Source organism: Limanda limanda, chromosome 3 (assembly GCF_963576545.1).
Source record: "Limanda limanda chromosome 3, fLimLim1.1, whole genome shotgun sequence".
NCBI classification, from domain to species: domain Eukaryota; kingdom Metazoa; phylum Chordata; class Actinopteri; order Pleuronectiformes; family Pleuronectidae; genus Limanda; species Limanda limanda.
In genome coordinates, this window is record NC_083638.1 from 9,984,981 (window position 1) to 10,273,338 (window position 288,358).

The window sequence follows — 288,358 nt, forward strand, 5'->3', positions numbered from 1 at the left end:
GCACTAGTTCTAGCTCAGTTTACCTGGAAACACTGGCCACTCACCACTTGACCTGTAAATAACCACAACGCTGACATCAGCTTTTTACTTTGCATTTTCCAACATGGCTCTTCTGGGAAACATCCAGCGAGCTCAACTTATAACATCGAGTCGCTGATCATTTCCTGCACAACGTAAAAGTAGTGACAAATAATAAACACCAGGGTTTAAATCGTATCACTGTTTGAAACCCACCCGTGTAAAAGTCATTTATTTTATGAAAGCAAAAAAGCAAAAATTCCCTGCTTCTCCTCCACCCCAGGCAACACAACTCCAGATGTGTGTTTATCATTTATCAAACCTGGAAATTGTTAAAACACAAAAGTTAAGCAACACAGTTTCAGATTAGTGAAACCTAAGCTAGGTGTTTTGAAGAGTCTTTCCTTCCTCTGGGTTGAACTTCTCCAGATGGTGACTTCTAGTGTTCTCTACTCGGGTCCTGATTGGATCTTTATGGTGAAGTTAACAGAGAAACTGACCTTTAGAAGTATTTCCACAGTTAAACGTGAATCTCTGCCACATGTTCACTTGCAGCCAGTAGTTTATTTCAGCTCAGGATAGTAAAATTTAAGTTTAGGAAGTAAACCCCTGCGTCTTTTAACTAACCTGAGCTAAGGGGCTAATCATTACACTAACCATTATTACCAATTAAAGCAGATTAGCACCTTAATTAAATCAAATCATCAGCAGATGTAGATTCATGTGAAAGTTGTGGCTGAACTTCACATTTACTGCATCTGTCTTTTAACCACTAGAATAAAAACAAGGCAAAACGTGAGTTATCGAATTTAGCTCTGTAGTTAGTGACATTTAAATAATTACTTAAATTAAATCTCAATAGTAAACATGGAAAGTGACATAGCGTTTTTTCCAAGTTAACATTTTCCTGAATATATCGTTTCATGACATGTCACAGCCGCAAAACATCATGCACTGATGACGTTAGCTAACAGGAAGGAGAATGCGTCGTTTAGCGTCTTTAGCACCAGACAGGTCATCTCCATTAAACCATTAAACCCATTAACCCACCAGTCACATGTGCTGAGGGACCAGCTCAGCTGTCGTGTGTCCCCGGGACCGGGCAGGAACTGTCAACTCGGTTAGCCAGTAAGCTAGTTAGCCTGCTCGCTAGCTAGCTTAGCCAACCTGTTAGCTTAGCATCCGCTCGCTGACAACAGGCACTTCCGGCGTCCAGAGGCGAAGCTGCAGCGTTTCTCCCTTTGTTCGCGTTTCGTTGACATGTGACGAAAAGACACAGGTGAAAAGCCCTCGACCCATTAGAGACCTGTCAGCTCTTATAGCCTCACCTTGGATCTGTAGCGTTCTTCTGTGGCAGCAGCAACAGCAACAGAAGGAGGAGGAGGAGGAGGAGGAGTAAGAGGAGGAGCAGGAGGAGGAGGAGGAGCAGGAGGAGGAGCAGAGATGGCGTCTTTGTTGATGCTGCTGACACCAGGGGTCGATGCGGAAGACCAGCTGGGCTTGTCTCTGGGTTGTCACGACCCGGGGGGCGTGGCTTCCAGGTGCTTCTTTATATCCTCGTGCACGTGCTGCGTCCACGTTCTGTTTGTGGCCCACAGAGCCACGTGGGGCGCAGCAGCCAATCAGCTGCGAGACACAGGGCTGGTAAACACTCTCACGTTTAGCAGGTGAGGACCATGGACTGTAGATATAACACTGTGTGTGTAACACTGTGTGTGTAGCACTGTGTGTGTAAACCATAAACAGAGACATATCTCAAAATCAGTTCCTGCAGCGGACAGCAAAGAGGACGACCTATATATATATATCTGTGTGTCCTACACCAGATGGGTTAAAAGCAGACGTTAAATTTCCCTCCTTGCATGAGTGTGCTTGTGCATGTCTGTGCATGTGTTTGGGACAAATAAATGTATCTTAATCTTAATCTTATAGGGTTAAAAAGATAAAGCACTTAGATCCTACTTGTCTTCGGTCAGTTCTTCTTAAATACACTATTATAGAAGTATAACTTATTTATCATGTATAAAAGATCATGTATCAAAACCTTCATTTATAATGTCACCAAGCATTCTGTAACATACATGTCATACATTTTAAAGGTTCAGCGTGTAGAATTTAGTGACATCTAGTGGTGAAGTTGCATGTTGCAGCTGAACACCTCACCCTCCCCCTTCCAAACATGAGAGAGAACCGGTGGTAGCGTCAGTTGTCATTGAAACTCAAAAGGTGTTTAGTTTGTCCACGTTGTAATACTGTGAAAAAACATGGCAACCTCTGCAGAGAGGACCGGCTCCAGATATAAATTTAAAGTATTTTTGATTTTTTTTTTTTTTTTTTGACTCAACTTTATTGTCATTTGCACAGTACAAGTACTTATACAACGAACTGCAGTTAAGCGTCTAACCAGAAGTGCAAAAAAAGGCAGTAAAAGTGCATATTAAAGTGAAAAATGTAATAAATAAGATCTGTACAGTAGAAATATATATGGAATATTACAGTATTAACAGGAATTGTAAGATATACGGACGATGAATACACTATGAGCAGGATAAAATAAATATATATAAATATGAATACACTATAGGCGGGATAATACAGTAATAAAAAACGAAGTAACAGTCAGTGCAATGTACGAATGTTCAAATGTTCAGTGGTTGGAGGAGGGCATGTGACAGTCCAAGCCAGGGTGGAGGGGGGAAGTATAGTCAGTGGAGAAGGTGTGTGTGTGTGTGGGGGGGGTTATATTTAAATATATAAGCTCTCATTCTTGGCTAAAGAAAACAACAATTTGTACAATTTTGCACAAACACACTAGTGAAAACATCACTAGGAGTATTTTATATTTCAATTTCTGCCAATAGATCCCTTTCACCTAAATCGTACACATAGAACCTTTAACAAGGTTATTAACATTTACATTTGAATGGTGGAGAGACCTCCTGCCTCACGTGTGCATAAGGAGAAGCAGCTGCAGGAGCCGAGGTGTCGCCGGGTTAGATGAGAGATTCAACTCTGATGCGAAAAACAAACAATATGAAGTCTGATTAAATGTAAATGTGTTTTATTTTACTGAGTGGTGGAATTAAAGCTACGTGTCTGACACACCCTGCTTTTACTTAACTGTTGTAAATAAATAAACTTTATTTATATAGCACTATTTAAAAACAGTGATGGAGAGAAGCAAGGATCTGGATATGTGTGAGTACTAGACACGGTAGAAGATTCATGCTCATCAGTATCAACAGGGAAGGAAAACTTCTCAATGGCAGACTGGAGAAAGATAATGTGAGGATTTGTTAGAAGTTGTCCTCTGGAATCTAATCAGTTAATCTTTGAGTCCAAGCAACAACTGATCAAACGTAGGAAGAAATTCCCTCAAGGTGGTCTTCAGATATCACATTCCAGAGGATAATAAACATGGAGAAACATGAGAGGACTGCCGGCTCCCTCCACTCAAAGTAAAGCAAAGTGCCCTGTGTGTGTGTGTGTGTGTGTGTGTGTGTGTGTGTGTGTGTGTGTGTGTGTGTGTGTGTGTTCTCAATGTGTCTGTGGCTGTTTGAGACCCTTTTAATTATTCTTATTACTTTTTTTTTTTATTAATCACGATAGCAATCATTATAGTGTTTTTTTAATGAATGGGTATTTTATGAATCAGGAATTACAACACCCTGACTTGTTGTAATTCCTGATCATTATTATAGTGGATCTTTGATAACTTTTATTGTAAGTATAAAAAGAGACGGATTAGTTGATATGTGTTTTGAATCATTGATCGATAACCTCCACAGAGATCGTTAGAGGCAGAATACTGACTGCTGTTTATTTTAAGATTATTATATAATAAGGAGTTTAAGACCTTATTTAAGCTTTTCTTTTTATTGACCATTTGGTTTCACTTTGAATTTTGTTGCTGTCCTTCTGTTTCATACACTGTAAATAAAGATGGCCGACTTCCTCCAGACATCCACAAATGAAGCCAAAATATCCCAAATATGAATTCTGCCATCTTGTGCATTTGGGCCCAATTGAGCCGAGGTCCCGCTGATTCACATGCTTGACCAATTGGGAATCAGTCTCAGCTGTCAATCACCACGTTTCACCTGGTTATTATTATAACAAATTGCTAATATAAACCAATCTTATCAGAAACATAAACCCGAAAATGTTGAAAAATAACAGAAAACGTGCAATTGTTTGGTGAAAAACAAAATCCTGGATCTGCTCCTTAATCCATACCTACATGTTTGAGTAATTTTTGCGTAGTTCTGCTTACAAATAAACCAACAAACAAACATTACCTTCTTGATGGAGGTAATAATCAAACATGATGTAACAAATAAGAAAAATCTGCAGTTATGAATGGGAACTTTTATCGTGGATATTTATGCACATGTTGATGAATACTTACTTAGGTAAAGTCATAACCACAATGCTTTTACTTATATTGTTTTCATTGTGGTACAGCACTGAGATCTTTATGTCATTGTTTTACATTTCGTTATGATTATATCTGATTACCTTGATAAACCTGACACCAGTTACCGACCTGGTGTGATTGGCAGTTTAGACGTGAGGGAAAATAGTAAAATGTGCCACATGTGAAATATATGACAATATAATTTTAGTAGATACAATGAGAACAGAGAGGGGGCAGTAAATTATACAGTTTATGTGATGATGAATAGATTTGTCATCATCATAAGAGAAGACAAAAAACATGTTTTTGAATTACCTCGTTTTTTTTGCTGCCATGAAACTGACATTGTAATTGAATAAATCCATTAAAACCTCTGAATTGTAGCAGGTTCAAATTAAATGTATTTTTGCTGTTTTTTCCAAGCATCAAGTATCTGTCTCATACGTATCTCATACGAACCAGTCATTGGCTTCTGACTAAACTGGGTCATGTGATGCGTCTAGTGTGCATCATGGCATCCTGACATTTTCAAAAGACCGCCCCAAGGAAGACATTGTAAATACAAGTCAAAATTAATAAGTGAAAACTTTGCTTGCAGCTACTTGGATGCTTCCCGGCAGTGCTGAACAAATGCCAAATACAAAACAAGATTCACGAACACAGGAAAAGAAAACTCCTTCTAGGATTTGGAGCAGAGTGTTCCACATCCAGAGAAAACAATGACATGTCTTTACGGAGGTTAATCCTTCAAAAGAAAGTACTTTTTTAATGAAACCTGTTTTATTATAGTCTGTGGATTTTCTGTGGATTATGTAGAGCATTTGTTTGTGTTTATTTTTAACCAGCACACAATTAAATATCATGATATATCATTTATTTGTTATTCAGAGATGGATATCTCAAATCCTGCATACAAAAGTATAGGATCTGCATTCTTAGATAATATGATGACTTGTATACAATGCGTTTACAATCCTGGTTAAACCTGCTCTGTAACAGCTTAGAGAGTGAGAACAATAAAGTCAGCAATGACATCAGTAATCTCACATGTTACAGTCTGGAAATAATAGTCATCGTAAAGAGGAGAGTAATAATGTTTGGTGAAAGCCACAGGTGAGAGATAAAAGCTTTTGGAGTATTTAACCAAATCTGATTCTTTAAATGACACACAAGCACACACAGAGTGTACACACACACGGTGTTGTCCAGGGGTGACGTCATTATAAAAGACAGAGGAGGCTAATAGCCACTGAGAGGCACTGTAGTTCACGCTTTTCCTCCCCTCAGCCTTTTGAAGAGCCAGTGGAGCTTCACCATTATTTGCATGCCAGAACTTGGTGTTTGTTTAGTCGGGGAGGCAATTACAGCCAATTCCAACAGGTTTAATTAGATTGATTTGAATAATTGTTTTGAAAGGCACTGTAGATCCCATCATCACGGTAAATCCAGGATTAGGGGCACTCATTTGATTTGCATACTCTTACATCTAATTCAGCAGACCTCAGGAAGCATTGATCAGTGATAAGTATGAGCACTTTTTGTTTTGTTGCTGCAGATATAGGCTTTATTGCGTTTTTTCTTTTTTTCCTAGAGTAAAATCAATGTATCATTTAAAACTGCTGCAACACGCGGAATTCATGTTAAGTGTGTGAGGGTCCAGGAAGGTCAGTTTGGAGCGGAGGGTGGGGGGGGGGGGGGGAGCGCTGTTATACAGCAGATGCATAATAACTTGAAGGTCAACAAGATACTCATCATGCTCGGTGAAATGCAGCACTTAAAAGGGCCAGCGATCCATTATTAGTTGCACGTATGCGGCGGCGAACGGTGATCAAACCAAGTGTAAATCTACCCAAGGCTAGCACAACAAGAGGTGAAGGAGAAACAGAGAGCGAAAGGGGATAAATATAGGAGGGCCCGAGCTGCAGATTAATTGCTGACAAAATGGACACATGACCGAGACAAATGAGGAAGTGCAAGGTCTGGTGAGCTGCGGAGGAGGCTGCTCAATCCACTTGTGGGTCTGCAGGCCAATGCCACCCCCTCCTCCGATACCCCACGACTCCTTCTTCCTTCAGACACATGATTCTCCACCGCAACATGAAGAGAGACTACAAGCTCTCCTCCCCCCCAGTGCTGCTGATAGGACGATAATGGAGCATTCCTTGGAGTTGTTTCTCATTCATGCTAGCTGTGACAAGGGAGGAACACTTTTTTTTTTTCCACTGAGGGCAGCTAACTCTCTCAGCCAAGATCAGTGGCATGTAACCTGAGAGTTGCGCACAATGCCGCCCTCTCACTCCAATCTTCTCATTTGTCTGCTGTGGATATGAGAAGGATACTTACCTGTCTCTCTGAGCATGTTGTTCTTTTATTGCAGCTGCCCCGGGTGGCATGGTGCCACATCAGAGTTCACTATGGTGTATGACCACAAATAGGCCATTATTGCATTTTGGTGGGGGAGTTTTCCAAATTTATCAAAACCAAAATTGCTCGAGAAACTCAAAAATCCCAAGTTTTACGAGAATACAGAGGTGTTGATGTGTTAATATCTTTAACTTGAACCTTAAGACACAGGAGGGGGAAAAAAGTGCAAGAATGTCTGGATTTGTCCAGCACTGTGTAATCACAAAGGAATGTCCTGAGACATTTCTGCTTTTCCTCTGCAAGACCCCTCTTTTCCCACGGCTTGTCCAGATCTTGAGAATCTGTTTCCTTTCGCTCTCCCTCCCTCCGTCTCCCTTCCTCCCTCTCCCTCTCTCTCTCTGTCTCTGTCTCTGTCTCTCGCTCTCTCTCTCTGTGTTTGTGGAGACACATGAATACCACAAAGGCCGGTTTATAGGAGAACTACAATACAAGCCCAGTGTCTTCAGCAGCACAAAGAGCAAGAGTCTATGCCTTCTGAGAGACCTCGAGGAGGCAGCATCTAGGTTGAGGTTGTGAGTTATTTCCAGTTCGAATCAAACGGAACTTTCATGGAAACGAAAACACAACACAGCAGAGTTGAGGAAGCTCTGAGCACATATAATAAGTTGCTGTCCCTGAGGGAATTTCCTGTTTTGTGTGTTCAGGAACCTCAAGAGACATGTTTTGAAGGTTAAGAAACGGTGTAAAACAACAAACCAGAGGCTAAATGCGGCCAAAGATTTGTGTTGTAAGGAGTTTGGTTGTTTGCTTTCAGTGCAATATCTCCGTTTTAAGATCATCTCAGGTTAACTTGAGAACAGGCAGATAATTTATTTGTTATTATTTGCCCTTTTGTAATTTAGGAACTCTTTGTTCACTTGATGGTGAACTGGTATTTTAAGAGTGTATGCGCCTGCTTCAAACACAGGACTGGAAACATACATGTGAACGGATCAAATGCAAGGCCACATGTGTTAACACTTTACATTACATGTTTGAGGGGGGCACCATCTACAAAGTGAACTACTTGTGGTTCACTTCTCTCACTGCAGCTTTGCTCTGAACATAAATCCTATCTAGGGCTGCAACTATTAATCGATCCATCATCTAGCACTAGATTTATTGTTTTTTTAAATGAAAAAAGACATTCTCTGTTTCAGCTTTTTAAAATATGAATATTACCTGGTTTCTTTGCTCCTCTAATGACAAGCCACATTTGAGGAGGGTATCTTAAGATTTGCAAAACACAAATCAACATTTTCTGGAACAAACATCTTATCAATGAATCAAGAAAATAATCAACACATTTGTCGGTAATGATAATAAATAAAGCCTTTATCCTATCAGGATACATTTTTTAATTGAGATTCAAATGTTCTGCGGACAAAATGAAGAATCCTACACCTGATTACGGGATGAGAGGGAGCCCGTGACTTTTAGCAGTGTTTCACCGAACCACTAAAGGCTCAAACGCATTTCCAAGGATTCAAAGAACATTTGTTGGTCTTAATGTTCCCCAGACACAAAGTGACATCTGCCTCCCTCCCCTGCATGCCTGCTGCTCTTTGTTCGGAGGAGCTCTGAGGGGAGAGCTCACTGAAGGCGAAGATGATGTCACCATTGTGATCATTACTGTGCGGTGTGGTGCCCTATTTTTGACCAGGCGTCACTGAGGGCAGGCCAAAATGTCTGCCTGCACACTGCCAGGAGGAACAGTGGCCTGCCAGTATTAATTAACACAGGGCCGGTTTTCATTAGTCCTAAAACCGTCTTAAGACCACCCCCACAGGCCGAGCGACCGAAGACCACGTTCAGATGCTCGTCAACAAATAGATCATCTGAGCAGCCTGGCGAACGTCTGCGGACGTGTTCTTAACCTCGTGGTCCGGACTCTTTGTCTTAGTCTGTTTCGTGTTTCATTGAACAAATGATTTATTCAGTATTTCCAGTTTATCCCTCTTTTCTAAGACAAATGCAGACACGTATCTGTGCGTTTATTTCCTGCTGGAAAACAGATTCTGTTCTGCAGGCCACAGTGTGACCAAGATGTGTATTTACCTTCACTAACATCAGACCTTTACTGCTTCACTCGTAGTTATTCAGTAACTAATCGCTCGTCCTGCCCAGCTGGATAAATACTCCAGTTCAGTGTGATCATGTCTGTTGAATCATTTATTTTTCCAATCAAAGGAATTAATATAAACGGTTAATTATTAAATTACCACAAACACACACTGTCACATTGATACGACGTACGCACAAATACTATGTGTAACAATTAATTGCAAATGGCTTCCGGGGACAAATAAGTGTGTAATTAGTTTAAATGGTAATTCTATAGGATAAATAGGCATTTAAAGACTTGTATCACTGTAAATGAGATTGTTACTGCGCACAATAAACCTATATTTAGTTTTCAAGAGATTGTGTTTGACACCTTCGCGCTTTAAGGCTCATTCAGCAGAAATGATTCATAATGAAACTTTGGGACGTGCAGGTGTGACAGGCTGACAGACAGATGTTAACACACTCTGACATCAGCGTCACAGTTTTCTGTCACCCCAAGCACACAAATAATATTGTTTATTTCTCTCCTCTTTTTTTATATGGTGGGTTTTATTGTTGAAATTCCTCGTGCACTTGTATTTTATATAGATGTTGTTCCCTGGAGGATCTGGGACAAATTAATAATAGGTAATTACTAACACCCTGATGTTATAAAGACACATGTGAATTCTCAAAATCTCACATAGCCAACTCCATTCTTGTTAATAGCAGTCAGAGTCTTTGGATGCCGCTCTCTAAAACACTCTGAGGTAAACGTCAGCTCATGATGCAGCTTAAACGAGATTATTTTGCTGAGACACTTCCAAAAATCTCAAAGTGTATTTGAGCACTCAAGCTTAAAATTAATTTAAAATGTTGGAAGAACTCAAAAAGGTCTGTTCCGAATATATTAAAAACACAGAGTAGACAAATGTGCAGGTGTGTTGTCTGTGAATCAATTAAATAGTCAGAAGTAAAGCTATTTCTGATTCAATCTTATTGTCTTATTTTGAACATTAATGTTCCTAGGTTATTTTACAGCAATTTTTCACTTATATTTTCTAATTTAGCACCATGGATTAAACAGAAATCTTTAAACCTAAACAAAATATAAAATGTGTTGCAGCGCTTCAAGTCATAGTTTAGATGTTTTCGTAAAAGATCTTAGATTTTATATATATTTAAAAAAAATCTGCATCAGTGGGAAAATTCATCCCTTTTCTCTGACGGCCTAGACGCACTCCGTCTGAAAATAGCTCACATGATATATGCCTGGACATTTATTTTTGCATTTAGATGAGACTTTAAGGTCTATAATTAGACAATAGGAAACATTTGATTCAATGCATTAGCATCCATGTCACTCTGGACCTTTTATCTTTAATATAGGAGCTGAGAGAATCAACATGGAGGACAAACCAAAGCCTGATTCACCTTGCACACAAATATATGTGCTAATTTTTTACTATTATTAATATATCCACATCAGGGTATTTTCTGTCAAGTAAGGTTTGCTCTTATGATTATAGGCATGTCCGATTTGTCTTGTTATGATGCTGAATGCGACGGCCATTTTCATGTAATAGCAGCACACTATCTTGACATGTGTTCAGAATGGGGTTGAACAGTTATTGTCCCACTGTCCTTGAACTAAACTGATCCTCTTCACCATGCAATTTGATTCAATTATCTTTTATTATGTTTTCAATACACACACACTGACAATGGTTCTTTTTGTTGTGTTTTTTTTCTATGTTGTAAGTGAAGTTGAAATGTGAGATGAATCCCAGAAGAATCCTCATGAATGTGGATTTCAAAATGGAAACACTTCTTTTAGAAAATCTGTCTTGCAATTAGGGATTTCATTTTGGGAAGTTACACTGCCTACTGCCCCTTATTCCTATTTATTTATATCAGGGACTATGTCTTAAATGTTATTTGCTCATATAAAATAGGTGCTGTTATGTTATTTGCGCTAATGCTGCTTCAGTGAATCCAAAATTCCCATTCCCATTCACCAGTGCAGTATGTCCTAAATGAAAGTGGCGTTCACACTAAATGCTGATCATGTAGCATAAAGAATGGCTAATTGGCGATTAGTTCCGAGTTCCACTGTCAGTACGTTGCAGTGTATATAACTGTATTCCTTTTCTACGCTTTGATCCACATTTTCAGGGAACTCTCTGCCAAAGTTGTAAAATAAATAAAAAAGGATTCTGTCTGCAAAGGCTGAACACTGTAACATCTCAGATGACTGACGTTTCCACTGATGATGTCTGTCGATAGGAGCCCAGAGCCTCGAGTGGAATCTCGTACCTTACCTTTGCATTACAAATCACTAGTGGTGACTTAATAGAAGCAGTTCTGTCTCTGTGGAATCCCAATAATGTCTCTTTTTTCCCCTCCAGGTAATGACCATGCATTATTCAAGTAATGTTTGTGTGTTTATGTATAACAGACCATGTAAACCGGGTTGTAAGAAAATTAAAAAAGCAAAACAAGCCGACGCGGTGTCACAACTGCACAACGGTGATAACTAAACTCGCGCTTTCTATGTGGGTCAGAGAAGTGAGAGGAGTACAGCAACTTATGATAATAGGGGGGAAAAAAGTGGATTCGCTTATCTCCCAAAGTATTCTCTTGTGTCACAGATGTGCGTTCGCCGGCTGCAGTGGACAGAAATCAAAGCTCGTTGTATGTAAACCTTGATAAAGTAAAGCACTGAAGCTTGAAATTCCTTCGAGTGTGAAAGTCATTTGCCTTGAATAAAAATCCCCTCAGTCTGTCACATAATGCACAGTAAGACAAACTGTCACTTACCTGTTATCAGTTCTTCCTGTTTGCATTTCCTTCTCGATCTTTTTCTTTCTTTTTGTCAGGCCCATGAGTTGAGGGGTAAATTACATGCCACTTCAATTTAAACTTGATGAAATTATAAAAACCAAGTGCTCAGTTAACAGTGTTTAAAAGTAGGGCTCCTTCAGGGTGATATTCATGTCGGCTGGAAGGAAAATACTAGGTTGATTATCGAGGCTAAACCCCTGCACTTATGCGCAGATTCAGCAAATGGAAAAATCTGCTGACATTTTGTGTGGTGCGTGCGTGTGTATGTGTACACACTGATGTGGATAAAGATGTGTTTCTGTTTGATTCAAGGTCGTTTGGCTCTGCTCAGGTTGGGGTGACATTTGCTTGTGATCTCATTCTTGGTGGAGAGATGCATCACTCTGGGGCTGGGACTTGTTTCTCCACTTTCCTGGCACAAATGACTCCTCATTCCCAGAAAAGGAACATACTAATTCTCTCCATCTCTCTCTCTCTCTCTCTCTCCCTGCCTCTCTTTCGCCATCAGTCACACACTGACAACATGTGCACACAGACTGCATCTCCTCACTGAATGACAGTGTGAATGTACCTCATCAACGAATGACTCACTCTACTACTCTGCTATTATGATGATTTCTCCCTTCTGTGTATTACATCATGCAACAGAGGGTTCTGCTCAGTTACATTCACCACAATAAACCCTCTCTGAGTGCACTCGCTTCCACTGCACAGGGGCTTGTTCGTCAGCCTTGCATGGAAAACATTATTTAGTTGATTTGTCAAATCGCTTTTTATCTATAGTTCATTCTGTGTGTGTTGACTCAAAGGCTCTTTTCCTTCTGAAAGCTGAAAGGCGGAAGATGGGATCGCTTTAAAACATTTGTGCCACAAAACCAATTCAAACATCCATTAACCTGCTTCCGGTAGATGTCCCTGGGGTTAAAGGTCAAGGATTAATGCATATTTCACTGTCACACTGATTCCCATACGCCATAGGTGTGGTTGGGCTTCCAGAATATTTATAATTGGGTGAAGCCAGACCCCCTTCTTCTCACTAAGAGACAGTGCGATAGCAATCAATAACAGTGCTCATCTGACATAATTGCTGAATTTTATGTCAGCGAGAGAATATGAGTGTTCCTTCAGGCACACCGATATTCTACATATAGCAACTGCAAATTGGTCCCCCGTGCTTTAATCACACAGGCAGTTCAAATCATTGACTTTGCAAATCATTACATCTCACAAGGCATTGTGTTCAAGACCACTGACGTATTGAAAGGATGCCACAAAGAGAAGACCCTACACGGATGGGAATAATTACAGTTCTCTTTTTGCAGGGTTCTTATATTAATCCAAAACAAAAGATTAAATTAAACTCACAAGTGTAAGATGTCGCAGGCAGGGAGGCACAATTGCGCTCGACTCATCCTATACAGAAGAACATTGTCTTAATTTAATTTATTGGGTGTTTATTTAATACTTATTATGTGGGTCACAACAATAAGTGAGACCTAATTCAATTGCATGAAAAGACTTCCTTAGGCCACTTTTCTTCTGTGCGAACACTATTTTAAGCTCCATTTATGGTGTTCAAATTAAACATCTCAGAGTTGCTGGAAGCTTCTTGTGTTAATGGAATCCCACATAGTGGATTGTGTGGGGAGGAGAGCAGATGAATCTGTATTCCCTGAATGTGTCTGGGCAAAAATCAATAAATGCAAGCACAGCTCCTCGCCTCTGACGGCTGTCCCTGTCTTTGCATCGTGAACTAATAGAAAAATAATAATTAAATCCAAATCACCAGATTAATTTGTTTTCCATCAGTCTCAGGAGAGATCCTTTTTTTTCCTGTTTCTTTAGTGGCTCATTATACTTTCTAATCAAGACAAAAAAAAAGAAGTCCTTCTTTTAGACAGACATGCTGTCTCCCTTCCCCCCTTCTCTTCCCTGTGGTGTGCTTTCTCGCATTGCAGTCATTGTGCTGGCACTTATTATGTTACAAATGACCGAGGTACGGCAGGCATTCTCAGTGTGCATGCAAAGAGGGCCCACCCTTCCACGCTGCTAGTGCCTTCTCCTAATGACGAGGCTCAGAGTGCCCCACCACGCCGCCCCATGCAGCCCTCTCCCCGTATTCCCGCCCCCATGTGCTCTCTTTAATGAAGATTCTCCAATGCAATTAAAAAATCCGTGCCTCTCGCTGCTACTGTATGACAAACAGAGCCACTGTCATTCCTCATGGCCTGTCATCCCTGCAACAAGAGGCGTGGAGGAGATGGAGAAATACACCAGGGTGCCAGTGGCTAGAGAGACAGATAGAGAGGATTGTGCGTGTGTGTGTGTGTGTGTGTGTGTGTGTGTGTGTGTGTGTGAAGAAGAGCAAAACCCCCCATCTCAACAGGTAATGGAAAGGGGCAGAGAGAAAAATCAATGACCAAAGAACATGGAGAGCGATCTTATAAAATGGCTTTAACTGCACAGCACAAAGCTGAATAAGGGCTTCTGTGTCCATCCGACAACCTCGGGTGATCGTGCATGTTTTATCAGACCCCCACCCCAAACCCCACCTATACTCTTCTTATCTTTATTTTAAATGTGTACAGATAAATTCTATGCATGTATCCTCAGAGGAAGTTTGGGGTGCTGCTTTGGGGACGTGGTGACATAACAGCCGATCGGCGGGAAGAAGAGAGAATAATTTGCCTTTATGGTCATTTATAATGTTTATGAAGCATTAATATGAATGTGCCCGTAAACCAACACTCCATCACGCCGCTAACAATGGCTTCATTGTTTGCAGCGTGATTTACGAGGTATCTATAAACTAACAGCCGACAGTTTGTTAATCCTGTATAATACCTGGTAAAGTGTGTGTACAGCCACTGGTGATGGGACACACACCAGTTGGCTGCGGCTGCTGGTGACCCTTCCTCATCAGGGTGGGGCATCATAAGAACAGTTACCCACCCCATCTGCAAAAAAAAAAGAAAAAACACACCACCACCACCACCACCGCCCCTCCAGCCCACCCCCTTGTTGTTTTCCAGTTGAATGAAATAATCTTCCCCCGTCTGGAAACCCAGTCTGGGTCAGAGGGCCTGCGTTCAGCCTGTTGCTTATTGTGTGTTCAGAAGAGGAGGTAAAGCACACAATTAGGCACAGATGGCCGTCTCTGCCAGGCGATGTATTGATCCTATCCCGAGGAGGATCTGTCCCATTTCTGTGTTGTTGTTTTTTTTCCTCTTTCCTCTGTGTGTGTGTTTGTTTGGCAAATGCCTTCATTTTGGAGCCTGAGCTATCTGTCTGATTTGTGTGTTTGTTTGATCATGTATCTCTGAGCCATCCTCATTTGGTCAGTTAATAGTGATACACATGGGGGGGGATTTCAGGGGCTCAGTGCTGAGGAACGACTGGAAGTTCATTCATGAAACCGGGATTTTTACTGATGTCGGATAAATAGATGGATTTGAGATTCTGAAGGGAAATGGAAAAATGACTGTTTATCTTGCACTCGCAGCAATCAGACACAGCAGGAGCCGGTTACCTGCTTTGATATCGTGGTCAGACGGCGTTTAGTGCCTCATGTACATGATAATATCACATTCTGGATTTGAAAACCTCTCACAGTTCTGACAGAGCTGATCAGTGATAGCTGCACCTTAGTCCAACTTCGATTCATCGGGTCTAATAGGAGAGTTTAAACCGTTAGTCGGATAATCAACAGATAGAAAATCAAATCAATGGCTATTTTGGAAGATTGTGTTATTATTTAAAATGCAAAATGCCAAATATTATCCTTCAGTTGTCGGTCTGTGTTTAGTACCTGATGTGTACATGATAATATCACATTCTGGCTTTAAAAACATGACAGAGTGGATCAGTGACAGATGCACCTTAGTCCCACTTCAATTCATTGGGTCTAATATGAGAGTTTAAACCGTTTGTCCAATAATCAACAGATAGAAAATCCACTCAATGGCTATTTATTTAGAAGATTGTGTTATTATTTACTATGCAAAATGCCTAATATGGTCCTTCAGTGGTTGGTCTGTGTTTAGTACCTGATGTGTACATGATAATATCACATTCTGGCTTTTAAAACATGTCAGAGTTCTGACACCAACAACAACTGAGCATTCAGTGTCTCTAATATAAGGCTTTAAACCTTTTAATCGAATAATCAATAGATAGAAGAAATCTATCAATGGCTATTTTGGAAGATTGTGTAATTATTTAATATGCAAAATGCCTAATATGGTCCTTCAGTAGTCGGTCTGTGTTTAGCACCTGATGTGTACATGATAATATCACATTCTGGCTTTTAAAACATGACAGACCTGATCAGTGACAGATGCACCTCAGTCCAACATCAACTGAGCATTCAGTGTCTCTAATATAAGGCTTTAAACCTTTTAATCGAATAATCAATAGATAGAAGAAATCTATCAATGGCTATTTTGACGATTGTGTTAACATTTCATTTGCAAAATGCCAAATATTGTCCTGTTCCACGTTATCGTGATACTGACCTCTATTCTTACAGCACATTTTGAAAAGAATACATAAGAAATTAAGTGTCATCGACTAATCTGTAAGTTATTATTTTTCAGTTTTATTATGATGAAGTCAGGATTGGTATTTGTTTTATCCACGAAACAGTTCCCAGAAATATCTGTGAAAAAAGCAATTCTTGATAAAAAAAATAAAAAAATAGCTGCTGATTAATTTACTTACAGCAAAAAACCATAAGTAATCGTTCCAGCTCCATTAAATCCTCTATTCTTAGAGCAGCAATTCAAACCAGTAATTAATCAAAGTGACAATAAAGTTACATTCTTTTAGAAAATGAAAATACCAAAAAGCATAAAAAAAACTTGTAAATGTTATTTAATCGTGGATGTTTGTTTATTATGTCATGTGTTTGCTCCGGTGGCCAGATCCTCGCCACGCGGTCCGCGGACAAGACGCGAACAATCGGATAAATAAATAAAAGTTGCATCGATTCATTTCTGGATAAAAGAACCGGAGTGAGGACGGTCATCGAGAGAAGGATCCGTCGTCTGCACAGATAATAAGTTTTTCTTTGTGTGGCGGTAGTGAGCTGACGTCAGGTCGGTTCCTTGAAGTGGAGCTGAATAAACCTTGAGAAGAGTCTCCTTCAATCTGCTGTTAGTAACACACACACACACACACACACACACTCACAGACACACACACGCCGAGACTCAATTACTGCCCAATTCCCTTCTTTATCATTCGTCCCCGACCTCTTCCACAAGCTAAAGGAGGAAAAACAAGAAGCAGGAAGAAGAAGAAGCCCGAGCCGAAGTGTTTAGCAGAGCTCGGAAGAAGAGAAAGCCCCACGTTGGACATTAAGTAAAGTGAACTAAAAACAAGGTAAGTGTTTTATTTCCTCTGACGCTGTTTTGTCTCTTTTCTTCCCCGCTGGAAGCCTCACATCGCCGGGAGAGGAGGAGGAGGAAGAGGCTCCGGAGCTCCGGTTCTCCTCTCGCTTCTGCCTCGCTCCTCTCCGGGGGTTTATCACAGTTTCCTCGGTTCTTCCTCCAGCTCTTAGCCGGGGACACGGCTCCTCTTCCTCCGGGGGAACCCGACAGTGGGACCCGTCTTTGTGTGTGTCCCTTCGTGTCCCCCCCTGTGCGGGTTGTTGTGTGTCCGCTAACTTGTATCTCTTTTTTAAAACCGCTGGAGGAATTGCAACTTTTTCTCTCCGGGTTCACCGCCGGGTCGTGGTGCAGTGGCCGGGTGGAAGCACGGTTGTTACCGGGTGTTTTTTTTTACCGTATTTCCGCGGAGAGAGGAGACATGTGGAGGAGGTGGAGGAGGAGAAGGAGGTGGTGGAGGAGGAGGAGGTGGAGAAGGGGGGCTGGAAGTGCGAGGCGACCGCCGCCGGTCCTCGCTCGTCCTCCCGTTTAAAACCCATCCGCTCCCACGGACCCCTCCAGCCCGCAAACACACAAACAATTAGCAGCAAGCAAACACACAAACCTACTCGGACGTGTTGTAAACATGGGTGTTGTGTGTTTGTTTCGGAGGAGGCACCGGGAGTTTTCTCCTCGGTGCTGGCCGCCCTGGTCGCCTCCCGGCCCGGGGAGGAGCAGCCCCCGGCCTCGGTCGCTTCCTCCGGCCGAGCAGGCGACGCAGGCGGCGGCCGAGCTCTCGGAGATTTGTCCCTTTGTGTATATTACAATCTCCTCCATGTTCCCCCCCCCCTAACCCTTCCGAAACAACAAGCCTCTCGCCATCTTGGTTATTTTAAATTCGTCCCCTCTGAAGCACCCCTACCGTCCCCCTATCTCCCCCCCTCTCACACACACACACACAAACACACTTTTTAAAGGAAATGGATCCACGTTTTTTTTTTGCTCCTCTTTTCTAAGTTTTACGAAAAGTTTTAAAAATACTTTTTTGTTAAAAACCACACACAACATCGCGTCCTGTGCGTGGACATTGAAGATGGTGTGTGTTTTGTCAAGAGATGATTTAGACCCGTGTTATACATCAGAAGATGGACGTGTTGTGTGTTTTTAAGTGCAGGTCAGGGTTGTGTTGTTTTTTTGTGGACCGATGCTGGTGTTTGGGGTTTCAGTCGCAAATTGAATTAAAGCATCACAGTGTCTTTTTTTTGAAAGAGGACAATGTGAAAATGGGGGGTTCAGCGTTGTAGTCACTGCTGCTTTTTGTTTATCTCTGCAATTGCACATGAATGAATGAATGGAGGGAGGAGGAGAAAGGAGGGAGGGAGGGAGGGAAGGGAAGAGAAGAGAAGGGAGGAAGAAAGGAAGGATTTTAATTACCAGGAATCCTATTAAGGGAAGGACAGCATATACAAATATTTAAATATATTAGTGGATGTTGCTGCCAAATGCTTTTGAATCCCACAGTTGTTTGAAATCATCGTATAGGAAACTATTAATTGTCCTGTTGAAGAAACGTCTGTGGGCAAATGGTGCAGTGTTTGTTTACACAAAGTTGAATTGATGTGTGATTGATTGACAGGTTGTGCACACTCATTGTTGCACACACACACACACACACACACACACACACACAGACACACACACTTGACTCATCCCCGGCTAAGCTGTACTGCAACAGTTTAGACGGGAGGCTCCTCTTATCCACTGACTGGAAAACGGTGACCTTATTCAATTCCTGTCGTCCATCTTAACCGGAGATGATATTCTGGCTCATTGCGATCACACCCCCCCACCTCCTCTACCCGGCAGAGTTTGAACAAAAAAACAAAACAACTCGACTTGATCTCACTTTCTTTCCCCCATGTCCCGTAAGCAGTTTTGAGGAAGAGTAGGGAGGGAGGAGAGGAAAAACAAACCGAGTAAATGCTTTGAAATGGAAAATGTGATCATTTCACCTCCCACCTCTTTTGTTTGCCCGTTTATTGCTGCAAAGCTGGAGTGCAGAGGAGCAGATGTTTAGCCCAACACGAAGGCGAGGCGCCTCTGTCCTTCTGGGGATGGCTTTCCCTCCTTTCACTGCTGATGCATCTATATGACAGCTGCTTGATTTCATGGAGCTGCTAAGAAGCCATTAGTGGTATCAGTGAATTGAAACGGAACAGTGTCTCACAGTTTTTCCACCACTATTACAGCTGTCTATTGTTAGCGTCATTTTGTGCAGATTTGTTTGAGAGTGTGTGTTTGTGTGTGTGTGTGTGTGTGTGTGCTTGTGTGTGTGTGTGTGTGTGTGTGCACAAGTGCTGCAGCTGAACATACAAACCGACGAGAAGTACTAATATGTTTGTGCAGTGTGTTTTCTCCTCATTTAAGAGCGGGTGAGCAAGAGCCAAAGTGAAAAAAAGGGGGGAATAAATGTGTCAGGTTCCGTTTGCCATGTGGGTTTGAAATGAAAGCACACTGTGCCACCTCAAGCACACTCAAATCAGAGATGTCTCTCCTTGCCAGGCGAAGAAAAAAAGAAACACAACTCTCAGCTGGAGTTTTATTCTCTCTCTCCTCTCTCTCTCTCTCTTCTCTCTCTACCTTTGCTTCTCTCTCTCTCTCTCTCTCGCTCAAATTGGAGCTGTTGTTTTTGAAGAGATAAAGGAGGACTTCCGCTTGACTTGAACATTCAGGAATTAAGGATAGACATAGTTAAGCCCTATTTGCATGTCTACCAAAGTCACAGCAAACGGTTGCTATTGACTAAGCTGATTAGGTGAAATTAGGTTCACGAGCTCTGTGTCTGGGGGGTGCTGAATCTGACAGAACTTGGACAGCTTTTGAGAAGACAATCCCATGAGCACACAATGCTGTATTCTCTATAATCCTTTACTATTGAATATGGGGGCTATCATTCTCTTTTTCTCTCTGGCGGAAACTCATAGTTTGTGGGTTTTTTAAAAGGAAACGTGTTGAATTGAGATTTATTAGGTGTGCATGGAATATCAGTCAAGTCATGTGTATGAGTTAATGTTCGCTTAAAACTATGACACCGTATCACTTTGTATTGGGATTAAAATAATTTCCAGTGGATCAGCCATGTAAATGATTAAGCTGTTATATTAGTTTTTGGCCATAACACAGTCTCAGTTAAATGTGACAAACGCTACCCAGAGCAAAGGTGACACTATTCGTGTGTTTCTCAAAACTTTTGTGATGATTCAGTAAAACTCGGTTCCACATTTTGACAATAACCAAAGCTTGTTTTCACTTGTGGCAGCCGAGTGACAGTCTGCGTCCAAAGGTTCACCTGCTGTAGAAAAAACAAAGAGCTCATTCCCCGGCCCGACTGACTCCAGAAACTGTAAAACTACACTGTTAAAAACATGAATAAATCACACATTGTTTTGATGTATTTGCGTCTGTTCCAAGGATTATTCTGAAATTCTTGCAGTCACATTGGTGTCATTATTGACAATAGAAGTGAGTTATTGGAAATTTCAGTACATATTTCCACATTGTGCAAACTGTGAGTGAGTTCCTGGCTCATTAAGTCTGTCACTGATTGTCCGACTTTTACCCTGGGCCTCAGAATGTGCTGTAAAGCCTGTGACGAGATATGCTATGATTATGCATGATGATTAGAGACTGAATCGATAGTGACAGAAACGTTGACTTTTACTCATGCAAATGTATCTAACTCAGAATTTTGAAATGGTCTTAATATACAAATCTCAACAGTCAGATTGTGGGTGGCTCCTAACCTAAATACTTCTTGGCACTGATGTTCGTAGTTTATATTTAGACTGAGATTAATCAGACCTGCAAACAATCTATTGATAAAAATGGCCATCTGGGAGCCCTGTCAAATCTCTGCATGTTAGCGCTGACACAGAGCTGTAAAATTGAGAGAGGAAGTCGAGATCTGCTCTGTGTTAACTGTGATTCAAGAACTAATATTAAACACAGCAGTCCCGGACATATTTCCCCCTTCTTCCCCCCCTTCATCCGTCAGACATTTTCACACGAATGTCCATGTGCACATATACACACAGAACAATAATGAGAAAAATGAAATAATGCACCAGGACACAGAGGACTCAAGCAGATGTTAGTGAAGTGGACATTAATCCCGTGAGGCCTAATGATCCTTTGAGAAAAGCTGCATTTGGGCAAAAGCCCTAAAAGCTTCTAGGCATTAGATTGATAACGCCTCTTACTGCTACAGATCTGCCGTGTGTCTGTCTTGGCCTCTGCGGCTCTCTGCTGAGCTACAGGCCCGTGCACGCAGCGCACTCATTGATACGTGTTCACATGGCCTTGCAGGTTAATGTCCTCTCAGCTGGGAAGTTGGTTAGCACTCAGTTGATCTACCTAACCTCATGTTACCTTGCTATTTCGGTTGCACTGCATGTGAACTGGATGTCCTCCTAACAGTCAGGATGCACAAATAATTGTCTAAAGTGCACGCTCGCTGACAGACGCTTTCACGAGCCTTTTCAATACATCTTTGACCAGTCGTTTCTGCCTGTGTTTCTCTGTATGTATGTATGAGAATTGCAGATATATATATTTTGTAAACTGAGATGGTGAGATTGGGCAAATCCCGTGTGCCGGACCAGTTCAGCTGTTGATTGAGACTCAACACCCATATTAGTTTTCTGTGCATTTCTTTGTGGATTTCATGTGGTGGATTAATTACGGAACAATAGGCAGTGTAAAGTGCAAATGGGTCACCCCGTGTTGACTTTCAGGAGACAGAAGACGGAGCAGCCGAATTTGGGAGGGGAAGGCGATAAGCTGCTTCTTTGCTGTTCGTCCCCTGGGCCTCTATTTATCATTCAATGTGAGAATTTCCTTGATGAAAGTCAAGGTTGTTTGTGCATGCTCTGTCTCGTTGGGATGCCTGTTCTTCCACCAGCAAGGTGAAAAGGTTGACATTTCCCCCCCCCCCCCCTCCAAAGAGATGCCTTGTTCGGAAAGTCCGGGCTAGTTTTTTTTTTTAATGAAGTCTCAAAAGGTCCTGATGATTTTTCCACTTCAGGGCTGTTTTTGTTTTGTACATTAGCGAGGAGGTGAAAACACAGATGTGCTCCCTGTTTCGTGGAGCCGGAGAGAAGCAAGTCCTCATAATTCACTGTCTCTATCACAATCTGGCGTGGTGAAGAAGGGTATCGCTTTATGTAAGCTGAAAGCATCCATTCACACGGTCTGTATAGAATCACCAAAGTGAAGAAAACATGGAAACATTATGAATGCATTTCTCTTCCTGATTTTATTTACAAGGTGCTCTTAAGATTCCCTGAAGTAGACTGTATTGGAACAGATTTTGTTTCCACTAAGAAAAACAAACAGTGTCATTCTGTCCGTCTTGCCTGCATCTTTTTATTTTCGCAAGAACTTGATAATGGAAATGCCGACGAGCTCTGGAAACCTGCTATTTACCACACCTTGACATTTCCCAATCTGGAACAGTGGGCCTGTATTTACACTTCTTCTCCAGAAGTCACCCATGCTGGCTCAGATGGGAAAAGGATACTGAAAAGAAATAGGAAGAATGTTTCGGATGTGGGAATGGGAATGATATTGGTTTTATATTGGTGTGCCTCCTGGGTCAGTGGGGTTCCTGATGATACTATAGAATAGCTTGTAGCAGGCAGGGGAACTGTGAGCCACGGTGGGTGTTAGACGCACACACACAGACCTATACACACACACATACACACGCCTGCTGTCAGAACACAAGCATTTACGCATAGGGACAGGACACACACGCACACACACAAATGCATGAGATTGTGCCTCGACAGCCCCCATTTATTGATCTTCTTCAGCATTTAAAATCTGGTCACTGCTGCCACAAAGGCTTTTTATTTTAGCTGTGCTGGCAAAGCGCTGCTCCAAGCTAAGCCAGAATTTTAAATATATTTAACTCCCACGAACGCCGTGAGAAATGACAGGGAAAGAGGAAAACAAACAGGGAAGCAGTTTTGAGCGGTGCTATATCTTCACGTGTATTTGTTCAGAAGCATGTTTTATGTTTTATGTAAACCCCACTCGTACAATCAGCTCTCACCGTGTCGGCCGTGGAAGTGCCACAGTCCTTGAGTGAAAGAGAATCTGCATATACAGCACTCTTTCTCCTTCATGAAGTTTTTATCTGGAATTTTATGTTTCCTTTCTTCCCTGTGAAGTCAACTTTACTCTGCACTGACCTACATGGCCCTACCTTGTTAGCAGCACAGGCTGAAGTGCAAGCAGCCACTGGATTAGTCACTATTGGACCTGGGACAAGTGGCTGTTTTTAGCATTTGCAGGTTTTAAAAAAAAAAAAAGGATGTTTCTGCGCTCGTGGGCAACTGCGATGTTGAAGCCCCATTGCACTTCTTCTTACAATCATTATCATGCGTTTTCTCTTACTATGGTGTGTTTCCCTTCCTCTATTCTCACTGCACGCAAGAACATGTATTTAAAAAAAAACAACTTTAATTCCCCTTTTTTTCCCCATCCTTACGAAATTTGACAATGTTCAGTTATTCCCGTGCAGGTGGTGTGAAGGAAATTATCTGCCTGCTCTCTCTGGTGTCACTACATTTCAAAATAATTAGTCCTGAAAAGGTCAGAGCACATTTCAGTGATTTCCGAAAAGCTTCCACATTAGAGTATGAAGTTATGTTACATATCAACGTTCCTTAAAGAAACACCACCGGGCCAGTTCCCTCATTCAGTTGAACCTGCTGCTGCCGCTGCTGCTGTTGTTTTTCCTCTTGTCTCTCTATGAAAGCCTGGCCCAGCTCAGTCTGTGGCATTGTCCCGCTTTCCCCCTATCTGTCTGTCCGTCCGTCTGTCTCTCTTTCTCTCCGTCTCTCTCTCCCCCTCTCGCCTGCGCGCTCCCTCTCTGAACGATGACACTGAGAGACAGCTGTAACGTGAGACGCCTCTCGATCCTGGCAGGGGCTTGGAAAGCCGAGGCAGAAGGGCGGGAGAGGGCCTTTATCTGAGACTGGGGGCGCTGACCTCCCTCATTCCCCTTCTCTTTCTCTGCTCCTTTCTCTTCCCGTCTCTACGTCTGCTAACGTATCCTATCCTCCCCCCACCGACAGCGGCGAGGCCGACCGCACTCTTTTAAAAGAAGTGTCATGTGAAAGCACTGTCTCCTCCTCACTGCAGAAACCTGATGAATGAAACGCTGAATGCTGTTGCTGTTGGCACCATTAAGAGCTGTTTGTTTGCCTTTACGTTCACGGTATCTCTCCTTGTTTTCTGTTCCGGGGTTACATGGATGCAACTTGTTGTTGTCAAGGGTTTACAGAATGCTGTATATTAAGTGATATTTGTGTGAAATATGTTTGTGATCTTTTAAAAGAATATTTTTGAATGCGTGTGTGTAGGCTTGTGTGAGCGTGTGTGTAGATGGAAACACCCACACATCCCCCGGACTCTAGGCTACGGCTGCTAAATCCTCTGTGAGAGCTCCCGTGTGTAATCCAAACATTTAGAGCTAATTTAAGCATGCAGGCAGGAGCAGCATCCTTTAGGAAACAACAGCTCGCACTCCACTCTCTCTCAATCCTATTCTCTCTCTCTCTTTCTCGGTGTGTGTATGTGTGTGTGTGTGTGTATACTATGAATGTGTTTGTGTGCACATGTCTTGTTGTCGCTGGAGGGAAATGAAAGCACTCAATCACTCACCTGTCAGAGTACTTCAAATTCTGTCCATAACACACACACACACATACACACACGGTCACGCTTACACACACACACACACACACACACACACACACACACACACACACACACACACACACACACACACACACACACACACACACACACACACACACACACACACACACACACACACACTCACACAGACACATATGTGCATACGCGCTCACCCCTGAGGGTTTGACAGGACTGGCCCTTTATTGACTCCCTTGATCAAGAAGACAGCAGATCCATTTAATAGACGCTCCACACACACACACACACACACACAGACACACACACACACACACAGAGGCATTGAAATCAAAGTGGACTCACATCTGCTCTCCACACATCTCCACCGTAGCCCTCTCCTCACACACAACAGAGCTGGCAGTCATTTAAAACTGTGGCTATATTGGGTGTTGGAATTAAATCTGGAAAAGCCAATACTGATAGACATCACAATGTTTTCATTACGGGATATTCAAACAGCCTCCCGCTCATATTTGCGGTGTCATTACTCCGGAATCGCTCTGATTTGCCTTTTCACCCACTTTCCGTGACTGTACTGAGAGTAATTATGTCACGCTACAAGCCCAGCCCGGGTTACAGGAATGTTCGGTCGGCCTTGGCCCCCGTGCTCCCCATTTGGCCATGTTTTGTGCTGAGTGTTTTGGAAGGCCAGTTAGCCAAAGAGGGTCCTGGGAGGAGATGTGACAGCTGTGTTGGTCACGGCTTATTCTGACCTTCACACGTCATCTTGATGGATCGTCCGGGCTGCAACGATACACTGAACCTGTTGTGTCGCCCGGCGCTCGCCTGATTATCCGCTGGTGATGATCTGCTCACCAACTGTACTGATATCATTGTTCCAAACACAGCTGAGGACGGGCACCGGCGAGGACAGGTCGACGGCATGGCTGAATAAAAAAATAAAAAAAAGGAAGTGGATAATATAACAGTTGAAACGGAAACGCAAAACATGCCCACATAGACAAAAAGACACATACCAGAGCCTGTTATTCAAAATATATGTATATATTCTGTGTATATATATATATATACTACTTCTCAAAATGGATTGCGCTAATGTTCTGAGATTTCGCCAGTCTCCGAGCGCTTCGCTTTATGTGTGTGGTGTAACCTGTTCCCTTGAGATGGCACTTGCTCCATCAAGTCGAGGAAGAAACCATTTAGTGGAATGACAAACACACGTATATTCTCACACACACACACAGACACACACACACACACACGCACACACACGCATATCCGCAGCACCGGGAGGCTGGGAGGATTTGAATTGCACTTAGACAAACGTCTCTCATACTTGTTCTTTATTCTTCCGCCCGCTCCCCGGCTCTGCCCCGAACGCACACCCGCTCACATACAAAGGTACTCGCGTAGAGATTCCATTTTGTCAGCTTTCAGCCCCAGATCATGTAACGATAAAAGATGCTGCCCTGCAGTTTAACACTGCCAGTAAATCACAGGGCAAAGAAAGCTATGAGAAGCACTTATTTTTAAGCAGCATGAGAGACCACACCGAAGGGGGGAGGTTGAGACAGATAGGGTAAGACGGAGAGAGAGAGGAAGAGAGAGCTTCTTTGTGCACTGTGTACTGGCATTGTGTGTGATGATGAGATGAATCACTGCTATTTAGGGATTGGTTTCCTGCAACTGATTGTGTGACGACTCTGTGGCGGACAGACTGTCAAGACTTGCCTGTTTTGTTCTGGGGGCTTCAGGAAAATGTCTGCGGCCAAGTTTGGCTGGCTTGCTCCCACAGGGCCCCGGTGTGCCAGAGATCAACAGAGACACGACAGAGACAAACACCTCACCAGCGTCGCTCGTCTAACAAGACATCAAATATTAAAAGCAAGGGATTACAGGGCCATCTCAATATGTGTATCTTCAGAGTACACTTGTTTTCCAACCGTTTCATTGAGGTTTTTTGCAAAGAATAGTCTTTCTTCCTTCCTTTCTTTCTTTCATTCTTTCTTTCTCTCCCTCATTCTCTCTCTTTCCATTTATCTCTGTCTGTGGCTTGTACAAAAGTCCGACCCTTGTGTTTAACCCCATGCAGATGCCTCACTGCTGCTGTGTGACTACTAAAGTAAAGTCAACACCAGTGTGGGTGAGGGAGGCTGGGGTGGAGGGGTAGATTAGGGAAACCAAACAAGACAATTCAGAGAGACGTCACAACACTTTGGTTTGTACGCTGTCCATGTGTAAGCATGCCCGGGCTGTAAATGCAGGTAATTATACGTTTGCAGATAGTTCCTGTTTTTGCATTTGCTTGTTTTTCGCCTTTTCAAGCTAATTAGATGGAAATTAGTAAGTAATGACGGCGATTATAAAATGACATTTGGGTTGTTACTCCAAAAAAAGTATTAAACTTAATAACTTAGTACTCAGTAATTTGTTTAATCACTTTGTTAAAGGCCAGAATAAATCGCTTTGTGTCACTCTTTCTTTTTCTTGTGACATAAAATGATCACATACTTATAATCATTTGTTTTTCCATCGTATACATTAAGTCTATTGTTGGATGGCAAATATCCTTTTGATGTTTTATTTGTTTTTTTAATATTAAGTTGACGATTTGACTGAACTCATTAGTCAATCAATGAAAAATAAAATGCAACAATTGTGAAACAGTTCAAATTTTGTTATTGAGTTTATCAGGTAATCTTGTTAGGCACTTAAGTTGTTTTGAAAATTGCTATAGAGATAAATCTTATTATTTTTATGATTTTTATCAGCATCAAATTGAACACACTCATAAATATCATTTAACCTTGATCCATGAATGAAATTAAAAAGAATCTCTTCTCTGGATCCGCACCAACATTTCGTGTTTTTTCTCAACACATCAACCAAATTTCACAGTAATCTGCCCTGTCGTTTTTTTTTGCGTAATCCTGCTGAATAACCGACAGACAAACAAACTAAACCATGACTTCCTTGGCAGAGGAGGTTAGTGTCTTGAAGATATCTGAGGGATAATCTGCAGATTAATTGACAATGAAAATAACGGTTAGTTGCAGCTTTAATAACAGAAGTTGACATGATTTATGAGGACACTAAGAGAACTATGGGTGCTAAGTCTGAGGGAAATGGTGTGTGTGTGTTTTTTGATATTTTATCCATCTGCTGTTGATGTAAAACGGGTAAGATCTTAGAATAAAATGGGGTTAATAGACTGACAGCTGGATTCTCAGTCAGGCAAATGATGGTAGGCAGCGCTGGCTTTCTTATCCGGCATAATTCACCTGCGTCGTGGCTTGCAAATCATTTTCCGTGCCGAAGACCTCTGAGCAGAGATCCTTTAATCATTCACTAATAGGCCTTTATGAAAAAGCCGAAGATGAATTCAGCCTACCTGGCTTCCTCTTATCATTATCACTGCTATGAGTTATCAAAGTATTTGTGTGTGTCTGTAGTCTGTGCGTGTGCGTGTGCATGCGTGCCTGTGTGTGTTTGTGCGTTAGATAATGAAGGGAACCGTTATAGTTGAGTTGCTCTAGTGATTATCAACACAGTCAGTCTAGGTGATTTCTGTTCGGTGATAAATTGAGCTGTAATGACAGATGTTTGCTGCATTACGTGCCACAGACTCTGACATGACTGGAGGCCGTCTGAAAAGACAAAATCACTTAAGCTGATGAACTGCAAAATACCAATTTTTAAAAATTACGGCAGTCGCTCCTTCTAGTGACGTATATAGGAATTATTAAATCCCTTTTTAAATGCAAGATTTATTCCCTAAACTAAAAGAAACTGATATATATCGTCAACCGCAGATGAAGCGTCCACGAGACTCGTTTCTGTCCCTGTTGACCAGATGGACGTGTTTACTGTCAACAAAACCTTGTTAGATAGCTATCCACAAGTGCTATAACACTGTTTGTGTGTGTGTGTAGATGTCTATAAGAGCACACACGGTAAACACACAATCAACACTTGAGTTTTGTAAGTTTGAGACCTTATTTATAACCTTGAATATGAATAATATACTTGTATATTAGCTTTAATAGAAGCTGTATTAGCAGTGTGTGTGTGTGTGTGTCTGTGCACCATGATATACATAACAGGGTGGCATCTGTTATGGTGAGGTACTTAGATTAAGCTCAGGCTGCAGCGCAGGAGGGCCTTAGAGACAATGCCTGAGAGTTGGGCGTGAGAACGTTGGTAAGGCTTGGTTCTCTGCAAGAACTGTCTTGTGTTTGGGGAAAATATCCTCACACTCAAAACTCCTGTGTCTAGATCCATTTCTAACAAACAGGTTTTGCAAGAAAGCGCTGAGGGAGAAAGAGACTTTTTGTGTGTGTGTGTGTGTAGCCACAGACTGGTTCAGATGTCACTGTATGTTCTGTTTGATGCGCCTGAAAATCACAAATACTAAGCTGTGTAACTGTAACTTTGATATTCAGCGAGTTTCAGGGGCTTCCCTCCCTCCAGGCCGTAGAAAAGCAAAACGTCCAACACCATCACAAGCGTGTATATAATCTAACCATTCAGATTTTCAACCTTAACCACACTGATGTTTCGTTTCTGCTTTTTCTGCAGGTGTTACAGCAGTTATGTCAAAGAGCTGAAGACATCTCTAACAGTGAGTACTAATATCCTGCTATTGGTTTGCATGTGACAGAAGCTTCTTAAAATATATATTGTCACACACTTCTGCTTTCAGCTGATGTGTTTTTTTTTTTATGGCGCACCAGAAACAAACTTGCAGACTCTTCAGTTTCAGGCCTAATTTGATTTTCATTCAGTGAAAGAGGATGTTTTTTTTCTCTTTCTCTCCCCCAATTAAATTTAACAAGAGCCCCTTGAAAAGCAGTTGCTATGATTACATTACGAGTTCGGGGTTCATTCAGTGAATCAAGCAATTAATTAGATTTCTCCCATTCTAATCAGAATATTTGTATGAAACGTACGCGCCTAATAAACATCCTTTGAGTTTGCTATCTGTTCAGAGCCAACAGCAAATGTAAATGGTTGTTAACAATGCCTTACAGCGCTTCTGGGTTAGGATCTTTGATTGTGTTTAGTTGTTTGTGTGTATTGCCTGTGTGCGGCTCTCCTCTCCTCTCTTTGCCCCACTCTTTTCCTTCTGTCGTTCTTTTTCTCTCTGGATGTGTGTGTGTGAGAGCTATAGCTGTACTCAGGGGTGCGGCTCAAGGCTTCACTTCACTTCACAGACACACCAAGGTGGCAGTTTGTTGTTCCACACACACACACACACACACACACACACAAAGACAATGACTTGCACTTTTCCCTCCTGCCTGACTCAACGGCCTTGTGCCTGCGAGTGTGTCACCAGATCAAATGGGATCTTGTATAAGAACGTTTTTTTTATACCCAACGTAGAGCTCAGGGAAATACTTGTTCTGCCTGCAACCGGCTCTGTTTAGCCCCGTGTGTTACCGGACCTGATTCTATCTGGTTTAACCCTCAACGCCTCGGCCCTGCCCGGGAATGATACATCACTCCTCGCAGGCGTGTACGAGCCGGTTGTATCATTCGTGATAAGTATTGATGAGTCCTTTCTTGGGGAATCAATTTAGCCTTGTAGCTGAAACCCCCCTCTCTCACCACCACCACCACCACCACTACTGGCTGTTCCTGACTGGTGCGCTGGCTGCCTGACTCGAGCACAGCAGAGCACGGGGGAAAGATGGAGCTCATCCAAACAGCGATGGTGTAATTAGCTGACATTTGTTGCTTGGAAGACAAGAGAAGGGGAAAAAGGAAAGAGCTGCTCAACTCAAACACCCAGAGGAATATGCAAATGTTGAGGGCGAGGGAATGAAAGTCTAATGTCTAATGGCACTGAGATATAATTATATTACATTCACGTATGCGTGCGTGAATATGTGTGTGTGTGTGGGTGTGTCTTTGTGTGTGTGACTGACAGTGAACCCATTGAACTTTCTATGAATATTCTTGTCAGTGTTTTGCCACAAGAAGGCATAAACCGCTGGTCTCCAGTAAGGACTGATTAATATGTTAGAATAAGAATGAACAGCCAGGAAGCTTTCTCTCCGCTACGAGAGACGCCGCCTCAGACCTGCTGCTGTTCTTGTTTTATACAACACGTCTTCTGGTTTTTAACTACACCAGCCAGGCAGTACACAGCGCCGCTACCCACATGAAGCAGCCATCCACAACCGGGCTGATTCTCGGTTTCCAGGAAGGTTGTGCGTGTGCATGCGTGTTCTCGTGTCTGTTGTTTTTGTGTGCGTGCATTTAAGAGAGAGTGCTGTAATGCATGTGGACTATCTGAACTTAAGCCAAGGTGCTGCGTGAAGGAGCAGCAAAGCTTACGCCGCCCCATCTGCTTGATCCAAGCTTGAAATGCAATGCCTTTTAATGACAAAATACTGAGTGGCTGGGAGGTGTGCAGAGGAGTGAGGAGTGTGTGTGTGTGTGAGTGTGTGTGTGTGAAATAGAGAGGAATAAAGGGAGAAGGAGAGAGAAAAACATCTCGAAGGTCAGGAGCAGCGGGCGGCCGTAGGGGAGAGACACGTGAGACAGAGATAGTCTTGCGTCAGCCCCACAGCAGTCGGCTCTTTATATGTGTGTGTGTGTGTGTGTGTGTGTGTGTGTGTGTGTGTGTGTGTGTGTGTGTGTCTGTCCTGTGAGGCCAGCATTTTCATCTGCATCCCACTGTGTGTTACAATGAGGCAGTATGCCAGCGTTTCCATTCCGAGTGTCTCGATCTGAAAGATGGATAGATAGATGGATGGATAGATAGATAGATAGTTGCACATTACAAATCATCATGAATCATTTAGTCGTTGAGCTACTGATAATTTTTTACACGGCTCTTGTGACAGCGAAGGGGGAAATTACACCTTCTTGCCTGAAGGGAAAGAATCAGTGTGTCTCGCTGCCTGTCACAAAACCTGATATGGTTTCATCAATCCCAGCGACTACTATCATTTTTCAGCTCTTATTCACGAGTCCTCTTTGTTTCTCACGGTGTCTCTTTTTTCCCCCCAGTGCTCTTTTCAATTGGTGCTCTGTTAGATTGGGGAAGTGTTAGAGATAACCCCCTAAACATTTAGTACTTTGTACTTGCCTCGGAGCAAAGATTGTTAAAAAGCTGCCGCGAGATTGTCCTCGGGATAGGCAGCGGCGCCGATTCAACAGACACACTCCAGCATTAGTTTGGGCTTACCCATTCATGTCTCTGTCTCTTTCACTCTAACTCCCCCTCTCTCTCTGCACACGCTCGTATGGTCGCACACGCACACAGACACACACACACACACACACACACACACACATGTCAGCTATGCTTGTTAGTTTCCCTGACTTCCATTCCCTCCGGACAGCCTAGTTAATTATATTGACAATATTTGAGTTTAATCTTAAGCTTTTGTCATAAATAACTAGTGTTACAACCTAAACATCAAATAAATGACAAACATAACGTCTTTTCTGCATTATTTATTCTTTTTTTTCTCATATATGTTTATTAGTTTTCCAACAGGTAATACAACACAAAACAAAACAAAAACAAGACAAACATTTGGCTCACACACATATTCAAATCCATACAGGCAAAAGATTCAGGGGTCACGTCCTATACAAGTAAGAAAAAATTAAAAACAGATAAGTAAAATAAAAGTATACAGAAATAAAAGTAAATCGATTAAATGGTAAAACAGAGTGCCTCTTTTGAGGCAGAGCATTCTGAGCTATGATACAAACCCTATTGGTGGTGAATGGTGGAAACATTCAGACCAACATATGACAGAAAGGGTTCCCATGTTTTACGAAAGGCATCATCATTGCTGTGACGTTTACATGTCAAATGGTCCAACACAACATATTCAAATACAACCCTTTGCCACTGAGCCTTAGATGGAGCTTTATCTGTGATCCAATTCAAAAGAATACAATTTCTGGCACAAAAAGCAAGTGTCTGATAAAGTCTTGTTTTAAATTTTGCATTATTTATTCTGAAAAATAAACGTCATATTGACACATAAAACGTTTGATCTGTTAAAGGCTCATATCAAAATCGTTGTTATTGCAGCGGCCGTGCTGTCACACTCACCAACCTGTTGGTCTTTAAATCAACTCGTCGTCATGTCTGGAGACTTTTTCCTTCATCTGGTCTGAGTTGGTTTCAAACAACTTTTACAGACGAGCTTTCTGGAGTCTGTGGGTTTTGCCCTCGCTGAAATAATTCCACATTTTGCTTCTGGTGTCTGCTGCTCTGTCGTCAAACCGTGGACGACGGCGGGCCGCTGTTTTGTCACCATGAAAGCTAAGAGCTGTTCGCACGCCCCCTGTGCCTGCAGGCGGTGGAAGCAAAGCGTTGTACAGACACACACTGCCCTGCGGTCGAGAATACATACAACGCACAGGAAACAAAGCTCTACTAAAGCACTGTCGTTCTTTAAATCATCAAATACCCCCAAAGAACAGCAAGGCATTTCAATAGTACACACACACACACACTGCCTCCCTTAGCCCATGTGGTTTCAACAAGGTTCAGTTCTCTTGCCAGACTTTTGAATCACCCCCACTGCCAGACAGCCTCCTCTCTCCTTGTCCCCATGCAGGCCTGCAGCGTGGGGTGAGGCTGCTCTTTTACAGACCCTTGTGCCATGAATCACTGCTCGCACCCGGGGAGCCTCAGTCCACTCAGGGGCCGCCCGCCTGCACCATAATGTGCCTGGTCATTTGAATGGAGAGCCAGACAAAACAGGAGCTAAAGAACCCAAGCTGTGAGAATTCCCAGAGAGGGCAACAACGGGTGTGTGTGTTTGTCTGTGTGTTAATGTGTTTGTTGTAGCAGGAGGGAAATTGTTGGGCACACAATGCAGAGTTGTGGGTGTCTTGATGCAACATAACAGCATGCCAGTAATTTATGAAGCATCAGGAGAAGACCTCTCGACCTAATACATCACAAACCTTTTAGCCTTCCTCACAAACAGGATTGCAACCTGAGCCCCTTGGACTCTGGAGCCCTAATGCCCGGTTCACTGCTGGGTTTGAAAACAGGAGATGATCAAGCCTGCAACCTACCAATCTCATCATGCTCACGTTAAATCAAATATGTAATCTGAGATATACATTTTTATTGGATTGATAATATAAAAGTGGCATATCTGTACATTTGAGGAATTTTGGCTAAAGGTTACAACCTGCCAATTTGCGATGGCTTTTTACATTTGTAGTCCTTGCTGGATTTTACTGCTGTGTTAACTTTAATTTTTTCCAAGCCAAACCAAATTTGTTTACATGACTATTACAAATCAATAACTAGCATTAATTCAATCAGCAAGCTGTATGTTAACATTGCAGGGGCACACTCTCTCTCTCTCTCTCTCTCTCGCAAACACACACCCACACACACACACACCAGCTGTTGCTCTATTAAAGCCTCCAGGTTTATTGCGTCTATCTGTTCTGTTTATGGCCAAACCACAACTCCTCAACTGTCTTTTATTCCTTGGTCTTTCTCTTTAACATGGCCCCTCGTCTTTTGACATCCCTCACAGTTTCCTTCCCCCGAACCTCTTTCCCCAGATCTTCTTTCTTCCTCTCCCTTCACTTCAAACACAGCACACACACCAAACACACACAGTCCCGCTATAAGGATCTGGTTTTTTCCGACTACAATGTGAGCCTGTGGCAGGGAATAGTCTGTCCCTACTGGGCCTGTGTGTGTCCCGGGTCCTGTGGGCCAGGCCAGGTTGTAACCTGGATACAGCTGCAGTCCAGAAGAGCCATTAGCGGTGCCAGGAGGCCCCCGGCTCCCAGTGAGAGCTCATTACTGTATTTGTGCAGTCACACTTCTCCTATGAAACACAGCAGCGTGCCTGGTGAAACTAGCCAGGACACCGAGCCGCAGGGAAACCATTTCGTCTCCATTTGGAGTTCTGAGAGAGTGAGGAGAAGGAGGCAGAGAAAGAGAGAGAGAGTGAGAGGTTTCATTGAAAGAGGACAAAGAATACTAAAAGTGACATTAATCATTTAACACACCCAGATTTTCATGTTACTTAACTATGTGTGTTTGTTGGGTTTGATTTCCTCTCCGTTCAGTGTGTGTGTGCACAGGGGCATGTGTTTGTGTGTGTGTGTGTGTGTGATTGTGTGTTCTCTGAGGCCCAGTTCATCTGTCTGGTCTGGTGTGCAGATGGCCGAGTTGGGGCCCTGTGAATTAGATACCTTTCTTCTTCCCCCTGTCTCTTTATCGTCCTTTTTCCTTTTCCTCTCCTCTCCTCTCCTCTCCTATGCGCTCGCCTTTTCTGCTGGGTTTCATTTACCAGTAACATCCCTGGCTGCCTCCTCTCTTTCATCACCGCATCTGCTGAGGGCCATCTTGGGTAGAGGAGAGTTTTCCACCGCTCTATTTTCTCTCTCGCTCCCTTCTTTACGCGCCTCTCAGGGCTCAGTGCGGCAGTTATACGCGGTGGCTTTGGAATGAAATGTCTCTTAACCGAGCCATGTGCCCCGGAGCTACGGTAATTGCAGGTGAAATTCAGCTTCCTCTTTAAAATGCCATCTCTCATTTCCAGTTACCGGCCCCCTCCGTATCTCTCCCTCTTTCTGTGCCTCCCTCCCTCCCTCCCCTGCTCCATCCCTCCCCCCCTCTCTCCCTCTGGCTGTCTTTCAGAGGCGTGTGAATCCCTCAGCCCCTGTCGCGTCTCTCTGCCCCTACAGACACTCCCACAATGCACAGCGCTGATGGTTGCACAGTGATATCAGCCATGCAGAGACTCACACACACACACAAGCACACACACAAGCACACACACAAGCACACATATGAGAAAGAGAAAGAGTGCAGAGATAATATGTGTGACAGAAACTGAAAGTGTGTGTTTGTTTGTGAGTGGGAGACAATCAGTATATTAGAGGAAAAGAAGTGTGTGTGTGTGCGTGTGTGTGTGTGTGTGGGTGAGTGTGTGTGTGTGTGAGTAAGTGAGTGAGAGAGAGAGTGTACAGCGTCAGCAAGGCGTGAGCTGTGTAGAGGTGACATCAAGGTGAATGTGGCGTGCAGAATGCTCTGCCGACTCGGGAGGCAGCAAATGGCTCTGTGGCAGATGGAGTCTTTGTCAGGGAAGAAAAATGGCAGCTCAAGAGCGTCAGTGAGATCCCCCCCCCCGCCTCACTCACACACACATACACACACACACACACACACACACACACACACACACACACACACACACACACACACACACACACACACACACACACACACACACACACACACACACACACACACACACTGTTCTGTGTGTCTCTAACTCTGTCTTTTTCTTTTTTTTACACTGTTGGTCACAGACATAAAACACACTAATAGATGCAATACACACACACATGAACACACACATGAACACACACACACACACACACACACACACACACACACACACACACACACACACACACACACACACACACACATACACATGTTGACACATATCCACCCCCCCTCACAGTGAGCTGGGCTGGCGGGCGGTGACCTTCCCCTGCTCGGAGGGTTCCCTGGCTGTTTGATCAATTATCCCTCTCCCATTGTTTACCAGGAAGCAGGAGTAGAGAGGAGAGGAGGAGAAGGCTCAAAATGGCCACTGTCAGGTGGAGGGATCCATTTCCCTGCCAGCGTGGGGGTGGGGGTTAGGGAGAAAGAGAGAGAGACAGAGAGAGGCCAGAGCTGTGAAGCATGCTCAGAGGGAAGGGAGGGGCGTCGTTCCCTGGCAGCTGGGATGATATGACATTATACTGAAGGTACAGCTCTGACAGCGGCCACCATTTGTGATGTTAAACATTATCTGTTTAAAGGTAGTGGTTACATCCTTAAACTCTGGCCTTTTGTTGTCTATATTTAAACTCACATATTACACAAATCAATCCTGTGTGAGTCTCTGAGATGTAGTGTCATGACGGTGTAATGCTGCGTTGTGTGTACATGTGTGTTTGCATAATGCCACAGTTGTGTACTGCAGGTACCCTTCCTATTTTTAGCGTGGAAAAGTGAGGGAGGGGGTGGGGGTGGGGGGGGGCACATACTCTAAAGGTCAGGTGGCAGGGAGAAAAAAACGAGTGGGAACAAATGATGCACTAAGCGAATGACACTCTGAGGTCCTGCTTTAATATGTATGTATCGCAGGTTGATGGCTGATTTCATTAGCGCCTCTCATTGTTATGCATAGATTGTCCTCCTGCAGCAAAATGAATATTGTATTCACAAGCGCTCACACACACACACACACACACACACACACTCACCCTTACAGACACACACACACCCACACAAAACAACTGTGTTTTCCAGGGAATACTCTATGTTTGGATCTTGCAGAGGACTTGAAGAAAAGGGTTGATGTTTCCACAGGCTGTTATCTGTGTCGGCTATAATTAAAACAATTTACAGCGCTGTCATTTTAACACGGGTTTCTGGCACTGCTGCGGACAACTCCTGTCAGGGGGCTGCTGGGATTATTTAGGGGTCCTTGTTGATATTAGAGTGAATTATTTTTTCGAAAAAAACGACAAAGAAATGCTATCTCTGTTTAAATTGAGCAGAATGAGTCGTGTCTAAGGGTCTGGATTGCGTCACTTCAGTTTACCCACAGCAAGTGTGTGTCGGTGTGTGTGTGTGTCGATGTGTTTGTGGGAGAAAGGGAGACAGAAGAATTTGTTGAGTGCATAATACTCATTAGTCTGTGTTTATGTGACTACATGCCCAACATTGCGCACAGAGAGTAAGAGAATACATATGTTGAGTGCTTGAAAATGCCGGACCGCCTGTTTCTAATCCTCTAAGATGACTGTGTTTCAGCAGGAATTCCAGTCCTTAGTGGGACATGAGCAAATGTTCAGTGTGAGATATTAATAGCTATTGTGGGCGGAAAAGGGTAAAAAAAAAAAAAGCGTCTGCATTTTTCCATATGTTTTGTGAGGAAACAGTCCAGATGGATTATCTCTTGGTCTGGAGCTTTCTCTTGCTTCAACCAGCTCGAGTCCAAGTGGTGTTGGACTTGCCAGAGACACACACAAACACACACACACACAGGCGCACACACGCTCACACTCCCGTCTGAAGTGCAACAGGCTATTACTGATTAACATGTCTAAACTCAGCCGGTTCAAAAAGCCACTCTAATACCTTTTCCATCTTGCTCTCGTGTGAATCACGGATGACGCGACAGTCTTTCTTCCCCGTACATGCCCCACGTTCCTCACATTCACAGAGATATGTTTGTCGCCTTTTCTATTTGTTGCCTGAGAAACCATGTTGGCTTGTCTTCTCACATTTCACACTTGGTTTCATCCCCTTAACCCCAAATGCTCAGCCTGGATGGGCTGCCTGACCTCTTGAGTCATGGATGTTAGACTCATCGGCATCACAAGGGCCAGAGTCGGGCTTTATTCTGCTCGGTGATTGTAAGCACGGGTGGGAGCAAACGTTTTCTTGGATGGAAGATTTAAAGTTTAAAAAAAAAAAATCCACTGACACTCTTTGTCAACACATTCTTCATGTTTCGGTCACAGGTTTTAATTTTAAAGCTTTAAAGCTGCTTTGTTGATCTTCTTTACCAGCAGTATTTTTTTTATAGTTTGTGATTTTTAATGGTGTCTTGTATTTTAAGTATTTAGACATAAATATTCACACTTGGCAATGTGGCTTTAATGTGAAAAGACAAAGCAAAACACCCACTCAAACAGTGTCTTTCCTGTGTTGGCACGCGCACGCACACACACACGCACACACACACACATACACACGCACACACACTCTGGTGTGACAGGACATCACATATTTAGAATTTCACTGCAGGCTGGCATTCCAGGACAGCAAAGAAGAGATAATGTCAGTGCGCTGCTGGTTAAGTCACTTTTTTATCCTGTTTCTGGGCCACAAAGCGTGAAGGGTGTCTGTTTATGACACACACACAAACACATGCCACACATGCATAACAGGCGCACACGCACAGACCGTTTTCTCCCAGCCAGTAAGACGGCAACGGCTAAAAAAAATCCAAGTGACAAAAGCTGCCCATAGTCCTGGCTGCCGGCATAGACAAAAGCTACACTCTTGTTTTAGATGCATTTTGAGTTTTCATCTTCATGACACAGGGTTTGTGGAATTATTTTGCCATCCTGACTGACACAATGTAGAATGGTGTTGTGTTGGTTTTTGATTTAGGCTTTCCAAGGTCACATTACCCTACAGTAGTGTTTTTTGGGGGAGTATATCATTGTGCAGCACATCTACTTAAAGGGCAGGCTTCCTAAGAGTGTTGATTCCTCCTTAAGCCGGCGGTGCTATATTTAAAATGAAGAAATCAGGATTTTCACCTAGTCAGCAGCTGAAAAAAGAGCTTCCTCTCCAAACCGCCCACACCGCTTTCAGCCTTGTTATGACTTGTTTATATGTCGTTGGAGGATTTCAGCTTCTTCCAGAACAATTACACTTATAAACCCTCAGCTCCAGAGGATGAGAGCAGGTTACACAGCAACAGCACAGCGCCGAAAACACAAAAGTAGGAGTGGAGCCTGTGAGACTGGTAACTGGAAAGTACTGTCTCTCTCTCTTTCTCCCTCTCTCTCCCTCTCTCGCCAAGATGTAGCCACTCTCTGTATGCATGTCAGGTGCATGCATGCTATTGTTACTTTCATCACCGGTGTGTGTTGTCATGTGCAGCTGTTTGCTCTCCAGTTAGCGAACTGCGTAGTGAGTTAGTGGAGTTATGGCAGTGTGGAGCTTCTCTTCACTCAGAGCTTCTCTCTGATTTATTCTTAACATCTGTCTTTGGCAGGTGTGCGGAACCACAAGGTCCTCTCTCTGAGCCTGTGATGTAGCTATCGTTGCCGGGCCGGGCTCTGTGTGTGTGTGTGTGTGTGTGTGTGTGTGTGAGTGTGTGTGTGAGTGAGGGAGAGCATTTGTGCAAAAACAACAGAGGGCCTTCCTCCACCCCCTCCTTGGGATGAGTCATATTTGAGCCCTGTGTAATCCTAGCCTGTGTTTCATGTGTGTGAACAGACAGACCCAGAGCAGTGGTCTTGGTCCTGACTCCCTCTGGGGCAGTGAGTGGGTGAGACACGGCTATCAACAACAGGCCCAGGCAGCTTCGGTTTCAGCCTCACCACACAAGGAATCTACCCGTCGTGACAGGCACAGATACACACACTGCAAACACAAGCATACATTCACGTAGAGCCAAAGCTATTATTCTTTTTTAACCTCCTTAGCTCCTCCTTAAATAATATCAGGTAACAAAAAGGTGGGGGGTGACGGCCAAGCTGTGTGATTGGTCCAACCATAAGGAAGTGTTGGGATCCAGAGGATGGGCCAGTGGGTAGAGTTTCACATGAAAAGATAGTGTGACACAATGGGGACGTTCAGTCTGACACAGGTAACTGTGTGTGTCTGTGTGAGTGTTCGCGTAGGTTGTGATAGCGACGCAATAATGTCGAAGCTGAATTTGACAGTCGACAATGGAGGCTTAAATATTTTGACTTTTTATATGAAATCACGCCGGGTAAGTGTGGTGACAGGAAATAGGGCCGTGTCACAGGGAGGAAAGCGAAGTCTATTTTGTGGATATTCCGAACAGCATTTGAAAGCACCCCGTGGCTGGTGTGACAAACTCTTTTAAAGGCACAGCTGGACTTTTAAAAGGGTCTTCTACACTCTCCCCCAGGGGGGAGGGAAAGTGTCCTGGATAGAGCAGCAGAAAGGTGATACTGGGGAAATGGTAGCGCAAAGCTATTTCCCATCATGCCACTCATTTATTATCTTTTTATTCTATACGTGAGAGCATAAGTGCCGTATTGTGTCAGACATTGAGCGGCAGAGAAAAGAAATGTTCTCATCCATGTAAAATATGTAGTTGAAATGTAAGTCCATCCAAAGCAGGTGTAATATTCCGTATGTGTTCCTTGACATATCTATCTTGCCCTGATTTTGTTCTTGTCTATGAAAAATTGGACATTAGTGATTATAGTTTTTACAATAACATTCAAAATAGTTAATTGAAACTTTTAGGAAGTGATTTGAATTAGAAATACATAAACAAAAGGATCGACAGAAAGCCACCTTAGTACAGTTCTGGGGCCTCATCTGTAACCACTGTGAATAAAACAAAGCCCGAAAGAGATGTGCACCACTTCCTATGCTGGATCTATAAAAACAAACTTGAGAGGAGAACGTGCATCTGTATGGAAACTCATGCATACAAAAATTTTTGGCCACAGGAAATTGGCGATTAGGAATTAAATCAAGGCAGCACGGTACAAATGATCATAAACATTCAAATAGACATAATTCTCCCATAACCACCTTCAACTGCAAAAAAAAACCTAAAAGCCAAATCAAACTCAGACATTCAAATTTAATATTTCATCGGTGCCGTCTCGCCCTCACATTCCCCGTCCCCAGAGGAGAGAGTCAGACTCGGTGCTTCTGACACTGGTCAGTTGTGGAGCGCTGCAGCTGCTGAGATGCCAGGACGATGCCAGGATGTGGCAGGTGGCAGGATCCAGGACAGCCCGGCTGCTCGGCCCCCCGATATTAAGCTTGAATACATTAAGTCCCTTTCACAGGAAAAACATAATGTAGGTTAACTGATTAAATTATCTTAACTACAAGATAATAGTGGTAGAAATCCACGATTACATCAAATGGCATTAGAGGATAACAGAGAATATCAGATCAGAGTTATAGTATTTTTAATATTATTTCAATACCGACCATATATCTCCAGGTTTATATATGATTTCAGCTTTCATACTTTTTTGGTGTGTTTTAATTGCTGCAGTAAAAACAATCGTTTGCACTGCTGACACACACACACACACACGTATACAAACACACTATCCGGCTTCGTGGTGTGGGCAATGATTCATCTTCTACGAGTAATTTCTATGCTTCATCATTAAGTTCTTTGTACTGACCACTTAACGTTTTATATTTATGGAGGACAGGATATGAGGCTGATCCATGAGTGCACATGTCCAGGTGCACTGTGGTTTCTAAAGGGGACCTTGTCTGCAGATGTGCGTGCACAGTTTTCTAGATGTGATTGTTTTTCAACACATGTGCAGACGTTGTATGGATCCTATCCTTTGTTTTATAAAGGAGGCCCCTGGTCTTGATGTCAGCTCATAGAATTGTGGATATCCGTTTCTATAGGATTTGATTTCATAGAGTTAAACTTAACTTTAATTTTAAGGTCAGTTGACAGTGGGTCACATCACATTGGAAGGGATTTGATTTGGTTCTCTGTCTAGTTTTCCCACTCTTCCCCACGTGTGTGTGTGTGTGTTTGTTTGTTTGTGTGCTTATATCTTTGGGAGTCTTTGGGAGTGTGTTTCTGGTTGGTTGGTGTTTAAAAAGCTGCTTAAAGAAATACTTAAACAGTGCTTGGATCAGTGGAGCTCAAATTTAAACTGATTAATAGTCTGGCTATTTATTATTCTCGATAGATGCTGAATTGGTATTTAGCTCTAATTTATTACCTACATTTAGAAACAAGTCAAAGTCACTTTGCTCTATCTCTCTGCTCGCCAGCTGGGAGCTTTTTGCCAACTTTTGTACCAATTGCAACAATTTTCCTCGACTGTCATAAAAGCAGAAAACACTAATCTCTCAGCAGCAGCAGCGTTTATTAACATCATCACCAGCTTAGGGGAAAGTGTGCTGTGTTCAGAGTGTCCTGAAGCCTGTGTGCTCCATGATACATACGATAGTTCACATATTGTGAGTTTTGTTGGATCGTAAATCCAGACAAAGCTGCTTTTATCCTGTGTTTATCCACATTCATTATTAGCGGCAGTAAAAATCATTTCAGCTTCATGTCACTGAAGTCAGTTAGAACCTCACTGCTCTCTTAAACACAAGTAGGACTGTGTTGTTTATTAATCAGTCGATTATTATTAATAAACCAATATAGTTACTAATTGCCGCTCATCCTCGTTTGATTGGTTCTTCATAATTTTTTTATGTTGTCATCATAATATAATCACATATCAGGAGTATTAGGGCTATACTGAAGAAAACATTTTCTTGAAATTAATGTCATAATATTACAAGTATAAAGTTGTACCTTTATGAGAACGTTTTAATATTACAAGGATAAAGAATTACTTTTTGCAGTAAATTATTTATATTTATTAATAAGACTTTGATCTCGCAGTATAACAACTTTATTCCTGTAATATTATGACTTTATTCTCATAATGTTATGACTTTATTTTTTATTTTTCTCCCTTTTCTGCTTTTACTCCGTTAAGTGGTATCAGCGCTGCTATGACTTTCTTCTCCGTATTTTGACTTGAATGTGTTCAAACCTGGGATATTACAAGATATTTAGACACTTTCATACTGTATACATTCACATTCCCTCAACCCCAGATCATTTCTGTACATTACTTTGTCCACGTTATACTTTTGATCCTTAGAATCCTTTCTTCTTTCGTTCTTTACTCTGGTCTATTTTGCCAAAGAAATCTTGAGCTCAATGAGACGATAACCCATATCTTAAATTAAAGTTGCATAGACATATTTCATCATAAAAACGCACATAAAACTGTTTTGGGGAACATCAGAAAAAGATCTTTCATCGTAAAATGTACTGATACATAAACTTAAAGAGGCACATTCTTCCCTGAATACCTTTTTATTAGGTGTTATCTCACGATGAGTCAAAATCCCAGCTTTCAGCTTTGTCTGCAGGCCAGCAGGCCATAACTTCACAGACCCGTGCAAAGAACAGTTAAACTAATCACAGGGGGCTATTGGTCAAGCCCTTAAGCTACGTTGGTCAATTTGGAAATGCAGCTCAATACTGACTTAATGAAAACCTTACAGTCACTTACTCGACTAATCAACAGATGTTTGCCCGGCCTGCTGTAGAGTCCAAAAAAGTCTCGCCCAGAACCAGTCAGCTAAATGTAAGCAATAGTTTTGTTGAAGGAGAAAGCTCAGAAGTGTGTCGGCAACTTTAAAAACAAGATAGTTAAAGTTGGGCACTTGAAACCCCCCCTGTTTTCTGTTTGAAGAGGTAGAGTGGGAGTGAAAACGCCGTGCACGCTTTGTTTCTCTGGAATCACCGGCTCAGTTCATCAGGAAAGGTGGAACAGATTCACTAACTGTCATAGTTGGTTTACATTAACTAAGCTGTGATACTTCATTATAAAACCTACGCAAACACAACATTTCCTCTTTGCTGTGCTTTGGCTGCACTTTGTGATTCTTGTGTAATATGGATGTAAATTAGTTCCCAATTTTGCGGCTTATGTGTGATTTCTGTGTGTTTGTGTTTGCGTGCGCGCGTGGGCATATATATATATATACGCATGTTTGTGTGTGTGCAGGTTTTTGTGCGACGGTACAAAGATGTCCCAAGGGTTTTTTCCCCTTTTCTCATTACAAATGCTAATGTCATATTAATGAAATCCGCTTAATTTAAGGTTTATAGCGTAGCTTACACTGAGAGATTTGGCCTTGACACTTCCCACATATTTCAAGTTGAATTATATTTCTTCCTGTGGGCATACTAAATTGAGTTCCTCTGAAATGTGTTGGCCCTGAGTGAAACTTCGGGAGAAAAGTTCCGAGCCTGGTAACGGAGGCTCGCTGGCGTTGTTGTAAAGTGTCGGGCCTCCGGCTGCAGTCTGTCCATCCTCTGAAGATGACTTCTAGCTTAGCTACAGCAGTAATGGCCTCAGTGAGTGGTTGGCTAATGTAAACATTGTGTTAATGTGCTAACAGTGGTTTGTAGAGTCACTAGCTGTTAATCATTGCTCAACAGAGAGCTTGTCGGGCAGGACAACATGCCAGAGAGTTAATCATGATTATAGATCCATGGTTTTTTTATGCAGAGAACATATTTAACAGCCGTGTTTCACGTCATTAGGCCTCCCCAGTAAATGTGCAGTAATACCAGCCGCCGTGATTCCAGGAGTCAAAGGTGTGCGAAGATTACCGCTGTTAAACTTGCGTCTAAATGCCGTGTTTCACCAACGTCAAATATAAGTATAGGGTCATTTTCTAGATTGCGGATTCATAGTTAAAATGACTAGAAAATATTCTTTCACAAAAACCTGCCATTTAAAAGTGAAGTCTAACAATTTGGATTTTTATTCTCTGACATTTCTGCCATATTGTATCCATCAATCTTATTGTATCCATCAACATTTTCACTTGAGTGTGATGACAAACATTTTCTAACCTCTCACTTTGCTGCTTTGCTTCTTGCCTCACTCTGCCTTTTACAAAAAAAATACACTTAAACCATTTAAAACTTACACACAGAGTGAGACGAAGAGATTGCCCTTTGTAATTAAAAGCCAATTTTGTAAAATTGATTAGATTATGTTAATCAAGGGAGATAAAATCTTAAAAGCAGTGTGGGGAAGGGAGATAGAGGGAGTGAGGAGTGGAAAGGAGTGACAGTCCAGCCGCCATTACAAGCTGCTGATTTCTGCAGAGTGCTTCATAAAATGTCAGAGCGCTTCTCCCTGAGCAAGACACTGAAAAATGGCAGCGCTGTGATGTGCTGGCACCTCACCTGCTGCACTGTGTGTCTCTCTGTGTGTGTGTGTGTGAGGGAGAGAGAGAGACAGAGAGAGAGAGAGGAAGAGGGATTACAGTGTGTGTGCATTTGTGAGAGTGTGTGCTTGCCTGTGTGTACATGTGTACATGGGCTGTGTGTTTTACATCTGTGTGCGTGCGTGTCCGTGTGTGTGTGTGTGTGTGTGTGTGTGTCCGCGTGTGTCCGCGTGTGTGTGTGTGTGTGTGTCTCCCTCCACGCTGGCCTCCCTCCCATGTTGCAGTGAAGCAGAACAGAGTGGCTGACTGCCCGCTGCTTTGCCTCCCTCTCTGTCAATACAACACTATTCTCTTCCAGCCAGTCATTTTCACATGTTTAACATTAAGTACAGCAGCCGTTTGAACAGAGGAATACAAGTGATTGGCATATTGAGTTTAATGCTGGTGGATTTCCTCTCATCGGGGCTTATGTTGCCAGATTGTTCCTCTGAAACCACCCAATAGCTTTCAAGGCCTGCGTCTGGTTTCAGTGTTCGATCACACAGTGAATTGTAAACACAGAGCGTGTCTTCTGTTTACTACCTGATGTGAGGTACATGCTTACCGTCATTTGCCGTTTAACACGTGCCAATTTGCATTGAAACGAGAGCCTTGATCCTAATGAAGTCTTTATGTAGATGTAGTTTTGTCTTCATAGTATTTGTGTGAACAGATCAACAATCTGTGTGTAATAATTAAACCCTCTCACAAACATTCTTTTCAAAATAAGAGCTCACAGCCCTTCTATTTATTATTTTATTTGTATTTATTATTAACAAATAATTAAGTGTATTCAACAACTTTCAGGCCTTTAAAGGAATGCATTAAACTGTATATAGTTTTATAGCTGCCAGCCAACTCATCTTAAATATGTTTCATTAATAATTTGTAAAAAATTTGAAAGCAATTCACATTTTACTTAATGTAGTTATTTAAACAGTGCTGAATTTACTGAGTCTCAGTTTAAGCTGGGAAATAAAAAATAATCAGTAATTATCACAATATGATTTTCATCAATAAGGACATAATAAAATATATTTTGATATATTGCTTATTCATTGTGCACAGTGAGGATTACCACATAATTAATCTACCTCAGATTTGTGTTTATCAAGTGTTTTTCCTTCTCTGCTTATCAAGAAGAAATAAAAACCACAACCTTCATTCTGGAGAAAAAAATCAGTCTTTAAACTTAAAAGAATTGTGACATTTATTGATATATATGAACATTTTACTTGATATAGTTTTTGGCCAAGATTAAATGTAGTAAAACGAGGCACTGCAACCTGGTTAATGTCTGGCTATTAGTGCTGATGGTGTATTGTAAAATTCCCTGCTTATTGTTAATATGTTGCTAGATTAACCTAAACTAACGCTAACGACTAAAGTGACATCTGTTGCCACGGTGACAGTAAACATGTGGGCGATGTCGAGGATTATATTTGACACAGGGCCAGGGAATTAATATGTGGTAAACATGATTGAGATGTATTGTAAACAGACCAGAGATGAAGAGATAACTTTGTTTTACTGATCATTGCGTTCAGTGTGATCATCAGTGTTATACTTTAGAAAGAAAAAATGACATGTTTGTTTTGTTTGTTTTTTCGGGGGAGTTTGTTTATTTGCAGATTTAGATTTTACGTTTGCGAGATCTTTTTTTCTACTTGTGGAATGTGTTTTTACATTTTTAAAGATTACACATTCACACATCTGTTTCCCCGACTCACACAAACCTATGCCATGTCATTATACATGCAGGTGTTATTAATGTTGATTACAACGTAAGAATATAGAAAGTGTCAAAGCAGAATGAGAGAGTGGGTGGGAGAAAGATGATAAGACACGGCAGGTTGCAGACGAGAGAATAAACACAGCATCAAACCAGAAATATGTCTTTTAACAGTGTCGACTAAATGAGCAGCAGCTGAGGAGCAAGTCACAGAAACTAGTTTGGTCTCAGATCCAAAAGCAAACACAACTTCACACTTTGCACAGCATTATATTTCAGGGTTTTTTGTGACCTCAGGTTGCGCATCAAAGAAGAGCGATGATCGTGTGCTGTTTTTTCTTTTTTTTTTTTTTTACAATGGTTTATTGGTAATTAATCAAGGCCGTTTGGAGTTTTATTGTTATTAGGGGATTGTTTTCGTTAATTAATCTGTAAGTTAATTAATGAGCTAGAATGAGGCAGTGAACGGCTGCATTTTGCTTGAAAATGGACATAAAATATGAAATTGATTAAAGAAAAAAATATTCAGTTTCTTTCAACCATAATTCCATGAATGGCTCAATATTTAAAGCTGTTGTACTTGATTTGATTTTGCTCACACGCGCATGTGTAGACACCTCAGTTCATCCTCATAGAGTTGTGGGTTTTAAGGCTTTCTTTTCTGTAGGCTGAATTTAACTGAATTTTTACAATCTACATTACACTGCAGTGTTAAAATGTGTGACCTTTGTTCTGGACAGTTTGGCCAGTGAGGGAGGAATATGGGTAGTGAAGTTTTGTGTGGCTGAGGGGAGCAGTAAAGATTAAAGACTGTGACTGTACATGTATTACCTCTTCTGTTCTGTTGAACAACACATTATATGCTCCAGGAACATTATCAAAACAGGCTCTTGTAGCCGGTGGTCGTGAATAAGCTATTTTCTGCCATCACACCACTTATCTGGCGTCTGTCACATTTACGCAGTGATATCAGTTATCTGCTGCACGTTAAGTTTTAGTTGAACAGAACCGACTCTAAATGGTTTCTTCCTATTTGAAAATGGACAGAAGGGCTCCAGCGACTGCTCATGCGAGGTTTGCCGCTCTCTGGCTATTCCATTGTTCTGTCACTGTCAGTTTGTTGTGCTATTTGACATGCATGTCATTTGCATTATGCATATCTGGAGTACTGCGCTCATTCTCCCTCTCTCTCTCCCTCTCTCACCCTCTCGCCTTCTTTCCTTGATATTCTTTGATAACCGATGCTGTTTTCTGTCAGGACTTGTGTGTTTCCTGCATTTATGAATTCTTATTAATGAAAAATCATGATCAACATATCAAGCAATATTGCTAAATTACATTTTTTTTCATAATTTTTTTTTTCTGCTGCTCACTTGTAGGAGTTTCAGGAATTGTACAATAAATTGCATGTTAAGCAGTCACGCCAGGAGAACAGGCAGTAATCTAGTTTTTAATCATAGAAAAAGCACTAAGCAAAACAGTGTCGATATTTAATGTATTCAAGGTTATTATTTTACAACATTAAAAAATACATTTTAGATTTCTGGTTGCAGTAACTCTATCTGAGAGAGATTACAAAATTTAACGCATAATTGATATTGTCATTATTGAGATGCAAGAAAGAAGACCAGACGTGTCCAAAGCAAAATGTGTTTTTTGTTTTAAAGCACCGGTTTACTGTAGCTTCTGCATCAATCTGCAGTTAATGTTTTATTTCCCCTGTAAACTCAAAACATAAAAAGTGATTGTGCAGCAATTCCAGTATTGTAGTGGACAATGTTCAGATTTAACGGTGTAGAATTGTGCAAACCTCTGCAAATGTCTCGTTCAATATGTGAGAATTTGGTTACAGTGTTTAATATGTAGGATGTATTCCTGTGAAGTGAATTGCGCGCTGGTTTCTAAGCTCAATATTTAAGGCCTCAGGGTGCATTTTTTTTGCCAGTCATCACTTTGCCTTTTCGCACTGAGTTGCATACAGTGAAGCTTCGTTCCAAAAAATGTTTTAGAGCAAATGTAAAATACTACAGCCTGTAATCTAAATGGTAATTAACCTTAATAGGTATTGGCTAGTGTGCGCGTGCATGTGTTTGTGTGCGTGCAGTTGTGAGTGTGTCTGTGTTTGTGTGTGTGCATGTACTATATGTTATTCTCTGAAGCAAGGATGCTTTTATTGTGTTCCTTCCAAACAGCTCAAGAGTCATTATGGACTCTTGTAGAGACATGCAGTCAGTGGTGAGCAGATCTGGTTCAATCTGCAGAAAACCCGTAATGAGCAGTGAGACTGGCAAATGAGTGTGAGTGGCTAGCAGAGGGAGAAGGGCAGATTCATCAGGGATGATTGCCTGATGCACACTTCTGGTTTTTTGATGTGAAGACCCCGCTAGGTTACCATGGGGAGAATAATTAGCTTTGGCTGGATGCAGATGCGAATGAGCGTAAGAGATGGGATTTTTCTTATTGAGCTTACTTTATGATACTTAGGATGGAGCATGTGTGGATGTGCACAAACACACGCTTACATTCAGACACTCTTTAACACATGCACACAAACACACACACACACACACCCTCACTACCGTCTCTTTCTCTTCTATTTATGGCCAGGAAATGGGAGTAGTGCTGTGTCTGGTTGAGCTGAGTAACACTATTCTGTCACACATAGGTTTGACATCAAACACAAGTGACAAGCCTATCCTATTCCTCTCCACCGAGTCATCACCATGTCCCAAAATCACATTATTGTCACTAAGAACCCAGCAGAGACGGATGGTGAGTAGGGGTGTTGATTCCAGCCTTTGGCATCTACAGTATGCTTGAAAAGGCAAATAAAGCCATTTGGCAAGAGCTGATTTCTTGTCATTTCAAAAATATAGAGAATGCGTGTGGCATGCCATTCGGTTTTATATTTTATCTAAAGCCTCTTACAGCGACACGGATACGCATGTGTGTGCGTGTTAGGACAGGGACCAGTGAATACCAGAGCTGGAAACTCGACAATGCTAACGCCACGCTCTGCTATTTGCGACACACAGGACCATATCATTACCTTTCTGCCCTGGCAGGCAGTAAAGCAGCTCTAGCGTGGTAAGCTCCGGTGTTACATGGAGGCAGGCAGGCAGACAGGCACTGGTGTGGCTGTAATACGACCTGTGGCCAGCGCCCACTGCCAACGCTAGCTGAGGCGGGTTGAGAGATGGTGCCCATCCCCAACATGCCCTGCTCTGCCATCTGTCACCGGGCAGGAGCGGAGCCGAGGGAGGGGTTTGAGTCCGTCTAGTTGTTGTCACCTAGACGGACCACACTGGGGCATGCTGTCCCTTTGTACTCCTCTCAGGCCTTGGCTCAGGCCACGCTCAGTTTATGAAGCACTTAATGCAGCTTAGCAAACATCCTTGTTAATATCCTGATCCAGTGATTCAGTATTTTTCCTCCCTTTTCATGAATTTCCCTCCACTCACACCTTTCGAGTTTCATGAAGTGATACGGTTGATTAAGGCCCAAATCAGACAAATCGTGCAAGAAAAAGAGCAGTTAGCGTATTGATAAAGTAATTTATAAGTAAAACTATCAAACATCCCCTGGTTCCAGCTTCAGAGTCAGTTGCTGGGATTTGCTGATTTTTTAAATACTCTTAGATCGTTAGTTACAACAAAAGGAGCAAACTTGTATGACATCACCTTTGGCCTTAGCGTATTCAGATGAACATTTCCCACATTTCTTTGACCAAGTGATGAACCAACAGCCTGGGAACTAACCAATCTATTCGGCAACCAGTGGTGTCACACAGCGACCACATTCTGTCTCTTTAAATGATTCTGAGTCAACGTCTGACTCTGGACAAAGGTTGTCACTAAATGTTTTGCCAAGACGCCTAGTTATGTCATTTCCTGGCTAACGGTGTGCGTGCAGGGAGGGGGGGACGCTGGTGCGGGTGAAGGGAGAAGAAAAAAAAAAAGGAGGTCAAGCAAGCCCGTGCGTGCACTCCGCTATAAGCAAGATGATCTCGCTCAGTTGGTGTTCGTTGCCAACAAGCATGCAAAGTACAAACATCCATATGCACATGTCACGTCTACAAAAGCACACACGAACACATATAAACACAGAGGAAGAGGAGAGTTTCACACAGCGTGCCCGAGGAACAGCTACACAAGGTCAGAAGTAAAATAATAAATTAGACTCAATTATCTCACTTTAAATAAAACACAACTGAAACAGAAAGTACTTTTAAATAATGACTGATCCATGACGGTAATACTTTATTATCTAGTTACCAAAGGAGTGACTGGGTGCAACTGCCATCAGTTCCAAGGAATAACTCTGTGAGTTACTGGAAATGCTAACATCAAAACAAGTAGTGGAAAGGAAAAACACAAGAAGCGCTAATTGTGGATTACTCATTCTGATCATCCTCTTTACCAGACACCTTTACGGCGACACTTTCTCTGGTGACTCGTCTCTCATTTGGCTGCTCGGAGTCGGACTCAGCTAAACGGAGGACGGTGTTTGACACAGTTGCAGATCACAATAAAAAGCGGGCAGTGAGAGATCCAGATGAGAGAGTGAATGTTGTGGAAGCAGCAATGAGACAGTCTTTGTCGGCTGCGGCGAGGAGAAGAAAGAGAGAGAGCAGGGAGCCACCGTGTGTCTTTGAATGGGGTCAGAGCATCATGGGGAATAATGCATTTCCCTTCCCTTGCGCCAGGCGCTCCTTCCATTACGGCTGGAGAAGAGACATTGTGTCCACACTCTGATTACCACTGATCCATGCTGATGACTCTGTTGGCGGATTATCTCAGTTAGTATCAGCCATCTGTTACTGTGTGTCCGTGTGTGTGTGTCCGTGTGTGTGTGCGCATATGTGTGTGCGTGCACGTGTGTTGAAGGGCTGAAGAGAATAGGGGCAGGATTGAGACACACAAGGAGTTGAATAGTTTGAAGCACACGCACACGAAAACATACATACACACACACACGAAAACACGCACTGGTCATGTCCTCTGTAAAATTACCGCACATGTAATTGAGCACCACTACTACATGAGCGCACCGCAGCAGACACACAACGCCACAAAACAAATGCATGATGAAAGGCCACATACCAAGCGGCGCAGGCCATTACGCCACCACAACCACCAAATGCACGCACTCTATCTCTCCTTTATACAGTCCTGCCCTCCTTTCAGTTGCTGACATGTGAAGGCTTCTATATGAAGGGCACATGCAATCGTAAATCCGCAGAGCTGTTTATAGCTACACTATCTCCTGAAGGGCCATTGCATCCAGCCACTATTAGCTGCACGCGCTGACAGCCCGGGTGCTGTGTTGTATTTGCGGATGCGACTCTGAATCCAGCGCTGGAACACGTCTTATAAATCATAGTTCAGCTATTAGCATAAATTCTCCCTCTCCTTGCATACGCGAGACCTGCTGTTTCTGGTTGCGCCCGCTCCGTGTTGATTGGTTGGTGTTGTTCAAGTCAAATTGATTTAGCTGTTCACGGAGATTATAACGCTTTCCTTATACCGCCACTGTGGTGTGCCGTTAATTACCTATAAAATCAAGCTAATTCTGATGCTAAATCCATTTTAATTTCTCGTAATTAAGTCAGGATTGGATCCTTAAATACCTTGGCGCTCCATTATTGTAGCAATCATTGTTGTGGCTGTGCATTTGGTGGTACATTGCCGAGCCTCAATCTTATTATTGTTATTAGATTTAATTGCTCTAAGTGATCAGTTTGTAGTTGTTGGAGGAAGATGGACTTGCCTCGGAGTAAATTTTTCCCCCCTCCTCCGCTGTCCTTTCTCTCTCCGTCTCTCATCCCGGAGAGAGAGGCCCTGTGAGAGATTGTGAGAGATGAGAGGAGATGAGGGGGAGGGGAGCTCTGCTTTACACCTCTGCAAAGAAGGGATTGCTTTTTTGTTGTTTGTTAGGGGGGAAATCAATTCTGTTCACATCATCACGTTTTGACAAGGCAAGGCATTAAGTGCAGATATTGAGAAACGACAGCAACGGTTTACAGCCTGTCCTTCATCTCCACTCTTTTCCTCTCTTCTGTCTTCTTTTTTTCCTCCACAACAACATCTGAGTGTATTGTCTCGCTTATCCTTTTCCCCGTTCAATCTTTTTATCCCCCCTTTTTTCTCTCTGTCTCTCCCTCTATTGCATTTCTTTCCCCATCTTTTTTTCCCCCTCCTCTGAAAGGTAGAGAATGATCTGCTTCACTTACCAGCTGACACCACATAAGCTCGCTCGTCCTCCGAGACACGCGCCTTTTGTTTTCATGTGCATTATGATAATTATGAAGGGCCACAGCTCCTCTCCATTTTCATCACACCTCTAATGATACTTACATTTTTTGTCAGGAGGAACCATGGAAAAAAAAAAATCCCTCCCTTTTATTATCTTGTGAAAGAATTTTTTTTCTCCCACCCAATCCTGACATTTAAAGGGTGACAGGCGACGTGAAGGAGCAAAGTGTGGCAGCCATTCATGCAACTAAAAGTGGCGGAGAAGTAACAGATCGCGAATAATCCTCCCTCAGCCAGAAATGCATTCCTCTTGTTGATATGTAACGTTCATTTATATTGATAATTTGGCTCTTAAACCGACATTCTGTCACCTCGCACGAGAGGCCACGCCGGACGACCTTTGACCTTCCTCATAATTACACAACTGGCGTCTTTTCCACTGCAGCAATGGCAGTCATGGCTGCCCAAGTCCGATGGCACACCAGCCTCCTCCCCGTGGACTGCAGCAGGTTTTCTTGTCATCTGCGCCTCTCGCTCTCCCTCTCTCTCCCTCTCTCTCCCACTCTCCCTCTCTCTTGTCAGTGTTGCTCCTGGCGAAAGGCTGATACTTGATATTCAGAGGATAGCAGCTTTTGTCTCAGAGATTTAATCAGTGGCTCTGCTCCCACTGCAGAGGAGAGAGGGAGGGAGGGTGGTGGTGGTGGTGGTGGTGGTGTGGGGTGGCAGGAGAGAGGGAAGGAAAGAGAGATGGAGGCAGAGACTGTTTATGTGTAATGACACAATAACAAAGCCTGCCTGTAAAACACAATCTGCAAACTGTGCTTTTGAAGGGGATTTTCGGTCCTGGATTAGTGTCAGGCAGAGGGATACGGAAAAGGAGATGAGAGAAACGGAGTCAGGTTGATGTGATAGACAGGGGAGGTGATTCTGTGTGCGTGTGCGTGTGTCGGTCCGTCTGCAGTGGGGGTTTAATGTGTGATTGTGCGTCTATGTGTGTTTGTGCAAATTCAGGAGTTTTGACACTGTTTTGTATTTTATTTGCCCGCACAAGTGAGCAGCCGTGTGGGCTCAGCCACATTGTGTTCACAGTTGTAAGCAAAAGGGGATTAAAGTTGAATAATGTAAGTTAAATATTTGGCTGCAGGACGGCCAAGTGTTCCTCGCGAGGGTTTATGTTGTCGGCTGGTTGATAATGGCTGGCACGGTGACTCTGTGAGACTGATAATGGACGGCTACCGCGCTGGTTAATGCACCCATCATCTAAAAGCCTCTCCGTTTACTTCTGGTTCCAACTGAAAGGACTCGGGGAGCAATGTTGTCTTTAAAGGCCTCAAAGAGCTCTTAAATTTAAATGACATTCCTTTTCATCTAAGAGTTGTAAAGGGATCCTAGTTGTCGAACACAGGTGTGTGTGTGTGTCTGTCTGTGTGTGTGTGGTGGTGTTTGTGTGTCTGTGTGTGTGTGTGTGTGTGGTGTTTGCAAATGTGTGTCACAGGGAGGGAGAAAGAATTGGCAAAGGAAAGTGATTTTTTTTTGTGTGTGCTAATTTTGTTTGAGAGCCTTTCACTGCCTCTTCAGACTCAGCAGAGCAATGTCTTTCTGAAACTGTCCTTTTGCAGCACAACCCTCTGAGTTGGTATTTTCTGATGTGAAATTATAAAACTTGCTTTGTTTAGATGTCGTCCTCCTTTCTACTTCATATAGTGAGAGTCAATAGGGGCTGCATGAGAGCCAGTGAGCATGGCTAAATAGAAATATTGTTCCGGGGAAGTGAGATGTGAAAGGAAAAGTGTCAGGAGTTGTGTGTGTGTGCGTGCGTGTGCTCGAACATGATGTGTAGGTGTGACAGTATGCGGTCATGTGTATGTGTTTAAGCATGTGTGTACGGGTGGGTGTGCTTTGCTATTGTAACCCCGCTGATTGGATTGTGTTTGACAGATATGGAGTCTGGAGAGCGGCTGGCCTCCCCTGCGCCCACCCTGTCTGCTCGCACCTCCTCCCCTGCGGCCTCTTCCTCCTCTTCCTCCTCTTCGCCATCCCCGGCTCCCCACTCTAAGAGCAGCCTGGCCCCGAGCCCCTCAGCATTGGGATCCACCCTCAGCACCTCTGGTAAGAAAACAGTTTCTCCCTCTGTTGATCTTCTGTCTCTCAAAACCCATGTTTACAGAGGGGGAAAAAATACCAACACACACACACACATACAAAAACACACACACAACACACAACAGTTTCCCCGTAACCATAAAAACAGGACAAATATGGTCACCCTTCTATCTCCATGTCATTCAGAATCCTTTCTTTCTTTACCATGAGAAATGAGTTTCCTCCAGTATTAATTATATAGTTATTTTACAGCCTGTGTGAATACACCTCTCTCTCCCAGCTAGGAGGATTTTATTTTCCTGACAGCTTGGGTTGCAATTGAAAAGCTGCTGCATTAATGAATCCCAAACAATTAGGGGGCTCTTTTGTGTGAGAAACACACACATGCTTCGCCATGTCTCCTGACAACCTTCAGCTCTCTGGCTCCAGCTGCCTCAGAGTCAGGCTCAGCACGACACTGTGCATGGATGTTTGTGTGTGTGCATGCGTGTGTGAGGGAGAGAGAGAGAGACAGAGGGAGAGAGAGAGGGACAGAGAGAGGGGGACAGAGAAAGAGAGAGAGAGCGCCTCAGCCTGCATGATTTAACATTTGTCAGCCACTCAGTGTCTAGTCAGCCCTGTCCAGCATCCAGCCTCTTTTCTATGTATTGGTCAAAGCCATTAGGCAAAGAGGTGTGTGTGTGTGTGTGTGTGTGTGTGTGTGTGTGTGTGTGTGTGTGTGTGTGTGTGTGTGTGTGTGTGTGTGTGTGTGTGTGTGTGTGTGTGTGTGTGTGTGTGTGTGTGTGTGTGTGTGTGTGTGTGTGTGTGTGTGTGTGTGTGTGTGTGTTAGTATCTCTTTGTGTTTTTCAGATATCCCTTGTGAGAGCAAGTGAATCATTTGCTCATACTCTCCTTCTCCTCATCTCTTAATGTCTTGCTGTTTTTTGTTGACCCACACACACACATACCCCCACACACATACACACTCACACACACAAGCCAAGATTGTACTGAGTAGGGAATAGAATATCCAGCTTCCTCTGTGATTGTTGTGTTTTTTTTCTTCTTTACGAGAAGAGGAAAATAAGGAGAGAGCGAAATAAAGCCCCTTGTTTTGTCCTCCATCTCCTCAGTGTTGCCCCCAAGAAGATGCCATTAGGAGCATCTCCTCCTTATGCATTATACATCCCTCTTATCCCTCTGTGCCATTACGTGTGCTCAGATTTTCTAGATAAGCGATTTTTGGATTGAGCGTCAAATGAAATGCTGAGAGGCAGGCGGTGAGCTCTGAACTTCTGCTGCGCTCTGTGGGAATCAAGCAAGCCATTTTTTCCCCATTTCATACAATGCCTTGTTTAGTGTGCGGACTGTAACGCAAACATATTTACAAATGTGTAAAAATAAGCCGTAGGATTTAGAGCCACCTTCTTTCTGCTTGAAAGGATTCAGGTATCATAATTAAAGGAAAAACATTCTCAATAAGATAAATAATAGTGTGTCATGTGTATTCTGTAAGTAGGTAACATCAGTAATTGCATATTGTGTAGATAGTGTCATCACTGCCTGTGCAGACATTGATTCAAGGTCCTTTGCAAGTGTGCCAGCAACACTTTAGAAAAAAATCTGAAGAACACAAAAAATGAGCATAGACTCTCACAGTGTGTGTGTCTGTGTGTGTGCCTGTGTGTGTGCAGGCCTGTGTGCGAGTGCGCGTGCAGGCCTGTGTGCGTGTGCGTGCATGCGTTTGTCATTGATGAGGATATCACTTGGAGAATAAAAGCTGATCGGAGCTTGTAGCACTCTCTCCTTCTGGGATCAACTCACGGATGCAATTAACTTAAATCTGTCTGTGGAAATTTGATTGACTGCAACAAACAACAAATTAATCCCCCTTCGGCAGCATCCAAACATGAAAAAAGCAGGCGGTGCAGTTTGTCAGAGAGGAGAGAAGGATTGAAACAGAATGAGAAAGAGGGCGAGGGAGCGAGAGAGAGACAGAGACGCAGAGTGAGGAAGAGAGAGTAGGTAATCCTAGGTATGTCTCAACCGTGCCTCTTTTCTCGCCTCAAATTTTTAGATTTAATTATTCCCCTTCTGGAAGCCTGCATTAATATTGAAAAGGCATTTGCAGATGTCACTTTGTGTTGCCTCGAAAGGCAAGGCGTGCGGGGGGGAGAGGTGGGCACCCCAGGCATGAGTGAATGCTGTGGCTGGCCTTTCTGGGGGTTGCATTGCAGTCGTTTATCTTCGTATCCACTAGCTGACTCTGGCGAGGCGGGCTCTACATATTCAGCATATTCTAATGACATTCAAAAGGCAGATTTCGCTGTCTTGTGGTAGTCAGGGGCCTTGAAACCAACACAAAGAGGTGCTGGCACGACGTTGAGGTTTTGTTTCTTGCCGCATAACCACCAACAGCCTGATTCTCACAGGAGAATATTCCGTGAGATGCATCTGCAGAATCCTGTACATTTAGAGTCTTCTTCAGTGTTTCGGTAACTGGCCCTGCTGCGTAAAGTCACTCTCTGGATAATTAGATACTGCACTGCATTAGTTCAGAAAACACTGCTCCGGTGTCAGTCTGCTTTACATTTCTGTGGCGTGTGCAAGTGTATAGTATATTTGACATTTTCATCTGCATTGTGCACAACACTTTCCTTTTCTTCAGTCATCACTTTTTTTGCATGTGTATTACCTGGCTTATGCGGAGGCATCAAGCAGGCTTGCGCTCCTCTGGAATAGAAATTGAATTTGCATGAAATATGCTCACACCAAATTGCATCTGACTCTGGGAGGAGGTAATACGTGGCAGTCGCCCCTGCCAGAAATGATTGTGCTCAGGAAAACGCTAGACGATGATGATGTTGATGAAGTATTCTTCTGTGCCGAAATTGAATGCCAAAAGGGTAGAAGGAGGTTGGTTTTTTACATCTTATACACACACTACCTTTTTCCTCACGGAGAATATTCTGACTTTGTCACCGTGCAGTGTTTTTGACACTGAAGAAATATCAATTCACAAATACCTCCATCCTAAAGTTGGACTATAAGAAAATGCTCTGTAATTGAAATGAGTTTTTTACTGTATAGACACAAGCATCAGTCTGAAGTAACAGTCAGTCTGTTAGAAGCTGCACAGCTGCCTCTGAAAATTAGGTGCAGCTTGCACTCAGTAAAAGTTAAATCTGAAGTTAATTCTTAAACAAACAGACGACAGTCGCTCTCCATTTATTTCGAATGTCAGGTGGATAAGAAGCGACACTTTCAAAAGCTGTTCAAATCTACTTTTTTACACCCTGTCGATTCTTACATCAAGAGCTCAGAGAGGTAATTTGAGAACAGTGATCTCAGTCTGCACAAATAAACATACACCAAACTAACAGGAGGGCAATGAATTGTGCTAAAGGTTCAATAAACAACTGTCATAGCAGCTGAGCACTGATGTCAACAGCGCACTTCATGGAAGAAAATAATTTTAACACATATTCGAATAATAACATTAAGTCAGAAGTGAGTATTTTTATAGTTGGAGATCAAAGCCAAAAATTTCCGCTCTCGTATGGAATTCTTCCTTTGATGCTTTGATGTAGGAAACAGTGATTTGAAAGGACTCAATGGCATTAAAGGCGACCAACAAGCACCAGCAGGGAGTTTTACGCATTTGGTTGAAAACGCACAGGCTGAAACGTCATACTTTCTGCTCCTACAGGACAATATCTCGCGAGTTTGTTTTTTCAAAAGACAAATTAGTCAAAAGTTGAGAAAATATACTTGTGGACATCCAGCATGGGGAAGTGGACGAGCTGTACACCCTTTTTTCTTTGAAAACATTTGAACACTTTTCTTCTTGGATATATCTCAGGCCGTCTGTTTGGAGTGGCAGGAGAGCAGCCCTTTATTGGCTCCACATTGTCAAGTGCCTTCCCTCTGGTCAACCACCCAGCCTTCGGAGCCCTCTACTCTGCCGGAGCGGGCAGGCCTGAGTTCGGAGGCTTGGGTTCCCTTGGCATGTCAGCTGCTCTGGCTACACATCCCCAACTAGGAGCCCTTTCTGGTAAGACGGGGAAAGTTTGAGTTTTGGGCAGCAATTGGCTAAATGAGAACGGGCCATCATATCTTTCCTGTCCACTCCTATTCCCTCCTCACCTCTCCTCTCCTGTACTCTCCTCTCCCTCACAGAGTGGTGGCGAGCTGCTGAAGCCCATAATAGGGGAGCTGCTGCCTTTCTCCCCTCCTTCATCGGCTTCCCTCCATTCTTCACCCCTCACATGCAGCCCAACCACAGCGTCAGTCCTGTTCAGATCAGGATGCCAGGCAAGAATAGCCACACCCCACCTAAAGGTAACGAATCATCAAGACAACCTTTACGTTGATTTTCTGTTACATTACATAATGCTTATTGTGCTAAAGTCTAATACAGATCAGAAGCAGAGTATTGCTATTTGTCTTAGAAGACACATCAACATCAAAGGCACTATCATATATGTCATGTGTGTTGAACAATTTTAAGTAATACATGAAATTCTAAGAAGTAATGGCACTTAAAACTAATGTATATTTCTACCACCATCTCCATCTGTGTCTAACTCTTCCAGAACCTAAACCCACTTTGTGCTGTGATGAGATTTCTCCCTTTCAAGACAGATTTAATAGCTTTCAGTCCTCACTTAGCGATTCTGTCAACCTCTCCCTCCCTCCTCTTTTTTGCACTCTTTTAATTTCACAGTATCTTTTAATTTATCTTTTATTATGTAAACCACTCGTGTTGAGCTTGTGCCTGGCGCAGCTGGCATGTTTGATGAGATACACGTATAAATCAATATTTTTATTCGCCATATTCCATTCTGCAGTCAGCTTCAGATATTTCATTATCCCGCGCGGCAGACTTCTCAGAAAAGATGGATCAGATCAGTAATACAGTAGATCTGTTTTGTGCTTCTAGGGTTGAATGGGGCAGTGAATGGCAGCGGTGTCTTTCCTCCCACCACACAATCAGGGAGCTTTTCCCCGAGTCCGGCTCCTGTTCAGGCATCGACCAAGTCGACCAAATATTCAAACCTCTCTAACAGTCACCGTAGCAGCCCCCACAACAACCCAGCAGAGTTGATCGAGAAGCCGACCCAGAAACCGAAAGAGAAGGTCAGTACTGAGATGTGATGATATCATGTGAAATGCATTATGTGCGATACAGTGAAACTCAATTTAGTTCTTTCCTCAACTCAGAAGCCACGGAAGAAGCTGGCGGACACCTCTGTGGTGAGCAACAGCGAATCAGGCACATCATCAGACAGCTCAAGTGATGGGTCCCTCAGCAGCGATCTAGACGACCTCGCAGAGGATGATGAAGACGATGATGACGACGATGAGGATGACGAAGAAGAGGACAAACGGAGTGAATTATCAGATTCTGAGAAGCGGACAAAGAAGAAAACAAAGGTGAAGAGAAAAATAGATAAATTGGAATAATGAACACTCACAGGTTTTGTGCCGGTGCGTAGCAGGAAGCCTGCATGCACTCAGCCACTTGACTTCACTGCACTTTAATTCGCTGAAACAGTTTCCAAAATGTTGAGTGAATTATAATAAATTATCATACCATGAACCAGATCTTTGTTCTAACGGTTTCTTTATTTTCTCCCCAGGTTTCGATACCCAGCACTGGAGCTGCAAAGAGGAAGACCCCCTCAAACCCCCCCACCCTGGTGCCCTTACCCTGCTCTGTGTCCCCCCCGGCCTTGTCCCAGTCCTCGCCCCTGGCTCTGCACAGCTCCAGGTCCTGGACAGACAGTCCGCAGCAGCAGCACTTCAGTGTGATCCAGTCCACCGGCCTGGCTGCCAACTCCAAGCCCCTGGCCCTCCTCACCCAGCCCCGGAGGGAGTCCTCACCCTCTTCCTCACCCATAGCTCTCACCACGTCTCCGAAGGCGCGCTCCAGCACCGCCTCTCCTAAACCTCCAAGGCTGCTGCCCTCCTCCTCCTCCCCCCAGCACCAGCCCCTCTCCCTTTGCTCCTCCCCGAAGCCTCTGTCCGTGCCCTCGCCCCCCCACTCGACGCTGACGCTGTCTACCTCCCCAAAATCTTTTGGCCAGACCTCATCTGTAAGAAGCTCCAAGAAGTCATCACTGAAGCCACATCAGCACGCTCCTGCCGGCGCTGCCAAATCCAACAAAAGGAAACAGCTTGAAGCTTCACTCGCGCAGATCAATGAGTTCAGGCTCAAACAGGTAAGACAACGTGAAAACAGCAGTTGAATAAGGCCTTTTTTGTGCAATGTGAGAGGTAAGCAAGAGAAATATAGGTCAAATCAGATTTCATGAACTAAGTTACTCCCAATAAACAGACAGTAATGAATTTATCCACCGGAGCTGAGTGTACAGTTAGATTACAGCCAGCTCTTCTAATCTGGTGGCCATTGACTGCATTTACCATATTTAACACAAGATCCAAATGCTCAGAGACAGACACAGACCTGCTACTACTCTGCATACTCAATTACAAATCAATATAATCTTTACTATTGCTGGTTCTCATTCACAAGAAGCTGGGATTGTGGTATCCCGTTCCAAAAGGCCTCTTGAAACTGTAACATGGTTTCAAGCTAATTCCGATAACCGCAGTCGGACATCAGAGAGCGTCTTTGTTTCATACAGTTGATTTATGAGGCAGCACTCATTTGAGTAAACTTGTAGGGCATGGGGATTGGACACGGAAACAGCAACTAGACATCTAAGACATTCCTGTGCAAATCTTGGGGGAGGAGAGCGTTTGGAATTAGTTAATGTCATTGTCAACTGTAGTTAATGGCTACAATTGTGCAAATGGGTAATTACTTAAGTGTACTGAACATTAGAAGTGTTGCAAACAGGCACTGTGCAGCCGTTTGTTTCTAACATCCTCCTGCAGCCTCGGAGTAAGTGGTTCAATCCTGACACAACACAGTGTGGTGTCGTCACAGTTAAGTTTGCAGAGCTTTCATATCACGTCTCACTCCTGTGGATTTAAGTGTCAATAAACCTTCTCAACAAGAAGTTTAAATTTAAAGCTGCAACTGGCCAAATATGTGGCATCTGAAAACGGCTTCTTAGTGGTGATGTCACATTAATTAGAGGGCTGACGTTAGTGGACATTCTGCACAGGAGGCGCTATATGAGAAGGTGGTGGTTGGTGACATCACTTGTCAATCAACAACACTACAGTATTACTGTGTACATCGGTTTTTAGCTTAAAAAATTGTGGTTTAGGGGTTTAGTTACTCTTCTAGCATTATGATCTATATGTTATCGTGGTTTTCTATGTGTTTAAAGTGATTTACAGTTGTTCTCCTGCTGCAAACTCTCGCCTGTTGATAAAAATGCAGTTAGTTTCATTGCCCTTCTGAAGCCGACGTGGGCTCTGCATACATGCTGCTGTATTATTTATGACTCTGGGAAATTCCGGTGAAATGCAATAACAAGTGGCATTTTTATTTGTTTTGACTACACAAATTCCATTCCTTCAGTTGAAATATGAACGGTAGCAGTGTAATCAATAAGCTAAACCTATTGAGATCAGCTTATTCTGTGAAAATCACTTCCCCTTTTTTGTTTCACCAGTGTAGAGAAGTTTCCAACGAGCTAAATTCCCCTTGTGGTTTGAGCACTGTTACTGTATTTCATGGTCTGTGAAATTGATTTGTTTCACTTCGTGTCCCATCCAGTTGAAAGTGCAACATTAAAGTCAAACCTGCTTTTGGTTAAACACAGACTGAACCAAACTTGTCATCAGTTTAAAAAACAGAACATTCCCGGCCGCATGATGATAATAATGATAATGAAGCTTTTCACTTGTGCTCACAAGTAATTACAATTTTTGAGACATACTCAGTATTTCTTTTTGTAAACTTGGCCGAGTACAATGCCTTTTGGTTATTGCATTTTCTGTTCCTTTTTGTTTCTCAGAAATGGGGCTTAGACACAGTTAGCTGTACCAGTGTTTGGCATTGTAGTTTTGTCACCTGCTCAAACAATCAACAGTGATGCGAACTGACAGCTCGAGCAACTCCACTTTGTCCCATTTCTTTTCTAATTTTTTTCCCTAACCTTTCTTTGTTCCTCCCATTCTGGTTTTCCCTCTCCCTCCCTCCCCCTGACTCCCTTCCCGTCCTTGTTCTTTCCCTCTCTCCTCTCTCTCCTCTCTCTCCTATTCCCAGACTCTCATGTCCCAAGGGCAGACATTCCCAGCTGAGCTAAAGAAGCAGCAGCCGGGGCCAAACAAGTCTCCCAAGAGGACGTCTCTGTCTTCATCGCCATTGCCACCTGCTCCTCTTCCTCCACCCCAGAACAATCACTCCAACCTCTTCCTCTCGAGTGCCCTGCTGGGGCTCCCTGAACCCAACCACCCCAATGGAGTCATCCAAAGCACCACTCAGGACGTACCTTTGGCCCTCATCAGCAAACCTCGCAAAGACTCCGCCTCTAAAGGCAAGTCCCTTCAGTGCGACCCCGACGCCGGGTCAATGCCTGTCAATCTGAGCACAGGGGCGAGCAGGACCCAAGGAACCCCCCAGGCTGGGCCCCCGTCACAGCCCCCCACTACCTCACCCCATGCCACAGGCCATGGATCTAGGAAGAACAAGTCCTCAAGGGGTAAGGGACAGACCCCGGTGCTGGGACAGGGACCGGCACAAGCAGACCCTTTAGCTGCCTGGAAGGGCTTCTCTCAGAACCACCTGGTACAATCGCTTGTAGATCTGTTTCGTGGAGGAGAGGCCGGGATCGGGATTCCTGGAGTCAGTATCCCTGGAGTTGGAATTCCGGGAGTGGGGATCCCGAAGACGTTTAACCCCACAGCTGGTCTCCCAGCTAACAAGGAATCAGATGACTCGGATGATGATGATGAGGATGATGACCTTGAGGAGGAGGAGGATGAAGAGGACTCGGATGATAGTCTGTCAGGTTTGTGCCTTCTATGTTTTACAGTTAACGCAACTTTCTCAATTGAATGATGTGGTCACAATAAAACTAGGGCTGGGCAAGTTAACTCGTTTTAATCGAGTTAACTCAAGTGATGAGTTAACTTGATTGTTTATCCGCCAATTATTTTCTTTTTTCCTGTTCTGCAGCAGTCAGCAACAGACTTTCACAAAATAAAAGCCTGACTTTCACAATAAAACAATAAATAATCAAACCTGAGTGAATGCGAGATAAAATAATTAATCGAGTTAACTCTTCACTTGAGTTAACTCCATTGAAACGAGTTAACTTGCCCAGCCCTAAATAAAACATTAACATTTCTCAATGGGAAAATTAATAATTTGGTCGGTAACATGTCCAAAATTGGTGAAAACAATAAAGCTTGAGGCGATGACATTAAAATTTGTTAGTTTGTCCAACTAACAGAATAAACCCTGAAATATTCAGAGCAACAAATAATTTATTGACCAGTTGTTTCAGCTGGAATTAACAACCCTTTGAAATGCAGTCGCACAATAAAATAATTTATTTAATCACATAAGACATTTTATTACGACGATTTGATTCCTCATTAACTTGTGAGCTGTCCGGGTTCTGTTATTTCAGAGTCCGACAGCAACTCAGACAGCGACGTCTCCGGGAAGAAAGTGAAGGAGTTGAAGCTGCTGCCATCTGGATCGTCTAAAAAGGAGACGACTCCCCGCCGGCTAACCAAAGGCCCAGAACTACTGAACACCTCAACCAATCACACCGCCACCAGCTGCTCCCCTCTCAACCTGCAGGTCATCAAGACTCCCACCATTGTCACCAGCTCCAGTGCCTTGGCCTATCACAGCTCTCCAGGCTCATCATCCTATAGCTTGGCCTCCCCATTAGGTAAGGTGTTCAAAATGATTTCACATAGAAAGCGTATAGGTGCAGGGGGTGAAAGGTAGTTTTAAGATCTCTTACTGGAAAAGCCAAAGAGGTTTGGCGTGCGGCCTAGAAGTTGTATAATTGATCAAATCTGATAATTACCTCTGCCCTGCCATGACGTAATGTTTCTAGCAGAATTACACAAAAAGTCCATGGAATTTTGTGGTGGGGCGAGGCATGACTCAAAGAAGAACCCATTGCACTCTGGTGCCAATGCAGATCAGGCGGTGATTCCCTTGTACTTGCAAGATACAGATCTAGTGAGTTTAAATGTGGTTTCATAAGGACAGTGTTGGACCCGAGCAGAGGTATGTGCTCTGCCGAGTGCCATTCTGCTTATGAAGAATGTTTGTTATTCTTAGGGAAGCAGGAAGAAGGCAATGTGTTGTCATGGACTAGCTGGATCTCTGAGGTCCTGTAGAGGCACGCCTAAGAGGCCTAACGACTTGTTTGCCATAGTAACAAGTCAAACTTTACAAAAAATACCCTGATTGATAACTTGCTAGGAAGGTTCTGAAGAAATGCTCCAGTCTTTTCCCTACTGGAGGTAAATTATTCTCTCTTGTTCTTTTCTAAATGGACACTGGTATTTAGACAATACCACGTGATTTATTTTTACCGCTGTGTTTCTCCAGATCTGCTTTCCGCATTTTTGTTTTATCATTTCAATATGGCAGCCCAGGAAACTGCATATTGAACTTTTAAGATGCGGGTCTAGGCAGTTAAAAAAAAAAGCGCATGTATGAATATAAGTCTAAAACCTGGCAGGTATGATTGCAGGTGTAAGGGGCTTTGTCTGCTGCTACTGTATCTGTGAGGTTTTCTACTCAAAGTCTGTGCTGTCAAATTGATTGTTGAACTCTGTCTCTCCGCAGGTTTAGGGAAAAGGAAGAGGGTGATGGATGAGAAGGAGTTGATGATACCTCTGGAGCTGGGGTATGTACCAGGAGTGGAGAGGAGGAAAGCGGTTCACTTCAGAACCCGTTGAAGTGTTTGTCCCTTTCGTGATCGCGTCCACAAAAATGCATGATGCATACTGTTTGTCTGAACAGCTGTGTTGTTGTTTTTTTCATCCTTAAAAAAAACAAATCCAGGTGGCGAAGAGAAACAAGAATCAAAACCGTGGCCGGGCGGCCGCAGGGCGATGTGGCCTACTACGCCCCGTGTAGCAAGAAACTGAGGCAGTACCCAGATGTAATGAAGGTACCTCGGCCGCAGCGCTGCCATTCAGTCTCCGTCCGCGATACACAAGCAAATGTGTTGTGACAAACGGACGAGCAGTTGCGTTTGTGACAGTGGGAATCATTGTGGGTGGTATGGTTTTAGGATTTCTTAGGGAAGTGTATTTTTCACTGCTCGTCCACATTGCTCAAACACGTGCTTGTGTATCAGGATTTGTTGTGTGCTAATCTCTGCTATCGCTCCAGCCTGCACTCCCCCCCCCAAACCCCAACCCCACCCTGCTTTCTATGACCCTAATATTGCGAGATAATATTGTTAGATTCACTTCTTGTGCTGCTTCTTTTCATCCCCTCCTCCCTCCCCCTTACCCAAAAGTGTTGGGATGCACAGCTTTGGCCTTAGTCATTCAGTATGTCATAGCGTATAATCTTCTTTATTCAATTCACGAAAAAGCTCAACCACACTGACTGACAAAACTGTCTTTGAGTCTGAACAAAAAAAATAAGTATTCTCAATAACACTCGCAGTAAAAATTGCAATGCCACTGATAAATAAGAAAGGGCCTGAGTTGTGCACCCCAAGGTCAGAACCGTTTTTCTCTCCTGAGAGCTCTTGCTCTTTTTTTGTCCCCCCCAGCTTTTATAATGATTAGTAGCATTGCACAGATACGCACTGTAACCTTAGACCTCCCCCCCCCAATCGAGTGCCTCCCACTTGCTTTTTGAATGTCGCTAATTTCACAATTTTTTTTTCTGCCTAAACCAACGCCATTATTATTTTCTCTTCTGTAGTATCTATCCAGAAATGGAGTAAGTGGCATCACGCGTGATAATTTTAGCTTCAGTGCAAAGATAAGGGTTGGTGACTTCTATGAAGCCAGAGAAGGACCCCAGGTGACTGCTTTTCATCTCCTCTTTCTTTCTCTCTCTCTCTGCCCCTGATCCCTGTTCATCTTTTCATCTAGTCGCAGGCAAAAGCTTTATGCAGCAGTCACTTTCAGGGCATGGATAGGAATCAACCACAGCCCTCAGTAGTCCTAGTTTCATAGATCTCTCACTGTGCATGGAGGAATTTAATAATCAGCTGACATTACTTCCACAGGTGGCCAGTGATATTTGCAATTTTATGTGTCTGTGATACAAAGAGACAAACTAGAAAATGTATTTGTGTGTATCTTTGTTAGAGAAAAGATAATCTTAAAGGTAGACGTATGCATTTCTGAGGGGCCAGAGAAATCAAATATATGATCAGAAATAGACAGATCAGTAAATAAGGAATTGTTTTTTAAAATACTATGCAGCCAGCTTTTTTACTGCACATTATAAAAATAGACTAATGAAGAATTTTAATCATTAAATTGAATATATCCTGTCAGAGTCCAGTTTGCTAATGACTGCATTGTTAATATTAAATGATCAAAATAAAATGATGATATGTAAACAAGTCACACATTCTAACGTCTCTCCAACTCACCTCCCACCCCCAATCTCTCTTTTCTCCCTCGACTCTCCAGGGTTTACAGTGGAGCCTGTTGAAGGAAGAGGAGGTCATTCCTCATATTTTGGCGATGGAAGGCCGAAGGGGTCGCCCCTCTAGTTCAGAGCGCCAATCGGGGGGCGAGGGCACCAAAGGTTCCCGCCGAAGGAAGGGGCGACCCCCGAATGTGGGCGATCCGCTGGTGCCCGAGGGCCCCAGTCCCAGTGAGGTCAAACTCCTGCGCAAACTAGAGGCACAAGGTTGGTGGGAGAAAAGAGCCCTGAAATATGTTTGTCATAAGTGTGTGTGACAGCCAGATATTATCAAGGTGACAGAGGGCAAGGACGGAGTTACAGTTTAAAATATTTCAGACTAGTCAGTTTTTTCTGCCTTCTTGTTCGACTTATAGTCATATAGACACTTTTTCAGATGAATCAGCAACGTTATCATATCCTTTTAATGTTTCAGGATTTTTGTATTGTATATTTTGTAGCATTGATCATTTTAATAGGACTCATATGAGCATTATCTTTCGCTAAGGCCCCAACATACCCCTTTTGGAACCACTTTTAAATTCACTAGATCCAAATTTCTCATTAGATCTGCACCAAGTTGCACTCACTCATGAATTATATCAGTCCCCGAATGCCTGATACATTCAATCCATGAATTATTCCCTGCAAAATACACAAAAAGATAATAAAAGTGAAAACAATTCCTGGATCCGCCTCCTGACCTGAACCAAAATTGAATGTGTTGTATCCTGACCGATACCACATCCTCCCAGTAAGTGTTGTGGTAATCCATCCCATTGTTTTTGCATAATCCATCTAAATAACAGACAAACAAACTAACCCCATTGAAAACATCACCTCCCTGACGGACGTGATGGTGATATTACATAAATAAATACTTAGTCAGCTCTACTCTTGTAGAAATATTTGAACCATGTATATTTTTAAATGTCTTTGGAAAATTGTGCAATACATGTTAAACACCAAAGGGAATAATGGTTTCAATTATCTGTCCCTTGTTTTTTTCAAAATTTGAGACAAAACATGATCTCAGTCAAATGTATTTGGCTACAGCAGCATTTATTTCTCTTTAAAACTTCCGAACTGACGAAGCCGTTTCTCATTATTTTGTGCAGAAATAGCTCGACAGGCTGCCCAGATGAAAATGATGAGAAAACTGGAAAAGCAGGCGCTGGCCCGTGCAGCCAAAGAGGCTCGGAAGCAGCAAGGTAAACTTTGGTGTAAGGAATTTATTTGCTTGGTCACCACTTTGATCTAAATGTCGCATAACGACAGCAGGGACTTTGTTTGTATATACATATTTATTTTCAGCACATTAAAGCTCAGGCTTCAATCCCTCTTCTGCCATAATCTGTATTTCTGCCACGCTGCTGCTCTCAAACATTATGCTTATACATTTTTGTAATTCCTACACACGACGTCGAAGCTACAAAATAAATCCAATCATACACTCAGTTTATTTGCTTAGTATATTATATATTCTGAAATGTATAACATAGCAATAGATTTAAACCAGAGTAGGCACATTACCGATGCATATTTTTTAATTAAACCTTCACTCCTGCTAAAATATGGGAGTCAGATCCACTGCATATTTTTGAAGACACTAGCATCCTAAAACTTATCTGACCGTGTCTCAAATCCAAAATGTCTTTGTCCTCGTGAAATTTAATAAAATCCGGTCTCATGAATCAAGGTTAAAACCTGATCCCAGTGCTATACCTGCACTGATAAGAATACACAATACACCACGCTGCACAATTTGTTGACCTGTCGAAAGCATTAAATATCGATGATGATGGCTTTGTTTCCATAAGTTGCTTTCCTCGTGTTGTCATTATTACCGGGCACTTTTTTAAATCCACCCCTCTGGTTTCCTAGTATTTGAAGTCTCTGAGTAAAGCTGCAGTTCTCTCAGATATACGTAGACAGTTGATCCCAGCTTTGCGGGTCATGTTTGTAACACAACACTGACTTGACTTTTGCAGCGATCATCGCAGCCGAGGAGCGAAGGAAGCAGAAAGAGCAGATCAAGATTCTCAAGCAGCAGGTGGGTCTTCTTTACGTGTGTGCTGACAAATGTTTTTCTCCACCCCCCCGCCTTATCTCAGTGTCCTGACTCCGCGCAGTCCCCGTCTCCTCGGCAGGAAATGCTGAATGGTTATTTTGTGATGCTTTAAAGCTTGCTCTTCAATTACCGTCATTACTTCTAGTGCTCAACTTATTGTTGTGGGTATTTTTTTTTTTTCTTCTTTGCCCATCCCAATTGGAAGAGAGTGGTTAGGAAGTGATTTTTATCTTCGGATGTTTTCCAGTGTCTAAAATATTAAGAGATTATGTTTTTTTGAAACAGGAAAAGATCAAGCGTATTCAGCACATTCGGATGGAGAAGGAACTCAGGGCGCAGCATCTTTTGGAGGTACAGAATCTGATCCTGATTTAGCAGAACATTCCTGGAGAGCCACAGCCCCTCAGTCTATAGTGTTTTAATCTTCCTAAAGCTCATTACTGAACAGCAGCATGCATTGGAGGGAGTTGCGTCTTCTTAGGCATAATTCCACATGGAACTAATGCTAAATTGGTCTTGGTTTGACGGCTGTTGAATATTAAAATGGCTGTTGCTGCCTCCTCAGACCTTATTTAAATTGGACAGAAAAGTCTCTTTTTTTTTTTTTTTTCATCAGACAACAGTAACAGTTTAGCATAAGTGGGTCGAGCAAAAAAAAAAGGTGCTGTTTTCCACACACACGCACACAAACGCACACATGCCAAGATGCATACACATCCCCACACGCACACACACACACACACACATGCAGACACACACAATTATACTGTAAGAGCTTCAATGTGTTTTAGCAGGCAGGACTAAATCAATTTTGAGTTGACACGGTTGGCAAGCCACTCTTAACGGGAGGCTTCAACATTTTTACAATTATGCGTTAAAGAGATACATTATTCATTTGCTGTGTTTTACAAATTTGACTGGCATCCAGGAGCATGAAATCTGTGCTCAAACTGCACACAATCAGTTAAAGTGCAGCAAAGTCCTCGCCCAGGACTGATTGATGTATGTTTGTGATTTCTTGACCTTAATCTTTATTCATAGGCCAAACGGAGAAAGAAGGAAGAGGTTAACAATGCCAAAATATTGGAGGCAGAAAAACGGATAAAGGTATGTTTTATTTAACGAATCTCCAGAAACAGATGTAACAGTGTTGCTAGTATAGATTGGACGTGGATAACTGTTGGTGTAAACAGTGGTGTCCGGCAATTAAAGCCTGTGGAAGTGATCTTCGTTTTTTTTTTCTGGCAAACCAAGTGAAAAACAAATCCTCCAGTCAGTTTGCACATATCTAGAGCCCCTCTCCCATGGAGTAGAACCATAGAACAGGCACCTGACCTGAAAAGAGAAAACAGAGAAGCTAACAAAGAACGACTTGAACGACTAGAATGTCACATACCTCGAAGCACAACAATAGAAAGCTTGAGAAATACCCTTAAAAGGAGGGGGCCCCTTAAGTGGACGTGCAGGTACAGGTCCATACAGCTCACGTTGACAATGCAGGCCTTTACATGCCAGGTGATACCTATGTACATAACATTTTGTGTAATTATAAGAAACAATCAAAATTCGGTATAATTGGCATTGGCTGTATACAGTGATGAGCAAGTGTATTTCCACTCAAGAAGCAGCTGGCGATAAAAATTTGAGCGACTATTTGAAATGAGCTGAAATTCCATCAGTGTGTAGTGATTTTCCTGATATTGGCACAATGGAAGCGTATTGATTTTTTTTTCTCTCCTCTTCATCTTCTCTTTTCTTGCCTTCAAGGAGAAAGAGATGAGGAGACAGCAGGCGGAGGTTCTCAAGCACCAGGTAGGCTTTCAACACAACTTGCTCATCCCTCTTGAACGTAATAGTCACTGCTGAATAAAACCATTTAACTCAGATGTCAGTAAGAATTTTCAGGCGTGTATGTGTGTGTGACTGAGTGATTATATATGTGCATCTGCATATATTTTAATACAGGTGTGTGTGTGTGTGTGTGTGTATATATATATATAATGTGGTTAGTATTTCTCTTTATTTAACACCATGCTTATTGGTTTTGGATTTATTACTCCTGTTCCTTAATATTTTTGCCAACTCTTCTCTGCCAGGAGTTGGAGAGGCATAGACTAGATATGGTATGGGTATGTTTATTTTTGTACATCTAACACCTGCATCGTGTAACTGGTTGTGTTATGGTTGTCATAGCAATGCATTAAGTGTAGCACTGGCTGCTGTCATACTACATTCTTCTGCATGGCTTTCCAGCAAAACCAACAAAAGAGAAAAAGAGTCAGTATGCTGCCTCCATCTGCTCGTCCTGAGGGATAACTGACCCTGTCACGGTGGCCAGGCAGCTTCTGTCCCCCCCCCCCCCCTCCCCCATCCTACCCCCCCCCCCCCTCCCCTTCTCTATTTAAAAAAACTCAGAATGCATTGCAAAGACCGCTAGCCAGTCCTCACTCACTGTCTGAAAGTGCACTGGAGGAGTTTCCATCCATCACACACTGTACATTGTCCTAACTGTTCAATTGGAGTCGCCTGTGTTGCCCATGAGTGCTTGACGGTTTCTCCGGCCCCAGACATCGAGCTTGTGTCTGTTCGTCCGTGCGTCTGTTCTGCCCGTCCGGCGAGTGCTGGACTTTAACCAACCACATCCCAGCCTCTCTGTCATTCACTGTTCCTGTACTCTGCACAAAGAATGAAAAACCGCTACCGAGAATCATTTTGTCTTTATGGTGGAGACACTTCCAGACACACACTGCTCCCCCATCTGCCTCCCTCACTCCCAAGTTTTGAGGAGGGTACAGACACAACTTTTACTAGACAATAGACCTGATAGACTGTCCAACTAAAATATAACCAGTTCCACCATGAGGACAAATATGGTTCTGTGTAGCATTTTATTTTTGGCCTGGCTGTTCTGCTTGTCGCCCCTTCTCACTCATACACAGTCGCAGCTGAATCAAGAGGTCTGCCTATCTGTTTCTCCCTGGACTCTGAGCCGATTGTTGCATCATCAACCCCTTGCACCTTCACTCAGAGCATAATGATCGGGGGCAAATTGAGACACAAGAAATAATGCTGGTATTCAAGGTTGTCATGTGCAATTGTATTGCATGTGATGCACTGTAGCTTGGTATCATAATAACCTTTGAACCAGTGGTTTTTGAAGAATCCTAAAGCTAGAATGCGCTGAATGCCACCGGCTTCATGTCCTTTCTGAACTTGGCCTGTTTGAAGTTTTCCCATTTGTAGATGAATCAAACCAGTAAGAACATGGGAAGGATGCAGCGGCGTATCTGGCTTCCTGCCTGTCTTGTTTATCACAATGACAAAAAAGATCCTCACAAACAGCCCACACTAGGCACTATGTCCTGTAAATGTCCTTGGCAAGGCTCTAATAGTGGCAATTGTGTCTTTCTGCTGGATCACAGAGGCAATGACAGCCTGATATGGAGGAGCGTGAAACCTAAAGAGATCAAATGAAATGATAGTCAGTCACTGGTGATTCCTGTGCCCTTTCGCAGTAGACTGTGTGTCACGCACCACAGAACAACATAGATGTCTCATCCTCAGCAGTTACATTCTGTGCTAATACTTAAGCTGCCATAACCACTGAAGCAGAACTGCTCCGTTTGTAGCGTCCGTTCCTCTTTGTCGCCCCCCCCCCTCACCAAATATCATTTCGAATGATGTGTCAAATAAACTTTAGCATTGACTCGTGTAATTGAATTTATTATTTTGATCGTTACGCCGTTGTGGCGCATCAGAGGATCTCTGGGCAAACGAGCGTTTTGTTGCTTTTGTTGTGTCAGCTTTAGTTTAGAGGCGCCGTCACCGATTCCAGCTGCTTCTCTTTTTGAGCCTGTCATCACATCTACTCTGTATCGCATCTCTGTGTCGCTTTTTTGGTTGTCATTGTATTACTGTACTCTTCACTTATGCTTCCACCATACATGTGAAAGTGTATACATGTGAAGCATTGTTTCGTGTTTGTTCAAGTACAGTGCCGTTATTGGATCTAGTGCATCACAATTCTACATTAATACATACTAAATTTAGTCGACCTTGAGTGCTGTGTGTGCAGTGTGTGCTTGTTAATGTGCCTGTGCTTTCTGACTCTCTAGGAGAGGGAGAGGAGGAGGCAACATGTAATGCTGATGAAGGCTGTCGAGGCTCGCAAGAAAGCAGAGGTAGTCCATATGGACACAAATAAATGCAGAAAATACACATAGAGTCCACTCCATAAAAAGAGCCCCAGTCCTTATTCCCTGGATGGATTCCGACTTTCTCTTCTTTTTGTGCATTCTTTCCCTCCATTCATTTTTTTTTTTTCCTACACACTTACCAAGTCAAAAGATTCTGGCCCTCAAGCACTTTTTCTTTGAATTCACAGAAGCATTAGGCTGAATTCTAATACTGCTCAGCAAAGTCGAGTAAACCTTCTCGTCTGTTTTCACGCAACACACACGCACACACACACACACACACACACACACACACACACACACACACACACACACACACACACACACACACTGTGCTTCCCTAAATGAATGATTTCTGGACTCTCTAGGAGCGTGAGCGCTTGCGGCAGGAGAAAAGGGATGAGAAGCGTCTGAACAAAGAGCGTAAACTGGAGCAACGGAGGCTGGAGCTGGAGATAGCGAGGGAGCTGAAGAAGCCAAATGAAGACATGTGTCTGTCTGACCACAAGGTAGCTTAGACAGGCAGTCGATAAAAAAAAAAAAAAAAAATCATAGGATTGTAGGTTTAGTTCATATACACTGATGGAAAGGTCTTATTTGAGTGCTGTTAAATAGGTGGATATCAGGACGGCACAGTCACAAAATCTATGTTGTCATTATTATTTGTATTATTATTATTTGTGTTCTATTTTATAATGGCTCTGTATTTACCATGAGACCACATGGTCAGATGCAGTTTTATCTGTGGAGATGTGTGCCCCCAAGTGGTTAAAGAAGAGTAGTGCATGAGTGTAGAAAATATGCAGTCAATAACATAAATTGGACAACACCATCTTGATAACAGTCAACAGATGTGTGATATAACGGCAGCTTTTTTCCATTTAACCACTGTTATTTAAATCATAACTGTTTGCTGTACAAATTGGATTTAATGCATTTCTCTCACAGCAAATAAAACTAAAACCACTAACAATCCCTCTTTCCTTTGTGCAGCCTCTCCCTGAGTTCTCCCGGATCCCTGGACTCATCCTGCCAGGACGTGCCGTGTCCGACTGCCTTATGCTGATGCAATTCCTGAGAGGCTTTGGGAAGGTACTGGGACTCGACCTGAACATGGATGTGCCCACCCTGGGCATGCTCCAGGAGGGCTTGCTCAATGTGGGGGACAGCATGGGCCAGGTCCAAGATCTTCTGGTCAAACTGCTCTCTCTGGCAGTCTGTGATCCTGGGTTGCCACCTGGACAAAAGGTGAGATAGTTGAACGCTGGTTTAAGAATGATGGTATTGTATACTTTGAAACAATGGAACCTACTTGAAAATTAAACCAAAAATTTAAAGAACATTTTCCTTTACCTTGTTTTCATGCATGTGCCTAAGACAGAGAAGCTTAGACGTCAAACAGACCTTAATTTATCAAGAAGTGTTTATCAACTCATCCTCTTCTCTTTTCAGACCAAAACCATGCTGGGCGACCACCTGACCAATGTGGGCATCAACAGGGATAATGTGTCTGAGGTGCTACAGATGTACATGGGGGCCCATTGTGCCAACACAGACTTGGCTCTTCTGGCCCTCAGTCTGAAGACCAAGGCGTTCCAGGCCCACACGCCTGTGCAGAAGTCCTCTATTCTGGGATTCCTGGCAAATGAGCTGGCCTGCAGCAGAGCTGTTATCAGGTAGGTTCATCTATATGTTTTAGTAATGCATCTTCTGTCGGGAGCAGTCACTTTTAATTGTAACAACATTTTTCAAACACAACTGTAACTAACGGGATTGAATTTCTTCTTGCAGTGAGATTGACAAGAGTCTGGATCAGATGGCAAACATGAGGAAGGACAAGCTCATCATGGAGGGGAAACTGAAAAAGTGAGTTTTCTTGAAGCTAAAAAAATAAAATCTTACTTAAATCATTTGTAGACCATCAGGCTGATCCTGAGTGTTTGTGTTTATGCAGGCTCAGGATCATTCATGCCAAACGCACTGGGAAGAGGGAGGCCAGCATGGGTGCGGAAGAGAACCAGTCTGTTGGCACTCCATCCTCCGCCGCCAAACGCAAGAGGAAACTGGGTGGAGACAGTGACGAGGACGAAGATGACGAAGAGGACAGCGATGACCCGGCCGAGGAAGACGATGATGAGGAGGAGGAAGAGGTGAAGAAAGTTAAAAAAGTGGAGGTCATTGATGAGGTAAGATTTCCATCTACAGTTCCATTTTCTAAGGAAGTGAGTGTGATGGTTGGCTTGCAGACATTGAACATGTTGTTCCTTCAGGATGACGTGGACCAGGCCGCCAGCATCGAGGAGCTGGAGAAGCAGATAGAGAAGTTAGCCAAGGTATGCTCGTTAAAATGTACACGTGCTGTGAAACAGTTAATATCATGAACATAAATGTATAAGGTCTCTTGAGGGAAAAGCTTATAACAGATTTACAACAGAAATTCCACTGTGTCTCTACATTTACAGAAAAAAAGCAACTTCTCAAAACCTTATTATACAGTGTTTATTAAAAACAACCACATATATTCTTACAAAGGGCTTTTTACTGATGAAGCCATTGATTATCTCAATAAATTACCTTATAAGCATAGCCTGTACTGCTTAATATATCACAGGTCGTTACAATAGGACATTAGGAAAGACACATGTCTTTTATTTTAATGATCTTTGGATCAAAATAACGTATAGAAATCACTATATGTGTGTTTTTTTACTGTTGCAGCAACATCATCAGACCAGAAAAAAGCTGTTTGAGATCTCTCATTCTCTGCGCTCCATGACGTACGGCCAGGACCGATACCGCCGCCGGTACTGGGTGCTTCCCCACTGTGGAGGAGTCTTCGTTGAAGCCATGGAGAGCGGAGAAGGTATATACAGCACAGAACACACACACACCACGTGAGGGTCTGAAATGCCTCTCACACACTTCAAAAAACATATTTGGAAAATTAAATTCTGTAATATAATTAATGCTGGAAGAGGAAGAAGGAAATGTTCTAAATATACTTGTTCAACTGCAAGTTCAGCTGTTTGTGCTCAATGACATTTTCTGTTTTTTTCGTTTGATTTTATCTTAATTCTCCAAACCTAATTAGATATTGCATAGACATAGAAATAATAATAAGTTTAGAAAAATCCGCTCAGTTGTAAAACCAACCACAGTAGTCAGAGTTTCCAGCTGCATCAACAGTTCACTCTCTCAATCCTCTGCAGCACCAGAGGAACTGGAGGAGGAGCGACAGAGGAAGAGGAGGGCGGCGGAGGAGGTCGTGGTCAAAGAGGAACCGATGGAGCTGGAGTTGGAGAAGGAGAAACACGCCGACGTGGACGGGCCGAGCACTCGAACAGAAGGTTTGGAGAAACAGGAAGCGGAGGAGAAGGAGCACGAGGGGAAGAACAACTCCCCGAGTCTCTTCTACCCTCAGCAAGACTCTGTTTCCAAAATCTGCTCAATCCGGGACGTCAACAAGGACGTTGGCAGAGAAACTGTGAAGGAAGAGAACAAGCAGAGTCCCGTGGGCACCGCAGCCTCAGTAACAGCCCCCTCCCCCACTCACAGCTCCTCTGAGCCGGCAGTAGCATCAACCCCCTCCCTGGTGACCACTCACGACGCCACAAACATCCCTCCCCCGGCCTCCACCTCTCTACCTGTGCCGTGCCTGCCAGGCCCGAGTGAAACCCCGGGGAACACCCCCCTGTCCTCGTCCCCCACTCCGTCTCCCTACCTCTCATTTCAAGCCAACGACCAGCTGCTCCGGGTCCTGACGGAGAGGAGTGGACACTGGTTCAGTCTGCTCCCTCGCAACCCCTGTGACCTCTCCTCCCTCACCACGACTCCTCCGGCGGCGCCACGCGTGTCTCCCCAGGCATCCTCCACCCCAGCCGGGCCCAGATCCCCACCTCCGTCCCCTGCCCTGCCGCTCACCCCTTCTGCTGCTTCAGCCTCCACCAGCCCGCACCACCCAGCTGGCCTCCTCAACTACCCACTATCAGCCCTGCAGGTGAGATCTTTGTCTGGAATCTGTGTGCCACATAACAAGAGCTGTGACCCTCTCTATGATGTCATCCACCTCCCTCACCCTTTTGTTTACCCTCTTTTCTCCCCAGGTGAAGCCAGGTGGTTCATTGCTAGGTGTGTCTTTTGGAAGCTGGCCCAGCGGCATTATAAGTCCCAGCCTGCCCCTGTGCAGCAGCCCCAGCCTCATGCCGGGTCACTCTCTGGAGGGCAACACAGCAAGTGTCTCCAGTAAGAGTGAATCGCCTTTACCTGGCATGGAGAAAACCTCGTCCATGCCCTCTCCTGCCTTGGAAATGCCCAAATCCATCGACCACCCCATGGCTCGACCCATCCCAGAAGGTGAGAGACAAATAAACACATTGAGAAGAATTAAAGCCGAGACCGTGATCAACCCTCATGTTGTATTTGACAATGATTCACCTGCATGAAAAGATTTCACTTGCCTGTGAATAATCCAAGATAATTGGATCAGGGAATGTTCTGCTCTGCTGTACTTAGTTTCATTTGGGTATAACATAGCTGTATGAAACCCATTTTTTTGTTACAGTGATGTGTGTTCAGTGTCTCGGAGTTTAACATGCCTGTTTGTGCTCCTTGTCTCAGAGTTGCTGACAGGATGGTGGCGGGTTTCTGACATTGAGCAGCTGAGGAATTTAGTCAATGCTCTCCACAGCCGAGGCTTTAGAGAGAAGGGCCTCCAGAGGCACATGCAGAAATACATGGAGATCATCCCCCAGGTCTGCACCAAACACAGAGACGGTAAGCATCTCCGCACTTCTCCCCGGGCACAGGGTCACTGCATACGCCTGAGATTCATAAGCAGGACTCAGAGCTTGTAGAGAGTAGATTGTTTTGATAGAAATAAATACAGATTTGGTGTGCTTCCATTCAAACTAAGAAGCATGTCCTTGATGATCCATGAATACACTGCGAACACTGCATTATTAATGGCCAAAGTAAATCTGCATGGGTTTGGCTCCATGGCTCATGGGTTCACTTGTGATTTCATGGCTGACGGATATCTATCATCTTGTCCTTCTAGTGGCCATGATCGAGCTGCGTGATCTGGAGGAGAGCCAGGTCAGTGTGGAGTCAGTGCGAGGCTGGTGCGTTGAGGAGCAGGCCATGGAGATGGACATTGCCGTCCTGCAGCAGGTGGAGGAGCTGGAGAGGAAGGTCACGTCTGCCAGCCTGCAGGCGAAGGTAAAATACAAGAACACACCCTCAGGGTTCCTACAGTCCTGGAAAAGTCATGGAATTGTAAAATGATAGTGTTTGAAGTGCTTAAAAAAAAAGAAATCCCAAAAGTTTTGGAGAAGTCATAAAAAAGTTGTAATATTCATATTTTCATGTTGTTAATTTAAACTGAGTTTTACAGTTTTAAAAGAAATATGCTCAAAATATAAGCAGGCATATGCTCTCATACTAATTGAAATGTTCGGTGGGGAAGCAGGCGGGATATTGCACTATGCCAGGGAAGTGTAGATTTAATCATGCTTGGCTACAAATGGAAAAGTAAATGTGATGGGTTACAACAAACAAAGACCTCAATTAAAGTATAGTCTCATTCATTTGTGTCATTTAAGGTGATGTATGCTTTGGAATTCTCATTGTTAGCTTAAACACTAAATGTTGTCACTTTTTCATGTATACACCAAGATTTAAAAAAAAATTTGGCTATGGAAATTTGGTTTGAAGTTATTGAAAAGTCATGGAAAAGTCATGGAAATCCATTGGTCAAAATGTGCATGAACCCTGCACCCTTTTTAGTGTAAGAACATGTTGATGTGAAGTGGTGTGATCAGAGGCCAAAAGCATTAACAGCTCATTTCCTCTCCCAGGGCTGGATGCATCCGGACCCTCAGTCTGAGCGGGAGGACCTGGTGTACTACGAGCACAAGCCTCTCACAAAATCCACGTCAGCGAGCAGCGGAGACAAGGAGCATCCCGAAGAGCGCGGGGAGAAGGGTGGGGTGACCCGTCACCCGGATAACCCGCTGGACATAGCAGTGACCCGTCTGGCTGATCTGGAGCGCAACATCGAGAGAAGGTACCTGAGGAGCCCCTTAGGTACCACCATTCAGATCAGGCTGGATAATGTGGGTACGGTCACTGTCCCTGCCCCCGCCCCATCCACTAGTGCTGACAGGGAAGGGTAGGTTCATATCTCCAACCAAAGCTCCCCACTCTCCCACTGAGACCTTTTCCTCTCCTCTGTGTGTGCTTTGTGTTTCCCATACTATCAAAAGAAGTGAGGGTCCTTGCTGCTTTCACAGCAGGTGTTTGTGGTGGCTTGTGGCATCTTTTCTTTGTTTCTTTGGTCTTGTGCAATCTTTAGGGTGGGTGGTGGGGGGCTCCCCTTTCCTGTACAGTCATGTTTTACTGGCATCTTTTGCTTTTCTGCAGCCATCTGCATGGTGTTTTGCATCAGTAACCTTGGTTGTGGGCACACTCATGGCTCCCACTATAAAATATACCCTGGTTTTTACTCCTTCACTCTTTCTGCATGAACGTTTCGCCTAACATGACAGAATCGGTGTGTGCCTCTCCTCCAGCGCCTCACACCCCCCCCAAAAATCCTCATGCCTGTCTTTGCACAGCTGGAGCTCTTTCTGGTCTGCTGTCATGTTGGCGGCTGGTTCAGCTGATCAGTTTACCTCTTTGTGTTTGTGTGACCTCACCCACATATTGACATATGTGTGTGTTTTTTTTTCTTCTTTCTCATTATCTTCTCCCAGTGGCGAGGAGGAGGTGGCCCATGGCATGAAGGTGTGGAGGAAGGCCCTGAGCGAAGTGCGCAGTGCTGCCCAGTTGGCCATGTGCATCCAGCAGCTACAGAAGTCCATCGCCTGGGAGAGGTCCATCATGAAAGTGGTGAGTAGCAGATCAAAAAAAGAAAAGAATAACCACAATACGAATATTTCCAGCCTCATTAATTAAAATAACGATTGCCCTCTCGTTCTGTAGTACTGTCAGCTGTGCAGGAAGGGCGATAATGAGGACCTGCTCCTGCTGTGTGACGGCTGTGACAAAGGCTGCCACACTTACTGTCACAAACCCAAGATCACCAGTATCCCAGAGGGAGACTGGTACTGCCCCTCCTGCATATCCAAGGTATCAGAGCCTTAAATAATGAATTGGCATCTGCCCTCAGCATTCACTTAAGAGTCCAACCATTTCCATTCTCAAGAAATCTTTCTTTGAATTTTTTGGGGGCCTTTTAGTCCCTTATGTGCATGTGGGGCTGTAGAGAGGTGAGATGAATTCAGAATCATGTCACCAGGAGCTCAACGAATTCTGAGTCTCAGATTTTTTTTTCATTTAATTTTCCTCTCAACTCGATAATTTGCTGCAAGGCATTGGCATTTTGCCCATTAAGTGACAATAAAATCTTACATTCATATTCATGCTCCTAGAATCTGGACATCAACAGATTTTATTGCAAGCTTTACAAGAATGTTTTTATGCCGATGTGGTCCGGGAAGAACTAAATAATGAGTTATGGTAGAAAAAATCTTGTATTTCAGAAAAGGCCAATATCAATATCAGCAATGTCAATGGGGTCACTTCACTTCTGTTTGAGTAGCATCAGACCATAATGCATTGTTCCCTCTGTGCAGGCGAGTGGTCCTACCCCCAAAAACAAAAGGCCTCCATGCAAACCAGTAGCAGCAGCCAGCGGAGGAAGTGGCAAGAAAGGCGGAGAAGCGAAGAAGAACGGGAAGCAGACTGGCAACGGGGAAGTGTCGGAGGAGGACCCGGCGAGCGCCAGCAGCACGCCCAAGAAAGCAGCGGCAAAAGACACCAGCAGGAAGAGGAAATTCGAAGAGGTCTCACCTGCTCTGCCAGGAGTCAATCAGGAGACCCCTGTGTGTGTGAAGAGAGCCAAGACGGCTCGAGACAACAACAGGGACCTGGGACTCTGCAGGTATGTGCCTCCGACTTGCTCCGACTCGTCTCTCTGTTGAAATCTTCATTTATTCATCACCTTCGTCTAAACAGTCCGACAGTAGCTGCAGGCGACTGTATCTACAGGGAGATAATGAGTCTCCTCTTCATCAGTGAATAAGATGCTGTTGTGGGTTTTCTTTGACCGCTTCTCACTGTGTGATATTCAAGAGTTTTTCTCTTAAAAATAAAATTCTTGTGTGTGTTCATCAGGGTTCTCCTTGCTGAGGTGGAGCGGCATCAGGACGCATGGCCTTTCCTCACACCCGTCAACATGAAGTCAGTCCCTGGCTACAAGAAGGTCATCAAGAAACCAATGGACTTCGCCACCATACGTGAGAAGCTCGTGAGCAGCCAGTGAGTTTCCGATCGCCTCCGTTTGTTCTGTTTTTACAGCTGAAATCCTTCAGAGTTTGAAAGTAACAGAATAACAAAAGTCAGAGAAGGAAATGTTATTCAGGAAATGATTTCAATACGTTATTTGTTTGTTTTTTCAGGTATCAAAATCTGGAGACTTTCATCATCGACGTCAACTTGGTCTTTGACAACTGCGAAAAATACAATGAAGACAATTCAGACATTGGCCGAGCCGGTCACAACATGAGGAAGTTCTTCGAGAAGCGCTGGACTGAGCTGCTGAAACAAACAAACTAAACAAACTGTTCAGATTCTCCCAATAAACCCAATAACGTTTCAAATCGGAGCACCAGGTTTTACTTTTGTTTTTATTCCCTGATGGAGAAATGCGGCTTTGCAGGACGGAAGAAGAAATCTAATCCTTAATAAGGAACCCATGGTGTTCTTCTTAGGAGGGATGTCACCTTGAAAATAAAAGTAATTACATGAGGTGTGCTGGATTTCTTTCAACAGGGATAAAAGCCCCAAAGAGTCCCAGAGAAATGGGGTGTCGTAGTGCAATACCATTCCCTGTCTCAGAACACTGCACTGAATGAATCCTCAACTGTCACTGATGTGTCTGCGCTAGAATACTTTCCACTACTTGTAAATATTCTTTTGTTATTTAATCGTATTATAGTGAATGTATTTAATTTTGTAATAATTATTTATGAATCAAGGTCCACTTCATTTTCTATGAAAAGGAAGAGTCAGCTGAACTGCTTTGAATTGAAAAAAAACAAAAAAAAAAGGAATGTGTCTTTGTGTTGTAATTTTTCTCCCAAATATCAAACAAAGCCAAGAAAAAAAAACCTGTTTACACTGTTCAGTGCTTTGAGGCATCAGAATACTGTATTCATTTGTTCAGACTGTAAAACTGCATTTATTTACAGGAACAGCAGAGGAACAGTTAAGACAAAGGTGACTCATGTGTATATACTGTTTATTAATGTCAATATTATGTCTTGTTTGGAACGATGTGTAAAAATTGTTTAAGAATATTAAGATATTGTTTATGCCTTAGAATGATTGTAGCATTCTATTTTAGTGAACGTGATGAAAACATTATCATAAATATTGTTTGTACAGTATATACATATCCTCTGCAAACACTGTGGTATCCTTAATCTTGGTAGTGCCTACCCTTCCAACAGGGGCATGTAGGGGATGTTATTGTTTTTAGTTTTCATTATTATGACAACATTATGTTTTTCCTTTTTTATATGATTTCAATCCAACATGGCCTCCAAAGTTGGACAGTGACACAGAAATCATTCCTCACCATAGCAGAAAAAAAGGAGCAACAAGCATTCAGTTATGCTTCCATGACGCATTTCCTCGTAATCTGCCACAATACAGAGGACCTAAGGCCATTTGTAACCACTGTGTTGAACCTTGCTGTGTGTTGTGGCCTGATGGAGGCAGCTAGATTTTTTTGTACCCAAGTCAAGAGTACTTGAAGTTACTTTATTTAAGATATTGTGGAATAAAAGTATCATTCTTTTGTAGGAGCTTTATTTTTCACTAGTGTGTGGCACGGACCTATTAAAAGGATGTTTTTCAACGTAAATGACTCAACCTTGTTTTATTTCAATCACCTGCCATTATCAAAATGGCAACCTGTTATTTTCCTGTGAATCGACTGAATGATTGATAAACTCATCACTGCACCTTTCATATGAATCTGTTAACTCTGACTCTGAGCTCAATTTCAAGGTTTAAACCTTTGTGAAAGGTCTTGTTTTCAAGTTTGTAGAAAGTTTTATTATTGTTGATTATGTTTATTTCAAATAGAAATCTGACAGTATCTGGTTATGTCATTTTGGAAGTAATGGCAGCCAATTGTACGTTTACCAAATATTCTGCTTAAAACTATTTCTAAGCATTTCAAGTTATTATGTCCAACCACTTGCAGTCAATTAAATCTGAGTTGTTGCTTATTTATGTCATACTGTACTTTCAAAGTGTAGTTACAAAAGTACATCAAGAGTTCAGAATGGGATCCAAGTAATTAATAAATAATGATAGATACAAAATAAAGAGCTAAAGCTAAAGTAAAATAGAAATTAATCAGATAAAATTAACTACACAAGGGTCTTAGTTTCCACAGTTTCAGGAAATAATCTCAGCAGAACATCATGACAGTAAAGTTTAATTTCTATTTTATAGATTGACCGGAGTGTTTGGGGAATTTTTTGAATGAGGAACTCTGATGAAAGGCAACATTTTTCTTTACTGATGTAAAAATAAATAAAACAAATGTGAATTGCCGTTGACAATGTTCCCAGATACACGATTATAATATACATATCTCATTTTATTTAATTAAATCAAAATGTAAAACGGACAAACAAATACACACATACAATATATACAAATATTGAAGCTATAAGAGGTAGAAGAAGAACTTAAAGATTGTTGTCGTATCTAGAGAATCACATGGGGTTAAAAACACAAGTTAAGTCATATCATTTCATTAAAAATGTCAATAAATAAATATTAATAATAAATGCATGAAATTAAAATATTAGCTACAACAAATCATGTCATTTGAATAAAATAAATAAATATTAATAAATAAACACATTCAATAAAAACACATATATTGGCTGCATACTATCATATCAGTTACTTAAAAATGCAAATAGATAATCATAGGAAAAGTGCGGGTGACGTCAGGGGTGATACGTCACTGTCAGCTGGTCAATGAGGAAGTAAACAAACCTGCAGCGAGCGGACGACTCGACGGGAGAAGGTAAAGCTGCGGTGGTGAAATGTCGCTGGAGATATGAAGCCTCGTTTCACTTCATATTCAGAATCTATTTGTTGTGTAGTTTGTTTGTATCGCGGTTTGTTTCCGTGGAGGTGAAGATAGGTCGTTGTGTCGTCGCTGAAGCATCGTTAGCTTAGCATGTAGCTACAGGATCCACTGCAGCTGTGAGGCTTCAGTTTGTCAAAGTTCTGTCACTGAAGAACAAAATCCACATTTCACATTAAAACGTAGAAGAAAAACAAGGAAAACGACACTAACCCTGAACATGAATTATCCTTTAGAAAATCCTTCATCGCTGCAGTTGTTATAATAATTGTTTCCATTATATTTTAATCTGCAGATAATGTTTTTCCAGTAATAAAATGTGTCTGTAAAATAACAGACATTTGTGATACTAACTCCACAAGGTAACTGTCATATGTTTTTTTTATTATATATGTATTTATTGTCATGTTTAATACTCAAATGTATTTATTTTTACTTCCATGTACATGACAAGATGCTGATATTTCAGAAGCTGGCACCAGTATTATTACTTTTGCATTACTACTCGTGGATGAGTCAGCGAATTTAGTTGCCAATTCATTTCCTGTTGATCGACCAATTGTTTCTGCTCAAATTGTATAATTCTGTTATTTCCTTCAGGCCAATTGAGGGTAAAGCTGTAAACTGGATTTATTGAGATCAGACAGATTAAAGCAGATTTAACATTAAATTTTGTAAAATAAATTAAAATATATACTGACATACAGGCCTAATTAAACCACCTAGTTTTCTCAATGTTAAAATATGTCTTTCATTCAGTGATTTTAAAAAAATATTTTTTTTACATATATGTTTATTAGTTTTCCAACAGGTAATACAACACGAAACAAAACAAAAACAAGACAAACATTTGGCTCACACACATATTCAAATCCATACAGGCAGAAGATTCAGGGGTCACGTCCTATACAAGTAAGACAAAATTAAAAACAGATAAGTAAAATAAAAGTATACAGAAATAAAAGTAAATCAATTAAATGGTAAATTCAGTGATTTTAAATACCTGTAATTATTGAAAACGTTACCAAGGATTCGTTTTTGGAATTCCTTCCTAATAAATGACTTTGAATGTGTTTTGTAATGGAAAGTTAGTAAACAGATGAGTGTTTTTATCAGTGAACTTTCTTCTGGTTCTGCAGTGTGGGGTTAATCATCAACATTAATGGCCCCAGTGGGACAGATGTAGGTTGTTAGGAAACATAACTGTGACGTTTCATTGTGGAAAACTAGGACGTGTCTCTAGGTCCCAGCAAGAAGATTAGTCGTTAGATTTTCTGTTTCTTTCTCCCTTGGATGTACAACTTGAAACACTCTCACTGTTTATCTTTTGGGAATTGAGACCGGACTGTGTTGATTTTACAGTCTTGGGAATTGACTTAAGACGTAAAAACAGTTTTTGTAATTGAGAGCACAGTGTAAACTCACTGTTTTGTCCTTTAAAGGTTTAGTGAATAAACAGAAAGAAGGTTAATGGGATATTTTTTATTATTTTACATCTAAGTGAACCAGCTGCCGTGATCTTTTTTTTTGGGGGGGGGGGAGGGGGAATTCAACAGAACAACTTTTTTTTTTTTTTTTTTTTTTTTGAAATTCTCTTTTATTTCCATCACATACATTAAATACAGCTTTAGTCTGTCAAGGGCATACGAAAGGATGGATGTAGTAAGTTTTGGTGATTTTGGTCATACAGCCTTTCTGGGGTTTTGTTTTATGGACCTAAACTACTCCATGTAGGAACAATAACAGAGGTAAAGAGAACACAACCGGGGAGCGCACTTCACATCAAAAAAAAAGTAGGATCACACAGAACACAAGTATATTCAAATAAAATCAGATCTAACTGGTTTTACATACTCAGTCCATTTGGTCCAGGTCTTATAAAAAATGTCTTTCTCGACCTTGAGGGAAAAAAGAGATCTTTTCAATAACATAAATCTCATACACACTTTCAATCCAATCATCAATGGTGGGAGGGTTCACTTTTAACCATTTCCTCGTGACACATTTCTTACTAGCTGCCAACAGTATAGCGAGCAGTTTTTTGTCTTTTATGTTCCACGTTTCAAACAATATATTGCCCAAAAACAAAGTTTCACATTTAAATGGGATGTTCACATTAAATACATTGTTTATATGTTTGTGGATCTCTTCCCAGTAAGACCTCATTGCTTGGCAGTCCCAGAAAATATGGAAGTGGTTGGCTCCAATAGATCCACAGAGCCTCCAACAGGCGTCTCCGCTACAGAACAACTTTTTAATCACCTTCCTGTCCCTCTATGGAAACTCTAGGGCCGGCTCTCCAAATGACGTCTCTGATTTGCACTTTAAATGACCATCGAGACGATGTCAACTGGTGCGCCTTCTCGGCCAAGCTGCTGGCCACGTGCTCCGGGGACAAAACCCTCCGGATATACTGCACCAGCGACTTCTCCGAGCTGCCTTTCTCCCCGCTGTCGGGACATGGCTACAGCGTCCACTGCTGCTGCTTCAGCCCCTGCGGACAGTTCCTCTGCTCCTGCTCCACCGACGCCACCACGGTTGTCTGGTCCATGGTCACAGGAGAGATCGAGGCCGTCATGGAGCATCCCGGTCGCAGCCCTGTGAGGATCTGTGCGCTCTCTCCTGACTCCGCCCACCTGGTCACCGGTGCATCCGATGGGACTTTGGCCCTGTGGGATTTCCCGTCAAAACAGCTGAACAGGTAAAAGATTCATAGATTTCTATAGACTCTGTCACATTAGCCGAAAAAGAAAATAAGTCTGTTAAGTCTGTCACATGTTTTTCCATCATTTAGTAGATAATGCAGGTAAACACACACTTTCAAACCAGCCTCTCCAAATGTTTATCCATACAGATATAGAGTTAGACTATGAAACAGATCAGAGTGTAAACACCTGTCATCCCACCACTGTTTACACTCGCATAATATTCAGCTCCACCTTTTATTGTTCTTGAACAATGACAATCTGCTGCTGCTGGTTGTGTTTGTGTAGGACCGGAGCCGTGAGCGACACAACCATGACGGCCTGCTCCTTCAGCCCCTGCAGTCAGGTGTTCATGACGGGCTCCACCTACGGAGACCTGCGTCTGTGGGACCTGAGCATGAACCAGCTCCACGCGGAGAAGAACGCCCACGACCTGGGGGTCACCTGCTGCACATTTGCTCCTGACATCCTCAGTGGTGAGAAGAACCACCGTGAGAATAAAGAAGTTATTAAAGGAAATCAGAATTATCAATGATCTATTAGATAACCTTTCAAATGAACTTGGAACATTGACAGTTTTGGTAAATTTTCGTTCAGATCCTTTTAACTAGTTGAATCGTTTGTGATTTGTTTTGTATGATGTATTTGTCTGTTTGTCTTTGTGTTGTAGGAGGTCAAGTTGTGCAGTTCCGTCTGGCGTCCTGTGGCCAAGACAGTCACCTGAAGATCTGGGCCATTAACAAGCTCAGTGCTGGAGGTAAAGTGACATTATTTACTGACAATCTGAACCCCTTTAAAACCCCTTTCAACAGGAAAGAGCTGCAGTCTTTCATTTCTCTTGGTGCTTGTAGCTGCCAGCACAAGCCACTTCTCCTGTGTTTCCATGCTATTGTTTATTACTATTAGGTTTTTGTATTTGTATTCTCTGACTTCTCTTCATGTTTTCTGCCACATTTCTAGCCTCTTTTTTTAATCCTTTTATATCTCATGGCACAGTCCAACCTTTGTCTGAAAACAGTCCTTTCCATATGATGTTTTGTTTAGGGGGACTATTTGACTTGTCTGAGGATATAACTTCAGTTGTTTCTCTTGTAGCCTATAAGATGCAGCTCCTGCACACATTAACTGGCCAGTCAGCTCCAGTCCTCTCCTGTTCTTACTCCTTAGATGGGCAGCTGCTTGCTTCTTGGTAAGACTATGATTTTAGCGATGAATATCTATAATTAACATGTTATCACCTGTCGTGCATCTTCTAAATGTCTAGTTTCTGTTGTTAATTGAATGAAGTAATAATAAAACGACTCAGTATCTGACAGAGACGCAAGATGTTGTAAGTATGTGTCTAAGTTTTAGGAACATGTTCAAGTGATGGCTACAAAGAAGATACAAAATCTACCTCAGTCAATCCAGTCAACTGTATTTGATGCACTAAGAAAATCTGTTTCAAAATTTCTATCTGTTTAGGCTCAAGAGGTCGATGTAGATGTAGAAGTAGGCGACCCTCTACTCAAGCATAAACATGCAGTACTTCAGTCAAGCCACTGGATGGAGACATAGATTGCGCTATTTCTCAAAAAGTGGATGTGTGTATGAACATCCTGTCTCATGTTTATAGTTGGTTTAATAAAACATTATTTACAGCTACAATTTTATGTCTGTATTTCTTTCAGCTCTGTGGACAAAACTGTTACAGTTTATGACGCAGTAAGTGATTTTTTACTTTTACCTATTTACTCAGTATATAGTTATTTAATGCACTTTTCACAATGTTCACATTTTGTTTGTGTGTTCACAGGCAAATGCAGTTTTGCTTTACACCCTGAGACAGCACGAGAGGTGAATATCCACTTTACTTTTATGTTTTACAACTGTAAATATGTGAATTTCTCTCTCATCTGGCAAGACAACAGGTTTTGTTATAGTTAGTGCTCTGCTGTTATGTGTATCTTGAAAAATAATATTTGAATATTGAGATTTTGGGGTTTTCCTGTCTATGTTTTTATAAAATAAGTCACAGTGAGTCATATCTTGAATAACTAGAAAGATATTTAAGGCCAAATTACAAATAAATGAAATCATAGGATGATCATTAGTTTAAAAGGCCTCGATGTGATTTAAAAAACTTTAGGAAATATTATAACATATTAATAATGGGATAACTCTATGAACATTCATATTATATAGACAGAAAGCGTCTCTCTAGTTACCATAAGCATAATCTTTGGAAGACTCCGGTAAATAACACTTTCTATTACGAACACTAGTGCTTGATGCATAATTAAGATATTATTGCGATCTCAAATTCCACAGATAACTGAACATGATTGTATTTTCAGACAGTTGTATTCAACACAAAACGGTAATGTCATGTAAAAGATGTCATAAATATGAATGAGCTCAACTTGTTACCACTCATTCACAACAGGATGTTGTCAATGAGCAGAGAGGGCTGAGCCACAAAAAGACAATACAGTCGATGGTTTGTGATGCAGTGTGTTCAAAAAACATTCACCCTGCATCTTATGCAAAATGATAGGACCGTTCTCCCTGCATCTCTCCCCCTACACGTACATGTGAGCCACAGCTGAACGATCACACATACGAGCTATTTATACATCCATCCAGCCACCTGTGACTGAAAGGCAGCAAAGTCGCTTCCTCTCATGAAAGTCATTTTGAAAGAAAAAATCTGAAAACTGAAATGGAAGTAGACGAAACGGGAGAAAGAGGATAAATGGCGTAAAAGTGAATCGCAGCACTCGACAAAATGCCTCCAGGAAACTCGACTTGACTTCAGACAAACTGAGTATCCAGAGGCCAGGTTGGTGCACGTCTTCCTCTTAGTTTATATTTCAGAACCAGAGCTTTTCCTCATTAGCGTTGCTTTGACTTTCTGGAATCGGCTGAAAATTCAGTTATAATCCTTGTTTAGATTTTAATGAAGCTTTTTGACGTTGTAAACCATCAGTGAACTGACCCTCTGATGTAGAACAGCTCCATCACCAACACATATTTATGTCTGGCATCACCACCTTTTAACCCTGGAGCTGAATGGCAGCCTCACGTCCTGAGGCTCAGGACTAAGATTTCATATTCAGATGTTTTAAAAAACATCACATAAACCTGTTTTTGCCTTTCAGTTCTCCTACTTTGTATTTTTTAGGCTTATACCCCGGTGACAGCCAGGCTAGAGGCTTTATGTATTTGGGTGATCTGTTCATTCAAATGTCTTTCATAGTTTTGGTAACACAATATCTCCAGAACGCCTAATGGGATTTTTTTTCATTTACATTAATTTGAACTGAAAGATAAACTGATTAAATGTTCGAGGTAACAGCTCAAGGTCACAGCGATCTCACAAAACCCTTCTTTGCCCCGGGAATGCGATATCTCCGGAACGCTTTAAAATATTAAATTAGACAGACAGATTAAGTTATTCTATTGTAGGTGGTCAAAGGTCACGGTGGCCTCACAGAACACGTTTTGGCCCCTTGAACATCTCAAGTGTGCCTTTAGGAAAATTCTTCAATTATTCTGGACCAGTTGTCACTTGGACTGAGATGAACTGATTTGATATCAGGGGTCAAAGGTCACAGTGACCTTATATGAGTGGGGAAAATCAATGTGGATAAAAACTACACTTGTCTCTTCTTCCTCTGTTTTTAAGTCCTCTAAGTATTTGTTATGTTGCTACACAGCCAGCCATTAACATTCTGCTGGTGACTGTTGTCTGCTGCAGGTACGTGACAGCGTGTTGCTTCTCTCCAACGTCACCGCTAATTGCCACAGGATCTATGGATAAGACTGTAAACATCTGGAGGCTGGAGGACGGATGCAGTGGCCACGGTGAGAGAAACACGAACACACAAACAGATACACTGAAATAGACCAGAATCAATACTCGGGTGATAAATTACATCTTGTTCTGTCTTGTTATCTGTTTCTGTGGCGGCTTCATCCTCTGAACATTCTGTCCAATGATAAGGAGGGAAGACACTGACTGGTTAGTTTTCCTTTCTATTTTTAACACTTGAATTCAAGGGAAAGAGATGGAGGGATAAATGGACAGATAGATAGATGGATAGACTGATAGATGGTTAAAGGGTTAGATTGAGAGATTGATGGATAGATAGATGGACAGACTGATAGATGGAAAGATTTAGGGATCAATAGATGGAGGGATAGAGGAGTTGGATGTAAATATAAAGGGATAGATGGAGGGAAAGAGGGATAAATGGAGATATAAATATTAGGAGGGTTGCGTAAATGGAGGGATGTATTGGTAGAGGGTTAGATATATGGAGGATGGAGAGCTGATAGATTGATAGACAGACTGATAGATGGTTAGATGGATGGAGGGATCGATATGGAGAGATAATATATTTACAGATAGAGTGATAGTGTTAGATGGAGGGATAGATATTGAAGAATGTATAGATCGATATGGAGGAATGGAAAGATACATAATCAGATTGATAGATAGGTGAATGGATAGATAGACAGACAGATAGATAGAGAGATTGGTTAGATAGATAGATAGATAGACAGACAGATGCTTGGAGTGAAGGACACAGGTGTTGTGTATTGAAGTGCTCTCTTCACTCTACTCTCCTCTTCATTCTCATGTGCTGCAGGTTTGCATTGCGTTGCTTAGGTTACAGTTTCTTATCCCTCGTTTTTGTGTTTCAGAGGATCCTGCTCTCGCATCACATGAAGGTAGGAAGGAGAAAAATATCCTATGTCGTATATTACAGTCGAGCAAAGTAAGAATCTGTAAACCAGACTCTCCTCATACACTATTTTCACAATCATGTGATTTTGGTACTATCAGTAATGGTCTCATGTGTCTATCTGCAACTCACAAGCTCCTTTTCACCTTCGAGTTCCATCTCGTGTTAATGACGATGTCTATGACACCTCAGACAGAAATGTAATCATATTCATTTATTCGGGGGCCATAATCAATAATTAGTCAGCAGCATTCCAGGACGCTCTTCCACGCAGAATATTTGGCCATTTTTCAAAAGGCGCTGCAGCTGTCAAAGCACTGACCTTCTCGCTTCGACCCAATCTCTCAGGGAAAACCTCAGCCGGCCATTCAAAGCTGCTGGTCGCCGATTGGTCGGAGGGGGATGTGTCAGAGTGGCTGGTGGAGGAAGGCCTGGCGGGATTGGTTGAGAAATTCAGGGCCAACAACATAGACGGGACCGAGCTGCTCAGTCTCACCAAGGAAACGCTGGCGTCAGAGCTGCTCATAGGTGAGGAAGAGAATCGTCACACACACACACACACACGCAGCTCAGTGGATGACAGGACACTCGTTACCTCACAGTCCTGATGCTTCCTTTTTGTTTGAATCGTAAGAATATAAAAAACAGTATAAGGGGAATTACACGGCTGCTGTCCTGTGACCATGAACAGGGCGTGTGTGGATTAGGATTTTCTACCTTTTTGCACGGATGAAACGAGACACATTAAATTCAAGTAAGGGTGAAGGAAGGAATGAATGGATGTTGATGGAGATTTTATTCAGAGACATTTCATAATATAAGGCTGCACTAGAGAAAGCACTCAGCTTTGAGGCTTCAGGAGTCATGGCTTTAATCTGGAGCACTTCATTAGTTCCATAACTCAATCCCCCAAAACACTATTTCCCCTTAAGTCTAAAGTGGATTTACACCTAATGTCAATAGGTCTTCTTGGTTATTTCCAAGTCCTGCTTTAAATGAGGTTTTCCTGAAATTGTTGACTTATCCACCCTCCGATGTATTTCTGTCTTTTTTATGTCTCCGCTCAGACAACAGCCAGCGGCTGGAGACTTAATGTTTTCAGGTTGTCCATTCGTCCGTCTGTCCTATTCTTGTGACCACAATACCTCAAGAACACCCTGAGGGCATTTCTCTAAACTTGGTGCAAATGTTCAGTTGAACTCAATGATGAACTGACTGACATTAATTGGGCCCAAAGGTCAAGGTGACTGTGGCCTTATGAAACGTGTTTTTGGTCTTGTTAACACGATATCTCAGGAACTCCTTGAAGGAATTTCTTAAAGTTTGATACAAAGGCTTATTTGGACTTAAACATGAACTGATTCGATTTTGTAGCTAAAGGTCAAAGGTCGAGGTCACCTTGATTCCACAATCCCATTTTTGCCTTGTGAATGTGATATCAGATAATCCTTTCCAATTTGGCACAAATGTTCACTTGGACTCAGGAATTTACTGATTAGATTTGGCTGGTTAAAGGTCAAAGGTCATTAAACAGGTTTTCGGCCTGTTGAAAATGATATATCAAGTCGGCCTTTGGGGAATGTCTTCAAATTTGAATCAGTCGTCATTGGACTCGAAGATCAACGTCACAGTGACCTCGTTTAAATCTGGAAATAAATATGTAGGCTGAAACTGAACTAGTTGACGGAGGCATACAACTACATGGTGTTTATTCTAGTATCTGTAAGAAGTGCAACCACAAGGCTGAAGTATGAGTGTTGTGTTGTTGATGCCAGTCTACCAGCCAGGCCAGTATTCGTCATGTAGTTGTCAGCGAATGTTTGTTGTATTTCCAATGCCGTCATTTCCATCCCACAGTTTCTGTCAATCACTCCTCATTTTACACAGCTTAAGCGCCTCGACAGCTTGTGTTCACATTGTTCTGTTTTTAGAAACGTTGCACAAATGCCCAACTTTTCTAACAGAAGAGTAGAGCAGCAACACATTTTATCTTCTGCAGGGAAAAATGGAGAAACAGGCGATTATCAAAGTTGGGAAGTTGAAGCAGCAGCAGCAGAGTAACATGAAACAGAATGTAACAGTGAGATCAGCAGGGAGTCTACAAACCATTTGATGTTCCGCTGTAGCTCTTTGTTTTCTGAGGTCATTCATTTTTTACTAAACAGTATTCTAACTCTGCTTTAGTCAGCAGACATGGTCTTCTCCCATCACTTTAATCCATGCTCACATTCGCCATCCAAGAGTGAAACGTGCTCAACGAAGGGAAAATCTACAATGACCTCTGCCCAGGCCCAACGGTTCCCTTAAACACACACTCATAGATATCAGTTCCCTTGATGTGCTGGATCTTTTTTCATGAAGAGACCTGTATTGTAGTATACAAAAAAATGTATAAATCTGCATCTGCTCCCTTAATCGAAACCACTCCAAAAGTTAATGGGTTCTTCCTTCGGCTACACCCCTTCCACCAAGTTTAAAGAAAATCAGTGTAGTAGTTGATGCTTAATCTTACAAAGAGACAAACAGCAATGAAAACGTAATCCCTTTAGTCGAGGTAACAGATGCTCAAAACATTGATATTAATATCATAAATGTTACTGTTTTGTTCAGTTTGACTTGAGACCCAGTTTTCTATCACAAAGTCTTGTTTAATTTCTCTGCTCTGGCACTTGTGTTTATTCTCTCTCTTGTGCTTCTGTCTGTAGAGTCTGTGGGCCTGCGCAGTAAACTCCTGAGGAAGGTGGAGGAGCTGAAGAGTCATTCAGTCTGTTCAGGCGTTCCTGACGAGTTCCTGTGTCCAATCACCCGAGAGCTGATGAAGGAGCCGGTCATTGCTGCTGGTACGTGAACATCAGATATTTTCCACTACAACTAGGTCATTTGGGCGTTTGTCTGTTTCTTCAGAGTGTAGGAATATATTTGTGCACTTAAAGTTTAGTGTGTACATTTCCTAACAGATGGCTACTCGTATGAAAAAGAGGCCATCGAGAGCTGGATCAACACCAAGAACCGCTCCAGCCCCATGACCAACCTCCCTCTGCTGACGACCCTGCTCACCCCCAACCACACCCTGAAGATGGCGATTGGCCGCTGGAAGACCAGCCAGTGACATCTGACGAAGCTGTGTCCCATATCTTTCACTTAGAGCGGATCATAAACTGTACTATAAAGATGGACGACATGAGGGCTCACCCCAAAGTGAAGCAAGAGGCTCAATCGCCTCCTTGGGACTGGATACAATGTAGGTCATAATCCCTGCCTCCTCCATGTTATTGGTTGTAACATGAGTCAGACCAAAAAGTCAGAAAACCAGGTCGAATTAATCTTTCTCTAAGACGGTTAGGTAATTCTGATGTTGTTTTCATGTTTCCAGTCATTTTGGTTTCGTTAAGTTATTTGCTGTTTTAAAAAAAGAGTGACAAATCTTGATTGACAGCCGAGACTGACTCGTGAGAGGTTGAGCTTGTGCATCGACCGGATCTCACGACCACGCCTCCATCCCCCGGTCGCAACTTTGCAGATTCTGGCTCCAAGTGACAAACATCAGCACCAGATGGCAGCGTTTGTTATCAGGAGGATTTGGCTTCATTTCTGGATGGTGGGAGGACTGGATGTGTCGTCCATCTTTATTTACAGTCTATGGAACAGACAGAGACCAAAACTCAAAAGTATCCCACGGCCCAACAGGAGCAGGTGCGTGGATCCAGTTGAGACGTCTGCACACTGTGGTGGTTTTTACGCATCAAGCTGCATTAAGCAAATCATGTTTGAAGGCAGGTTTACTAAGCATTGACTTTGGCACAAGCGACAATTACTTGTTATTTATTACAATTTTTTTAATGGAAGTTCTTGGAAGAAAAAGTCACAGGGAATTAATATTTAAAGAGACTGGTTTTGTTCCTGTTTTAATATTTATGTTGCTTTGTTATAAATTTCTTTCAGCTTCAGAAATCAACAAAATTTGTAATTTGCTCAATCAGCTCAAAAGACCAATAAACATCCATTTCGGCATTGATAACAAATTAATTATTAATCCAAAAATATATTTCTTTGTGCAGTGTTTATTATTCATGATTTATTTTAAATAACCAATTGACTGAGTAACTACACAAAGCTACAGCGAAATTCAATCTGCAGTAGGATCAGCAGGACTAACACATTACTTTGTGAGGATAGAAATATTGCTTAATGCAGCTTTATTTTAAAAACTTGTTTCTGAAAACACCACCTGCAGTGACACAAGTAAAAAATATTTATTTACATTGCTTAAAGGTTCAGTGTGTAGAATTCAGTGACATCTAGTGGTGAAGTTATATGTTGCAGCTGAACACCCCTCACCTCACTCTCCCCTTCAAACATGACAGAGAACCTGTGGTAGCCTTCAGTTGACATAGAAACTCAAAAGGTGTTTAGTTTGTCCAGACTGGGCTACTGTAAAAAAAAAATATGGCTGCCTCCATAGAGAGGGCCCGCTCCTGATGTAAATGTAAAGTATTTAAATATAAATCGCCGGTTCTGGGTAAAAAACAACGATTCGTACATTTTAGATGAAACACACTAGTGAAAGCATGACTAGGATTCACTAGGATCCCTTTCACCTAAATCCTACACACTGAACCTTTAAGCATTGCAGCACCTGTTAGTTTATTTTGGTGGTTTGGTTAAACGTTGTACCATCGAAGAACAAGGCAACATTATTATGCTTTATACTGTGAAAGAAGCAGCTGTAGAATTGTTAGAATATTTTATTATACCACAATAATGTTGTGGTAACATTCTGTCATCCATAGTATGACTCAAAAGGTTATATGACAACTATGGACATACAGCAATGTAAAAAGTCTCTTAAGGTTTGTTTTCTTTTCAACTGTCGACTTTATAAACTTTCTCCGTGTCCAAGGAAACCGATAAACACTCCATATGAAGATGGTCTGCTATGCAAAAATAAATAACATATACTGGGAATATTGAAGCAGTCAAGTCAATATTAGAATATGATACGTTTCCATCCATGTCATGTACAGTGCAGAAGTTTCTTTATCAAATGTACCAAGAAAAAGAATCTCGAGTACACAAAGCCTGTAATGCTGACAGATAACCACTTACAAGGAAATATATCATCTGCAAATATAGTATACACCGTACAAATATAAATGTTTTTTAAAAGACACTCGACAATAGAAATGGTCATATCCTGCAACTAACAGCATGAGGTTTTGTATATTCGTGCACAAAAGCTTTCTTTGACTCTTATATTTTACATAATAAATTAAAAGCTGAGACAGTATACGACTAATTTTTTTTCTTTTAGATCCCTACTTAAGGTATGTCTGGTTTTCTCGAATACACAAGTGTAGCTGTCGACATGTAAGCAAAAGCGCAGTAGCCTGAGTTGAACACCGGTTCTAGATTGTAAATGCAGTGCAGCAGCATAACTCTACACAACAGGCTCAGGGACGGGAGCTGTTCTCCCTGGCTCCCCTATGTGGAGTCTGTGGGAAACCGCCTGTCTCTGTGCTTTGATAGACTGTGTTCAGACGTTAGACTCTATAAATGAGCGTTTGGGTTTGATGGGAGCCATGTGCAGAGCCGGGTTGTCCCTGGTGAGGCTCGCCTGTCTGTGCCTCCCGTCAGGAAAGCGGAGCTGGGAGGAGGTGGAGCCTCTCGCCTCCCGCTGGTGCAGCCGCTCCCCGTACTCGCGGCCCTCCCGCTGGCTGCTCACCTGACTCCCAGAGAGCTGCTCCTGAAAGGAGGCGCGCTTGAAGTCATTGTTCAACCCCTGGAACTCCATGACGGACATGCTGAAGCTCTCCAGCCCTCCTCCCTGCCCCTGCCGGCCGGACGTCTGCTGGCCCTGGACTCGCACTGACTTGTCCATTACTCCCATGAAAGGCCGGGGCTTCAGCTCTGGTTTGGATTTGAAGCTGCCACTGCTCTTGATGGGGCACGGAGCGTCCAGCACCTGCTGCCTGCCGCCGTCCGACAGGTTCCCACTGGAGGCCTGACTGGAGCTGGAGCCCCTGGAGCCGGCCGTGCCCCCCCCTCCGCTCTCCCTCCTGACCTCCATGCCGGAGCCCAGGGCCAGGGCCAGGCCGTCCAGACCCCCGGAGTGAGTGGACAGTCTGTCGGACCCCCTGGAGAAGCTGGACGAGCGGGGCTGGTACATGTGCAGAGGTCCGGGGGGGGAGGAGCTGCTGGGGGACATGGGGTGGTACAGCTCAGTGGGGCTGTGGCCACAGTGTTCGTTGACCGATCCCGGGCCGATGTCGATGCCCAGCACTGGCACGGGCCTCAGGGAGGTGGAGATGTGTCTGCCCGGCAGCGGACTGGAGGGGCCGCACAGAGAGAGAGGCCTGCCCCCAACTCTGCCCCCCGACTGCAGGGAGTGGCAGTGGAGATGAGTCCTGCTGCCGTGGTTCTGGCTCTGCCTGTTCATCGCAGGAACGGGCTCGGGCAACTCCACAAACAGCTGGTTCTGTACGTACTCCTCCTGAGGGAAATGTGGCACCTGATCTGTGAAAGCAAAGGCCACACCTCCAGGGAGAGTCCTGTTCGCAGCGTACGGATTCAGAGGCCAAAAATCTGGGCTTTTCCCACAGGGCAGACTGAACTCATCGCCCTCCTCCTTCTCTTCCTCCTTCTCGACATCAGCGTGCTCCCCGGGGACCTGCCTCTCGAGACTTCCCTGTGAATAGGCGTCAGTCTCTTCCTCGGGGCCTTCATGGTGGTGGGTGTACAGGTCCCTGTTGTAACCCTGCGTGGAGTTGGCGCCTGCCGTTGCCTTCTGATGATGTTTGCATTCCTCCTCCACCCGAGACAGCAGCCGCCGGATCTCCCGGTTGGACGGGCAGAGTCGTGCTGCTTCGTGGAGGTCGGCCAGCGCCGCAGCAAACTGCCTGGGGAGGACAGAGGAAGAGAAAGGGAACTTTTAAATTACTTAATTTACAGCGCCACAGAGTACAACACCGATTCCTGCAACACTTCATAATGAGCAAAAATGAAAAGTTAGAAAATGAACTGAAATAGCCAATTTAACTTTGCTGTACCTGCTGCTCCTTTTGGCGCGTGCTCTGGCATAATGTGCTTCATAGGACCTGGGTTTGAGTTCCAAGGCTTTTGTTGCAAACTCCTCAGCTAAACCAAAATCCTGTGATGGCAGATGACAAGAAGTATATTTAGTTTCTGGAACTCAAGGGTTCTGGAACTCAAGTGATGAGTTAACTCGATTAATTATTTTATCTCGCATTAACTCAGGTTTGATTATTTATTGTTTTATTGTGAAAGTCAGGCTTTTATTTTGTGAAAGTCTGTTGCTGACTGCTGCAGAACAGGAAAAAAGAAAATAATTGGCGGATAAACAATCGAGTTAACTCATCACTTGAGTTAACTCGATTAAAACGAGTTAACTTGCCCAGCCCTAGTTTGTAGTTATGAAACCTTAGACAGAGCACACAGTCTAAAAAACAAACCCGGTGGAAAAACTGGGAAATGTTTGTCCTGTAGAAACAAATCTGCGGCCGTGTTTGCGTCCCAATTATTGTATGGATCTAAAGATCGAAGCTTGTTTAATGAAACACTCGTATCGACCAGGAGGAGGAAGAGGGGGAGAGAAACTCACTCCAGCAGGTTTTCACTGCTCCCCTCGTCATCTTCGCTCTCAGGTGAATATTTAATGACACAAACACACAGTGATTCTGTCCTTGAGCACGAGGTCAAAATGGCAGCCTCCAACGTGAGATTGTGAACATTGCTGCTGAATGTTTAATGATGGTATCATGCAGTCTCTGCACTGGGTTGCTGCCTGCGTTCTGATATGATCCGTGGATTTGTCCGGAGAGCCCTCATGTCCACTGTAAATACCCCCCCTACCCGGTAGAGAGAGAGAGAGAGAGAGGGGAGCGAGGGGCCTTATCACATTGCATTATCTGCTCCATTATTCATGAGCCACAGTGACTCTAAGGATAGCATTTTTACACAGTCTGTTCGGACGTCTGTCATCACCAGGGCGGGTTCCGGACCTGGCTGCAGGCCACACCCATCTATCTCTGCTCTAACAGCACCGTTAATCATCATGACACCACCTGCGTCCAGGTCCCCCCCCCCCTACCTTCTCTCTGTTTACCACGCCGACATGAAACCAGATCCGGAAAGCAAGAGATGCTTTTTCACACTGAGCTGATTTCATCTTTTTTTTCACGTGGATTCAGATGAATTATAAATCTTAAGGAACCCTCCACCTCGCCTCGCCATCCCCTCGGTGTCTAATAAACCAGCTGCTGTTTAATAGTGCATGAGCTGTTTGATGCGCTTGTGGGAGCTCACGTTGGTTTTCCTGCGGCAGCGGGAGAGGTTGAGATAGAGGGAGACCCGCAGCTCCTTCAGCCCTTTCAGCTCGTCTCCTTGCCCCTCGCGTGGCAGCTTCCTCAGGGCGTACTGGTACCGCTGGCCCGCCTCCTTCATGCGTCCCTTCTGGGAAACACACGGGAAGAGGTGGAGAAGCAAAACGGACAGCTACAGTCTATGATCATTCTACAAAGGGATCGTAGAAGTTAATACAAATTAAAGGTTGTGAGCTGTACCTAGGGTTGCAAAATTCCGGGAATATTCAAAGTTGGAAGCTTTCCATGGGAAATAACAGGAATAAACTGGAAATGTTGTGAGTAATTTATACTAACTGTATTTACCTTTCATATACAGACATAAATATAAAAATTTTGTTTTGTCATAGGCTGATTTGAGCCCTGAGGAAACTTTGGGCCCTTGACTATATGCTTCTGCATCGTTGTGTCATTCTTAACATAGGTCTCTGCACAGTATTTGCAAATGTACACAGCATTTCCTTCTACATTGGATGGGCTGAAATGTCTCCACACATGAGATAGTGCACGTGCAATTGTTCTGTAGAATAAGGTGAGAAAAAGGTTTGTAAAAACACACTAATGCAATGCTAGAGATATAAATAGTTAGCCAAACAATTGGAATCGTCTGTAAACATATTTTACAATTGATGGATAAATGAATGGAAATAGGCTAGATGAACAGATGAACAATCCTCAATCAGCATGCTAATATATTTTCCCCAGTAATATCATCAAAACTTACCTGAATAGTCCTGCACACTACAGCAGGCCTCAACAGCCCTGCTGTAGTGTGCAGGATGCTGGGAGTTTTCTGTGCATGTGATGGAAGAATGCACAGTGGAGGGTTGAAATTCATCATGCACAGTGTGCTGCATTCCATACATCTTTGAAATAAAGTTTTGAATGATGTTTTTATTGCTCAGTGTTTCATTTGCGTAGTTTTTTTTTTTTTTTCAAAATTCCCGGGCTAAACTTCCCATGGAAAGTTTCAGGAAATTTACCGGAAACTTTCCGCCCCTTTGCAACCCTAGCTGTACCACACCATCACAGCTCCAGCACACTGATCATAACATACTTCTCCACCTACCTTGTAAAGCAGGTTCCCTTCCTCCATCAGCTTCTGCAGCAGGATGAGGAGAATGTCTGGTTTGGAAGACGCCATGGCCCACGTAGCGTGACCTGATGGAGTGGCACACAAATATTTATCTTAATATTATCTGGCTCGCCTGGTCTCTTTTACTTTGTGTCTTACGTAAATCATGTACCTGATCGATCATGCAGAGACGTTCTGTAGCCTTTCGGTTAATGAAGGAGAGCAACCGGAGAGGAGGAAGAGGAGGAGGAGGAGGTGGAGAGAGAGAGCAGGGCAAAGAGAGAGTTAGAGCGGTGGATGTAAAAAAAACTGCAGGTGCTGCAGAATGAACAGTAACAATATACTATATGGAAGTAGAAAAATATACACATGCAGAACGTGTAGATGAAAATGTGTAGCATGATACAAATCAATGCATGTGAGCTGAGTCCTCATTAATTCAGATACTGTTTACATATACACTCCAGGGAAGCGTCTGTTAAACAACTACTAATATCACAAGCCGTACTGCAGTTTGTGGAGCTGTTAAACTGTGGCATATAATGTAAAATGTTATGTTTGTGATATTAAATGCAATGTACTGCAGGGATTCTATGAGGAGGACAGTGCTTGTACCTGTTTTGGATCCTTTCTTCAGCAGCGAGGCCACCAGGGCCGGGTTCTGGCAGCCGCTGGCCCGGTCCGATCCTCTGGTGCTGGTGGTGTCGGCTCTCTCCAGCACCGCTCCGTTCTCCACCAGGCAATGCACCTGAACACACACGGAACAATGACATCATCATCAAGCAGCAGTGAAAGAGATTGTAAATGTTTGAATCATTTGTTGATAAACGCAGAAGGCAGATCCTGATGGTTTTGATCATCGGACACTTTTTATTACTCTCCTGCTGATCATCACAAATAACCCATAATGTTTTTACCTCACATCAAGTGTCGCAGAACAAACTGTTATCATCATTGTTATTATGAATTATTTGATATGTCCAAAACAGATGGAAAATGCATTGTCATGAAATAATAAGATGTTTTACTTTGCTAATCATCTTTCAATTGCTGTGATTTTACATTTTCAACATGACCGAGGTCGTCACAGGGCTGGTGGTGATTAGCACCTTCTCACAGTGCCTCACAGCAAAAAGGTTCCCGGTTCGAATCCCAGTTCTGTGTGGAGTGCATGAGCTTAGACAGTCCAAATGAATGTGGATTGTAGTACAGACTCTAAATTGGTTGTGGGTGTGAATGTGAATGGTTGTTTGTCTCTGTATGTCGGCCTCTCGACAGATTTCCACTGGGATTGGCTCCAGCGCCTTCCACGACCCTTCACAGCTGATGAATATGATGAATGGATGAATAAAACGTGATCAAACATCTGAACAGCAGCACGAAACCCACTGTGTCTGCATCCCCGTTCAGAGCAGCCAGGTCCAGAGGAGTCCGCCCCTGTCGGTCCGGCTGGTTCAGGTCGGCTCCGGCCTCCACCAGGTGCTGCACCGCCCCTTTCTGCCCCTTCAGACACGCCCAGCTCAGGCCGGTCAGCCCGTCCTGATCGGTGGCGGCCAGAGACGCCCCTGGGACCACAAAACAACACAGATATGCTTCTGCGATTCAGGTGCATTCATCAAACATACTTAGACATCCCTGGGGGGGTGGTGGGTGGGGGGGGGACTCTCACCCTTTGACAGCAGCAGCTCCACGGTGGCCGTGTGGCCCTCGGAGGCCGCCAGCATCAGTGCGGTGCGCCCCTGCTTGTCACCGACGTTGATGTCGGCGCTTTGCTTCAGCAACAACTCTGCAACCTTTGGAGGGGAGGAGGATTATTCCAAAAGAAATACAAAAAAACAAAAAAAGACAGATAGATAGATAGATGGATACTTTATCAATCCCGAGGGAAATTCAGAACATCCAGTAGCTTATACAGTTAACACTTTAAACACCTCACTGACATACATACATAAATCACATACGGAGAATATATTTACAGATACAGGAATGGGATGCAATGATGTGATTGTGTCAGTGTCCAGTAGGGACGTGTTCTTGTGCTGCTGGAGTGGAAAGTACAATAAAATATATATATATATATTAGGGCTGGGCAAGTTAACTCGTTTTAATCGAGTTAACTCAAGTGATGAGTTAACTCGATTAATTATTTTATCTCGCATTAACTCAGGTTTGATTATTTATTTTTTTATTGTGAAAGTCAGGCTTTTATTTTGTGAAAGTCTGTTGCTGACTGCTGCAGAACAGGAAAAAAGAAAATAATTGGCGGATAAACAATCGAGTTAACTCATCACTTGAGTTAACTCGATTAAAACGAGTTAACTTGCCCAGCCCTAATATAAATATATAAAACAACAAAAATATATACATATATAAATATATAAGAATAAGTAGTGGTAAAGTCCGTGCATGGGGTAAAGCCAGTAAAGGGATGGACAGTAGGTTGGTATATAATGATGAGATGAGAGGAGAAGAGTAGAGAGTAGAGAGAAGGGGAGGGCAGACTGAGACCCTCCGACTCCTCCGTACCTGTGTGTGTCCGTGTTTGGAGGCGCTGAGCAGCGGGACCATTCCTCTGCGGTTGGGTATCTCCAGCCCTGCCCCCCCCTCCACCAGGAGCTCACAGATCTCCATCCTCCCTCTCCCTGCCGCCGCGCTCAGCACTGACAGGGGGTCGGCAGCGAGATGAGACCACGAGGCGGAGGAGAATATGTAATTGACACATTTAGGAGAGAAGAAGAAGAAGCAGGAGTGAGGAGCAGAGAGAAAAATCAACACAGGCTATTTCCATAATCTAGTCGAATCCAACACAGATGTTGTGCTATATTATATATCTGGTAAATCTTGGGATATTTAACAGTTTGGATATTTTCCCACACAAAACAACTAGAAGGCTGCTCAGGCATCGTTAACCTCCACCATGGCTGACAAGAGAAAAGGAAAGAAAATAAGATTCTTTCCAACCATAACTCTGCACATGATGGATGACTGGCACCCTCCTTAACCAGCACGGGTTACTTTGACAAATGATGAGCATTATTCTTTTCCCTAATATGCGAGTGGTTCAGCTCATTGAGCAGCTGGAGGTTGAGGGAAGGTACTAATGTCGTTCACTAACCTCAGATAAACAGAGAAAAAAAGCAATAACACTCTATTCGTCTTTGCTTAAGGTGACTTTGCACAACTGCAGAAAACAGTCACAAGGTTAGTGGAGCTGGGGTTTTGAATACGTGCATGGAAAATAATATTCTTCCTAAAGGAGAATGTGCTTTGATAACCAGTGTGCACAGTATGCACAGCTGCCTTCGGTAATTCTGATCCCCGAAGAAGAAGAAGAAGAAGATGAAGAATCCTTTGTTCTGTAATTAGACTTTAACGTGCGTCCTTGACTGATCATTGTATCTGTGCAAATGGAATCTAATCCAATGATACCGACACTGAACACACACATCAAACGAAGCCCCGGTGCTGCATCATGCAAACATGAATGTTTTATGCTCTGACTTTTCTCCCCACTGAAGGGCTCTGTGTAATAGAATTACCCTCTAATGGAGCTGGAGGCAGAAACAGGCTTCATCCAACGGGCTTTCAGGAAATGGACCTAACAGAATTCTGCGAGCTGTGCTTTCACATCTGTGACGGCGGTGAGAGTATTACAATTGAATAACACCGGCTTTTTAGATGCTACCAATGTGACCGGACAAGATATTCTGTGTGATATGTGCGACGTTCCGCTTCTGGTGGAAAAAAGTATTTCCAGTTGCATCAATGATCTGATATCAACCGGATCCTCCTGACATCATATCACTGTGCTTCCACATTAGGGACGGGAATCGGCAGGGACCTCCCGATACGATACTATCACGATACTTCTGTGGCGATACGATATGTATTGCGATTCAGTTTTATTTCAAGTATTAACATTAACTTAATGACTGCCGGGCAGCCAATAGAGAAAATAAATAAAAATGTTCCCTATTATTGTATAGCCCCTGTCAACTGCACACAAACTGACAGATTAAGAAATGTAAGCCACTTAGGCTACTTTTAAACAATAAATAAAAGGTAAATTAAATAGAATGAATTAAAGTGTACTTAAAATATAAACTTTGAAATAAGCAAAGGTAGGCTCTCGGGTGGTGTTGCTCCTCCCCTCAATATATCCCCCCATATAAAAGCAATAAATATATGTTTTTAAAAAATTTAAAAAAAATTAAACATTTTTAAAAATCAATTTGGGAGGCAGCATGGCGATTTAAAATAGTCATTCACAAGAATCGTGATTCGTAACTGAATCGATTTTTTCCCCCACCCCTATTCCACATGCATGTTGGCTGCTCAGGATCTATTCACTGCACAGAGAATGCGTCTGAAATCCAACCCCGACGCCCTTGAGCGTGACTCCAGAACCCCGCTGATGGACAGAAAGAGGTGAGAAAGCTAAATTTATCTGACTGATAGAAGAATCGCACCCGTTTCTCCCCAGAGAGAGTCGTGCGCGTCCATCTGCACTGCCAGCTGTTCATCTTTCAAGTCCAGCATGCTCCTCACCACCTGCAGGAAAACACAATTTCACAGTCCTCTGTATTGTTGGCTTGCTGTGCAGAAAAGAGAAAAGAAAGCTTCCACAGACCTTGACCAAAGCACAGAGCAAACAGAATTTAATAAATCCTTTACATCGAGCAAGGACGGGCGTCGTGCTCTACACAAACAGGATCCTCTCGTCTGTGTGGCACAGATGCTTTTGTCGTCAGGACGCTGATGTGACTCATACCTGTGTGTGTCCCACGCTGGCTGCAGCCGTGAGCGCCTGCTGAGCTGCCTGCGGCTTCCCGTTCTCCGGCTCGCTGCTGCCGGGCGGCTGCGGGTCAGTGTTGCTCTCCGCTCCCCAGTCCAGGCCCAGCAGGATGTTGATGATCTCTGCCTGGCCCTTCAGCCCAGCATGGACCAGCGCACACTGGCCATTCTTATCAGCGTGGCCCACCTGGCACAGAGGGGGTAACACACAGGAGGACTTAACAAACGCTGGACCAGGTCACTGCCTTTATTGCGCTGACCTAGATCGGCGCTGTGCGTGTGTCATCTGTCTCCCAGAATAGATCCCCAAACTGTGGCGAGTGTGAAACAAAGGATATCAATGGTGTGGAGGTGCAGGTCCCAAACTTGTCCCTCCCTTTCTCTGCACAGACACTGACCTTGGCCCCTTTCTTGCACAGCAGGCTGACGATGTCCACGTGTCCTGCGGCGGCGGCCAGGCAGAGGGGCGTCATGCCGCTGTCGGTGGTCCCATCCACCGGAGCACACATCTCCAGCAGCAGGGCGACCATCTCCACGTGGCCCAGGTGGGCGTGGACGGCCAGGATGGGGGCGCGGCCCACCACCTCTGTGCACCAGGTCACACTCGCACCACCCAGCATCAGCAGGCGACTTACCTGCAGGATGAATGTAATGAGTTGTGTATACGATTATTACCTGGGCCAAGAAGGTTATGTTCTCACCCCTGAGAGCACACAAACTACAGAATGGACTTCCATGATACTTGTTGGAAGGATGTGGTGTCGGTTAGGGAAGAACCCGTTAGATCCAGGAACCCATTTCATCAAGAAAAAGTCAATCTGAGGACGGCTACTTTAGATAAAAAGGGTGCTGTTTTAAATGATCTTTGTGGTATTTTGACCAAAATATGTTTCAGACATTTCATTAAGACCCCAATGAACCATATCAACTGCGGTAAAATGGGCATATATGTCTCCTTTAAAGGGATAGTTCTTCATCCACCCCTCCATCGGCAAATAGTGGTAAGGAGATAATGGTGGAATTTTCATTTTTGGGTGAACTATCCCTTTAACATTTGTGACATTTTCCCCTTATTTCCAAGACAGCAATTCATGGAATTTGATGAAAAGAATCCGGCACAGTTAGGGAACTATATGAGCGTGTGAAATTCTGTGAATTAAGGGGACTGTTGGTCCATGGCAGAGGTGTGTGCTCTACTCAGTACCACCATTCTAGAATATTTGGGTGTTTTCTTCAACCAGCAGAACGTGTGGGTGTCACCTTGATGTTGGGTGTGTACAGGTTCCTCAGGGAGGCCAGAGCCGCGGACAGACTGTCGGTGCTGCAGTTCACCCACATGGCCTGAAGGACGCTGGAGGACACGCCCGTCTTCTTACTCAGCCCCTGTGAGTGTTTGACAGAGAGACAGATGAACACAGAGAGAGAGAGCGAGAGACACAGATGAACACACAGAGAGAGAGAGAGAGATTACACTTGCTCAGATGAAATCTGTGGAGCAGAATTTGAATTGCGTCCCAGGAGAGAAGCAGTATGTACAGATTGCAAACAGCACAATGTTCACTGTACCGTGGGCGGTTTATGTATATGAGTAGTGCTTACGTGTGTGGGTGATGGTAGGAACAGAGGTTCACTTTTGTTTGTGTGTGTTTTATCGGTTTCTCAGCCGCTATATTCAGGATGTTGTTTACATGAAGCCTCTTGTCACTCAGAGAGATTCAGAATAGTTGAGGCACAATCAGGTCCAGTCTTAAACCTACATAACAAGTTATAAACCCAGTGTAGAGGATACACCTAGTGTCAGGGTTCATGTTACCTTGAATATGTGAGCCTTGAGGATGTGGTGTCCCAGTTCCATGGTCTGCTGCCGGTTCAATTTGCCCTCCTGTCGTGAGAACATGAAGGCCAGGAGGGCGTGGCCACTCCTGGGGACAGGCACACACACACAGAAATGGTGTCTATGCAGAAATCAAAAGTCTTTTTAAGCAAAGCCGTTCTCCACTTTTGAGTATATCCACGTTAAGAGTCTTGAGCTGTGTGGGGTGTGTGACCTCTGGGCTCACCTCGGCTCACAGAGAAAGTCCGTGCTCTCTCCGTCTCCTCTCCAAACCAGCCACTCTCTGAAGGAAGGATGACACAGCATCCGTGTGCCGTCCCTGCGTCGGACCTGCACACACACAGAGAGGCAGAACATTTCTCTACTGTCAATCAATCAATCTAATTTTATTTGTATAGCCCATATTCCCTAATCACAATTCGTCTCATAGGGCTTTAACATGGTGTGACATCCTCTGTCCTTAACCCTCAGCAAGAGTGAGGAAAAACTACTAAAAACCCTTTTAACAGGTAAAAATTCGTAGAAACCTCAGAGAGCAACATGTGAGGATCCCTCTCCCAGGACGGACAGAAGTGCAATAGATGTCAAGTGTAGGAAAACATCATCAGGATTAAAGGTTTTAGCAGCATCGATGAGGGTAAACATTTTTCAATATTATATGTCAAGCAGTCCTGCTGCAATCATAGTCTCTGGTCAGCAGCCAGCAGCCCCTCTAACTTTATAATATTGTATTTTACAATTAAATGTAGATAGCCTGTTATATATTTGAAGACCAAAGTCGTCTGTATGAATATGAGAATGAAAGAACAAGGAAATGTATTTGACAATCTGAAGTGGTACATAGCTGTTTATATTGAGGTGATATAATATATAGTAATTGTTGATTTTCAACCATAAATACTGACGTCTGTAAATACACACTTAAATATATTTCCCATATTATAACACTCATTCTTGCCAGAAGTGCCTTTTGAGTACTTAATGCTTAATGTACTAATTTCTAGATTTCTGTAGGGTCTCCATTACTGGACGTGCCACACCCCACGACACAGAGAGACAGTAAGTATTTTAGATTAAAAAAACTCCAAATTCGTCCATGTCAGTTATTTCTTTCACAGCAAAAACAAACACAACATTCAAACCAAACAAAAGTGTGAATCATTCTGTTCCCTTCCATGCCGACGTAGCAGGAGTCTTACCATGAATCCAGCCAGGCTGTCTAATCTCTGCTGGAAGTCCTTCCACTCCAGCTCCCCCCTCACACAGCCTGCATTCAGCGCCCTGAACATTTGCTCGTCAGTCAGTGGGTGCAGAGAAGCCAGCGCCACATTCAGCACCGGGAGAATCCGTTCAAAGAGCTCTTTATCCGGGAAGCTCACACGACACATCAGCAGGTACACCTGACAGAAATCCAGAGGGTTAGCATGCGTTGGTGATGATGCTGTCACACCGTGATGGCTTTATATTCTACCACCAACTACTGGTGGTTCATTTAAAGCTAAAATCTGCAAATTTTCATTAAAATAAACATTAATATAACATGCTTAAAAGCCTGTTGCTGATTGTACACATATACACTCATGTTCTGTGGATGTGAGTAACCAGCACTGAGATTCTTTGTTGTTTGTTTGTTTGTTTGTCAGAAGGATTACGCAAAAACGACTGAGCAGATTTCCATGAAACTCAGAGGAAGGATGTGACATGGTCCAAGACAGAACTCATTAATTATTCATATCCGAACAAACGGGCAGATCCAATAACTGGGAGTAAAACCTGCAACATCCTGATGTGAACACATTCACTTATAACTCAAATGTCCCTCAGCAGATTGCAAACCTCTGCCGAGGTCCAACAGTTCCCTGATGGAACTACATTTAAATTCACTAGATCATTTGGATTTGCATCAAATTTCAAACACATATATTTCATTCTCCTCAACATGTCTGAAAATATTTCTCAAGATCCATGAATTATTCTCTGAGAAATAAATTACTCAGAGAATACACTTTTTACACTTTACATTAAAGTGTAAAAAACCCTGGATCTGCATTTAAATTTCCTGAGTTCTTTCCCGAGTTCTTTCCTGACTCACATCCTTAAATCAAGTTACGTGATAACATGTCTGGTAGTTTTTGCGTAATGATGCTAACTAACAGACGGACAAACAAACACAGATGAAATCATGATGTAATCAAGTCATAGCAATAACAACAGTGAAAGAAAAGATAAAAAACAAAGCTACATTTGTCTTTAAAAGTACTTTAAATGATAAATACTACAAACTGATCCACGTAGTGCTTCTGCACAAACTCTCATATTTAACTGTGACCACATTTTAAGGACATCTTCCATCCACTTCCATTATCCCATCAATAAATCATCACATTCCTGAGCCTGAGCTCATCTGTTGATGATTATTTAACATTTATGCTACATCTGCCATTTACTTTAGTCACTGTGGGATATTTTCTGGCCTTCACCAAAAGGAAAGATCCTTTTTATTCTTTTAAATCTTGTATTAATTTGAATAGCGTGTTAAATGCTCCTTTTCTTTTTTGATGAGGAGAAACATGGCCGAACACTGCTGGTTGCCTGTGGATCTTTTGAAGGGAGTTAACAGACACTGATGCTTCGTCCTCGGGCGAGCGAGCTCACCCAGGATGATTGACAGGTGTTAGACCGTGAACGTGATCAGATAAAGGGGAAGACGACGAGGGCGGGTCCAAAAATAGGTAAGAAGTGTCTTTATGGCTCCAGAGGGTTTAACGCTACGTGAAACTGATCACTTCATAAAACAGATCGCTCCACAGATGGTGGTTCGCAAATCTTTTTCGTCAGAGGAAGCCTAACAAGCTGCAATTAACATTACAGCTTTTTAGGCCATGATATACGCTTCAAACATTTATTGGTTGGATTAAGCTTTTTGCACATTTAAATCCACTACATCTGGGTTTTTATTACACAAAACTGCTCACACTCGTAAATAAAGTTTTTCTCTCATAAGATCCTTGAATTATTCTCTGGTAAACCAACAAAATGTAAATGAAACTTCCTATTTCGTAATGTTAAAGAAAGTGAAAAACGATTTCTGGGTACACTCCCTGATCCGGATTTAAAAGTTCTACCTTCCCTCAGCAAAATGTCATAAAAATCAGTTGAGTAGGTTATGCATAATCCTGCTAATAAACAAACAGACGCAGATGAAAACAATCAGTGCTACGTGTCCTGACCTCTGACAGGGAGACAGGCACCACCAGGTAGTTTCCTCCTTTCAGAGCCAGGTGGCCTTTGTGGAACAGGTCCAGGGTCAGCTGCAGGTACAGGACCGAGCCGTGGCTGCGTGTTGACAGGTGGCTGCTGAACTTGCTGAGGATCAGCGGATCCGGGGCAGAGCCTGTTGGCGTGGTGACGTTGGAGGCCACCTGGGTGCTGCTGCTGACCCGGTGATGGATGTAGTCGCTGAGGTCGGCTCCCAGGTCACTGCTGTCTGGCAGGATGTCCAGAGAGATGCCAGAGAAGGGAAGGAGAGTGGTGATCTCCTGCAGAAGAAGAAAACAGATCAGTAGAGCTCACACTTCCACCAAGACCCAGCAGTCCCCAAGTTACACACACTCATAGATAGCAGGCCCTTAAATATGCTTGATTTTCTACCTAGACCCATGAATTATTACCTGAAAGGAAATTGGTTTAAAAAATTCCCAACTCGCAACATGAAAGAAAGGATTCAAATCAAAGATCCACATCAAAATTAAATGTTTTTTTTTACCCTTCACCCGTCTTCTATCAAGTTTCAAGGAAATCCGTTCAGTTGTTTTTTGCTCAATCCTGCCGACAAACAAACCAACAACGAGGGGGGGAACTGACGCACGGGCACGCACACCCCAGCATTTACAGAGCAGTAGGTGGCGTGTCTTTGGTGCATTAGCAGAGGACAAATTAAAAGCACACAAAACCAGGAGCCGTTCCTCAGATGCTGCTGCCGCTGACTCACACAGAGCCATGGGATACAGTACAGTAAATGGTGTGACAGTGACTCAAGCTCCAACATTGCTCACAGGCATCTCTCAGATTCACATTGCAGCTCCTCTCATGCCATCCTCCACTGCTCGACGCCGGCAACAACCAGCTATGACGGATCACAGAAGGAACCCGTGTGACCGCCGCTCAGTTCCTCTCTAACAGAGACTGACATTTTGGTTTAACGAACAAGTAATTGACTGGCGGCCGCGGACTGCGCTGCACTCAAACCTTTCACGAGTGTTCTCCAGGTTGTTACACATGAGTGAGCACTTCCCGTTAAAAAAGGCTGGAACACGAAGGGCTCGACGACAGCTGGACTCTTCCATCTTTACGTATATTTAATGTTTTGCTGACTTCAAAATGCATCGGGAAGAAAATGACCCCAAATGTGTTTTGTGTGTTCTCCAACACTAATCCAATTATGCAACTGGCTGGCTGCCTGTCGAGCTCCAGACTCCCCAGCAGACTCTCTGGAGTATTACCGTCCATTCAGGGAGTAATCCATGCAGCGTTTGGAGACTTGGCTTGGGCCCTGGACAGATGCGTCTGCTGGTCGGTGGGATTACCGACCGGATTGAGAAAACACATCAGACTGGAGAGCTCAACGGCGCCGAGAGCCACATTGTCTTTACACCACCACGTTAAAACTACACAGGCAGTGAATGGAGCTTAGAGGGAAGCTGCAGGTACTGGGAATATCTCTGATGTAGGTGATGGGAGGGAGGCTGAGACTTAAAGGGTCAATTCAACTAATTTACAAAATTGTATGGCCTCACTTTACTCGCCTCTGGACGACGAGATATCTCTAATCTTATTAAACTGTTCACCTGGCATAAATGTTTATGTAGCTGCTCGGGGGGCAATAATAAAAGTGACGGAGCGAGGAAAGAAGACACTCTGCATCCCAATATAATCAAGAGGAATTAAATAATTTATACACCACATTAAAATGATTTAAAGGTTACATCTTTTTATGGTAACAGCAGCTTTGTTTCTACTAATAATCCCTACATGGGGGTCTGGAACCTCTCCCAGCTGAGACTGGGTGACAGGTGGGCTTCAACCATTAACCAAATATTGGTTCTGGGCACCGGTTCTCCAGTAATTCACCGAAATGAAATCTGACCAACATCACTGACCCAGGTATTGATTCAGATTCCAAAGCACAAATGAATTAATTCATTGGTAATCGCACAGTTCCACAAAGATAACCGGTGGTCCCCACTCTCTTATTATTCTTGGACTCATGCATAAAAATCAATTTACTAGAAGTATAATGCGTTGCTGGGCACTGGATGTTCAAAACATTAAAGCAGTTGCCATAGCAATTTGCACTCGCTCACTTGGGTGTATGAGAATATAAATTGCTTCGGAATACATTTTAAATTGGTTTCTTTTTTTGCATATTCATTATTGTTTTAATATGAAATGTTTGGTTTGCTATAGTCTCATGTTTCCTTATACACAATACTACTACTACTACTTCTACTACTGATTATAGTAATGATGATAATAATAATAATAATAATTTTAACATTGATCTTCACATCTCTAATATATGATAATAATGATTGGATAGGGTGCCAACAGACATTATTACTGCTGGTGGTAATTGTAGTACTGCAATTATTACTCCTCTCATTATTAATTTATACATTTCCCAGGAGTCTAAAATGCTATTTTAATCTGCATGTCATCCCACTCACCACGAGGCCTGTCCGGACTGTGACCACCAGTTTGAGCCAGTGTGGAAACTTGGAGATGATTTTGGTGATGAAGGTTGCGATGGTGTCTCCATAGTCTGGTTTGTGGAATTCTGCCTCATTAAGGCTGTCGACCAGTATGATGTAGTCGTCTTCAGGCAGCTTCCGCTCTGAATACACATAAATAAAGAGAAAGAAAAAGGTTGAAGCTTATTAAAATACCTGGTATGTCCCATTAAAGAGCATAAAATAAAGAGGAATGAAGCACAGTTTTATGCTAGGTCGTTAATGGCTTAAAGAATGGTGCATCTTTTTTAGCACAGGAAATGTGGAGAGAAGCATCAACTGTTGATATTGATCATGTTCTGCTGCAAGCGGCCAGAGGCCATTGTTGTTTATTAGCTGGGAACAGAACATATCCATCATGGTTCACATTATCTGAGCCGTCAGTGTTTCCCTGGAAGCCTGTGAGGACTCACACACTTAGGCACAAGGGCTCTCCATTTTTTACTGACCTGCTTAATAGAGATGGAGCAGACAAACACTCCTCTGCCCGGGCTGTGGAGGGCCCGGCCGTAATAACACATCAATCTAACTGACTGACTAACTCATGAGGAATCAAGCTGCTGAATGTGTCCGGAACGTTCGTGGCCACCCCGGAGTATTTTGTGACCTTGAAATCCCGAGGGATGCTGGTGATTCACCTTTGCAAAAAATACCACTCATATATGTAAATGACCGAACATCTGTTTCACACACTACACTGCTTCAAATCATTGACCTTAACGAGGGGAAATAATCTGTGGGCCCATCGCTGAGTCATGAACCGGCTGTTTAACACAGGCGATAACTGCAGGGCGAGGGGAGCAGACAGGCTCCACCTTAAATCTGATACTATTTAAAACTTTAAATGTCTTTAAATTTAAAGACATCACATTTGTCTAAAGTGTGTGTGCGTGTGTAGACTTCACTACCCTTGCGCAGGCTGGCCATGGGCTCCAGCACGCCCTTCCGGAAGGCAGCGATGGGATCCTGGACGCAGGATCTCAGGCTGAGTGTGTTTTGCAGATGAGGCTCTTGAACCAGCAGCTCCCTGTATGGGCTGAGTTGTGGCGCTCTGGCCAGCAGGGCGGCAACGCTGTGCACAAACTCCGGTACCAGGCAGGTGTAGGTGTTGTCGGCCTGACAGAAGTGGTAGGCGACCACCTGGTGGGAGAGAGCTGAGGTGAGCAACTGAAGGAAATAGGAACTTAATATAAAGCTGCTTTTTGTTTCTGTTTACGTGACACAAAGTCCAACTAACTGTTAATGGTCAGGATAGAAATGCATTAAAGAAATAGCACTTTAGAAGTGGGAAAATAAAAGTCTGTACAGTAGATCTGTAAACCCCGAGTGTGATAACATTGGTCCAAAGTGTCGATGAAAAAAAGGAGTAAGCTATTTAGAAACATAAAATGTTCTCTTGGCACCCTAACCTCAGTTTCCCACAGGCTTCAAAATCCAATCAGGAAGTTAAAACATCTAATGCCGTAAAATCTGCTGAAGCGTTACTGAGGATAAACCTCATGTCTAAATATAGAACCTTAAACTATTAACACCTCTTCAACCTGTGTTTTAAACCTATTTCTATACCTTTGAGCATTCACACCATCTTTGAGAAAACTTTATTTGACTTTTTATTTTTTGGCCCATGTACCATCCACTAACATAGAGGAGGTGGGATTTAGGACCTATACTGCATCCAGCCACCAGGTGGCGATCAAAGCACTTTGGCCTCACTTTTTGCGGAGCCACGGGCAAATTATTACTGTAATTTCACATCGTATTCATGGCAGCGTTGTGTGTTTGTTTGACTTTTTGAGTGATTGTGATTCCGAGAAGAAGCAATTTACGATTGGCTGACCTGAGGGGAACAAATATATGGCACCAATTCAGATGCTGTTTGTGTTCAGAGCCCATTTATCTGCGCATATCTCAATGTGAGATCAAACACATTTTTTTTTAAAGAGAGGAGAAAAACAATATCACCAAATCTAAAAACAATGAGGGTTAGAATAAAACAACACTGAGATGTGCCGTGAACACAGACATCCCAGAGGTGGCTGAGTCATAACTTAGTCTTCAGTCATTCTGCATATTATCGCAGAGCATCTTTAAATCACATCGGTGGATTCAGGCAACAAGCTGAATGATAAACAAAAGGGGCTGAGAAATAAAACATTCCACAAAATCATGGGGGTGATATTTGCAATAAAGGAGCCAAACTGAACAGAGGCCTAACATTGAAAACCATTGAGATGAATGGGGACGGCCTGGAGGATTAATAGTAGTAATCTGTCTTTTGTGAGTGCATTTCTGTGGGAAAACATTCATATTTAATAGTATTTACTCGTGGGTTTGTAGATCGTAAGTGCTCCACACACACGCTGTACGAGGACATTATCAGTGATTTTACTTTGGAGCAAACACCCTCACCATCACAAGTAGTCTGACTAGTTCCCATGGAAACTATTATTGAGGCCAAGTTAGTAAATTTAGAAGCTTCCATGTCATCTGTGTGATGCAATCAGCAGCATGTACTACATGTGCCTGAAAAGAGAGCAGAACAACCTGACATTCACAAACGTGCCGCTCCACACTAAGACGCTGAGGTGTGTTTATCAGTTTAAACCGACTCCTCCTTTAAGCAGCTCCCCACGGCGCCGTGTATGATGCTGTATTATATTACTGCTATTAAAAGGTGAGGAAAGGAAGAAAACAGAGAAATCCAGGACAATAAAAACAGCCATGACGAGAAGCTTAATCTGGATATTCCTCTTTTGTCATTATGTTTCCCTTATGTCTGTTGTAGATGCAGGTGGGTCAGTCTAACGAGATCTACAGGAAATCACATTGTGTGTGTGTTTTCAATTTTACTATATTTTACTGTCTCACCCAATGTCAGCTGGGATTGACTTCAATAAGTGGTCTAGATGGAGGAAAGGACATTTTACTATGATCATTTATGTGTTTGTTTACCAAGTTTGTGTTCAATGTTACATTTAGGTTAAAGTGACGGTTCGAGGTCGTAAATGTGTTTTCCAACTATTGAAAGTTTGTGGAGTTGTGGGGTATCGACGAACCCATTGAATTTGGTGAATCGGGACAAACCGGTGGATCCAGGACCTTTTTTCTCTTTCTTTAACAAGGTGAGATAAACCTGGTGGAGGCTGGTGCTCTGTCAGACTGAGCTTCTGTTTCCGCCACTTTTTATACAGATTAAAGGAACCTAATGTAATGAAGACGGAGCTGTGGAGCCTCCGTGTTTGTTTCCAGTCATTATGCTAAGCCAAGATAAAATAAGTGAACTGTCTCCTGGCGTCTGCTTCCTGTTTAGTGCACAGACATGAAGGTGTTATTGATCGTCTCATCTCATCTAACTAGATGAGGCTCAGCAGGGGTTGTTTTGTAATTAAGAGTCCTCACAAGTGGAGGAATACAAATGATTGCGTGTGTGTGTTTGTGTGTGTGTGTCTTGAGGTACCTTGGCGGCGAGGCTTCTGACAGTCTCCTTCCTCTGTGCTGCACCATCGCTCGCTCCGGCAGAAGCACTCAGGTTGGGCTGGGACTCCGCTGGCTGTTTGGAGCCTTTACCCGACTTCTCCCCACCTGCACAGAGCACAGAGCAACAATAACAAACCCAGAGCTGCCATTTACACTCGTTAGACGAGGCCTCGGGTGGAAAGCCCGGCAGCGTCAGGACGAGTCTACAAAGAAACACAATTAAACTGCTGCAATTAATTAGAACATCTGTAAGCAAGACTGGAAACGACGGGACTAAGCAAAACCTCATTGGACAGAAGCAGGAGTGTTTGTATCACGGGGCGGAAAGGGATAATTCTGGATTGTACACAGCTCATGCTATAGCTTCTGTTAAATTTAAATCAAAATGACAACGTTCAGTACAGGTAACCATTAATAATATGAATATGAAAAATAAATGACACTATTCTTTTTCAGAGTTTGCCGTTTAGGTTTTTCTGTACAGTTTAATATCAGGGTATGTCTGTTTGATATAGCAAAAGGCTGATGGGTGATACATATATTATATTATTATTAGTGTAGCATCTGTTGCCATTCTTATTTTTACACCTGCAGTTGAGTCATGTTTTATTTGAAAAACTAAAATCCCCAGCAGGTCGCAGCAGGCACCAAAATGCAAATATAAAGTACTTAATCTGGTTTTATTTTCCGGACAAAAGAGCGGTTCCAGTTCCACTCGTGAGAAGAAACAGAACCACAGTGAACTCAGTGAACTCACACAACTGCAACCAGCAGGGAAACCTCAGGGGAGAACTCAGAAGAAGAGAGCATGACCCAGTTACTCACTCCTCCACAAAAAGAAGAAATTTACTCCAATATCGTACAAGAATCTGAAGCTGATGGAACCTACTGGAGAATGAATACCCATATTTCACTAAAGGTCTTACATTTAGGGGAGGAGCTTGGGCTGTGAGGGATGCTGGGCCCCCCCTGTGGCGTCCGCATGCCGTGACAGCTGAGCGTCACCAGCCTCCAGATGATGGCCGTCTTGCCGGATCCTGCGTTGCCCACGACGACAGCGCCACGCCCCTCGCAGCTGCTGGTCTTCCTCAGGACCTCCTCCAGACGCGTGAACAGCCAATCCCGTCCGACGAAGGGCGTTTCCGGGGTGATGCCGGGAACTTCGAACAGCAGCGGCTTGAGCATGATGTCGGCCTGTCTGAACGCCACCAGCCTCCCTGGATGGATGGAGAGGAAACAACATAAGAATGGATAAGTATAATTTATTTTAAGTTGTGCTGGAAGTGTGTCTGTAGATGTTTCTGTGTATTTACCATAGACTGTATATATAAGGGTATTTACACACCTCGAGGCTAAAGGGATAGTTCACCCAAAAATGTAAATCTACTCATTATCTACTCACCACTATGCAGGTGGGGGGGTGGGTGAAGTGTTTGAGTCCACAAAACACTTTAGTGAGCCCTGACATTTAAATTTGACTCAAAACGAGGTCATTTGGAGTCGTATTTGAATGTCAGGGCTTACAGACACTTGGATGACACCACAGGAGCCGTATGGAGGCAATTCATGTTTTTTTTCTGTTGTTTTCATACGTTTGAAGAATTGGTCGCCATTTACTTCAATTGAACTGGATTTGACTTTGACGCTGTTTACCCCTGGAACTCTGAAAAGGGGGTTTAGTGGACTCAAACACTTCACCCACCCCTCCATACATAGTAGATAATGAGTGCATTTTTTTATTTGTGGGTGACCTATCCCTTTGAGCCACAGAACTACCTTTGGAGTCATCACTCGTGCGTCCGGCTGTGCAGTGTTTGCGGACGGAGCTCCGGTGTCCTGCGGCTCTTTGATGGTCCAGAAAACCCAAATCCTCCAGTCGAGTGGAGCTGGTCGCTGCAGACAGAGGACGGATCGGGGGAATGGATTAAGAGTGTCAGCGAGAGATGCTGCAAATGTGCAAAGACACACATGCCTATACCACACAAGTGCCAAAATCGTTGCTCGAGTCAATGATTGTAACCATGGCGACGGGAGACATAAACAGCTGTTGCTCTCAAAGATAAAACGCTCAACGACCTTGAGGGGAGAAGAAAGAGGAAAAGAAAGCGACTCATCTGTTCGTCCTGTAAATCTGGAGTTTGAAATGACGGAATGTTTTTGCACTTCAGGAAACCAAATCTGTGATTATCAGTGGGAACACGTCGCGGAGCTGCAACACAAAACTGTGTCCGCTGTCAATGACACGGCTGCACACGTTCTGCACAACAAACTAGTGAGACTCACAACGGCTGACGGGATAAATACAATAAAGAACATGTTGCACAGAAGAAGCTAGAAACCAAAAAGAGTCAAAAGAGTTGTTTACTCCCACATCGGCCGATCTGCCCACCCACTCACATCACAGAGTTTACATGTCCGCCAGGCTAACTCTCTGCAGTCTTCAAGATGTTTAGCAGTCTCAAGTGCAGACTACATTTGAGAAATAGGCTTTATGTAATCAGTTATCTATTCCTGCTATTACAGCATATCATTATTATTCATTATATCATTGAACAGCCCTGTAACAAAGACTATTTAATCTTTGTATTAATAAAACATTACACATTTGTAATGTTGTTTACACCGTGTCAGAGAGGTCTTCATTTATTTTTAAGCCGCCAGTCTCTGGGGGTTTGGTTATTTATTGCATTGATGATTATGCAGATGAAACAGATTATGAATTGATAATTGGACAAAATATATTGAAGACAAAACATCCATCTATCCATCATCGACACAGCTTATCCTTTGAAGGACTCGCCCATTGAAGACAGAATATCTCCAACATATTTCTATATATTACAGTTAATAAAGACGTCCATAGAAAATGCACCACATGCGAAGTGAAGGAACTTTTAAGTCAGGCTGAATTTGTTCCAGGATTCTCTAACTGCAGTGCATTACATCTTACTTGTGTCATTTTTGATGGTTTTGTTCTTGTTGTTTTGGCAGTTTTTGCCTTTATGTAATTTAATCATTGCCAGGATTTACCTGAGAGAGCCAGCAGAGATGGGAAAAATTCTAAAATTAAAAAGTTAACTATGATTCAAAGCCCAGAAACTTACATCAGAAACTAATGTCAGAATTCCCTGGAGTAAACATTTTTTCCGCGTGCTGAATACATTTGAATTCACAGGCTCACACCGCCTCCGATGGGTTGAGGCTCTGAGAGTTAGATGTCGTTCTTGGTCAAGTGCTCATCTGTCTTCGGACCGGCTGGCGAGAAACAAGGTGAACAACCTTTGTTTTGTCATCTCCACCTGTTCCTATTGTTTTCTTTCTCCCTGTTAGAGAAGGGAAAACTAATCTAAGCCGTTTATGGATCCAGATCCAGGCATGAGAGAGAGAAACAGCTTTACAGTCGCTGTGTGTCTGTGCTCGTTGGGACTTCTTGGTTTTGTAATGAAATTGGTTTTCTGTATATAGAGGTTTGCTTTTATGAAAATTGCTGGATTGTAATACGTCTGCAGTCAAGTGATGAAACAGTAACAAGTATCAAAAAATATTATAGCCCAAAATTCTCAAACTGCATGAAAACAATATTCTGACAGGGGACACTTGTTATTTTTAAGAGTTTGTTTACAATGACAAGCCACAGACAGGCCCATTTCATTCATTCATTGCTGTAATATGAAAAAAACAAAAACAATTCTGAGTGAAATCTGAAAATCTGGCATTACTGCTGCCTCTAATCCCTTCAGAGTGGGATGAAAAAAAGGCCTGAGTCACATTGCACTCATTTATAAAATACCGTAGATGGAGCGGCCCAACAGAGAGCAGACAAGAAAGTGCAGCCCCTGGACAGAGCATGACCTCACATTGCTATAATCATGTACACGTTCATGTTAGATGCGGCCGCTGGTAATCTCGGAGCATCTGAGGGAGCCGCGGCACAATCTCTGACCTGCTGTGGGCTTAAGGCTTTGAGGCAGCAATTATGGTCACAGCCTGGAGATGTGGCCAGCAAAATCTTTAAATACCCTCCGTCAGGTCAAATCACCAAATCATACGTGTGCCACTGACTTTCATATAAGGGACCTGAACTTCCTACTTCTTCTTTCTAGAACCGGGAGAAGAGCTAATTGAAAATAATACGGCACTTACAGGTTGTCAACACTTCAGATCATATTCTGATTTATCCAGCATCTGTGCATGTGTGAATGAAACCTGCTCTGTGGAGAACCAGGAGGACAATGAGAGGCTCCCTGAGGCAAAACCACATCAATTACAGTGGGAATGTGGTGATATTAAAGGACCAAAAAAATATCAGGTACCAGCAAATAATAAATCCCTTTCAACATCCAGAGGAGGGCTTTCAGGACTGGGGACACGGAGGATATTGCAGTAGTTGTCGAGCCAGAGCGGGAGTGGAGGACTGAGGATTGAAAGAAGCTTCGCAGTGAGAGGATGGAGAACAGTCTGCAGCAACACAGTGTGAAGGAGGTGTGGAGTGGGATGAGAAAGCAGCCGGGCCAAATGGCTCACTGGACCAGAGACACAGTGGAAGGAGTAAAACATGTTTTCAGTTTCGGGTTGACACAGGGACAGCTCATCCCAGTCCAGCCTGATGGGACCCTGTCCGCCACCACCTTCCCCTGCACCTGCTGCCGATCTCTCTGTTCCCTGCTGATGACTGGGTGGTTGATTACCCTACGACCCCTGTTGATCATTTGTCACGTTAAAGGTCAAGCCTCCCGCATCCCTTATATGGCATCAGCCTCAGAAACTCATCTCACACCTTTTCAACCTTAAAGCAAAGTTCGACATTCAGAAAACACCCGTATTTACTTTTTGGCAGAGTTAGATGAGAAGATCAATACCACTGTTATATTTGAGAGCACGGTAGAGATGGTGGACGAAGCTGATGCTCCAAACGCAGACTATTTGTTACAGCCTGTTTGCAGTTAGCTATGCTAAGCTAGCTTTTTGCTTTAACTTAATGGAGAAATGTAAGAGTGGTAACATAAGATAAGATAAAAGTCCATTGTTAGTCCCAAAACAGGGAGATCTGCCAAATTACAGCAGAAAAAATGGACCTACAAAAATATACATGAGGTATGTGATATTAAGTAAACATGCAATACTTGTTTACATGTTTATAAGTATAATTTATGAATAATTTATACTTATTCATATAAGTAGAAATTTCCTTGCATTATACTTATAAATGCAAGGAAATATAAACAAATATTCAAAAAATAACTGCACAGAGACATTTGACTATAATGGTCTCATCTAACCCTAAAAAGCAAATAAGCACATTTCCCAAAATGTGTTACTTTAACACATAAACTGTAAATAAAGATGGATGACATGACTGCTCCCCAAAAGTGTAGCCAAAAGTGTCTCGATCGCCACCTGGTGGCTGGCTGCAGTACAGGCCATCAAACCTGGCTCCCCTGTTACTGGATAGCACCGGGATCAAACTTAAATGTCAAAAAAGGCTAGATGAGAAATCCTTTTTTTCTCAAAGATGTTTTTACGTCATTTTAGGCAATTTTCTTGTCCCACTGATTGGGTTTTTATTTACTTGGCAAGTTTGGTGTTAATCAGTTATAAAACGGGTTGATAGACGGAGGAGACTGACTCACAGTCGGTCGATTGTGTGTTTAAACGCTTCCGTGATTGACCGTCCATTGACCTCCATTGCCTTCTTACATTGTCCAATTGTTGAAAATGTTTTTTTTCCGCTGCTTTAATAATGGTAAATGGACCCTTTTAAGAATTGCTTTCCAATAAAATTGACCAATCAGAGTGCTTTAGTGCACAAGTCGCATTGATCCATTCACACAGCACTTATGTATTTTTTCTCTCACCATTCATACACCAGCACTAAGCAATCACAGGCTATTTTGGGTTCATTATGTTGCCCAAGGTCCCTTTGCAATAAAGGTTGAAGTGCCAGGGATGGAACCACTGACCTTCTGGTTAGAGTCCTACAGCATCTATCACCCTGGTGAAAGGCTCCGTCTTTATATTGATATGTATTGAAAGCATCAAACATACTAAGCCTCTGGTTTGTTCCCAGAAAACCAACAGGGTTCTTTAGGTGCTCTTCTTGCTGACTAACACCATACTGTACATTCGGCTTCTTGCCATAATGGTATCCAGTCTCAGGCCACTAGGCGGCTGATGAAGCAGGTGACTTGTACTAATGACCAATTCTACAAAACTGTCCTCCATTACCTTTTGTACACACCTGTACTTGCAGGAATCAGCATAATCTCAGGGAGCTTTGAGAACTGTGACGCAGCCGCCATCTACTCTACTGTTTAAATCATGAATTCATTAACTGCTCAATTAAACCTGAACATCTGCAGTTTTACATATGTCAACATATAAGGAATATGCTCAGACTGTAATTAACATCTTCTACGTTCATTTACTTTGTCTTGACGTTCTGTTGCTGTATCTCTGCGGCTGTATTTTCATTACATCATTCATTTTCTGACACAGCAAACTTTAACTACCGGAGCAGATGCTTATGAAACCTCTATTCATTATATTCTTAACCACAGTCAGTTGTTCTTTTTTGTGGCCTGACACTATTGCTGCCTTAACAACTTTCCATCTGGGAATAATGAAAGTTTAATTTTGTCTCTTCTCGTCTTAACGCGTGCCATAATGCACACGCACCACCGTTACTCTTTCATGAGTGCGGAGCAGAACTCTGGCGGCCGCAGCCAGAGTCGCTTCATCTTTATTCTAAATTTCATCAAGAGCGCCTAAATGAAAGCACCAGCTGACAGGGGGAACTGGCAGGCGTTACAGTGAATCCACTCCTTGGGGAATCTCTTCTTTTGCTCCAACCACAAATGAACTGACATCTAAGGGAAGAGAAAAGAGCCTTGTGCACCGGCAAAGATCGTGACTGGAGAGGGAGGAGTGGTGGTGGCGGCGGGGGGGTATTTTTATGACAACTCGAGGCCTCGGAGGACATTTAACTGGTGCGGCTCACTGTGTGCATCCAGCACGTGGTGCAGGGAAGCTAAAGTTAGCATTCTCTCTCTCTCTCTCTCTCTCTCTCTCTCTCTCTCTCTCTCTCTCTCTCTCTGTGTGCAGCGTGAATAGCTGGGAAATGCCAAGTCAACAATCAACTCAATCAGTTTGTCATTCAGTCAATATTTATCGGTGTGTTCATTTATCACGCGGGTCACAGCTGTCTCGTTCACACGCTCATTAACCTACTTTATCTTCAGCGTAATGGAAGCTTAAGCGACTCACTCCCCAGCTCACTAATTAACACATTGTGTCACGTTTGTATTTTGTCCACGCAAAAGTGAGTGTAGAAACGATCACGTGGTGGTTTCACGGCGGCTTCCTGGCTGGTTTACTTTGGAAAATACATCGTGTTAATTAGTGAGCTTTGGTGGCGCTGGTAGGCGGAGTTTAACAGGTGAAGGCATAGATTTATATATAAAGACTAGATGTCTCGTCTGCGTTGCCGGCCAACGGAGTCGAACATCACCATATGGCGGCCATCTTGCCAAACCCTCACCCATAACATTGTGTTGGTAGTGGTAAATAACCATAACTTGCTCAATTTTCAACCGATTTTTAAACGGCTTGGTTTGTTATAAACGTCAGAGATTTTGATATGACACTGCATACGTATGAATAATTATGTTATTTTCTAAAAAAATTTAATTATTTATGCAGTGTCATTGAAAAAATTGAGCAAGTCATGGTTATTTAAAAAGTAAGTACCACTACAACACAATGTTATGGGTGAGCGAGCTGCCTTTGGCAAGATGGCCGCCATGTGCGAACGTCCGGCTCCGTCGAACGAGACATCTAGTCTTATATATGTCTATGGGTGAAGGCACAGAGAGAAGACCTCAACGCACCTGCCACAGAATTAGGCCGAGGCATCACGAGGGAGGAAGTGCTGTGCACGTGGTGCTGTGGGAGGGGCCTCTTCGGAGCCGGTGGCGTCCTGGGCTCCATGATGTCACTCCTGGGTAAGGCCTCATCTGGGTGGGCGGTCAGATTGTCCTTGGTGGGCCCGGCGTGGCGGTCCTCGGTCACACGGCCCATTACACTGGCCCCGCCCACCGGGCCCTCGTCCTTCGTCAGGAACTCACTGGAGGCGCTGCGCTCCTCATTCTCAGAGGAGCTGGTGATGGTTGCTGAGCCGCACAGAGAAAAAAGAATACGACTTTTAGTCAAGCAGCCAAAGAGAGGAAATGATTGGGCTGAAATTTCCCTTGCAACAAAAGACATGTTTTGGATAAACAATGAAATACAGTGTTTTATCCCGCTGTTCGCTCAAAACGCATCATTCAACGGGTTTTTGTTGTAGTTGTACTTGACGCGCCCTTTGCCCCCTTTTATGTTTAACTATAAATACAAACTCTATTTATGGAGAAAAAAGTGTCCTATTTTAGGAGAATCAGAGCCATAAGCAACAAAGACAGCAGTGTCCCAGTTTTGACAGCAGGGAGCTGAAGGCTTGAGGCTGAAGTGGCACAGGCAACACAGAGACACTAGCTGCTGGGCTGGAGGAGACGAGGACTTCAAACCAAGAGATGCTGCATCTACATTCCCATCAGCACTCAGGAGGGTGTGGCCCCTCATCAGTCATATCTGGGGTTTCTGATAAGCGCTTCCATGGGTTATGGTTACTACCAGCTGTTGATTTTTTAAGCTACATTTTTATGCATGGTCAAGTTTTCCTATTAGACACGCTCCGCCTAGTGTAATAACAAATGTGACCCATTTCAATATGAATAGATATCATTTGACCTGGAGATTCACAGCAGCAGCTCTCACCTATGATTCCACTGTCCTTGCTCTCCAGGGTGGAGGTGGGGCTCTGAGAGGGAGGCCCAGGGCTGCTCCAGGTGAGGGGTCCCGGAGCAGCACCGGGGGCCGGGCTGGGTCCAGGGCTGGAGAGGGTTCCACTGGGGCTGGTGCTGGAGCCGCACTGGGGTGAGGGTAGGTGTAAAGGCTGGGGCAGATGTGGGCCTCCAGCACTGGTGCTCAAGGTGGAGGTGGGGCTGTCTGAACAGGGGGAGGTGGTGCTGCAGGTCAGAGTGGAGCTGGGACTCCCCCCCTGGGCAGAGGTGTCACCCTGGAGGGAGAGACATAAGATGTAGATAAATAACTTAACTCCAAATGTGTGGAGACAAAAAAATACACACACAAAAGAAGAGGAGAGAAATAAGAGAAACACACCTACAATAAGAAGAAGTAGTAAATGGACAGTGTCAGTTGCCTTCCCTTTAAACAAACCCCCAACTGTGCATGACAGTGTTTGCCTCATGGACACTATTTTCCCTGATTGTGACTATGCACGCAGATGGAAAATGATAATTCCAGTTATTTTCATCCTGGCTGTCATTTTCCCAGTTTTGCATAATGACGGCTGGTTGTGCTGAGAACGAAAATCACTCGCTGCAGACACTCACAGTTTAGGGTAAAAATCACCGTGCAAACATTCTGCTGTTTGCTTCCCGCACTGGGACTGATTTTCACAGAGACTTAAACGAAATGTGAAAGATTGTTCCCTCACGAGCCAGGATGCATTTGAAGTATAGAAAGTCCGACCAGCAGAGCTTCAGAGAGCTCCAGTGAGGATGCTTAGTTAAAATTTCACATCTGATTCCAAATTATGTGCAAGTTCCAGGAAATGTAAATGTGACGGTGGATGAAAAGCAGCATCACAGTGTGAGCTGGTCTCTGGGGACCGGATGCATTTCCTCTTTTGGAACTGGCACAGATTGTGTTTTGGAATCGTAACTTGGAGCAACTGTGTGTTAAAGTTTGACAGTGAAGCTAAAAAAACAAAGATAAAACAGATTATTTTCGAAACTGTTCTAATGAATCTCCATGGTATCATATCTATTGACAAAGAGTAAATAACCTATTGTATAAACAAGATGTTGCAACCTAGAGTAACCCTGTAATACATCATTAAGCTTATATTAGAAAATTATAATATTACACAGCCACAGAGATCTTTATTTACCTTTCTTTTTTTTGAGTTTTTTTCCATTATTGTCTTCTTAGAGAAAAGTATAATATTACACAGCCAGAGAGATCTTTACCATTATTGTCTTCTTAGAGGATAAAATATGATAAATTACAATGGATATTTGAATTTACTAATGTATAAGTTAATGTTTATTACATTACTGAAATCCCTCAGAAAACTGAAATTCTTAATGAATGGAAACGTGAGCGGGAAAAAATAAAGAATACTTTTTATTAGAGATATTCTGCTGTGTAGTTTGATCACATAGTTTGATCACGTACAATTCAGGTCTCTTCATTACTGCGTGTTAAAGTTTGACAGTGAAGCAAAAAAACAAAGATAAAACAGATTATTTTCGAAACTGTTCTAATGAATCTCCATGGTATCATATCTATTGACAAAGAGTAAAGAACCTATTGTATAAACAAGATGTTGCAACCTAGAGTAGCCCTGTAATACATAATTATGCTTATATTAGAAAATTTTAATATTACACAGCCAGAAAGATCTTTACCATTATTGTCTTCTTAGAGGATAAAATATGATAAAATACAACGGATATTTGAATTTACTTATGTATAAGTTAATGTTTATTACATTGCTGAAATCCCTCAGAAAACTGAAATTCTTAATAAATGGAAAACCTGAGCGGGAAAAAATAAAGATGACTTTTTATGAGAGATATTCTTCTGTGTAGTTTGTTCACGTACAATTCAGGTCTCTTCATTACTGATGCAACGTTCCTGCAACACAGAGACTGTAGGGAGACAAGGCCGCTCACTGTTATTCCCTTTGTACCAGAGCCTCATCTATCTTAGCCAGGACAACCCACATTCCTCACGTGAACCTCGCTATAGCTCTGTGAAACCGACTGAATCTGGAGCTCAGGTGGTGGAATGAGGCTGAGAAAATGGGCCAAGGCTGAGCAGTGCAAACGCTCGGAGATGGAGAGACACACCAGCACATTGCAATAACTCTCATCTGCAGAAGGGTTCAACTAACAGGGCAGTGAGTGGAGAAACGGAGCCCCGAGCAAGCTGCAGCAACATCATTAATAACCTTATAAAATATATATCGATCCATTCCTCCAGGGGGGGGGTTTGAGTGGTCAGATCACACAGTATTTAACGTGGCGGTGCAGAGAACCTTTACAGAGAGATATTTAAATGTTTAAAGGACACATTAAGTGGCAATGGTGTCAAAAAAAAAAAAAAGAAGGTCATTTCATAAATCATTCATTGGCTTTGTATTTGACTTGACAGCAAAGGGCCAGCGAATCGATACGCCGCCTTACCTTCTTTTCCCTCCTGTCCTCCATAGGAGAGCTAGCAGTGCCCGGCGTCGCTTCTCCCAATAAGAAGCATAGTCTGGTCATCAGTTCCTGGGTAGAGAGGGAGGGGCCCAGCTGGGGCTCCACGTGGAGGTCTGGGACACACACACACACACATTCAGGACACTCAGGTTAACAGGTAAACAGAAGCAGGAGGGGCCTCATGAAACCTGCATCTCACTCATGCTCTGGTTTCCACTCGCTCAGCACCACTGGTGAACTGGGAGAAACACATGCTGCCCTGATTATCAATGCACACACAGTGGGTTTCCAGTCCCTGTTTGGGGCGACAGCAGCAGCAGTGAGTGGGGTTGTGTGAGGTTGTGAGTTTGCCTGTGCCTGCCAGGTGCTCACAGTGAAGGGGACGGGTCCTGAATTTCAATGAGCCCGGTGTTGACTTTGGAGCAGGGAGAAGGAGTGTCCTGCCCCGGCCTCGGCTCCTGGAGAGATCAGCCTGACACGGGCCATGTGCTGCATTCTGCTCTGAGGCTGCGACCTCCGACCCGAGCTCCTCCCAGGATCCACCCCCCCCTCCTCCTCTGCAGAGCAAGGTGAGGTGAGGCTTCTCAGATCTCTGCACTTCATCCAGCCTGAGCGTCCCCTGCGTCCTCACACCTCATCCATGTCCTCAGCTGAGTAACATGCATACTGAGTAGGCATAATCAAAACAGGATGACAGGACATCACGGATTACAGGGACAGCTCACTCCCCCTCACAAGACTCTCTGCGTTCAGACGTCACATTCATTTCACTGTTGCTGATTCTTTCTCGTTCCTTCTTTCTCGTTCCTTCTTCGCCTTTCAAAAGGCACCGCTCTGCATCGCTCTCGTGTTGAACCCAATTGTTCGACAAACCCAAGCTCAGCCTTGAGAGGGTCAGCCAGCAGAGACATGCTTGGTCACTTTTGTTTCCACAAGGTTCCCCAGTTACAGCCTCTGTCAACACTTCACAGCTTCATCCGCCGCTGAAGACCTGGGCAGGGGGGATGGACGTGTCGTTCAGAGAGGAAGGGAGGGGAGGAAACTTTGCATTTAGTCAGCAGGGCGCCGAGACCCAATCTGGAGTAACATGAGGACACACTGAATGTCCAGCACTATTCATCAAACCACCTAGCAGTTGCCATTGGAAACGGGAAGCTGAGAGGTGCCTGGCAACCGCGATGGTGGAAGCTTCATAAAACCTGTTCAGCCTCAGGGAAGCCTTCTGGTCAGCGACACGCAGGAAAGCTGCCGGAGTTGTGGATGTTACGTTATTATGACTTTAACCTCAACTGGAGGATGAACGTGCAGAGAAGTCGGGGGGAAAAACTCTGAGATAAAACAAATGCACTCTCCGTGATACAGCACGGATTACATGGACAACGCTGTCGTCGCACATCACTGCACATCTGAGAGGACAAACTTAGAGCAAAGCCTTTTAGGTGCAATTCAAACACGAACGAACATTCACTTTCTGCTGAGTCTCATCGTTCATTCTCGTCTCACCTCATCTTCCCTCATCCTCCCTCATCGATACCTGGAAAAAAAAACAAGACATGCTGCTCAACACACGCCCACACGCTCCTGTCCTCACCTCTGTGGTCCGTCTTGCCACGGCACGAGGCGAAGACAAGAGGTTCCCTCGCACTGGAAGAGCCCTCCACATACTCAAGCTTCTTTACCCGTCCTTTGGCCACGGCGAAGAGGGAGCGTGGAGAGGGAGGGAGAGGAGGCAGGGTGGGAGTGAGGGAGGGAGGGAGGGATGGAGGGTGGAGATAGGGAGGGATATGGGAGAGAGAGAGAGAGAGAGAGAGAGAGAGAGGGAGAGATTAAGCCTCCCCAGATGAGATCTGTGGTGCAGAATTTGAATTGTGTCCCAGGAGTATAAAGCAGTATGTACAGAGAGAGAGCCACGCATTGGAAACAGTAAATTCCCTGTACCGTGGGTGTTTATCTATAATATATTGACACTGCTAACGTGTGCGTGTGTGTGTGTGTGTGTTTGAGTGTGTGTCTGTGTGTGTGTGTGCATGTGTGTGTGATGACAGGGACAGCGGTGCACTTCCATTGATGTGTGTGGGTGTGTCTCAATTTATGCAGCCGAGGGTTCTTGGAAGCACAGACTCTTTGGGACTGAAGCTCGTTGAGGATGAGATGTTTGCTTTACACTCAAGGTTATTCTGTGTGTGTGTGTGAAGCTGTGGAAAGAAACTCTGTATCCGTCTCCATCCTGCAGTTTGATATTTGATATGAAACGAGCATCAAAGAAACCAAAAACATGACACCGCATGTTTTTCACTCGCTGTGATTTTCCTCATCATGTTCGCTGAGTGTTCAGGGAGGAAGAGAAAAAGATCACAAGGCAGTGCTGCATGCAGTGAAATGTAATAGCACCTTTCTTTCTGAATGGCTGTACTTGCTACAGGACACTGCCACCTAGTGCTGCGTTTAGGTGGAGGCGCCACAGGTACACATGGAGTTTGTTTTCTTATCACGCAACAATAATCAAAGTTTATAATTCAATTCAAATTCCAATAAGATCTTATGTGGTTTTGACAGTTTTAATAACGTAGTAGTAAAGTGCACAGGGATATTTTGGGCTTAGTTTAATGAAAGGATCAAATATTAATGTAGCAACGTAGGAAAATCCAAATGATGGTCTAAAAGGATTTTGGGTTATTAATGCTCTCCTATCATGTGTTTTACTTATTGCAGCTTTAGTTGGATTTTTTAATTATGCATGTGCGGATTCTGTAACACAGAAAGCTGCTTTGACATTCATCTGCTGAAGGAGAAAAGGTTTCATACAAGTGTCCTTCTTATGACATCACAGCTGGAGACAAGTCATGGTCCAGTGTGCAGCCTCCACAAGTGGGGCATGGAAACCTGAGAGCTCCAGTTCACTGAGGCTTCGCTGTGATGTAGGAACCCGAACCCGAACATTTGCCAAACAAAACAAAACATTCTTATATTCATAGATTGATGATTTTTTCCATGAACGAGAGGAAACATTTTCCTATTCGTCTGCCAACAAGGTTACGCTTTCAACACTGTCCATTTATTTCTCGATTGGTTTATTTGTTTGCAAGCAGGATTATGCAAAAACAACTCAACTGATTTCCATGAACTTGTGAAGGTTTGGTGCGTGACCGGCGTGACCAAAGGAAGAACACATCACATTTTGATGTGGATCCAGATCAGGAGGCTGATCCAGGATTTATTTTTCACTTTATTCAACATTGCAAGAGTTTTTGTTGTAGTTATAGATATGTTCACTACTTTCCCAGAGAATAAATAGTGGATCTTAATGAGAAAAAAACCAAAACATGCTTAGGGGACTGATTTCCATAAGTGTGTGTGATTTAGTGCAGATTGATTGAATATGATTTAAAGTAATAGTACAGTTGGGCCTTTTGTTATTAAGATTATTCTTAGATCAGCGTAGAAATGGAAACGCCACGTGACAGATGTTTGGCGCAGGAATCAAATGAGAATTGCTCTTGCGTACATCACATACTGTTGGGATTCCAATTCAAAGCTTTCTTTGTGAAATGAATGCATTGGGGCAAACGTGTTCTCCAGCACATGTGAGGCATATGACAGCAGGTTGTTTTAAGAACCAGTCGCATTAGGTTTATTTTGCACAGATGGATTTTTTTTATCACGACTTAATAGATGTTTTTCTTCCCAATAGAACATCTCGAATCCGACCCAGCTAATTGGGGTTTCTTGCCTTAAGATATCTTGTTCAATCATTCACTCTGACAATCTGTCACATGCTCTCGGGCCCTGAGGGTACACGGTCCGGGAGATCTTATGTTTTCTGTCACATGCATGAAACAGCTGAACGCTCAGAAGCTCCCTGTTAATCAAGGCAAACCCATGAAAGCATTCTGCTATTTTTTGCAGCTACTCCCCACGGTGCACTGCCTCTCATCATTCTCACTTGTTCATCCTGAAATCAGGCTTTGTTTGCATCGCTGTTTGCATTTTCAGAATCAACCCACCTTGGAACCTGATGCACGAGTGAGAGGGGGCCAAGTCGGCCTGGCGAGGGAGAAGAGGTGAGGACGGCAGAGAGATGGACGCGCCCCTGGTCAGTCTCTTTGGTTTGACCGAGCTGTCGGCGTAGCTGCCGTCGTGCTCCTGGTGGCGTCGGGCCCGTCCGGCGCCGCTGCCTCTCTGCAGGGTGCTGTGAGTGTGCACCTCAACACCTACATGGGAAAACCAAAGGGGAGAGTGTAGAGGAAAGGTAGAGACGAGCAGGTGCTATGGTTGAGGAAGCATTATTTAGAAAAGCCTCGACATGCTTAAGAAGAGCTGTGGCTGAACAGCAGCTTTAACATATGTCTCACATAAGGCTGCGGCAGAGCAGACATATCGTGTCTTGGAGGCATGTTGCAGAATGAAGTGATGGAAAGTTGGCAACGACCGAGGATCTATTTTAAGGGGAAAGGCATCAGATGCAAAAATGAAGTTGCACTTCGATTAAATATTTTAATCTGATTGCAGGCATTAAACTTGATCCTGTGTCTTCAAAGCCAGGGGATAACAGTGACCTTCTTGTTTATCAAATAATATATTATATTCATATATATCAACAGATTTTATTTACTTCTTCTACCTTAATATGTATCATGTGCTATATGTAATTAGTAATCATAGCCATCATGTCACCTAAAAACACTGTGTAGTAACAATCATATTCGCCATACCACAAATACACTGTGCAACATTCATATCATTTATTATCAGTGTTGGGAAGGATACTTTCAAAACGTATTCCGTTACAGAATACAGAATACATGCCCAAAAATGTAATCTGTAACGTATTCCATTACATTAACTAATCTGAGTAACGTATTCTGAATACTTGGAATACTTCCGGTTTGTATTGCATTTTTTAAGTGTATGATTGCGGCGTTGTTATAGTCAGTGGAGAAGCAGCAGTTTAAACTCTCTCTCCAGCTGGATGTCCGGCTCCCATCCACTCCCACCTCTGTGCCGGCCCCACCGGAGGCTGAAGGACCCCCCCCCCCTGCGCCAAGGCTGCCTCGCGCCGTGCTACGATCGTTTCGGCGTCGAGTTTATTTTTTTTTGCGCTTGACGCGAGCGTATCGCTCCATGAAACACACTGAAACATGATTTTAAACGATATTGATGACATTTTATATGATATAAATGATAAAGTATGCATCCCATAGTTTGTATTCCCCTTATGTTGTCCTGGAGTTTTAATTTTACCAATTTTACCGATCACATTATTAAATGCCCCCCTCTGCCCATCCACTACAGACACACAAGCAGTCATAAAGATAAAAAGAGAGGGGGGGGCGGAGAATACGTAATTTTCCCTCGACACCCGACATTGAACGGAGAGAACAGCGGAGAAGTTCTTGAAGATGGATGAAATTAAATTGGGACGCGGTTGCAGTTAATGTTGGAGCAACAAGTGACTAAATGCTTTTATACTACTGGGTCAACGGGTGATATTATTAGCGCTGCCCGGCGCTTCAGCGTCCGGTGTGAACCCGGCGTGCCTCGCTGGTCTCCTGCAGAGCCATGACAGCGGAGCTCTGGAAGCGCAGGTCGGTCTTCTCTCACCAGGTGCTGGAAGGGCAGCTTGCGGATCAGCAGCTCCGTAGATTTCTGGTAGCGACGGAACTCTCTCAGAGCCTCGGTCCCGGGGCCTGTAACGGTCCCGAGCGGGTAGCGGTGAGGCTCCTTCACGCCGCCGGGGGCCCGGGCGATCTTACGGCAGCCCTGGTCTCCAGCTGCTTCCTGGGGGCTTTGCCGCCGGTGGATTTACGAGAGAGTGAATAAACTCGAGAAGTACCGTCATGTAATCCACTGATTTCAACAATGTAACTGTATTCTGAATACCATCTATTTAATTTGTAACTGTAACGGAATACAGTTACTCATAATTTGTATTCTAAATACGTAACGCCGTTACATGTATTCCGTTACTCCCCAACACTGTTTATTATGTATTATCTATATAAGTCACTTTACTGCTTTTGTACGCTTTTTACACCACCGTTACTTCAACTTGTGTTTACTTTTATCTTAGAACTTTATTTTATACTACTACTTTATATCTGTGCTTGTGAATCTTTATAACAAGCTGACACATTTGCTAATTTGCTTGCAGAATGAATCTTAACAGTTTGTTTTTTGAGAACAAATAGTCAGAGCACCAATACCTCATTTTACAAATACACATAACAAACTGTTGCATTGTTCATAAAAGTGCAAAGAGATCAGTGCTTGAAAACTTTTAATGATCCTATTTGAAGAAGTGTTATCGCTCTGTGAATGATCAGAGCCATAAAAAAAGCAACGTAAACACACTATATCTTTTTAATGAGACTGACACAGTTCTCTATCTTCCTCTATGTTCTCACCCAGAAGCAGCGCGTTATGAAATATTAATGGACAACATGGTTGCTCTAATACTGAGCTCTGCTGCTTCTGCTTGTCTGTCTCCACTGCGCAGTTTGAAATCCGCTCTGTGCCGCAGCAAGTTGCCACGTTCGAGATACAAACTCACAGTTGACAGGACGACGTTCCACTTGTTTCAGGTCACATTCGAACATCCAGCTTGTTTACAGCAGATGTGAGACACTTCATGTCAGAGAGCACAGATTGTTCTCGTTCATTCACAAACTCCTTGTGAAATCCAGAAGGTTTTTTGTTTTTTAGTAGGTCAGGATGCTTGCCTGACCCACTCTAACTTTGCCTGACACACTTTACATGTAAGCAGCAGGACACTGAGTGAAGGACAGAACACGCTGATGAATTAGGCTAATTGAAATGGCTCCACTTGTATCACCCAAGAGAAGAGAACTGGAATATTTCCATGAAACAATGCAAGACCTGCGTGTGACAACATCAGATAAATCTCCACATGTACAGATGACAGATCAGGGGACAGCACATTTATCCTTTATGCTGATAAAGAGAGATGACCTGTTATTAAAGCAACAAATACACAGAGATTTAGGTTGATTTAGTTCTTTAGCTCTTTTCTCACCTGAATGTCTCTGGCTCTTCTTTTCTCCCCGTTTCCCTCCTCCCTCTCTCCTGTTTCCAAACACCGCTCTGAACATCACTGTAGCTGCTGCTTCACCGTCTGTGGAGGAACCGTAATCAACATGTTCATTTGATTTCAGGCAACATTACACCAGCTCTTAACTCCTAATTCCTCTGCTGGAGGAGCTGAGTTTAATTGATATGAGACCCTTAATGAGATTTTGTTTTTACATTAAACTGTTACAGATAAAACATGATGACACTTTGAGAGGAAGAGGGAACTCACCTGTTCTCAAGTCGTCTTGGATGGTTTCACGTGGTTCACGTTAATCCACAGGACGCCGGAGGAGAAGCTTGTGTGCAGCTCCTCAGTCACAGAGTGAGGCAGGAGGAGGCGGTGACGTGCAGCGTGCACACGCCTGCATGTCCACGTTTCATGTAGGTCTCTCCTCTATTAGCCTCAATCATAATAATGACTAGCAAGTGTCTAATTAATCTTGCTGTGATAGGCTATCATGTTTTATCAAGTCACCTCAGGCCCATGTATCAAACAGGGTATCCTTTACTGGGGTTATTTGTGTAAAGCCCCAAAAATGATCATTGTTTAGTATTCAAATGTGTTATAAAGTCACACATTGTTTAAGTATCTAACTTAACAAATTAAAGATCAGGCTAATATTTCATCCTGGATGGTGGAAGTGTTATTATCTATATAGGCTTGAGTTGTGTAACATTGCCACATTGGTGCAGATCCAGTAGCAGCAGCAATGTATGATATAGAGCAAGACTTCAAAGCACAGAACTATGAATCACATTTATATATAAATTATATATAAGCAGGGCAAAGAAAACATAACCCGGTCCCTATATATCTATAAATATTCAGTTTACCTGTGCTCTATATTTGATAGAATAGGGGCTATTTTTATAAAAACAATATAAATAGTAAAAAATAGGGCTATATATATACATATTTTACATATATACAAAATCGTACACCGACATACCAAAAATCTAATACAAACAAAGCTGCATTGTTATTTATAGCAAAAATAGAGGAAGATAAATATTAACTGACCAAATAAAGAAACAATTGAAGAAATTGAAATTATTGTTTCTACTGGAAAAAAAATGGAAATATAGATTCAAACGTTCACAACTAGTTCACTTCATTTCCATTAGGGGGAGGCAGATGTAACTCCTTCTTCCTCCCCAAGGGGGCGAGCATGAGCCACGACCTATTTAAAGAAGAAGCTCGCGTCTCCTCGGTCTTTACTCCAGCGGACACGTGTGAGCGGAGGGAATCGAACACGTCCTCACTTCATAGACCCGAACATCATCAAGGGCTCCATCATGTGTCCCGACAGGTTTAATCGTAAGTATTTAACTTCACCACATTAGAAGAAGAATAACGTTAAGGACGCGGTGATGGAGTTTGATCCCGATCTGCGGACACGTGTGAATTAGCCGAACCCGTTTAAATCTGCGTCAGAATCCGGTTTATGACATGTGACCATCGGGAATACCAGCGTTGCTCTGTTAGCGGTGAAGTTACCAACACCTGGAACCAAGTGAAATGTCATTTAAGTGTTTTTTCAGACGGAGAGACGCGCTACAACATGTTAGCATTAGCATAGCCTGGGTAGCTTCATGCTAGCACGCCCTGCTTCAGCTAGCCTCGATGCTAACTGGAGGAATGTAGCCATCATTAAATGTTCTTATGTTCCAGTTTCTGGGGCAAACAAAGGATTTAATGTTAAATTGATTTATCACTGAATCATTTGGGTTCACTTTTCTTTCAATCAGGGTTTCAGTGGTAACGTTAGTCATGTGAATTTAATGCAGCATCAGAAGCTCACATATTTAAATAGACCAGTTAGAAATGGTAATCCTTAAACCAATCCATCCTGGGTTAGTAACTCGCTTGTCCTGGTATTTAAAAGTTAATATTCAGCCCTGTACTGAATAATAAGCAATTAGAGCCGGGACTAATACCTTATTTGTCAATCCATCATCTGAGAATAAGATGGTTGCTTTATTAATGATTAGTTACAGCTGGAAACTTTTAATTCATCAGTACAGGGCTGCATAATCACTTTTTATAGAGAACTTGGTTACTAATCCAGAATTGACTGCACTAAACATTTTAAAGTTACTATTAAGTCCTGTACTGATGAATAAACAGATAAGACAGACAATATTGGATTAGATATAATAGTTGATTAAATCGTGTGAGAATTAGATAACATTATAGGTTACATTCGCAGGTCAAAACCAGTAACAAATGTCCTTGATTGGGAATGCAAGTGTTCAATCTTGGTCCATTTTAAAAATATTGCAATCTGTAAACCTGCTTGGGATAATAATTTTCTGCATGAATAGTTCAAATATACAGAAGTTAGTACGTCACCTTTTGAATAATAAAGATTTTCCGTATAACTCATTTTGAGTAATTAAATTAGAAATTGCGTTCAATAAGGTATTTGTACTTTTTTATATGGAGCTCTGGAAAATAAACAATCCTCTTCTGCACTTTCCCCCCAGTGGATCTCATGCCTTTGGTTGGACACCTGTATGATCCTGATGGAGGATGATGGCGGTGGTCTCTGATCTTCTGAAGAATGTCCTTCACTAACATCACAGTCTGCAGTTACCGCAGTGTGACTACTACCGGAAATGGGTCTGAGAGGACTTCCTGTCTGCATCATCGCTGCTTGAAAAGGTAAAAGACTGCAACCTCTTGTTTTGTGGATTCGCATGTGGTGTTCTTACTGTAAATCCTTCTTCACAAGCTGCATCTTTGACAGCCTGGACTCTCTGACGTGAGAGATACTGGGTTTTAAAAATTCAGATGCAATATTAAAACGTCCCCGCGCTTTCTGCTCGCCTCTTCTCATGGCGTCTCGGATTGAATAGGGGAGGATAAATCATAAACTAATCTACAGTGTCATAGCTGTCATGGATCACTGCCAGTGTAACTGAGTATAAAACCTAATGTCTGCATGTTAAACATAACTTGGTTTAAGCCTGAATTTTTTTCCCCCCCATTTCCAGACTCGAGGTTTAAGTTTGGGAAGATGAAACCACACGAGATGTTGCAGCAGCTGTGAAAGTCGTAGGAAGTGTTCGAGCTTTACAGGTGAGCAGCACTGTTTCTAATGAGAGTCCTTATTGCATCCACTGATAGCCCTTAAGCAACTTTCATTGGCTTAGGGGTTTGCAAAGTGATGCCAAACTAAATCTTCTTGATACTTCCTGACTGCTCCATTAAATAGCAGCACAGATTGATTTGAGGAATACATTTGAGCTTGTTGGACATGAACCGGTTCATATTCATGGATGTGTAGATTTTTTGCTGCTAAATCAGTTGATTCCAGCATATTGATCCTGCTATTTAGAGCGATGCAATGTCAAGTTATCATGTGGGCCTCTGGAAACGTTTGGATAACAGTCATCCCAACTCTATAGTGTTAAACATAAAGTATATGAAGGCTTATTACATGTTATTTTGTGGCACATATGTTGCGGTATGAAAGTATTGTATCTGACAGGTTTAAATTCTCTTTCAGGTGAGACACTGGGCTCCTGAAGGAAAGTGGAGCAGTGGAAAGAAATCCAGTGAACAGTTCAAAACCATTTAAAGAAATACATTGACATCATGATTCCTTTAAGTTTTTGTGTCCGTGTCCCCCCCCAAAGCTGTAAATGTAATCTATTTCTAATGTCTTACAAATAATGCATTATGAATCTACATTGTACTCTACTGTAAGAAATAAAAACATCTTTCAACTCTATCTCTGCATTTGAATTTTTTTTTAAAAACTTGCATGCATGTTGAACCTATGAATACTGCAGGGAGGTGCAAAACTAGTAAGGGATTACAATTTTTGAATACCAGTCAAGTGGTATCAAAGGGATTTTAAGAACGGCTCAAGATTAAAGCAAGTAAAAAATGACCAGACGCTTAGGCTTCAATGAACCTGATTTTTCCTCTTGACCTGTACAGAGACATCAACTTGTTTAATTAGTCCTGATTGTCATGATGCCCTTTAAGAGATTATACACAGATGTTTGTATTGAAACTTTATTAGACATTTTAATCAGATGTAAAACACTTACAAATTGTACAGCGAACATGAAACAATGTGGGGACATAAAATGGCACAAGTCTAAAAATATTGCCAATGTAACTTCAGGCCGAATCTATTTTTTCAAAGTAATGGTCGGGAAGCCTGTAAAAGTCTAGGAACACACGTCAAATCATTAAAGTTTCAAATCAACATACGCATTTCAAAACAATAATAAAATTCAGTGAATCTTCTGCTTCATGGAAAACTGTCCAATGCCCCAGATGCACAAAATCTAAATCAAATACCGGGGGATTTAACCTTCAGGGGCTGCTGGATCCGAAGAGACTGCACACCAGATTATAAACGTCAAGTTGTTTACCTTCGATCCTAAGTAAGAAGCGGTACCTCTCCTAGAAAAACAACTTTAGCTTGGACGCATCATCCTGTGTTTTGAAACCTGATGTAAGGAAACCAGGACTGAGCTCGTAGGAATGAAGAGCTCAGAGCTTGACCTTGGGAGGATCAGATACTATTCATCAGTCTTTTCATCAGCGTGGTAATGTCGGTACTCAGGCTTGAGCTCCCACGTGTTCTTGTGTGTTCCCTTCACGTTGTAGTTGCCGATATCTCGTAAGATTTCCTTCAAGTAACTCTGCGAGTAGAAAAAGGCAGAAGGTTACAAATGCATGTACTGCATAATATCTATTCTCTTGAGATAAAGCAGCAACGAAGACCTAAAAGATACAAGAGCTCAAATCTAAAATTGTATTTCCTAGTGTGTGAAACCAGTCGTGGTTGTTTTGTTGTCTTACCACAGGCTGTTTGGTGATATCCACCAGGTCCTTGATGTTGTAGAACTGGTGCTTCTCAAAAGCAGAAAACAACATGTCCAACACCTGCTGCTTGTCTGCTCTGGCTCTCTTGCCCTCTTCCTTCTTTTTCCGGTCATACTCAAGCTGAAGAGGAGAAATCAGGTATCACATTGAGGCCCACACATTACAGATTCATAACAACGGCTTTAAACATCACTGTTCTTTTAAGTCACATTCAATTACTGACATTTTCTGAGTAACAAAATAGGTTTACTTCCTTTAATTTCCATTTGTTTACATCATATCTGAACATACAACATAATTGCTTGAGATTGTTAATTCATTCCTCAGGTCATTAATAATATCCTTAGCACTTAATCATAATATATATATTTCAATGTTTCTTACATTGTAAGCGTGGTTGGACACAGGTTTGTAGTTGCTGGTGACGGCCTTGTCCAGCTGCTGCGACAGCCTGGTCGGCTTAGAGGACTCTTCTATTTGTATCCTGTTAGACCATAAGAAATGCTCATATATATGACAACAAATACTAAAGCTCTGCAATGAATACTATATGCTTTATTATACGATCATTCCTAGCATCTTAAATTTCGATTGAGAAGGTCAATATAAAAAACAGTTTAGCCTTAAGATATTGAGATATTCAAATTATTTACAAAGGTTACCCATATATCAGCCAATGTATTAATTTAATGACGTAAAATAACCAATTATTCAATCATCAGTTCCTTTTGCGAAAGAAATGTAAATGAGGCATGATGTTTTACAGTTAAACTAAAAAATGTACAATATAATAAAAAAAAAGACCAAATATAACTTTTTATATATAGATATATTACATTTACACAGATAAAAAGGTTAAACTAACACAACAAACTATAGAGAACTGGAAGTAGGAGAATAAACATGTTTGATAAGATGTCACCATACATGCCCATATTTTCTGTATTGTTACTCTGTAAAATAAACAAGATTAAACAATGACCTTAAGAGGTCCACATCCATGTCGACTTGAAACATGTGCTCACCTCTTCAGCCTCATGTAACTTTCACTAACAGAAGGTTTGCACTCGGCTCTCTGCACTACCACTCCCTCCAAGGCTATTTTATCTGAAAAAGAGCAGAGCAGTTTAAAAGAATAGTTCAATAGAAACTTTGAGTCCAAATGAGCTCTTTGCTGCACGTTTGTATTAATGGTATCTGTATGGAGGATGAGTATTTGAATGTGTAAGTGAACAATGGGCCATTTATTATGAGAGAAAAAAACCATACACCTCAGAAACAAAGGCTTCAAAGTTTATGAATCAGGTTTAGTCAGAGCTCTTTATTCTGAAGTTGAAAGAAATTCAGCTCGTCAGCAAAATCATGACCAGGAAAGTTTATTTCCCAGTAACAGCTCTATGAAGCCGTTACACTCATGTTCTCACATACAGCCCCTCCAGATAATTCCAGGAGTTCAGTGCATGTCAGAAAGTAGATGTTTCATCCGATGAAAAGAAAATGATGTGACCTAATGATCTCAATACACTGAACAGGTAAAGGAAGAAATCCCTGATTCATAAACAACTCACTAAAGAACCACTCGATCGCATCACAGGGTCTTGGCTTATTTATTGTTGGAGGAAGCTTAGCGCCAATGAACATTTCCAGTAGAGATACAGACTAACATTAGTGACAGTTGAAGCCATCACCCTGAGCAGGTCGAGCTGTGCTCAACCCCAACTCTACTCAGTGGAACCATATTTCCAGCTTCCAGTCAGGATGAACTAAGATAAGACTTTTGGTTCCAAGTCATCCTCCAAAGCATGTGTAGTGGTCACTGTTGTGATACTACAAACGCCATCTATTAAAAAAAATGTTGTCACTCACAGGCGATGTGGAGGACTCACCTGGACCTGCCCCCGCCCCTGAGCTGCTGCCATCAGATCTCTCTTCTGACTGGCCTACAGGAAGGGAGGGAGGGAGGGAGGGAGGGATGGTGAACATGGACATATTGGGGGTGGGAGACGGAGGGAGGAAGGGATTGGACATTAAGAACCACAGCTAGGGTTTAGTCGCACACGAAAAGGTTTAATCACACAGAGCCACTCTGTGTACTTATGATTATGTACATGAGCGCGGGAGCAAAGCAAGCATGCTCTCACAACAAGCCAGTGCAGACGACCTGCCTCACCACAAACACACACATCCACAACAGTGCTGCACAAATACCACACGTATTGTTTGAAACAGAGTAAAACACTGTATGTTTGCAATGCATTTCTCCAGTGTGTAGTTAAATGAAAAACAGTTTAGCAATAATTACTTCTATTCTCTTTCAGCAGCTGCCAAAATAACTAATTTCTAGTTGCATTTATTAAAAATACTAATGATGCCATTTCTACTGTCCAGCCCTAAAGAGCAAAGAACATACACACTCACACAATGATGTCCCAATGGAAGCACACTAGCGCAAGCTCACCAGCACCCACAGCAACACAATGTCAGAATTACCTTTCAGGAGGCAGACAAGGCTGGTGAAATTCAAACCAAACCAAAAACACCCATGCACAAATTAAATCATCACCATACTGGGAATGATTTGTGTTGATATTGATCTAGTCTATGTTAACCAATTCAAAATCAAGCCGTAGATTCCGGATCATTTACTCAATCTGCCGAAGTGCATGACAGCGGATTGAAAAGGTCAAACCACAACAAACGACTGACGAGTGATTAAAAACAAACTCAAATACAAACAGAGACAGAAACACACAAACATATTTCCAACAGACCAGCTTGCCACTATTTGTGATTGACTGAGCATATTGTCTGTTATGTGCAGTGCATCCGTACTCTGTTAGGACAGATGGTAACTTCACAACACAGGGAAAAGTGTTCCCACAGTTCCCAGCACTAGGACAAGCAGGACAGACTGGGTGGTGGTGGGGGGGGGGGCTGTGCATGAAAGGACAGCAAGCAGCACAAACAGCAGCGGGATAGATGCCTCCACCACCTCACAACACACAACTTACCTCCGGGCTCTAGAACAAACAGGTCAGTAATACAAACGTACACACACACGAATCCTCTTTAATTGAGACGAGGGACTCACCTGCCGGGTTCTCAGAGTAGACCGCCAGCAGCTGCCCCCCCACTGACTGCATGGTGAACGGGTGCTCGCGGGGTACAGACGCCGTCTTGGCTTCTATCCCCTCAAGCACCGTCAGCTCTTCATTCAGAGTGAAACTCACCTGTGGAGGAGCAGCATCATCATTTAGACTTTCTAACTTTTGATCTGTTACCCTTAGGGTTGCAAAGGGGCGGAAAATGTCCGGTAAATTTCCGGAAACTTTCCATGTTCATCTAGCCCATTTCCATTAATTTATCCATCAATTGTAAAATATGTTAACAGATGATTCCAATTGTTTGGAACTATTTATATCTCTGGCATTGCATTAGTGTTTTTTTACAAACTTTTTTCTCATCTTATTCTACAGAACAATGCCATGTGCACTATCTCATGTGTGGAGACATTTCACCCCATCCAATGTAGAAGGAAAGGCTGTGTACATTTGCAAATACTGTGCAAAGACCTATGTTAAGAATGACACAACGATGCAGAAGCATATAGTCAAGTGCCCAAAGTTTCCTCAGGGCTCAAATCAGCCAATGACAAAACAAAATGTTTAACTTTTGGTCTGTATGTGACAAGGTAAATACAGTTAGTATAAATTATCCACAAAATGTCCAGTTAATTCCCGTGTATTCCAATGGAAAGTTTCCAACTTTGAATATTCCCGGAATTTTGCAACCCTAGTTATCCTACAGGGCTATAACAGGCCCATAAACACTCATATATGCTTTTAATAATGGCTCTAAAAAATGTTCAGCGTTGATGAAATTGTTCTCCTTTCAAACATCACTTGCCTCTCCTTTTCCTTGGTTTCCTTTCCTGGGAGAGAAAAACAATAATGATAATAAGAATAACAGGTCATAATAATCAATCTAAAATGCATCAGTAACACTACAACAGATATACCCTGCATCAGGACAAACCCATATTTCAATTTTCTCACACTTATGCACAGACTTCTGCTATTTCACCGATGCTCAGTGGTTCAACCTACTTGGAGATGCGGAGTTTCCCGACGTCGCCTTTGCCGGCAGCTTTTGCCCATTGCTGAGCGAGGTACTTGGGAACCTGCGTGAACACAGATGGGATAATTTTACGAGAGACGCTTTCACAGATTTCACTAAAGGACACAACAATGGTTACTGTGCTAAGATCTTTGACATTAATCTGAGTAGAATCACACAATGATTTATAATTTAAAAAAACATATTGTCCAATATAGTTGATACTTTCTGCAGGAACAGCTATTGCACTAAAGACTCATCCAGGAGGCAGGTTTCATATAAACTGGCCAACTCCAGTTTCTAGAAGGAAAAGAGTTGATGTATAAAATTTGTTTGCTATTCAGCAGAATTATGCAAAAACTTGAGAGTTTCTCAGGCGGTGTAGGTTTTTAGCCACTGTATTATAACATTTAAGGCTAGAAAACTGTAAATACCACCAATGTGTAGGTGAGTAGCGAAATGTGGATTTAGCTATAAGGCTTGTTCTAAATCTAAGGGGAATGTTGGGCCCTGGCAGAGGAACCAGCAGATTACAATCTGTGGCAGCACCATTATAAACCCAATATTTTCATAGGAAAAGCTAAACATCACCAAATAAATATGTGGTGAAATTCAGTATTTATTAATATTATTTATTGATTTGGCCCCTCATAAGCACTTTTTTATCCTGCTCATAGTGTATTCATCGTCTTTATGTCTTACAATTCCTGTTAATACTGTAATATTCCATATATATTTCTACTGTACAGATCTTATTTATTTACATTTTCACTTTAATATGCCCAATACTCTGCACTTTTACTGCCTTTTTTGCACTTCTGGTTAGACGCTAAACTGCATTTCGTTGTATAAGTACTTGTCCTGTGCAATCACAATAAAGTTGAATCTGATCTAATCTAATCTAATATCATACTGAAGTGATTCAAGGAGCAGAATCAAACTATTGTAATAAATTGTCGAACCTTATACAGCACCAGTTTATTTATTAGTTAGATATTTCAAATCACTTCCAATTCAAGTAAAAGAGAGAGTGAACGTTTGGACCTCACTGTAGATTCCTCAGCTTCCCACTGCAGGAACCTTTTATTTTGGATAAACATAAACACAGGAGGAGCTGAGTTCGCCCCCGGAATGAAAACATGTCACTCGACTGTGTGTTAACTGTGTGTTAACTTTGTGTTAACGTGTATTCACAATCACCGGACTCGTGTCAGATCCACAGTAACTTCACACAGAGGACCCCCCCCCCAGCTCCACTTAGCTCACCGTTATCCTGCGTTAGCCACATTCATTCTATCGTAGCTAACATGCTAAGCTACGTGCCTGTTTAGTTTCAGCTGCGTTTTAACAGAGACCCTGTACAATTCGATTAGATAAACTCCATTAAAAAACAAACGACCACCCACCTTCACCAGCCAGACCCCCGTGTTCTGCTTGGCTCCAGTTAAATCCACTTCTCCCTTTTCCGACATGTTTTAAACAGAGGCTGGTAAGGAGCTCGTCAACACGATACGCGCATGCGCACTAGTGATGCGTCCTTTGGTGTCGAGGCTTGATGGCGTGTGTCGAGGCTTGTGTTGATGACGTATGTGATGAAGATCAAAGCCTCGAAAGCCGGCCAAACCACGTGACTGATTCCGGAATTGGTTCGCGGGTTTGGTGTGCTTTTCAAAATAAAAGGGGCCGCGAAACATATCTAGATATAAAAAGTTATATATATTTTTTTTTAATTATAATATACATTTTTCAGTTAACCTATAAAAAAATATGCCTCATTTACATTTATGTCTCAAAAGGATTTGATAATGACATGTTAGGAATAATTGCTTATTTTATTTCATTAAATTAATACATTTCCTAATTTGTACAAACTTGCTGTATCTTTTCTTTGTAACCCAGCTTCATCTGTGCTCTGTGAAAGGATATTTTCCAAAGCAGGCGAAATTATTTCTGAAAAAAGAAACCGCCTGAAACCCAGCACTGTTGTACGTGTTACATTTTGTCCCCACACACATAAGCACAGTCACAAACCAAGTAACACAAGCACATTCACATCACAACCCTCTCACCAATTTCTTTCCACTTTCCCTTTTGACCCCGCCATTGTATCATAAAGACAGACACCATATTAATAATAATCTTATATGTATTGGCATCACAAACATCATTCATTCTTTTATTCAATTCACAGCTTCACACACCAAAGCCATGGTTTCATTATAATTACACTTACATTTAATGTCCACTTGATGGCGCAGTAGAGCAAACGAAGCCCCATGAAGCTTCGGCCCACGAGTGAACCAATTGGATGGAGGTACTATGGCGGCTCTGGAGGGACAGTCTTGCTCAAACGCACATAAAAAAGAAAACAAAAAGTTACTTGATACTTAAAAGTTATATTTATTTAAACTTTATAACAAACTTCAATGATTCAAGGATAACAAATTTACTTTCTTGTTTATTTCCCCAGTAATTGACTACTTATCCTGTTTTCAATTATTTGGTTAATTGGACTTGGACCCAGATAAGCAAATTAATATTGATAAATTAGTAAACAAGTTAATATGAACATTTTTGTGAAATCTCTCTCTACTGTAGCAGCACCAGTAACAGTGTTTGATCTGACAGAAAATACACAAAATGATTCAAGAGCAATTATTATTTTTATTCAGTCTATGGTTATTTCTTAGATATAATTAATCATTTAATCTATAGGTTTATTCATATCCCCGAACCCAAGCAACAGTCTTTCTTTTATAACTAAAATTGCTGCCTAGATGTGAGACAACATATTTAAGAATTAATTGAATGCATATATATTTAAGAAAATAAGAGACACAGGTAGAAAAAAACAAAATGTTTAATCACTTTAAAATAGAACAAAGAAAATTAAGTTTATTGATATGACCCATGAAAGACTGCAACGCTACAAAGTATACATTTGCGTCACAATGTATCACAGATTACTGAATCCAAATTGGAAAAGATTACCTGAATATCATTACAAGAAAAGCACACATCTTTTTAATATTCACTTCCATATCATTAAACCTGAAACAGTGTCTCCTGAACAAAAACAAGCTTCACTGGCTGCAGCTTTACAACAGCTTGAATCTGTTTAAAGCATTTTCCAGTCAAGTCATGTCATAAAGTCTGTTTTATCAAGTTTAGTTGACCTCATATACCGACACAAAATGAAACCTCACAGACCTGCATCTGTAGAGACAGGCCATGTTGTACAAAACTCTGTATGAAAATGTCACCGGCTGGACTGTGGCTGCAGGTCTGAACATTTAAACGCAGCACATTCTTGACTGTTACAGGAACATTCGGTCTTTGCTGTGGGAGAATTTTGTGTTCAGCTCCTGTGATTTCTTCAGCAGCCGCTGCTTTTGGGCCTCGTCAAAGCGATTCACCTGCAGGTCCTCTTCCCGATCGAACGCCCTCCTCTCCACCGGCTTGTCGGCCTTCTCCTTGGCTTTTGCCTTCATCTTCTTTGAGTGCAATGTCATCAGAGACTCTGCACGCTTAGTCTCCTGTAACAGGGAGTGGCGTCATTTATTATGTCAAGAGACATTCAGAAAAAAGGAATAATGAGGTAAAATCACTTACATTATACTTTGATACTGTTGCTGCCATTTCTAAGTCCTTCCGGGGGAGTTGTGGAACAGGTTCTTTCTCCTCCTCCTCACCCTTCAGCTTTTTCTCGAGGCGTTCCTATCAGGCAAGAACAGACCAACAAAAGGAAAGTGATATATAAAGGCTCCGAGATGCTTGATAAAAAATGACAGATAACTCTATAGAGATAAGTTGTTTTACCCTGTGCTTGCGCTCCTTGTCTGCTGGTGTGTCTGTCCACATGGTGCGATCTTTGTTCTCCGGACCTGATTTCTTCTTGAAAGTTCGAGCACCTAAGCCGATGTGCTGCAGCTCTGGTGGGAGCTCTGTCATCCATGTTTCTCTGGCCACTACCTCAGGAGTCTCCTGGTTACACAGAAAAACAGAGGGATGAATTCAGACTACGGAGGAAGAAAACCTTAGAAGAAACGGGACATGGTAGCTCTAGACATTTGCATAAATAATGTTTTAAATATTATGTTTTTTTTCAAGCCAAGTGGCCAGTCTGTTGATTTTAAACTGTAGCATTTGTACAGTCAAGACTATGCAAATGAGATTAAGATTCTTTATTGGTAAAGTGGAAGAAAATGAGGACTCACGTCTCCAGTGAGTTTATCTTTCATCCTCTTTGCTCTGCGCTCAAAGTCCTCAGCCACAGAGTCCCTGATTGGCCCTTTGGTTGGCATGGGTCCAATCACTTGATCTTCCTCTCCCTCGCTGCTGGAGGACTGAGCCTGGTAGCCGGGGGGCAGGGCAGGACCCTCACCGTCTCCGCTATCATCATCATTCTCATCCTCATCATGTGCTGCTCTGCGAAACCCGGGAGGCAAAGCTGGTCCCAAACAAGGCAGCCTGAGGGAACACAATGCAGTTACAGCTTTCATAATTACACTCTTTATTTACACGGTTGTCCTCAACTACTTATGGTCACTTCTTAGGATTCACTGGAAGAAAAGATCAAATGTGTTCATGTACCTCTCTGGTGAACTCTGTGTTTTCTTAAATCCTGGTGGGAGAGCTGGTCCAAAGTAATAGTCGTCGTCATCATCTTTTGTCTTTGCTTTCTCTACCCTGTTCAAAAGACACATGACACCTTTCAGTTTGTTGATACTTTAATTCTTCAGTAATATTTTCTTTTAAATCGTAATTACAAAAATACTTTACAGATCAGTTTTAAGCCATTATTCTGAAAAAAAAATTGGGTTGCCAGGTTGTGGGAAATCCAACTCTTGCACTTTTCTTTCAAGGAAACTCTCTAATGTCTCTTCTTGATAAGGAACATGTACTTATAAACTGCTTAATAACAGTATACAACATAACGGTGCTGACACAAAAAACCTTAACATGTTGATGGTAAAAGCTGTTTTTGTTACTGTGGAAGTTTAACTTTAAAAGTTCACATTCTGTTTATATACAAGTCCTTTTTCAAATATATACAAATGACGATTATGTTGATCAGCTAGTGTATAATCAACTTTATCATCGCAACTCTAGTCGTGGATTATCCCATTTATACTGAGCCATTAGGAAAAGCGAAAATGTTAATAATTCAGGTCTGCAGTTTATTTTATACTATATATACTGTACAACTTTTATATACTGTCTAACAATAACATTACCATTATATCATCAGTAATATTACCATCATCTTGACACTGCACCTTATCTACCTATTTATCTTGTGTTTCTGTTTTTATTCTTTCTACCTCAATATTTTTTTTTTTTCTATTGTATTGTATTTAATTGTATTCAAATATACCGGCTGCCATGGCGACTTAATTTTCCTTCGGGGATGAATAAAGTAATCTATCTATCTATCTATCTATCTATCTATCTATCTATCTATCTATCTATCTATCTATCTATCTATCTATCTATCTATCATCTATCAGTTGTGATGAACAATCTATAAACTGCATTAACAAACAGTTTACGTGAGTATTTTGTCCTTTTCCAGAGGACAGCAGGTCAAACTGTCCATTAAAGCCACGTCCCTGGTGCATCAAAGAGCTACAAGAGTGGCAACACAGAAGCAGATCTATAAAGCATGGATAAACCATGTATGATCCATGAATAACCTCTGTGTATAACATGGACTGGTGAACCCACCGTGCAGGTCCTCCTCCAGCCGAGTGACTCGTCCTGGCTCTTTTCACCGACACATCCGGCTCACTCTCATCCGACGAGCTCGACGCTTCCCCCCGCTTGTATCCCGGAGGCAGAGCGGGACCTGCGACTGCACAGGTCGGGAGGAAATGAGCTGAGCACCGAGGGAAAGACTTCCACACACAAAGTAAAGTGACCGAAACAACATTTAATGTGAGGGGAGGTTGAGTTTGATCTCATACTCACATCCATCGTCACTGTCCGAGGCGACGTCACTTTCCTCCCCGAACATCAGCACCGGAGCCGGTCCGATCAACTCATCAGACGACATGTTTAATATACAACTTTATATGTGTGTAACTTATACAACGTAGCTTCGTTAATGTCTGAAAGAACAATGAAGGAGGAACCATGGATGTGCGAAGGGATTTAACCTTTCACACCGGAAGTAAACACTGGGCATCTTACCGGGGGGAAGTCACATTAAAACAGGAAGTTAGACGCAAGAACATAAGCACAAAAAAAAAGGGTCTGTAGTTTTATTTGTGTTTTAAATATATTTTATTTAGATATTTTGTGGGAATTTTGTTTCATTATAACATGAGGGTGATTTCTTATTAAGAAACAACAATGTTTGTTAATGATTGTGTCTTATGTGAGCTTTTATTAAAAGTAAGTGTTATCTGTCAAGTTGTATTAAACAATTCAGTGTGTATTTTAACAAACTTTAATTAACGAAATTGACATTAATAAATTGAAAGGGTAGTTTAGTGCAGTAAATTATAGGCAAATAGCAGTATAGGCAAATAGCATTATATAATAGGCAAATAGCTTTTTCACAACAAATTGCAACGGTTACATGTTCAAACATGAGCAGACTAATATTGTATAACAGTTAACATATATATATATACTGTATGTTAACTGTAATGGACTTTTTTGATTCACAGTTGTTTACTTTTCAAACCTCTTTTATTTTGAAGATGGCCGGTGCTGATCTCCTGCGTCACATCCTCACTTCGCAGTAGCTGAAGCATCTCCTCGTCCAGTCGGTCTGAGCAGAAGATCAGTTGTGACTGAGGGAGAAGATCAAAGCGACATGTTCTGAAACAGACTGTCGATTTAAACCATTTTATATAAAATGGGTAAAAGAGACAAAGGAGACAAAGGAGACCGAGGTGAGTTGCTAATGCTACTTCTTTAAACCCCCATGCTAAGCTAGCTGTTAGCTTCAGTAGCGATGTGTTTCTTTGAAGTCACATTTCCCTGCTCTGTGATAACTGTACACTGGCTCCACTATAAGTCTTTGAACGCATCATTTAAATTACGTGTGGATGAGATGACGCAGTTGCAGTGAAAGGACACTTCATGGTTTGCTTATTTCCTCTTGCTAATATACACAACATTCATATCTCATGTAGTATCATGAATTGAAATGCAGGGATGACACACTTATACAATTGTTTGTGTAATGCACACACACACACTCAGAGACTTGAACTTAACATCATGTTAATCATCATACATAATTGAATAAAACCAAATAGTCAGAGAGCAGAACAAGTGTAGTTAAATGACACATGCTGTTTTAAAATGCATCACCAGAAGTGTGTTTGAAATCCTAATATGATAATCACATGGACTTAGTTCTGTGTTGTTACTGAGAACGATATCTAACTCTTGCAGAGTCCAAAAAGTCCAAGAAGCGTTTCCAGGATGAGGAAGACGATGATGAAGAGGCCGGGGGCAGCGAGTCTCAGGACGCCATACCCGCTGCCGCAGGGAAGTGGGTGGACGAGTCCGGCACCAAACTGGACGAGTACGGAGCCAAAGACTACCGAATTCAGATGATGCTGAAGAACGATCACACTTCTCGGCCCCTCTGGGTGGTAAGACCCTGCTTGTTGTTGGTTTCAGTTTTCTGGGACGTCCTATTTTAACAATATATCCTAATGAATGTTTCCTGTTATTTCCCTGCTCATCCTCTTTCCTCTTTCCCCTCCTCCAGGCCCCAGACGGCCACATCTTCCTGGAGGCCTTCTCACCGGTGTATAAGTACGCCCAGGATTTCTTGGTGGCCATCGCCGAGCCGGTGTGCCGACCGAACCACGTCCACGAGTACAAGCTGACGGCCTACTCCCTGTACGCAGCCGTCAGCGTGGGCCTGCAGACCTCTGACATCGTGGAGTACCTGCAGAAACTCAGCAAGACGTCGGTACCTGATGGAATCGTGCAGTTCATCCAGGTATCCTGTTTGGGAAGGAAGGATTTTAGATTGTTTTTGATGTCATATACTGGAACACTTCCTTCACATCATATGTGATATGTGTTAATATAAATCATATTGATATTATATATCATTCTATACAATAATATTGTCTTTTGCTGTCTACATATTCTTACACTCATAGTATATTATATTATCTATTGTATAGTCAAATACTTATATTTATACCTCTACTATATATCATATCATATTATATCATACTCTTTGTATATTCTTTGTATATATAAGTCTATATACACATATTTATACATGTGTACATGTTATTATTATTAGTATTATATTCCCTATTATTATTATATATACTGTTGCTGCCATTATTATTATATACTGCTATTATATTGGTATAATTACTATCATATATAAATGCATATTATGCTCTATATATACTGTACTATTTTTATATACTGTCTAACAATAACATTACCATCATATCATCAGTACTATTACCATCATCTTGCCACTGCACCTTATCTACCTATTTATCTTGTGTTTCTGTTTTTATTCAGGATGAATAAATTAATCTATCTATCTATCTATCTATCTATCTATCTATCTATCTATCTATCTATCTATCTATCTATCTATCTATCTATCATTTGTTGATCTAATCCCTGCATTTATTTACTTCCCCCTCTTCTCTTAGCTCTGCACAGTGAGCTACGGCAAAGTCAAGCTGGTGCTCAAGCACAACAGGTAGAGTCCCGTCAGCAGCCTCTTCTTCTCTCTGTGTGTCATGCCTTCAGTGATCCTCTGACAGTGTGCTGCCTGCGCTGCCTTCAGGTACTTTGTGGAGAGTGCCTTCCCCGATACGATACAGCGCCTCCTGCAGGACAGTGTGATCCGTGAATGTCGTCTGCGTACTGCAGATGGCGCCGACACTGAGCTCATTACTGAGATCGTCCACAGCAAGTCAGCGGTATGCCTCACAACGTCTGTTCTTACACACACTCAAACATAAAATAATGTATCACGGTTTGAGTTTTAAATAACATGTGTATGTGTGTCTGACAGATCGCCAGGTCTCTTCTGGAAAAGGGGGGTGCATCCAACTCACAGCAGCCCGCCGAGGGACAAACTGCAACCCAGCAAGTCCCCGAGGACATCTTCAGCTACTATGAACAGATGGATAAAGAAGAGGAGGAGGAGGAGGAGACTCAGACTGTGTCCTGTGAGATTCGCCAGGTACACATCTGATTTGATCAATACAAAGTTAACATCACTACTAACCATTTTTAAACTGTTGTTATATTCTCCTGCTTGCGATTTTGGCCGCAGTATCTGTGACAGTGGTCATATAGTTATTCAATTTGGAATATGATTGTCTGGGGCTGCAAGTGACAGTTTTCATTAGTGAAAGAAATCCTACTATTTGAGAAAGGGAAACCTGAGAATATCCGACACGGAGGTTTTCTACGCAGATTTTTACTCTGCACAGAAACCAACATGGAAGTTAAATTAAAGAATAGATGTCCTCGTATTTATATAAAAACATCATAAACACGTACCTAAGGTAAAAGATAGCAGTATATCTGAGTAACAGTGTCTTTAAGTCAAAGTTGGCATCTTGTGATTTTATTAAAACAATGATATACCTTGCTAGAGAAAGTGTAAGTCCTGACTTTCTATTTACTTCTCTTCTCTGAATCTGGTGTAGGAGATGATCGAGGAGCTGCAGAAGCGGTGCATTCAGCTGGAGTACCCCCTGCTGGCCGAGTACGACTTTCGCAATGATACAGTCAACCCAGACATCAACATTGACCTGAAGCCCACCGCTGTGCTGCGGCCCTACCAGGAAAAGAGTCTGCGCAAGATGTTTGGAAACGGACGTGCTCGCTCTGGGGTCATCGTGCTGCCCTGCGGTGAGACAGCTGGAGCCGAGGGAGGACAGAACATTGAGTGACATAACAGAAAGGACAACAATAATAAAAAACACAGGATTAAATTAAATGAAATAGGAATAATGTACTGCATACAATGTTAAACAAATATTTGCCCAGCTGAAGTGAAACAAGGAGTTTCCTCTCCTTCTCCTTTTGCATAAATCTTTGTGTAAAAAGTTTTGCACTCACTTTATTTCCCCCTTTGCTTTCCAGGAGCTGGCAAATCTCTGGTGGGCGTGACCGCGGCGTGCACGGTGCGTAAACGCTGCCTGATCCTGGGAAACTCCTCTGTGTCGGTGGAGCAGTGGAAGGCCCAGTTCAAGATGTGGTCCACCATCGACGACTCTCAGATCTGCCGCTTCACGTCCGACGCCAAGGACAAACCCATCGGCTGCTCGGTGGCCATCAGCACCTACTCCATGCTGGGTCACACCACCAAGCGCTCCTGGGAGGCCGAGCGGGTCATGGAGTGGATGCGGAGCCAGGAGTGGGGACTCATCATCCTGGATGAGGTGCACACTATCCCCGGTGAGCAATACAGTCCGAGTCCAGAAAAAAGCTCCAGTGAACTTACTCAATGCATTAACACAATGATTCCTCGTCTTCTCTGTAGCCAGGATGTTTCGTCGAGTTCTGACCATCGTCCAGGCTCACTGCAAACTGGGGCTCACTGCCACACTGGTCAGGGAGGACGACAAGATCGTGGACCTCAACTTCCTGATCGGGCCAAAGCTGTATGAGGCCAACTGGATGGAACTGCAGAACAACGGCTACATCGCTAAAGTCCAGTGTGCAGAGGTGAGTCCAAACATAAGCATGAGAAGACGTAAATAGCAGAGTTTATGAAGTAGGCAGGGCAGTCTCCTCTCTTTGTGTGGACTTTGTAACTAGATGTTAATTCGATGAAGTGAGACATGCAGAGTTGTTTTGAGCCATTTGCAAGAAGCTGAACATTACATTATTTGGGCTGGGGTCTCACATGTAGAAGAACATTTTCTTTGCAAAGCTACTTCCGTTTTTTATGAATATTCCTTACATGACCAAGAACACAGGAGCCGGTTCCACACAGATAAATGTGAACCATGTCTGTGCTTCAGGTTTGGTGCCCGATGTCTCCAGAGTTCTACAGGGAGTACGTGGCCATTAAGACCAAGAAGCGCATCCTCATTTATACCATGAACCCCAATAAGTTCCGAGCCTGCCAGTTTCTCATTCGCTTTCATGAGCGCCGCAATGACAAGATCATTGTCTTCGCTGACAACGTGTTTGCCCTGAAGGACTACGCCATTCGCCTCAACAAGTGAGTCATGTACAGTCAGAACAACTTGTATGTTTGTATTTCCTCCTTACGTTTGTTTTCATCTCCTCTCGCTCTGTCGTCCTCAGGCCTTACATCTATGGTCCAACATCTCAGGGGGAACGTATGCAGATTTTACAGAACTTCAAACACAACCCTAAGATCAACACCATCTTCATCTCCAAGGTAAATCAGTCAGTCTCATGGATTTAATGCATGTATGATGGGCCACAGAGTGCCCTCTTGTGGCCAGTAAGAGACACAGCAGTATTTATATATTATAGCCTCTAAGCCAGTGATGCCAGGGTTACGGCCCGCGGGCCGGACCCGGCCCGACTGTACATCACATCCGGCCCGAGGGTGATAAGGGGAGAATATAAATTTTAATTTAATTTTGATGGAATTTAAAAAAAAAAAAAAAATTAAAATTTTCGGTGGACTTCGTTAGTTGGTCTGTTGCTGCTGCCCGCCTCAGCTGCAGCAGCGCCGGTAGTGCTGATCGAGATGATGTCAAAGAAGAGGAAGGTCGACACTGAAGCTCGCATCTTTCAGGATAGATGGAGAGAAAATTATTTCTTTTGGGAAGTAGGAGGCAAACCCGTGTGTCTTATCTGTCGTCAACAAGTGGCTGTACTAAAGGAGTACAGCATCAAACGACACTACGAGACCCACGCCGAGAAATACGGCGAGTACACAGGGCAACTCCGGACTCAAAAGCTAAACGAGCTAGCATCATCGCTACAGAAACAGCAAGCCGTATTCTCCAAATGTCGAGATACACACGAAGGTTCGTTTTATTTTAATACATATTGTAACGAACTGATAGTTGAGTTCTGTTCGACTGCTTGATATGTGGTTGTTATGAATGTTCCGCTAAGTACACCGTGTTGAATAAGTACTGAGATGTCCTGAGTGTCTGTGAATAGGTCGGGGTCGGACATGTGACAGTTCTTGACCAATGGCTGTGTGGGATGACAGGCTCTCATTGGCTGGTTCGTTGGCGTGTCAGGGGTGAATGAGGAAGTGGAGGGAGAAGACGAGTGTTGATTGATTGATAGATTGATTGATAGATAGATAGATAGATAGATAGATAGATAGATAGATGGATAGATGGATAGATGGATAGATGGATAGACGGACAGACGGACAGATTACTTTCCGAAGGGAAATTAAGTTGTCATAGCAGCCGGTACATTTGAATACAATACAATAGAATAAAATAAAAAATATTGAGGTAGAAAGAATAAAAAACAGATGGTAATGTTATTGTTAGACAGTATATAAGATAGTACAGTATATATAGTATATAATATAACATAATATATATTTATATATGATAGTAATTATACCAATATAAAAGCAGTATATAGTAATAATGGCAGCAACAGTATATATAATAATAATAGTAATAGTGATATAATAATAGTAATTATAACATGTACACATGTATAAATATGTGTATATAGACTTATGTATACAAAGAATATACAGAGAGTATGATATATTTTATAATTTCCACTGTGATATGGGGGGGAGGGAATAAAAGGGGCTGGGGTTGACTGATAGCCAGGCTAGTGCCATAAAGGCACATGGGTGTGTGGAAATATGGGTTGGTGACTGGTGATGACTGGCAAAGTTAATGTGCCTCATCTGTTATTGAGCCAATTTAGTTTTTAGATAGCTCATATTTGCCTATTTTTTCAAGAACCGTTTTGTTTTACTAATTCCTACTGGATATTCAATCACATGGTCTAATGTTGGACTACTTTATTCTGGCGCTTTCTTTCTGTGACTCGTTTAGGCCTACTTGGCCTGGCCTTCTTTTAATTGGTGTTATTTTGCATTGACTTGTTTTCATGTGCAAGCCTTCAATAAATATAATAAAAGTAATTAACAGTTTACACTTGTGTTATTTATAGGAAATGTGTTTTGTTGGCACCTAGTCTATTTTGTTGCATTTCTAATTTATAAATGTAGGCTACTTGCATGGATAGGAAAATGTAACGTTTTTAGAGGGTAACTGTCTCCTGCTTTAGGCTATGTAATTTTAGGCCTCATTGTGAGGCTATTTTGGTGCCGATGCAATTTCTTATTGATGTGTAGGCCTTCATGAATAATTTCAAATAACCTACCTATCCATGTGTTGAGTCAGTGTTTGGCCTTTTCAGTCCGAAAGTGTAATCCGGCCCCCTGAGGTCTTGCTTGAAAAAATCTGGCCCCCTGTCCAATTTCACCCTGGCATCCCTGCTCTAAGCAGTGTGTTCACATACACATTAACAATTCAATCAATACCCGTACCTGATATTGATGATTTTAGGATTTTATCCTCCTTTCAGATAAATCACATAAACTACTATTTTGAAACAAAGTTCATATTTACGGTAATCTGCTGCACTGTGTTCTACTTTTCTATTGTACTGGTTCAGTGGTTATTTTACAATTCTATTGCTTGATATAAATGAGGGAATCAGATCTTGACACAAGAGAAATGCATTCTGTTACGGTGATGACATTGATACAGTGGTAATATTGTGTTTCTACATCTCTGCCATCAAACAGGTTGGAGACACCTCATTTGATTTGCCAGAAGCCAATTGTCTGATCCAGATCTCCTCCCATGGGGGGTCTCGTCGGCAGGAGGCCCAGAGGCTTGGTCGAGTCTTACGAGCCAAGAAAGGTCCGTGTGTCTGCGACAACAACAAAGAAACCACTGGGATTGTTTGCTCACACATGACAAATGCTGACATGACTGTTTTACTTGTACAGGAATGGTTGCAGAGGAGTACAATGCCTACTTCTATTCGCTGGTGTCCCAGGACACACAGGAGATGGCGTACTCCACCAAGAGGCAGAGATTCTTGGTGGACCAGGGCTACAGCTTTAAGGTGCTTTCACGGTCTTTGTGTCTCCTCTATGTTCACGTGGCAGATTGTCTCCGTTATTTATACACTTGCTCCAGACGCGTTGCTGCCTGATATTATGGTTCATCAGGTTGAATCTTTCCAGGGATCTGCCTCCATGCTCATCAACGCTGAAATGTGACGGTGATTCTGGCAAAAGCAAATAAGAGTTTTAAATAAGAGAAACAATAAATGGACCAGAAAAGACTCTGGTTTGAGAAAACTCATCTTTCAATCACAGAGATATTTTATATCCAAAGAGAGCTGCACCTGATCTGCTGAAACTGCTGCTTCTATTCAATTAGAGAAATGGAGCTCAAGTTGAACGACAAAATGACTTGAAATTTAGTGAAAACAAGATTTTATGTAGCATTCAAAAACTTGTCTTTGTTGTAAATATGTAAAATAACATTCAGCCATTAAAATTTAAAATAGATGTTCTGCAGGAGGATTGAAAAAATATTTATAAATAAGAAAATCTTTGTGCTGTGATCCTGGATCATTATTTATGTGACACCCGTTTCTGTTCTCGTAAAAGAATACTGGTTCTAATTTGGCGTGTTCCTCCTCTTTCATAGGTCATCACTAAGTTGGCAGGTATGGATGAAGAAGACTTGATGTTTTCCACCAGAGAAGAGCAGCAGCAGCTGCTGATGAAGGTCCTCGCCGCCTCAGACCTGGACGCTGAGGAGGAAGTGGTGGCCGGGGAGTTTGGCGGACGACCACAGGTTAAGACCTTCGCCAAACTTTTACTCAGAAAACTCTTATGTTTGCTTGCTGTTGTTTTTGTGAATTGTCGAAATAATCAAATGTCATCTCTTGCTGCTTCCTCATCAGTTCTCGAGGCGAACGGGCACCATGAGCTCCATGTCCGGTGCAGATGACGCCGTCTACATGGAATATCACAGCAGAGGCAGCAAATCCTCCCAAGTCAAGGGCATTCATCCGCTGTTCAAGCGCTTCAGAAAGTAGATGCACTGACTGAGACGTTCGCACCGAGATACCTACTCTGTTTGTTATCTACTGTTTAAGGTGGTTTCACAGAGCTGCGTCTCAGAATGAAAACCAAATTGACTTTTGTTAATGCAGCTTTTGAGTTAATGTGGCCAAGATTTGAAAGATTTAAACATCACAAATTGAATCCACATAAATCAGTGTATAATACGGATCAGTGTTCCTGGTTGTGCCTTTGGTGTTGTTGTTTCGTTAATATGATTTATTAGAGAATTTTCTTTGTAATGTTGCTAAATGGTTTTTGGAAAAGAAGAAACGTCTTTGGATTATTTATTTTTTTACAAGAGATTAAACTTTTGAACCATCAAAACGTGTCAAATTAGGAAAATATAATATTTTATAGGAAGAGATGATTCTAGAACTGAAGTCTTTGTGTCGTATACATCTGAACGTGCAGCAGGAAGGAAGGACACTCAGACAGAGACTCGGACCCGGTACAAACCAACGCTCATTGTTTTACAGCTTTGATCTGTAGTGGAAACTCTGTAGTCACACTTTCTGTTTCCACTGTTGGACACACATTGCTGCCTCACCTGTGTCGGTGTGTGAGTAAACTCTGCAGAGGAGTAAGATGAGGAAACGACACGACTTGGATCAAACCCGGGGACACACCAGTTAAATGTTTGTTGCACCTATTACAGACAAAATAATGGCTGCATTTAAAACCAGAGTTTATCCCGTATTTGTGGAAGACTTGAAGATATTCCAAAAAACCTGGTGCCTGGTGCAGGCTGCCAGAAAATTTCAAGTGTGGGAAAACAGCCTCTTCCGCTCTAGACATCCCCTTGAAGGGCTCTTACTCCGGCTTGGTTGGTCAAATATGAGCATTCTGGGAACTCAGGAAAGAGTTGAAGCTCATTAGCTTGGGAGAAACCAAAACTATGGAGGTAGATTCAAACTCGCATGGTGGTGGAGATGGATGAGAGGGACACAGAGACACAAGTAATTGTTTGATAATGAAAAATGTAAAAAAAGAAAACCGTTTTTTGTGAGCTATATAACTGTTGATTGTCGTTTGTAACTTAACATAGGTTTTAGCTCAGTGGGTTTATATCAATTTCCAATAAAGGCAATTTTAAGTTTAGAAATCCACTTTAAGAAGATCACACCAAGTTAATAACAGCGTGAGTGCTTCCTGAGAGATAGAGAAATGAATAACGTGCAAATATTTCACATTCTTGCCATCTAGCACCGGTGCAACATTCATCTCTGTGGAAAAGGGGCTGAATTGGCCGTCAGGTTTAGGAGAAATGTTCCACATGAATCTCATGCCTGTGTGAGCTCCACACTGAGATAAGCCCTGTGCCTCCTGCAGACTGCACACACTCCATCACAACTCCTTTACAGTGTAGCTTGCTAAACATTTACAGACCAGTGAGTGTGTTAACAACTGGTGATTGGTTTACCCACATGGAAGAAGACAGTGTGTGTGTGGAGGGGTTTCCTTTTGTTATACAGTATGACTGATCATGGTGAATATGAGGATTGGCTTCATTTTACAGGTAATCACTATTAATCACATACAGTGTGTGTGTGTGTGTGTGTGTGTGTGTGTGTGTGTGTGTGTGTGTGTGTGTGTGTGTGTGTGTGTGTGTGTGTGTGTGTGTGTGTGTGTGTGTGTGTGTGTGTGTGTGTGTGTGTGTGTGTGTGTGTGTGTGTGTGTGTGTGTGTGTGTGTGTGTGTGTGTGTGTGTTTGCAGGGGGGGTGGAGGTCTGATTGATTGGTGTGATATAACTGTGGCACTTGCACGTTGGGAAGAATGGACCCAGCAGCTCCTTTTCGGGGTGTGGAAACGCCCACAGCCGAATACAGAGTTATCCCTCCCTTCTCTCTGAGCGAACATCCAATCCTCGTCCACTCCTGCGGTTGTACAAGCCACATTTTAAAAAAGCCATCCCTCAATAAAAGCCCAACTAAAAGTAGAGCACCCCACATAGGTCTGGAAGAGGAGGAGGGTCGCGTCCACACGTGCACAGGGGGGGAGCATGCATCTGCAAAACTAAAAAGTCTTTGCAACTTTTGTCAGACTCTGCAGAAAACACCGAAACTTTTAGATTTTTCCCCATTTGACCCACGGAGAACAACGAAGAGACTTGTCACCATGGCATTCCTGAAGAGTTTTGCAGCAGCCTACAGGACGAGCTCCCAGGGCGAGCAGCTGAACAAGCAGCTGCTCTTCACTTTACGCGCGTTACACAAGTCTGCAGCCAGCGAGGCTCTGGGGATCTCCACGGCCGAAGAGGAGGCCCTGGGCCAGAGCCTGGTCACACCGGCCGAGGTGGATCAGAAAGTGAAGAGTCTGAAGGAGATGCCCGGACCGAGCACCCTCTCCAACCTGGTGGAGTTCTTCTGGAGGGACGGGTTCAGCAGAATCCATGAAATACAGGTAATGGTGTGTTTTTTGCATGTGTTTTATCTTAAATAGAAATATGCCCGGTCATGCGTAAAGTGGCACAGACCGTTTGCGTAAATGCGCACAAAAGATGCAGAAGATGAACCAGTTACGAAACGATCTGGTGTTTGTCCAGATGTGTCACACGATGAGACAGAACAAAACCTCTGTCCAGTTTTTACCATTGAGAGAGGTTTCATAATGGGTTTTTGTTACATATGTTCTTGACCTTATTGATGAAAGTTGACACAAACTGACAATCTCACATTTTGTATCATGACACATCTTTTGTAAGAAAGGTCTGTGTGTGTGTTCCCCCCCATTCCACAACTTTAATCTTATTGATTATTGATATTCGATTTTAATCAGGGGGATTTGTCTCTATTACCTATTGTTGTTGGGGTGACTATTTTTCCATATGCCATATAATAGTAGAAATGGACATTTATTGTTTATTCTCTTTGACTTCATTAATTTGAAGTCGAGATCAGTTGGATAGTTGCTTATGGAAACATTTTTTTTTAACTTTTAATTTCCATTTAAACGGTCTCTGAAACAGCAAGATTAAATAAGTTAATATGTGAATCAGGACTCAGATGATGCCGTTGTTTCAGACCAGTTCTGCTGGAGATATAGTGACAATGTTGGCAAAAGCTGCTCTGCTGAAATGGGCTTTGTTATTGGTCACTCTGCAGGAATCAGATCAGACTGGTTTAAAGTATTTAATAATACATTTAGAGATTACTTTGCTAAAATCTGGATTTAATCTAACAACCAGCATGTGTTCATAATTACATTTTGATTGTAGAAAAGTTGGGTCAGTTTCATGGAGTGAAGTCACTGCTGGATTTTCTCCCATCTCCAAAAGCCATTTATGTGACGTGAATGAAGAAATGTGTCCATTGCCTTGTTGTTTTCTCTTCTGCTTTATAGATGGACCACAGAAAGAAGTATGGAAAGATTTTCAAGTCCCGATTTGGACCTCAGCTGGTGGTCTCGATCGCAGACCGGGACCTGTTGGCTCAGGTGCTGAGAGCCGAGGGCCCGGCCCCCCAGAGAGCCAACATGGAGTCATGGAAGGAGTACAGAGACATCAGTGGAAGAGCCACTGGACTCATCTCAGCGTGAGTCTCCTACAACCTTTGACCTTTTGAGTCTGAATGAAATAAATGACTTGGGGGTTTGTCAGGGTGATCACTTTAATTTCTAACGTGTAGATGGGACTAAGTATGGGTTTGTGGGCTACATATCCAGGATCAGCTAACTTCTAGTGCACAAGCCTGTCAGCATTTAAACTGAGATGTTGTACTTTCTCCAGATATCATCAATACCATTATCATTCTTCTCATCTGCTAGGATGTTTAATCTTTTTGTCAATGAACGCTTGCTTGGGAATGCCAAAAATTCACCTAGTCACCTGTTTTCCAGTGAGGGGGAGCAGTGGCTGAAGATGCGGGGGGTGCTCAGGCAGCTCATCATGCGTCCCCGGGACGTGGCGGTCTTCTCCGATGACGTGAACCAGGTGGTGGATGACCTGATCAAGAGGGTTTATACTCTGAGGAGCCGCGCGTCTGACGGAGCAACGGTCCTCAACGTGAACGACATGTTCTTCAAGTATGCCATGGAAGGTTGGTGAAGGAAGTGAACACGGGGCAGAGGAAACAAAAGTTATGCAGGAAGAGAAAAATGGATAGGAAAAATACAAAACCATGGTTATCAATTCTCTCAAAAGAAGATTTGGCAGATGGTGATACCCCAACTAAAGATGTGACCATGATGCAAAATGGCACAAACCACTCATGTGTTTACATTTGTTTAAGTCTGGTGAATAATCCTTGTTGCAGCTTTGTAACTCCACACACACATGACACTGTAACCGTCTCCTTCTCCCTTTGCTTTGGTATTTACAGGTGTGGCAGCTATTTTGTACGAGTGTCGACTTGGCTGTTTGGAAAACAAGATTCCCCGGGAAACCCAAGACTACATCACCGCACTGAACCTCATGTTCAGCTCCTTTAAGACGACCATGTACGCCGGCGCCATCCCCAAGTGGCTCCGGCCTCTCATCCCTAAACCATGGGAGGAATTCTGTAACTCCTGGGATGGCCTCTTCAAATTCAGTGCGTAGATATTTTGGGGATTCTACGAGGGCTTTGTTATGAATTTGTTGTCCCGTTACCAGGACAACTGTAAAACATATTACACAACGGTTCTCACAAACTGAGGAGCTCTCCCCCATTGACAAATATATCGATTGTCATGTGTGAAATTGATGTAATGGCTCTTTAAGAGTGACTAGGTAGTCTTCAGACTTTTAAAAGGCACATACAATTATTTTTCCATATATAAAAAAGAAAATATATGTAAACTTAAGCACCAACAGTGTCTTTTCCCCGAGTCCAATGACTCAGTATATGAATACTCCTCAATGTGTAAAGATAATTCTCTCTCTGTGGTACTCTTCATAGAAACAGTGCAGCACAGGTCGGGTTCATGTTTTTCGGAGAAATCTCCTGGCTTTATTAGAAAGGAATGTTGATTTGCATATAAATCTCTACTGTGGGAGTAAGGGGTCCCTCTTATATAAGCCTTTTCCCTCTGCTCTTTCCTTTTCTTCGCTACCCTCCCTCACCTCCCCTGCTCCCCTCCACCCCTTCTCCATTCATCCCTTCTTCTGTGTCTCCGTCTGATCCCAGGCCGTATTCACGTTGATAAGAGGCTCCAAGATATCGAGGCCCAGCTGGAGCGGGGAGAGGAGGTGAAGGGGGGGCTGCTCACGCACATGCTCGTCACCAGGGAGATGAACATAGAGGAGATCTACGCCAACGTGACAGAGATGCTGCTGGCCGGTGTGGACACGGTGTGTTCATGCATAAGTGTTAGGTGATATGCGTGCAGAGGGGTGATGCGGTGCAGAAGGTGCGGTGGCTGGGAGGCGCACGTGTGTGTGTGTGAGTGTGTGAGTGTGTGAGTGTGTGAGTGTTTGTGTGTGTCTGAGTGTGTGTGTGTGAGTCAGTGTTGAGTTTCAAAGGTTGGGTTTCTGGCGCCAAATTCATCCCTCTGTAGCTGTGCCAGCGTCAGGTCAGAGCAGTGAATCGTGAGGTTACACCGTATCCCACTGACAAACTTGTTCTCACTCCTATTTAGTTTCTCGTCATTTGTCTCCGTCTGTTAGATCCACACAAGAGGGCTTTGTCTTTTTTTTTTTCTTTTTCTTTTCTTCCTCCAGAACATCTGTGTTGTGTGTTTCAATGTTTCCATATTAGATTTTTACAGATTCTTTTTTTCACCTTTTTAATTGGTAGATTATAGAACACAGGAAACACTGGGAGGGAGAAGGAAGCTCACATGGAGCTAAGATCCTGGGTCAGATTTAGACCCAGGATGTTACTTTGGCATCGCTGGCGCCGCGGCCTGTTGGCTCATCAGTCACACCCACACGCTGCAATTCAGCAAGAGACAGAAAATATTTGAAATTAAAAAAAAATGTAAGTATGGGACTCAAACATCTGGTGTCTAATAACACACCAAACCCACGAAGCATGATTTTTTTTAACTGTTTCAAAGGTGTGTTTGTGTGTGGACGCTGTGAGCATTGGTGCGCAGTTACTGCCTAATTTGTTTTGGGTACTGTCAGATTAATACAAATTATGGGTGGAGAGTGTTTTGTGCTGAGCCAGGGGCCACAGGATAAAAGGGTGTGTGTGTTTTTGTTAAACTTGTTGCAACGGCCACGTCCTGGTAGGGGGTCGACTTCGCTGAGCCCTCACCTGACCTCTTGGTGCATTTGCCTCTACCCGGCGCACACAAGAGCTGTCAAGAGACGTTAGCCACAGCCAGCTGTACAGCCCAGACTGGGCAGAGGTGAGATGAGCGGGCAGAATAATGATGTGAGTCGGAGGTAGAGGGACTCTGTCATGTAAAAGCAAAAGACTGGGGAAGGAGGAGGACAAAAAGAGTCGGGTGTACAATGGGTGTTTGGGAGGGGTAAAAACAAGATGTGGAGGGGGGGGTGTGCCGGGAAGAGGCCCTGAGTCCCGTAGAGCGTTGTCCGGATGAGCTTTTGTCATATGATTCCTCTCGTGCTTTGTCTGAGGTGTTGCCAGCGTCTGTGCCAGCTGGGGTTGATTAGGAGCCAGTTGGGAAGATGGGGAGAGGGCGATGACGCAATGAGAGGGGGGGGGGTCTGAGGAGGGGCATTTAGATGGGTAGATTCGCTTTCTATCATCAGTCTGCTGGGAGACACTGACCTGAGACTGACCCCTGTGGTCTATTCAGTGTGAAGTTTGCTAGTCTGATACCCACATATGTCATTGAATGCATGCGGAGACTAGACGGTCACTCAGTAGAGAGCGCACCCCCACTCGTAGGCCCAACAGTCTCCTTACGAAACAACATTTCAGTTCTCTAGATCCTGACTTTTATTTGGATGTGCAGTAAATTGCACACACTCAATTAATATGTTTCTGAGAAATCAACAAAAATGTTGAAAACACCTTATCTCCCAATATTAAACAAAAAAAATCCTGGTTCCGCACCAAAATTCAAGAGGTTCTACCTTTTATTAATCCTCTGATGGGTGAAGACATGGTCTCCTTGGCGTGGGTAAAAAGTGAAGATGGAAAGATAGACAGGACGCCAGTAAAAGAGGAAAGATGAGGGCCGGGCTGACGAGTCATATGTAACAGTTTGTAAAAAATATCGTGTGAGTACAGAAGAGGTGTCGCCCGTTTTCATAGTATCTGCTAATCTGCCCACGACAGTTACTATTAAATGTCAATGAGTGGTGAGTCAGGAAAAAAGGAAGAATGGGGCAATTGAGAGCAGTGAGACATCTGAAATGAGTGGGTTGGGAGGAGGTTGAAATGGAGGAAAGAGGAAACCATCAGGGTGTGTCGAATGACGGCGCGAAAGCACAACATGTGTGGTAAAGGACATTTAGAAAGAACTGAGGGAGGTAGAGTTGTTTTTAAAATTCAGTCTGATGTCCATGATCTGCCAATTAATCAGGATCACTGTAGTGAGAGTACCCTCATTGTTTCTTATCAGCGCTGCAATGTCTAAGTGCCGGACACGTGAGTGAATTTAATCAAGGCACAATTGAATGAGAGTGGATGAGAATGGGTGACGTAAGACGAGGGATAAAGGGCTGAGATTGCCGCCAGCGGAGTGGTCATGAGTGTCTGCTCATCATGTGGAATTAGCCCCCCCCGCCTCCCTCCAAGCTCCTCGCTGTTTCAAAACACTTGCGCAACATCATCATACAGCTGGAAATGCAGCCAAAGTCAAAACTGTTGCAAAACGTCCCCCAAAAAAAAGGCAACATCTCCACAGAGATTTGATTGCAAAGCCAAACAACACCACTTCGGTATAGAACCAAATGTGTAATAATTTCCTTTTGTCCTGTCCTCTCAGACGTCCTTCACTCTGTCCTGGGCCTGCTACCTGCTGGCACAGAACCCTCGTGTGCAGCAGCAAATCTTCACCGAAGTGACGGCGGCTCTGGGACCTGGAGCCGTGGCCACAGCTGAAGACGTCCCCCGTCTGCCTCTCATCAGAGGGCTGGTCAAAGAAACTCTCAGGTGCAGATCGCCTTGATTTTTATACTGTAACAGTTTTTATTCTCTAACTGTTCCCTGGTTGGTTAGTGTGTAGTTTTATCTACGTTAAGAATCTGTGTGGGGCTTTGTTCTATAAGTTCACATAAACGTAGCTATCTCTCTGTGAGGCTTTTCAAATTCTCTTATAATTAACCTTTGTAAGAAGATCAATGTGTAATGCTGTTGAATAAGCGTCTTTGTGCAACCCTCCCTGGGAGCAGGCTGTTTCCAGTTCTCCCAGGCAACGGAAGGATTACCCAGGATGACTTGGTGGTGGGCGGATACTTCATCCCCAAAGGGGTAAGACCGATAGAAACCAATAGAGGCAAGTCCTCTGGAGTGTGCATGTGCCGAAGAGAAAGTTTTACAGTATGAGCGAGCCAAAAACATTACAGTGGAACCGGATGTAACATGATCTTGCATTACTCATACATCTCTTTCTCTGTCCTGTACAGCTGCTCGTACAATAGCCCAGCTCTTTTCATAACACCACTGAAGTTTTCCCTGTTTCCTGTGCAGACTCAGTTGGCTCTTTGTCACTACTCCACATCTTTGGACGAGGAGGGCTTTGCTGATGCTTCAGACTTCTGTCCAGAACGCTGGATACGGAAAGATTACACAGATCGTGTTGACAACTTTGGCTCCATTCCATTTGGCTATGGCATCAGGAGCTGCATCGGCAGGAGGATCGCAGAGTTGGAGATGCATCTCGCCCTCACGAGGGTAGGATATGAATCCACTCTGGGGCCCACACATTCACACATTCAGTTTTTATTATTGCGTCTTGCATACAGCTATTCCCAACTGTACAATACTCCACAAAGGTGTAAAGTATAAGCCAGAGACTGTTTACGTTGATGGACGATGAACTAAGCTAAAGAATCTCTGATACAAATGCTGCCATCATGTGGAGCCATAGTCTGATCAGCAGCATTTGGGAATTGAAGTATTTTGTCCTTTTTATTTGGGTCCATGTCCCATCTGCTTACATGGAGGAGGAAGGGTTTATGACCTATACAGCAGCTGGCCACCAGGGGGCAATCAAGATGCTCTGTCTTCATTTTTGGGAGCCATCATGTCATCTAACTTTATTTACAGTCTAAATCGGACCCAGAATATTGCTCAATAAATGGAGTTATTTATTGGCTACCTATCATCATAGTATGAACGGTACAAACAAAAATTAGTTCAACTTCCAAAATCCCACAGCTCGCACAGTTCCTGAAAAGTTTTAAATCGTTCCCAGCTGTGTAACTCCAGATCTTTTTGCTTTTACATTTTAAAAGTACTTGCACAATATGTCAAAATAAATTTTATTTGGATAAGCCATATTCACAAATCTCTGTTTGCCTCATAAGGCGTGACAATCTCTACAAGGTGCTTTATTTGTAAAGCACTTATCTAAGCAAGGTGCTTCCCAAAAAAAACATGGCAAAAAGAAGAATTCATTATAATAAAAGGTATTCAATTCAGTTCAATTTTAAGGGGCAAAATCATAACATAATAAGGTGAAGACATTAAAATGTATAGAGAAACTCACCAGTTCCCACACAAGATGTATGTGTCTGTATTGAAATGAGTCGTACAGTATGACTGACCTCTGTCTTTGGCTTCTTGTGCAGCTCATTCAGAAGTTCACCATCGTGGCGTCTCCTCTCACTGCGGACGTCAAGGCGAAGACCCACGGCCTGCTCTGCCCGGCCGCTCCCATTCACCTGCAGTTCATCGAAAGGGAAAACTAAATGCTGACTCCTCTGCATCAGGTCGACTGTACTCTACATCTTTTAAATTGCTGAGTCGTGGTTGTTTGGTGCGGTGGGGTTACATACACTGCTTTTTAGTAAACCTTCCACTGTTTTTAGATTTTTAGAGCTCAGACTGAGGTTTTACTCAGGCAAGAAATTTTTCTCACCTCATGTTTGTGAGGGAGGAGCACACAACTATAGTAATGGACCAATAATGTTATGATAAAGAACTGTTTGTATTTATATTATTTGTGTTTTAGTTTAAATCAGATGCAGCTTCTTTGGACTGTTACTCCTGCCATCCATCCTATTCAAAATAGTGAATGGAAACATGAACTCTGGTCTTTAATTGTTTCCTTTTATGTTACAATACATGCATGTATGAAGTAATGTGCACATACACATTGTAACAAAAACACACTGTTTCCTTCATAGTTAATGAGAAAGCAAATCACTGGTGATGTTCAAGGGCAACCATGAATGTACTGGAAATGAACTGTATGTATGTATATATTGTTTTAAATGTTTCGATGGTATTGTAAGCCAAATTATTTTAGCAGGTTATCTTTTTTTCTCTTTGTTTAATCACTTAAATGGCATTACGTGATTTTAATCTAAACATACTGTAAACTTATATATTTGAAGGAAAAAGTCGTATAACTTTTTTATATAAAATGTAATTTCTTCATTCTGAATGAACCACTATAAAATAAATATTTTAGCTAATGAAAATGTATATCTATTTCTACACAGCATTTATCTGCATAAAATGTCTTCAGTCATTTTGCTTTATATTCTGTTTGTGTGAATATTACTGTTTTATCAGATCAGCTGTTACTGTCCATTATGATTGTCATGGAGAGGGTTAGTGTATGTTACAGGAGAAGAGTCGTTGCTGGGTTGTACCATTTGAAGGATCATGCTGCGTGGAAGATGAGACCATTTACCTGTTCTTTTGTTTATGTTCATTTTTTACTGTAATTGTGTGTTGTCCATTATACTTTTCAAGTGTCAGTGTATCAACATCAGTGGTAGAATATCACAAAGCCGCAGTTGATTGCATATATAAGTACAAACACACTGCAACGTAAAGAAATTAAAATGGGAATATGTAAATAAATCACATCTTTAGTCTGTTTTCAGGAGTTTTAAGTTTCTGACTGCATGAGGTGCAAGTAAATTCACGCTGATGTTACAATAAAGAAATTATTCAACATGTTCAAAACCACAGATTTTTCAATTAAATTGTGAAGATTTCATGTACCTCGATTGATATATTTCCTCTTTTTTGCTTCTTTATGCATCCCCTTTGATGACATAGAAGATGAGTCTTCTTTATCATCAAAGGGGCATTCTTCATTTAGGAAAGCCGTATTCCAAGACACACCCACATCCACAGCTTGACCCTGTGTAGAACATAGTCTAGATTCTGAGCAGCAGAGATTACAGACTCAGAATCAAGACCAAGAATTGCCTCCCCATTTTCCTCATCTTGTTCTGCAGAGAGCATCTTTATGACCACTACAACTGTAAGTCTGACATGATGGTGACCAGCCATACTAACACTCTGGATAAAGAACATTTAGTATATTATGTTATATTTCGAGATTTATTTTGTACAACTAGTTGTAGTAAAGATACATTTATTTGTCCCAAACACATGCACAGACGTGCACAAGCACACTCTGGGAAATTTAACCTCTGCTTTTAACCCATCTGGTGCAGGACACACAGAGCAGTGGGCAGCCGTGTACGGCACCCGGGGAGCAGATGTTGGGGGAGTAAGGTGCCTTGCTCAGGGGCACTAGACAGGGTAGGGAGAATCCTCTTGGATTTTTGGACAGATCAATCCAGGTTCGCCTTTTTGTTGTTTCTCCGTGGAGTCGAACCAGAGACGAACCAGAGACCTTTTCTGCCCTTAGTCCAAGTTTCTGCCACTAGTCCATAGCTTATAGCTGCATGTAGTGATGTAGAAATACAAATTGTATTTACATAGTAAGAAAGGACAATACAAATGTATAATGATCAAAAACAAGTTAATTGGGGAATACCTGAAATACTGAATGATGAAATTAATTCACTAAATGATGAAATTCATTCAAATCTGAGCATGGTCTCTTTTGACCGATGAGTTGCATCAAAGCGTGTCAGTGGTGATAGATTCCTTTGATGTCTTTGAAGACTGTTGCAAGGATGAAAGATCAATACGATCTGAAGAGAAACAAGAGATTAATGTTGACCTGAACAGATCTGTTAGTCTGTTTATGTAGTGAAAGTGATATTATCACCTACTTCCAAAAGGAGATAAGCCTCGTATTACAACTTTAATTTAAGGTTAAAGTTGTAATATGTAGTTCTTATATAGTTCACAATGTAAGTTCAACTTCTACACAGGTTATAATGTTTCTATTAACATATTCAACATTATTAAAACATGACGATTTCCAGTGGTGGGAAGTAACAAAGTAGAAAAACTTTGTTACTTGAGGTTAAAGTTGTAATATGTAATTCATATGTAGTTCACAATGTAAGTTCAACTTCTACACAGGTTATAATGTTTCTATTAACATATTCAACATTATTAAAACATGACGATTTCCAGTGGTGGGAAGTAACAAAGTAGAAATACTTTGTTACTGTACCTGTAGATTTTTCACATATCTGTACTTTACTTGAGTACTTCTTTTCCTGACGACTTTTTACTTTTACTCGTTACATTTGAACAAAAATATCTGTACTTTCTACTTCTTACATTCTCAAACTGGCTCGTTACTTAGGCAGCGGAGGTTAGCGCAGCTCTCTCTCTCTCTCTCTCTCTCTCTCTCTCTCTCTCTCTCTCTCTCTCTCACTCTCTCTCATCTAGGGTTCAAAATTTGTAAAATTATACATTATATTCATATTGTTGTTATAATTTTTCAGTCAGTTGAGATCAATCTTGAGGAGAAACATTTTGGGTTGTTTTGTGTCTGTATAGACCTACTATAAAAAGCACTTTGCATTTTTAATTTTGGTTCTTTTGCTACATTTCAACACCAGATACTTTTGATACTTAAGTACTTTTAATATGAGCTATTCTAAGACTTTTACTCAAGTCATTTCCTGACTGGGTGACTTCTACTTTTACCGTCACTTTCAGGTAAGATATCTGTACTTTTACTCAAGTATGGCTTTCAAGTACTTTATACACCACTGACGATTTTACAGAAGTTCGTGGTTCTTTGATTTGATTTGATGTTTATCGTTTTTGCAGAGATGAAATTCACGTCACTGACGGAAACAGGAAGGCCCGCCTACCTATCGCGAGATTTGGCCAACGAGACTCCATGCGGAAGTAAATAGTGACCATGGCACGTTAGCTTGAGTGTGAGCAGACACAGTTGAAAGTGCAGCGTGGGTTTCCTTCACGTTCAACAGTTGAATATTACTCACACACAGCCATGTTTTGTTTGGCTGGACTCTGACTGATGCCCGTCTGTCTCCATGTCATTGCAGGACACATGTACGACGAGAGTTGAGGAATCACACCGCGCCGTTCGGGGCCTGGAACAGACCTGCTAACTAGCTAGCTAGCTAGCTCGCCTGGGCTAGCGTTGAGCTAACTTAAGCTAACGCTGCTTGTGACGCCCCCGGGCCTGATCAAATCACCATTGAAAGTGAGAAGCTCGGCGAGTGTCGTTCTCCCGGTGGCTGCATCTAAAATGATCATTGAAAACCTCGATGCCTTGAAAACATGGCTGTCGGAGACCCTTGAGCCCATGTAAGTAGCGTTAGCTGTTAGCATCACAAGCTGCTCTTCCCCTGTGGAAGTAGTGGAACCATGTATTCGTTGTTCCCTTGTGTGTTTACTGGTTGTTCTCCTCTCGCTTCCCAGCTGTGATGCAGATCCCTCCGCCCTCGCTAAGTATGTGGTTGCCCTGGTAAAGAAGGATAAGAGTGAGAAGGAGCTCAAAGCCCTGTGCATCGACCAGTTGGATGTATTTCTTCAGAAAGGTAATAACCTGGTCACTGACATGTGTTATTGCCCCAACCTGCTGTTCACTGAGGTCACCACGAAGTCTGGAGAAACATTATAACATCTGGGAATATGTCAGGGGCATTTACTGGGATAATTCATCCCCTGCTTCACAAAAGAGCTTTGTTTTATTTATATCGGTTTCACCTGAAGGATATAAAACATTCATGGTTCATCGTCTTCTTTTTCAGAGACGCAGCTTTTTGTGGACAAGCTGTTTGAAGCCGTGAACGACAAAAGCTACCTCCCACCGCCAGAGCATCCATCCTCTCTGGGCAAAGTCGAGAAAGACGAGCAGAAAAAAGATGAGGTAATTTTCACTCATCATACTATGATACGCTTTGAACCACAGGAACTAGAGGAACTCGCACATCAATGGCGTTCTCTTAAATACACGTTATTTATGCCACGTTGTCCTTTTTTTGTTCAGATAAATCGGGATGAAGAACGGGAGAAGAAGTTTTCTCGGCGGGTGAATCACAGCCCTCCACAATCGACCTCTCGCTACAACAGAGACAGCAGGTGCGTGCACACCTCTCCCCGTTGAACATTGTCTTCAGCTCGTTTTAACATTTACCTAATTACTTTGTCGTTGTTTATCCACATGTTTAGGAGAGTCGATGACCGCAAGAGGGACGATCGCTCCAGGAAGAGAGAGTACGACCGCATCCCGCCCAGGAGGGACTCGTACCGCGAACGCTACAACCGCAGGAGAGGCCGCAGTCGCAGCTTCAGTCGTAGCCGCAGCCGGGATCGGGACAGAGAAAGGGACCGGGACAGAGACCGGGACCGAGAGAGGGATCGGGAACGCAGCAGGAGCCGGTCCAACAGCAGAACCAGGTCTCGAAGCAGGAGTCGAGGTAAGACTCCAAAGCCCAGGTTCAGAAACACAGCTGCGTTACCCTGTTGGTTACAAAGTGGACTCAGACCACAACAGACCAAGCAGCTCCTTTAACACACATGGTTTGATATGTAGTTAATTTAAAATAGGTGTGTATTGGATTTTGTTGAGCGTTAATTTATTTGCTCTTGTTAATGAATTATTTAACTTTTTTTCAATTAGTTGCTCTGTACTAAGCTGTATCGACACAAAGTGAAGCATTTAAAACTTCAAACCAATACCACAACAGCTCAGACAGCTAGTTTATCACTAATACTATCACAGTTGGTCTTAATGGACCGTGTTTTAATCGCTGTTTCATTCTTGCTTGACTATAGAAACAGAAAAAACAACAAGCTTCATCTGGAACTTGGCTGTAATTAAACACTGCATATGTGAGCACAGAGATGCAAATAGAAACAGGATGAAACCCGGCTGCGACTCAACTGAATGCAAATATGAAGTGTGATGTCATGAAAACCCCAATAGGCAAATTACACTATCTTCCATCTTTTTGAACAGCCTTTGGCTACATCCCATTTCCAGTAGTCGTTTACCCCCAAGGTCTCAACCACATCCTCATTTTTGCACACGGACCACACCTGGTCTAGCCACATGATAAGACCCAGTTTTGTTTTACTTCTACTCATGGCCACTGTCTGTTCACAGAGCGAGATCCTGCAAAAATGAAATTCGATCACGACCGCGTGGAGAGGCCAGAGAGCGGTGACGGCTACGCTGCAGCCTCCCAGGTCTCCACTGCAACCACGACCCACTTCCCTGTGCCGTCACTGAGCAGCACCATCACAGTCATCGCCCCCACGCACCATCACAGCAACAACAGCAGTGAGAGCTGGACCGACTTCTGCCCGGACCTCCCTGTGGAGCGTGTCCCTTTCGGCCGGGGGCCACCTCCTCCTCCTACACAGAGGAATCGATGCCGTGACTATGATGGTGAGAAAACTTGGCAAAACATTTAGCAGGAAGTCTGCAGTCATGCTTTTTTTTGTTATTAGATTTCAGTGTGGTTGATGTTGTACCTGTGTTTGCTGTGTTTTACAGAAAAGGGCTTCTGCATGCGTGGGGACATGTGTCCTTTTGACCATGGCAGTGACCCAGTCATTGTGGAAGATGTCAATTTGCCCAATATGCTGCCTTTCCAACCTCCGCCAATCTCTGGTGTGGATGGCCCACCGCCACCCGGGCTCCCACCACCACCTCTCATGAACCCCCCTCCTGTGAACCTGCGGCCCCCTGGGCCCCCACCGGGTGTCCTTCCACCCAGCCTTCCACCTGTTGCAGGTATGAGTTCAGTTCATATGAACAAAACTCAGTCAGTGCAGGTTTACCCAGATCCTATTCTCCTATCATTAGCAAACAACATTTGCATTAGCAAAGCTGTGTAGAACTTTCAGCTGCTGCTATCAGCAGATATCCAATACTTATAATAATAATTATTGATTAACAAATATATTTTGTGTAAACCTTCATGAGAACTATTTTTAAGTTTAGATTGGTAGACAGAAAATACATGTAGTGATGCAGCTTATTTTGATTTTCATTATTGGTTAATCCTCTGATTATTATCTCAGTAATGTGAATTAGTCCCTAGATATAAAATTAAAGAGCAGAAGACAAGAAAAGGAATTACTGAGCCTGTGTCGACACTCAGGTTCATCCGCTTGTCTTGAGTAAGTGGATGTAAGGAAATAGAAATTTACTTGAATTGTTACAGTCGAACGCTTTTATTTATTCGTTGGTCTGAATTCAAACAAAATGGGGGAAAAAATATTATCATACTAACTTAGACATGTGATCTTTGCTGTGGCATGTTAATATAATCATTCAAAGGTCGAGCAAATTGGTTTGTCAAGTTGATTTTTTGCTTCTGTGTTATTAATTTAGTTCTGTCCGACACAGGTCCGCCTCCTCCACTTCCTCCGATGCAACCATCAGGAATGGCTGCTCCTCCCAATTCCATCACAAGCTCTGTTCCCACCATCGTCACTTCTGGGATGCGACCCTCACTTCCTCAGCCTCCAGGGCCGCTCTTCAACGCCGGTAATGGCCGTGTGTAAAGCTTTACATTTAGGCCCTGTCCCAATTCCTCTCCCATAGCCCTACCCCTTGACATGAAGTGTCCTTCGCTGGTATTTTCTGAATGTACCACGTTTGAACGTGTGTTTGAAGGGCACATAACGAACTGTGACAACACTATCCCTTCATGGACATGTGCAAAAAGAAGGTGTTGGGTGAAGTGGTACGGCTCAGGGGTGAATTGGGACAGGACATTATTTTAGTATTTATGAATCACCGTTAATGTATCTTGCATAGCGCTTTTATGAATTAAATAATCCTCTCTGCTTAACAGACAACTATGAGACAGATGTGTACAATCCTGAAGCTCCCAGCATCACCAACACCTCCAGACCAATCTACCGCCACAGGGTCAATGCCCAGAGACCCAACCTGATTGGCCTCACAATGGGGGAGGTGGACCAGCCAAAGAGAGGTATTGTTCTCGTGCACAGAGCTATCGGAGCTTTGAATAGATTGTCTCCAAACATATTATCACACTTTGTCCTTTGGCCTGTGTGCAGCCTGTTGCTGCCTCACAAACAACGACAACACCAGTATTACATGGTTCTGTATTTGTGTTGAGAGTTATGTAGTTTCCAAACTGATCTGACAGCATTTGTCCCTCACCAGACAAGATTCCTAACAACTGTATGCGGATTGTAATGGAATCTGATCCAAGAAAGAGACCAGCGGTTTCTCACGATGGAGGCCTCCTCTCAAAGACACCTTGGTTTGACAAGTAAGACACAATTTCCCCTTTTAAGATAAAACAAGTCATATGCTCTCCTTTAACATATTGTTTAAGAAAAATTCAACTGATATATGACTAATATTTTCCTCACTGAATTATTCTATCATTTCCCTTCTCTGCTTAGACCCAACTTTAACAATCCCAACCACCAGGGCTACCACAAAAGACCTCCCTTCTCTACCAACACCAAGCTGCTGGTTCGGCAAATTCCCCCTGACCTCAACAACATCAGCAAACTCAATGGACATTTCAGCAAGTTTGGCACCATCGTCAACCTGCAGGTCAGTGCAGCTGTGCTACGGATGTGAAGTCACCGCTCTGATGTTTGATCAGGAAAACGTGTAGTTACTGAGTCGTGCAAACAATGGAGCTGCTCAATAGGTCACTGATGTGTATGTAGGTTAAGGGATTTCAAAACCACTACGGAGTTTAGTTTTATATGGGTTTTTCAAAAGCGGTTTAAGTTTAGTCTTTGTTACTGTTTTGTTTCACTCACTATCTCCACTTTGGTGACATCCACATTAATACATTTTATTTTTAGTATAACTATTTGGAAAATCCTTTTGGAAACCAATCATCAGTAATATGATTTTTAACAATAAGTGAGAAACCTAATTAGAGAGTGAAGCTGACTAAGAATCCTGAAAGGGAATGTCTGGACTCTGAAGTAGTAACTCAGTTATTGGGAAAGTTAGGATGTGAAGGAGAGAATTGCATCAGAGTTAAGGTTGGGATGTCAACTTTGCCACAGATTGAAAAAACCCAGTTTAGGGTTATTAGGGAGCAGCCAGTTGTGGTTGTACAGTTTCTCACCACAAGGTGGCTGCAGTGCTCCTCCACTGTGATTTTCTACCTTATGTTACATTTATTAAGTTAATTTTGTCCTTTGTCTTCTTAGTGGGAAAAACACTCAATGCATGTAGTTTACATGTGAAGTGTCCTAATCTGCACTTCTTGTTTTCTATTCCTCATATAACCTCATTAAGTTACTCATGTGCATTTGATAACCTTACACTGTTGAGGTACAGTTCAGATAAATGATCCAGGATTTACAGCTTGTGTAATATTCTTCAAATGCCTGATTCATTTAACCTTTTGCTCTCTTTCTACAGGTGGCCTACCAGAACGACCCAGAGGGGGCACTGATCCAGTTTGCGTCTCCAGATGAGACCAAGCGAGCTATGCAAAGCACAGAGGCTGTTCTCAGCAACCGCTTCATCAGGGTGCACTGGTTCCGTGAGGATGGGAATGATGTTCATGGCCAGTCTCACCCACAGCAGCAGCAGCATCAGCCACAGACCCAACCAGACCTGGTAAAAGCTGATTTTAACATAGTCAATTATAAGTAGTAGAGTACAAGCATCGAGTTGGCCAGTAACTGAATCCATCTACCAATCTGAAACCACGTCTTTAAAGTACGTTAGTTTCACTCAGATAAAACTGCTTTTCTTTCCACGGAAATCACTTCTTCTTTGCTGCCTCAAAACACGAGTTGTGCTGCCCTGTGACTGGCAAGTACTGTTTTTACAGCAGTAAAGAAGAGGTGATTTAGGCAGGAAAGCATAAATAAAGTGGAAAAGGCAGATGCAGCCAAAAGCTCAGCACAACCAGAAAACTGAAATATCAGAACTGTTTCATGTACCTCATTAATCCTGCCATATTGTGATTAACGCAGCCTTTTGTCGATCAGCAGCCTTCAGCTACCTCTCTGAAGCAGTCAGTCAAAGATCGCCTTGGACCAATGCTCCCAGCAAACTCTGATCCCTCCCAGGACTCCAGTGCAGCCGCTCAGGTGTGTGTGATGTAGGGTTCTTGTGTATACTTGTCGGTTTTCAAAATGTGGATATAAACATGATCTTTTTTTTTTTTTTTTATACATTCATGAAGAATCCCTCTAAAGTGTCAGTGAAGGAACGTTTGGGCTTTTCCTCACAACCAGCAGATCCTGTCGAAAAAGTAACCCTCTGTTCTGAATTTGTTTCTTGAAGAATCTGTCCTCCTACTTCAAATTGTGTTGAATCCTTTGTCTGATCACTTTTCTCTCCTTTGTCAGGTGTTCTCTACGTCCATGGGTCTCACAAAAACAGTTTACAACCCTGTTGCCCTGAAGGCAGCCCAGAAAACCTCAGAGGAAACCCTGAAGAAGAAAAAGGTGAGAGGAGAAAACATGGAACGGTAGGCAGAGAAACTCTGAGAGAAGCAAGAAATTTGATTTCTCATAATGAAAACATGACTCTTTTTACAGGAAGCTCTTAGACTACAGCAGGACGTACGGAAGAAGAAGCATGAAATATTGGAGAAGCACATTGAGACACAAAAGGTGAGATAATCTGTAATGAGAAGCGTATAAAAACTTTGATATTTTCAAGTGTCCCTATTAGGGTTGCATAATTCCGGGAATATTCAAATTTGGAAACTTTCCATGGAAATTAACTGGAAATGTTGTGGGTAATTTATACTAACTGTATTTACCTTGTCATATACAGACATAAATATAAACATTTTGTTTTTGTCAGGAAACTTTGGGCACTTGACTATACGCTTCTGCATCGTTGTGTCATTCTTAACATAGGTTTTTGCACAATTCCCGAGCTTAACTTCCCATGGAAGCTTTCTGGAAACTTACCGGAAACTTTCCGCCCCTTTGCAACCCTAGTCCCTATCAACTGACAGCGTTTAGATCTGTGACCTTCCAACACGAAATTATTCTCAACATTGGAGCTATAAAGAAGTGTGACTCCTCTCTAAAGCAACAGGAGGCGACAGAGTCCCGGAGCCAGGCAGTGGACGGCTTTGATTTGTTTGTGTAGCTAAACCAACAGGGTTTGAAAGGTGTTTGTCCGACATGTGACTCGTGCACTGTGTGATCCGAGTAAAAAGGGATTAAACAACTAGTCATGGAGCTAATTTGGACCCAAAATGTAGTTGTGAGTGAAATACTCTGTGTTTCTTACCATCTGACCTGTGGCTGACTGTGTGCTTCAAGAGGTAGTAATATAGAGCAGCTAATATTTATCTTCTGTCTTTCTACAGCTCCTGATATCCAAAATAGAGAAGAACAAAGCAATGAAGGCCGAGGACAAAGCCATGATCATGGCAACTCTGGGCACGTTAACCAAGAGCATCACCAAACTGCAGGAGGAGATAAAGGGAATCAACCCACAACGCCTCAACAAGAGCAAGGCTCAGGTAGACTTTCCCATCCAAACAACACATAGACACTCAAACATCCTACTCATCAAAACCAATAGATTGTGATGTTTAAGTTTAGATTCTTTTGTTGGCCTTGGATATAAAAAACATCAATCATCTAAAAGTGCTAAGTGAAAGGAGTTTCTAATCCTTCCAGGCACAGAAGGAACTGCTGGATGCGGAGCTGGACCTCTTCAAGAAGACTCAGGCAGGAGAGGACACTGCATTACTGAAGATCAAGTATACCCAGCTTCAAATTGAGGTATTTACTTGCACTTGGAAGACAAAACTGTCTTAAAGTGCTAAAATACAATGGCAACCTCGAATGGTAGTCAGATATTTGTGCTCTCTTTTACATATTTCCATTTATGTTCATCTTTTGTTTTTTTTAATTCAGGCCGCTAAAAGAGGACTCCTGTCTCCAGGGCGAGGCCGGGGGGTCCACAGTCGTGGCCGCGGGGCTCACAGGTCCAGGGGGAGGGGCCCCAGAGGTCGGGGAAGAGGTGTGCACGCATGCGTGGACCATCGACCACGAGTGCTGGAGATCTCGGGTTTCACCGAGGCCGACTGCGTAGACCTGCTGCCGCACTTCGCTGTAAGGCCACTGAAAAACAACATATCTCTAATAGTGCAACAACACCAAGAGAAACCAGCACCATAACAGCCACTAAGGATTTGTTCTGTAATATTTTACCTGGTACTTGAAAGAAATTCCTAGAAATTTACTTCTATTATTGCAACAGTTGAACAGGATTCATTGTGTTTTGTAAAGTGACCAAAACGTTGTCTCTTCATGATTTTGTAGCAATTTGGAGAGATTGAAGACGGCCGGATAAATGAAAACAACCAGTCGGCGGTCATCTCTTTCAAGACCAGAGCAGAGGCCGAGCAGGTGAAACATTTCCTCCTCTGCATTGTTTTATCTTGACTGGAGCTCTGAGAGCTGCTTCACTGCTTCACTACACCTGACTCACCTGTCCCCCCCTGTCGTGTCCCCCTGTAGGCGGCTCTTCATGGAGTGAGGTTCAACAACCAGACTCTACGCCTGTCGTGGCACAAGCCGGCCATTTCTCGCAGTACTGCAGATGCTGATGGGGCAGAACCGGATGAGGATGAGGTTTGTGGGCATCACTCACTTTGAATACATCTTTATTTATTCAGAGTAGAATTTAAGATCTTCCACATTATCCTGCAAACTTTAAAAAGAGACAGTTGGTTTCCATAAGAATTTTTTAATATATGCATTAGAAGTAGTGGTAAATGAACGTTAACATAATTAGCGCCTAGATTGTATTATTTTAATGTTACGTGTCCCGAGAGTGGTACCACAGTAGCAAAATATACCTGTGGAAAACAGGTTGAATGCAGCAGTAATGAATACACGGACCATTCAGTTCTTCATCCAAACTGCATCTGCCATGTGGGTGGACGTGTCCCCCATATAAACAGTCTGGGGTGCAACTGCTCCCGTGCCAAAGGTTCCACCTGAGTGCTGCTGTCATTTCTTACATTACTATTAAAGTAATTAAATAAAATATTTTGGGGCATACCACATTAACATTTATGAAATTTCAAGACCTTAAATTCTGATAATTTGATTTTAAACTTGGGAATGGAATTGTTCTCTTTTATAGAAGCTGATGATTTGTGTCAGCTTCTCTGTAAAGTTGATCAGTCTTAAGGATGGAGGTCCGGCACGTCTCATCCAGTATCGCCCTTCATGCTGATACAAATATTTATTTGGAAGTATTTACTTATAAGGGAATATTAATGGTAAACTCTCTGGTCAGATAACTGTTCAGAACAGCTTGTTTCTTGTTGTTGTACAATTGGAGAACACAAGAGGGAGCCATCAAACATCACAGCCAGCATCACACTGACAAACTGAGAATTCTGTCCCCCTTGAGGATTTCTGAATATACGTCGAAAGTTAAGTGCTGAAAGTAAAAAGTTTTAACTGGGATTTTCCTTTTCCTCCTCAGTTCCCGGAAGAGTCCCTGAGTGATGAAGACCTGCTGCAGGACGACGATGAGGAAGAGGACGACAACGAGCCGCGCTCCTGGCGCAGATGAAGACCAGTCACATGCTCGTCTCTGGGCGCACGGGTGCGGAAAAGGAGCAACAATCCAGCAACTGTATTCGATTTCAATGCCTGTGAAGAAGTCATGTTTATTTTTTTTCTCACAAAAATGTAACTAGCAAAAGAACATTGTGAGTTTGATTAATTTTAATGTGTGTATCAGATGCAGCAATGGTGAATTTTTTAATGCTCTTAATATACAACTAGAACTTTTTTTTGTTTTGATTGAGTTATTTTGTTTCACAGAACACATCCTTTGTCTGGACATGTGACACCTGATCCAATTAAGACACATTTGTTAAACCTACGTTGTAACTTCACAGCATCACAGGCGTAGCTCCTGCTGAATAGTATTAGGTTGACTCAGAATGCTCATGTGTAAATATTTTATGTCAGGGTTTAAATGATTTGTATGAACGCTTGGCTTCTCAGTTCTTTGCTTTACTTTGAATTGTACAAAAAATAAAGAATTGAAATGGTCTGAAAACAAACTGCAGAAAACAAAAAAGAAAAACGAGAAAAAAAAATAAAAAAAACAAACAAACGTTGCAGTTAAAAAAAAAAAACTACTCGAGTTGAAAAAGACCATTTCAAAAAACAAAAAAACTTCCTCTTCCCCAAAAGAGCAAACAATCCTAAAAAAAATCCTATCAACATTTTCATAATGTTGGGTCGGTAAGGTCACTGAATATTCAGCCCTGATTTTAACCTCCAAGGTAAGAACATGACGTCTGTGAATGTTTGATTTGCAAACAGCAGAACTGTATTTAACCTTTAACATTTATAATCCAGATCTCAATAAAACAATAACACCTTTTTCTTTTTGTTGCAGGACGTGTTGGCAGTTTCCAGCCACAGGTCTTCCTCCATGAGGCTCCAACATTTTACAATGTAAACTTATTGTAAACTAAAAACTGCTGTATTAAAATACTGTATTTATAAACATTTAGTTGTTTGAAGTAATTTGTCTTGAGTGAGATACTAGTCTGATGTAACTTATTGAACCAGTTATTTTATTATTTTGGTAAATGAAAGGCAAAGTATGTTTAAGCTAAGCCCTAAACTTTAATTACATATACATATATATTTAAATAATATACCTCACCTCGCACTCCTGGTTACCTCATGTTAAAGAAAACACAAGTATTCAAGAAGATCTGTTCATTTGGGATCTCATCGCTTGTAGAGATATTGTAAGTCGCTTTGGATAAAAGCGTCAGCTAAATGAAATGTAATGTAATGTAATGTAGAGAGAAGTTGACTCGGTTGACCCTTTCTTTAATATCGCAAGATCAAAGTTTTTTGGCATGATTTCTGGTTTTCCGTCCGTTTCACTTTTGTGAACGTGATTAACCACAAGAACGTCTTGAGGGAATTGTCATTTGGACTCAAGAATGGACCGATTACATTTCGGCCGCAAAGGTCACGGTGAAGAAACAAAGCACATTTCCTGCCTTGTGAAGGTGATTTCAATCAATTAATCAAATGTATTTGTATAGCCCATATTCACAAATCACAATTTGTCTCATAGTGCTTTAATAAGGTGTGACATCCTCTTTTCTTAACCCTCAACAAGAGTGAGGAAAAACTACAAAATAAAAACCTTTTAACAGGTTCAAAATAACGTAGAAACCTCAGAGATCCACATGTGAGGATCCCTCAATAGATTCCACGTGAATAGAAGAACATCAGAAAGATACGAGTATTTACAGCATTGATAAGAATAAACAGTTTGTAGCATAATGAAAGGTAAATTAATTGATGGATTATTGTCACTAATGGTAGAGTATGTGAGTAGACATATTGCATATCAAGCAGTCTTGTTGTAATCATAGTCCATGTTCAGATGCCGACTTCAGGGTCCACCATCAGCTGCCACCTCCACCGTGGTCCACCACCGATGCCAACACGACACAGGATGTATCTGGAATACCATCAAGGAGTCATTTCACGTTTGATACAGACACTCACTTGAGCTTGGATTTCATCTTCAAAGGTCACGGTAACAAAGTATGTTTTAAGTGTTTGTTGAACATGCGTCCTAAAAATCAGCTTGAGGGAATGTCTTCAAATTTGGAACAAACTTTCACTTGGACTCAAAGATGAACTGATTCCATTTTGGTGCCTGGAGGTCAAAGGTCACATTCACAGTAACGTCATGTTACTGTGAATGTGACACATCAAGTTCGCCCGAAGGGGAATTTCATTACATCTGGCACATTTCACTTTCACCAGATCACAGGTCACAGGTCACATGGGCTTAAAAATTGTTTGTGTGTGCAATTTGGTGATGATCCAAATAAAGATCTGGATCCAGTGAATTTAAATGGGTTTTAATAGAAGGACTTTTGGGCCTTGGTGGACGTGTGCACTTCTAGTTTCTGCTTTTCTCACTTTGACACATGAAATTGTTGATCAGTGTGCATCTCTTCCCTTTGTGTTGTCCTAGTCTAACCACCTTACATGGGTTAATACTGGCCACCCTTTCATTTTCCTTAAACTAAAGTGAATATGTGTCCCTGTGTTTAGGTGGCAGGGACGCTGCTGTCTGGACACAGTTGGTGTTCACCTGCAGAGACGCTGTCCACGATCTCTGGGCTCGGAGTCAGTCAGGACAAATAACCCAATCAGTGTCCACCAGGTCAGTATTCCTGCGCCCCCCCCCCCCACTGGCGCCTGTCACGCTCGCAGAGATAATTGTGAGAAATCAGATTTGCTCTCGTAGAATATCTGCTGTTTTTCATTTAAGCTCGTCTCCCTCATCCCTCCATCTCTGGGTGTGGGAGTGTTAAATGCCCCCTCCTGTGGTCTCATTTACCTCCTGCCGTTCCACCACACTCACGCCGGACTTTATTTGCCTCCACACAGAGCTGTCGCAGTTTTACCTGCGTGTGTTTGTGTATTTGTGTCGACAAAACCTGTGGCTTTTATTCGTCACGAGCCCGGTTTGATTGACACAAATGGCAACATTTCCTGACAATTGTTTAGTGTGGAACGCGCCACATGAGTAAACAGATTTAGGACTGAGCCCCGTGTCGTTTACAGCCACTTCAGTGCTGATGTGAGCGGCATGCAGGAATGTCTGGGAGCTCCGGCCGCCTCCCTTTGTGTCTCCGAGGCCAGAGGACGTTGATTTGCTCCGTGCGAGAGATGGAAGAGACGGGCTAACAAATTTACAGCGTCCGTGTCGTCCAGGATACAAATCTTTACTTTCTGATTTGTGTCAAAGAGACAAATGGGGGTAAACTTTGGAATGAGTTTCAGCTGTGATGATTTTTTTTCTTTCTGTTCGTGTGGAGAAAGGATATGAAATCTGAAATATGTCTCACTTGGGGGTGAAAAGAAAAACTGTGTTCAAATTTTCACTTTTGTTTGCTTGGAGATTTGCCGCCTGTTAGTTGAGATGATTGTAGTTTCTTTTTCGAAGCCCGCCCGGGAATTAAGAAGTCGGTCATATGGATATGCTCCAACTAGGAAAATGCATAACATTAAGCACTTCTAATGTATTTATTCAGATTCATTTGAATATTATCGCTGCAACACAAAAACATCGCTGCATTGCCAATTAACACCAATCACCACTTATGACATTTTGTAGAATTATACGCTCATCGTAATGGACGGATAATGTGTGTGGCAACATCGTGTTCTGGTCACTCACTCGTGTGTCACCTACAACTGCCCGAGGTGAAGACATGAGGATGCTGCTCCTGACCTCAAATCAACAGTGACCCCTCCCACTCCACCCCCCCGCGCTCCACGCTCTCACCCGCCTTGCCCCCTGCGCTACAATGCCACTTCTTTGTAAAACCATTAATATTTGATGTGATCATGGGCCTTCATAAGCAAATTTTAGTCCCCAGCAAGTCGAGCAAAAGCATGATTAATTTAGTATTTATAACCCGACAACCCTTTAAACAACACAGGGCCCCCGGCCACAAAGCAAGGCACAGTTTGAAACCAAACCAGCAGCCTCTAAATCATAATCAGCACGGTCACTCAGCATCATTTGAGTTCGGGGACACCTTTCTTTCCTTCCCTCCCTTCTGGTGTGAAATCAGTGCCTGTGTGAAGAAGGAGGCCTCTGTTTTAATCCTTCACCTGTTTATATAACATAAAAAAAATGTTTGTTAGTTCTCAGACACATGAGAACAACGACACATTTCCATCATCGCAAGTTTGTTGGGAAATTCTGCTTCATTAGACAACGGAACCCTTTAGCCTTGTCTGCTGACCACAGGTCCTCAGTGACCCAGAGAAATAGCATCAATAAATCAACAAACATGATGCAAACAGACGGATGTCCGGCTCGTTTGTTTACTACTGAAAACATGGAAACAGTGGGAGTAAAAAATGTTGTCTAGAAAAGAGCTATAAGTAGAATAAGACTGGAAAAATAAGAAATATTCAAATGAATACAAGTACCTCATATTCAAACTTAAAGTGGCTTTGGTTAAGTATTTACCAGACATTTCCTCCAGGACTTGGTGGAGACTAAAACCTGAGCTACGAGAGAGTTAACATTAGACTAATGTCTAAATGAATGTTGATGGTGGTTTCCAATCAAATCAGATTAAAAGACAAAATGAAAATTCATCTCCAAAAAGAAAATTCATATTCAAAAAGTTTACACATCTTCCGCCGCAAACTAAAAACACAGCTCTTCCGACTATACCTTGAATAAAAAAAAAAAAAAAAAAAAAATTACTATCAATTTTCGAAACTACAAATTTAGTAGCACTAAAATGGCACTTCCTTATAGCATTTTGTAGTTTTGCTTTATTTTTGGAGAAATTGTACTTTCTTGATTCTTGTTGTTCTTGGTTTGTACCCTTGGGGGGAATGCACTTATTGTAAGTCGCTTTGGATGAAAGCGTCAGCTAAATGAAATGTAATGTAATGTAATATCCGAGGAAGATAGCAGTGGAAATATTACTAATTGTAAGTCGCTTTGGACAAAAGCGTCAGCCGAATGACATGTAATGTAATGTAAAATATAGTCGTATTTGAATGTCAGGGCTTGTGGACACTTGGATGAAACCACAGGAGCTGTATGGAAGCATGTTATGTTTCTTTTCTGTTGAATTATCACGTCTGAAGAAGGGCTCCTATTTACTCAAATTGTTATTTGGCTGCGACACTGTTTACCCCTGAGACTCCAGACGTGTGTTGTGGACTCCAACACTTCACCCACCGCTCATCAGCAAAGTGCTGAGTAGATAATGAGTGAATTTAAATGTTTCTGTGAACTATCCCTTTAACTGCAGCCTCTTCTTCCCTGTCAGGATCAGTGTTATTGCAGAATGTCCTTCAGAATCGAGTTAGGCTTCACAGTAACATGATCACTGTACAGTTCAACTTCATTAAAGATAATCTCCATGCAGGCACTGCTGGGCACGCCAGGCCCCGCCCCCTCTGCCCTCTCGCCTGCCATTGATTGGTGCAGTGATTTGCAGCATGTAATCCAATGCTCCCTGACAGGTTGTAACTGAGGTTAAAGATGGCAATTTAATTATGTGTCAGAGGTCACATTAAAGGCTGACCCTTGACCCCCGGCCACAGGACTCTACTGATTAGTGGCAACCTTATGTTATTGATTCAACTGAGCAACATAACAAATACGAGTGTGGGATAACAGGTCATTGATGAGGGGTCAGTGCTTCCTGGGCTCTTTGATTTGGGGATTGAAGAATCACTCCAACATACCAACCTTCTGCTGACGGATCTGCTACTCTGCACTTATAGTTTGGATTAATACAGCCCAGCAATTTATCTTTTTATTTTTAAGGATGTGTTTGGACATTTTGTATATATGGAAATGTTTTGTAATTTGGAACTTTAATCTGTATGTATAGAGGTTTTCTACATGTTTGTCGTGTGTCAATCTATTAAACGACTGAGCTATTCAAGAAAGAAAGGAACTGGATCGTTTCTCATTTTACAAAGTTGAAATACTTAAACACTTCTCGATATTCCAGAGTTTGATTACAATTTACAATTCTAATTTGATATAATTAGATTAAATGAATAGCACAGATCGTTAAATGATGCCTTGACACAATCAGAAAACTGATGAAACTCCAGCTGCTTTGTTAGTTCCTATTAAACACAAACAAAAGACCACGTTTACAGGCCTCATAGATACAAACCCACGTTTATTTATTTATTTTAAACCATGTTGAGTCATTGTAATTCTTAAAGCTCATTAGAAGCAAGTAACTGTTATAATGAAGGAATTGAAATCAAACCTATTCACACTGTGGAGAGAGAATAAAAGGAGAAGGGCGACACTGCCCTACAAAGGCAAAATGCAGTAACTGCACAATTGGACCAAATTGAGTTATAATGTGCATCTGGCGTTTTAAATATCTATTTTCCTATATAAAGACATTGTTTAGCCAAATATGATGTCGTATAAATTAAAAAAAAACAGCTGTTTAAAACTACAGTAACAGACCTAAGGCACCTAAGCTGTACTGTCCTGTGTAAATGAGCTGTAGGACTTGTCACTGTAATCTTGATTGAACCCACTATGATAAAGAGCCAGGCTAGGAGTTTCCCCCTGCCCGCACTCTTTGTGCTAAGCTAAGCTAACCGGCTGCTCTCTGTAGCCCTCAATTCAAAGGGTCAGATATGAAAGAGTGGTATTCAGCCCCACAAAGGTAAAAGGGCAGTAACATGAGAATCTGTGAAAAACAAACCATAAAACAGATAGAAAAGGTTGTAATGCCTTTATTTGGTATTGTTTGAGTCTGTGGTAACGGGAGCTCCTCCCTCCCACAGACAACTCTGCTCCTGAAGCTCGTGGAGCAGCTCGTCAGAAGTCTAGTTAAAACTTCAGCCGAACCATGAAGTCAAATGACGTCCAAATCTTCCCCATGTCGGCTGTGACCTGTCCTGGTCCTGGACGTCACTGAGAGACGTTATACTGACCTCTTTAGACTTGCTGGGTTAGAGCATTCATACCTTTTCAACTAATAACTCAAATCAAGATTATGAACATGAATATGAGCGTAATATGTCCACTTTTATTGTTACACCTACAATTTACAGGTTTTCAGAGGCTAATGTGTTCGGCTATTTCTTTGCCAGCCAGCATCAACTCTGTTCCTGGCTAATAAACCTCCATAAAACAATGAATTATCATCATTTAGATGCGTATCAGTCTAACAAACAAGACATAATGTGTTTAACAGTGAGCTATAGACTTGCTGCGAGTTGGAGCTTCTCACCGCCCAACAGAGGCAGACCGAGCTGTTTCTCCGTTTGCTCATTCCTTCAAGTCCCGAGCATGTGACCACCTTTTAGTACCTGATCTAAAAATGGCACTTTAAAACTCGTGATATTGCCGAGATATTGCCCAATCACGTTTGATTGGTGGATATTAAACCGCACCTTCACCATGAGAACATCCATTCACGTCACGTCACGGCAGCAGAGCAGCTGCTTTGTTTTCAAGACGACCAAAACGATTTCTCTCAGACATCACTTTTCGTTTCTTGGGTTGAAACGAACTAAGGCTCTGACTTGTTTACGACGCTCTGAACGAGTACAGTGTCGTTGTGTCGTGTCATTAGGGCCCTGAGTACAAGCACCACTAACAATCCTATAGTCAGCCATATGCAAATGATAGGGCAATTGCAGATATACAAATATGTACCCATGGTCCACACGGCCTAATGGCCTCCCTCCCTCTGGCCAGCTCAATGGCTCATTTAGATATCTGCTTGGTTTATTACGTGAATAACTTACGCCTGGCTTGTTACGAGCCTCCAGGTTCCGGTTTCTGCTGTGTAGCTGAGATGTGTGGCGCTCAATTAGGCGGCCCGGCTTGCAGAGTTAACCCTTCGCGCCAGATAAACTGTTTTTTTCCCTCCGCCAAATGGTGTTGGTACAGTACGGGGGGTTCCAGGCCGGGATCAAAAGATCAATCCTAATACAGTGCTACCAGGCTGACCCCTCAGATGTAATAAAGGCGCCATCTTTCACCCTTGGGGCCAATTCAGAGCCTCCCGCCCCATGAGCCGACCTGGTATCTTTAAATTAGCTGACTTGCTTGCCCTGCAGGTAATTGCATTAGTTTATCAATGTTCAACACAATTTATTACTCACTCCAGCAGCAGAGAGATCCTGGTGTTAATGTCCTCTGTGAGGAGACAGGGAAGCAGGGTCTTTGTGTTTGAGAATGCACGTTAGTGTGTGTGTGTGTGTGTCTCTTTGCAAATAAAGAAAAGTAAACACAATAACACCAGATAGTGAAATAAGAGTTTTATTGTCAGTGAAAGGTTTTGTTAGTACAGGACTATCACAAAAGTCTTATGTTTGTATCTTTGGACCAAATAACATTTCAGTGTACATGCATATACATCTATACTGAATGATTACTTCAGCCAAGGATATGTTTTTAAGTAAGATAACACAAAAACTACTAAAGGAAAAACCACAAAACTTGGTGAAGATAGTTCAGGAGCAGGGGCGGGGCCAAGGGTAGGGTAGTGATTACAAAAAGTACAAAAATTGATTTTGAAAAGTGATTTTGAAATATATATTAAATGATGTTGCTCAAAGCCATAGTGCTAACAGTAAAAAAAAGGAGTGACTTCAATGTACATGTTACTGAATCAGGAATCTTCATATTGTCAGACATATAAAACGCCCCTTCTGTGTAAATTGTGCCCCTTTGTGGCCCCTGAATATCCTACATCCGCCACAGGTCAGGGAAGAACTGTGGATCCGGATCAGGGATTTTTTTAAATCCCTTTCTTTTACATTGCGAGTCAGGGCTGCTCCCACATTGGCGGAGGTTAGCGCTCTCGTCCATGTGCTGTGATTTACTGGTGAACCCACTGTTCCCTCCGAGGCGTCACATCCACTCCTCTGCCTGTGTATCTCACTTTCTCTCCACTCTCTGTCAATGATCATTATCGCTCTCCAGCACTTGTGTTAAAACTTCAGTGACAGCAGACTTATTTGCCGTAATAGGTGCTTAAATCAGATCGTCTTTCATTACACTAAAAACAATATTACTGTCTACACGTTCCGATGGAGTCCTCTGGCCAGGGGCTGCGGCGGGCTCCCCCTTCACATCTGTATGCATTATGGATCCGTCTGAGGTAATAAACAGACCCTGCTCTTATTTCTGCTTCCTGCGATCATTATTCCCGGCCCCTCAGATGGATTATAGCCCACTGTGCAACATGTAGATGAGTGGCGCTCCTCTGATTGCCTTATGGCCATCAGGCTTTGCATATTTACTGCCCATGAATCACGGTGCGGCGGTAAAAAAAAAACCATAGCAACATATACCCGTCGTCCGCCTTCTTCCGAATTTTACTCTCCTCTCTATGTTTTACACTTTCTCTCCGAGTCACTCTCTCATCATCACTTCTCTTCTTCCAGCCGTCTTTCTCTCATTCCCCCCTCCACTGCTTTTGTCCCATTGTCTTTCCTTCCCCGTGCCTTGATCCTCCTCCATGCATTTCCCAGCTTCTTAATTAAAGCATGTATTATTAATACTGCCACATCTTTGTCCATCCTTCTTCCTGTTCATATGACTGCTACATTAAGTGTAAATTGTTTCGCTGTAATTCCCTTTTAATATCCCTGTTACAATCAGTGTTTCTGGTGTGTGGAGTCCAGGGAGGAGAGGAAGAGAGAGAACACGGATTTTACTGTAACTTACTGTTTGATGTGTGGCTTGCATACGACGGAACGCAATTAGGTTCTGTTTTACAAGTCAAATGTATATGGTGCCAATCTGTAAAAAACTAGGAGATTAATAAAGAGAGTTGTGAGGTGAGGCTGTTGTGGTGCTTACGCCCCAGGGACAGGATGGGACTCTTCAGCGCCCTCAGCCTCTTCTTTAATAACAGCTTTCCATTGTCCCGTGAAAACTGAATATAACCACAACTCGAAGACCTGCATGATTTGACATTTGTAACTAAGAACTGTTCATATCGTCCTTTGAATTCCACACGACAAATCTTATCATACTCTACGTTTTTTTGCCACAAATAAAAGTCTATTCACGTCCCTTTGTCCTGGGCTGGAGGGAGAAATCTCAGAGGCTCATCCCACATCTCAAAACCAGTACAAATCAATCAATCAATCAAATTTATTTGTATAGCCCATATTCACAAATTACAATTTGTCTCATAAGGCTTTAACATGGTGTGAAATCCTCTGTCCTTAACCCTCAACAAGAGTAAGGAAAAACTACTAAAAACCCTTTTAACAGGTAAAAATACGTAGAAACCTCAGAGAGAGAAACATGTGAGGGATCCCTCTCCCACGACAGACAGAAGAGCAATAGATGTGAAGTGTAGGAAAACATCATCGGGATAAAAGTTTTTAGCAGCATCGATGAGGGTAAACATTTTGAAGGATAAAAGGAGCTCTAATGGCTAAAGTCAGAAAGACTTGGAATCTGTCAGCCAATGTATTGGTTCAGTCTTTCCAAATATTTAAAGATCTAATACATTTTCTGTTTTTCATTGATCGGAACAATGCAAAATAAAGATTTTGGAGAAGAATTGAAAATTAGGAATAGAAAATAGTCACGTTTTGCTTTCTATTAGTGTATTGGGCGACCTGAGAGGGCGGGGTCTAGGTGTCTGATTGGTAATATTTCATTCTTTCCTAAAGAGAATTGAATTGAGCGTTACAAGGACCCTCTTCAGTTCCATCTGTGTCATCAAACTATAAAGAGTTTTTCACATGAAGCTCTGAACATATTAGCTCATTAGATTCCTGTCCCCTGTCAAAGGCACTCTCCTCCACCCTCCTCTCACCAGCACGTCTTAATGAAATGCCGTTGATGCTTTGCAATTTATCAGTGAAGCTATTGATTCAAGGGGGCCAATTGGCTGGGAGGGTGCTGTAAACTGGGCCGATTTAAAACCTGCATCCTTCATTGTCACATGATGGGTGAGGGAATGAGATCGTAAGAGGCAGAATGGTCGTCGCGGCGATAAATAAAGGGGGAAGGAAATGTAAGGGCGGCGGACAGACAGCGGCTGTCGATAGGATCGGCCTCTCTGATGTGCTGGAAGTGATCATCAGGGCAGGGATGATGAGCTGTGGCGTGAGTCTACTGTAAAAAGGGTAATTTCCTCCTCATGTCACAGGTTCCATCTCCGCGGAGACGGATGCTGCACGTGAGTAATGGAACAACCGGTGTCACATGGAGGCCTCCCTGCTCCACGTAGCACGCAGGTAACAGAGAGTGTGTGAGTGTGAGCGAGCGCTAATATCGTAAAACAGTGTTTAAATATTTTAATTTCATTTGTCAGAGGGGGCCCCTCCCCCTGCACTCCATTACCCTGACAACCATCCTTCATCCGCTGAACGAGTGCATTATTCATTAGCACTAATTATTTTCACATAACGTCTGCCCCGATATATTTAACCTCCACATTACACCCGAGATAATGGCCTTGTAAAATTGAATTGTGAGAAAGAAGTGGAGTTGGAAAGCTCATTTAAAGAACATAAGAGGAAGAGGCGAAGAGTGAGGGAGGTGCAGGAGGACCTTTTCTTTTTTTTTTGGAAGCAGCTGGAGTTGGGGTGGGTTGTGGGTCGTGGGGGGGGGCTGACAGGGAGAGTGTTAAGCACTTTGGGACACGGAGGCCCAGAAGTGATGGGACATTTGTTCCTGTCTCATTTGCATGCTAAGAGAAGAGCCCGGTGGTTCTCTGTCGGGTCGAAGAGGAACCTAAACGCCCCGTGGGCAGGAAGTGACCCGCAGGCCTCCGAGTTAAGATCAGCTCTCCCTGACCTGACACACGACCTCAGCCATTAATATAAAACCCCCTGACCTGGGACGGCAGGAACAGAAGGCTCTGTCTCTCTCACCTTGCTTCCCCTGACTCCACCTGCATCCTCTCCTTCCTTCACCTCTTCCTCCTCTTCTTCCTTTGTGCTCTTCATCCAGTCACTTACCTGCAGGATGATGGTTGAATCACTCAGGCCTCGGCGCTCACCCCCCCCCCACTGAGAGGTGTGGACGTTTTTACCATTCGGATAAACTTCAGAAACAAACCAGGAAAGGCTTTATTCCCCTTTTGCTTATTCATGAGATTGACATTCACCGACATGCAAAATTTAGATGCAAACAGTTCTTGCTGCTCCACTTGCTTCATCTCTGTTCTCTTCTGGGCAAGAGTTGTGACCCCATGCCAACCGCTGAGCCAGACTCTAAACACACACACAGACACACACAAGTAAACACAGGAGTAAACACATAAACACACGCTTAAATACACTCACACGCAATAGCTTTCATGCACACAGGTGACGTTATGAAGTTTTATGATGTGAAACAGGGAACTCTGATGAATCAATCCGGTTTCATCTGAACACATTTGACATCTCTTTGCTCAGGGTTTCTGCATCAAGTTAATTTAAGACTTTTTAAAAACACAATGAATAAAAATGACCACACATTTTTAAGAGTGCATGGAAAATAGGTTTGAATTAATTTTTTTAGGACATTTCAATACCCCTGTCATTTCACATTTATACGCACAATTTCAGAACAAATAATTGTAACACACTACTACAGTTGTCATCTATTGGTAAACAACTATATCTCCTCCTATTGGCTTCCATAAGTAGATAATAACAATATAGTAAATTACTTTAATAATAAATAGCACAACATATTTTGAATGTCTTCATGTGCTTATAAAGTCATAGTGTGTTAAAAACGGAATGTTTGTAACTCTTATGTTTATAAATGCTAAATGGGTTAAAAAGTAAAAGTACTGATTTACTATGTTTCCATGTTGCACTGCACGGAGTTGACAGGTTATTTTTCTAAAACTTTTTCATAAGTCTACTATCAAATGAAGATACTGTAAAAAAGAAAAATGTCAATAACCTTTTATTCTTCAACTGTTATGTATCACAAGACAAACTGTGATATCGAGAAACTGATATTTGAAAAGCTGGAACCATCAATTTCTTGAAATTATCAATAACAATTAATTTTCCGTCGACGGACTCGGCTAATTGAGCGATCAGTGGAGCACTACTCCTGAAACTAAATTTCATAATATTTTACAACATACTTATGTCTAATATCTTCCACTGTGACATTAAGAAACTACATTTTTTGGGGCTCATTCTTTGGTATTTGTTGTTTCATCTTTCTTTTGATTTCCCGAGTAATGTTGCAGACTGTGACCACGCTGCTCTCCAGGCGATGTGAGTGCAGCAGCTGCTTTGTATGCTTGATGCCGGGTAATTGCAGTTCATCTCAACTGGGAAAAAATATTATTCTCACGCCTTCCTGCGTTACGCCCAGAAGGCAGCGCTCTCTATGTGTAAAGGATCTGTCTCCCTGACATTTAGATTTGCCTTTTAAAGATGGCATTTTTCAAAACTGGCATTTCTTCATATGTTTTCTAGAGGCGACAAAATTATTCTTTTTACATCCCAGTCAGAGTGTTCGTGTAAAGTGTGTCATTTGTCCAACCTCTGGTTTGTTTGGTTGTTTTGTTTTCCTCGCTGATGTTTATATTGTTTCATGTGGTAAAAATGGTCTCATTGTCGGATACTGATATCAGAGTCTGGTAGTTGTACCTGTCTCAGCATGATCTTTACACACATCACTTCAAGAATAAACAAAATGCTTGAGTTCTGTGTTTCCAAGCTAAATCACAGGTGGGACTGTGAATGTGTTTCCTTGTATTAAACACACAAAATTGCACATTTGTAGGCAGAGTGTGATTTATACGTGGCTAGTGGCGAGAGCTCGATAGGTGTGGGGACAGTAGCTGCTGGATTTGGGGGCGACTGACTGAGGAGTCGCCCGTTATCGAGGAGGCGCGCTCATCTTTGAATCACTGGAGACTTCCAATTACTGCTCTCTGGCGCCTCGCAATGAACCAAACGAGCGAGCGATCCCTAAATAATTTCCTCAACAAAGATGGTGCTGTGCATTATGAAATATTCAGAGCTCTATCAGACTTGGGAAAGATCCATAATTACATGATAATCCACAATGTAATTCATTTTGGGTACTTTAGGGAATCTGAGTTCTCCTAGTAGTGAATTATTAAATATATTGGTGGAATGGCATGAGGCCTGCTTTGTGGTGGTTCTGATTGTTCTTTGGGGGGGATTATGTATGACAATCTTGTTTTTTTTTCCTCTGATGTCTTCAGGGTCATTGAAAAAGTCGGGACTAATGAGACACTGTAACCAGACAGCTGAGGCATTGGCAGTTATAGCTGAGCGGTACGTTAAGGAACAGATAGACAGGATTGAGAACAGTTATTACCAAAGTACAGAGCCGCCCAGACACATAAACCTTCCTCACAAGTGGCTGTAATCTCCTGAAAATGGCAGGTTTATGTTAAAATACTAACGTTATCCCATCATATTGTAATTTCAGTTATGGCGTATAAAACAGCACAAGAAACCGAAAGGTGCGGTGGCGTTGGATTACGACTTGCTGGCCGGAGATGTGGGGTCAAAGATCAGTTAATGTGCAGCACAACTCTACTCCTAACAGAGGCATGTGTCAGATATACTGGCATTTTAAAGGTGAACAGAATGAGTCTATTGGATACGAGACAGAAGGACATTTGGCCGACATGGTCATTTCCCATCTGTGGGAACATACAGTAGAGGCCGCCAATGAGGACAAGTATATTATCTGCATAATGATTTACATTGAATTGTGTCCCATAAAGAGGGCTGCACATTTGTAACTCACGCCATATACTAGTTTATAATGTATAATACAGTTTAGACAGGTCTCTCGCTGTAAGATATTTAAAGAAGTGGGCCATAAAAAAAAAATCCTTAGCCACTGGCTTTAAAACCAATAAAGTTAAATGGGGCCGCTGACATTTTTACTATTGCATTATTGTAAGTCGGCCCCTACGTGTTCACATGTGTGTGTGTGTGTAGTCGATGAGGCAGAGTGTCAAAACAGCTGTCAGTCATTACGACAGAAAGCTCCGCGAGATGACGTTAATGACGCTCTTGTTAAAAAGTGAAGCCCAGAGTGGTAACGGCGCTTAAAGGCCAAAGCTGTCACAGCAGAAGAGAACAGAGCGGAGCAGCGTGGTGGAGAAGAGTGTGGCAGGCTGCTGGAGTTCACAGATACACAACATGACACCAGCGGAGCAGGTGAAACACATTACTGGGACATGGGTCTCTCTCTCTTCCTCTATCTAGCTCTACTGTGATCATCCCTCTTATGTGTTTTCATGGTTGGTTAGTCAGTAGCTTGGCAAAATCGTAGTCTGGATATTAAGATGAATGATGCGTCTCCACTTACTCCCTCTATCCAGAAATGAAGCCAAAATACAGATACCATCTTGCCCTGTTGATGTAATTTAGAGCCAGTCAACCAACCGACCAATCAGGAGTCAGTCTCAGCTGTCTCCTACTGGTTAGCAAATGGGACGTGAACCAAACAAAAAAGGGAAAGTACATGACAAATAAATATTTCTCAAAGATGCATTATGTTTTTTCAGTTAGTTCTTATCATATTAATGTATGTTCATGTAAGTGTCCATCTTTGTTTAATGTCTAAGGGCCTCCCCCCCAAAAAGTAAAAATACAACAATGTATGTTAAAGTGCTAATTTTTGCAGTAAGTTTGTTTTTTAGATTTAATTTAATGCAATAAAAACAGGGTGTAATGTCCTGATCGACAGATGAGAAATTCATGTATCAGCAGGACCTCAGTGCCGTAGCTCCGCCCCCTGGTCCCTACAGTGCAGACTCGGGTATTTTGCCTTCTTTTCTGTATAATGGGCAGAAGTGGAGATGCTTCATCCATCTTTATATAGAGTCTATGATGAACCCGTGGCCCATCCACTAACGTGGAGCAGGCGGGGGTCATATTGTAGTTAGCCACCAGGGGGCGATAAAGAAGTCTATAGGCCCAATTAAAAAGAACACGTCAAGTACATTTTAGATTTACAAAGAATAACCCCTTTTAGAAATTAATAATTTTTTTAATTGTTGACTACAGCTGCTTTCAAAACACTGGGGAAAACTGCAGTGTTCAAATTAAAGTTGGCAGATACAGATTCAAGATCAAATTTTGCTGAGTAATTGGAGTTTATTATTTTATATTTTACATTAATTTGGAATCTGATCTGTTCCCTCTTTGACTTTAAGGGTCTTTTCCTTTTGAATCCATCAATGACATCAGTTGAACAGATGTGGTGAAACACACCAGGACGGAAGGTCACAGCAGCTTCTCAGTATTTTAAAGACGTTAGTCAGTTGTTAACAACATTAATCAATACCACCGGAAAAAAAGAGAGAATTTTGTCAGTGTAATCAAACCCTGATGTCCCTCATTTTCTCAACACCGTTTCCTGATGAATTCCCATCTGCAGAGTATTTCCGAATACTTTGCCCAAGGAGGTGTAATTTAAATAATATCAGTCACCGTGCCGCTGCCAGAATAAGAATTATGTCCACGCTAATATCTCATCTGACACGCAGAGGAAAGACTTTCCTCCTGAATAACAAAAGTGCAATAATTCATCCAGTGTTATTATCCACCTAATTATAATGGGAAATACAGTCGAGTTCCTTTTTTGTGCATGAGCCCAGAACAAATCACAGCTGCGAGAATGATCAGTTATGTTAATCTTGTTCAAAATGGCTGAGCATCATTCACATGAAGACGACAACAGAAGATGTTTAATGCTTTTAAATAAGAGGAGGAAATGGGTAAAACGACGCCACAAACTAAAACACATATTCTGTTCTAAACGATGTCTTCTCCCTGGTATCATTTAAAGGTCACATGAACCGTATAAATATTAAACATTCATATTAAATTTACCACAGTGTGCAAACTAACCACACACACCAAGAGGCAGCGCATCTTTCAGGACATATTGTCTTTATAATTATATCACTCTAACAAATTTAATGAGAGCAATCAGCGCCGAACACTTTTGCCTCGGAGGAAGCAGAGGTCCCAGTCAGTCACTCAGCCGCTTCTTGGTCATTCTCTATTAATTTGCAGAGCGTGTTCTCTGGGTGTCAGGGTCTCGGCAGTGTCGTTCCCCGATGACTCCTACCTCCGTGCCTGCTGCATGAGGGGGGGGGGCCCTAATTAGACTCTCATGTGTATTTAATGGACTTGCTGCCTTTGGTCCTGTGAGAGAGCGCCTAATACTACAACCTCTGTATGAGCGAAGGTCCCTCTGTGCTTGGAGAGGGACCTGGCACGATAGGTGTGTGTCTGTGTGTGTGTGTGTATGTGTGTGTGTGTGTGTCTTTAACAGAGCCCAAACCTGAAGCCAAACTCCAATCTTCAATGTTATTTTTCTGACTTTCTCCACCAGATCCCGGTCTGTTTTGAATCTGTGAAGTGAAGTAAACACAAACAATCAAACAAATCATTGTCCTCCTTCACGTGTTTTTACATGACTTCCTCATTGGTTGGGTCCCAAAGACAGCTGGATGCATGAAAATCATGATAACAATGGCAAAATCCCTTAAATTAAATAAATATTAAGTATCTTTTTTACCTCGGACAAGGTTTTTGTTGTCACCCCTGTGTGTTTGTTTGTATGTGAGCAAGAATAAACAAAAACAAGTCTTTAAATTTAAGTGTGGATCTGAATCCAGGAATTTCGTTAACTTTCTTTAACATTATAAAATGGGGTGTTTTTCTACATTTTCACCAATTCCCCAGGGAATAATTCACAGATCTTGATGAAAGAAGTCAGGCACATTAAGGGGATTTCTATGAATTGATGTAATTTGGTGCAGTTTGATTGAATTCAAAGGAACCGTCTTGGCTTGTGTTTGTATCTACATTTACTTTCCATTCTTTACTTTTATAACTTATTAAAGTACTTATTGCCTCAAGCTTCACATGTTCATGGTGAGGAAATGCAAAGATGGTCATAGTCATTTTATAAATCTTTTTTTACAAGGGATTCCCAAAATCACAGGGAAAAGTCATTTAGTATGAATGTGATGAAAACAGTGTTAGGTACGTTTTTGCCGTTGTTGTCGAAGTGAGTTCTCCACGAGCTCTAAGTGATTAACAGAGGGTCACTTCACCCAAATGATGAAAACCATATATTCTCTCAGGTAGCCACAGTCGTCTCAAGCAGCGCAGATAGCCTTGGTTTTATTGTCTCATTTACACTATGCGATTCATAAAAAACAAGCTGTCAACAGTTTTCATAAGGAGCAGCTTCGACAGGAGAAAATGAAATCTGCTCACGAGCAAAGAGATGTTGCTGTGGATCTTTGTACGATGCAGTTTTTCAATGCTTTGAATAGCAAGCTTAAAATTCTAATTATTCAAAGATGTAGTGTGTGTGTCTTGTGCAAAAAGCATTAAACAAGGAGCATGACAATAACCAACCTTTAACTGATTCAATGTGCCTCACAGCAAGAAGGTTGTTGGTTTGAATCCTAGATTTGCCGGGTCTTTCTGTGTGGAGCTTGCATGCTCTCCTTGTGTCTGTGAGGGTTTTCTCTGGCTTCTTGCCACAGTCCAAAGACACGCAGATTGGGTTTAGGTTAATAGGAGAAATTAACCGTTTGTGTGTATATGAGCTTCTTCTCTGGTAATTGACGGATCATTGATGTAGACCTTATCACCACCTCCTGGCCCGTCATGTTGCTTTTGTCTTCACAACTGTACAGACATATTTTGTAAAACGAAGGTCGTGTGGGGACATTTTCAATAAATAAAGGTGTGAAATATCAATAGTAGTGTAGACATTGCCTCTGTATGTTGGCCCTGTGATACGCTAGTAACCTGTCCAGGGTGAACCCCCGCCTCTCATCCCATGTCAGCTGGGATTGGGTCTTTAAATGTACACACTTCTGCTTGGCAATCTTCATGCCACATACCTTCCACTGCAATTACTCTACAACACTGTCACATATTAGATTCCGTACTTGAGGCGAGTGGCTTTCACATTTGAATGTTTTTTACTTTGCGAGCGGTCTGTTCTAATGAGGACAGACATCTGGACCAATCTCACAATATAGGGCCGTGATGAATGTGACCCCCGTGGTCAGCCCTTGCCCCCAAACCCACCAGGACACATAAAGCAGTGGCACAGCCCCTGTTAAAACGCTGCTCGGCCACATAAATCAGCGCTGGCGCTTCTTAACTGTCCAATTTGCATGGCCCCAACACAAAGAGGCTAACGATGGTTTACAAGACAAACATGCACAATAGCACAAACACGCATGCAGGTAGACGAAAAGGTGGAGCTTATTAAGGGTCATACATGTGCTCATCCAGTGCACAGTTTCCTTTTGTCTACAGGCTGAAAAAATATAAGCTTTTCAGATGAGTTGAAAGATGAAATCTTTGAGAGAAAAGCAAAAGCAAATGTGGAAAAGAGAGAAAAAGCAAACACAAAGATGGAGAAAACAGAGAAGGAGCGAGACTGGCAATTGGAAAAGGCAAGATGAAGAGGGTGTTGAGATGGGAATCTGGGTAGTTTTATCTGGTGGGCAGGGAGACGGTGGCGGGAGGATCTGTCTCTGTTAGAGAGAACACAGCCCTGTTATTAAAGCCATTTATCACTGGCTGAATATTCTCCCTTTAATAGGCTCTGTCGTTAATTACCCAACTTTGTCAAGATAGGGAGTCAGGGGCTCTCCGTTTTCTCGACCAATACACACACAGAGCAGGCACACACACACACACACACACACACACACACACACACACACACACACACACACACACACACACAGAGACACACACACACGCACATACTGGAACACGTCTTCAGGTGATGGGCCACATTTCCACAGATGCAGAGACAGTAATAGGCAAACACACATCAAAAGAAGCATTTTCTTCTTTTCCTTTTCTGCGTATCTTGTTTCCAAATAGACACAAACTCACCTGCAACAACAAAAACAACTGTACAGTTAAATCCAATATCCCTGCATGAACTGCAGCACTATCTCAGTGAAGCTCACCCTGTCAGAGAGGCAATGGCTCAACTCTGTTGTAATTTAAATCCATGTTAGAAGGCAGTGGTGTTGTAGGAGATTCCAAACTGTCACTGCTGCTCTACAGATGGATTACAGGAGGCCGGAAACAATTAGTCAGACATTTGATTTAAATTAAAAAACATAACATTGCTGGGTGATGAAATAATATGAATAATTATCGAAATATAATTTTCATCAATAAAACAACATTCGTTATTATATCGACATATCGATAAATACATAATTGATCAACCTGTTTATCAAGTGTTTGTCATTCTCTGTTCGTAAAGAACAGGGGAGTCTTTAAACTTATGGATGATTATCAATATCTAGATGTCTACTTTTTTAAATCTTGATATAATTTGTGTCCATGTCACCCAGCCCTTAAAAAAATACCCAAACTTAAATGGTTACATTGTCAAAAATGTGAGCATTTGCTGGATTTCTTATTATATTATATGTATTGAATTTACTCAAGTATATTTTTCACTATTACGTGACAGTTTTAATTCCCTGCACCATGGAGGTTATGATTTATCCAATGTTTGTTTGTTTGTGAGTGAGGTTACACAAAAACTACAGGACAGATCACCATGATGGTGGAAGGATGAGATATGAATCAGGGATTCTCTGTGGATTCAGATCAGGGAACAGATCCAGAATTTGTTTCTCTCTTTCTTCCACATTGCAAGAGGACATGTTTTTACAACATTTTCCTTGATCTATCAGAGACAAGTTCATGGAGCTTGATAAAAAAAAATCCAGGCATGTTTAGGGGACGGATTTCACTACAAGGCAGTAGATGCAGAAGCAATAATAATCCAGTAATAGTGTTATATACTGTATACAGTAGTAGCTTAGCTCACACTGGTGCACATTATTCTGTGTTGTGAGTACTTTTATATTTGAATATTAAGTAATGGAGGTCTTCTGTGAGGCTAACTTGAATATTTTTGAGGTATTTTTAACTTTTGATGGATAAAATAAGAAATGACTCTTTATTTGCAAATTAATTGATAATAAAAATAATCATTGCCAACAGAACGAAATAATGGTCAAACACTTCTGCTTTGTCTGAACGTGTCGACTCAGATCAGTCGATTCATTCGAGCACCACACATCACAGGGCACATTTCTATTACAACAATAACAAAGAGTACGCCGAATGCCTTTGGGCAGTTTCAGCAGCGAGACATTTATGTTGAGCTAAATGTGTCAGCTGCCCCGTGTAGACTACAGGATCAAAACCTCATCCTCCTCTTCCTCCTCCTCTCCTCCATCCCTAATCAGACTCTTTTGTGATCCTTTTATAATTAGGCACTTAACTAGCGGGGCAGAACGGGGCCGTGGCAGTAAAGCATTTACAAGGGCACTCGACAGGACACGCCGGCTCCTTTTGTTTAGCAATTAGTTTGTCTGTGAAAGGGACAAGACAAATAGGCTGTGAGAGCATCTGGTGGCCCCTGTAGCTCTTCATGCCAGAGAGAGAGAGAGAGAGAAGAGGAGGAAACGGGAGGCAGAGACGGAGGACGAGAGAGGTTCAGAGCCCATCAGCAACAATAAGGATCGCACCACAAGGATTTGCTACAAGGGCTGTAAAGTTTACAGTCTGAGGAAACTGATCTGGAAATGAATAAAGCAGCTCTGACAAATATGATGATAAGAGGCTCAGTAAGGGCTGTGTAATAGGGACCTATTTTTCACACACTACTGATTAAGAACAGGCTAAGTGTCTGTAGAGATTCCCATGTGTACAATGCAGCACGGGCGGAAGTTTAGTATGCATCCCAGTAGGCTTTCCTTTAGTACCCAGCCATTTACATTGTAGTTATCTGGAGATGGAAGGAACGCAAGGCACCGTGACAATCACTCCATTGATCCCTCTTGCCTGATTAGCTCACCAGCGTACCGTCAAAGCAAACTCCTCGGACGCATTGATCAAGGAAGACTTTTTGAAATATTTCCCCAGGCAATAATAAGATCCTTCTCCAGTCGAGTCGCTGGTTAGTTATCTGCCGAGATGGGATGCCTAGACATTTCCTATGAGATGTCAATAAAAGTCAACTTCAGGATCTATAACCGTGCGGCAGGAATACAGTTAGGATAATAAAATGCCGTTTAATTTCCTTAGGCGTTCTCATAATTTTCTCTGAACCCTCAAATTTGTCAGATTGATGTGATTGATACTCACACGTCTGCTCTGCCCGGCTTCAGCTCACTTGCTGCTACTTTCCCTTTTTGTCCAGGAGAGGATGCTGTGTTCCCTGCATAAAACAGGACCAGGATCCCTCAGACTTCACCCTGTGAGGGGGGGGCAGGGAGAAGCCAGGGGGGGTAAAAATCACTGAAAGATAGATGAGTTGAAAATTGCATCTCCTTGAACAGAGCAAACAGGTTAAAGACATTCAAATCCTGCAAATAAAACATGAATAGAAATAATGTGGGAAAACTAAAATGTGTTGTAATAGCTCTAAAGTAATTTCTCCCTTAAACAGGAACCAGATGAGGGAAATATTATTGCTGATCGTCATCACTCTGCAGGCCCTCAGCACCGAACACCCACTAATTGATTATAGATGCCATTTTCATCATTGACAGTAGGGGGCAGAATCCATACATTGATTAGACCTCCATTGTGTGCAGGCCAAGTAATTGTACTGTGGTGCCTATTAACACACAATTACACAGCGTTTGGAGGATAATGTTTTGCCGATTGACTTGCGCATGTTTATCTAGTTTCTGCTCTGACTTCTGGAAAAGCGATTTTTTTTAAAAAAAGGAGCTCGGATTCACATCTGCAAAGTGGAATCTCCCAAAGCCCATTTACACCAATATCTAAATAAGCCCCGTGACAGATTCTGAACAGCTGTAAGAGATACGAGTCCCTCTCTGATATACCTGTGTTCCTGTGATCAAACGCTGTGATAGCATAACATCCCCTCCTGTCTGTCAGACCCTCGGGCGACACGTCGGCAGAGCAGCTGGCAAACGCCCTCATGACAAAGTTAAAATGTCTTGATTAATATCTGACTACTCCTGCGTTTTGTGTCACTTCTCCTCGTCTCGGCATTTTTCCGCTGCTCATCCGTACTGTGATTTTCTGCCGGATACATCCATCCTGGTTGTGTTGTACTGTATCAGCATGAGGGGATTCAACCAGTGGGAAGGTTTGAGTCAGAACAACTGAGGAGTCCCTCTCTGTACTTATGATGGTTTGCACAATGCTGTACCTGTGTTTCTGTTCAGATTATAAAGGCATTTTGCTCCTAAAAAAATCTGTTTAATACTGAATATTTTGTCTTTACAATCTGTGACCATCAACTGATAAATAGCAGCAATAATGTAAAACCACTGCCTTCAGAAGAAAAAGGTCAAAATTGACGTTAGATCATTTTTCCTAAAAGATGTTTTCTGTCATTTGAGATAGATCTCATTACACTGATACATGTTAAAGTTTTCATTTTTCTAGTAGGTTTACTTTTAAGTAGTTATTTGATGCTTTTACAACAGGGTGAAACATCATGATTGACAGCTGAGGCTGACTCACGATTGGTTGATCCCGCGACTCCATCCCCCCGACTGCAGGATGGCAGCGTTTGTATCTGGGATGTTTTGGCTTCATTTCTAGACAGTGAGAGGAAGTCGAGACATTTCTATAGACCTGTGGTTCATAAACTTGTCGACTTAAAACATATTAAAACAAAACAATCTCAACTCATGACCTTTTGCATATATGGTGCTATTTAGTTTGAATCATATTCAACAAGGAAGTAGATGTATCCAGGATTTCCCAAGAAAACAGCAATCATTATAGAATAGTTAATAAATCATCTCTTAACTATCCCAATTTATTTTGTTTTTAGGAGGGTCTAATGATGCATTTATGTGACGTCGTAATAATCAGAAAAATGTGTTCTCGACTGAAGACCAGCTCAAATCAGAATTTTGGTTTACAAGCTGCCGACATCATCGCTTCCAAACCACTTTACATACTCTTACAATCAGCTTTAAATAGCAGCCTTTAATGTAAACCTTTATCACTGGCAAACTGCTTATGACAAGGGCCTAACACCAGACTTTTAGTCACAACCTTTTTACGTTTTAAAATATTTATATGTCTGTCACACATGGTCTTTGCTGTTCATTATGTAAATATTATAAAGATGTGTCAAGGTGTAGTTTAAACGGTCTAGACACATAAATACAATAGATTTTGTTTTGTTTTTCACATTTTAAGGTACACACCGAAGTCAGTACTACAACGTCACCACTTGGGGAATAGGACCTAACAGACTGAAAACCATTGCCCCATAGTAGTGTCCCATCAGTACATGTGTCCCCTGCTTGACACTAACTATCTCATCCATCCATCCACTTTGAACCAGGCCTCAATCATGGGTGTGTGTGACTTAAAAGCCCGGCAAGTCAGACCTAATTAGCCAATGTCTAATCAGACGAGTCCCCGTACGAGGACACAAAGTGGATTGTCGAGAGTAGTAAAGACTCTCTCTGTGGTTGACTCTGTACACGAAACAAAGAGACAGACAAACACGTGTCCATCTGTGCGGCACAAAGATAATAACAATGCCTGATGGTCCAAGTTTGTTTAGCTGCAAATCAGACTTTAAATAAGTGTAAATAAATATAAATGCGCCAACTTGCTCTTATTCCTGAACAATCTCATCCCTCTGAATTTCCGTGTTCCTCACGTGTCTCCGTTTCCACATCTGTTCAACAGCCCCCCAGTTAATCATTCCTGTAGTGCAGCCTTTTTACTGGACCTCTGAGACCCACACCCTTGTGTACCTGTTTGGAGTTTGATTAACACTGCATTTTAGCACACACTATTCAAACCCAGCGGAGGGAGCTTAACAGGGCTGCGCGCTGGTGCTAATGTAGCGTGTGGTACGGGACAGATGGAGAAGTGATAAATGGGAAGGAGGGATGCTTGTGAGTCAATTCTTGTTGGCTTCATTGTGGTGGTGGTGTGACGCGGAGCTGCTGGGACGGGGATGGGTTTTTGAGGCCTGTGTTTTTTTTGCCGTGTGTAATCTAAGAGGAGAGGAGAGCTCTTCAGAGGACGGGAGAGGACGGGACACCAGATAGGACGGGACGAGACAGGAGGAAGCAGAGCAGCGGTGTCTCCTCACTCTGTCAGTCCCCGCACACACTGAAATATTGAAAAGCTTTTGTTTTGCCTAGTTAAACATGCACTGATGTGACACACACTGTGAACAATGCCATTTCACACGCTCGGGAATCCTCTTTTCTTTATAATTCATGACGGAGTGACGACTGCAGCCATGTCCCACAGCGAGTACAAATACTTTAAAACAACATGAAGCTCAGTATACATATAAAACAAATGCGTGTGTTGTCCATGTCAAATATGATTACTTCAAACTGTATTTACGGGATAAATGGGATAGAAGAAGACCCGTTTTGTCTGTTTCAGTCAGGTCTGTTTGTCTGTAGAATCAAACTCTACATGCGGAAAAAAAACAAAAAGGTAAATCTAACAGTTTACTCTTCTTTCTTCTCCAACCGCAGCAGTTTTTTTCTGCTGAAAATGGACAGCTCAGTGGAAATGTGAAACTCACATGCAAGATCAGATGGGTTTTTTTTGCTTGTAGGTCAGTCTGCAGCTCTCATTGGACCAGACGGCAGTTTCAAAAAGTAAAACTTGAAAGCCTGTCGGAGAAGAAGAGGAAGAGGAGGAAGTTTTAAGATGCTTTATTACAGAAGTTTCAAAGTACAATCATCTGAAGTCTTGTCTGTTTCAAGACTCACATTCATCGGCTACATTCACTGAAGCTATGTCCAGAGCAACTGTTTAAGATGGTTTTATTTATGTTCACTTCAACAAGTACTGGATAAAGAAGAAGGTAATGAGGCTCGTCACCACCTGGAGGCAAAAGGACTATTAAGTGTAAATGCCTTGTTTACTAACTTCTTAACATGAGAAAAACGTACAAAAATATACTGATCTTATAAAAATATGAGGACAAACTTGGAAGTTGACAAAAAAATCAGCTGAGCCGATAAACAGTATATTGAATGATATCGGCACATTTCAGATACGGTACATTGGTGATGGAGAACATGTCAGGCTAATAAACAGACAGGAAATTGCAGTACAGACATTAATGTTTGAGATGTGTAGAAACAGTCACACCATTTGAAAATAATCTTTGGAACTATTTATGAATATTGGTGAATTACATTGTTATCAGATAAAAAGTCCCAATAATATCTCTTTCTTGATATATATGTATCAAGAGAGATTTAGATATGTAAAGAAAAATATCCAAAAAATGACTAAAAGTAGAGGCTTTTTCATTATATTAACTTCATGGAGTTGGATCACATTGAAGAATAAGGTCCCACACACACTGTTTGTAATTTGATGCTCTGAAAAAAATAATGTCACACCTCAAGAGAAGAAAAAGAGAATCCCTCCATGAGCGGCTCAGGTGCCGGCCCGGGCTAAATCCAGTCTGTCTGGATACCTGAACCCGGAAAACATGGAGACAGCGATTCAGCAAATACACAGTGATCATCCTACAGCATACTATTCATTCACACACACACTGGTTTGTTGTGAGCATGAATTATGCATCTCTCTGGAGGATTTGCTCTTTTTGCTCCTTTCTCTTTTACTCCCCTTTTCTTATCCTCTTTTTTTATTTTTACAAATCAACAACCATGAGGATAAAACTAACACAAGACAGGAAACCTGCGTTTGTTCCTTTACTGTCACAACATTTGATCAAAACAGGTTTTAAATGATCTGCATTAAAGACGAATGGACAGGTGTAACAGCGGTGAGTGTTTGATGAATACATTTGCAGTCTGTCATGGATCCCTGGAAATGTCAGACTCTTTCTTTCTGTGTCTGCTTGTGTAAATGCAAAGGCAAAAAAACTGAAGCTGTCTAAAGTACTCTGCTGAAAATGTCTTATTTTAGAGCTGATCCTCTATTTCCATGAAAAAGGGGGAAAAGGAGCCAATATATATCTGAAAAAGGTTCACAGAGAAATGCTGGAAGTTGCTCCTGATGAATAAATTATTTCATCATCACCGCTGGGAACCTAATTTCTACTGACATTCAACGAACATGTTTTTCAGAAGATGTGGAGGTACGGGTCAGCAAATTAAAGTGTAGCAGTGCACATTCTCTGTGTGTGTGTGTGCGCTCACGTGTTTGTGTTTTGTATGTGTGTGTGTGTGTGTGTGTGTGTGTGTGTGTGTGTGTGTGTGTGTGTGTGTGTGTGTGTGTGCGTGTGTCTCACAGCTAAAACCAACCCTACCTACGACAGCCCGGGACACTCCAGCCATAATTGTGCAGGTGGCATTTTAGACATACTCACACAACAGGGGTCAATTTCTCTCCAGGTCACTGAGAATGACATCATCAAACTACTATTAACTCTGCAAACAATCCCAGGCCTGCTGCGTGTGTATTGACAATGGATTCCTTCAAAACAAACAGCCGGCGCTGGGCTTTGCCCTCAATCTAAAACCATAACCTCCGAGTGAATACCAGGGAAAGATCCATCTGGGCAGGAAGGACCGACACCGAGCAGAGGAGAACTAAAAATGACACGACAAACAGATCTGAGCCGCCGCTTCCCCCTCACCTTCTTCTCTCTTATAGGCATTCACTCCTGTTCTCTACCTGTGTGCTCGTAGCTCTCTCTCTTTTCCCTACACATACACACTAAAGCATCCTGCACAGAGCAAAGTATTTGCCCCCGACGTTGACACAAACCATGCTTCTCTCTCACTTATTCATCCACACTGTCTCTCATCTGCATTAACCTGTTAACTGCATGTTCAGCACAGACAGTTTTGCACCGTGCTCTGTGAATATCCAGCGTGTCCCTGGTTGTTTAAGATGTGAGCTCCACGGTGGCCGGCGGGATCGAGAGGCCAAGGCGTGCATGGACATACACGTGTGAGGAAAGATGCAGTCCACTGTTTTCTGTAATAATAGCTAGCAGCCCTGCTGTTCAATAATTAATGGAGTCTATCCAATACAAAGTGGATGGCATGCAGACGGCCCTCCACTGCTCTGCATTTCATTCTCCATCACATGCACACACCTCTGCTCATTTTCTGTCTGTTTGTAGCTTGCTCAGGCTGCATGAGAGAGTTCCCAAATATAACATTGTATTTCAATATAGTATCACAATAATAATTTAATTACCATGAAGGACACAGTTAAAGCAGAGCTGAGTGAGACGCATTTATCTCCCAAATACAAAATGCTCCTTTTTTTTGCAAGGTAAGTTAGCAGGACTGGATAAAGGGTATTCAGGAATAAATACATTTAATTAATTTCATCTAATTTGGTAATAATCATATTTAGATTAAAATATTTAACAGTAAATAAGTACAAATAAAAATAAAACCGGTTAAGATAATTATCTCAGACGACTTTTACAATTCAATTCATTTATTAATAAAAAAAAGGTTTCTTTTATTATTATTACAATTATTCTAGTCTTGTCAAGTTATTACTTGTCATTTAGTGAATTTACAATTTTACATATTTTCAAATTGTAATTTTTCCAATCCCCATTATTAATGCATTGCAATAAAGATATTTTCTTGACAGGCTCACTTAGTACAGAAAAACACGGTAACCTTTGCTGAGGCCAAAGTGTTAATGAAAAAGGTACAAAAAATTGATCTTAATGAGTGAACCAACTCTTAACGATTCACTGGCTTGGCCTCATCGAACACATGTTGTTTTTCCTCTGCTGTTTTTACAAGAAACAATCTTGTTTGGCATTACGGTGCAATAAAAAGCACAGAAGCATATCGGAGGTTATGGCAGGAGCAGTCACGTGATCAATACCCTGCTGACCCTCGTCTCTTTTGCCCCTTCCACCACTTTTCTTCCTTTCTCCCCACACCAGCTTTCCTCCCAATCAATTAACTTCCCCAAGTAAACAGATCTGTCCCCACGCTCTCTGAAACTGGATATTCCTCCTCCTCCTCCTCTTCCTCATCCAGGCCAGGTCAGAGAGAGAAACCAGACACCTGACACAATGTTGCTGCGAGCTCTCCTCCAGTGTGTGTTGGAGTAAGAGGGCTAAATAAAGACCAGTGACATCATCCACATACTCATCGTCCTCATCACTGACATCATGACCTCTGAAAGGGTCGCGGGTCAAACTTACTCCTTTTAACACTGGTGAAGCACAATTACGATGAACATTTTCTCTACTTAGTCAAAATTAGTTTTTAGCTTGATTACAGTGATTTTTCTATTCATCCAAAGTATCTATTAGATCTGTTTTCATGCTTGCCGTTTGTTTGTTTGTTTGTTTATATTATTTATTCAAAATTATGCAAAAACTACTTGATGGAGATTTCATCAAATGTTGGTGCAGATCTGAGACAGGGGGCAGAGCCAGGACAATTTTCTTTTATTTCTTTAACATTGCATTTTTTGGTATTTTTGTTGATTTCTCAGAGAACAATTCATGGATCTTGATAAAAAGAAGAAATGTTTAGGGGACTGATATTGATTAAGTGTGAAACTTACTACTGATTTAAATAAAATCCATATCTATTGAATATAAATGGGGTTTCATAAGGGGACTGTTGGACCTTGGCAGAGCCAGATTCCTATTCTAGTTTAGACATTTTTATATAAACCTTTGACACATATGATGAGCATTTAACAAAACTTTTATGAAGGTACAGATAGAAATGACCAAATAACAGTTAAAGCGGTAATGAAAAGCCACTTTCTACATGTTTGGTTGCCACTGATCAGTGAAGCTGCAACTCAATCTCATTGCCTTGATGTGATTGTGATTGGATTTTGCCTCTTCTACTTTTCTTTGCATATTCTTTTTAAAAAACTTGACAATAAAGACTCAAGTTCATACAGTGGCAGAATGTAAATATACTGAATCACTAATTGTACTCACTCAAATATTTTCATTGTATTCTGCTTGATGCTTTTACTCCACTTCTCCATTATTTAGTATGAGTGACTACTATATTTGGATGCCAACTCTTTCACACTTTTACTTAAAGTTGAAAATGGAGTGTATGATATTTACTGGTATTTTTACCCAGTTACTTTTTCTTAAATAAGAGATCTAAGTGACGCTGCTCCACTGGTCACACATTCATCACCACAGCACAGAATCACAGACGAGACTTCTAGTCTTTTATTTAGACCTCCATCTGGAAAGCCAGTCTGCCCAGGCAATGTGTTGTGTTTGTTTATTAAACAGTCCTTAGTCTGATCTTAGAATTACACGTGTTGATACATGAACAGACACAATGATATTTCCACTTGCTTCAGAAATATATTTATTTAATTACAGTGATACTGGGTGTGAGGAAAACATATTGAAGTTTGATTTGCAAAATAAAATACTGCAAATAAACTCAATGGCCCATTATCTGGCTCATCCAATATACTAGGTGACTACAACAAGCAATCCCTCGAGTCCTTGAACATAAAATTGTTCATTCTTGCAACACTCGGCCGATTCAGTGAGCGCAGAAACGCAGGCAGGACCGATCCATATCTCCTGTGACCCTCCGCAACATGTCGTTATGCTTGCTAATCAGATTTAGAGACAACAAGTGAAAGGATGGCCTCTCTGGGCCGTTTGCTTTCACAAATGGATCTGGTTAATATGGGAGATTAATAGACTACTATCTAATCTTCCCAGTGATTGAAGCTATGATCTGGTTACGGAGAAACATGATGGATGTTGGAGCAGTAGTGCATGGGAATCGGTATTAACCCTTGCAAGACAAGGTTCTCTTGCAATTTATTTACGAGTTAAAAGACAACGCGGAGCAGCGATAATCAAGATGTCTGCAGGGCGGCTGGATTATTAGCAGCAGCAGAAAGACACGGCTGCTTGCAGTTCCAGCTGAACTAAATCTAGAGGCTGTAACACAATAATTATGCTTATCTGGAATATTTTGTGTGTTGTGTTTGTCCCACTGTGATATTCAATATGCATCTTTTTATAACGTCTTGTTTCTTGTAGGCAATCAATTGAAGATTTAGTCTAATTAGAAATGATGTTTTGTATTCTCATTCTTTTTGTTTGAATGATAAATATCATGCCGTAGCTTTACTCTTTTTTTTTTTATAGATATATTATCCTTTACTCAATATGACAGAATAAGTGTTAAAGAAGAGAGAGCAGGGGAAACAAGTAGAGCTGAGTCTGAACCTCTTTATGCTGGGTGTCCACCAACTAGGTGACCTGTGGGCACCCCTTCATTTAATTTTTTATTTTATCTGCAACACTTACCACAAAGTGCACATCACTTCAACAAACATCTTCGTATGTGTGGTTGTACATAAATAGAAACTCAAGCTTTTGCTACCTGCAAAAAAACGACGCCAGTGTCAACAGCATCATATTTGCATATAATAATATTTTCTCTTATTTATATCATTCAAATCTGTTTTGTAATCTCTGTGTGCCACTCAATAGACAGAGTAGACCAATGACAGGAGCATGCAGGTGGATGATCAATACAAATATGTATATGACCTGCAGAAACACGAATAATAGCAGTGGTCTGGAAATCAAACAGTACATCCAGGTCTTTAATAATTATAAGTGTTTTTTCTTTTCTTTCTTTTGGTTAAACTACTACTTCCCATTTTCATATTGAACCTTCATCTTGTTTTCTTTAAGGGTGAAATAACAGCAGTCAGTGTCTCTCTGCGTCAGAGATGTTTTCATTTCTGCAGCCTTTAAAACATGTGATGTGTGAGGGTTGCACCATCATTGTAAGAGCACATGTAAATCACAGGGAAAGGCTCTCGTCCCTGATAGGGCCTTGTTAGTGGCTACAGATACATGGTGTCTGATGCCTCACAGGCAAACTAATTATCAGGTACTTAACAGTCAGAACCTATAATATATCTGCCATAAAGGCCGATGGCGTATGTGAGTCACACGACCGCCTCCTTCATCTCCTCCTCTCTTTCTCTTTTTTTTCTTTCCACACGTCTATCACATGTTCTTCCCCTCTTTGTTTCCATCACTTCCTATGTAGCTCCCTCTTTTCTCATCTTTACACTCTCCTTGTTTCCTTTCTTCTGTAACCATCCTCCCCTCCACCCTTCTTTCTGTTCTCCCAGGGAACCAGCTGGGAAACTGGCCTTGGGATAGAAGCTAGAAGCATCCAACCATATGCTAGATATTTTCACGGAAGGTGTGGGTGTGTATGTGTGTTTGTGTGTGTGTGTGTGTGAAAAGCAAGCAGAGGGAGGGGTCTGCCTCCTTGTTGAAATGTACAAGTGTAATAGCTAAGTAGGACATTTATCTGGCAGTGGTTTGTCTTCCCCTGTTGTGTGTGTGGGTTCCCTCTCTATCCCACAGCTAAATGCCTTCAACACAGAGAATTTCTGTTGCCTCTCAAACACACACACACACACACACACACACACACAAAAATTGCAAACCGTACGGGCAGACTGCTGAGAGGGAGCTGCCGAAGACACTGACACAGCTTGCTCATTAGACAGTTTCTTCCTGGATTGAGGCCAAATATCTGCAGGTCATTAACTCACTGATGTAACAGGCAGTGTAACTCTGTGACACAGAGAGGTGTCTAAAAGCAGCACATCTCTTTTTAGGACTGTCGCGTGTCATCAATTACTACACTCATGTCAAACTTTGTCTATAAATACTGGTAAACACGAGGGTCTGTGTTTTAAATGTGTGAGATGCCGTGATGAAGGGATCAGCTCATCAACCAAACTGACCAGTTTCACTGTTGACATGTGGAGGGTGGACACGGCCATGTCATCCCACCAGCTTCTTATTTCTACATCTGCCAGGTTTAGATCCATGCAGGTGCCCCAACTCACCAGTAGGCGGTGTAAATGGTTAAAGGTCACAATTCCTCACTGGCCTCCCACTAGTGAAACCTGCCTCATGTGGTTGTTTTATCTATGCTGTGCGTTTTCTTTGTTATTCAGTATCTTGCCAAGGGGTACTTCAGCATGTGGAATGGGGTTAGACTGGGATCGAACCGCCGACCTTCTGGTTAGAGGACGACCCCCTGTGCCACAGCTGCCCCTCAGAGTGAGGACCTGCTGATGCACATGCTCGACCCGTCTTTAGTATGTCTCAGCTGTCAATCATGATGTTTGACCCTGTTTTTATTGCATCTAATATCTAATTAAAACCAAATTTACAGGAAAACCTTTTTAGTTTGGTCCATGTCCCTTCCATGAACATGGAGGAATAGGGATTTATGACCTATACTGCAGCCAGCCAAGAGGGGGCGATGAAGATGCTTTGGCTTCACTCTTCAGGAGCTTTCATGTCGTCCATATTCAGTCATGCAGTCTAATGTTTCCCCCTGGTTCCAGTGTTTATGCTAAGCTAAGCGGATCTTTCACCCAGCTTCATATTTAGTTAAAAGACACTCGAGTGATATCAATCTTCTCATCTCCCTCTTGGCAAGAAAGAAAATGAGCACATTTTCCACAATGTTGAACTATCCCTTTAAGCTTATAATCCCCAAGTCTCTAATGAAGCAATTTGCCCACTTTAAGCTTTTCAATATTACCAGATAGTTTTTTCACATTTGTGTCTTTATCTTCGACGCTGCTGATAACACTTTAGAAAAACATGGAGCATATTGTGTGGCATTTTAAGACAAGGCGCTGAATCCCCCTACCCACTTCACTCCAGCCCTTTACATGCACATGTTTCCAGCCCCTCGGGGTACGAGTGAAGGGGCAGGCTCCAGCTCTCATTAACCTACTGGTCGGATAAATCAAAGTGCAGGGCAGAGAGGAGAACCTCAGCCTCGGCCATTCAGATAAGAAGAACACCCTGCGCCAACTCATAGCCTAAAGCGCAGTGATATATGGATCTGCAGAGGCTAATAGCAAAGTATTGACAGGGAAATGGTGTGCTTATCCCGCTCCTGCATGCTGGGGAGAGGTCCCCAAAGCAGATGGGATACACTTTAGGGAGAGGGGAGGAGGAGGAGGGTGAAAGGACGAGGTAGAACCGTACTGGGACAAATTAGAGTCTTTATTGCTTTTTTTTTCCCGGCTAATTTGTCTCTGAGCTTTTTAGGACTACAAACACAACAAGACTTTGCAGTTTGCTTTATGTGTACATGTCTTCATTGTGCTTGCCTTTGCACAGATTTTTCTGAGTAGCAGTTATTGTCTAACTCACATTAGTTATAAAAAATTTAATTAATTTTACAGAGAGAGAGAGAGAGAGAGAGAGAGAGAGAGAGAGAGAGAGAGAGAGAGAGAGAGAGAGAGAGATAATTTGGAGGGGAGTGTAAATTCATAGATATCAAGTTCAAGAAAGCCCACCTCAATTTTGACAATATACAGAAAACTTTTCCTGTTTTCTTTTAATTTTAGTCAATCACCTGAAGTGAAACTGGGGAATCAATGTCACAAGTTGTGTATGTGTGTGTGTGTGTGTATGTGTGTGTATGTGTGTGTGTGTGTGTTTGTTTGTGTATGTCAGTGCCTGAGAATCAATTTGTTTTGTCAGTTGCGAGGCCAGAAGATCTATATTCTCTCAACCTCCTTACCTATTTTTCTATCAATTTTCCATGCAAATCCAAGGAGGTTAATTCTTCACGCCTTCACTCAGAACTACAAAAATACCAAATACACCAGCTACAGCAATACTCTCCTCTGACAGGAAGCAATAGATCAAGACATAGGCCGCCCTCCCCATTGGTGGAGTCTTTAATGCTGGAGTCAGTAGGTTATCGCTGTGGGGCCTGCACCTTGCTCTAAGTGCCAGCTTTATCAAGCACAACCAATTCTGCCTCGGCTGCAGCGGCGGATGCAGGAGATGGCTCCTAATGGCCACACTTCATCAAGCTCAGAGAAGATGTACAGAGAAGCTGCAGTCTCTGATGTCAGATAAAGACGTTGATACTGTTCCGTTACTGGACCACCAGGCATAATTTGGTTAAAGCCAGCAGTGCACTATTGTTTAGAGCGTGTAACCCGGAGCTGCCAGTCTTGGCCTGTGAATCAACAGAGCTGAGCCGGTCTGCCATACACCAACAGGGTAAATGATATGAGATGAGATTGCCGATGTAATTGAAACAAGGACACGCTGTGTTCTCGATGATGTGAAGAATCCAACAGCAGTGTTTTAGAAGAGGAACGTGAGTGATCCTGAAGCGCTGTGTCGTCTGGAGACAACACGTCTGTAAGGGCAAACCAGGAATTAATGATTCATATATAAAGACAGACGACATGACAGCTCCCCTGAAGTGAAGCAAAATCATCATGATCGCTCCCTGGTGGCTGGCAGCAGTATAGGTTATAAACTACACCCCCTCTATGTTAGTGGATGGGACATTGACCAAACTAAAAAGGTCAAATACATGTCAAGTACATTTTTATCAAAGTTGCGGTCTGTCATTTTAGGTAGTTCTTCTTACACTGATGTATGTTCAAGTGTCCGTTTTTGCTGTAAGTTTGGTTTTAATTATTTATTTGATATTTGAAAACGTTTGCGCTATCACGGCTTCATCTCCACGGAGACTACACCACAGACTCTAGCTCCAAATCGATTCAAAAGCGCAAGAAGGTGTCAGATGGCTTTGTCCATCTACATATAAAGTCTATGGAATGATTGAAACAATGACAAATCTGGGGAACATACACATTTCCCAAAAACAGAAACACCCTTCACATTGATCAGTCACTGTATAAAAACAGACACAAGGAGGAATGCCTGCCTGATAATCCAAAAGCTACTTATTCTACTTCAGTTCCTGATTAGAATCAGCATGTTTTTCTGTTGGGTATATATGAGAGGATCCAAAACATAGCTTACAAAAACCTATGCTGTCGTCAACTCTGTAATATAATGAGCATACATCTGCGTCAATGAGCACCGTGGGCAAAGACAATGCACCGTCCTGCCAGCGCCAAATGTCTCTGAAGGAAACCACATACGACCAACCTTGCATCTGGATGCCAAGCACTGTACTGGGGCCTGTCTGTGCCCACTTGACATCTTTATAGCTCGATGGCAGACATCCTCTTCGGCAGAGTTAGAGAGAGAAATGCAGAACGCCAAAGTGGCCCCACAGTGCTGGTGAGGGACATCAGAGTTTTGTGTTGAAATAATTAGCGTGCTTAGCTGCCATCTGGGCTCTGGGAGTGTGGCATGAGCCAGGTGTTTTAATGGGTAATACCACAGAGAGACACACAGCAGATGCTCACGGGTAGAGCTGGCCACCCCGGCACAGATCTGGAATCGGCTTACCCCCACGCAAGTCTGAAGTAAAATGTCAAGAGGGAATAGAGACAGGGCAGGTCGCGGACGGCTACTTCAGCCACGCTCATTTAAAGGGTTTAAGCAATTACAATAATGAGTCAAGATAAATTCAGCAAAGGCTGCATGAAGCACAAAGTAAACTTTACGATCGTGAAAACAATAACCCAGCAACTTTACAATCTAACCTAGCAAAAATCTATTAAATTGCATTCTGCAAAACAACTGTATCTGCGATAACCCCACATCGTTCCACATAACAACACAAGCTAAACAAACCAAATAATCAACGCTCTTATCTATGAAGAGCAGGTGCCATTTAATTACTGCCCTGCCCCTGCGCAGTTCAAAATCTGAGCAGGCTTAAACATTGTTTTGGGCAGTTCAGTAGACCAGTAACTTGATAAGGCCCCTGGATTTACTCGATGAGGTAGAAAGTTCCTGAGCAAGCAGCCGGCATGTGGTTGTTGTTCCCAGAGGGCTGGGAAACTGTATCTGCCCTGAAGGTGCATCCTCTTTGGTAAGCACTTCTTATCCAGGCCATCACTGCAGGCCGATAGCGGCCGGGTAATATCCAGTAACTGCAGCTTTATGTGCGATCCAATACTTGGATCAATCCCTAGGACAGGAGGATTGCCATTAACCCCTGAGATCTCTCTCTCTCTCTCTTCCTGCGAAATCTTTCCTTCCTCTTGATACTGCAGCAGAAATCATGAAATTATTTTTGAGAAGGAAAAAAAAGATTTTATAGCAGGAAGGCCGAGCATAACAACACAGTTTTTGTTTTCATAAAGGTGTTAAGTCAGTTTAAAATTGTCACTGTTCATTTAAACATTATCACTTCAGAGGGTCTTAAAAACAATGGAGACTTGACGAGGTGTAAACACAGGGTATTTGTTGCTGTAATACAGTCCATGTGCAGGAGTGTGTTCATGCTGTCTGTATTGGGAGGTGAAACACATGCATTGGTTTGTATTTCTGGTTTGTACAGTATGATTAAACGTATGTGTGTGTGTGTGTGTGTGTATGTATGTGTGTGTGCGCAGGCTGGTTTTTGACGGGTATGTGCACAGAAAGATAGAATGACAGCTATAAGCAGAGATGGTGTGAGCAGGATAGAGACGGTGGGTTTGAGACTTTGTTTGAAACTCCCAATACTTTGGGGAGCATTGCCCCATATATTGTCCCATGTGACTGGGAAGAAGAAAGATAGACTGAACCAAAGACGTGGAGCTCCAGCAGAGCATCTCTATTGCTCTCACAGAATATAAATGGACAAACAGTCACTGAAATTAGTTTAACGTGCACTGCTACTGTAAAAATGATGTTACATGACACAAAAAGGGCGTCAGAGCCTGCAAATTGTTCACAGGTGACATTTCATCAGGCAAAACTATAAACTTCATGATTTGACTGTGGATTACTGCAAAAGGCTATTCTTAGTAAGTGAGGTATTGTTGTGTACAGTATCAATGTCAAATTCAAGTTTTACTTTATGGGTTAATTACTGATACACAATTTTTTAAGAATAAATACAATAATTCAGTTTACATCTGCCATGAATTGCACAATTTAAAGAGTTAGTTCTATAAATGTTTTAGTTTTTTAATTTTTTTTGCCCATGGGAAAACAAAAAATATCAGAAAAGGTTAATCAATTATTTTTTTCTTTTACTTCTTGTACAGCAATAAATGTAAATGAATGTTACAATTTTTTCTGTTCATTAAGATGATCAAAAAAAGCATTGACTCTGTGACCCCAAAAATATTTATAGAGTATAATAAAAGTGGAGTTTATTTCAATTTTGTTCTAGCAGTTAATAGATAGAAAAGAGGAAATATTACACCAAGACAAATGCAACTGACAAATGTTTCCTCAAAGCAGTTTAAGCTTAATTGCAATTGTGAGAAGTTTCACTTACCTCCATTATTTCTTTTGTCAGTAGGGTCAAGACCCCCGAACTTGAACGCAGGTAGCGGAACAGGCACGTCCTCTCTTTTTCCACGTAAACGTCAGAGGCCAGGGGGGAGCTCGCCGGGCTCGGCCACATCACCTCAGCAAGCGTGGGCGCAGGAGAGCCGATCCAGGCGGGCCGGCAGCCGCCTCCATCCGAGGGTTGGTCAATCAGCCCGGCAGCAGAGACAAGGGGACAGGCACACAGGGAGAAGGGCTGAGCCGGAGTGGGCTCTGCTGGAAGGCTTTTTCGCCTCTCCTTCCCTGAATGAAAGCAATCCCTGAGAGTGAATGGGTAATGAGAGACTGGCTCCTGAGATTTTAGCTTTCTTAATCATGTTCATAATTAATTCAAGAACATTGATAATTTCATTACATTCTTTTTGTCTTATCAATAAATGATGTGCCTGCACTTTTGGTCTTGTGTATACGGGAGAGAGGGAGCGAGAGAGGAGGGAGAGAGAGAGGGACAAGAGAAGTAATACGGCACTAAAAGCACAAGAGATGGAAAATGATACAAACAGGGAAGTGGTAATTATAATCTTTGACCAAGCCACTGGTAGCACAATATGAAGTCAAGTGGCTACAAATAATTAATAAGGCCTCCTGGTGTGTGTGTGTGTGTGTGAGTGTGTGTGGGGGGGGGGTGTGGGTGAGGAGATGGGGGGGAGTGAGGGCTGACAAATGTCCTCGTGGAACATTGTTTCACCGCCTCTTTTCGTTAAAACTAACACAACACAGCTCTTAAATATAATTGTGTTTCCACCAACATGATGTTCTACACACGGCTCCTGTTAGTTTGTTAGTAATATTCTCCCCTTCAATCCTCACCTTTAAACACAGGGTTGTGAAGGATCCCTGTCTCATAATGCCCTTCAGATCCAATAAAGGTTCAGGTTTCAGGGACATTAGTGCACTGAAGCAGTTTTTCAAAGACCACTCTCCTCTCTCTCTTTCTCTCTCCCTCCCTCCCTCCATCCTCTCCTCTTCACGTGCCCTCTGTCAGGTCAAGAAAAGAAAAAAAAGAAAAGAGAAAAAAAGAAAATCACTTTCTGTCTCGTGGCATATATAGTTTCCAGTTATTTGGCAGCAGGAATAATGACATAATATGCATTTTTAATAGTTCATCTTCAGAATATTCAGTGACCTTCACCTCTGCACGTGCTCCTATAGATTCTGCGCTTTATCAATCGAAACTTTCTGCACAAAACGGCGCTGGAAATAGAGGGAGGAGGAGGAGGAGGAGGGAGGACACATGGAGGGGAGAAGAAGGGATGTAATGGATATCCGTGTTTCCTAAAAATACAGTGAGGATGATGGAGTCTGAGGAAGGCTCTGAACCACAGCCTCTGCTCCACAACCAGACAGGTGGATGGATGGATGGCTTTGAGCAGCCCAATCCGACAGTGAGTGAGTGACCGCTCCTTCAAAGTTTGTATCTGCTCCACCAGGAGAGTGGCGTAGGCGGTCAGACTTTCCTGATCTATAATCTATTGCCATACAGGTATTTAAAATAGCATTGAGACATGTGTTGTGGGAGTTCCTCACTGAGCATCATTGCTTTATACCAATTACCATAAACATGATATATATATATATATGTTTATCTCCTGGATTTCATTTGTGTCTCAACATAATTGGTTGGACAATTTTTCATTTTTTGAATGAAATTGGGGTAATTTTGACATAAGAGCAGCACAGTTGCACTATTGCAAGGCTATTTGATTTCTGACACTTTCTAATGGATTTCCAGCTCGTGACACACTACAATATAGATTGGTAAAGCTATATGAGGCATTAGAGATTCAAGTACTTTATGTCCTATTTATTCCTTATGTGCCACAGGCCCCTCTGTCTTGAGATATAACCAGCTCAACACAAGAAACCTTTAATAAAATAAAAAAAGGTAAAGAGGGGAAAATAGAGATTTACAGCTGGCCAGCTTGACAGTGGACTTGATATAAGGTGTTCATAACAAGTTTTGCATTTTATCCCTGGTCCCCTCACACACATTTTAATCATATTTTATGTGATCTATGTATGCAGCACTCATCCTCTCTCTGTCACCCAACCTCTCCAAATGTGTCCCTCTTAAACAGATTGCTACAATACTTGTAATGATGGTCCTTCCCAGCTGTGCTGCAGGAGAAGGGAAGGGAGCAGCAGGCTATAGTATTACCATAATACCCGCTCCCTCCCTCCACGGTCCCAGGGGCCCGTGTGGGGCTGCATGGGGATGTGGGGTAACTCTGCTGTGGAGGCGACTCAACTCGCTGCCGGTCCTGCAGGCTGTGTGTGCATGTATGTGCGTGTGTGTGTGTGTGTGTGTGTGTGCGTGTGTGTGTGTCTGTGTGTGTGTGTGTGTGTGTGTGTGTGTGTGTGTGAGACTGTGACAGGGCTGAACCTGCCTGTGGGCGATGTAATAAAAGCACCACACACTGCCGGTAGAGATGGTGGCACTGCTGCTGTAGAAGCATAGGAGGGGATAAATATAAACCCCGGCCCGCATCAAGGAAACGGCCCTCCAGTCAGAGCCTGACTTACATCCTAATAATTAGGCCTCTTTCCAATAAAACAGGGATTTGTGGCCGTGCATCTTTCTTACTTGTGTTTGCTGCTGCAGTGGGAGGGATGCACGTTCTGCTGTACACAATCTGGCTAAAGCCGGGGATTTGAGGGGATTTAATTTCAGCAGTTGTTGGACAGTGATCAGCAACATTTGTCCATTTTACCTCAAACTTCTGAGGACATTGTTTTTTCATTTATCAGCATTTTTGCATACATTTCTTTTCAAATCTTACCTAATTTCTCCATCAAAGCTTTTATGATAAGATTCAAATTACCTAAAGGTGCTTTCCAGTTCATGCACTCATTTTTAATTTCGCCATTCTCTTGATTTTTGCATACACTCAACTGTCTGTGATAGCAGCTAATCGATAGATGAGGCCTGCAGGTAGCTGTTGCATGTTATCTCAGACCTCCTAATGTGCACTGGCTAATCTTTTTACGTACATACTCTCTGCTCATTAAGTCTTTCTCTGTGCGTTGTTCTCTTATGGCACACTTTCAGATACTGTTGGATTTTCATTATTCGTGGCATTAAAGATTACGTTTCATTATTTCGTACTGCTACAGAGAAACTACAGAGACAGACTCACGAATAGGGCAAGGATCAATGAGGGCTATGAGAGGCATCCTCTCGCCTCCTCATTTAAACTGCTCCCATCTGGATGATGCTTTTTTCAAAGAAGAGATAAAAAATGTACTTTATTCCAAAGGCAGTTAAGTTTTTAAACACGCACAGAACTAGGATGTCTATATCTGCTCTGGACCGAATGGCTACCTCCATCAATCCAGAGCTGCTTAAGTTGCAATGACGGTGTGAGGGTTGATTATATCTGTGTGGAAAATGAGCTGTGATTGTTGCTGTAAACCAATCTCTCTATAGGGACAAATAACAAATCTACTGTATGTACGTATCTTCTGTATGTAGTAAAATAAAATAATCCAAATGATATAACATTTGGAGCTTTTGAGCATGATACTAAAGCTATTGTACGTCCCTTCTCATAATGATATATTCTGTAAGTTCAGAAAACCATAATTGTCTCATCCTTTCCTTATAGAACAGCTACAGATTTCCCATATTTTGTCATTGCATTCCTATTTAGATCACACTGCTGCAGGGCTGCAAAGTATTTTCATTAATGATTAATGATGATTATTTTTCGATCAATCGATTAGTTGTTTACTCTGTAAATCATCAGAAAACAGTAAGAAATTGACATAATAATTTCCCAGAGCCCAAGATGGAAAAGAGAAAATATCAAATAAAGCATTTTTGCTTAAAAATACAGAAAACTGATTAAATTATATAGTATTTTTTAATGTTTCTTTCAATTGAATAATTGATTCATTGCTCTACATCAGTGCCTGTTTGAGAATCTCCAAAGGACAGAGAGCAGCGGAGACGGAGCGACGGGGATGGGAGAGAGGAGCTGGGTGGGGTGGCAGCTCAGGCAGGGGGTATCAGGCTAATTAAAGCAAGCATTTGTCAGAGATTAAGCCTTAAACAGAAAAGGTCATCTGGGCACCAGAGCGCACTGTTTCGCTGCTGTGCTCTTAGGGCAGTCTAAACCTTTCCAAGCTAAATGGTAAAGATGCTATTTGCCAGGGATGGGGTGGGGGTGGTGGGGGTGCCCAGATCCTGACCAGTGACAAGACTGACACTCGGGTCATTGGTTCTTCACTGTCCATTACACATGCTGGTCAAATCTGGCAATCGGTGTCATTTAGGGATGAAAAATAAGAGCTGGGACAAGATCAATAGTTGCAGCCGTCTGTGGCAGCTGTGATTAATCGACTGTCACCAATTAATGACTGGCCTGTTGCGAAGCAATACAATCTCACAGGGACAATGGTGCTTGTCGAAAATGAGCTATTCTTTCATTTCAGCCTGTTGTTGGTTATTTTGGGCAAATTCTCCAGTAAGAAATTCACAAAACAGATTCCGTTACAGTCTGAGGGTTTACTACAGCACACTGGAAAGAGTCTCTGACAAGGGGCTCTTTCAAGTCAATGCTGACATGGAGATAACTTTGGGCTTTATTGGAAGCCGACACTGCAAAAACATGAACACAGTTTTATTTTTAGTCAAACCAGAAAATGTTACTAAAAATATTTGAATATTTTACTTTCCCATATTTCTACTGTTTCAAAAGTCTGCATACTTAAAAAAATATATAATTCTCATTATAAAGTTAATGTTCATCGGAATTCAACCTAAACTGAACTCTATCTCAACCTTATTTAACCTAAACTACTCCAGATATTTTCATAAACCAAAGTATGAAAAATGAGTGAGAACAAGTGGTGGCCTGTGATCCATTTAACATTGCGTTGAAAACAAGCAAACAAATACTACTGGTCTTTTTAAACCAGGATCGGTGGACAAGCTACTTTGCAGTCAGTCAATTGTAATCATATTACATCCTGAGAAGATGTCCTGCTCTGAGACACGATGAAGAGAAGGACATGTTGGTTTAGATATGAGTAATGGCCGCGGAGGGCTAAACTAGGGTGGAGATGTAATTTGAAATATTTGTAGTGGAAATTATGGTAATATTATATCACTCAGCATCGTTATTTATAAATTAGATTGTTCATCTGAGGTGAAGGCTTGTAAAAATATTGCTTTCTTCATTGTGGGCAAGTTTTAAATGAATGAATGTGTTGTTGTGGCATCAAAGTAAGGAAATTAAATTTTGCAGAAATGTATGTTTTGAATAGTTTTACTGTTTCATATCACAATAAAGAAATGGCCCGTAGGTATTGCTGTGATTTATAATTTTAATTAAATTAAATAAAAACAACAAATAAATAGAGGACTGCTAGTTAACATAGTGTTAAAGGGACTCTTACCTTTGTTGCATTTGAGAATTACAGCACATTCAAATCATCCCGCCTTCCTCCAAAGCCCCACCCCCTCGTTCCCATCCGCGGTGTTTTTTTGAAGAAACTTTATTTACAAGCAGACTTACAAGCTACTGCCTCCACGCGCGCACGTGAGTTTTTGTTTACCAAAGCAATGGATTCGGTAAGTTATATACATTTACATTCACATGCCTTGATGACGCGGGCCCGAATGCGCCACAAGAAGCAGACGGAAAACCTGCATGTCCATGCAGCAAACAGACAGGTCTGTCGGCCAATAAGGTCCTTCGGTCCGAAGAATTTTATTGGTTGAAGTTTTCACTAAATATTATGAGAGTGAAATAATAGTTTGTTATTACTCATGGTGGGTCTGTCTTGCATTTTAGAGTGTCATTACCTTATTAATACCAATTTAACCTTATCCAAAAAAAGTGTAAAAATGCAACAAAGGTAAGAGTCCCTTTAAGTGACAACTACTCGCTAAGTTTTGCCAAAACTTCACTGTATAAAAATATGAGTTTACTCGAAGAACAACCGCATCTGTTTACAAGCTAATTTTAACCAAAATAAAAAGCATCTGTATGCTGCTGTATCTGCAAGAGTCAAATGTATTTATTTATTTTTACCCCCTTTAAACCTCAGTGATTTGGGACTGTATATTCTAGTTTGACTTTTAATCCATTTTAATCTTTGACATGCAAATCATACCTCCATCTCAGCACTTCCTGTGGATGACTGGAAGCTTTGTAGATTTTTATGGGGGATACAGTTTTCTTACCCCTAAAACACAAAGAGGGTAAGGTTTCTCTCCATGTGCTCGGTTGTTTATCTACAAGAAGTTATAGAGTAATGTACAGATTTCTATGTAATTTTCCTAACTGAAGGAACTGCTGAAATAAAATCGAAATTGTGTGTTAAAGTTTTAATTATGCGTCTTTGATATGTTTAGGGTCAGTCAAGTGTACGTCAAGTATCCACACTTCATATTGTTGTTGATATTTCAAGGTATTGAACGTGAAAATTAAGCAATGACTAAAAGAAAATTCTAACTTCTGTGCATTTGCTTGCTTGAAAATACAGTAACACTGGATAAGACATTGGAACTTTTAGATAATGAATTAATCTTATCTGCCTTTCAGACAGTTATTAATTGATTGAGTGAAAAACCGCAGCAGGATATGTGTTGAACTTTCACATGACAAACTGGACAGTACGATTGATCAAGTTCTATTTTTACTTTAGACCTATGGACATCTACAGATATAATATATCATTTATTTTTCATGTCAGTGTATTTTCAAGACTCTATACAAGAGCTCCCAGCTTTTTTTGTTATAGGGAAAAGGGATATGCAGATTCATTCCAATTTGAATGATTAATGACATTTATTATTGACACATCTCTAATAGTATTCTTAATTTCTTAATGATATCTAATTAAACCTCCTCTGTATTTGAAGCTCCACTAATCAATATTTGATGTTAACAAGAAAATTGAATGATGGCTTAGAGTGGCTGTTGTGAATATTCACAGTGCTCCACCCGCAGGCAATTATAACACAACTTTTCTCTCACTGTTTGGGTTATGGAGGCTGTAAATGAACTGTTTAAATACCTTCTATCGTGGAGTTGATGGAGCCCAAATGGGGCCAGAAGAAAGTTGATATTTATTATGATGTTAATACCTGAAACTATCTTTGAAAAGGCCAGACAAATGCAGCTTCCCTTTATACCTCAGAGCTCGGCCCTCGGAGTGACGCCATCAGTGTACGACATAGTTATTGACAGAAGTGCTAATAGACCATTACAAAATTGTGCTTTCACTACTGTTGCTACACGGAGCAGCCATCTTGGATTTTGAAGTCTAGGGTGGCGACTTGAGGGGGGTTCCAGTTGCAACTTCCGACTCAGGGGTCGGTTATGCCGCGTTCTACAGCTCGGAGTTCGGGCCTCGGATTGACGTCATACCCAAATAACCAAATAACCTGAGTTGATAATGTTTCAAATGCAAAGGAACAACTAACTTTAGCCAGCTAGCTATTGTTGGCAAAACCAGTTCATAATCACACATTACATGACATTGCACGCATACTAACACCGTAGTAACACGTCCACAGACCATAATTAGACAGTGCTATGTGTAAGACACATTTTATAACAGAAGTGCTAATAAACAATAAAAGCTTATGCTTTCCCTAATGGAACAGAGCGGCCATGTTGGATTTTGAAGTCGGGGTGGTGAGGCTCCTCAGACCTCCGTCAAAATTCTGACTTGGGGGGGCGTTCCATTTGCAACTTTCGACTCAGGGTTTAAATGCGTCAATAAAATCCACCCTTCATAGGCATGAATTTAAATTCCTCTGTCACATTTTACTCTACAGTTACAGGTATCATTTAAATCTAACTCTTACTCTGTCTAGGTGAACAGCAAACAAACACACCAAAACTACACCCTAATGTTAGATATACCATTAATGCCTAAACTACACCATAAATTCTAGTGGAGAACAGAATCTTTTACCTTTTAGCTGCTGTTTTGGCCCAGAGCTGAAAGTTGTGTTCGACTAGAACCTGAAGAACCTGCTCAATCTTCACAGGTGAATGTAAAGATACTTGAATTGTTTCTTTGTGTTCAGATTTGATTGAGAAACAACCGTGATGGTAAAAACAATATGAACTGTGTCCTATTTAAATACAGTCTATGTATCACTGCCCCCCCCCCCCTCCTTTTTTTCTTGTTCTTCTCTAGTGTACATTGGCGGCTGGTAAACCCCCTTACAGGCGCACTACCGCCCCCAGCAGGACTGGAGTGTGGAACAAGAGCTCAGGCAGAAGAAAACATCAGACAAAAAAATCTGCTATATTCTTTTAGACAAATCCATGTCTCTAATGAAGTTAATGATCTCCTAGTAAAATCAAGCCTGCTCTTTCCTAAAATACCTGACATTGTAAACTCCTGGTGTTTTGCCTTCTGTGTCTCTGTCACTCCTGCTGCTGTGTTCTAAACAGTTCACTCTAAACACCCTCACTTCCATCAACCTGCACCACATCACGTTTTTTTGCAAGGTTGTATGTTGTATGTTTGCACTTCCGCCCTACTTCCGCCCAAAACTGGTGACAACGCGAAAAGCCCTTTTTAGGCCTTTCGGGCTTTCCGTAGCTGCGAGACTCGGCGCGTAGAGCCGCGGGACATGTCGGGAGATTTGTTGCTCTCCGGAGGCTTCGTGTGTCCGTTGTGTTACTTCACATCATGGCGCTTCACTACCAGTCGTCCACGCTGTCCATGACTCTGCCCATCTCCTGCCAGATCTGTCTCGGAAAGGTAAGAGCCGACGTGTTTCTGGACTTCCGTGATGACGCGGGATTAATAAAAAAACGCTTCCTGTTTGTGCTAAAGTTGTCGTGGCTAAAGTTCCGCGGAGCCGAATGTGAGCAGCTAGTGGAGCTTCCGGTCTTTAGCCTGTGTGAGAGGAGTAAACATGTTTGTGTTTGTGTGTAGGTCAGGCAGCCGGTGATATGTGGCAACCACCACGTGTTCTGCTCGTCCTGCATGGAGATGTGGCTGAAGAAAGCGAGCCAGTGTCCCACCTGCAGGGTCCCCATCACGGCTGAGAGCCCCTGCAGAGAGATCATCGGTGGGTAGCAACACAAAGCAGACACACACAAAGCAGACTGATCCGCAGCTCCAGAAAAAAGTCATGCTAACCAAACAAAGCATGAGGAAGAGAGAGACTTGGATCACACGCAGAGGAAAATGGCTGCTGAGAAACACAACTGTAAACAGAAGCTGTACAAGTGCAACTGATCAGAAAATTAGTTTCAAAACCGTTTTAATTCGTTGACTTATCGTTTAAGCTGCACTACAACCCAGAGAGACTTCGGATCATGTGAACAAGGACAGCAGGCATTAGCAGCCACTTCTCTTACGCTGCTCTCAGACCTGCACTTAACTCTGGATTATCTCCTGAAATCATGGATAGGTAAAACACATGTACGGTGTCCCAGAGGGCTCAACACACTGCAAATTAAGAAAACAACTTGACGCTTTTGCTACGAGAAGCCACAACACCTCCAATACATAGAACACGCTGCAAATTGGGAAAATGTTCGTTATGTTGATAAACCTGGCTGTAGGTCAATGCTTTTTGAAGTTCCATCACCACTGACTAGTAGCAGAGTTCAATAACTTGGCTACTGTACATATGATTTGTGACAATCTCCGGAGTTTTTCCTGCCAGCAGCCACGTAACAGGTCTGGTTATTTTACAATAAACCCATGTGACAACACAGCAGGACATTATCTGGAGTTCATGTCTGAAAACCGCTCTGCAGTGAGGCCATTTGCCAAATTGTTATTTGTAGATATCTTTCATATAAAAGTGCCTTTTTGCAAATCACAAGTTGTTTACAATCAACTTTTCCTTCTTCTACCATCTGGACATGGAGAAATACTTTTTTTGAAATGCAAAATAAGTTAGAATTAGGCACTGAGCCAATACTGATATCAGACAGTGATCTGATACTGAGTCAAATTGCTGGATCTTGTATAACATCAGTTATCCACCCTGAGATGGATCATGAAGACAAACTTTACTTTGTGTGGTATTAGCAGCTCTGCAGGTTTAACTACTTTTATATAAATTCTATTTTCTGAGTGAGGTTTCATCCTCAGTCAAGCTATTAGCTGAAACACCACAAAACCTGCCTCTGTCACATTGTATCAGTGTATATATGTTGTGTTTTTGTCCCTGTCCGAATCACACAAACGTCTCCCAAAAGGACTCAGTAAAGCGTAGGAATCTAATCAATGAAATGAAATGAATCCTTTGTTGAATGTGTGTTTGTTTGTGTAGTGTGTGATTCTACGATTCTTGATCACACAAACTCATTTCCTGGTACACTCTTCACACTGATACTCCCACACTGCATGCAGCTGGATTCAGATTTGGATTTTCCATTTTTCACTGGACTATTTCATGCAGGGATTAGGGGACAGTTTTGAGAACAAAAATGTCAGCAGAGCTTTTATTGCCGCAGCTATCTTCTCCCTGCAACCTGAACTTTAACACACTCTAATGCACCAGTTTGTCTGATAAAATTAAAATAATGGGGTTTAAAAAGACTCATTCTAAGAGATGGAAGTACCTTATAATTCCATTTTATGAACACAACTGGAAACATTTACTGAGACGGTCTTTGTGCTGATATCAAAATTGAACACTTAAGGCAAAGCTCAAAGGCTTTAAGACTTGTTTTACCATCAAATCTAACAACTTTCTGCAGGTGGGCTTGGGAATCTCAGTTAACATTTACCTGACTTGCCTCTGCTTTTCTATGACCAGTGTGTTTGTTGCCTCTCTCAAAGAGGTATGAGACCTGTTTACATCCTAGTTTCCCTCTGTGCTTACAGGAGGAACCAATGAGAGTGATCACAGTGACAGCCCTTCCATGAGGAAATGTCTCCGGAAAACCAGAGGAGAACTGCTTTTACGGGAGTACGAGGTACCAGTTCATCATGCCGTGAGCTACATTGCTTATTTGTTACATGGTTTTATATATTTGTAAAGCAATAACAACTAGTTTGTGGTAGATTTAGATTAAGTAGATTCTCATAGGCTTTACCAACAGAAATCCATAAACCGTGTCTTCTCTGGTGGAGTTTCAGCTATCATCCATTGATACAGATGTTCTGCAATGATGGACTCAGAACTTCTGGAGCAGTTACTTGTTTTTCTTGCATTGGAACATTGGAGATTTACGTATGCCTCAGTTGAATGTGTCAGATTCTGAGAAATCAATTTTTATTTCAGATTTGTTGTTGCCTAAATGGACAAATCCATGTTTTAATTGTCTCCATGATCACTTTTCGCCATGTTAGTAACTCAAATGAGTAGCAGTGTCATTAATTGTCAATCTCTGGTTTCATTTTGCCATTATTTCCCTCTAACAGGGAGACATTGAGGGTTTCATCAGAGAAAACGAGGAGCTGAAAACCAAGAATCAAAGTCTGGAGGCACAACTGAAAACGGCTCTGGATCCCTGCAGCATTGAAACAGTGCAGTCAGATGACATGAGCGTTGACCCCAGTGTCGTGGATGAATGGAAAAACCGGCTGCGGGTCGCCACAGATGTCTGCGATAAAGTAAAACAGGATATGGACAAACTAAAAGAGGTTTGTTACCTGTTATGATGAATTCATTGCACTGATATTTACTAACATGGTCTGTAGCTGATACAAGAAATCTTTGTCTTGTCACTTGTGTTAACTGATTTGAAAAAGTAGTTATCTGCATCTTTCCGTCTTAAAGAATACTCGCTACAACAGATTTTACTACAAGGTAATGAGGCGGGGGAAAAATAAACCTTTTTTCTTCTCTATGCCACATTACCATCCATCAATAAGAAATAAAGATCAGCTTACTTGATGTTTCTGTCTAAAGCATAAAGGCTATACCCGATTGATTTTTTTTTTTGTCTTGCTACCTTTGAGAAATAATGTTTAACCTACTGCAAATGTGTTCCCTTACCATCCTCAGGCAAACAAGGCATTACGATCTCAAAATGTCGACCTTGTACAAGAGAACATGAGACTGAAGGCAGAGGTGGTGAGCAGATCTCCTCAGAAGTAAGTTTCTGTCTTGTCTTAACGACACACACATTTATGTATCGTGTTTGAAATAGTATTTGGCATCGGCCTCTAAGTCAAAGCCATGAGGTAACTTACTAAATAAGCTGCAATGAAGTTTAGTGTTTTTCCAATGAAAAAGGCTGAAGCTGGAGGCAGTGACTTGTTGCTTAAGTTGGTAATTTGTCTATTTGTCCTTATTTTGTTTCAAATCGACAGCAGCTAAAGTGAGAATCCCAAAGACAAACTCAAGACCATTTTATTTATATCTTGGTTACATATTTTATTTTCAAAATAGATATCTTTTATCAAATGCATTACAAAAATTGTCACTCAGAAAAATGTTATTTGGTATTTCTGTCACAACAATCTTTGGACAAGTTAAAGAAACGAAACCATCTTTCCCCCCAGGTTTGGTCGCTGCACGGTGGCAGCACTGGAGGCTAAAATCCAGATGTACGAGCGTGACGTGGACCACCTGAAGAGGGCGCTGGAGCGCAGTGACCAGTACATCGAAGAACTGGAGTCTCGGGTCCCAAAGTCGGATAAGAGATGTCCTGAAGGGCAGGAAGGGTGTGTGAGCAGCAAGGCTGTGACGGAGGCTCTCACACAGGAACAGAAAATCAGCATGATGATGAGGAGCTTGAGTGACAATGAGAGGGCGTCAATCTGCAGCAACCCGGAGACGGATTGTCGAACCATCTCGAGAAATCACAGTTTGACGTTCGTGCCGTCTGCAGACCACAAAGAGTTTAATAACAATCTGGCTGCGGATAAGACTAGCGAGGACTTGGAGAACAGCTCCTCTGACCTGCTGCCCACCACTCCGTCGTCGGCTTTCCGTTCGCTGACTCTGAGAAGCCCTGGCATCCGTGAAAAGAGAGTCGCGTTTAAGCCCGGGTCTTATCTGAGGAAGCTCGATTTTGAAGATTTTCCGAATCTTGGTAAGACGGACAGTGCCATGGAGAACCACTTCAACATCCTCGACAAATACACTAAAAGCTTGCCCCCGACAACTGACGTGGAAACCTCCAAGTCTGACTTCTGGGGCGATTGGCCGAGGTCCATCTCGACCGACCAGCCGTGTCCAGGTCCAAGTATAGAAAGCCCGGTTGAAGAATCCACTTCCACCGACCTCGAAGGTGAGGAACCTGAGAGTTACCAGATGTCTAGCGAGGCCTCCATGGACGCAGCTTATCTGGACAAAATCTCCGAGCTGGACTCCATGATGCTGGACGGAGAGAGTTGCAGTAGCAGAGGATCCCAGCTCTCCCTGGTCCCGTCCCCTCCCGCGGACTTGGACCACACACTAATCCCAGAACCCCAAACCTGCCCTGGCGTCATGGCAACCCACAATGACCAGACCAACCACCCACCAGGTGACGAAGCAGATGGCACCTCGATGGACAACGTGTCCCCAAAAGGCGCTGAGGAGGAAGCGCTTGCAGCGCAGGTGTCAGGTAGGGACAGTCGGGTCAATGTTTCCGAGTCCGTGGAGGACGACGGTCTCTCCCAGTCTGAAGAACTGTCTTTCGATTTGCTGTTCGATTCGCTGGAAGACAATAAGGAAGGTCCCTCCGGCTCCCTGAGTCCAGCAGGCAAAGACCACGACCGCGTCAGCCCCTCCTCCTCTTTCAGCTGCAACGGGAAACCTGCGAACACAACGAGAGACAGACACACACTCATCATCAGTCAGCCAACCAAGAGGAAGTCTCACAGTCCTTTTAGCACAAGCAGTCCCACAAAACTTTCCAAGCTCATGTGAGGAAGGTTTTAAAGGGGCGAGACCTGTGTGTTCTCACAGTGCCATACACTGATGTGTCCGCTGTCACATGTACACACGACTGGTGACATTTACTTCACGTCGCTTGATATTAATCTACACCTGAGCATCACGGTCACACATGTTCTGTCATTTTGTCTTTCAGATAGTTATTTGTGTAGTGTGCTTGTGGCTCTAGGTAGCAGTTAAAAAGCCATTAAGGCCGATCTTAACTCTAGTCTGAACATGTGTGAGTTGAGCATTGAGCAAAAACTAAAACAGACACTTCGGTGTTGGTCTGTGTTAGTGCATCACTCCTGGTGCAGAGTCTTCCTCCAGCCCTCTCGAATGTCACGTGTCGGTCATGTCTAGCAATTCAGGAAACATGGTAATCTTTTTATGATGACATGCAATACTGAAGATGGATGACTTTCATGAAAAAATGACATTCTGAATTAAATATGGCAACATAAGAGTGTGTTAGGAAATAAAAAAGTAATGCAATGTATGAAGCTTAATTTTCTATTGTGGTTTTTCATCTTTTGCATGATTCAAGTCTCCTAAAAGCTCAGTCAGTGACAGTCATGAGCTGCCATGGGCTACACTGGCCTGATATTTTGGGATTAATCTTCAATTTCTTATTTATTTCAGTGGAAATTTAGATTAATATTTAGTGAACAAGTTAAAAAAATCATTTATTTCTTTTGTGCATCTCCTGATTATTTCAATTCCATTAGACTGTACTAATTAATAATTTGCTGCCATTAAAAGCCGAACCTCTTCCATGCCGGTGAAATCTTGTCGTAGCCTATAGCGACACACACACATTAAGAGACCTCACACGCACACAGTTAATTCCATTGTAGCAGAAAGAGCCTTATTTATTATGCAAATTTAACGATATCATGTATATTTCACATATACTCTAATCGCCGCATGAAAATTTAATTGCGTAACTGCGGTGGTTTCGAATAAATGAAGTGTTAATTCATTGGGATTAATTAATTTAGGTAAAGACTGTGTACAAGGTGACGCTGGTGTATTAAATCAATTTGTTTAATGCTCGTCGGGCGATGATGGCCCTTAATGACGAGGCCTCATTACTTCCAAAGGGTTAAGATGAGAGACAAGTGGGACAAGAGCAGAGTCTAATGGGAAACCGTGCATCACACGTTTGAACAACTGATAGTAAAATAAATACATAAATAATAGTATATTAATATATTAACGCAATATTTGTGCGTCCATATGATGCCACTTCCCTGTGTTTACATTGATATTTCGTGCACTTACTACATACAATACATAAATAATAGTAATATATTATAGCAATATTTGGGCGTCCATATAATGCCACTTCCATGTGTTTACATTGATATTTCGTGCACTTACTACATACAATACATAAATAATAGTATTAATACAGTATAGCAATATTTCGGCGTCCATATGATGCCACTTCCATGTGTTGACATTGATATTTCGTGCTCTTACTCATATTTTGGACATATTTTGTGCACCAATTTCCCCAGAAATGATATTACCTTAAACCAAATAAATACCTAAAAATGGACAAATGCTGAAAATAAACTGAGGTCAAAGGTTTCAGCCTCTTAAGTCAAGGCTGAATACACCCTTCTTTAAGAATATACATAATAATGACTACTTTTCAACAAAATAATAACAATACTAATCTTTATATTGGAATATGTTCCACAAATACTTGGAAGACAGCAAGTTAATTTAAATATTTGTAGACTGTGGGGTCGACTTAAAGGTAATTGATGTAATTATTATATGCTCGTATATATTAAAGTGTTTAATAACAACAGAATATAGGCTGTGAAATGACTGAACTAAAAATCAAGTGACCGTTTTTCAACATTTAATGACATTTCCCAGCTCGGTCACAATAACTCATCACCTGCACTTGGGAGAGGAGAGGATGAATAAAAACAGGAAGGCTTAAAGACGTTTGGACATCTGGGACTGGACGGTGACGAGTGAGCCCTTATAATAAAAAAATAAAGAATAAAAGGGCGCAAGCGTCTATCTCCAGATGTTCCTTGAGCCCTGTGAGCAGTTTTTTATTTGTCATCTCGCTGCTCTGCCACTTTGTGTCTCGCGAGAGCAGCCGAGCAGGGGCTTGACGAGATGTGAGGCTCAGGTGTAAGAGCCTCTCTCATCCCCAGCAGTGGGAAACCAGTAGACAGATAAGTGCGTCTGAGAGACTGCAGGCATCTCTGTGATCTCCGGGCTCAAGGCTGCTCCTCGTCACCACCGGATCGGGCAGCAGCAGCGAGGATTCCCGCTTGCGTCTCTATGACTGTTTCTCCAGCTCCTGCAGCCGCCTCATCCCCCTCTTCTTCTTCTTCTTCTTCTTCTTTCCCGAGCACTTTAATTGGAGCCGCTCGCCAAGATGATGTCCATGAACAGCAAACAGCCGCACTTCGCCATGCATCCCTCTCTGCCCGAGCACAAGTACACCACGCTGCACTCCAGCTCGGAAGCTATAAGGAGAGCCTGTCTACAAACTCCACAGGTAAATGATCCCAGACCCCGAAAAACTTCCACTTTCTCCTTTTTTGTTATTCCGTGCGTAATAACGCGCGCTGCTCCAAGGCACTTTCAGCCAAGACGCGCAATGTTTTTTTCATGTGTTCCACGGCTGATCCCTGGAAGAGCCTGTGATCTTTTTGAAAAGCATGCTGCACGCAAAGCTTCTTTTTTTTTTTGTATTAATTTTTATGGACTCGTCGCTTCTGAAGGAATACTCCGGCTCTGTTGTGTGTTGCCAAATGTCCCGACTGACAGATGCATTTATTTATGTATTTCTCTTTCTTCTATTTGGTCTTTTTCTTTCCCCCATCTCGCCTCCGTTCCCTTACCCCTCTCTCTCTCTCCATCCTTTTCCTCTGCATGCTTTCCCACCCTCGCAGCTGCAGAACAACATCTTCGCCAGCCTGGATGAGACCCTGCTGGCCCGGGCGGAGGCTCTGGCGGCCGTGGACATCGCCGTGTCCCAGGGCAAGACGCATCCCTACAAGCCGGACGCCACCTACCACACGATGAGCGCCGTGCCCTGCTCGTCGGGCTCCACCGTGCCGCTGGCGCACCACCACCACCACCATCACCACCACCACCACCAGAACCTGGAGCCGCCGGACCTCATGGACCACATCGGGTCGCCGTCCCTCAACCTCATGGCGCACGACGGGACCGGCGGTGTAGGAGGAGGTGGTGGAGGAGGAGGAGGCGGAGGAGGAGGTGGCGGGCTCCTCTCCACCTCCTCCGGACACCCGCACGCTCACATGCACGGCTTGAGCCACCTATCCCACCAGGCCATGGGCATGAACTCGCCTCTCACCCACCACGGGCTCTTACCGGGGCACCACGGGGGGTCTCCGTGCGGGCTCAATAACTCCGGACTCCCGTCCATCACGGACTCGGACACGGACCCTCGGGAGCTGGAGGCCTTCGCGGAGCGCTTCAAGCAGCGGAGGATCAAACTGGGGGTGACCCAGGCGGACGTGGGGGGTGCACTGGCCAACCTCAAAATCCCCGGCGTGGGGTCACTGAGCCAAAGTACAATTTGTCGCTTCGAGTCGTTGACCCTGTCCCACAACAACATGATCGCGCTGAAGCCCATCCTGCAGGCCTGGCTGGAGGAGGCCGAGGGGGCCCAGCGGGAGAAGATGAGCAAACCGGACATTTTCAACGGAGGAGAGAAGAAACGCAAGCGGACGTCCATAGCGGCCCCGGAGAAGAGGTCCCTGGAGGCCTACTTCGCCGTGCAGCCGCGACCCTCCTCCGAGAAGATCGCAGCTATCGCGGAAAAGTTGGACCTGAAAAAAAATGTGGTGCGCGTTTGGTTTTGCAACCAGAGACAGAAACAGAAGAGGTTGAAATTTTCCGCCACTCACTGATGAGCAAAGAGAGATAAAAACAAAAAAGAAAAACAGGATAAAAAAAAGAAAAAGTTTGTGGGACTGAATTTGGGGACCAAGGGACACGAAGACACCATTTTCTTGTCTTTTCGTCTCCCCGGCGATATTTTACACGTTGGTGCACATTTGGGCTTTAGATTCCCGTTTTACAAGGCTTCATATTATATCTGGTTTATTTTCACGTTATCGGTGAATGAGAAGTATGCAAATAACAGATCACTCGAATTCTGCTCAGTTGCTATCGAGGGGAAGAAGTTTGACATTGCCTTTTTTTTTAAATAACCACGCGTGGACAGAGGTAATTTGCTTGATAATATAGCGAGTTATTTTTCTCCGGATAGGCCTATTATTTGAAGTATAGCCATTTACGAATTACCTCATTGATTGTTGAACTGTGTTCTTCTGTTTGGTTATATCTTCTGTCGTTGTTGGTATAGAAATAATTCATGAATGTGTTCATTTATTCATCTGTATATTTAATAATTTATTTATTTTATTTTGGAGGCTGCTATATGAACTCAAATTTTGTTGCGAACTTTTATGGCTAACGGGAAAAATAAATAGGCCTGCATGAAATCCACGGGCGGTAATTGATCCTCTTGCAGGGCTGTCACATCTATAGATATATTTATTTTGAATTTGCACAAAAAAGACCCTTTAGGTTTGTGTCGAAATGGTTTTTTTGTATATACAGACTTCACTTTATCACGTGTCAGAGGTGAACTCCTGTCTTTTGGACATAAATTATTATTGGGTCTGTGGTCAACATTTGGCATCACGAAGTTTTTAAAAGAAAAGACCCAGAGATCGCGAAACTCTTTTCTGATCCAACAACAACCTACGAAATTGTGAGTTTGCAGTGCGAACACTATGCATTGGGAGAAGAGTCACTAGCGAGCTGTCTGCTGATAAGACCTCATGTTGTGGGTGTCACTGTTTAATGCCTGTTTTCACATGGAGATCACCACGTTGTTTGTCGTGTTACTTGTTACGGTTGTGTAAGTAATAATTTTTACTTTGTGCACAAGTATGTTTACAAAAACCTGCAGCGACATGTGCATCGTGGAAGATTTAAAAAAAAAAAGAAGATGTCCCACTGTCTCCCTCCCTTCTCTCATCCCACCACTCCTCCTCCACTCTCCTCTGTTGTCCTTTCTTTCATTGGTACTGTTCATCCTGTGTGAGCCAAATCCAACAGGGAGGTGTGTTCCAGCAATCTTCTAATAAATTGAAGAAAGAAAACTAAACGCCTATTTCTCCTGGTGGTGATTGGTACCGACACTCAACACAACTCTCTATTTAATGTGTGGAAAAAAATGTTTGTACTCGTGGAGATGTTTTTAAATTTCAGACTCATTTTTGGTATCATGTTGAAAAAAAGCTAAATTTCTTCAGTATCTCTTGGATTTGCATTATTGAAATTAGACGTATATGAATCGAAATAATGCTCTGATGAAGTTTGTCTAATTTATTGATGAGGACATTTGCATAATTTGGGATTCGATTCATTTTTCGAAGTGAATGATTGTCAGGATTTTGTATCTATTGTTCTTAACTTGCTCTGCAACTTTTCATTAATTTTTAATATCTTTTGAATACAACATTCTTTAAGAATATACATAATAATGATTACTTCAACAAAATAATAACAATACTAATCTTTATATTGGAATCTGTTCCACAAATACTTGGAAGACAGCAAGTTAATTGAAATATTTTTATAATTTAATTTAATTTATCTCAGATTGTGGGGTCGACTTATAGCTAATTGATGTAATTATTATATGGTCGTATATTAAAGTGTTTAATTACAACAGAATATAGGCTGTGAAATGACTGAACTAAAAATCAAGTTACCGCCTTTCAACATTTAATGACATTTCCCAGCTCAGTCACAAAAACTCATCACCTACACTTGGGAGAGAAGAGGATGAATAAAAAGAGGAAGAAGAGAAGTTGATTTGTGTTTTTAAAATGACCACTGTCCTGCCCCAGGTACATCTGTTCCCTCTCAGACATTTCTACTGGGCTGCACTCACGTTCCGCTGCATTTAAAAGAAAACATTAAATTTTTAAAATCAGGTGATGCAATATTAATCAGGATTTGCTGATATATAAAACGCAATATTTTCACAGAGCTACCGGGGTTTCGTGGGGGAAGCAGGCGGATGGAGGAAGGCGCTGCTGCTTTATTGCTTCTCATATAGCTCCTGGTTACATGGACAGAAGAGTGAGCCTTTTCCCCTCAATGTGAGTAAATCCATTTTTAGTTTGGTCTTTAGTCACTTTGTCGTTCATTAACTTACCACTATATTCTTTCATTGATCTAGTATAGTTTTTATATTCCAGAGTCAGAGAGGTTGTAGATCATTGCAAAACGTCCACATTGGAGCTGCCTCGAAATAATGTCAGTGTGAAAAAAAATAAAATACAGGGACGTTGTTTTAAAAATGAGGCTGTAACGATGAACTGCAGGACGATTTTAAAAATAAAAAATATTTTTCTAGAGAGTTTTCAGGAGACATACTTAAATCCTATAGCAGAAAATGTGTTGTTCGAGAGAAACTTTGAAGAAAAATTCCAGGTTTCTCAAATTATTCAAATTTTGAAACAATAAATGGAAATATATTCTGGCTCTTCCATTTATTCACGCGTCTATTCACAAGTGTAGAATTATTTGATTATTTCATATTTATTCTATGTGTATTTTATGTTTATTGTATGCTCTATGTAGGATGTTTGTCTATCCATCAGTTTATCTATCCATATTTATTTAATTCATCCATCTAATACTATTTTGTCAAATCTGATGACAACAAAGTTTCACAGTAGAACACACTATTGTCGAGTAACACAACACAACACAACAATATTCTATCTATCTATTCATCTTTCCAATATCTATCCACACATCCATGTTTTTATCTATCCCTATTTATTATATACATCCATCTGTCTATTACAAATTGAAAAAAAGCGAGCACAATATTATTGAGTAACACAACACAACACGCACACGCGCTTGTATGCATTATTGAAAGTGTGCATCAAACAGCTCCGTGCCCGTGCGCGTGCCCGCTGCATGAAGCCGGACTGTCTGCTGCTCAATAGCCTCTAATATGTTAATGGCCGTAGGGGAAGCCTGAGGTCCCGTCCCCAGCTGCCTCGCTCGCCATATGTCAGCCCGTTACGACAGAGTCCTCTATTAATCAGGAAGGGGTGGGGGGGTGGGGCTGTTATTCATCAGGAACTTCCCCAATATCATAACCCTGAAGCTCTATCGATAGAGCATCACCTGATCATGTATAGGTATCGTTACTGTCTGCATGGGTCTGCATGGAAGGGCCTTTACCGCCCATTATATTTATATTCAGGTGCCCCCCCCCCCATCACATCCTCCACGCTTCCTCTGGTCCCATCCCATGAGGCTTTGGGTTTCCTGTCTGACGCTGTTATGATCACATAGAATAATAAACGCCCCAGATAAAAAAACACGAATTATTATCATTATATTATTATTATTATTTCTCTTATTATGAGTTCCAACAACTCAAGAAATATTCCCAACGTGCCTCAGAGTAACGCCCCCCTCTCTGTCCCTCGAGATCGTCATTAATGTTATTATTATTATTACTATACTACTGACTGGTGATGCTATCATTGCTAACATCATTACACTGGTAAATATGCACTGTTAATTTACATTAAGTACCAGAGCATAAATATGGCAGTCACACAACTGTTCCCATGGTCTCTCTCTCTCTCTCTCTCTCTCTCTCTCTCTCTCTCTCTCTCTCTCTCTCTCTCTCTCTCTCTCTCTCTCTCCTCCCTCCCTCTCTCTCATGCCTCCCTCTCTCTCATGCCTCCCTCTCTCTCTCTTCTCTCCCCTTCTTTTCCAACCACCTCTCCTCTCTTCCCCCATTTTTCTCTGCTCACCCCAACCGGTCGAGGCAGCACATTGAGTCTGCCTGTGCTGGAGTTCTCTTCCAGTGTTTTTTCCTTCCACAGTAGCAAAGTGTTTCCTCATTGTAAGAACTGTTTGGTTTCTCTATACATTTGTAAGGTCTCAGCCTTAAGTGCTTTGAGATAATGTAATGAAATTGAACTGAGTAGAACATATTTATTACTATTATTATTATTATTATTACTATAACTACTACTATTATTATTATGTAACTATTTTTATCCTAGGCTAAGTGCCTCACCTCCTCACCTCCTCCCTCCTCTCTCGTCTCCTTGCATATAAAGGCCGCGATGGATTAATCATGGAGCCTTCCCGCGGATCTCATAACTTAATTCCTTCAGGCTACCGGTCGGGAGGAGTAATTAATCTATACTGTGGATGTAAATAAAAGGAAATTGGATTCCTGACAGACGAGATGAGAGACTTTCTGACACCACGTCGCCAAATAATGATTTCATCGCGTGTTATGGTAACGCAGGCGCTTAGATTTACGAGCACACTACTTTTTTTTTTTTTTTTTTTAAACCTCAGCTGTGAGCGGAAGGGAGCGGGCCTATATAAACTGATCGCAGCTGTTAGGAGCCCACGTTAAGATGGATTAGATCATTAATTATTACAATATGAAAAATAAATAGGAGAGCTCACGTATATTGGGTTAATTTCAAAACTGCGCGGCGCATGTTCTTCTCAGTTTTATAAATACACCTAAACAAAAGATATATATAAGAGCCCCCAGCGAGGGCTCCGTTGATCTAACAATGCGCAGGGAGTTTGGCCTTTGGACGGAAATGTCAAACCGGGGATGTGGATGGGTATATCCCCCAGATCTGCACTCATTTCCCACTCATATTTGCTCAGTAATCCGCGGTGGCAGCCCTCCATCGCCCGGGACCCGGTTTGAGAGGCGACGCTGTTGACACAGGGGTATATTTCAATCACAGAGGGTTCAGAGTCAGGCGAACAACTTATTTGTCTAATAAATCCGTCATTTAGTAAGAAAAATATTTGATCTTGAGGGGCTGACCTCTTGTCATGTAGCCACTGACAGAAAGAAATGGGTATGGGTGCTTGGATATGCAGGTAGCCTGCATACCAACAAGCACACAATGGATTTCCATTTGTATGGGACACACACACACAGACACACACACACATATCAAAAAGATCAAAGTCTGCCAGCACACATCTTCTTATTGTAGCGTTTGTACACACACAAAAACAGCTAAAGACAGCAAAAAGTTGTTGTAGTCTAGAGGAGAAATAGAGGATGAAGCCATTCAAGTGTCCAGAAAACTATCTTTAAAAAACAGATCTATGGAGCTGCTAGGGCTTTTATTATACAGACATCTGTGACATTATTCCACTTTAATCCTGTGGTTGTAATTTGGATATCAAGACAATTAAAATAGATAAAGTTTTCAGTCACAAAAGTGCTTTTCCTTTGACTTCAAAAGACAATTGTTCATAAAAAACGGAAGAGTGAAGCAGCTTGGACAGCAACACACACTTTGGACGGGGAAACCAATAAAACGAGAAGTGATCGCCGCTTTAGAGTTTAATATCATCCAAATGAGATGAGCAGCTGAAGCCTGCCGAATGCCAAATTGATATTTTGGGTATTGGACTTCATTAGAGAGGTCCAGGCCTGCACAGCTGATCAAGTTGTAACTGCAGTGTGTCCCCATGAAGCAGTTTATTCACATGACTTCATCTGTCCAAATTCAACATCTGCTGCAGTTCTCACTTTTCTCTCAAACTTATTTTCTGTAAGCGATCCAGAATGTTGCAGCAACCACAAGCCAACTTTTCCCCCACTGTTCCATGTTTCCTGTAGAGTCCACTCTGAGTATGAACTTTAGGAACTCACATCTGAGGCACTCAAACAGCCCGAAAGTCGTCACACATGTCGCTTTGTTTTGATCGCCACGCTAGCCTGACTTAGAAACCGGCTTCTCCTCACTCCAGCTGATGTTCAGAGGGCATCAGTCATGTGCCAAGCAGAGCTACGAGCAGACGTTTGTAACAAAGAGAGAGAGAGAGGAGCAGGAACCTGCACATGTGACTGCAGAGCCATGAAATCACTCAGAGCATCTCTGTGATCCCCAGCTCTTTGGGTTTGAGGATGCTTCAACCTTCTGGCGCCTACTTTAAGTCTAATTGTCATTAAATGCTATTGATTGGTTCTTAATTTCCTCCATATCTTTCTTTGCAGTTGGTGGACGGAGCTGCAACAACGGAAATCCAAAGAAATCCTCACAACAACTCCTGACTGCTTTTTAAGCCTCTAGTTTCGTGGCCCTTGCACCGTTTGACACTCTCACTGATGAAGTGTGGCGCTAAAGCATCAAAGCACTTGTCAATGTCTGCGCCGGGTTCTATGCGGGATGTTTCACCTCATTCAGAAATTACAGCTTGCAAACTATGTCTAAATGTCACTTCATGCAAAATGTGCCTTATTCCCTAAATGTCATTTATTTCCCCACTCCATGGCTCTTATAGCTGTCATGGCCCCGGGGGCCGGGTGCTCATTGAACCGTTGTATTGAACCCATTTCCCTGTAGTCATTACCTGACAGAAGGTGCACGGTGAAGAGGGGAGACAGATACTAGAGAGGGAGATTTTTGGCATCAGTGTGAATTCAGGCAATGGCAAGAATGTGAGGCTCTTACAGAAGATTCCTGAAATTTAATCTGATTTAATGCAAGAACATTTTAAAATGTATGTTCTGTTTTAAATAGAAACCCATAGAAATGCTGTAGGTTAAAACCCAATGTCCTAATAGATTAATCATGAGAATAATCAAAGCTGTGTGGTCTCACACCTGTTTCCTTTATAAAACTGAAACATGTTGTTCTTTACTTCTTTTTTCTTCCTGCTCCAGACTGAGCTCAAGCCTCTCTCTTGGCTGTCACTGTGTGTTTTTAATGTCACAAATGATGAACAACATTTAGAATTCGTTTGCTACTTCAATGAGCCTCAAAGCTGCCGTGACAGCGTGACGCTCAGTTCAGGTTATGTTCACCTGCGCTGGAATATCTCAGACAGACAAACTGTCGTATTAATGAAACAGCCTGTTGCATACACAGACACATGACAGCAGGGGATGTGCTGACAACATTTTCTCCGGGTGGTTGCATGGAGCTTTGAGATTGTTCTCAAGTTGAAAATTGAACTTTTCAAAAGGACAAACAGCAGAAGAAAGATACAAAGAAAATGTATTTCTTCAAGGAATCACTTTTAGCCACAAAGTTTGATTTAAAGGTCTATAGTCAGAAATTCTTCCACCATTATTCAACTGGTTAATGAGTAAATATCTGAGAAAGGAGCCGTTGCAGTTCTGTAAAGTCTGGAGTCCATTTAAAACCTACTTAGTACCAGATTGTCCAGGAACAATAACAGCAGGTCTCTGTGGGGTCGAGGACAGTAGATGCCTCTTTGACAGTGTGTTGTGTTTGTACAATAATTATAATCTGTTAAAAAACAAGTGAATCTTAACCTTTTAAATGTTTAGGCAGTAGAATTTGCAGCGTGTAAAGTGTGAAAGCACTTTTAAGGAACTAATGCCTTTTTAGAGGGCAACTAATGTTTTTATCATTTCTTTGTTATAGGGCTTAAAAACAACAACATTAATGCGATAATATAAGGGTGTTGTTCCACATATGTGACACACACTGCTATAATATATCATGAGAAAACTGCTGTTAACTTTTAAATATATATTTGTAAATTACACAATAATACTCTGTGTTATTGCTTGTTTTGTTTTTTTGCAGCACCACTGAAGCCTAACATCTATTTTTCTCCTGTTCAGGACCTGTGAGGGTATTTCACGTGGCTGAGAGGTAGATATTGAATATCTCCCTCTGTACACATGGACTTCGATAATGAGGAGAGTGTCGGCCACCATTTGCCCGCCGCCACACCATCAAATATTCATCAGTGTTGATTAAACAGCCGGCAGCTGCCGATCGGCCGGGTGTCAAATTTGTATCCAACCTATATAGGGCCTATACCTCTGCACGTACACCAACACCCAGGATGGATGGAGCGAGTTGCTACAGAGAAATAATAATAATAAAAGAAGTTCACCAACTGTGTGTGTGTGTGTGTTGTATGATCTGTGCGTGAACGTGTGTCCAACTTGCTCTCTTAAAATGTAGCAGGGATTCAGTGGACATTGACATTTTCATCCCGAGACCATCAGCAGCCGGAATGACAGAAATAAAAGAGGGGAGAGAGAGAGAGAGAGAGGGGAGTGAGGGGAGAGGGAGAGAGAGAGAGAGGAGGGGGGAGAGAGGTTACTGTGAGGCACATTAAATATTTCATAAGTTGTTGGAGCAGAGAGGAAAGACTTCCCAGGAAGGTTGCTCCAACTCATTTGCTGAACTCGGGCTGAGGAGCAAGCAGGGGAACAAATGTTGATGGAGCCCCCCCACCACCATCACCCAACACCCCCCTCTCCCACACTCACACTCACACACACTCACACACACTCACACACACTCACTCACACTCACACACACCTTATTGGCTGTATGGTTGCCCTCTTGAATGTCAGGGACAATGTAAATAGCAGTACAACAGCAGCAGCTCTGCTAACACGTGTTTCTGTTGTTTCTCAGACAATCTTTCCCCGGTCCCCCCCCCCCATATCCCCTCCCCTCCCTTCCGTGTCAAGACGCACACTCCACTGGCTCGTGCCACTTCACGGTCCCACGGCTCATTTAGCAAGACAACACAAGTCTAATTGGATGATTGATGGCAATTTGATTTTTTGTCTTCTTTTTGCTCCCATGGCTTCTCACTCCCTCGTGCTTTTTAGAACACAAATGTAAACAGTTGCTCATGAAGGTTCAAGTGAAAACTTAGATGATAATGTGACAAGCATAACAAATTACTTTTCATGAGGCAAATCTGTGGGGACCTCAAACTCTACACTGTAATACACAATTTGATCAATAGCAGTATCAAAACAATATCAATAATGGTCACATTATAATTGAATATAATAACAGCAATATCCCAGAAGTCCAGCCTAGGTTATCGATATGATGCATATGTCAACACACTCTACAAGCACATTGAGAACACAAAAGTAAGATTTGCAAATGTTTAAATGTCAAACCAAAAAATGAATAATGTGACTTTTATTGTGAATATTATCAATATTGACTGATATGAAAACTTTTATCCTGATATGATTTTTTAGCAAAATCACCCAGCCCTTGTCAAAACATGAATTTTGCATTGAATTAAAAAAAAAGCAAATGCTCACTATTGAAATATTTGACATTTGCATGAAATATGATTCAGTAGCTTTGGAAAATTGTTCCTTATTATCATTTTGTTGATTGACTGTTGTTTGAATCCTAAAACCTCGGCTCAGGCCTCAGTTTGCTTCAATGCCTACAACACCAGCATTATCGGGTTTATATGCCCATGATTTGACGTATCACCCCGAATGAATCCTTAACCATCATATAAGGGCAGAACAACATTTCTAATGCACACTCCCACATCTTTAACTCCAGTTCACATTTGTTTTTTAAGACTTTAAAAACAAAACAACTGAATCATTTGCATTTTCTCCCTAAAGCGTCTCATGTTATGTGCAGTGGATCGTGAAGGGTATTTATGAAAAACCTGAATAATCAGACAGCGTGCAACAGTGAGACAAAACAAGTGTCTGAGAGGGAGAGGGAGAGAGAGAGAGAGAGAGAGAGAGAGAGAGAGAGAGAGAGAGAGAGGGAGGGAGACAAAGGGAGAGAGAGAGAGAGAGAGAGGGAGATAAAGACAGAGCTCATCTTACTGGCCATTGATTGTCTCTGTGATCATATTAGCTTCTGGTTACTCAGACTGGAACATCATCCTGTGGATCCCCTTACTGGAATATCCGACTCATGACACAGCGGTTACATCAGCACCTCAACCCGAGTGTGACCAGTGGACCAGGCAGCGCCCGGTACAGGTGAAGGCTGCTGCACCACTGGTTGGCGTTTGCGTCTCTGCTGAAACTCTCCTGAAGCAGAGATGGACCATGAAGTGAGCTCGTCTTTAGCGGAGTCCAACAGGACAAGCGTGCAGGTAAAAGCACTTGACTGAGATGTTGTGGCTTCTCGGTCTGTGCTGCTCCAGCCATCAGAGCCTTACAGCTGCTTCTGCCTCCTGTCACCATGATACCACACTACATACATTGTGTTCTAATCACGATCAGGCCCAAGAGACGCCCGCCGAGCGCCTGCAGGATCAGGATGCAACTTCCAGCCATTTCTGACACCTTTCATCAATACCACATGTTCCGACATTGATTGTTATGTCCTCGGCGTCCTGACTTCACACCTCGCAGGTCACGCGGTGTGAAATCAGCTCTCCGGTTTATTACTCCGGGGGACGGCATGGGCTCCTCAGAAGACTGACAGCTTTGACAGGTGGAGCTGGAGTTGACTGTGACAAAGTACTGATTAGCCTGTCACTCTGAATGGAGAGAAGCCACCAACTATGTAAAATTCATTCATTGACTCCCCGTGAGGCCGATCGGTGGCAGGCTGAATACATCACCTCGTCCGGATAGATAAACTGAGACGACTAATTATGCTTGAGTTACTAGAACCGCTCACATTGTTGCTGATTGCACAGTTGATGGTTTTGGTTTCATTTTAGTTATTACAATGCCAGTTCACTAATAACACAATGTATTTATCTAGTAAATTAACAAAGAGAATGATCAGTTTGTCTGTCAAACCTCCATCAGAGAGAGAAGTTTTTATTTCCTATTTTTATGATGCTTTATTTAACATCTGACAATAAGCTATTATGGATGACTGGTTCAGTGAGCATTGTCCCTGACAAAAAAATCAATGATCATCATTATTAGCCTCACTTATTCAATTATTTTTAACTTATTTTAACAGATTCATGACGTTTATAAACCAGTAATTACCACCATAAGGGCCAAGACACCCAACGGCCTTGTGAGATCAATTTCAAGTTTTCAAACTTTATACTCTTTGCTTTTTTTTAAGAAAATAATCAATTAATATTGGTTGAACTGGTCATAACTGACCAAGAGAGCTTTGTTTGTTTAGGAGTTTTCCCATTCACTTGAATGGGAATGGGGACCATTGTATTTGTAGTGTAAGTGTAATTTTCAAAAAGGTTATTTGGCTGTAATGAATATGTTTAGTATCAAATCATAATTTACCATTAAAAACTACACAAACTAAACAAATGATAAAACTTAGAAAATAATTTGTTATTTTGAAAGCCTTCTGATAAAATTAATTTTTTCATATTGAACATACATTTTCAAATACATTCTTTAGCAGTTGCAGACGTAAATTAAATTAAATTAACAGAATTCCTCAGCCCAAGTCGACCGGAGAGCTCATTCCTTCACTCACAGGAGCAATTGAACGTGACCTAAGAATAGCATGAACTTCAGCGCATCCTTCACCTCAGGCCTCAGTAGACCAGACCACTGTTGATACCTCCTCTAATTACCGTGATTGACTGTTGTGCAATATTATCTGTCTGGGCCCCCCCCCCCCCTACCCCCACCCACTCTCACATCGACACCCTACAAGTCACCCTGTCCCACGCAGTCAGGATCCAAATATCACCCACTTATTGACCAATGTGACAAATGGTATGGCGGAGTGGTGGAGGGGGGGGCGGTAGACCGGGGAGAGAGGGAAGGTGAGGAGATAAAGTGTACCACTGAATAATTCAAAACGAAAACACAGAGGAAATCGATCGTGAGGCCAAAATCTGATATTAACAGCAAATTACACTGTGATTTCAGGTGTGTGTATGTGTGTGTAGGTGTGTGTGTGTGTGTGTGTGTGTAGGAGAAAACAACTAATCTGCAACCTCTGCTGACATTACGGCACAAATAGTACTTTTAGCCGATTGTGACAGTTTTGTCACTACCCTCTATTCACTGGAGAAAACCAGAGTTCCCTTCGCTGTGAACATAAAAAACAAAAAAATCACCTTGGGTAGACGTGTGCATTCAGGACAGTTTAGCAGCCTGGGGTGGGAGTTAAAGATTTTGGGTCCGATTTCTTGGTTCCATTTTTGCTTTTTCGCAAAATCCTTCTCCCTCCTCTTCCACATGGTGGACTGAGGACCTAGGTGGTTCTATGCTTAATTGCGTAAAACCAGCGACCCGTTCCAGGAAAGGCCAAACTTCTGGGTACGGATTAAAACAAGAACATACTGTACAGGTGTGCAAGAAAACTCAAATCAGGGAAGTAAAACTTCAGACTAATGTCCTGCATTAGGAAAACCTTTAACAGGGCATTACTCTACGTTCTACGGGAAGATGTGTGTATGTGTGTGTGTGTGTGTGTGCGTGTCAGAGAGGTAACTAATTTAGCATCCGTCAGGTGAATCAAACTCACTCGGCTGAACTCACTTGGCTTTTACTTTATGACTTTTTAAGATCACCATCTGCACACACGCGTAATGTTCCCGGTATTAGTGCGACACTTAAGAGTTGCAAAGTAATTAGCGCTGCATTGGATTTATAATTGGCTATCATGGGCCTTTATTGGTCAATTACCGCCTCAAATCAAGTGACTCAGCCAAATGTAGCCGTCTTATTATCACTCAATTAAAACAAATGCTCTCTGTGGTGGGGACTTTGAGAGAGACAGACACGTATGGGGAGGTGTGTGTGTGTGTGTGGGGGGGCTGCAGATACTCGGTATATCATCAGGTAATTAATATTTTCATTAACTGGCTCTGTGTTGAGCGGCGACCTGCCTCTGATCATTTCATTTCCCCTCCCTGGGTTTGATACAGTACTGGCTCCATAATTAGTTTGATTTATATCCGGCCCCCCCTAATGAAGGAGACCCCTCGCTCCTTCCCTCGTCTTCTCGCCCACGCTGCTAATGTCCAATAAATACGCCGGGCTGTACTCCACGGAAGGAATAGGCCTCTGTGTATTGAGACGGGCTCATGAACAAGAAACAGAGACATGGTTTATGAAAAATTCACGCCGGGATCTTTGAGGGATGGAGTGAGGGCTTGTGTGTAACACCGCGAGGAAACACGGCTTATTAAAGATTGAAGCATACACACGCATGACGCTCCCCGGTCTCAGGACTGGAAATCTGGAAACCTGAGCCTAAAAAAAACCTTTGGGGGATTAGAGAAGATGTGGAGAAAGAAGATACTGCGGGAAGATCGAATGTATCAAAGGGCCTCGGAGGATCTCATCTATTTTAATAGTTCATGATCAGTGCAAACAGTGAGTGAGATTTTTAGATAAATATTGATCTCAGGTCAGTGTTTGCCGTTTCTCCCACGTCAGGTACAGTATATGTAGCAATCCCCTGTATGGGGCTACATGACTCCAGTGGCTTTATACTCAGCAGGGTACCTCAGGAGAGCACATGAATTATTTCAGCATTAATAATGCTCCATTGATTATTGTTCTGCTGTTTAAAGGTGACTGGCAAAGCTTTCTGAGCAGCAGGGGAGGGAGAGGCCTGCGTGTCTCTGGCAAGGCCTGATTTACATTTTGGAAAGTGCACCTTACTCCTGGGGGAGTTCGCCTATCGTTTTCAGTCAATACCGTCTCTGAACTTTCTTTGTTGTGGGAGACTCACCGGTCTTTTACACAGCGGCTCCACTGTGGCTTCAGTGGCAATGAAAACCCACATCTGAATCCATGAATATGCTGTGAAAGGTAGATGGTTGATGATCACTCAGTCTGGGAGAACTATACAAAGAAAGATGTAATTATATAAACCCAGATATTTCCTGAAAGATTTCAACAAATTGCAGCAAAACATGTTTGTAGGATTTCATCAGTCGTATAATGCATCAAGTTTCAAGGTTAGTTTTCCCTCGCCGGGCTCACTCCGGTTTTTCTGCTGATCGCGTTATTCGCAGGCATGATTGGACTGCAAGAGATCTGTGGCCTAGTTCAGAGGCAGCCTCCCTCTGAAATACACAAAGACACAAGCAACAGCTCTTGCCAACAACTGCCCTCCAGCCACTTCTGCATTAAGGTTATCTCAAGATTTCTGTAAAAGGGTAATCGTCAGCAAAAAACAAAATACACGGCACAGCACAGAAGTGAAAGGAAGCAACTTTCACCCGATTTTGTGCCGTTTGCCTGTAGAAACCTGATCCTCCGACAAATTTACAAGTGTAGAGTCCCTAGTTGGATGCACTCCTTAGATGGGTTGGTGTCCTTTTTGTTTCATCTTTTTGTTGATGCAGGGCATTGCTTGTTTACTTGCAATTCTTTTTTGTCATTAGTCTTTTTTGTCAGGGATTACTTTTTCACCTTCTGTAAAAAACAAAGGAAACATAACTGTCGACTGTTAATTTCTCTGTTATGTGATTGGTTTCCCAATAAACATATTTGAAACAAATTTACAAGTGTAAGAATTTGATTTAGATCATATTGATCATAAGAAAAGTGTGTTTACAACTGGTTTTGCTTTCTGTTACCTTTCAGTCTCAAATCCATGCTAAAATGAGTCAAGGTCAGAGGCTTCAATTCATGCATGAGTATAAGTTGCCGTACAGTGTCACACATCCAGTTCCCTTTGTGTTGTTGTGTTGGGATCGATCCGCACCACCAAACGTTTGATAAATGCCGGTGACAGGAAGTACCACGCGTTTGCTTCCCAGGTTTCATGAGAGCCGAAGCTAAGCGGGTGGAAACATAAAGATAATCTTCAGTGCCACATAAAAAAGGAGCCAAATTAGCTAGCTAGCCAGACTGTCCATCTCAGCATCTCTCAGGCACATTTAGCAAGCAGTGAACGCAGCTCTCGCTACCATTTCCCCTTACTCAATTATTGATGGTAATTATCATGTCGTGCTTACTCTGCACCATAACAATATATTCTTAACAAGAAGCAAGTCAGTGGGCATTGTCTCGAATTATCCTTTATTTCTTGTGGGACGCTTGTTTTTTTTCCTCTTGGCTGGAAACTCTGATGTTGGCGATTCGTCTACATCATGTGATAATTGATGCGGGCCACAAATTCACTCCAACAGCTGGGGAAGGAACGACGGACTTGTAACACTTCTGCAACACCAGAACATAAGTTTCAGGTTTCCTAAAGATTCTCCAATGCAGAGATGGCTCAGGAAAAACAAAAGTAGAATTGAAAAAAAATTCCAACCATGGGTTTTTTCCCTGTAGCTATACCACCAGGTCATTTTAAACATTATTCCCAAACTGAACAAGACAAGACAGTCAGCCCAAAAACTGCCAAAGTGCAAAACATGTCACCGGACAAGCAGCATTGTCCCATGTATGTAAATTCCCACTGTGCCACACATGTAAACAGACAGAAGTGACAAAAACTAAACAGCTCTTCCATCCTGATTATGATCTCGGCCTTCCCTGTCCTCTATTCCCCCTTCCATTTCGGTGGAAGGCCCTAGCTTGCCGTCTTCCAGCGCCGCAGGGCATGGAGCTAGCCGGCGGTGAGTTTCCATCAATTAGTGCACCCCCGCGGCCTCATGGCAGAACCCACCTTTGACTGCAGAGAGATATTGATTAGTTCAGCTGCACTGTCAGGTCTGGAGTGAGCAGGGCCGGGTGATCCAAGGCCTTCACCGGAGACAAGATCATGTCGAGTTTCTGACACATGTGAGCACACACGTATACACACACAGGCACATGCATGCCGGCAAGGGTGCACTCGAGCACACACGCACACACACGCACACAACACACACGAAAAAGCACATTCACACGTGTACACACATACAAATCCAATGAAATGTTCTCCCTCAGATGACTGCAAGGTGAGAGAGAGGAAAGATAAGAGGAGAAGAGGAGAAGTCCACAAGAGTGGCTTGTCAGGAGAGTGACAGGTGAGAACTGACAAGTGCTTGTTAGTTTTTTTTCTCATCCTGGTAGAGTTCCTATGAAAACAAGCAGCTGGATAGCCTGTAGACTCACAGAGGGATAGAATATTACAGGTAAATCTATAAACACACAGAAATACTGCGTATATGTTCATATCAAATATTTGTGTGTTTAGGCTATATGCAGTTGAATCAAAGGCCACGATCTGAACAAGAACAACAGAAACAAGACTCCATTTATTTTATATGAACTGCAACTGCTGCTTGAAAACACAAACATCTTGACAATCTATGACAGCAGACAAAGGATTTCTCTCTAATGCATGAACACAAGCTGCACAAACAAATGGTGCTTTCACTTTTTTTGGGGGTTGCAGTGGCAACAATATACACAAAGATGAAAAGCTGTGAATGGCATTTTGTTTTAAATAGTTTCCTCATCTTTTATAGAGCAAGAAACTAATGGGGTGATTAAATGATAATAAAAACAATTATAAGCTGTTTCACTAAACCGCACTTTTGCATGAGAAACTACGCACAGTTGTAAAAAAGGACGTCTGAGAAGAACCGGCTATTTTTCACAAATTAACACCTCTTGTGCTGCAAAGTCAACATGGTGCGACTCCTAGACAACAGTGTCAACAGATGTTTCGTGAAGAGCAATGGGCAATAAGAGCTGGAGGTGGGGAAATCTGAAATTGCTTTTATGCAGCATGTGCAGCAGCAGCAGCAGCACACTTTGCAAATTCAAATAAAAGACCACACAAAATTATGGGGGTTGTGAAAAGCCGGCTGAACTTTATGGTTCACTTTTTAAAAAAGCGAGTCCCTTCGCAGCTTCTCTTCACCCAGAGAGCAAAAAAAATAACACAATCCTCCCCCTTGACGTTCTCTCTACACCTAATAATTTCCACACAGTCCCTAAAGCTTTTCTCTTCTGCTGGTAAATTGGCTGCAATAAAAACAAAGTTCACAGAATCATTGTTAGACCTTTGCTGAGAAACCATCACAGATCTTATAAGAGCCTCTGTGAACGTGTGTATATACAGGCTTTATAACTACAAGAGGAAGTATACCTCACATCTCTGTGTGGAGCAAAGGGCTGAACACACACACGCCGTCCTGTCTCCTCTTTACTTTAACCAAGCAGAACAAAGTTAGCGACAGAGAACTGAACCCCCCTGCAGTTCCTCTCTCTCTGTTGGTTAAACAAGCCGTTTCACCTTCGTTTCATCCCACTTGCTCCTGCTCACGCGAGCTGTCATCGGATTATGCCGACACGTTGAGCACCGGCGCTTGGAGTACACCGAGGTTCCAACGGTTTATCAGAGGAGGGTTTCCTGCGCTCTTTGTCATTCAAGTATTTCACAGAGCTGAAATATCTGATACTCTATAAAATCTTTAGTGTGCTTTGGTTTCTTCTTATCGTTAATAATGATTTAACAGTGATAAAACACCAGTTCACACAAATCCAGTGCCCTTTGCAGCTTAATTCCTGATAGTTACACACTCACTGAACATAAAACCCTGAAACAGACTTAAAACTACTGTTATAAAACGTACATTCTGTTTAAACTTATACACTGCACCACCTCGAGGGGCATGTTTTGAGGTGGTAGTTTGTTGTGTTGCAATTGACAGACAGATAGCCTAATTTCCCTTTTAATAAAATAAATTACACCCTTTAGAATGTACCATTTCATCACATTAGGGCTTCATTGTTATCTTTGTCAATCATTTAGTCTAGTGGCTGTTGTGGATTCCTAAAGTCCACGTTGTAAATGTTGTTTTGTTCAACCAATGGTCCAAAATCTCCAGATTTATAATTTACTTACTAAAGAAAAGCAGCAAATATTCACAGGTTTTGCTTTAAAATGACTTTTGTAGGAATTAATCTGCCATTAAAAAAAAATGTTGTTTATTCTACTGTCAAGTAGCCTTCGAGTTGTGTTCTCTATATAATATATAATATATGTATCTATATATCTATATATGTATATATGTATCTTTCCCTAGTCTCACTCACTTCTGGTGACTTTCATATTGTGCCCTTCCTCCATCAGACACTGACATCATCATGTATGCAAGTCATCATGGGGGATCATCTGTTCCGCACGTCTGTGATCTGCAGCATCCGGACGGTGTCACATCCCGGCCCCAAAATGTATACCCCTGCTCAAATTGATTGCGTCGCCTCATTGCTTCCGAGGCCAACAGGCCAGAGGATCGGTCATAATTGAGAGGAGAATTAGCAAAACCTTAAATATATGGCAGGTGATATATCATTACCCATAGACTTGACCCCGCCTGACCTCTCCCTGCTCCCATGTGGGCTGCTGCTCGGGCTAGCGCGCCGTAGACTGGGGGGGGGGGCAGGCTGCCTCTCAAACAGCTAAATCAACAGCGTCTCGCCACAGCTCATGTTGGAGCGTTTTGCTTGAACGGTTTCATGAAAAACTAATCATCTGTTCATCATGGAGATCAAACATACGCAGGGTGCAATGATTAGGAAAAGCAATCTGATAAACCTTGAAGAGTCAGTAGTCCAGATATAATAATTTTGAGATTAAGTCCCCTCCTCCTCCCCCTCCTTACCATTCTCCTCCTCAGTCCTCCTGTCAGCTCTTGTATCCTCCTTCAAAGTTCAACCAAGGAAACAAAATTGTTATCTTGCTTGTAATTGCTGCTCAATTGGCCTTCTGTGCCACAGTCTCCATCCCTGAGCATTTGTCACAGACAGATAACCCGACCTTATCGACACTAATTTCTATTCTGTCTATCGCTGAAAAGACTCAAAAGATGGAATTTTCCAATTATTCTCATTCAATTTCCTCAAACTCTTTCATACCCGGACGACATGAAATTTACTTGATGCCTTTAAAAAGCTGTCGTATATTATTCAGAACAAAGCCAACTCCCTTTCTCATGGATGACTATTACAATATCTAATATCTATACGCTGTCTTTAATCTTGTATAATATCATTTTCCTGCTTCACACGAAGAATGCATCCCGTAATTAGAGCGGACCTTGTCGACAGGCGGGCCACTCAGTTATCTGTTTCCACTCTTGAAGCAAACATGTGAAGTAAGACAGAGGTCAAAGCAATCTCCCTGCTTCTTTAATAACCTCTTCCGACAAAAAAATAAAAAATAATTGGGATGAGAAAGTTTTGTAAAGTGACTGGAGAAAAGTGGAATTGTAGCAGGGAAGCCATTTAAAGTTTGGACGGTGTCAAGGTTCCCAGGAGATCAGAGCAGAAAAAGATGATTTATTATGTACAGAGATTCTCTGAAGCTTAAAACAATTACCTGCAGATGCCCCTGTGTTACTTAAACAAATAAAGTGGAAATAAATAGTGGCTATGTAACGTTTCATACACCCGCTGAACGTAATAACATTTTGTCATTTCCACAAAGTGGACCGGAATGAAATTAGAGGTCCCTGTAGTCTGTAATGAAATGTGGTGCCTCCCGACTCTAATGCATTTTGTCATCATGAGGACGTTTTAATGCTCGTCTCTAACTTTCTCTTGATTGATGCCGCCGACGGAAACAAAGACGAGCAAAAAAACATTCACATCGAGGGACTCTGGCTGTACAATTCAGTTTAAATTCTACGTTTTTTTCCTAAATATGATGTGAACGGCTAAGATTCGATTTGTAAGATAGATTTAAACGTGATGTTGTCCTATTAGATGTGATGTGAATGGACTTCCAGTTCCACATTACTTACTGTAGTTCACTGTTTAACACTTTATGAACACGAGTCAACTTGTTGATTGAGGTTTACATTTAACGGAGTAACGGATTCATGAGTTCTACTCGTTTGCCAGGAAGTGAAGTGTAATAGTCACAGTTCATTCATAGTTAACTTCTTCTTAATGTCACTGCTTTCTACTAAATGTGAGGGACGAAGATACGATCTACACTGATATCGTCTGCTATGCATCATGTTTCAAGAATTTAAAGATCTCAGAGATTTGACGACAAATCAAATGATTACGATTTTTATTCTTAAAGTTTCTTCACAGTATAAACGTTCAAATTAATTGATTTTGATAGGATTCAATTGTGTCTGATGTAGTGATGATACTGTAATAATATTTTTACTCTACAAGCGTTAATTTGTTGCTGTATATGTTCCTAAAATCTGGATGTAGAAAGGAGTAGACAGTAAGATGACAACAAATGGATGTTCTTATTTACAAGTTTTTGTCTTTCTGTTGTCAGACAACGGCACATGCACAAAGCCCACTACAACACCAGGTTAACCAGAAGTCTCCTCCACGCTACCTCCAAGCTGCTGCACCGAAACGACAAGTTAAGGCCACAGAAAGTTACGAAATAAGCTGCTGTGTAGTAAACTGAATGACACTGAGAGCTGTGTGTGTGGAGGGAAAACCTGACATTGTGCTCTTGAGGAAACACCAGCGACTCACTTTGATGGAAGTTAAAGGAAAAGTTGGTAAACTTAGAGACCAGTTGACACTGAACGACCCTTGATGAGCTGGAAGAAGCTGTTTGTGCCAGTTCATGTGAGAAAAAATAAATGGAGAAACCTCTTGTGATGACTTTGCTTCAGCGCACTTTTGAGGCACGCAATAGATTGAATTCAGTGAGGTTAAAAATTTCTCTGTTAATTACGTTCCTGTCAGTGTCTTGTCGTACATTCTCACGGCAAACTGGTAAACTCTGAGCTGCTGCAACACCAACTCTTTGAGTAGAGGAGGCTGATGATTGGACTGCACCATTCTGCTGTACACTGAAGGGGGTGTTCTCACGAGCCAACATCATCTGAGCCACAGTGGTTTAAAGAGGACTATCTTTTCTCCCCTGCAATAATCTATGGCCTGGCCAGGATAAACTATATAAACCTGCAGGTAGGAGATAAATTGGTGTCATTTGGTCTGAGAAGCCGTCTGTATGTTAAATTCTGTTGTTGGTTTAGTTTTCCCTCTTATATTTTGTAAATACTTTGGGTGAATAAAACAAATGTTTCTACCAGTCCCTGCTCTCCCAGTTTTTATGCTCACCCTGGTCCTTCACACCTCTTCAGATAAATGGAATAACCAAACATTAGTGTTTACTGGGCTGTTGCTGGACTATGTGGATATAAAAAAAAACAAAAAAAAACATTATTACTTGATGTCATTACAGTTTTCTTCTATTTCGATGACAAAGCAGGTTTGAGTTTTTAGCTTTGAGTGCGTTATCCTCCTCAGCCTCAGAAAGAAAACCCAGTATTTCCTGTTTCCAGCCAATATCAGCAACGGTTAAATTAGCATGGTTATAAAGTACCAAAGAGCATCATGGTCCTTATTGTCTGTGGACGCAGCTGACCAAGTCCCCCCCCCCCCCCCTCCCTCCCTCACTGGAGACAGTGTTCCGATGGACCACCGGACATCCCACTGGGACCAGGAGAGATGAAATACAGTCGGTGTCACAATGGAGCCAACAACAAATCCCCAAGGCTGCAATATCACTGCACCTCCATGGCATTACCACTCATTACCAAACCTCACCTGAGGGCAACACTAGCAAACGCTCAATGTAAACTTTGTCTGTGGCGACATTATCTTATAGAATAGTTTGCACCAAAGTGGTCTTTGCTGGTAACAGGTTTATTTATTGTTGTTGAGAGGCTGAAAAGAAAAAGAAAAACCACAAATAAAGCACAGTGTGTCTAATTTTTACTGCCGCCCCCCCAAAGCTAGATTAGGAGGAGAAAGGGAGGTCATTATCGGGTGACAGGGAGGCGTTGGTTAATCTGTAAATAATGTCAAGGGTGGGTGGAGGGGTTGGAGTGATGCGTGAGGGAGGGGTATTTTGGTGGGGAGGGTGGGGGGGGGCATGGATTGTGTCGTCTGGCAGCTCATCTATATTTTATGCCGCCACTCAGACAAATGAAACAGGAGCCACCCCGGAACAAGGGGGGGGGCCCTCTGACACTTCAAAGGGAAGTCCTATGGGTGGTTTCTCATTGAAGCGAGGCCTGTACAAGCCCCGACCCACAGACATAACCCCCCCCAGCCCATGCTGGGAAGCTGCCGGGGCCTCATTAACCCTTAAACAGGCTTGTGAGGGGTGCGGCGTATATACGGGAGACTAATTACCCCCCCCCCCCAACACACTGGAAGAAATGCTCCGACACGCTAACACTCGCCCGGTGCCAGGAGTGGCGATGAGAACAGTGATCGTGGTGCACTTGAGTGTGCGCCCTAATTGAAAAAACCCAGATCTCTTTTTTTTTTTGGTGCTATGATTAGCAGTTTCACAGACTCAACCCCCCCCCCCCCCCCCCACACGCCCCATCTCTGCTGTCATACAATAGCAGTATCTCCCGATTAGCGGAATCTGACAGTGATAATGAGGAGAAAAGGAAGGATGAAAGCGGAGGAAGGAGAGGGGGACACACCAAATGAGAGAAATGGAGGCGGATATCAAAGAAGGGTCTAATTGAGGTAACACAGCCAGCCAAATCCACCGCCTCCATTTGCATAAAAGAGTGCAGCTTCATTTGGCCATCTCTAACAACGCTAATGTCTTAACAAATTAATTTTGCTAATTAGGCACGCCCAGCGGAGCTCACCAGCAGATTAAGCAGATTAAACAAACAGATGCTGATTACCCCTGGGCGGGCTGAGAGGTGCGTTTCTGCCCGGCGTGCTCGCCATGTTGCCGTTCGGCTTCGGCCGCGCCACGCTCACCACCGCAGGTCTCAAGCTGGGACACACGTGGGACAAAGCAGCAGTTTTTTTAGGGAAAAAGGGGAAAAGTGCAGGCCGAACCCTCCGTGTGAACTGTCAGGTGCTGCACACCTGTCGAGTCCCAACTGGAACCAGCTCAAATGTATAGAAAATAAGTGAATCCACTCAGAATCCTCCTGTAGGGAGACGTAGGTGCAGACATGGGAGCATTTTTCACATATAAATATTTGATTTGAGGCAAAGATAGTCGACTAGAGTGAGAGACAGCGAGACAAAGAAAGCAGGGGAAAGAGATTTTGAATGCAATGCTGCTGCAGTCATATGATTTTTTGTTTCATATGTTTTTGGCCCTTTTGCCTTTGTGGGGTAGAAACTGTGGAGAGAGACAGGATCCACAGGGAGAGAGAGGAGAGAGAGAGAGAGGGACATGAAGTAAGTCGTAAGAGGACCTGCTGTATCATGTGTGTATCCACGTGGTGTATTTCTGCTGACACACACATAAATATGTTGTGTTTTTTCGTGGTGAGATTTTGTAATTTATTTTTGGTGCACCTTTTTCTAATTTACTAATGATAACCTTCGCCAAGGAAGTTATGTTTTCACCCCTGTCCATTTGTTTGTTGTTTGTATTTAAGCAAGATTATACAAACTCAAAAAATTTCCACGAAACTTGGTGGAAGGATGTGGAATGGGCCACGGAAGAAGCCACTACATTTTGGATTTGGATCAGGAGGTGGAGTTTTTCTTTCTTTTTCTTCCAAATTGCAATATGCAGGCGGTTTCTCTTCATTTTTCACAGTTTTCCAAGGGAACAATTCATGGATCTTGATTACAATCAATAAATTCAGGACACAGATATCTATGAGTTTGTGAAATTTTGTGCAGCTTGATTTTAGTGTAAGTCGACTGTTGGACATTGGCGGAGGTATGCGCTGTACTGTATGTTTCCTGTGTTTTGGAGAACGTCTGGTGTGAACTTGTTGATTCCAGGGCTGGAGACAGAGAGAGTGCTTACACTGAATTATCTCTCTAACACTGCTGAAAGGAAGTTTCTCTACTTGTATGAATCCTACCAATGATATCACGTAAACCTGAACAACATCATCTGCTCACAAACCACATTGCAGCTGTGCAAGAAAATATTTGGAAGATGTGATGCCTCTTATTTTTACATATGTTATCTGCAGGAACATTTTACGACTGTATGTACTTTACATACTTTATGTAGGAATCACAAAAACATTTTGGATTTTCTTTAATTTAAAGTACCGCATACAAAAACATGATTTTCCATTTCTTCTCAGCCTCTTCAACTTCTTCGTGTGATCATAGCACATAATGTATTTTTTCTGTCGAAATGTCAATAGAGAACAATTGTTTATTATTAACCTGTCATATGCTAAAATAAATCAATAGAAGTATGACGTTTGAATGGCTGATATTGTGATGGATAGATAAAAGAGGATGAGAATTTCATCCCATCAGGGTATTGCTGATATTTCCTTGTCTGCAAAAAGACAGATATTTTTAGATATATTTATACTGTATATATGACTGAAGTTCATGGTCAACGATTAGGCTTGAAACTCAGTGATGTGAAAGCACATCCCAGGGTCTGACTCCGAACCGCCGAGTTATCACTTCTCCACAATCTCACCGTGATAAACTTTGAGTGTGTTTGCCCTTTTGCCTCTAACTGCCAAAACAACACACTTCATCTCCACCAGCATAATTCTGCTCAGCAGCAGCCGGAGAGCAGTGAAGACTTGAAGTGCAACCCTGAGCTGCAAAAACAAAAACAAATAAAAAACATCTCAATCACATCAAATCTTTTCCCTTTCTGGAGAATTTGAGCAAAACATTTCCAGCATGGAGCCCCTCAGAGGAGACACTGTTATCACTGCTGCTCATCATCATCATCATCCCTCCATCTTTCCTGCAAGTTGAAATCCTCGCCATCATCCCGGTTTCCAGCCCCAGTATCCCTCAGTCCCCTGGTGCTGCGTTGTGTGACAGCTGCTGCCCTCTTTGGCGGTGGTGAAATGAATAGATTATGAGCAGTAATTAGGTATACAGCAGAATCAATGTGCTCTGGGGCAAGGCCTGGGGGTGGGGTAAGAGGCAGGGGGTATAGGGCAGAGAAAGAGGGAGAGGGGAGAGAGCAGCAGGGGGAGTCAGGAGGAAGCCATGGGGTTCACGGACCAAAAGAAGAGAGTCTTGTGCGTTGGCTTGACTCAGGATTAGGTTTGAGAAAAGATACTTCTGTTTTACATCAGGACTCTTATTATGAGTTATTTGTCTCTCAATGCTATCGGAACATTGCTCTCACAGGGTTATTTGGTGAGATTGTGGTGTGTGGTGTTAAAAAGACTAAAACGAATTTCAGTGAGGAAATAAACATGATAATTTACACGCGGGCTTTAAACAAATGCCCTGGACACTCGGGTTAAAAGACAATGGGAGGTAACTACATTAAGGATACTTTCCTTATAAATAAATGTTAAATTTTATAGATATGTCAAAATCCTTTAATTGTTTCATAATGACTTGATCATCAAGACTTGTTGGGAAAGTTTGTCGTACAAATATCATAGAGACAATGAGAAAGCACTGCTCAACACCACTGTTATACAACATACCTATTTTACATTTATCAAGTTCAAACACTCATAAAGCAAGACAACGGCTGAAAAGGACGATGATGAGGGAGGGAGGTGATGAGTCAAGGAGGAGGTGGCTGGGTAGCAGAGAGAGGTGGTGGTGGTGCTGGTGGTGCTGGTGGTGCAGGATGGTGTTATACCCGTCCCCAGCACCCGATTTGCCCTCCAGTAACACGTCTCACTCCTTTTTTTAGTGGCAGAGTGCTGGATGACCTGCCTGTGATCTCCTTCATAATTAACATATGCTTGTTAGCCAAGGTTGGTTAGAGGCTCTGCGACCCATAGCGCACACACACACACACACGCACACACAAACACACACACACACGAGTGGAGATCTTCCTCTCACACTGCTACTTACAGCGGTGTGAGGCAGAAACTGAATTATATAACACCAAGCTAAAGAAGGACAGGCTATACAGACAAGGTTTTTGACATGAAAATCTCTGTGCATCTGTCACACTGAGCACTTAATACCCGACGTATTAATTTCCGCACTTTCGTTTTTGTCCGAATTCAAATAACACTTCTCACCGTCAGCGCCTCGGATTGCTCTGATCAAATTTGCTCTGAAAATGACTCGGGACCACTTTAATAGGGTCATGAATATGAGGTGCTGAATGTGCACATCGCCGTATTTGTCCAATCTCTCCCAACCTCATTTGGACATAATGAAGACACGGCCCCTACTTCTGATTACCCCCCCCCCCCACCCCATTTCCCAGGGCTCTTGACCTCTCTGCGTTAAGATAAATAGAATCTCTTTAACCAATCAAGATAACAGATGAGAGTCCGTGTGTATCTAAGCTAAGTTATGGCAATTTATTCTCCAGGAGGAAATCCAAAAAATTGTGACAAAGCACTTCATCCCCTTGCTGCTTCCAGACATGCACAGGAGTCCAAGCGTTTACCTGAGGGGCTGAATAAGAGAACGCAAATATCTGAGTCTGTTGCTCTGGATATTTTCCAGAACTTTTCCTTCATCACCCAGGTCGAAGTTCCAGAAAATATGTAAGACTACAGACAAAAATCTCCTCAAAATCCACTTGGAGCGATAGATACAAAACTGGAAGAATACCAATATTTCAGGATTAAAAACGGAACCATTCACGTAAAGAGATACCGACGAAGATTTGAACTCGGAAAAACAACAGGGGGTCAGAGTTTTTTGGCGATTAGGTCCAATGCAGGTGTCGAAGTCAAAAACCCTTTATATAGCGGCTCATATACGTCCTGTCCTTCCTCCTGCAGGTTCTACCTCTGCGCCATCCCTCATCTTTTTTTCTTGTTGTCATGAACACGTCAGACCCAGAAGATCTCCCGCTGTGTTTTTATTATGTGAAAGCCAAAACTCTGAAAAAATGTCCGGACCCAATTTTCCAGACATTTTCTCGGGTTCCTGTCTGAAAACCGCTGACCAACTCATCAGGTGTAAGTGAGGTCAGGGGCCTCTCTTAAATCCTTAGATCACTTCAAGCACTTCAATGAGTAATTGTTGTCTTGTGTCATAAAGATGCAAACCAGGCGACTCACAAAACACAGAAAAGTGTGAAGATGCACACGCACATCTGTACTGCAGCATGTTCACGTGTGTGTGTGTGTGTGTATTAGAGGGGGGTTGAATGCTGTCTGGTTATGTAGAGGTGTCTAGTGTGTGTGTGTGTGTGTGTTTGTGTGCGCGTGTGTGTGTTTGCTCTCACAGCATCTCAATGACATCAAAGTGCTGTGCAAACTGAGCCCCTGGCAGCTCTTTAGAATCCCATCTCCCCTCTCTGTTTAAAGCGGGCAAAAGAGAAAAGACCCGAACTAATAAAAGAGGTGTTATTCAAAAGGGGAATAGACTACTCGACTGTGTGCGACGCTCATGTGTGTGTGTGTGTGTGAGGAGAGATGGAAAGAGGATGAAGAACTCTACGAGAGAGAGATAAGAAAGATAACAGAGAAAGACAGTAAAAGCGAGTGTGATAAAAAGGGCATCAGGAGCAAATACTGGACCAAAGCAAAAAAAGAAGGAGGGAAGTCACCTCCTCCCCAAAGCCTCGTTCTTTTCACACGCCTCTCAATCGCTCATTTCTCCTTCTGATGCTGACACAAGAGGTGAGGCAGCTGTTTGTGTAATCAAACAAAGCACAGGCCAGAAATCTCACACTTTTATCTGCTGTGTTCCGAGCCAAAGGTTCCACTCTGCGCTGTCAGCGAGGCTTTCATGCTTAAACGGAGCAGGAATGAAGAGAAGAAAGAAAATAAAAATAGATTGTTTATCATGAATAATTTGGGTTCCTGGCCGGTCGAACAGTAACATGCATGAGAAATACTCGCAGTTGCACTGTAGCTCCACCACAGCGACGTTGCCAGGGTTAAAACCCGACACATCTTGAGGGAAATGAGATGCACTTCTCCTCTGAGTGCAGTGGCCATTATCACCACTTACAATTCATTGTTTGTGTTTTGAACATGCAATATCGTCTTTTCCCTTTTAATGGCTGCCAATCATTCGCAGAGCCTGACGAGAGCTTTCCTGAAAAATGAGCTGAGCACGTTTAAAATGCTTCTTTTTCTCTTCTTCTTCTTCTTCTTCTTTTAACGGCTCTGAGTTGAGAGGCGTGTGAGCGAGAAATCAAACACGTGCGAGACAAGAGGAAGAACAGAGGCAGAAGAGCCCAGTTCAATTGACATTGTAAAATAAAATACTTTGTAAAAGGGAAATAAATGCTGCAGTGAGTGGAAGATTCATGTGCTCAAATAAACTGGGGCCTTTGAATTTTTAATTGGAGCGGCCCTAATTATGGCCATCAGACAGTACTTCTAAACACTCTCACTGCACTTTCTCCCCATTGCTCTTTCCCCCAGCCTCTCCAGCTTGGCTGTGGACGAGACCTCAGTCCGGGTGTATTTTTCCATGCCATTAATATTTGATGAAAATGGGCCAGGGCTGCATCAGCTGCTCATCGCCACTAAGAACGCGGCCTCCATTACGAGCCCCGTGCTTCCTCTCAGCCGCGTGCATTAGCAAGATGACAGAACGCGCGGATGGATGGGAGGCGCGAAATGCATGCAGGCGTGCACGCGGGTTAAAGCGTTGGCTGTGCGTGTGTGTGTGTGTGTGCGTGTGTGTGTGTGTGTGCGTGAGCGAGTGCTGGCTCGTCACCCGTCCCTGTCGATTGATGCTATTAGATGTTGAGAAACAGTTGGGTGTGAGCTATAATTGAGCTGACACTAATAATGAAAGCAGATACTGTCTGGAAGCCCTTGGCAATATGCTAAAGATATTGATGCCCCTAATAATTCAGGGGCTCAACAGAGTGGAGGAGAAATCTCTCTTCTTTCTTTTTTTTCCCCTCGCTTTCAGATCTCTCGCAGGAAGCAGGGAAATAAGATTTAAAATGGCTCTAAAATGCAGTGAAGCTCCATCTTTTAGAGCTTTTTCTGGTCCAGTATTCAGTCATTATGAATCACTGACAAGCGCAGGGGGAGGAAGTTCACACAGTAGATTAGAGCAGGATGGAGTTTAGGAAATTGCCTCCTGTTTTATTGAAGTTACATTGTGCTGCAGTTGGCTCTCAGAACAACATAATGGACATATTTAATTTGACAGGGCAGGTAGTTGGCCTTGTCTCTTACACACAAACACAAACACACACACACACACATACACACGCACTTACATTTTGTTTCCATGTATCACCCACAGGGGAATGGAGGCGGCCAATGTTGGGGGATCATAAGTTTGTGTTGAGCCTTAGTCGAGGACCCCCATAATGACCAACTCAACCTTGTGACTCCTGTCTGAGAGCCAGGTCCCCGGGGGTGATGTGAGTGTGTGTGTGTGTGTTGTGGTAGGACAAGGGTTGGTGGGTGTGGGGGGGTTGTCGGCGCCATAATCTGAAGATAAAGCCCAAACCTCCAGAGGATCAGAGGAATAGAGTCAGAGAAGACATATTATTGATTTGATATTGAACTAGGAAAAATGAGTCATTGAAACCTATTTTTCACATTTTTCTATGTCAGTAGCTCAACAAACTCCACACTTTGCATTTTCCCTCCCGTGGCTCATCTCGTTAATCAGCTGAATTATTCACAGGGACCAGAATCAGTCGGTCAAAACTATAAATGCTGCTTAAAACATGGAATGACTGATCGGCAACTTCCATTTGACGGAAGGGCTAAAAGGGGAAACTCGGTGCCGGGGCTCGGCGGTGACGGCGAATGGAAAGAGACTGGAGTAAGTAGAGTAGAAAGCACCTGTCATCTCCAGCTCTCAGGCCGCTTGATTAACATCAAATTTTAATTTTTCTCTCAGACGCTGAAAGGTTGTTCCGCTGCTGCTGCTGCTGCTCCAGCTCCCGTCTCGCTGAGTCTGTGGCTTCGGAGGCTAACGCAAACCAGGGAAAAGCAATACGATATGACATGTGGGTGTGAGTGTTTCCCCGTGTAAAACAGAGAATATTTCCGCATTAAAACTTTATATATTCTTCACGACGACATGTGCTGTTTGAATTAATTGCACATTTGCCAATACAACATCCATCTGTTACATGCTAATGGACACATTTTCATTAAAATATATTCCCACCCTTCCCTGAATTATGGTCTATTGAGTTAAACTGTATCTCACCATGTAAAAATAAAAAACCCTATCTGGGGAAATATAGAACACAATTACTTCAAAGGCTTCCCCCCCCAAAAGCACAACACAGAGCTACATGAACACGGGACCCCGAACAACTCTAAACGGCGGCGGTCCCAACATGGTGGCTGTAATATTTCTTAATTGGATGATGGAAATCACACGGGCCTTTTGTTTAGCTCCATGCACCGGGAGCACGCCGCCACTCGCCTTCCTCCCCGGCTCTCGCTCGCTCTCTCCCCCTTTTTCCCATTTGCATATTCATTGAGATATCAATTATTTATCCCTCAGCACAATGACTTGCTGTATTATATGTGCCGCTATACAGTATAACATAGCACTATATGCATTTGACTGAATAATGCATAAAATAAGTGGAATAAATCAGCATGTAATATAATGCCAAATAACAACAGCGGAATATTGTTAAATCACAGAGATATATTGACAAATTAAAAAAAATGTAGAAAAAGAGGAGCATTGATTTGCATTTATTATTTACATTTTTTTTTTACGATAAAAAGGCCCCAAAAATTCTAAATTGTCAGTAGTTGCCGAGAACAAATATATTTTATTTTTCCACTGATAATATAGACTCACTTAAAATTGTTAAATAAAATGTAATACTGCCAATATTAATGCATTTTGTTCAGCCTAAGTTTACCAGAGGTCAGAATAGAAGAAACCATATTAAATTGCTGACATGTTCTGGTCCAATCACTTTAAACAAACTGTACATTTCATGTGTGTTTGCTCAAATTTACACAACCACACATGCAGGCACACACACAAACACACACACCCTTACAACTGAACTGCTTTCCCCTAGCATGTAATATTTGTATGTTTATATGAGGAGGCATTAGAGCGTATGCATAGGTACCAATAGGACACAATATTTGAAAACCTCTCGTACAATAACCCCATTACCCCCCGAGACACATTCCCATTTACACGCCGTTGCCCCTGTGAGCTGTTCTCTCCTTGTATTATTATTATTATTATTGTGGCAAAAAACAATGAGATGGTCGCAGTGAAGCGACCAACTCGCACTGTTACAGCTGCACCTCAACCAGCTATGACCTGAGGAAAAAAAAAAATCATGGCCTCACCAGCCAATACTCTTTCTCCTTCAAGCCAGCTTCAACACACACACACACACACACATACACACACTGAACACATAACCACACAACACACACACTCTCTCTCTCACACACACACACACATAGACACACACACATACACACACACTCCCTGACAAACACAAACACAGCAACACACCATCGCCCATTGCCGTAGCGCAGAATAGATGACCGCACTTACTTTAAATGTCCCGTGAAGGAAAGTTTTCAGATTTTTTTCTTCTCTCCTCCGCCTCCCTCAGACCAACTCCGCTCTTTGTGCTTCGGCAAAGAGGAGAGAGGAGCTCAGAGGAAGTGTGTGCCCGCCATAGGCAGCCGGCTGTTCACCCCTCTTATCAGATATCTATAGCTAAAAAAGCAGGTGGCTCCCTATCATTTTATACATTTTCCACTGTATGTTCTTCCACCTTGCACGGATGCAGACTGTGCTCTCTGCATCTGGTTGCACAAGCACAATCAATATGGAAGGGGAGAGCTATTTTATGATTGGAGAAGTTGTTGTGTTTTTGGTGGTGAAATTCATTATTTAGTATCTGAACCTTCAGCAATTCAGTATCATTTATTCATAAAGTCCCTTTTTGCCAGGAGGAAATGGATACAGCTGCAGCAGCCGGGTGAGAGAGAGAGAGAGAGAGAGAGAGAGAGAGAGAGAGAGAGAGAGAGAGAGAGAGAGAGAGAGAGAGAGAGAGAGAGAGAGAGGAGAGAGAGAGATGTGAGAGAAGTAAAGAAAGAGGACGAGGGAGGAGGGAGAAATGAATAGAAAGAAGATGTGGGGGGGTTACTTGCATGCAGGGGGAGGCGTTTGGATTGATGATATTGATCAGGCACCTCTTGAAATACAGGCATCGGGAGGGGTGGGGTGGGGGGGGCTTTATTTTTTTTCAAGCCCTGGTGATTGACAGTTAAAGAGAGGAGATGGCTGGGAGGAGGAGGAGCCGGGCCTTGAACATCACATGCCAGCACTGAGCGATGAAAGGAGCCGATCTGACGAGCACAGCCAGGCAGGCTCAAGCACACTACAGAGGCAGAGGGATGGATTGTGAGGAATCACTCGAAATGATGTTTGTTTACTTTGCAGAAAAAAAAAACACAGGAGGAAGAGAAGGAGAGAGAGAAAGGGGGAGAGTTGTTAAGTGGAGGAGTCGAGTGTGTGTCTGTGTGTGTGTGTGTGTGAAACAGCTTGCTTTGTAAATTTGTTCTTTAGAAGCTGCAGCCATGGACCCTACAAATGCTGACTAATGTTGAAGCTGCTGCAACGCTCTTTGAAAAAAGGGGTGAAAAAAATCCAACTGCTATGAAGGCATGTAAAAAACAAAAAAATGGCTCCACTGTGAAAGTGTGAATCTACACTGTGTAGTATATTACAGAAATGAGAGGAGATGTATGAAATCATTTACTGCACAATGTTTTTCCCTGTTTCTCCTCTGACAAGAAAATCTTTCTGCACAAAAAAAGGGGTTTCTTTTTTTTCCCCCTCCCTCCCTCCATTGTCTGTTTTTGTATTCTGTTCCAAATAAAAGCAATTTGAAAAGCGTTCCAGGTCCTGAATTATTTAGATTCAACTTAGTGCAACGCTAGCACCAGAAATTGCAGAGATCCATCTCAGTCAGCTTGTAAAGAATGAGGTGCACCTGTAGCTGCCGTGGCCTTTGGCTTCTGAGCCGCCACTGGCTGCCTCCACTTCCTGTTTTGGGTGTTGTACGTTTCTGTGCGTCTGTGTCACTGCATTTATCAGAGTGAAATTATATGAAATTATAGAATCTATTTTTCTGTGTCACATGTTTTATTGATTCAATTTAACACAACCGAACACTTCTTTTTTTAACCTAAAATTGTATGGCTGAACTGAAAATGTGTCTGTGTTGTTAGTGGTACATTAATAAAGTAATAATGGATTAATTTATCTATCTAACTTGTGTAATTAAGACAAAATAAGTGGGATTAATGCATTTTTATTATTACTCAACTAAATACACAATATACATTTTTCATTTCTAGTACATATGGCTGTTGAAAGACGTCAATATTAGTACAGTAGACTTTTAATTTAATTTGCTTTCATTGTAGTACTATTTATTTTATAAGCTGTGTGGTTAATGTTTTTGTATTAATTACTTCTCTCCAAGAAATTGTTTTAGACGCATGTACTTTTCTCCATTGATTTCAGTTTTGAGAATATTTAAAGAGGTGAATAATATCGGAAGTAAATGAATGTTCAATTTAGTTTTTGTTGTTTTTGTGTGTTTTTCAGTGACAACAAACACTAAGGAAATCAGTTGTTTTATAACTACTGCTTTCACTTTTCTAACAGGTTTGCAAATGTGTGAAATGCTGCCACATTTGTGAGAAAAGGACTTGATTGAGTTCAGCTACAGGTGCAGTAAAACCCGAAAGAAGATTTGAAATGTATCCATTGTAAATGTTAACATTGATGTTAAGAAGTTTTTTATATCCTGAGACCTTCTTTGGGGCTGTTAGTTTGTTTTTTAATATAAAATGACAATTTAGAGCTCAGTAATTTACTGTATCTCTTGGCACTGGTAATATCTGTCAGTAAGACTCTGTCACAGATTGTTTTCAATTCACCTTTAACTCTTTACTCATGACTGAAAATATGCGTAATGTGTGATGCACTTACAATAATCATCACAACAATCATCCAACCACAATGGTGCCACTGTTTTTCTGCTGTAGGACTCACATGAACTAAATCTAACATTGAAGATGATTAAAGATCAGGTGTTTGCTTGTCCGACAATATACCTTTATTTTACTTTGCCACAAAAGTGACTGATCGGTTGATTAAGGATCTGAAACAGTACTAAACTATAACATGTGTATAAACTGTGTTTCATTCTCACTCAGCAGACGAGCTTCAGGGTTTTATTTTGCCTTTGTCCTTGACTTGCACCGCGACTTGTACCTGACAGGGAAACAGATTATTCAGTTAATGGACGCACCTTCATGAATTTAAACAGACTTGTATCACTAGTCCAGAGTGGGCTCATCGCAGGTGACGTGTTTGTCACAACATCCATCATGTTAGGGTTTACTTCTTCACTAGTTTGTGCTCAAATTCAGTCAAGGTCAACAAACCTTTTTTTTCTGTTTCACTGGGACTCAAGAACAAAACAGGTTTTGAACAAACCCCGACTTGTTTGACTCTTAACGGAGAAAACATCATTCAGAATTACAGTACATGGACATTAAGTGTACTTTACTATAAATGTTTTAAAGCTGCATATTAAACAGAATCCTCTTCCTCCTCTTGACATCTTAAAAGGTTATTCTTTGCAGGACGAGGTGAACTTGATAAATGGTTATTGTTGAACAAGAGCAAAATATGTATTGATCAAGGACCATGGCAGAGCAGATTAATAGAGCAGTCGTGATTATCTTTTTCAGGCCGTCTGCATTTTGATGCTCAGGGGAGTCTGCAGCCTTCCCTCTGATGTCATGGATGCACTACAGGCGTAAGTTTAGACAATGCTAAAGAAAGAAGCCACATTAAACCTCATCTGTCGCCTCATAAGACTGAGATGATTTATTGCATCTGATGTAAGAGCACTCAAGTGTGTCACATAACTAAATTACCTATTTAAGTTGCACGGCAGCGTTGTGGTGAAGCAGGAACCTGAACACCATTTTTCTTCATGTAAACTTTGCAAAGAAAAGTTCCACACATAGCAAACTTTCAGTGTCCAGAGGATACTGTGGCAACATGGAGCGCATCTCTCCAAGAGAAGACAACAATACCATACGGACAGCAGAGGAAGACAAAAAAAAACACTTTGAAGTTATTCTTCATTGGAAGACGGGTGCACCGGGGCCACTTCCAGTGTCGGATTGACTGGCAACTCCGCAGCCAGTCATGTCAGCTGTCCATCAAACTGTCAAAGCACCAAAGTCTGGTTCTCCAGCCTCCATGACTGTGAGCGGTTAGCAGCTCAGGACGACTCCGGGGCCGAGCACATTAAAGCGCTCGCCTTCATTACCAGAGGGAATGTGGTTGAGTTTTGCCTGGAAAAACCCCAGTGAATTCACATTGTATTCTAAATTACATGTACCTGCAGCTCAATGTGATACAATTAGGAGCTGATTATGTGTGAATCAAATGATGACAGTCTGACCTGGGATGTAGTCTTCCGCCGGTATAGCCGATCCACTGCCTCGGGAGAGAGGTAATTGATTCCCAGGTCCCCCGTGGGAATGCTGCTCTCCTCAACTTGCATGGCACGGTTGCACGAGAGTATCCGAAATAAAATAAAAAACTCAACGAGCGTATAGGCTGTGCCTCCACCACAGCATCTCTCCAAGAACTTTGACCTGCAAGAAATGGAAAGATTGCATCTCCTGTCACAGAGGGAGAGTGGACTCTGGGAAAAACTTGCAGATTATACACAAACCTGTGCATTCATAGTTTTCAGCACGTTCATTAATAGTGAAACATGTTTTTTGTGCAAATGTGTGTGTATGTACAACTTGTACAGATATCCTTGTGAGGACCTAGAATCAGGACATTTTGGGAAAGTGAAGACATTTTGTCCGGCCCTCACTTTTGACCCACTTTCAATGGGCTGTTTGAGGGTTAAGACTTGGATTTAGGGTTAGAATCAGGTTTAGTTAGTGAGAGGCATTGAGTTTTGATGGTTAAGGTGAGAGTAAAGGTGCTGGAGAATGCATTATGACCACGAGTGTCCTCACTAAGATAGATGTACAAACATAGTGTGTGTGTGTATTTGTGGCTCGTGATAAATCACCGACTTCTTTCTGAAGCCTCTTTGAAAAATGTATGAGCTGTTGAACCATTGTGTGTGTGTGTGAGTGTGTGCACGTGATACTGTAACTGTGTGTGTATTTGCGCACTTCAAAGCTTAAGTGTGCATGTTAACCTTTACTTTTCCGCTTTCTACCTGAAGCCCAGACACTCACTGTAATGTGAAGTGTAGCTTATTATTTGCTCGGGCTATCAAACAGCCTCTTTGTTGACACAGAGAATCAAATGCTTTCTGTTGACTGTTGAAAGAATAAAACAGATGTAGCAATACGTAGTTAGGACATGAAATATCGTGACAGAGGATTTGAGATGATCACAAACAAGCTCTAAAAATGAAGCTAATTTTCTTGCAGAGCTGGAAAAACAAGAAGAAGTCGCACTTATAGAAGTTGTGATTTGTGTTTAAGTTGATTTAATTTACAGATTTTTACCCTGTGGCTCAACTACATCACCTACAACCTCTGTTACAGTAAAACCAAAATCAATTTATTCCAACAAGGCCAGATAAAGACCACAATATATGCAGAGGCAGAACAAGCGGAACGGAGGGATTACACACACTGTGACCTGTGAGTGTGTCCAAAAAAAGAAAAAGAAGGGCATAATGCGAGAGCACTCCAGTTATCAGTGGCGAGGGCTGTGAGAGTGCTTCATTGAGGATTAGGGTCTCTCGGAATCACTCGTCCACAGATCTGCACCAGTATTCCCAGTGAGACTGATTATCCGGGCCTGTCACAGACACAGAGGATAATTACCGGCTCTCCCTGAGGTCACTGCTCTCTCCATGCCCCCGTGAATGGGAACACGCCGCTGAGCGAGATGCCACAGATGACTGGGAGGGAACACAGGTTACTCTCTCAAGCCCGAGTAAACAAAACACCAAAAGAAAAACCAGAGACAGACAAACACATTTTTTTCCCTCTGTGTGTTTTTCTGCTACAATCCTCACGTTTCTCTTCTTCTTCTTCATTCCTTGAGCACAATATCATGTCGTCCTCTGTCTTTCTCGTCTCAGACATGTTCTCAGTCTCAGTTAAATTGTTTCCCCCCTTTTCTCTCTTCCAGGTACTCCCATTCCTCTTATTTCCCCCCCACCCCCCTCTCTCCCACCTTTTTGTCTCATGTCTGCCGTGTCAGCTCTACCTCTCCCCCTAGTGGCTCATTCGTAATTTACACTAACAGCACAAACTCATCTTTCCATGCAGTGTACAGGAGTGATTCCTGTTGTTGGGTGACTGAGGCTAATACAAGAGATAGGGGGAAGAAAAAAAAAAAGAATAGAGCGAGGGGATACAAACTCCACAAGGACACAGTGACACTGGAAGAAATCCTAGAACCTCCACTTCTCCCAGAGCCCCTGCAGGAACATGACACCAAAGCCCCCTTTCCTTCCAAAATAAAACTGTCTCCTAAAGGACTCGCCACAATAACACCACATATGTGTGTGTGTGTAGAGGGAATAAACAAATAAAATTCCCAAGCTTCCACAGCTTCACTCGGTTGGTAGAGCCACGAAAGCAAAGCTCGACAATTTTTAGTCATTGTGCTTTCTTACTTTTACAGTTTTAATTATAATTTTAGTTTCAGCTTTTCTAAGATGCTGCAGCCAGTGGCCCAAAAGGGAAAGTTTCATTCAGCTGAACACAAAGAAACGAAGGCCATGACATCACTGTTGTTTTGTTCAGCACTGCAATGATAGTGGCTCTTATAAATAAATGATAGGACGCAGGCTGAGCCAGGTTGGGTCCTCCTGTGTTATTGTTCATGGGTTTGACCCAGTGCGTCTCATCATCTGAGAGAAATCTGAGAATAGTAGTGAGAAGGAAACAATAATAGAGGAAAGTGAGAGAAAGAGAGTGGATCTGTGATGGAGGGAAAGAGAATAAAACCACGACAAAGGTGAACTGTAGCTATGTCATTTGGATAAAAAGTAAAAACGCATGCTCTTCAATTTTTGCCCTCAAGTGACTTCAGAGACAATAGCAGCGTTTAGGAACCGACCTGGTGCTCCGTCCAGGACCCCACCCTCCATTCACCCCCTCGCACCGTGTGTGGCTGCTTAATTATTGATGCTTATGTATTGCTGATTTTGGTCTTTGTGTTGTCCCCGGTGGACGCTCTGGTGAGGCCGACGGAGGTATTTATCTAACTCAGAGAGTGGGGCTCTATTCCTCATCCTGTCCACACACCACCAGTGGGCCGTCCCAGTGGATCCCAGTGGATATGACCTCAGCACTGCTGCAACCAGAGGACGCGCTCGCTGGAGTCTATGTTTTCATTCACGGCTGAAACTATATACAGATCCGCACCGGAGGCTGCGATTCGGTTGACGATAATTCATGAGACAGCACTGTGGAAAAAATGACCACAAACTAAGCCACTTTTCTTTTTAGAATCATTACTTTAGCTTGTTTCGTGTTATAAAACAATGTTTTAATTCTAAATCAGTGGTGAAGTAGAAAAATATTCAAAGTTCAGACATTTATCTACATTATAAAGTACTGCAGTTAATGCTATAGTTAGTAATTTAATGTTTGTTGTATGACAGGTCGTATGAATCCTTATGTCTTCAAGAACAAATCCAATGTCAGCACGTAACTGCTGGATTTACACGCTGGTGTTCTGAGGAAGTGCAATGCTGCTCTCTTGTGGTGAACAGCCAGTATTGCTGTCTCTGTGAGGCTGCTATAACAGTGTCCCTGTATATAATTGCATGTGTGCTGTTTGTAGTGGTTCCCTGTATCTGCAGCTACACAAATTAAAATATAAATAAAAATCAATAAAATACACAATGAAATACTAAATTAATATAATTACACAATATGGGTGTTAATGCATGTCAAAGTTAACCTGCATCTTTGGATTGTCACTGACAACTAATTAACAATTAGCAAAACGTTTTTCCATTACTATGATGATTATGATGATTATAATTATTATGATATCTGCAAGTGTTAAGTTAAATTAAATTCAACATTTTAAATTTAAGGTTACTAGTTAGCGAGCTATGCTGTCAGGCTAACTGCAATAAGTGCAGTTGCTCAAGGAGGCTGATGATGCAACAGCTAGGACACAAAGCTAATGATGCAAATTGGAAATCCTCTGCAGTCTGTCTTAGTTTGGTCTACGTGCACCACACATGTTACAGAAGTAATTTGATTAAAATAAATTCAGATTTTTTAGTTACAACATATTTGATCATTTCATGTTTCAATGTTAAGACTTGGTACAACATCGTGGATAAAGCAGTTCCCACAAAGAGCAGGCGACTCAGCGACAGAGAGAACAAACCTCCCATCATTCCTCTACGATCCCACAGTATTACTGTGTCACAAAGGGCATATTCATTTATTTTTCACTATGTATCTGTGCATCGTACACAGATATCGAGATGCATTATGAATCAAGGCAGTGATCTCTGATATACTGAACAGAGCTACTTTGAGGGAACATATTCTTTCATCCCCCATTCTTACATTCTCAAACAGACCACAAGACCTTCTCCTCATTCTCAGAGCTGCTCGATAGATCCCATCAAACAGATCTGGTTACACAAGCTGTAGCTCTAAGAAGGTGGAGGACCTCCAAAAACAATATTAGCAGTATTGACATCTTTAATGTGCGGCAAAGGTCTAATCCCAGAGGCCACCGCACTAATGGGGAAATATTGAGTGTTGCCAGAACAGAGGTTTTTCTCCTAATCTGTCCATTATATGCTCTGGACAACCACTTTCACCAGAGACGAATGTACAGAGATGGACGGGAGATAGTGTGATCAATTTTGATACAATAAAGGGGGGTGATAACTCAAAGTCAGTCACACTCTCCGATGATTAGCTGGTGTCTGTCTGAAAGAATACTGTGAAACCAAGATCTCTGAGCCATTTCCTCCCTCGCTCTCTCGTTCTCTAGTTTGCCCGGTGATCCAATCAATGCGGCCCTTTTCATCTTTCCCTATTTCATCCCTGACTTACTGCGACCCTTTAATATGTTTTTTTCCCCCTTGTGTCACTCCCTTCCAGCCTTTTTTCTCCCGGAACTTACTGGCAATCAACCATTACCCTCACTGACTGCCAGTCCATTACGTTCACTTTTCACATCAGAACACCAGAAGGAAAGCAGGAGTGGTCACATGTGAGAGAGCAACCATCGCCCTCCACTATTTGAGCTTGCACACATAGCTTTGCATGTTTGACTAAGTAAGGGAACTGGCAGGATGTGAGAGACTGAGGGAATTGGGGGAGCTGAAACCGGGCGATTTAAGAAGACGCATCCAGTTCTCTGATGCATAACTATGACAACACTGTGGGTCTGTGGTTTAGCAACACACAGTGCTCTTCTTTAGCCCCGGGCTGTATCGGAGCGCCCTATCTCTCCTCCACATCCAGCCATGCTGGGTCCACACATCAGCCCAGCCAGCCAGCGGACGCCACTGGAGCTGGTGATAACACATTGCATTGTGTCTGAGTTTGGAACATGTCTGGCTGGAGTCGTGTTCTGCAACTCCAACTGGTGTTGGTTGGGAAGAGGTGTGTGTATGTGTGTGTGTGTGTGTGTGTGTGATGGGGTAAAGTATATGTGAGGGAAACAATTCTAGAGTAAAAGTTTGTCATTTAGAGTTTTTAAAAGATATATAACATTATACAAGGCTGCAACAAAGAATTATTTTTATTGACCTATAATCTATTGGAGTTTTCATTCAAATATTTGATTTGTTTACATTATCTGGATCTCAGTTTCTTTTGGTTGCTTAGATTTCTCTCAGTCAACAGTTCTAAACCCAGTGAAATGCACAACAATGATCTCAAACACACGTCTCAAAATTAGAGAAACTGGAAAACCGTTTTCCAGCTTCTGATTATTTTAAAATTGTATCAATCAATTTGGACCAATTTTCTTCAGCTCTAATTTAATCACCCTGTCACATTATTCAATATCAGAATATGCAGCTGAATAACTGGCAAAATTGAACTAACTTTCTGTAGTCTGACCACAATACAGACCAACAAAATCTATTTTAGCAATTGTTTACACTTCAAAGATGGTTTTACAAGGTTTGACATTTCACCTGAATCCTCTATCAAAGACACGTCTACTGTTTTGTGGTGACTGATTAAAGAGACTTTCCTTCTCACCTGATGTGATCACAAATCCCAAAGACAAACCGCTTTCTGAATTCTAATCCTCTGCACTTTTAGATGATCCATCGTTTTGTGCTCCTGGAGGAGGCTGCATGGGTCAAATAGCAAACTGCTATGACATGGGGATGAGATTCTTTAAGTTTGAAATCTGTCTTACTGTAATCATGCAGATTTTTGGTTTCTAAAACATTTCCTCAGGCTACATGAGGCCAGGAGAGCATTGTACACGAAAGCAGCTCCAGTGAGTTTGTGTTCTTGTCCCTCATTGATACCTGCTGTCATATTATCCTGCTTTTGTCCCCACTGAGCTACATGCTGAGACCTCGCTACCCCCGCCTGCGACCTTTGCAAATTTTGCCCTTTGCCGCTGCTTTGTGTAATCCGACCTTATTAAACTTTATTTCCTACCACGCGGTCACGAGTGAGTCGAGTCCACGTCCGAACACCGTGTCGTTGTCATTCCTCAGCATGCAAACAAGCACGGGCACGACGCTCATTAAAGTAATACTCAGGTCTGATGAACGTATGAGAAACGGAGTGAGACACAATACTGAGAGAAAGAGAGAGAGAGAGAGAGAACAAGGGAGCGACAGAGAGAAGACGACCGTCTGCAGACTCATTACTCTTCATCTGTGTGTCTGGGTGGCACATCTCTACGCCACAGCACCTGCCCACTGCAGTCTAGCCTGCGTGTGATCTGCTCTACCACCCTGCGGCTGGAGGACACCGTGCTAAATCTCTGTTTCTCAGTCTCTCTCTCCCTCTCTGATGCTTTCTCTTGCTTTTTCCACCCCAAACATAAAAAAAAACACAGAAATTGAAGTATGTAATTAAAGCGCCAAGTGAGGAGTTATCACGGGGAAACGCATGCACATGCTTGCTTTTGCAGCCCTGGAAGCGGCATGGCTCTGGAGATTGGAGGGAGGGAGACTGAAATAGCTTGGCAGCCGTTGTGTAGCCATCACACTGAGGTAAACATTCATGGCCTGCAGAGGATGGGTCCCAGTGACTTTGTGTGATCCCTTGAGTTTTACAGTAATAGCATCATGGAGTCGACAGTTTCGGTTTAGGCTCGACAAGGTTTACTAAAAAACATTCATCATTTTCAAGCCCTTAAGTCTTTTTTATCTTTGGTCTATGACCCAGAATTAAAACTAGTTAATCTGTGATATTCAGGACATTAAGAGCAACAATGGAGGAAAAATGGTGTGCTGATATAAAGTATAAACAAAAATTCTGAACATACATAAAGACATAAAGAACTGCCTCAGTGCAGAACCTTGTGTGAAGTATAATTTACACAAAAGACAAAGGTCCTTATACACATATATTTCCATTTCAATGTTCAGCATTCAGGGCAAAGCACAACTGTGCCTGCAGCTTCACAGTCACTAGAGCAGCAGCCGAGTGTTAGCGAGAAGTAACTTTAACACATCAAGAAAATACCTCCCTCACAAGAAGCACAAACAAATACACCCCCATACACACTCACTCCTTATTACAAAGTTAGATTCAAGATTCAAGTAGATTTATTGTTATTCCAAGGCATGAGGTACATGAGAGGGAATGAAAGCAGCAATGAAAATGAACACTAGAATCTAAAACTAAGCAGAAGCATCAAATAAATACAATAAAACCATAGAATCTCAAACTAAACAATGATGAAAACAATGCAAAATAAAAAACTACAAATATTGAAAAATATACGAGTATAAATATTTAAGTAGTATTGCACATGAAAAGTCTATATTATACGGATGGTGGCAAGTTATCATAATGTTATCATAAATCATAATATACATTATCTCAAGGCACTTTACATAGTAAGGACGAGACCTTCAAAAGTTGAATCACCAGGGTTGCTTTGGAATAAAACTGGATTTTTCTCAGGTGATTTGCTGAATTAACCTAAAACAACAGTCTGAAAATTTTATCCATGAATATAATTTTTGAATTTATTTTCCAGAAAATCTACTCTGCTGTGACACATGTGTCTAATTTTTCAAGCACATACACGTACTTATCATACAGGCAGGCACGTGCCAATAATCTCAGGCACATAAAAGTGAGTGAAGGCATTGAAGATAACGACAGTTAAATATTCACACTTGTACTTTTCTTGTTAAAGGTCTCTCAGAAGTATATATATTTAAAGTTCACATTAAAGAAACCATTAGACGTCCCCTCTTCCCCTGCATGAAACCCCACTGAGTTCTTTCAAGACGGATCAAGGCAGAATTACCCAACTTCCTTCCTCATTACTTGAAGTAAAAATAGACGGGCCAGTGTTGGACTGGTAATGACAACAGGGTGGGTAACATTTTCCCCCTTTTATCCAATCATGGCCGTGATGTCCTAGAGGATGGCTGACAGAAAGATGGATGAATCTTTTGAGGGTTGGTGGCTAATCCTATCAAGGAAGTAGTCACTGTCTTCAAAATGCAATTAAAAATACGAGCTAAAATTACCAACTGTGCCTTTAAAACTCTTCTGGCCCCTTAGTGATCTCAAACCAAGCTGCGGCTCGGTTCCACTCATTTGTGACCCGGTCCCTCTGATCATTTAGACCCAAGTTCCTGCTTTGGAAGATATTTCCTTTTAAGGGATATTTATAATTTCCTCCAGCTATTTGTACATTGTAGCATCGTTAATACATTATAATCAGTTATGTTTGTACCTTTATACTAATGTTTTTGATATGGACATTACAATAACTACTGTATTACTGCAATTGTCTAAGATTTTTTTTTTAAATCATCTGATTTGTTTCAAATTACCATCTCATTCAGTTATTTTTTATTTTAAAAAAAAACATATCAATTGAGTTGCAGTTTGTCTCCATTCTAAAATAACTGTTGTGTAAAATGTATGGATTTGCAATGAACCTGCAGTTCACAGTGCTGAACAATCCTCAGAGTAATGTGCCTTCAGGGCCATGTGGGATTCTGACCATGGAGGATACCAGAGGAAACAGTAAGAGGTTCCATGTTAAGGATTAATAATAACTTCATCCATCTGGAACAGGATTTAAAGTTTAGAAAATTAAATAAAGACAAAGTAAAAATAGGACTCTTCACTTAGGTCTGCATCCCATCACTGGATTTAGCAACATGGACTGAAAACAAGACATTAAACAACATTTACCTTCTGAATTAAAAGCCCAGACTTGTGGTTCCTGATAGGAGAAATGCAGTTTCTCATTTTAACGTGTTTTAAGAAAACTCTCAACTGTGAAGTGTAAGTGGCTGGTGGTCAAAATGAGGATTCAATTGGTGTTGAGTCACTTACTATTTATTTTATTTAAAAGAAATCTAGACTAGCTAGATCTGTTTATCTGCATATGTCTGCCTATGTAATGTGGAAGAATATTTAACAAGACTGAAGTATTTTACATTTCATGTATCGATACTGATCCTTATCGTCTAATTATAAATCAATATTATGTTGTATTTAGTATGTGTTGAGTGTGTTTAGGAAACATTATTTATCATATCCTCATACTGTTTATTTACTTATTTCAAGTTCTATATATTGGATGAATTCGTTATTTCTTTTCATTACTTATTTAGAAAAAGGTTTGTACATTTCGAGCAGAGGTAAGTGAATAAATGTTTGAATATTCTGACAATGATCAATTTAAACACAGCAAATAGAGAAAATAGAAATATGGAAAGAACATTCAGGTCAAAGATACACATAAGTGGTTTGGGGCGAAAGTTCATTCACATCCAGATTAATAAATAAGTAGAAAGTCATATCATATATTATATGAATACAAAGAAAGTGTCATGCACTACTTCACTGAACTCCATTTCCACTTTCACAGATGCTGAAAAGTACAAACTTTACAGACTGAGCTGTTTGGATCTGAGCTCTGCCAAATGTTGCCCTCTCCCAAACTCCGCAATGGGAATATTTACATTTACTAAGCTGGCATTATGCAGAATGTGCACCGTTAACTGTAAGATTATGATGAGAATGGGGGATGATGATAATGACATTAATGATGTCTTAGATGCAGAAATATTTCCAGAGAAGTCGTCTGGATCCCCCCGATGCAGAAAACAACGCAGGAGGTGGTCAGGGCTTCCACATCCTCCCAGTCTGCACAGAGACTAAAGGGCCGTTTAGGAATGAAGGGGGTGCGGTGGTGGGCGGAACAAATTAGCACGAAGAGACCTTCATGCCTCGGTGCTGCACCCCCGGGGTCACGAAGCGGATGCAGAATATCACCACAGAGCAGCTGGGAAATGTTATGAGGAGGAAATTTGGCTCAGTCTCTCCGGCTCGGCCAGCTCAGACAATAGAACCACTTTTTTTGGGGCGTTTTCATTCCTTGCACAACAAGTTTTGAAGCACCCATATCCTGTCACCCCTTGAACAATGTGTTGTATTAGTCCTGTCCAGCCTGTTGTTGATATACAGCCCAAGGTGCATCTAGAATAGCACCGTGTCCACCTCCTCGACCTGCATTTTGACAGGTGTCACTGACTCGCTGCTCAGAAATAAGCAGCCGAGCCGGTGTAAATGACAACCTTCATTCCGCGAGGACACATGCTCTCTTGATGAGAGGCCACTTCAAAGGTGACAACTGCTCGGGAGAATGAATGTCTCCGGCTTTTTTCGAGGAGCACAAGAGTGACAGCACATATGTGACGCTTGTTTTTCCTGTTTCCATCTCGGGCTAAATTAACACTTGCAGCATCCTCTCGGTTGTGGGTTCCTAGATTGTTTTTCTCCACCACACGACAGAACAGCAAATATAATAAAAGCCTGTGGAACACTGGTCTTCGGTTTCCTCGGAAGACTTCCAGACATTTGTAGAATTCAGAGCAGGCTGCTTTAAACTGCTGCGGTTGGTAAAAGCTCGGCTGAATCGGTAATGCTACTTTTAATATTAATATTGCCTCTATAATTGATCTCATAAAATATACAAAACAATCATTAAAGGCAACTAAAAATTGCTCATTTTTAATATATTTACAGAGAGCACAATATAAGATGAAACACGATTAAACCTCTACAGCAAAAGAATAGTCTTTTTAAATTGCATATCAAGTGGTTAAAGCTAACTCCTCAAAGGAAGAAGGTTCGGCTGGTCTCCTTCTCTACGGAGTCTGCATGTTCTCCGCGTGTGTGTGTGTTTGTTTTTGAGTGTGAGTGATTGTTTCTCTACATGTTGGTCCTGCGATACAATGGCGGCCGGTTCAGGATGTACCCCAGCTCTGGCTCAATGTCAACCGTGATTGGTTCCAACTACAGGATTCCACTGATCCAATGTCCTTGATCTCCCACTCTATTTCAGCCACATGATTGGTTTGGCACAGGGATATTCTCATTATCATTGGCTGTTCATGCTATCTGTCAAAACATGGATGGAATGATTTCTATCAACATTAACGAACATGTCTTATCTTTCAACCAGGTAAAAGTTATTTTGCGATAAATATCTTTATCGTTTAATCGCCCAGCCCTAGTTAAGCAATATAAATGATGGATTATTATCAAGTAGGAGGTTGTGAGGGTGTTTGCAACCACTTTAGTGCATTTTGGTCCAAGAGCTGTTGCTAAAGACTTGTTTAGAGTGAAACAAACTTTGGTGGGATTGTCTGAATTTAGTGATTTTTTTGCCAGTTAAACTTTTATAAATGAATTACACAACGGTAATCTTTCTCTAATCTTAACCAAGTCCAATAAGAGCCTGAACATAACCATACATAGTGAATTAACAAATATAATATCTCTTTAGTCACTGCCATTAAATACTCTCCAACTAGAATAGCTGTTTTAGTTGGAACCAAATAAGTTGTCTGTGATAATCTTACTGTAATTCATTAACATATACCAGATATGTACATTAACATCTTCATGATATTGAAAGAAAACGTATTCCAGGCAAATGTGTTTCTTATAAAATGTGTTTGTTGTTGCAGATTGGTTGTGTGTCATCAGGCAGACGGCGTTTCTGCATCATTTTCTACACAATTTCCACCTGCAATAATCAAATGTATTTTCTTTACAACTTCAGGTGGTAGAGCAACAGGTTGTAAACCTTGTATTGTTATGTGGGAACAAGTCAAAATACAAATATTGTTTGTGCATAATGCATAAGTAAATGAATCTGCGTGGCAGAATCATTACATTTACATTACATTTCATTTAGCTGACGCTTTTATCCAAAACGACTTACAATTAATGCATTCAACCCCGAGGGTACAAACCAAGAACAACAAGAATCAAGAAAGTACAATTTCTTAAAAAATAAAGCAAAACTACAAAATGCTTTAAGTAAGTGCCATTTAAGTGCTACTAAATTGTTAGTTTCAAAATTTGAATTCGATTCAGTCAGAATCTGTGCCATTTAGATAGAACAGATTGTGTCATTTCCTGCAGCAGTTAATTTGTTGCAGAGCTGGTTTGGTTGTTGGTACATTTCAGGTTTCAGAGTGGATTCCCTCTGCACTGAATTCAGAAGGAGTATCAGAGAACAACAGGCACAGCGGTCAGCTGCTGAGCAACATAAAAAGACAACTTGTTAAAGACGGCAGTGCATGAACAACAGGGAGAGTTGATCGCTAGTGTAATGAGCAATGACCAACAAGAGTTCATGAATAAAACACAGTGGAGTGTGTGTGTGTGTGTGTGTTACTAAAGTAAACTATTATACAGTGCAGCACTCTATGCTAGACAGCCTCAAAAGACTTCAAACTGGATGCTACTACACGCATACAGATTATGTTTCCATATTGCGGAGCTGACATGAATGTTGGCTGGTCCATTAATTATCTGTGTTCATAAGAGAAACACCGAGGTTTCTCGCGGAGGAATCCTAATTTATTCTTTTAATATACCGCGATCAAAATGACAGGATCACTGCAACTGCACATTTGGTTTGAAGTAAAATGAAACAAGTTATTTTTCTCATATTATGAATTTTCCTTTATCCAGATCTTTGCTTCCTGATGTCTTTGACGGAGCTCATATTAAACAGATGCTAGGTATAGAGCAGTCCAATGGATCTTAAGGTGGAAATACAATGTTATGATGATCCAGGGAACTTATCACAACCGACTCAAACCTAGAACAGCAGCTTTAACCTTTAATTGACGTTGTTAGTAAGTCTTAAAAAAGGTTTATGTTGCTTGTAATTTCAAAAACACACATCGTGGGACAAGAGTACATTTCAGTGCTCATATCATTGCTACAGAATAAAGCGTCTTGTTAGTTAAAAGTAAGAAATTCACTGGATAAGCAGAATCACTGGTTTCAACTATGCAAAGTGATGCAAATGAGCAGCTCCGGGCTTTAACTGCGGATGACATCACAGGCTTGAGTCTTATTGCTGCAGTTTTTGGGATTTTGGAAACATCCAGGCTGAGGAACACAGAAATGAACCATTAACAGACACAAGGGATGGAAATGATTCGTGCACTGGTTCGTTCGGAGAGTAAATATCAACATCTCGTGTCAGTTTTCATCTCAGATCCACACGGTCTTATTAATTCTGGTCTATGTAGAACTGCGTTTGAAGAAGAAACTTGTTGTCATGACTTCTCTTGACTCGGCTTAGATGCTTCATCCTTAACTCTCTTGTGAAACGCTCCAGGTACTTAGACCTGCGCAGGTCGCTCACACCATGTGCCATGAGGTCGATGGGGTCACAAGGTTAATTGATTTAAGGTTAATTCATTTACTTTAAGTCTTGGATGAATTCACTTTACGCGTGTGACTCCAATTGCTCTCACTTGACAAACATGTCCTCACACAAAGAAAGATGAATAAAAATAGGAGAAGTTAAAGACATTAATTTATAATGTTCATAGGTATAAACAAACAATGCACACATATAATTGTCCATTGAGCAGTAGTTGTATTATAGTATGATCATATTTATCTAGGGAAGATGTTGCTGTACATGGTTTTACACAAATTATTCAGTAGGACAGTTTCATGCTAATGTTACATGTAGCGGATGAGTCCCTGATTGTTATTGTATTCAATTTACAGGATCAAATGGATCTGA

General features: G+C 42.3%; 11 protein-coding genes, 1 long non-coding RNA gene and 2 other non-coding genes across 25 annotated transcripts in view; 10 read left to right on the top strand and 4 right to left on the bottom strand.

Moving 5' to 3' along the window:
- The window catches only part of marchf7 (membrane-associated ring finger (C3HC4) 7), an 8,271-nt gene extending 6,880 nt beyond the window's left edge, over positions 1-1,391 (bottom strand). For 2 of the 3 annotated variants that reach the window (XM_061067740.1, XM_061067738.1), the window contains exon 1: positions 1,069-1,340. The gene's annotated coding sequence lies outside the window, so the exon portion shown is untranslated. The other variant, XM_061067739.1, reaches the window with a different exon arrangement.
- Positions 1,392-27,077: 25,686 nt separating this feature from the next.
- On the top strand, positions 27,078-84,243 carry baz2ba (bromodomain adjacent to zinc finger domain, 2Ba). 4 transcript variants are annotated; one of them, XM_061067741.1, is made up of 38 exons: positions 27,078-27,104; positions 29,419-29,461; positions 55,349-55,519; positions 59,355-59,546; positions 59,672-59,833; positions 60,435-60,631; positions 60,716-60,928; positions 61,135-61,716; positions 63,681-64,425; positions 65,050-65,319; positions 66,234-66,294; positions 66,453-66,561; positions 67,332-67,433; positions 68,054-68,276; positions 69,167-69,259; positions 70,040-70,101; positions 70,405-70,470; positions 71,161-71,226; positions 71,887-71,931; positions 72,216-72,242; positions 74,235-74,300; positions 74,684-74,824; positions 75,309-75,563; positions 75,768-75,991; positions 76,107-76,181; positions 76,270-76,501; positions 76,586-76,648; positions 77,034-77,178; positions 77,525-78,312; positions 78,419-78,668; positions 78,933-79,088; positions 79,372-79,532; positions 80,171-80,484; positions 81,068-81,203; positions 81,297-81,443; positions 81,950-82,257; positions 82,491-82,634; positions 82,775-84,243. In XM_061067741.1, exons 1-38 carry the CDS (start codon positions 27,099-27,101, stop codon positions 82,929-82,931), a joined length of 7,197 nt encoding a protein of 2,398 aa, XP_060923724.1. In that variant the 5' UTR covers positions 27,078-27,098; the 3' UTR covers positions 82,932-84,243. The 4 variants fall into 4 exon arrangements, with proteins under 4 accessions (XP_060923724.1, XP_060923725.1, XP_060923726.1 ...); XM_061067742.1 differs by lacking the exon at positions 72,216-72,242; XM_061067743.1 differs by lacking the exon at positions 67,332-67,433.
- Positions 84,244-85,383: 1,140 nt separating this feature from the next.
- Positions 85,384-98,213, top strand: wdsub1 (WD repeat, sterile alpha motif and U-box domain containing 1). Of its 2 annotated transcripts, XM_061068417.1 has the most exons (13): positions 85,384-85,428; positions 87,781-88,192; positions 88,485-88,672; positions 88,867-88,953; positions 89,292-89,385; positions 89,867-89,900; positions 89,992-90,032; positions 91,936-92,042; positions 92,182-92,199; positions 92,886-92,912; positions 93,275-93,454; positions 95,632-95,766; positions 95,884-98,213. In XM_061068417.1, the coding sequence occupies exons 2-13, from the start codon at positions 87,795-87,797 to the stop codon at positions 96,033-96,035; spliced, it is 1,461 nt and encodes a 486-aa protein (XP_060924400.1). In that variant the 5' UTR covers positions 85,384-85,428; positions 87,781-87,794; the 3' UTR covers positions 96,036-98,213. The 2 variants fall into 2 exon arrangements, with proteins under 2 accessions (XP_060924400.1, XP_060924401.1); XM_061068418.1 differs by lacking the exon at positions 92,182-92,199.
- A 246-nt stretch (positions 98,214-98,459) lies between these two features.
- LOC132998703 (protein TANC1-like) lies at positions 98,460-136,709 on the bottom strand. Its single transcript, XM_061068440.1, has 28 exons — positions 136,634-136,709; positions 133,605-133,811; positions 131,192-131,284; positions 129,583-129,713; positions 127,085-127,385; positions 126,160-126,441; positions 120,050-120,166; positions 119,200-119,490; positions 118,254-118,378; positions 115,705-115,936; positions 114,734-114,900; positions 112,238-112,546; positions 110,207-110,407; positions 109,234-109,337; positions 108,987-109,095; positions 108,434-108,556; positions 107,572-107,808; positions 107,151-107,360; positions 106,849-106,930; positions 104,906-105,039; positions 104,049-104,172; positions 103,769-103,944; positions 102,995-103,127; positions 102,552-102,581; positions 102,374-102,465; positions 101,249-101,395; positions 99,973-100,073; positions 98,460-99,822 (listed from the first exon to the last, which is right to left on the bottom strand). Exons 1-28 carry the CDS (start codon positions 136,707-136,709, stop codon positions 98,460-98,462), a joined length of 5,697 nt encoding a protein of 1,898 aa, XP_060924423.1.
- A 1,186-nt stretch (positions 136,710-137,895) lies between these two features.
- LOC132998637 (uncharacterized) lies at positions 137,896-140,426 on the top strand. Its single transcript, XR_009677994.1, has 4 exons — positions 137,896-138,007; positions 139,177-139,354; positions 139,687-139,771; positions 140,202-140,426. It is a non-coding gene; the product is annotated as an uncharacterized LOC132998637 (long non-coding RNA).
- Positions 139,425-139,560, top strand: LOC132999234 (small nucleolar RNA SNORA31). The gene has a single exon (XR_009678100.1). It is a non-coding gene; the product is annotated as a small nucleolar RNA SNORA31 (small nucleolar RNA).
- On the top strand, positions 139,804-139,936 carry LOC132999233 (small nucleolar RNA SNORA31). Its single transcript, XR_009678099.1, has one exon. It is a non-coding gene; the product is annotated as a small nucleolar RNA SNORA31 (small nucleolar RNA).
- Positions 140,427-140,700: 274 nt separating the features above from the next.
- Positions 140,701-147,181, bottom strand: LOC132998371 (general transcription factor IIF subunit 2-like). Of its 2 annotated transcripts, XM_061067977.1 has the most exons (9): positions 147,061-147,181; positions 145,645-145,718; positions 145,445-145,469; positions 144,630-144,768; positions 143,425-143,478; positions 142,564-142,645; positions 141,923-142,022; positions 141,515-141,658; positions 140,701-141,354 (listed from the first exon to the last, which is right to left on the bottom strand). In XM_061067977.1, exons 1-9 carry the CDS (start codon positions 147,124-147,126, stop codon positions 141,232-141,234), a joined length of 807 nt encoding a protein of 268 aa, XP_060923960.1. In that variant the 5' UTR covers positions 147,127-147,181; the 3' UTR covers positions 140,701-141,231. The 2 variants fall into 2 exon arrangements, with proteins under 2 accessions (XP_060923960.1, XP_060923961.1); XM_061067978.1 differs by lacking the exon at positions 143,425-143,478.
- Positions 147,182-148,504: 1,323 nt separating this feature from the next.
- Positions 148,505-151,811, bottom strand: gpalpp1 (GPALPP motifs containing 1). Its single transcript, XM_061068285.1, has 7 exons — positions 151,625-151,811; positions 151,382-151,508; positions 150,248-150,343; positions 149,872-150,124; positions 149,474-149,638; positions 149,267-149,371; positions 148,505-149,190 (listed from the first exon to the last, which is right to left on the bottom strand). Exons 1-7 carry the CDS (start codon positions 151,707-151,709, stop codon positions 148,972-148,974), a joined length of 1,050 nt encoding a protein of 349 aa, XP_060924268.1. The 5' UTR covers positions 151,710-151,811; the 3' UTR covers positions 148,505-148,971.
- Positions 151,812-152,407: 596 nt separating this feature from the next.
- ercc3 (excision repair cross-complementation group 3) lies at positions 152,408-161,066 on the top strand. The gene is made up of 15 exons (XM_061068035.1): positions 152,408-152,556; positions 153,065-153,267; positions 153,387-153,623; positions 154,309-154,358; positions 154,446-154,581; positions 154,677-154,847; positions 155,320-155,524; positions 155,759-156,073; positions 156,159-156,343; positions 156,643-156,845; positions 156,932-157,028; positions 159,402-159,519; positions 159,609-159,727; positions 160,321-160,470; positions 160,580-161,066. The coding sequence occupies exons 1-15, from the start codon at positions 152,520-152,522 to the stop codon at positions 160,712-160,714; spliced, it is 2,361 nt and encodes a 786-aa protein (XP_060924018.1). The 5' UTR covers positions 152,408-152,519; the 3' UTR covers positions 160,715-161,066.
- A 1,791-nt stretch (positions 161,067-162,857) lies between these two features.
- Positions 162,858-170,490, top strand: LOC132998876 (cytochrome P450 27C1). The gene is made up of 9 exons (XM_061068620.1): positions 162,858-163,142; positions 164,082-164,272; positions 164,577-164,776; positions 165,059-165,268; positions 165,845-166,008; positions 168,564-168,730; positions 168,970-169,048; positions 169,268-169,471; positions 170,371-170,490. The coding sequence occupies exons 1-9, from the start codon at positions 162,858-162,860 to the stop codon at positions 170,488-170,490; spliced, it is 1,620 nt and encodes a 539-aa protein (XP_060924603.1).
- Positions 170,491-173,825: 3,335 nt separating this feature from the next.
- On the top strand, positions 173,826-184,432 carry rbm26 (RNA binding motif protein 26). Of its 3 annotated transcripts, XM_061068294.1 has the most exons (23): positions 173,826-173,883; positions 173,986-174,250; positions 174,365-174,483; positions 174,697-174,815; positions 174,936-175,027; positions 175,118-175,365; positions 176,055-176,339; positions 176,448-176,687; positions 177,306-177,446; positions 177,757-177,897; positions 178,095-178,203; positions 178,340-178,496; positions 179,328-179,528; positions 179,906-180,007; positions 180,103-180,171; positions 180,269-180,367; positions 180,461-180,535; positions 181,249-181,404; positions 181,565-181,669; positions 181,805-182,002; positions 182,213-182,299; positions 182,411-182,524; positions 183,390-184,432. In XM_061068294.1, exons 2-23 carry the CDS (start codon positions 174,192-174,194, stop codon positions 183,477-183,479), a joined length of 3,006 nt encoding a protein of 1,001 aa, XP_060924277.1. In that variant the 5' UTR covers positions 173,826-173,883; positions 173,986-174,191; the 3' UTR covers positions 183,480-184,432. The 3 variants fall into 3 exon arrangements, with proteins under 3 accessions (XP_060924277.1, XP_060924276.1, XP_060924278.1); XM_061068293.1 differs by having other exon boundaries at positions 173,837-174,250; XM_061068295.1 differs by having other exon boundaries at positions 173,837-174,250; positions 179,909-180,007.
- Positions 184,433-230,307: 45,875 nt separating this feature from the next.
- On the top strand, positions 230,308-236,036 carry obi1 (ORC ubiquitin ligase 1). Of its 2 annotated transcripts, none has more exons than XM_061067999.1 (6): positions 230,308-230,453; positions 230,631-230,766; positions 232,542-232,651; positions 233,082-233,303; positions 233,668-233,756; positions 234,168-236,036. In XM_061067999.1, the coding sequence occupies exons 1-6, from the start codon at positions 230,382-230,384 to the stop codon at positions 235,519-235,521; spliced, it is 1,983 nt and encodes a 660-aa protein (XP_060923982.1). In that variant the 5' UTR covers positions 230,308-230,381; the 3' UTR covers positions 235,522-236,036. The 2 variants fall into 2 exon arrangements, with proteins under 2 accessions (XP_060923982.1, XP_060923983.1); XM_061068000.1 differs by having other exon boundaries at positions 232,542-232,633.
- A 1,901-nt stretch (positions 236,037-237,937) lies between these two features.
- On the top strand, positions 237,938-239,444 carry pou4f1 (POU class 4 homeobox 1). Of its 2 annotated transcripts, XM_061068738.1 has the most exons (3): positions 237,938-238,060; positions 238,458-238,743; positions 238,783-239,444. In XM_061068738.1, exons 1-3 carry the CDS (start codon positions 237,938-237,940, stop codon positions 239,442-239,444), a joined length of 1,071 nt encoding a protein of 356 aa, XP_060924721.1. The 2 variants fall into 2 exon arrangements, with proteins under 2 accessions (XP_060924721.1, XP_060924720.1); XM_061068737.1 differs by having other exon boundaries at positions 238,458-239,444.
- Positions 239,445-288,358: the final 48,914 nt, after the last annotated feature.

Bases quoted from the DNA above. Each gene is read 5' to 3' on its own strand.
- rbm26 (XM_061068294.1), top strand. From the start codon at position 174,192: ATGATCATTGAAAACCTCGATGCCTTGAAAACATGGCTGTCGGAGACC. The intron at 175,028-175,117 runs GTGCGTGCACAC...CCACATGTTTAG, and splicing joins CGCTACAACAGAGACAGCAG to GAGAGTCGATGACCGCAAGA. The intron at 180,172-180,268 runs GTAACCCTCTGT...CTCCTTTGTCAG, and splicing joins CAGCAGATCCTGTCGAAAAA to GTGTTCTCTACGTCCATGGG.
- pou4f1 (XM_061068737.1), top strand. From the start codon at position 237,938: ATGATGTCCATGAACAGCAAACAGCCGCACTTCGCCATGCATCCCTCT. The intron at 238,061-238,457 runs GTAAATGATCCC...CCACCCTCGCAG, and splicing joins CCTGTCTACAAACTCCACAG to CTGCAGAACAACATCTTCGC.
- LOC132998371 (XM_061067977.1), bottom strand. From the start codon at position 147,126: ATGTCGGAAAAGGGAGAAGTGGATTTAACTGGAGCCAAGCAGAACACG. The intron at 144,769-145,444 runs GCAAGTGATGTT...GCTCCTCCACAG, and splicing joins GAAACCAAGGAAAAGGAGAG to GTGAGTTTCACTCTGAATGA. The intron at 141,355-141,514 runs GTAAGACAACAA...TTCTACTCGCAG, and splicing joins ATATCACCAAACAGCCTGTG to AGTTACTTGAAGGAAATCTT.
- ercc3 (XM_061068035.1), top strand. From the start codon at position 152,520: ATGGGTAAAAGAGACAAAGGAGACAAAGGAGACCGAG. The intron at 152,557-153,064 runs GTGAGTTGCTAA...TAACTCTTGCAG, and splicing joins AGGAGACAAAGGAGACCGAG to AGTCCAAAAAGTCCAAGAAG. The intron at 159,728-160,320 runs GTGCTTTCACGG...CCTCTTTCATAG, and splicing joins ACCAGGGCTACAGCTTTAAG to GTCATCACTAAGTTGGCAGG.
- LOC132998876 (XM_061068620.1), top strand. From the start codon at position 162,858: ATGGCATTCCTGAAGAGTTTTGCAGCAGCCTACAGGACGAGCTCCCAG. The intron at 164,273-164,576 runs GTGAGTCTCCTA...CCTGTTTTCCAG, and splicing joins GCCACTGGACTCATCTCAGC to TGAGGGGGAGCAGTGGCTGA. The intron at 169,049-169,267 runs GTAAGACCGATA...TTTCCTGTGCAG, and splicing joins GATACTTCATCCCCAAAGGG to ACTCAGTTGGCTCTTTGTCA.
- baz2ba (XM_061067741.1), top strand. The intron at 74,301-74,683 runs GTAGTCCATATG...TGGACTCTCTAG, and splicing joins AGGCTCGCAAGAAAGCAGAG to GAGCGTGAGCGCTTGCGGCA. The intron at 80,485-81,067 runs GTAGGTTCATAT...ATCTTCTCCCAG, and splicing joins ACTAGTGCTGACAGGGAAGG to TGGCGAGGAGGAGGTGGCCC.
- obi1 (XM_061067999.1), top strand. From the start codon at position 230,382: ATGGCGCTTCACTACCAGTCGTCCACGCTGTCCATGACTCTGCCCATC. The intron at 230,454-230,630 runs GTAAGAGCCGAC...GTTTGTGTGTAG, and splicing joins GCCAGATCTGTCTCGGAAAG to GTCAGGCAGCCGGTGATATG. The intron at 232,652-233,081 runs GTGAGCTACATT...TCCCTCTAACAG, and splicing joins AGGTACCAGTTCATCATGCC to GGAGACATTGAGGGTTTCAT.
- wdsub1 (XM_061068417.1), top strand. From the start codon at position 87,795: ATGACGTCTCTGATTTGCACTTTAAATGACCATCGAGACGATGTCAAC. The intron at 88,673-88,866 runs GTGAGAAGAACC...TTTGTGTTGTAG, and splicing joins TGCTCCTGACATCCTCAGTG to GAGGTCAAGTTGTGCAGTTC. The intron at 93,455-95,631 runs GTGAGGAAGAGA...TTCTGTCTGTAG, and splicing joins GGCGTCAGAGCTGCTCATAG to AGTCTGTGGGCCTGCGCAGT.
- LOC132998703 (XM_061068440.1), bottom strand. From the start codon at position 136,709: ATGTTCAGAGCGGTGTTTGGAAACAGGAGAGAGGGAGGAGGGAAACGG. The intron at 114,901-115,704 runs GTAGTGAAGTCT...ATGTGTATTCAG, and splicing joins CATGGCCAGCCTGCGCAAGG to AGCGGAAGCTGCCTGAAGAC. The intron at 112,547-114,733 runs GTGAGTGGGATG...CTTCTTCTGCAG, and splicing joins CAGTCCGGACAGGCCTCGTG to GAGATCACCACTCTCCTTCC.
- gpalpp1 (XM_061068285.1), bottom strand. From the start codon at position 151,709: ATGTCGTCTGATGAGTTGATCGGACCGGCTCCGGTGCTGATGTTCGGG. The intron at 150,344-151,381 runs GTGGGTTCACCA...TCTTTTGAACAG, and splicing joins GCTGGAGGAGGACCTGCACG to GGTAGAGAAAGCAAAGACAA. The intron at 149,372-149,473 runs GTAAAACAACTT...CTTGCCTGATAG, and splicing joins ACAAGGAGCGCAAGCACAGG to GAACGCCTCGAGAAAAAGCT.